Source organism: Strongylocentrotus purpuratus, unplaced genomic scaffold, assembly GCF_000002235.5.
Source record: "Strongylocentrotus purpuratus isolate Spur 01 unplaced genomic scaffold, Spur_5.0 spur5_scaffold_10, whole genome shotgun sequence".
In the NCBI taxonomy this organism is placed as follows: domain Eukaryota; kingdom Metazoa; phylum Echinodermata; class Echinoidea; order Camarodonta; family Strongylocentrotidae; genus Strongylocentrotus; species Strongylocentrotus purpuratus.
The window spans coordinates 12,105,804-12,394,161 of NW_022145595.1; the positions used below are offsets into that span (position 1 = coordinate 12,105,804).

General features: G+C 37.2%; 8 protein-coding genes across 17 annotated transcripts in view; 6 read left to right on the forward strand and 2 right to left on the reverse strand.

Annotated features, from left to right (window-relative positions):
• Positions 1-11,728: 11,728 nt before the first annotated feature.
• Positions 11,729-111,538, forward strand: LOC588695 (serine/threonine-protein phosphatase 2B catalytic subunit alpha isoform). Of its 8 annotated transcripts, XM_011680477.2 has the most exons (16): positions 11,729-11,959; positions 34,083-34,283; positions 35,895-36,019; positions 58,201-58,312; positions 63,153-63,298; positions 65,193-65,335; positions 72,631-72,708; positions 75,350-75,444; positions 76,839-76,964; positions 78,050-78,127; positions 81,282-81,326; positions 89,673-89,702; positions 92,590-92,601; positions 102,651-102,726; positions 104,098-104,195; positions 104,798-111,538. In XM_011680477.2, exons 1-16 carry the CDS (start codon positions 11,917-11,919, stop codon positions 104,908-104,910), a joined length of 1,521 nt encoding a protein of 506 aa, XP_011678779.1. In that variant the 5' UTR covers positions 11,729-11,916; the 3' UTR covers positions 104,911-111,538. The 8 variants fall into 8 exon arrangements, with proteins under 8 accessions (XP_011678779.1, XP_011678780.1, XP_011678781.1 ...); XM_011680478.2 differs by lacking the exon at positions 92,590-92,601 and having other exon boundaries at positions 102,642-102,726; XM_011680479.2 differs by lacking the exon at positions 92,590-92,601 and having other exon boundaries at positions 11,730-11,959.
• A 1,621-nt stretch (positions 111,539-113,159) lies between these two features.
• Positions 113,160-152,345, forward strand: LOC576264 (DNA-directed RNA polymerase III subunit RPC1). 2 transcript variants are annotated; one of them, XM_030979523.1, is made up of 38 exons: positions 113,160-113,332; positions 114,203-114,335; positions 115,077-115,226; positions 116,326-116,485; positions 117,223-117,377; positions 118,109-118,162; positions 118,675-118,796; positions 119,892-119,991; positions 120,523-120,600; positions 121,277-121,414; positions 122,257-122,408; positions 123,481-123,526; positions 125,065-125,160; positions 125,949-126,089; positions 127,463-127,532; positions 128,635-128,762; positions 129,578-129,713; positions 130,678-130,842; positions 131,634-131,718; positions 132,330-132,417; positions 133,292-133,403; positions 133,909-134,022; positions 134,630-134,725; positions 135,528-135,589; positions 136,592-136,747; positions 137,919-138,040; positions 138,412-138,494; positions 139,382-139,570; positions 140,612-140,850; positions 142,562-142,627; positions 144,330-144,446; positions 146,474-146,585; positions 147,713-147,785; positions 148,462-148,561; positions 149,209-149,277; positions 149,811-149,874; positions 150,704-150,773; positions 151,858-152,345. In XM_030979523.1, exons 1-38 carry the CDS (start codon positions 113,289-113,291, stop codon positions 151,937-151,939), a joined length of 4,167 nt encoding a protein of 1,388 aa, XP_030835383.1. In that variant the 5' UTR covers positions 113,160-113,288; the 3' UTR covers positions 151,940-152,345. The 2 variants fall into 2 exon arrangements, with proteins under 2 accessions (XP_030835383.1, XP_030835384.1); XM_030979524.1 differs by lacking the exons at positions 150,704-150,773; positions 151,858-152,345 and adding an exon at positions 150,374-150,488.
• A 7,572-nt stretch (positions 152,346-159,917) lies between these two features.
• Positions 159,918-174,910, forward strand: LOC100890694. The gene is made up of 5 exons (XM_030979525.1): positions 159,918-160,074; positions 168,962-169,073; positions 170,129-170,422; positions 171,013-174,034; positions 174,492-174,910. The coding sequence occupies exons 2-5, from the start codon at positions 169,055-169,057 to the stop codon at positions 174,577-174,579; spliced, it is 3,423 nt and encodes a 1,140-aa protein (XP_030835385.1). The 5' UTR covers positions 159,918-160,074; positions 168,962-169,054; the 3' UTR covers positions 174,580-174,910.
• Positions 174,911-200,815: 25,905 nt separating this feature from the next.
• Positions 200,816-236,456, reverse strand: LOC100887941 (matrilysin-like). Its single transcript, XM_030980105.1, has 7 exons — positions 236,376-236,456; positions 232,505-232,610; positions 219,521-219,799; positions 215,426-215,581; positions 210,905-211,102; positions 209,649-209,729; positions 200,816-201,003 (listed from the first exon to the last, which is right to left on the reverse strand). Exons 1-7 carry the CDS (start codon positions 236,454-236,456, stop codon positions 200,816-200,818), a joined length of 1,089 nt encoding a protein of 362 aa, XP_030835965.1.
• A 4,897-nt stretch (positions 236,457-241,353) lies between these two features.
• Positions 241,354-250,018, forward strand: LOC100890969 (delta(7)-sterol-C5(6)-desaturase). Its single transcript, XM_011667902.2, has 6 exons — positions 241,354-241,842; positions 244,932-245,083; positions 246,733-246,943; positions 247,662-247,958; positions 248,930-249,050; positions 249,849-250,018. The coding sequence occupies exons 1-6, from the start codon at positions 241,731-241,733 to the stop codon at positions 249,997-249,999; spliced, it is 1,044 nt and encodes a 347-aa protein (XP_011666204.2). The 5' UTR covers positions 241,354-241,730; the 3' UTR covers positions 250,000-250,018.
• A 3,232-nt stretch (positions 250,019-253,250) lies between these two features.
• Positions 253,251-265,501, forward strand: LOC100891050 (delta(7)-sterol 5(6)-desaturase erg32). 2 transcript variants are annotated; one of them, XM_030979526.1, is made up of 7 exons: positions 253,251-253,364; positions 253,747-253,870; positions 256,920-257,065; positions 262,945-263,155; positions 263,648-263,944; positions 264,448-264,568; positions 265,327-265,501. In XM_030979526.1, exons 2-7 carry the CDS (start codon positions 253,753-253,755, stop codon positions 265,484-265,486), a joined length of 1,053 nt encoding a protein of 350 aa, XP_030835386.1. In that variant the 5' UTR covers positions 253,251-253,364; positions 253,747-253,752; the 3' UTR covers positions 265,487-265,501. The 2 variants fall into 2 exon arrangements, with proteins under 2 accessions (XP_030835386.1, XP_030835387.1); XM_030979527.1 differs by lacking the exon at positions 264,448-264,568 and having other exon boundaries at positions 265,327-265,459.
• Positions 265,502-271,433: 5,932 nt separating this feature from the next.
• Positions 271,434-275,719, forward strand: LOC105439193 (lathosterol oxidase-like). The gene is made up of 5 exons (XM_030979528.1): positions 271,434-271,575; positions 272,130-272,340; positions 272,671-272,964; positions 274,439-274,559; positions 275,253-275,719. Exons 1-5 carry the CDS (start codon positions 271,444-271,446, stop codon positions 275,410-275,412), a joined length of 918 nt encoding a protein of 305 aa, XP_030835388.1. The 5' UTR covers positions 271,434-271,443; the 3' UTR covers positions 275,413-275,719.
• Positions 275,720-277,750: 2,031 nt separating this feature from the next.
• LOC100890782 (dorsal root ganglia homeobox protein) overlaps positions 277,751-288,358 on the reverse strand; it is a 30,602-nt gene continuing 19,994 nt past the window's right edge. The window contains exons 5-8 of the mRNA XM_003729786.3: positions 280,287-280,487; positions 279,581-279,762; positions 278,872-278,963; positions 277,751-278,026 (exon numbers count right to left, since the gene is read on the reverse strand). Coding sequence (XP_003729834.1) covers positions 277,755-278,026; positions 278,872-278,963; positions 279,581-279,762; positions 280,287-280,487 — 747 coding nt within the window. The 3' untranslated portion in view covers positions 277,751-277,754. The remainder of the gene's footprint in view (positions 278,027-278,871; positions 278,964-279,580; positions 279,763-280,286; positions 280,488-288,358) is intronic.

A 288,358-nucleotide genomic window follows, 5' to 3' on the forward strand; every position in this document is an offset into this window, starting at 1 on the left:
AAAGAGATTTCACGTTCTTGATGTGAAATTTATGAAAAGTCTAAAATACTTGAAATTCTGCTTTTGAATGTATTTCATTTTAAGGCTACAAAAGGCTCTCCATAATGTTCAACTCCAACTTAGAGTTAGTTTCGACTTAGTGAAACACCCCACAGAACTCTACTTTATATTTAAACTTGTATGGAACTATACTGCTCAAAATTTTAGGTGACTCCATTACAACAGTATTTGTAGAAGTTAATTTTTCTATTCAGCAGGAGTCATACCTACATTTATTATGATGCTATTTATCTCTCTCAGGTAACGTAGCAGATTTATATGCTAGGTTCTTCTAATACAGGGTGGCCCAATAAAAACAGACTAGCATACTTTCAATGATGTGGGGGTCAAATTTACGAGTACCAGCAGAAGGAAAATCTTTTCACATGTTTCTAATGAAAAAATGATACCAAGACTTACTAATTTGGTAGAGGTGGTTTCGTTTGAGGGGGAAATTTTGTGATGCAAGGTGGGAGTTCGCTTTTGTTCAGTATTAACAAAACTTTGTTTTAAGCAGTTCACACACTTTTATGTCTGTGTTTAACAAGTCATCAAAAACACCTGATTTTTTTTTGAGTGAGCCACCCTGTAAACCGGTAATCTAATTTAAACTTGGTAGGGAATTAGGTATATAGGCTGAAGGGTATGTATTAGAGGAGGTGAGTAGTTGGCCAATAAGTATTTTTTAAATTCCTAAATGTGATATTAGCTGCTCCTGTACTTGAATCAAGCACAGGGATATATGTCTCGCATTAATATTTACTCTTCTTTGTAATGAACTTTATGTGTAAATAGATGAATATAGCTGCACAAGTAATTCAGTCCAAAGATTTTTGTTTTTATATATTGGTTATGAATGGAATTTTCATCCCTAAATCATGCAATGTATGGTTTGAATATCGGCAAGAAGAAAGTGAACGAGTGTTAGATACTATGATGTGTTTGTAATATTTCTTCGGTACCGAATGTATCATGTATATTCCATTCATATTCTCAAGCTGACCAGATTTGTACTGCATTTTTCTCGACTTGCTTTTCCAATTTTATTGATTTGGTATTACGAAGCTGCAAACGTTAGTATGTGTGAAGCATTTTCTGTGCTCCGCTATCAAGTATGAAAAAGCAAACGCTGCACTATACAGTGCTGTGCAAAAATCTCATGTACAATGAAGGTTGTAAGAAGAAAATAAAGCAATACTTTGCTTAAGATGGTACTTCGTTTGTCAAGGAACCAGTTTCATAAATCAAGCGACATATTAAGCTCTAGAAAACAAGGATTAATTGCCTCAAATTTACATTTGTGCGATTACCTGTGGACATAAGTGGCACTCCATTGCTATTAAACTCAGCCAACGTTCTCAAACTAAGAAGGATGAAGTTAATTGGAAAGTATTCCTTGTATGATTATGAATTGGTTTTAACACAAAGATCTTGTATATGATATGTAACTATGTAAATCTATTGTATGAATATGTTGAACGGAAGAAATAATCACGTTTTGCTATTCATGTCATTTGTGCAATCTTCTTTAAGACTTTTTTTTCTTTCTTCTATGTTTTTGGGGAAAGAATTTCATTATTGTTGAATGATGTATCACTGATGAAGAGCCAATAAGGCTTTAAAGCCTGTACACAGTCTATGAACATCCTCCATGGTCTCGCAGTGGGATATTTGTAATTTAGTTTGTATAAACTCTGCACCTAATTGTAGATGGTATTAGACTATTATCACCTTGCGATAATGAAGGACAATTTATGATTTCATCATGCACAGTAGTTTTGAAGAAATCTTAAACTATGTATCATAGATTGAACAAAATCAAAATGCTCATCTGTCTATAGGACAGCATGGATAGATTGATCAATAAATAAAAAGCATGTACCTGCATGTAGATATGAAAGCAAATAGAGGGTCATTTTAGGTTACTGAAGAATAATTTCCTTAATATTTTATATTTTTGCTTCCAAATGGAAAGATGACCTCCTGGTGGCCCCATGGTCTCAAATATACTTCTCAAAGTTAGAATGAATTTTTACAAGCTTTTTTTCATTGTCTTTATGTCTTATTTACTGGAATGAGAAAGAATGAAAGATATTGCGACAGACACACACTCTGGCCTCTTTTACCACTGATCTTAAGACTGATTTAAGAAGTGTGGCCTTTTGATCGATGAACTGAACAAATAATATTTTTTTACCCTCCCATTTGAGCCCAACACTGACTTGAGATATTAAACTCAGAGGCCTTTCTTTAATAGAGATGTTAGTGAGCCAGGTATATGACCTTTTGCTTGTGTGCAAGAGTGATTGTCGAGAAACGGAAGGTATTTATTCACCTCATCTCAGATTTATATGTACTTTCAAATTTATTTATAACTGAATAATAGATATTTGATAACAGATAATGAACTGAATCTAAGGAAATTATCAATTGGAGTCTATGAGCATTGAGGAAAGAAATTATTTAATTTAATATTAAAAAGATAATCTATTAGACTTATTTTGTATGTCAGTGAAGTTTGTAAAAGTTATGACATAAATCTATCTTGAATGTCCTGTAGGTTTCAAAAAATATAAATATTTAGGAGTTAAGAAAGTTTGAGCATTGGTAAAGGTACAATTTACACAGCTGATAAATTTGACATGTTTTAGGTGTGACTTGTAATTCCTTCTTCAGATTTTTCATTGAAAGGTTGTCCCTTTGAGAGAAATATCCACTGGTTTACATTACATTTACATAGAGCCTAAATTATCTGAAACAAAACAAAAACTGGTTAGAAACAGAATTGCAGATAAAATGTGAAATCTTAGTTCACCAAAATGATATCCAGATAAGTTATCTCTATCAGCAATCTAACACCTAAAGTTTCAAGTAATAGCGAACGTTTATTAAAGTCATTTTTCTTCCTTTTAACACCAGTGTAAACAAAATTGTGGCTGGGAGCTGTTTTCATTGTCTGTCTTGTATATAAAACGGTGATTGACTATCCAGTATATAAAGCTATCCGGCTGTCCATGTTTTAATGTCATAAATACTTCTGTTTTGTATATATAAAACCGTAATCTACTATCCAATGTATAGGCTGGTTATGTTTCCATGTAGTAAAGATTACCTGTATTATATATCTAGCATGTATTACGCAACGGATGAAATGTTATCAAATGTCATAATTGTGAACGGCCTGGGACCATTGTATCATATTTTGGGCCTTGTATTTATTTAATAAAAAAGAAGAAGAGTATTATTATTGTTTGGGAGAATTTGATGAAAAGACTCTGATATGTACATTGTATGGAATCATCTACATGAATGCTTTGATCTTCCGGTGAAGAAGGACATTAAAAAATGCATAGAACGGGAAAACAAAACGTTGTCAAGTTGTCCATTTCTTGTGTTGTTCATATTTGTTTACTTCGAGGGGTCAGTGACACAAAGTTGTAACTCCATTTTGGCCATTTTGAGAAAATGTGGTTTAAAGATAGAGGTCCACTTGGGCCTTAAGGAGTTAAGTCTATGTTTCACTAGCCATTGACTTCAATGGGGTGTTGAGTGCAGTTAAGTCTTTGTGTTTCTGAAAAGCCCACATTTTCTGAACATTTTGATATCAAATACTCATTTTGGCAAAATATGGAGTTACGTCTTTGTGTCACTGAACCTTGTTCTTGGAAGTGCTTTTCATATTCATTTTTATTAGTGTAAATAATTGAAGACATAAAGTCAAAGAATATTTTGGTTCCAACTCATATATCATCTGTTTGGAGCAAGAAGGGGGTTAAAGGTAATACAAAGTTATGGGAAATTTTGAAAATGGCCGGATAGCGATGTTGATATATTTGGATGCCCCTGAGGATTTATTGTAAGCACTAGAAAAATTAGCCCCTAAAACACTTTTGCTTTCGAGAAAATATGAATATGAAAATTTACCAGTGCTCTCAGTAAATTTTGATAATTTTCAAATAGCTTATATGGCCATCCAAAGTTAGCTGCGACCATGAAAATCTCAGAATATGCAGTTGTGATATATAATTTCCAAAAGGGAATAGCTAATCGGTCGATTTTAGTCCAGAAACATTTAAACCTAAATTAATATCATGACCTTGAGAGGGAGCTATGCAACATAAAGACTTTATTATTTACAATTTCATCACTCGATTTCAACTGCGACAACGATCACTGAATATTGTAGGATCGCATACGCTCCAAATATGTTCATTTGAACCAAATTCATGACCCCATACTAAAACTGTGTATTACCTTAAACTGTTGTGGGTGGTTTATGAAACGGTGCTTGCTTGCAAAATTGACTCGGTCATGCTCTGGTATAGTTTGGAAATTCACTATAGAAATACATGTACACGTGTTTGATATCAAATTGTAGCACAGCTGAGCATAAAGAGAAGAGAAGAGAATGAGACAGAGAGAGAAAGAGAGATGAAAATGTACGAAGACATTTTGTAAAATTAAAACATTTTCCTGTACTATCTTCAGAATAGCATATCTACAGAGATACATAACCACTCTTTTAATTTGCATGAAATATCTTGTATGTTATAAAGTGCCCAATATTACTTTCCTTTAAATTTTGACAATACATACACAAACTCAAAAGAAAAGGCTTTTTTTTTTAAAGGAAAAAATAATACAAAAAGATAGTGAAATAATATACATGAAAAGATTTGTTTGTACATATACTGCAATTGCTTTAATTCGAAGTTAAGGAGTTTTAAAACCTATAGGGCAGAATTAATACATATAAAATGTCCCATTTACATTTCCTGTTTCATCAGCTTATCATCAGCCTCATCTCAAATTAACATCTCTGTGCTTTACCTTTGATTTTGGTTTGATTCTTTTCTAAACTCCTCATTCTTTTATTGAACTGCTCTTTCATTCCTTTATATTATCTTCTTTTTCATTTTTATCTGTATTATGCTGATAAGGACATACATAAATCTCCTTCTCAATTTCTTGTTTCTTTTAGCACTTCCTCTCGCTTTTCTCTGTTTCTCTCTAACTATCCCTTTCACCTTCCTCCAATTACCCCTCTCTCATGGTCTCTCTCTCTCTCTCTCTCTCTGTTTCCCAATCTTCATACATTTTCTGCATGTACAGTGTAGTCTCACTACCTTTTTAAATCTCTTTCTCTCTCCCCCCCCCCCCCCCCCCACACACTCTCGATAACTTCTATCTTTCTATCCCTCTATTTCACGCTCTCTCTCTCTCTCTCTCTCTCTCTCTCTTTCTCTCTCTCTCTCTCTCTCTCTCACTTAATCACTCTCACTAACTCCCACCTCTCTCTCCCTTTGTCTTTCTCTCTCTCTCTCTTCTTTTCACTAACTCCCACCTCTTCCCCTTCTATTCATATTCATGATAACTTTTAAGAAGACCATACTTATTCGTTATTTCACCAACGGCTACCTTACTCCTTGCTCTCTTCCTCACCCGCTACCTCATCAACCTGATTCGGTAGATCACCATCAAGATGCCCATGCCTCTCCTCTTTGCGTCTTCTCAAGTCTTTCCTCACCACGAGAAGTAGGTATAGATTGATTGCGTCACCTGTGACGTCATCAGTCACGTCACAATCAACCTATGAATCTGTTTAGTGGTGGCTCGAGAGGCCGGGGGTACGGCATGACTGAGTCTGACTACTATGTGGGCGGGGAACGCGTTAATATTGTAGTTTTATCTTTTTAGAAATTAATATTGATATCAATGTAAAGCCGGTTTAATACTTTCCTCATAAATTACCATCTCTGCGGTATTCGCATCACGCAATTGCGCTTGTGTGTATAACGTTTAATTCCCGAAGGAGCTAAATCCATTTCTGTAACTTGGAAGAAAAAAGAAATTGTTTACCAGGTTTCGGCCAGGCCTCAATGATTAAGTGATATTTAGGAGGTGCATTTTTTCATAATTGCTCCCCAAATTTAGGTAAATAATTTTGTTGAAAGATGGGTACTTAAGTGAACAATACCAATAACTCAATTTCATCAAAAGTGAATTTAGCTCCTTTTGGAATTAAGCTCTTCATATATCGGAACGTGATGTAAACAAAGTTAATAAAAGGAGGTCGTGGGGCATAGTGGCTTGGATGCGCATAATGTATACGCGCTCCTTCGAAACCTCGCACGCGCACAGAGGGCCTACGGGATATCCTTTATGACGCAACAATCAGTACGTGATGTAAACAAATAAAAGGAGGTCGGGGCGCGGATGCGTGATATACGCGCTCCTGTGAAACCTCGCACGCGCACAGAGGCCGTACCCTTTATGACGTAACAATCAATACGTGATGTAAACAAATAAAAGAAGGTCGGGGCGCGGCCGGATGCGTATATATATACGCGCCCCTGCGAAACCTCGCACGCGCTGAGAGGGCGTACCCTTTATGACGTAACAATTAGCTACAAAACCCATTGATAAAAATATGACGTCACAATCACGCGTTATCTGCCCGTTAAGCCCCCCCCCCCCCCCCCCCCCCCACCCCCATTATCGAGTTCTAATGTATTACTGGATCGCTAACCTGTTACATTCAAATCATGTATCAACAATATATAGCTCCAGGTATAACAATCAATCAATTATATTCCTCCAGTAAAATGCTATGCGATGCTCTGCAAAAGGTTGCTTGCAATATTTTCTCACATTGCTTGGAAGCTTGCTCCATACAGTAGGACCCGGAAAAAATGATTACTATTCTTAGTTTGGTATTGATATGCTTGCAACATTTAAGTTACATTTCTCTCTGTTCTTTATATTGCAATGATGATCAAAGAATGAAAAAAAATGATCAATAAGCTTGTTAGGCAAATGCTTAATAAAAAATAATTATGATGTCTACTAAAACTCGGTGAAAACATAATTCATTGTGGGAAATCTGTTTTTTGCTATTTGGTATCTTTTCAGTTAAAATACCCTTGCAGGGAAATTCTGATGACTATTTCAGGGAATAAAGGGATAATTTTCCTACTATTTTACTGGCAAACTTGGTAGTTGGTGTAATGGCCCCGATTAGATGATGATCCCCTTCGATTGGGGGTCACGTGCCCCTCATACCCCCGTAGCCAAGGCAGCTACGCCACTGTAGTTCTACATGTATTGGGTATTAAATCAAGAACTTGAAAAGAAGAGGACAAACAAAAATTTGACTGAAACGCAAACTCACATTTATCCCTGCCAATCGCCCTCTCGTGTCTCGTTGGACGTTGGTCGAAACCATACTGTGGTAGCTGCATGTGTGCATGTTTAAAAAAAAATGAATTTCGGATTGTCAATTATGTTTTCAGATGGATGACATAGAAGCATGGAGGTATAATTTATTAACAGTTACTCCAATTCAACCAGATAAAACAAAAATATATATAAACGTATGATATTCTGTCATGTAAAGATATAATTGATAATTAAAAGATGAGAGTTTAGTTTCGATCTTAGGGTACATGCTTGTTTCTACCCGTGTTTTACTTAAGGTCACCGTCTTTTAGCCCCTTTTTGTCAAGCCGTTTCAAAACTAATATGGATATCATGTATTTCACGTAAATAATCTCATGAAGAATTAATAAGAGTAACAAAAATCTTAAAACGTATCTGTAAGATAAGGGATATAATCGATTGTTCTTTCATTTGTGTATGTTCCTTTGTTTCTAATGCAGATGTCTTTATGTGATCTCCCTTTTATTTGTATTTTGTTTCACAAGTGCGCCTTGAGCATTTCATTTCAAGTGGATTCGACGCCTTACAAATCTGTTATATTTTTTATCAATTATTATTATTGGCCTAAGAATAGACAATCACAGAAGTTTGTAAACTTATTACACGTTTGAGAGACACTTCTTGCTAATATGCTAGAGAAAACAGAGAGATGAATAATGACACAAAATATCATGAAAATGATATTTCACAATATCACCGATGAGCTTACCTGCAGTCTTTGTTAGTATTGTACTCATTTACTTAAAACCGTAGCATAGTGTCTGTCAGGGGCGGATCCAGCCAGCGGCGAGGGAGGCGACCCAGTTCGTGAGAAAATATTTACTCGACACCCCCCCCCCCCTCATCTCTTTGGGCAAAAATATAAACAAATCCCCTTTTCCCGTTTTGCCATGGGAGGGGGCCCGTCTTTAAAAAAAGAAGAAGGTATATCAACGTTACCATCTTTTTTAGAAAACCTATTTTTTGGCCAAGGGAGTGGGCCCGGACCCCCTGGCTCCCCTTGGATCCGCCACTGGTCTCTGTCCTCTCGGTGAGACTTTGTGACTTGATGACTGAATAATGCCTTACAAAAGCACACTACATGGTCATCATCCCGTACTTCGAGTCTATTCGTATTTTAAACTGCCATACGCTCATCTCGATAAAAAACCTTCTGCAAAGATTCATCACTATCGGTGTATTTTCTTATTTGTTTCCTTGTGTTGTCGGTCTCTTGTACTGTCGGTTTACCAGAATGATGCTAGCCTTCTCGATTAGAATTAGAGATCATAAAATACTTTTGTAAAGCTTCACAAAGAGGTACTAGAGCCCTACGTCCACCACTTAAAATCTCGTCTTGATGTCATATACTCCTAAGGTTGATCAATATGGTTGATCAATCAGCCCAGTAGACCGATAGCCCACGAAACCGACATTTACAAAGTTTCACTAGACATACGGATCACGAGACCGATACAAAAAAAGTACAGACAAAGATGATATCCCTGAAAGTCCGCGAGACCACTAGTCCACGAGACCGATGAAAAAAGAAATACATAAGGGAAGATAGCAACGTCGGTCTCTTCGGCTGTCCGTCTATAGAAGCCTAAAAAAGTTACAAGAAGGCCCACAAGACAGACGCTGTCGGTTAATATCTCAATTAATTTTTAATTCACTTCATCATCATTTTTATTATTTATAAGTCGAAAGGCAATGATTATTGCATGCAGACTGTAAAATTATTTGTTCATCATTTTGTTTTTCTTTTACTGTCAGTGGAACTCTCCAGTACCAATAAAATACCAAATGAGGGATTTTTGGAAAATGCTCGTCTTCAAGAGGTTTTCGAATTAAAGTTTTTGTTTTTAGTTGGAAGCATTCTACCACATTCAATTTCGGCCTACTTTGATTTAATTAGTTTATTTGAATATCTCATTGTTATCATCACATAAGAATTGTAAATATTATTATATTATTTCTACCGTCAGTGGATTTCTGTTCACGAACAATACAAATGAGTGTTTTTTTTAAATGCTTGGTTTAAACAAAGTTCGAGGTGAACTTGTTTCAGTTAAAAACATTTGACAACATCAAACTTCAGCTAACGGTACTCTGATATAACATTATAGTGGCTTACTCGAATATTGTATTGAATAAGAAAGAAAAAGTAATGTCTTATAAAGAGTTGCGATTGATCCGAATCAATTCCAAGTCCTCTAATCAATCGCAAGTCTGCAGTCTCCTATATATTATGTATATAGTTGAAAAATACGTCGCGATTAATCACATAAGTTTATAAAACGGGGTCGTGGGCCTTTAGCGGAGAAAACACAGTCTCTTTGTCTTTCTTTTTGTTTGAATATATTTTTTACATTGAATATGTGTTATTCAGATCTAAAATCTCATGCACAGTTCGGAGAAACACAATCTTGTATTTGGTTTGGTGTCGGTGGTGTCGGTGTGACTAAGGTATTATTTTTGTTCAATAATTTATAAACTTTGACTAATAATTAATGTACACAATTGGCAAATGGCTAGATAATTGTTTCAAATTTTATTGCAATATCATGTGGAAACTTATGAATGCGCGAAGTTTGTATACGTGCATGAAGAGGCGCCAAAATATCTTAAACAAAGTAAATGACTTATATGTATATTTGCACTTTATAGTTAATTTGGGCAATTACTAAGAAAGGGTCGTTACATGTTCACGATTTAATCAATTAAGTGATTCATGCTTTGCAGTCATTGCTATAGAAAATATCATAGTTCAAGTTCAGTACAAATAGTAATGATGGGTACTCAAAGCATTAGCACGTCACCTAATGTGTCTACAGTGTCTGGTGAGAATTTTTATTTATTTATTTTATTTATTTCTAATCTTTTGACAGGGTAGCCCATTCACCTACAAATAGTGGTCTTCCATGGGGCCCTGCATAAACATGAACATATTTACATCGATAATAACGTTTATACAAAAACAGTAAAAAATAATAATAATACTCATTTGCAAAATAAACATATATCATTAACCTACACTGTAAAAAAATAATAGTCGAAATAACTCAATAAAATTGAGGAAAAGAATTGCCTTATTTTTATTAAGTAAATATTACCTACGGCATCTTGAGTAGAATTTACTTATTTTGCTGAATAAATTTTTACTCAGTTAAATCGAGTTACATTAACGTAAATAATTTAAGTATTGTAATCATTTTAGATAATTAAAAAAAAGCTATGATAGGATTACAAATTGCACGATTTGGTACCCATCTAATCTAACAAGTAACATCCACTAATCATTCACTACTTCTATTTAAGATTAATCACTAATCACTAACACTACTTCTATTTAAGATTTAACCGTATATATATATATATCTACCACCATCACAAACTATTACATACGCTTCAATTCGACACATATTGAAAGGCTCCAAATTTTATATATACTTGATCGTAGCATCTTAATAGGAAAATTGGTCGACAATTTCCTGAAATATCAAGTTTTGATTTGTTTTGAACTGGGTAACAATTAAAAATTGTCTTGTCTTTGCTTAGCCATGTTAAATGAATTAGTAAATGTTTTAAAGTCCTTAAATTTTCATTCAACCACAAAAAAGAATTGTTTTATTTTAAAAAGAGTTTAATTTGGTCTTAATGAATATTCATAAATTATGTAAATATTTCTATTACGCACTGCATCGGTCCTTACTTTAAAAAGATAAGAATAATCAATATAAATTGTTTGAGTAATACATATAATTTCTGATTTTGAGTTAAAATTACTAAATTAATACAAGCTGAAATTACTTAAAGTTCTTATGTATTTGATTTTACTTAAATATTCCACGTATGTTCTACTAAATTGAAAGTTTGAGTTAGCAAGACTTAAATTTAGTGCGTAAGTGGCAAAACTAATGTTTTCAAGTAAATTCTACATGGAAAAAATACGTAAAAATTACCAATGAACAAATTATTTTTTACAGTGTAGTAAACAGTAATGTCAATAGGAAAATATTGATTAAGTCGCAATTATGTGAATAAGTCATGTTAATATTAATGACATCACATGTCATGTAGGCTTGGCTCACCAAATATATAAAATTATAAACTTAGGCGGATTGTGATTTAGATCAATTAGCTACTTTAGAAGAGAAAGAAAGACAAAAACGTGAAATCATTATAAAATTAGTATTTATGAAAGGTGTTCTATCAAAGATTTAAAAAAATCTCTATCACATCCGAAACACTCGCAATCTTTTTGAAAGACAGATACAATTATGAACCAATTTCATTCTCCTATACCGAATGAAATTACACCCTATTATTATCATTTAATATTTTAAAATAATCAGTCACTAGACTATGTGCTTGTAATTTTCAACAGGAGTGCAGTAATACTCGTATTATCCGTGGACTAGTATTAGCGTACTAGTTTTTGTTAGCACCGAGAGCAGTTTTTCATTCATCGGAACAGACCTTTTCACCGCAGCACGTACACTGCATCTCGCCGAAATATTTGTATCTAGCACATCTAGTGCGAATCTGAGTTTGCCGGATTTAACCGACGACGATTCGGGAAATAGAAGGATAACAATCGACAAAATCAAGCGACTTTGGAGGCCATCCATTCGGAATTATATTCTTAGTGGAAGCTAGAAGGCTTTGACTTTAGCTATGGCGGACGGGAAGATTTCCACGACGGAAAGGGTCATAAAAAGTAAGTAATCAAAACTATATAGACAAATCGATCTAAGCAGCCGCCATGTTTACTATGCCTGACTACGGAGTAAAATGTAAATTGTATTGGTTAGATCGGCCCGGCCCATTTCCAGTGCCAGGTCAATCAGCCTATGTTGTAACACTAAAATGTCATAGGGGTTCCCAGTCGTTTACCTATGAAATATTTTGTATGATTGTAATGCATTACCTGAGTCTTATGTATGTAATTCGATATTGTTCGGGAAAACAAAGTTTGCTCCATCACTAAGTGAGCAGTAATGACGAAAACCTGAATGTTTTGGGTTTGAATTTGCACTGCACTGCAGCTGCACTGGCTATGCGCTACTGCACTGTGACAATGTCAATAGGGTTTGCCGTGTAACAAATGAATGATGAATGAATGAATGACATTGGCCAGGCTCAAACTTCAAAGAGCAGTGGACCGTTTGTTGCTAAGTTCTTTTTATCTTTTAACATTACTTAGCACAATTAATTATACTACATCTTCAAAAATACAAATACATATATCTATGATCTAACTGTTGGTCAATAAATAAGCCATACAAATGACACAACAGATAAAGGGCTTGGACTTTGTGATTTTTGAAATATGATTGATATCAGTTTATCACCAACCAAAACCAAGTTCAATGAGAATTATTGACCCGTAACTCAGGCGTGGAGATACCCTACTAAAACATACCAAATTCAACTAGATCTAAATCTTCATCAATTGTTCAAATAATAGTCATTTTAAAGTTGTTATGTTTCTTACCTGTTTCGGGTCAATTATCTCTTTTGGAGTATTTTTTCCTATCTCTTTTGGGGTATTTTTTCCTAAAAAGAAAAGGCATTACAAATTATAATAATAACTTTTTCACAGATTTCATGGCAAACCGCTGCACAATAAGATTGCATACAGCGTGCGTGTGTGAAGTTAGTAGCTGTAATCAGTAAGGGTGCTGGTCTGAAAATAAGTTAACAAGGATTTGTCTTCATAAACGAGGACAGATAAATGTGTCTGCAAAAATAAGGGTCATCGGCATTTTGCGGACAATTCTTATTTCTGATCCGCACATTGGCCAGATTCCGTGATGATTTTCTGGATGCCTTTTATTTTTACTTTGACTTTGTACATTGACTTTGTACAGAGACTTTCACGTTATATAATGAGCGATAAATCCTCGGGGAGGACGGACAACCCATAAAAGAAGACATTGAGTACTGTGTGGGGTTATTTTCTTACACGGAATCCGGTTCTCGCTTCGCCAGCGCGTGGTTGGGGAATCCGAAACCTGCAGAGTGCCGATGAAAAAAAATGTCTGCGAAAACGCAAACGATCCTTATTTTTGAGGCACAATTTGTCCGCATTTATGAGGATATCCTCGTACATATATGCGGACGATCCTCATTTTTGGACAGCCCCCCTCCTGGTAATTTCAGATCCTTATTAAATATATTTAGGCCCTAAGTAATTCACATGACGATGATGATCATCATTACAGTCGCGCATGCACACTCCATTTTTATCAGGACATGATAAGTCATGAGGAGGCGCAATAGCTCAGTCGGTAGAGCAGCGGTCTCGTATTCCGGTGACCTGGGTTCGAGACCAAGTTGATGCGCTAGTGCCCTTTGGTAAGGCATTAATCCTCATTACCAGGTCCATCAGAGAGGACCTAAAGCCGTCGGCCGTCTGGTTGCTTACTTACAAGCATTTATGCTTTCTTAGCAGTCAGGTAAAATAGCCACCATCGCCAACAACTAATGCTAGACTGAATTGTGATGAAATAAGTTGATGAAACTGAAAACTTGGAAGTGCCTATGCACACACTGTTTACATTCCCAACTTGCGACCACACCCAAATGAAATCGCAATGCAGGTACATGTATTCTTGCTGCCAAATTAATTGTTAGTAACGACTGCTTAGTTATAAGACTAATTCATCACATAAATAACGTATGTGTAATGCGCACTGCTGCAGGAAAGGAATAGTTCTTCAAAGAAAGAGGTTTGTGAATGTTGACAAGTTTGCCAACCAAGGAAAATGGAAACCAACGTTAATCAACAAACTAGATTTCAGAATGCTGTATTATTAAGAACGTAGTGCATGGGAAAAGAAAGGAAAAGCAAAATCAATTTATTTATGCACGACTGAGTGGATTGAAAAGATTAACTGTTGGTGCCTGTAACGTTGAAGATAGACAGCTTTCATTGGCCGAGATGCTCTCCTACAGATCTTGCTCTGCAAAGACGCTTGGAAAAGTCTAGTTCTTGCATTATAAAGCCTCGTTCAGAGTTTGCGCAGCAAAACCAGGGCGTTTTTTGAAAAGAATCCTTGTCTCATTTATGTACTTTACATGCTCCTGGCTCCAGCAACAATCGCTCAACTTTCAATAAACTTCAACCCTAAAACAAATGCTATACCTAACCTTAGCCCTAACCTACAACCCATTAGACCAGCTTACTAACATATCCAAATTTTATGCATACCTTTTAAGCCAATGTTGTTCTTGACAACTTGAAAGCTGGCATGAGACTTGCCCAGCAAAGCAACATGTGATATGCAGACTGGATCCAGGTTCATGTATTGTAGTTTATTCATTAATAACAGGTTAATGGAATAACTTGTTACAAGGTCCCCAGGAAAGAAGCATCCATAAATTTGAATGTATTAGTAAACTGGTGTATTGAATACATGTAGGAACACACCATGACAGGAAGTCATTGATGAGCATAGTTGATGCACACATTAGTGAACATAAATTGGCTGCCTCTCAATAAAATCAAATAATGAACATTACTTGGCTGCCTCTCAATAAAATGAAGTAATGAACATTACTTTGACATTAAATTTAAAGTGTTTCATATAATAATGTATGTGTTGCTTAGTGCTGTATTGTATACAATGTATACAAAAGCTTCAGAAAGATATTTCCTTGACTCTTTTGAGTTATGTTATTATAGGCAGGTATTCGCATCTCTACAGTTATTGTTATTGTTTTAACAGGCCTGATAAAAACCCGATTTAAATCGGTTTCCCGATTTTTTTTTATTTTTCCCGATTTTTTCCCGATTTTTTTTTTCTTCCCGATTTAAAAAAAAAAAAAAAAAAAAAAAAAAAAAAACATTTTTTTTTTTTTTTTTTTTAACATTTTTTTTTTCTTTCCCTATTTTATCCTGATTTTCCCGATTTCCCTCTTATTATCTCTATTCTTCCCTATTTTTCCCCCCAATTTTCCCAAGTTTGTCTCAATTTTCTTACTCGAAAGGGGGGAATGTTGTTAGATGCCATTTTTTCCCCGCGAATCGTCTTTTTTTTTTTTTACTCAAGGGGGGCGTGGTTGAGGGGAAAACAAAAAAACCTATTTTTTTTTTAGTGCTCACTATCACCCCTGTTTTAAATATGTGTATGCTCCAAATGATATCCTGGAATGGAGTACAGTAAATGTGAATGATTATTTACAGATCAACTGCGCTTAAAGACTTTGGTTGTAAGCTCTTTATAAGCACCGTTTTTATTATTATTATCATAAAAGGGGAGGACCAGTAGAAACTACATGAAATTTTAAGCTATGATCGTCGTATGTGACGTAATGATCAGCCAAATAAGACCACCATTCACATTCACATATAATGTGTACCGTATTTGCCGGCGATAAGGCCGCACCGCCGCATAGGCCGCACCCCAACTTTGACATTTCAAAGAGGGGGAAAAAAAAAAAGGTAAAAAAAAAAAAGGAAAAAAAAACAAATGGACACAACAAAATAATCATAATTTTCTCGAAAACACTATTTTTTTTTTACAAACTGATACCGAATTCATCAATATTCTTATAATTTACCGGAAGTTTAGCTAAAAAAGTGATCGCAGGCAGATTTGGTGTCCGATATATACCCCTACCACAATGTACGGTGTAATGCGAAACTGCATGATATGGAAAACAAAATGGTGACTTCGGATGGATGTTCCCGGCAGCTCCGTTAAACAGTCCCTTCCTTTACTTTTGCAATGCATTGGCACGAACTTGATCAAAATCTATCGGCAAATGTTTTGTTAGGACGTTTATTTTCGTCTTCATGTCAACAGTGCAAGGTAAAATTGTCGGTAAGATGTGTGGAAATGTCCTGTACCATAGTGGTATAGTTATTTTACCGTTTGTAGTCCCATATGCACAAATTCGTGCTGGTTTTGACTTTCATTTTTTCTTATTTTTTACTCTTTCGCCGGATGCTTCGTGGCGGCTCTGTTAAACAGGCCCTTCTTTTACTTTTGCAATGCATTGGCACGAACTTAGATCAAAATCTATCGGCAGATGTTGTTTTTGGAAGTTTATTTTCGTCTTCATGCCAACAATGCAAGATAAAATTGTCGGTAAGATGTGTGGAAATGTATAGTTATTGTACCGTTCGTAGATCTAGTCCCATATGTACAAATTCATGCTGGTTTTGACTTTTTTTTTTTTTTTGCCGTAAAGGCCGCACCCCGACTTTTTATATTTTCTCTTTCAAAAATACTGCGGCCTTTACGCCGGCAAATACGGTAAATATTATTGACTAGAGAGCCACCAAAATAAGATCTTTCAATCTCTCATACTCGTACTAAGAGAAAATGAAATGAAATCAGCCTGCTTTTCATTCAACATGCATTACCATTACATTCTATCCCAAATGTTATGAGGCTCGGTCATAACCATGTGCATGTATATCATGTTATGGTGATTATCTTGGCAGTGACTGATTGTCTAGGCACTAGGCAGTGACCGAACATTTTTGTTGAAGATGGTATCTTAAGATATCTATCGCTGGGTCTGTGGAAAATGCTTGTCGACTAAAAATTGAACAATGTCCAACAGGTTCATATATGATGCTAGTAAGGCTTGTGAAGCAACATGTGAATAATTTGTTGTATTCATAATCCAAATTAGTGTCAAGTTAAAATGTAATTGTGTGATAGACCTCTAGACGATGTCATCTGTTTCATGTTGGCCAAAATGTATTCACAACTAATAATTCATGAAATTGTCTAGAGCAGTTCATGTTTCAATGTCAAGATTATGGACTTGTCATGGCGTCTTCCATTTTGTTTGCAAATTGTAGAATTGATGAATTACATGTTACATGTGTAATTCTTGAATACAATTGAAAATAATTCATTTATTCATCCTAGCACCCTTGTGCGTTGAGCTGTAAAAGAATTAACATCTACATGTATGTTTGCAGTTTGATGAAAATTAGAGTCAGAGAGTCGGATAAAAAAGTAGGAGACTTAAAAGACAGTCCTGAGCAGAGCAATTTAAAGGGGGGGGGGGGGGGAGGGAGGAGGAGGAGGAATAATTAATGTCATCCACCTTTACTGCCCTCTCTCTCTCTCTCGATTGCAATCAAGGCAAAATTGTAATTTTCTCATTAAAATATATTATTTTGACTAATAGGGTAATAATTTCTGAAGCTCTTTGGAAGCGCATGGGGACATTTTGATGTAATATGCGCTATACAAGAAAGAAATATCATTATTATTATGATGATGCTTAACGTACATGTCAGTGAATTTACATTGCTATCTTGTGAAGATATGGATATAGTGAATTAATGTACATTATAATAATAATAATGATAATGGTGATAATAATAGTGGAGTCTTGTAATTAATAAGCGCTCATGTCAGGTTCATTGCCACTCCTGGTTCTCAATTATTATTACATAAGTAAAGTGATTAAGCTTATGATGATATTGGCAAGAGATAAGAAGATCAATGTAACGATTGTAAAAATGTACTTTGTAAGTGAGAGTAGAGATTAGAGGCAAAGATAGCATATATTTTTGGTAAGATGAGATAATAATCTATTGAGATAATAATCTAGAGTAGATGTAGACGTATCACTATCGAAGGCAAAAGTTCACATTTTGACATTGGTTGTATTTTCTAATTGCACATACTGTACATCACTACATGTACATGTACATGTTGTATGTACAGTATGTTAGTTGAGATAGATAGATAATTTGCAGAAATTTTGGATTTTATGAAAAGTGGATAGATATTCAGAAAGAAAGTTGGGGTGGGAGATGAGAAGGGGCCGAATGAAACATCCCCTCCCCTCCTTTGAAAGAGGTATTTGCAATGCAGACATTGTAATCTACAATGTCACTTAATTTACAATCTGTGTCATTTACTTGTAAGCAGTATATCAAAATAGATTTTTGAAAGAAATGGGCAGGAATATTTAGTAAGCATGTTCTTGACAACCGGATACATGACATGGGTGAGCTGTTCTCTAGGTTATAAAAGAACATGTGTACATCACATGTACATTTCGCTATGTACATGTACACACCCCCTGGATAATGACATCAACATATATTGAAGTAGAATGGTACCGTGTAACTCCAAATTTGCTGCAATTTGTGAGAAGACTTTTTTTCACAGGGACATTCACATACAGCAGTTTGCGCTAATGTAACACAAATTGGATATACCGACACGATGCTGATGAAAAAAGAAAGCAAGGAGAAAAGCAACAAGATATCATGTCAGACAGCTGCCCTTTCGCCTTCAAACAAGGAATTCACTTTTTCGATCAAACCCTCATCTAATTCGACAGACAATCTTAGTGCCTAATTTTCCAGATTATGCATTGAAAAGGTCTCACTGTGCAAGGATGCACACATTCGCGATTGCCTCCCGTACAAATTATTCTGACATTTACCTGTTTTGTGTGTGCATGTGGCAGTGCAATCTCCAGGCATGCGACATGTACAGTGTAGTCTGCTACATGTACATGTAAATCTGCCGCTTCTTGCTCTCTCTCGTTCTCTCTCTCTCTCTGCATGGGTGCCTGTGGGCATTTTGGACAGGTCTTCGCCTTCTTCCTACTCATGTAGTGCCTTGCATGTCTGCAATTAAAGCACAATATCGAAGCCCCCCCCCCCCCCCCCCCCCGGGAATGTGTTTTAAAATTTGTAGGGTCCCAAAATACCCGGTAAAACATCCAGTGCATCTGGGCTCTGTGTGTGTGTGTGTTTGTGTGTGTGTACTGTATGTGTGTGTGTACAATGTAATATGATATTGGGCTAGTAGCTTGATAATGAGGTAATCATTGACTGTGTACAACATCAATCATACTGTATGAAGGCCACTAATGCATGTCCATGATAACATTACGTGTTACCTGCACACCGGGGGAAAGGTCAAGATAATCTTGGTAGCTTGCTACCTTTCAAACCGTTTTTTTCCTTTTTCCTTTGACCTTTTAATTTCTCCATATCGTGTGAATCAACAGAGAATTATCATAGCTGGGTAATTGTAGCTTTGAAAAAGATAAATTTGTATTGTAATCAATGTATGTACAGCGTGTTGTATGATACAAAATTCTACATACATGTAGTTTTCAACAACAAAAATTGGGGGGGGGGGGGGGGGGGTTACAATCGTAGAGAGGGTGTGGATGAGGCAAGAAACTTGATAAAATGATAAAATGAGTACCGGTAGATTGCAGATTGATCTTGAAGTCTAATCAGATTCAACTCTTTCATGGAGAAAAGGAGTGAAATATATATATAGAGAAAGAGACCATAGATAGAGGAGGGAGATCGAGGGGTGGATAAAGGAAGAAAGTTGATAAAGATAATCAAACGAGCACATTGCAGACTGATTTCGTCTAAAGTCTAATCAGATTAACTCTTTCATGGAGAAAAGGAATGAAATATATATTTACAGAGAGAGAGAGAGATAGAGAGATAGAGGAGGGAGAGGGGTGGATAAGGGGAGAAAGTTGATAAAGATAATCAAACGAGCACATTGCAGACTGATTTCGTCTAAAGTCTAATCAGATTTAACTCTTTCATGGAGAAAAGGAATGAAATATATATTTACAGAGAGAGAGAGAGGTAGAGAGATAGAGGAGGGAGAGGGGTGGATAAGGGGAGAAAGTTGATAAAGATAATCAAACGAGCACATTGCAGACTGATTTCGTCTAAAGTCTAATCAGATTTAACTCTTTCATGGAGAAAAGGAATGAAATATATATTTACAGAGAGAGAGAGATAGAGAGAGATAGAGGAGGGAGAGGGGTGGATAAGGGGAGAAAGTTGATAAAGATAATCAAACGAGCACATTGCAGACTGATTTCGTCTAAAGTCTTATCAGATTCAACTCTTTCATTGGGTGCCCCAGTTTGCCGTCCCTAGCTATCAAGCTTGCATTAGCTGCATCAGTCAGTCAGTCAGTGTGGGTGCTGTAGAGTGTGAATACATGAAGGAATGAACGAGGGGAGAAGAGCTAGAGCCACACCTGTAGCTGTAGATGGCTAGCCGTATTCAACACTTGTCCTTTTATTGAGTGCATTAGAATGCATTTGTTGGCGAGCTTCTCAAGCTGTTTCATGCGCTTCAACTCATACTCATACGCATACATTGTAGTTGCGATCGTGCTTCGCATAACGCAATTACCTGTCCTCATGCACGTCAGGCGTCCATCGGCTTGCACATTTTACACATGTTAACCCAGGCTGCCATGTTTTAACCCTGCCACATTTTTATACAGATATTTTTGTCCCCAATAAGACGTGTTTGTCGGAGAGGTATATTTGTGAACAAATGTCTGCGTGACTTATGACAGGACGAGGAGTCAGCTAGCCCGGAGTTAAAGATTTATGCGCAATTTGCATACAATGAGCTGTGCAACTCGATTCCTTCAAGATTGATAATATTTCACAATGAATATTTTCTTCATACTAAATAATTATTAGTTATGATGCTGGAACTCCATTTTTGATCAAGTCTTGGGATGATTTTCATTAAAGAGTGATTACGACTTCATAATAAAGTGATACATTGTATTTACAGTTACGTTCAGACAAGATGAAGGTACATGTATGCAAGAAAAGGAAGCAATCATGCGTTGTGATTTTAGTATTATGAAAAATGAATTTAACCTGTAATTTCCATACTGACAATGTTTTGAAATCATCTATAAAAAATTGTTTGGAACATGTTTGCAGGACTGGTGTAAGCCTTGGGATTTTAAAACTGGTTGTGCTCCCTTGATGATTTATGAATATTTTAGAAGTTAATTTTTAAGAATGGAAAATGGAAACCCAGAAATAAAAAAAATATGAACAAACACATACTGTAACATCAGCTGAACTGAAAAGGATCTGTTTATTTTGTTCAAGCTATTCAGTCGTGCGGTTCATTGCTGAATTATATTTGACGTAAACTATGACCCAAATGTTTGCTGTAGGTTTACACAACAATACACAGTATCAGATATTGCTGAGTGATTCTCTGGTCGTCTAGTGTACACTGCAAGTCCACCTCTACATGTACATGTGCATATAACGTAGTGCCCTCATCGCACACTAAATACAGGTTGGGTAAATCAATTCGGAGCACAAATTAATCATCATCAAGCATACAAACTTGTCTGCAGCGGCACACATTGGATGTCATGTTAGGAGGAGAGAGAGTGTGTGTGTGTGTGTGTGTGTGTGTGTGTGTGGGCCTGACGTGCTAAATGCCGCTAACATAGACTCCATGTAGTGGAGCTAATAATTCAGCTTATACCGCTGCCAGGCTTTGGCTAGGTTTGGCTGACTGGCTGGCTGGCTCGCTGGCTGGCTGGCTGTGTAGGAAACTTTGACTGTTGACATGGACGTCCAACTCACTGCTGACATTTGCATGCTATCAATTTCTTCCCTGCAAATGAAATTGCAGGTAATAAATGCAGGCGAGCCCATGTCAGCCAGCTCACATTGATCGCTAGTGAGCTTAGGATGAAAAGAGATGCTGCGTCGCTCAGTCATTACACATGCATCTTTGATCTGCGTGTTATCACGTTATTCTATTCTATTGATTTGGGCAGATAAACTTTCGCCCTGCTCTATTTTGTCATCTCTCTTTTTCTGCGAAGGGTCAATCCCTTTTATTGACTGTATACAGTAGGCAGTAAAGAAAGGAGCTTGTGTCGTTATACAAATGATACGCTTACCTGTACCAACACTTTAAGCAGATGAATGTTCTATTTCAGTCATAAACCTTTTGTGTTAATTCATCCTTGTATTGACTTTTTAGGGGTGTACAGTGAAGAGAAGCCTTTGTTATGAGATTTGTGTTACCAGGTTGCATATAATCCCTATTAGCACATGCACGTTTACTTCATTCAATCTAATCAAAAGCCTATTGTACTGTTTTACATGTACATTCTCAGGCAGGCATGGGAATATTTCTGGATCTCTGCAAGTTTTTAGCACTCTGTAGATCTTCTTACCTGTTTTTATTATGAACTGAAATTGTGCAAGAAATTATATTTAGATTTAATGACAGTACCCATCAGTTAAGTTTACTCATTCTAAAGGAAACCATAGTTTAGAAGATTATATTGAAAAATAACCATTAATAAAGCAAATTTACAAAGGGCAACATTTAAGAAATTGAATAAAATAAAAAACACTTTTTATTTTGCACTTGATATACAACTGTAGGTAATTAACATAAAATATATGCAACTTAAGAAACGGAAGGAAATGACAGATACATGTAAGAAGGATACAACAAGCTCAAGACAAGCAAAAGAGATGAGAGAGAGAGAAAAAAAGAGAAAGGTAGAATTATAAAGATGCATGAAACCAGCCAACAGTGTCAAGTTAATTAGTACTAATGCAGGAATAAAAAGAAGAAAAAAAAGATTTAACAAAATAATTGAAAAGGAGAAAAGACGTACAGCTTAATGCAAAACTTGTTCATTACATGTAATTGCAGCCTATAAATAAACATAGAATTTATTAAGTTATTTCAAACAAATGAATCTTTGTAGGTAGAAAACAGTTTCATAGCAGGATTGAGAATTCCAATTGATTAAGGTATCTCGTTCTATGAGAGATGTCTTCATGTTGATGATGACGTTTGTCAGGATAAAATTGTATGCTGAGACACATTTAATAGATCATCTGTTGAGTGCTATGGTGACATTCAGATTGATTGAATCGAAAAAACAAAACACAAGTTTTGGTAAATTGGTATCATTTTACAAAGTGCCACGTTTTAGGGCACTGAAATCTTGATTTGAAGAGAGGATAGAATTCTCAATTTTGTTGCTGTTCTCTATCAATTATTCCTGCACTGTGCTGTCTATCATTCAAGTCAGATTGCAGGTTTCTAAATTGGGTCTAGACAGAACTGGCATTCAAGTTTGGTCATTTAGTAGAATTCAATTTGTATACCGTGCATTGTTTTAGGATACAGAAATCCTGTTTTGAAGAGAGAATAGAATTCTCATTTCCGTTGCTATTCTCTATCGATCATTGTGCTGTTAATTGTTCAAGCTTGCTTGTTCAGTTTTGCCAATTTGGGCCTAGACAGCACTGGGCATACAAGTGGAAAGAATGCAGGAAATTATATAACGCATGAGTCTTAGAAGAGACTATCATCCTTGACTTGAATGCCAAAAGTGGCTGGTTGCCTGTGGCATGGCTGGAGTGACCTTTCTTCCTTCCCTCTCACATAATATTCGCCAGAGTTGAGTGCTTTTCCAGTTTTTAAGTCGGGCATCAGACTCTCCCCGAGTTACTCAAGAGAAGCATTTTCGACTGCTTGCATGCATACAGGCTGCTGCGGTCCCTCCCTAACTCTCTCACATTGAATCCTTGCATAATATGCAAAGGCATTTGGATTAGGGGGAGGGGGGAACATCTGTCAATATTGTTCTTTATGACGTTCACTATGTTCAGTGTCATCAAAGCAATCATTAATTCTAGATAGCAACTGATTTGATGAAATTCTTGTCATTTTGCGACAATGAATACAACGTATAAGCGGCACCTTCAATGAGATTCACTGTACATGATAATATTTCCATATACATTAATATGCACACGTATTAGTGCACGACATACTGATGTACATGTATGTCACGTTTGCTTGTAACACATGCTAGACATACATGAAAGTTTGCATGTACAAGTATGTAGGCCTGATACTGTACGTGCTGTATGCTGTGCAATTTTCAATGCATCCTGCTTAGTAGGAACATGGAGACTCGTATGTGCTCGAACCATGTCCTGTGTATGATGAATGTCTAGTTTACTTTTCCAGCCCACTTTGAGCTAATTAACGCTAATCCCAGAGATATGAATTGAATAATGCTAATGTCAGAGTATGACGATAAGTTATGATGATGAAACATGGAGGAACATGGAGACTCGTATGTACTCAAACCATGTCCTGTGTATGGTGAATGTCTAGTTTATGTTTCCAGCCCACTTTGAGCTAATTAACGCTAATCCCAGAGATATGAATTGAATAATGCTAATGTCAGAGTATGACAATAAGTTATGATGATGAAACATGGAGGAACATGGAGACTCGTATGTAATCGAACCATGTCCTGTGTATGATGAATGTTTAATTTACTTTTCCAACCCACTTTGCGCTAATTAACGGTAATCCCAGAGATATGAATTGAATAATGCTAATGTCAGAGTATGACGATAAGTTATGATGATGAAACATGGAGGAACATGGAGACTCGTATGTACTCGAACCATGTCTTGTGTATGATGAATGTCTAGTTTACTTTTCCAGCCTATTTTGAGCTAATTAACGCTAATCCCAGAGATATGAATTGAATAATGCTAATGTCAGAGTAAAACGATACGATATAATGATGAAACATGGAGGAACATGGAGACTCGTACATGTATGTACCCGAACCATGTCCTGTGTATGATGAATGTCTAGTTTACTTTTCCAGCCCACTTTAAGCTAATTAACGGTAATCCCAGAGATATGAATTGAATAATGCTAATTAATGTCAGAGAATGAGAGGATTCGAGAGTGCTTCCAAACAAAGAGCCTCATCCAAATAATCCAATTGATTAGCAACCAACATGGAGCAGAAGAGAGTTCATTTCCATTGATTAGTCTGCCACCCAGACTGAAGGTTAATTTTAATTGGCTCAATATCAGCGGAAGATGTAGACTCACTAGTTTCCAAGCCTTGAGGCGTGTTCACATAAAACTGTACGGTTCCCCCCTTTTTTAATGTGAAAAAAATGGCAAGTGGAATGAATAAATGTAGCTGCATGCAACAAATATCCAACATTTCTCGCTATTTCCTTCTTCTTATAAGAGCATGTAGTATTATATTTTTGTATACTTCAGTAGTTTAAAAAAAAAAAAGTTTCATATACAGACTCACTGGTTTCAAAACCTCATGGCGTGTTCACATAAAACTGTAAGGTTCCTTCTTTTTTTACGTGAAAATCAATGGCGAGTGGGAATCAACAAATGTAGCTGCATGCAACAAATATCCTCACTCACTATTTCTTTCTTCTCATAAGATACAGAAACGTGAAGCATTTTTTTGTGTAGTATTTCATTATTTCAAAAATGTGTCATATTTTAACAAGACGTACATGTAGTCACATAAGGCTCTAGGCTTTTTCAACTGTGTCATTGTAAACTGCCACAAAAATGCCTCTTACTGTGCCTACATGTATACGCTTAGAAACTCTGTTAGTGTAAAGCGCTTTCGGACACTGCCGATAATTAAGCGCTATATAAGCAGAAATATTATTATACGTTATTATTAAATGCTGCCGGCTTTGCACAGACATATGCCAGTTCCGTGTTTTAATTTTTATTTGTTATGATAATTAACTTACTCTATGAAGATAGTTTAAGAATCCTACCCTATTATTGAGACAAACATGTTCAATTCCCAGAATAGACCAATTATCTATATATAGAGAATTGTATCATCATAAATAGTCCATTAATCCTGATCATTCTCCTCAATTTTGATATATTCAACATGGACTCTGAAATGCATTCGTCAATAGTATACTCAATTAATATTTTTGCATAAAAACACGGGTTTTCATTTGTTGCCGTGGTTAGAGGCACACCCCAAGCCATGAAGGACAGTGTGCCGGTACAATGCAGATGAGTTACTATGGCAACAGGCATACTCAGTGTTCTAATCAATACAGGGAGAAGATAATGGGATGAAGGGTCTGTCCCCACTTCCATTTTTTAATCTCATTGTGATTTATGATTTAGAACTCGATTAAAAACCGTGTTCTTCTGAATGTCACTAAATGCACTGGTCCATTCACACGATATGGACTCTATACCAGATGGACACGAAATTGGATACAGAAATAAGAAAGTGATTTTATACTGCAAGCAAAAACCATTGGTTTTTCTCACATTCCGGTGTTTTGTTACAAATTGCTAAGCAACGACATGTACCCATAAACAAGACTAAAAAACCCCAGCTCTGGAGTGTGTTTTTTTTTTTTTAATGGCGGCTGACACTACGCCGGATTTTGGAGCATAAATGCTCGCTCTGGAAACACTGGTGAATTATTCCCGTTTTTCCTCACGCGACTCTCCTCTCTCTGTGCTATCGCATGCAGATCAGCGACAAGTGGTCCATGCGCACGACCCACAAAACAGTAACAGAATTAGCAAACACGGATGGTATCTTATGGTTTTTTCCAGTAATGTAAATGGGCCGTTATGTCACTGGGTTTTTTATTTAAGGTTCTGTCAAAATCATTCATTCGATTGTTGTTCCATGTTGACTTAGTCCGTGATGCTTAATTGGCAAAGTGAATTACTCTCATGTTTAGGTAGCCAGTGACATTGAGACTGCCTCAAGCCTGGGGCCATAAAGCATGACTCACTTTATTAGCGGCAGAAAGGTTTATGAATGGAAATGTCATATTCAAAAACAGGTGGGCGTAACCCAAATGAACATTTCATGCAAGAATGTGCTGTTGACATACTGCCATTGTACATCACAATACATCTTATTTGTTTTTTTTCGTTTGTAAACAAACCTGTGATGATGTAGTCATGTGTATTTTTAATTAATAATTACTATTTGTTTTATCTAGATTATATGTATCATTGACAAATGGAGGAATGAATTATGATCAAATATAAATAATGAAACTATGAATATGTGTTAAAAATCCTACTTTATTCACCCCCCCCCCCTTTAATGTTTGTGTTTTCTCCCAGAATTTCATTTCCAATTCCTGCACTTTGAATTTGATAGCTCCTAGTAACAGCATGGAACTACAAGAAGGGGATAACGATGGTTACAGAACTTAAAGGGGGTGTAGCATGACGAGACTACGTGTCTTTCCCGTGGCCTGAGTCCGGGCCAATCAGGTATAATACGACTACGGACGACGCGACCGCAGCATTCATGTGCATGAAACATACGCTAAAAAACCGAAGCGTGACGTTAATTAGGTCCATTCGTTTACATGCAGTTGTCCAAAAGAAGTCGTAGATGGCGTTAACCAGTATTTGCCATGCTACACCACCTTTAAAGGCACTGTATGCTATAACGTGTAGCTCGTTGCTAGTAAGGATCTACTACTAAAGTGGAATGTTAGAACCCAGCCTGCCTCTCTCACTCTCTGGAGGAGTTGGTGTCGGTTGCACGATATCTTGACAATGGAGACATTTGAATTCTGCAAAAATAATTGCCTGTGACTATTTCTTACCACAATCAATACAAACCTCATTAGATAATAGGCAGTGACGACCATTTGCCCCTAGCTCTGTCGCAATTCTCTATTCACGAACGAATTGGCTCTCTACACAATGTACATCGACTGTAATTGCAATTGGTATAGTGGGTTGCTACTGTATGCATGTATATTAGGATGGCCTGTCTCTTGTTCGTGATATACCAACATATCTCATCTTTTCATAATCTCCTTTGACGAAGTATTTACACTGGACCCCTGCTATTATCCAGTTCTTGTTTAACAAATGCTAAAGAAAAAAAAAGCCATTTTCCCTTATATTTGATATTGTGACTTTTGTCAGTGCAGATTGATGCATAGAAGAATGCAAGGAAGATATTAAGGGAGTTGTGCTTTTTTTCATTGTTATCATTCACGTTAATTGCATTTTTCATGGCCATTCATCGGAACATATAGTTGTCTGCTATAGAAAGCGCTGAAAATAGAGGAGATGTTCACTGAAGTCAGACTTGTTTGCCTACCATAATGCCTTTATCTCTCAACTGTGGATGTTTTTGCTTGCTTAAAATGCACTGTAGTGGGGACGAGAAAAAAAAAGGTCAGCAACTTGCACTGAATTTGTCAGACCGCCATTTCTGAGGTGTAATGTACACTGAATTTCTAGAGTGTATTTGTTGATCTATTTCAAAGAAACTACGACCAGGAGGAAAACTTCTCACACGAATTCCCACCATCCCCCTCACCACCTCACCCCCTCTCCACATCTCCCCCTCTCCACATCTCCCCCTCTCCACATCTCCCCCTCTCACCCCCTCTCCCCCCTCTCCCCCTCTCCCCCTCTCACCCCCTCTCACCCCCTCTCCATATCTCCCGTCCCGACCTGCCCCTCCCCCTGATTCAAACTGAAGTCTCCATCAATTCAATTTTATTCAATTTTATTTCTGTTTCCAACACAACATTACAAATCAATTATAATCATTTACAACAATTAAGGAATACATATTGGAATCATTGGGGTCCAACAAAAAGCAATGCTTGTACAATTGTGGACCCTTAAATGATAGTTAGAATATTGAGTAATTAATTAACAAATTTATAACTATAATCTTCAGGTCGCCCTGCTCAGAGGAAACGTGAATGGGATGATGATGTCCCATCAGCTTGCATGCGCTGAATAGGGTATTCCACCAAGTCGATATGAGCAAACTGTGATGCCATGGGAACTTTTAATTAAGCATCTTTAATTAATCCAAAATGCTGAAATATTGATTGTGTAGTGCCAACCTAGCTATGAGATGATTATGCAGCCCTATCCACCCCTCACACGTACACACACGTACACACACACACATTGCAAAACAATACAATTCAATTCAATTCAAAGTTTATTGATTATAATCCAAACAAATAGGATCATTCTCACGGTTTTATAATCAACGGATAACAGATTTCACAATTATAGTGTTTACAACAAAGATAATCGAGTGCAAATGTCAATATTACAATAACCAGGAATGGTAAAAAATTAACATACTGCCACATGTCTCTTTTGGAATATACACTGTAATACAGAGATGAGAATAAATTACATTATTTATAATACTTTTTCCAACTTTTTGTTTCTTCTTTCTCCTCTCCGCATGATACAAGAGCTATTGAATGCTAGGCATACATGTAGTACATGGGAATCTTATATGGCATGAACACCTTCAAAGATCATTATCTCAGTAGGGGGCAATACCGAAAATGCCCCCCATGTATCGCCTGACCCCCTCACCTAGTAGCCATCGATATCCCATTGTTGGTCTAACCCCCACTGTCCTTCCCCTTCCTTTGACAAGACAATAGGGATGGAAGTATGGATCAAGTCTTAAAGATGCTATTGTCGATGATTCCTAGAGCTAATACAATCAGGATAAACATTGAGGGTCTAGGGGCCAGGCTTTGTTATCGTTACAATCAATGAGTTGTCGCCCATTAGCAGAATGTAGTGGGCATTGCAGGCATAGAGGGATGTCAATAGTCGGGAGTAGTTACATGAGGCCATACAGCATCCATTATGTATTTTGAGGTTGAAGGGTATAACCCAGCTGGACATTGTAAACTTAATTTTATCATTTATCAAAGGTTAATGGCCTGCTTAATTAGATTATAGAAAATGGCAATGACAATGATTTACTCTGCATGCTACTCAATTGTTCTGATGTTTGACAACTTCATTTTGTTGTTAATTTGTGTTGTCATTTCATTTCATTGACCTTTAGGTGTAATTCATTTGTTTCCACATGAAGGCTAGAGCAAGACCAATAGATCATTGCATATTGTTTAGGTTGCTGAAGTAATTTTTTTATTTTGGGGGGTCATTATTAGTTTGGCAGAAGAAAAAAAAATAGTACAGCTTCGAGGAAAAAAACAACAAAATTAGGACTTTGTGGGCAACAAAAATATAATACTAGGTTGCACGACATGATGTTAGGCGGTCAGTGGCAGCCAGGCAGATCCTTGCTCGCGAACATGCATTGTAAATTTGGAAGTAGCGTACTAGCTTACAGTATCAGTTATTGTCAAAATAAAATCTAGCTAGAAACATTTTTAGCGCTGTTGTTTGCGAAAATATCAGCTTACCTGTGTATGGTAATCTAGCAAATGATCCTTAAAAGCTTTATTGCCAAAGTTTTATTTTCTTCTGATGTCCACACACTTTTCTATCTATTGTCTTGTATTTATTACAACTGTTTTCCAGTATGTACATTTTTGTCCCTGTTGCTGTACAATGGTTCTCTATACAACGTTTCTTTATACAAGTTACGTTGAATTGTCTATAGTGTGAACAGGCTACTCGTCGCCTGATAAATGAGTAGGGCCATTCCATGGTAACTCGCGTTACACTTAATGGGTACATTGACACGATAATGTGCCTATATCTTTAGAACTGCTAGGATCTACAAGATACTTTTTTCAAACATGGACAGGGTAGATATAGAACAACTGAATGAAACAAAAAAGAAAATTGAAGAACAAACATTTTTAGATTCTTGGATTATTGAATTTTGGTAACTCGCGTTACAAAAAAAGGACATGGTCAATTCTACGAGACCCTCTTTTCTCCTCATACTAGACAATCTTGACAAAATCTTTCCTACTTTAATTTGATAGTAGGTTGTGACTTACTAGTATAAGATCACAATATTAAAGATAAGAAACAATGGACTAGTAAAATACAGGAAGCAAATATGTCGGTAACTCGCGTTACATTTTGTCCGGAGGCCATTTTTACCCCTATGTAATAGATTAAATATCACAGGACCCCTTAGAATATGGAAATATATTCATCTTTTTCCAATTAGCGAAATTTTCAGGAAAAAATATTACAAGAATCCTGTGTAATCTGCAATAAATTGTTTTTTTTCAGCTACAGTCCCACATGTACGTTTTTGATGATAGTTTGAGATCTTAGGAAATCAACAAAAATGAAAAAAAAATTGTATTGAATTTGAAAGGCCCTAATGTTTTATGAACATCCATGGCATAAGGTTAGTGATAAATCAAAGAATTAACATAAGAGGTACATTTCTTTTTTTGATGTCATGTCCTTCTTCTCATGGAATGGCCCAGTAGATGGAAGATCCTGATTAGATTAACCCAGAGTTTTTGACCTGAATTTGCCCACTGCTAAGATCATGTGATCAATCATTCAGTAATTTAGATGGGGACTTTCAGCAAATTAAACTGAGATAGAGATATTCACACCTTCATAGGCCTGTCGTCATCAGCTCGAGATTGCCAAATATCCCGCTATTTGAACTATCCAATCGCAAATTATCCAGTTAATATGCGTCTTCATCAGCCTGAAATTGCAATTCAATTAGCGGGATATTTGGTCGAGATGATCATCCCAAGATATCTTAGGCTAGTTTGCAAAATATCCTGCTTTTTGGCACTATGCGCGAACGCTAAGTAAAATATCTAGAGTTTCACGTTTCGAGGTCAAGTCTCGAGCTGATGAAGACGTGATTTGTAACTTCGGGATTATTTTCCAAATCCGAAATTGCAGGCTATTTGGCAATCTCGAGCTGATGAGGACGGGCCTTATGTTCCTTTGTAATCACAGAATATTGTATCACAGTGGAATTAACTGTTCATGCATTTCATGAGGAGGAGAGGAAGAGGGTGCAAACTAGCTTGCTAGGTGATGCCTTGCTTAGAATTTCAACTCCATGTAGACTGGCGTTTGCAGGTTCTGCTTTGTAGTATGCAAGCAAGACTCTAATTTGACACTTTACCACAAATCCCAAAGCCTTGAGCAGAGTCTAGATCTGTCATTTTCTGTCTGGCAAATGGGGAGAGGGTGAAAACTAACTTGCTAGGTGATGCCTTGCTTAGAATTTCAACTCCATGTAAACTCTGGCATTTGCAGGTTCTGCTTTATAGTCTGCAAGCAAGACTCTAATAATGTCTGGCTGGGATGCTCCCCAGGGAGTGGAGATTGTGCACACAGTGTGTGCGGGCAAGCACTGAATCCAATGACCAGGGTAATAGTATATCTGTAAAGCGCTTAGAGACGTCCGAGATGTATTAAAGGTAATACAAAGTTTTGGTATGGGGTCATGAATTTGGTTCAAATGAACATATTGGAAGCATATACGATCCTACAATATTCAGTGATCGTTGTCGCGGTCGAAATCGACTCTAAAGTTATGAAATTGTAAATAATAAACTCTTTATGTTGAATAGCTCCCTCTCAAGGTCAAGATATTAATTAAGCTATAAAACAATGTTTATTGACTAAAATTGACTGATTAGCTATTCTCGTTCGGAAATTTTATACCCCAACTACATACTCTGAGATTTTCATGGTCGCAGCTACCATTGAACGGCCGTAGGAGCTATTTGAAATTTATCAAAATTTACCGGGAGCACCGGTAAATCTTTATATTCAATTTTTCTCGAAAGTAGAAGTGTTTTAGGGGCTAAAATTTCTGGTGTTTTTAATAAATCCACAGGGGCATCCAAATATATCAAAATTGTAAAGAATTACTATCCACCCATTTTTCAAAATTTCCCAAAACTTTGTAATACCTTTAAGCGCTATATAAAAGCTGATTATTATTATTCTTATTATTTGGCACTTAACCTAAAATCCTGAAGCCTTGAGCAGAGCCTAGATCTGTCAGTTTCCGGCTGTGGCAAATGCGAGCAGCTAAAGTACGGATAGCCTATTGTACATGTAGTCTCATAGTGCAGACACTGTTACGCACGGCGAGTGACAAGGGTTTGTGTCTGCAAACTAGGTTCTCATGGGGAGAAAAGAGCAAAAAATCTTGACACCGCCTAGCATCGTGAAAAGGATGCATACACCTGTACTGCAGGGAAACACAAGAATAAACATTCTATACCTACATGTACATATGATGCATTCATTGCATTGTATATTTACATGTATGTGTATTGTGTAGGATGGTGAACTTCCTCTATTTGTTTTCCTTTTTCTTTTGTCTGTGGAATTGAGCTTGAACGATTCAGCAGGCTTACCCAAAGCCCGTGAACATTGATGTACATGTATGTGTACTCTGAAAGATCATTACCTGGGCATGCATGCCCAGGTAATGTGTTCCCACATAAAATGAATTACATCAAACATTTTATCGTACATGGTAGGGCTGCTCGAGTACATGCACTGTTGACAACTACTCGAGTTCGATTTCTCGTACTCGAATATTTGGCCGCAAAAAAAAAAAAATCAATTAAAAAACAAACAAACATGGCATCCGAATATTCGAGTATTCGCTTGTAAGCCTGGGAGTGTACTCGGGTACCTCATTACACAGTTGTAAACGAAATGAGAAGACATACAGTATTATAACAAATATCTTGGACTCACCATACTCATACTCAACAATTGATTATTTGAACAGTCTGTTCTCTTATTTAATGAAGGATGCTAATATACAGGCTATTGCATGATTTCATTTCCATTTCCGTCACTTCCCTGTTCCGGGCTTTTCATATTCACATACATTTACATTTATTGGTCTCCAGCATATCAGGGTCACTTTTGAGGTCAAAAGTACAAACCTACTTGTTGTATCCTTGTTAAAGAGAGTGTAGGTTGGAAAATACTGGTTAACGCCATCTACGTCTTTTGGACAACAGCAAGTAAACGAAAGGACTTGCTTAACGTTAGTCAGTGACTTAAACGCTACATGGTCAGCGTTCGCGAAACAGACTATAGTTCGCCTCACGCTTCGGTTTCACGTACATGTATGTTGCACGCACGTGATTGCTGCGGTGGCGTCGTTCGTAGTCGTATTATACCTGATTGGCCCCCGAGTCAGGCCGTTGGAAAGACACGTAATCTCATCAGGCAACACTCTCTTTAAATTGCTTTAAACAATACAGAATTCCATTTTTCATCTAGTTTCTCCATGAATCCGTACACACGTTTCCAAAAAGGAGAGTCAGACTGTAACACATTTTTTTTCTTGTTGTTTTCTAGATGTCCCACATTCTCCAAAGCACAAATTGCTTTAACAAAAATGTAGAATTCTATACAAGATTCTAGTGAGGAGAGTCAAACTGTAACACATTGTTTTTTTCTTGTTGTTTTCTAGGTGTCCCACATCCTCCCAAGCACAGACTGACGGTGAAAGAGGTCTATGACCTCTCCGGGAAGCCCAGACCAGAGGTCCTCAAACAGCACTTCCTACAAGAGGGACGGTTAGAAGAAGAGGTTGCACTTAGGATAATCAATGAGGGCACAGAAATATTACGAAAAGAAAGTACTATGTTAACGATAGACGCACCTGTTACAGGTAAGAATACTACCGTAAATCTCTGTGTATAAGGCGCACTTTTTTGCCGCCGAAAAAATTGAAAGTCGGGGGTGCGCTTTATACACAGGTACAGAATTTTTTATTTTTTTTAAATTAAATTAATTTTTTTGTTTTTTTTTGTTGTTGATTTATGGCACTATGCCTGGCAATGTCTCCCAGCTCAGTAATCAGTGTGTTGACTCACGACTCAACAACACTAAAATTTGTCTGTCATCTTGGTTTGAAAGTAATCTTTCTAATAGATCTCAATATGTAGTTTATAATAATAATTCTTCAATTTTTTTTATATAACAAATGGTGTACCACAAGGTTCTATCCTAGGACCTAGGTACTCTATTGTTTTTAATTATAATTAATGATCTTACACATTCTTCTAAAAACGACATTGTTACTATTATTTGTGACAAGTTTACAAGCACAAATCAGCGCCTTTAACTGCACCTCGATGTTAAATGAAGGTCCTTTCCCGCGTGGTTTATTCGGCAACAAAACAACAACAACAACAACAAAACAAACAAAAACAATTTATTTTCCCCTCCCCAAAATAGGGGTGCGCCTTATACACGGGTGCGCCTTATACACAGAGATTTACGGTACTTGGATATGCTATGAAAGGAAAGTAAAATTGTGATGTTAGAGGTATCTGTTATACTGTAGCTAAGAAGGTTCAATTATAAAAAGAAGGTACTATGTTAACGATAGACGCACCTGTTACAGTTGAGAATACTTGGACATGCTATGGAAGAAAAGTAGGATTGTAATAATAGAGGTATCTGTTATAAATGAGAGGGTTCAAACATATGAAAAGAAAGTACATGTACTATGCAAACGATAAATGTGTCAGTCCGGAAACTGGGCGCTGAACTGACACTCCAAGAAAAAGGATAAGTTCCCTCATAAATATTACTCAGATCTTTGACATTACTGTTTCTAGAATTTCATACTCTACTCTTGTGAAAGCTCTCTGTAATATATTCCATTTGATGAATATTTTAATTTGATTGTCAAAGAAATGGAGCCTCCACTTCTTTAGGCCTTTCTAGCAATATTATTAAAAAGATGTGATGGAGGCTTCTGATTGGAATTTTGTTTGTCTTGTTTTAAATTTGTTTTAAATTTGTTTTATTGTTGACCCGATCGATGCTAGGCAGTAGGTTTTTTGTGAAGTGCCTGGATATGAATGATTCCATTCACCAGTTTAAAATAATTGTATTTCAATAGTCGGACAAGCCATAATGTTTGTCCTACGAAAATGGCATACATTGGGCCACGGTTGCTAAAAAAACGTAAAAACTATAAACTGTAAATCATGTCATAATAATAATAATACTCAGCTTTTATTTAGTGCGAATTACAATTAACTCCCTAAGCGCTTCCAAACTTAGAAATAATTACCCTGGCTTTAGCTGTGCTGCCATTACGGCGCACTAGCATTTCAAGGAATTAATTCCTGCCAGGTACCCATTTACATCACCTGGGTTGAGTGTGGCAAATGTAGATCAATGTCTTGCCAAAGGACATATTGAGTTTGATGATGCATCTTGATTTCACATTTGCCTGATTTTCACGCTTCTTTGAACTTGTTTACAGTATGTGGCGATATCCACGGTCAGTTCTATGATCTAATGAAGCTCTTTGAGGTCGGAGGAAGCCCCCACGTAACACGCTACCTTTTTTTAGGAGACTATGTCGACAGAGGGTACTTTAGCATAGAGGTAAGTTCAATTTCTCCAGTAAGTTGATTTCAGATATGACTTTTTATGATGACTTGCAGTAAAAAAAAACTAAAGTTGATTTTTTTATTTTTTATTTTTATTTTTTATTTTGATTTGTTTTGTAACTCAAGACCTAAAGATGGACTGTTGAATAATTATTTTATTTGGCAAATCAAGTCACATAAATACAACAATATAACAAACATGAATTGAGACAAAATCAATAGAAAACATTACAAATGATAGCAGGTGCAATATTGCAATAGCAGGTGCATCTGGTCAAGCTGCCCTGGTATGGAAAAAGTTAACCTAATAACTATGATCCGCAGACCTTCCTACCCAATTTAATGAGGGCCTTTGATGAATACTTTTTGATAGAGCTTTAATATGTGACATTCTCAAGAAACATGAATCAGGACAAATCAATTTTTCACAAATTAAAAAAATTACAAAACTTGGTAAGAGTATGAATAATTTAGTTGTTAGCTGTGAATTGTAATGCGCTTCTCATTCTGTATCTCGGTTGCCATTCTTTTACGCTTTAAAAATCTGCAACATTCGATTTTGCAGCTTTTTACAGCGCTATTTGTGAACAAGCCTTATCTGTTATCAAGAGAACTTACTAACACTCACAACCTACCGTGATAAAGAAATAACAGGAAAATTTGATGAAGAATTGAGATGAAAATTTGCCATCAAATCATTCCCAACTTCATATTCAAGATACTACAGTACGAGTTACATTTATCACACCATACAGTACGATATCGCCATCTTTGACTAAACATGGAAATTTTCAGCCGCAGGAATTTGTTAACACTTTGCTGTACAACCATTGCTTTCCAGCTAATTTAGATTTTCTGTAATTCATACAGCAAGTTGCTATCTACCTTTCGTATATCACAAAATCCTTTCCATTTATCCAAGGGGTATCGTGCATGATTATATTTGCTCGCAAAATCCATTAAAGAAAACCTCATGAATATTCCTCCATTTTCCTCTTTTTATCACAAGGCCAATATGAGTGAATTTCATATCTAATGGGGGAAAAACGTGATTGTTTGGAATCATCAATTTCTATACCAGTTAGATAAAAAAAGTCCATTAAAATTGAAATATGTGTCATAAACCTTTTTGACAATTAGAATCCATTTTAGTTCATACTTTTCTATGATGTAAAGTTATCGTGAAATTCAATACCGAAGTTTGATGCATATAAACAGAAAATGGTAAGCTGGAGGCTTAAGTTTAGCAGTTATGAAATCGCTTTTTTTAGAATTTCAAATGATTCAACTTAGTATCCGTTCTAGAGCATTTAGGGCTGCATAATAACAAGAATAGTATTTCAAGTGGAAAAAAAATATGGGATAATCATAAAAGGAGGGTAATTTTCTTTGAACTTAGCAAATATTAGTAGTTTTTCTTGAAATGTTTGCTGACATTTTTAAAGTAGAGTATGCACATTTCAACCTTAGGAGTAGACTTTCAATGATAATGCCTATAGATCTTAAATATGTTAACATAACACATTGACTTATCTTTCATCCTGCCTACATTACATTCTTAATACTACTTTCACGCCGTATTGAAAGGCATGCATCGAAGGATGAATTTCAGGCATACACACTTGCTGTTGTCTAGCTGACCTAATTAGATCATTAGCAGTATGACCAGCAAAAGGCCTTTCTGTACTGCCAAAAAAAACACACAATTTCAAGGAGGTATCTGTTACAAAAATAAGGAGGATCGAGGGAGGGTGGGAGAGAGAGAGAGAGTGGATGAGAGAAAGAGGGAGAGAGAGAGGATGGGAGAGAGAGAGATAGATAGAGAGAGAGAGAGAGAGAGAGAGAGAGAGAGAGAGAGAGAGAGATGAGAGAGAGAGATAGAGAGAGAGAGAGATGAGAGAGAGAGAGATGAGAGAGAGAGAGATATGAGGGAGAGAGAGAGATAGGTAGAGAGAGAGAGAGAGAGAGAGAGAGAGAGATAGAAGAGAGAGAGAGGAGAGGAGAAAGAAAGAAAGAGAGAGAGAGAGAGAGAGAGAGGGAGGGAGGGAGGGAGGGAGGGAGTTAGAGAAATGAAAAATGAGTGGATTATTGAAATGTAGCGAGGGGTAGAAAGCACTCCTTCGTTATGACTTGGTTTTGACCTAGGAAGTGTCCTACGCTGAAGGACCGGAATTACACTGGACGGATGTGTGTGTGTCACGGATTGTTTCCATACATAATAACGTACACCATAATCCCGCATATTCTGTGTGTAATAATGCCTGACAATGATGCTCTTACGAAAAACATCCCAATTCTGATGGGTTTCATTGCATTTAAGAAGAAAATTATCCGGGGATGAGGGATGAATAATGTATGATATTAAGATGCAGAATGGAGTTTCATTCCCTTGAATTAATAATGGAATTGAAAGTTTACGGTGCACTGAATCGAAGGCAGAAGGCGCATCCAATCTGAATGATTTACAAGACAAAACTGCTCCCGAAAAGATGGAGACTTGATCTGTGTTGTATTACTTGCAGTGTAAAAAGTACTTTTCTGTTCACGTGAGCTCATTTAGGATTTGTTGTTGAATGCAACTATGTCACATTGATATTATTATTATTATTATTATTTTTTTACCAGAGCTATTTTTCAATTTACCAGTGCCATTTTTCTTTAAATTTCTGGACCCCAAGGAAGAACAGGCTTGTCATATAAACAAAGCTGAAAGGGAGGGGGGGGGGGTGTGATAGAGATGGGGTGGAGGAAGAGAGAGACAGATGTGAGGGGATAAGGGATGAGAGAGAAAACGAGAGAAAATGAGAGAGAGTGAGAGAAAGAGAGCGTGAAAGAGAGAGAGAGAGAGAGAGAGAGAGAGAGAGAGAGAAAGTGACAGAGGGAGTGAGTGTGTGTGTGTGTGTGTTGGGGGGGGGGGGGGGATGAGAAGGGGGAAGGGGGAGGGAGCAGTTTCTGTTGGCAGAATGGTGTAGTGATCATATTATAGCTAGGAGGCTATTGACCCAAACAAGACCTCACATCAGTGGAGGTAAGATATCATTCATCGAGACATCTTGCTCTTTTCACCACACCTGAAGAATAGATTACTCACACACACACAATTTTCAACTCGTCACCCCGTTAAAGAAAACTAGGGAAGAGAGATAGAGGAAGAGAAGGAGAAAGGGTGATAGAGAAAGAGGGAGAGGAAGGGAGAAAGAAAAAGAGAAATGGAGGGAAGTTGAGAAAGAGATGGAAATGAGAGAGAGAGAGAGAGAGAGAGAGAGAGAGAGAGAGAGAGACAGACAGACAGACAGAGAGCACATGAGCATAATGACTAGAAGAGAATCATGACCCAAATGAGTAAGGAATGAGATACACATTGTTACATATGTATTTTCAATTGGCACAATCTTTGATTTGAATGACAAAAGTAGTTTACATCACTCGTTATTGCGCAATAGTACTACAACATTCGGGATAATGTATAATCCATTACCAAGTGAAAAGACGTGGAAAGCAGGCAAATAGTAAGACAGACAGGCAGAGATTAAAGGTGCAGTCCACCCTGATATTAAGTTGGTTAAAATAGAAGCAGAACAATGAGAGGAATAGGTCAGTGACAGTTTGAGCAAAATCTGACTTAAAACTATGAAAGTTATGAATTTTTTAATCAAACAGGAATAGTCATCTTGCAAGTTTCACTCCTGTTTGCTTTGTACTAAAAAATATGATTTTTAAATATTTTCCCCAAACAAAATAATCAATCATACATGCACCTTAATTGTAATTATTGCAAATATGTTTCCAACCTCTGTATGAAACAAATAGTTTCCGACATCAATATCTAAGAAAATAACAGATTATGACATTTCTGTAAAGAGATAATTGGAGAGGACCTCACAAAATAAATCACATTGTTGCCAATTTGTGTATCACTTATGACAACTTTACAGGTTCATAACTTTCCTACTTTTCTCTCTCTGTTTTTCCCCGCTTTTATTAATACCAGCTAATTATTAGGGTGGACTTTAAAAGCCAAGTGTAGAAAGATCAACTCGTGCTTAGAATAATACTGGGAAGCCAAGTCGGATTAAATTTTCGCTTGCCTATTCCTTCAATCTTTAATTTCTTTTTGGGTTAGTTCTCTTTCGCTCTTGGGAGAGACCTTCTCGCAAAGTGAAATGAAAGGTTGATACATTACAGGATAGGGAGTTGAATAGTCCGCAGAGACCCGTCTAGATCTCATCTATTATGGAATTGATTTATTGTTGTGGAAAAAATTGGGTTTAGGTCTCACACGGGGAAATCATTCACATTATTTAAAGGGACGGTCTGAAGTTCAAATGCTCGAAATGCTTTCATCTTAATTGTTCAACATATTTCTAAAGATGCATTACTGTAGTTAGAAAAAATATACATGGGAGCAGTGTGCGATTGAGTTCCCAAAAGCTCAAAAACCGCTCTGGTAAATTGAAAAAGAGATCTGGTACAAAAAACAACAACAATAAAATATTTGAATATCACTGTAAGAAAATAACACTTATACATGTAATAAACCAAATCCTTAAAGGTACTATGTCCCATTTGCAGGCCCAAAAATGAAAAGGTTAAATTCCAACGGCATTTGAAAGATGATACTAATTTAGAACTTCCCTCAAAACGAAAGGGCTTGAAAATGTCTTTAAGTGGGAAATAACGACCATTAGTTGTCAAAACAGAATGTGATGTTGGCTGCAAAGAGCTCCCTGCAAAGAGAAAAGTGTTTTTAACACTCTATTGCATACAATAAGATTAGCATACTTTCACTGAAATTTGAATCTGTTTGATTTTAGAACAAAATTGTCAGTGGGAAAGACAGAAGTGTACTACATTAATACTTGCATACAAGAATTCATGCAAATTTTTTAAACAATCATATTGTTCAAGATCACAATAAAAATTAGGAATTTAGGGGTATAACTTTCAAATAAACCTTAGGATGGCTACTGGTTCGACATTACATTTCTTTCAATGATTGTTTAGAGAAATCATAGGAATGAATCATAGAACAAATTAACTCTTTAATGTTGTTTGAATGACTTTCCCCATCCTTTTTAAGATGTTAATTGAGCGATGAAGAAAGACCAGACATAATGCAGTGTCTTTGTAATCATACATATTTAATTTTGCGGCACACATGTACTTGTAAGCTGGAACCACGTGAATATTATGCAGCCGCATATATAATAACAGAGGTATGAAATACATTGTATATACATTGTATAGGGCTGGCGTTCCACCCCCTGAAAACAAAGAAAGCAGGGTTTTTCTAAAAATGATGAAAAGTGTTGCAGTGTCCGGAGAAATTTCAATCAGTGAAATGGGTTGCAGGGTGATATTCCACTCCAGATGATTTGATATTTTCCCATTCTTCCATTAGGTAGATAGGTATAGTCTGGAAGCAAACTACGATTCATTGGTCATATCTTGCTCTTAGTGGGTCTGTTCAAACATTCATCCACGCTCTGTTTCATGTTCTATTTGACGTTCTTAGGCTCTGCCTATGAATATTATGCTCTTTAATAGTGGGTCTATTCAAACATACATCCACGCTCTGTTTCATGTTCTATTAGACGTTTTGAGGCTCTGTCGATGAATATTATGCTCTTAATAGTGATTATATTCAAACATACATCCACGCTCTGTTTCACGTTTTATTTGACGTTTTTAGGCTCTGTCTATGAATATTATGCTCTTTAATAGTGGGTCTATTTAAACATTCATCCACGCTCTGTTTCATGTTCTATTTGACGTTTTGAGGCTCTGTCTTTGAATATTATGCTCTTAATAGTGATTATATTCAAACATATATCCACGCCCTGTTTCACGTTTTATTTGACGTTTTGAGGCTCTGTCTATGAATATTATGCTCTTAGTGGGTCTATTTAAACATACATCCATGTTCTGTTTCATGTTCTATTAGACATTCTGAGGCTCTGTCTATGAATATTATGCTCTTGGTGGGTCTGTTCAAACATACATCAATGCTCTGTTTCATATTCTTTTTGACGTTCTTAAGCTCTGTCTTTGAATATTATGCTCTTAGTGGGTTTATTCAAACATACATCCACGCTCTGTTTCACGTCTTATTTGACGTTTTGAGGCTCTGTCAATGAATATTATGCTCTTATATTCAAACATACATCCATTCAAATAAGGTTTTATTCATGACTTGTCAAAAAGTCCAAGGACTAAAAAAAAAAAAATGCTCTGTTTCATGTTCTAATTGACGTCCTGAGGCTCCGTTCATGAATAGTATGCTCTTAGTGGGTCTATTCAAACATACATGTACATCCACTGTTTCATGTTCTATTTGACATTTTGACGCGCTCTCTCTCTGAACTTTGTGCCTGAGTGATGCAGTAACATGACTAGTTAAAGGTAAAGACCAGTATTGGAAACGCCCCAAGTTCAAAAAATGAAATGGAAGCTCTCATTACCAATCATGTGAAAGAAATTGTTTTGACTAATACATGATGATAAAAAAAATTGCCGGGAAACCGCCTACTAATTCATATATTTGGTAAATTTGTTTCTCTCATGGTCTGTGAGAGATATAGGGTAGTCCCATATACATCTTTCTGTGTATAGTGCTTGTAACTTTACGAAGAATGGGCCAAATTTCTTATTATTTTGATGATTCCAGAACCTTGCAGAGGCTAGATGCTAGATGATCAACCTTTTCTGATCGATTCCACAACGTTTCTTTCACAATGCAATCGCATGACCATAACTGGTCTTTACCTTTAATGAAAATGCTAACTATTAAACCGGGGGCGGGATACTAATCGGTGATGAATTTCACACTGTTGCATTTGATCCATGTATGTATAGTGTCATGTGCTTGAAACAAATCATCGTTAGCACTCATGCATGCATGCAATAAAGCAAATGTCCGCTAACTCGTTTCAGGTTTTGACTGCTATATACATGTTTTATCCATTTTTGAAACACGACAGGGACTTCTCTCTTTTTTGACGGAGGGAATAAAAAAGAGAAAATGGATTGTAACTACTTAATTTTAGTAGTTTTGTATCAAACAGGCATATATATTTGAAGTTACAAGCGTTTTGGTGCTAACAACTTTTTGCTTACGCATTAGGGCGCGTCCACAGTTAGCAGAATGGTGCAATGTACTTGTGCACTACTGCCAACCATACTAATGTTTTCAAACTGATATTTTAGATGACACCTTTTAAAGTTGCCAACTTTGTAAAATGACCACATAGTGTAAAATAAAGCATGATATCTATTCTTAGTAGTTTTGGGATAATTTAAAACACCAGATGGCATGTGCTTGTAATAAAAAGGAAATATACTTTAGATAAAGTTTGATATATTTTTCTGCAATTTGATTTTTTATTTGTGGAGGAAGAGAAGGCAAGTAGAGAATGAATGATATGAGTTGAGTGAAGCGCCGATCCCAGAGACTAGGTGCAGTGTAGTTATTTCTATGCATCGTATTCGTAGGAGGACAAAAATGGACAAAACTGAATGCCATTGATAATGATATTGGTCATTTGTATTGATCTGACAGTAACCGAACCGAGACTAGACGGCAAACATCAGTGGAGTATACACGATATCTGTGTATTTGCTCAAAGAGCGTGCTTTTTATATTGCGTGTAAAAATGTGTAATAGCATTTGGGTGCATTTTTATGATCACACACACGCACACAGAGAAATGTTGGCTTTTGCAAAGCCTGGGAATATTAGAGCCACTTAGCTAATTAACCAGTGTAAGTGATGCACTTAGTCTTCATTACCTAACTGCAATCATTACAGTTTATACTCCACAAAGATCTACCAGGTACGTGATGCCAGCTATAGATAATAAATCTTCCTCTTCCTCTTAGTTTTTCATCTCCTCCTCCTCTCCTTTTCCTCCTTCTCCACCTCTTTCTCCTCCTCCTCCTCCTCCTTCTCCGCCCCCTCCTCTCTCTCCTCCTCCGCCCCCTCCTCTCTCTCCTCCTCCTCTCTCTCCTCCTCCTCCTCTTTCTCCCTTTTCTTCTTTCTTTTCTTCTTTCTTTTCTTCTTCCTCCTACTCTTTCTCCTCTTTCTCCTCTTTCTCCTCTTTCTCCTCCTCCTCTTCTTCCTCCTCCTCCACCACCACCTCCTCCTCCTCCTCCTCCTCCTCCTCCCCCCCTCCTCCTCCTCCTCCTCCTCCCCCTCCTCCTCCCCCCCCCCTCCCCCCCCCTCCCCCCTCCTCCCCCCTCTTTCTCCCTTTTCTTCTTCCTCTTACTCCTCCTCTATCCTACTTCTTTATCCTCCTTCTTTATCCTCCTTCTTTATCTCCTCCTTCTTTATCTCCTCTATCTCCTCTTCCTCCTCTTCCTCCTCCGTCTCCTCCATCTTCTCATGCAGTTCACCTGATCTGATAATTATACATTTCTCTACCTTTCTTTCTTAAAATATGAAACATGCACAAAAGTCAATGTATGAGGAGATAGTTCTCTTTGCACTTGTGTAAGGTAAATGCATGTTGCTGTTTTTTAATCCAATCCCGAAGGTTTTTGATAGAAAGATATATTTACTTTACTCTTCTGAGCATGCTGTCGGGTTTAATTTTTCAAAGGCAGAAATCATTGTGAACTGTAGAGGTATAATAAGTTGAGCAGTCCCACTCTCCTTCTCGCGATGTTATAACCTGCTAGTGCTACTAGGCATACTGTTCAATATTGACCTTTGGATTAAGAGGTAGAATTGTTCAATACGCTGTCCACACAAAGATCAAATCGTATTTTCCAGCTTGTCCCTTCTACTACACCTTTGGTTGAAAATAATGTCGAAAGTAGAGATGATTCTCACGTTTTTCTGGATATTTTCTTGACCAAGTATCCCGCTAATTGCAAGTGCGGGCTGATGAAGGCATAAATTAACTGGTTAATTTGCGATCGGGATCTCGTTAAAATAGCGCGTTATTTAGCAAACTCGAGCTGATGAGGACAGGCATATGGAAACAAAATATATTTTGTGATCATTCTGACAACTTCATGAAAGGTAGCATGATTTGAGGTGCACTGTCTGCAGTATTCGCTCCAGACTGTCAAAAAAAGGACGTTGAGTCTGTGATGAAGACTATGATGAACGAGTGAGCTAGGGGGCAAATGTGAGGAGTCCCCTTAAAAACCAATTATTGACTACATGGAGACAAGGGTGTGCTATACTAATGAAACCCTCCCACTACTTGAATATTATGCACGGTGGAGGATGTAGGGAAAGAAAGAAATGAGGCAAATTGACAAAGCTGACAAATTGATTTGTGCAAATTGTATCTAATTACTGCCGTGCAAGTTCAGTAGCGTAGCTAACGCCTGCATGAGAAACCTGGTATTGTTTGCATGGGACACGCATAACTGCAGGTTATTTGCATATTTTACATAAAATGGTGAGTTGTAAAGGAGAAAACGAAACTTAACTACCTGTAAATTGTTTACAAGGTTCATGTAATGCATGAGTGTCCGCAAGAATTTATCTAAATACATGTACCAATACCAATAAGAACAATTATTCTATTTCCCCCTTAATCTTCAAGCCTCCTTTTATGTTTATAAAAAGAAGAATAAAGATTCATGCTGTTGCATATATATATAATTGTATAAATGCAGCTAGAATAAATTCTGGTACAAAGGTCTGTGAAGCATATTGGGTTAACAGCTGTTATTATATTCATCTCTGTTTTTTTTTCTCTTCTAATTTTCCCCTTTGAGCAGCGCGTTCTGTTTGGAATTGATTTTTAGACTTTACAATGTAGACTTTAATAGGGAGGAATGAATGCAGCTAGCAGAGCTGAAATAATGTAAAAATGATTCATTTTGTAGCTTGCTTGCCTGGGTACAGGGACCGAGGCAGTCTGGGCATTTGACGATCACTCAATGCATTATTAGTGGAACAATAGGTTCGATATGACTCTTGCCTAATGAAAGTGAGTGTGAGGCTAAATAGGACAAAACAGAGAGGGAGAAAGAGAGGGGAGAAGGAGGGAGAGAGGGGGAGAAGGAGAGAGAGAGAGAATGAGAGAGAAAGAGAAAGAGAGAGAGAGAAAGAGAGAGAGAAAGAGGAGAAGAGGAGGAGGAGAGAGAGAGAGAGAGAGAGAGAGAGAGAGAGAAAGAGATAGAAATAGAGATAGAAAATGAGAGGGTGATCCACCCAAACACAGAGAAATAGAGAGATGGAAAAGAATAGAGAGAAGGAGGGAGAAAAAATGAAAGAGATGGCTGATACATTATAATCCAAGAAGGCGGCCCACATATTTTGCCTCTTCTCTTAGACCAATATTGTTATTTTGAAAGTCATGAAAAGGCACTAAATATCAACAAACATGGTCTACAACAACTCCAAATGACAAAATAATCCCAGCTATGAATTAAAAAAAACATTTGATAGCCAAAAACTTAAAAAATTTTGGCATTAAAAAAAAAAAGCCATTTTTTTTCCCGATCATTTTTATTGATTGGCGATCGGAAATTATTATCCGATCACACCTGATCGACTCAAGATCGGCCCTCGATCCGATGATTGGTTACAGGCCTAGAGGAGGGGGTAGGGGATGGGGTAGGTAGATTTCAAGATGGTATATACATGTACATATAGAGACAGAAAATTGATATGGAGAATTAGACAAAATCAGAGAAACAGAGTGAGAGACAGAAAAAGAGCCAGAGACGTGATGAGAGAGGAGGAGTAATTGGAAAAAGATAGTATTGATAAGAGATGAAGCCTGAGAGGAAGGATTCTCTAGAGATGGGTAGAAATAAAGAATGAATAATGATGATATGGGTAATTCCACTGGGAAAAGAACTTAAAAAAAAAAAGTTGTGGACATTTTCCTTGTATGAGAATTTCAATATTTTTTATCATAAAAATGATATCTATAGGTGATCATGAATAGTGTCTTTCTATTTTGATTTCCTATTGTTATTGATTTGGTTAAAACCTTAAACCATTTCATTAATTATTTACTTCAAATGAAGCTGTAGAGTAGGAGTAAATTTGTGCATCTCTGTAGTCCAAGGCCTTGTCCTAATTTTGTTCTCTTGTAAAGGGATGAAATTGTGATAAAATTTGATTTCTTGGCAAAGTGTAATGCAAGTTCCAGACTCTTCTTTAAAAGTGAAAAATATTTTTCTAGAGAAACACCATAAGACAAACACTAACCAACAGTGTACATTTTATGCGTATTTCTCAATGTGCCCTTTTGAAATGTAAGAAAAGATTTATGCGTAACATGTTTGTGGGAGAAGGCTTTTAGAAATATTAAAAATTCTATCGCAATGGACATTGGTACGTAAAGTAGATTTCATGTGGTAGTTGAGTAAGTCTGTATCTCGAATGGTCAGTTGATGATGAAAGTCGTCTTTGTGAGAGTCGGACCACATCATCATTTTTGTCCTTGAAATCTAGCGACTGAAAACCTCCACCAATCTCAAAATAATTTTCAATTTTCTCTCATGGTCGTTGATTCCAAAACTAATTCTCATTTTCATCTGCGCCTCCTTTAGAAGCAACAGTCCACTGCATCTTTCTCTTTCTCTTTCTTCATATCTCTCTATTTCTCTCTTTGTGCTTCCATCCCCTTCCTCTCTCTCATCCTCTTCCCCCCTCTCTCTCTCTCATCCTCTTCCTCTCTCTCTCTCTCTCTCTCTCTCTCATTCTATCTTGGTATACATCACTCTTTTGGTATTTTTCTATTACTGCTCCTATATTTCTTTTATCGCTTTAAGATGCTTTCAGTGAGAGGGAGATAGAGGGAGAGAGGGATAGATGGAGAGAGGGAAAGAGAGAGGGAGGAAGGGAGAGAGTGGGAGGGAGGGAGGGAGAGAGATTAAAGCGGGGCGATTTTGAAAAGAGCATTCGGAATGTTAAGAGAGTATTTAATCGCTCATCCTCTCCGTTTGCCTCCCCACACCCTACCAATTACAATGCAGTACAAATGAGAGAAAATCTGCCCACTAAATCTGACAGATGCACTTGGCAGTGGTGCTAGTAAATTGAGTCGGAGTGATTCAGTTCCACATCCTGTGTTTATGCAGTCTACTCTCCAGACACTCCTACCCAATCTCTCTTCTCTCTCTCTCTCTCTCTCTCTCTCTCTCTCTCTCGTTCAATAATAATGTTCTTTAAAAAAGCTGATTCTTGTTGGTGTCATAAGCTGATGACACTGCCATCCCTTCCCACGAAAACACATCCACCATCATCCTTTGATAAGGAATGAGGGAGTATTGAATGATTGAAGATGAGTAGGCGTTGCTGGGAGGAGACAATGAAAGCAGGGTCTAGATGCGAGACTAGTTGTGTGACTGCTCGTTGAAGGTAGCCAACTTGAAAGGGGTACTCCTACAGGTTGTCGCGCTGAGAGCCGCTGAGTTTCGGAAGACGAAAAGCGGAAGAGATTTGAAGAAGACCCCGGAAAGTACCCCGAGTTAAGGCCTGGGCAAATTACAATTCCTCCTGTACAGACGTACACTGTAGCTTGCCTCTATACTTCTGGATATATGTGATTATGACATGTAATACTACAAGGAATACTTGTAAAATATAACTTCTCTCTTAATTTTGTGTAAGGCTTTACAATTCATAACATCATTCTGTTGATTTATATGTTTTCTCTTGACCTTCCAAAAGTGATAACAATTTTCGGACTTCTCGTACCCTAGTTAGATACCTTAATAACCAAAGAGCAAAGAAAATAACTGCACATGATTGAAAGAAACTGTACATTTGTCAAAAGGAAAGAGGGAGAGAGGGGGAGGGGAGTGAGTGAAAGAGTGAGATAAAAAGAGAAAGAGAAAGAGAGATAGAGAGATAGAGAAAAAGAAAGAGAGAGAGAGAGAGAGAAAGATAGTGAGATAGTGAAAGAGAGAAAGAGACACACAAAAGAGACAGAGAGAGATTGCGTGAGTCTGTATTATTATGAAGGGGATTCATGTGATGTTTCAGTCTCTGTAGCATGCATAAAACATTTGACCTTAAGGAAGAACCTGTAAGATTGACTGCCCAGCCGTTGATATGGTTACACTAGCCAGATGTGATTGCAACGAGAGAAGCAAAAAAAAAAAAAGGAGAAAAAATAGAAAAGAAAAGGCTTCCTTACTAAAAAGAGTTGTGGGGGAGGCAATATTGGAAAGAGGGGGAGGAAAATTGAAGGAGACAGACATGTAGAGAAAAAGAGAGGAAGAAAGAGGGACAGAGAGGAAGAAAGAAAGAAAGAGAGAGAGAGAGAGAGAGAGAGAGAGAGAGGAAAAAGAGAGAGAGAAATGAATTAGGTAGAATAAGGAACAATAATTTTACCAGGAGAAATGTAGAGTTGGAATTAGAGAGATGAAGAGGGAATTAGAGAAAAGAGAGAAGCTCGGGGAGACCAGTAGAGCAATATTAGGCCACTTTAGAATGACTCAAGTTAGATGGAAAAAGTACTTTGTATTTAGTACCAGGGGAATAGGGTAATAATGCATTTATTCAGCTTTAGGAATGATAACAGTGGCAGATATATATTACTCTTTTATCATTACATTTTTGTTAATTCAAAGTCAAATATTTTTGATAGTCAAATAGTGAGGGTAGGAAATGTATAGTTTAAAGTGCTTGATCTAAAGCGAGGAGAGATATTTTTGAAAGAAGGTTGTTGAATTTACATTGTTTCATATATTATAGAGACTGAGGAGGATATTGAAGGTTGAGAAGAAATTATATCAAGTCTATATATATTTGCTAATTTAGTTCCATTTCCTAGATACATACATGTTTTTGAGTTATAAGAATATTGAAAAGGACTGAGAAATACTTTTTTCAATTTTTTTTTATAAAATAGCGATAAATAAAAGATAAAAGATTGAATACAACTTTAAAGATCTAAAATGTCTGTTCATACAATTAAAACAGTATATAATAATGATAAAAATAATAGCTTACATTTATAATGCGCTTAATACTTTGTTTCTAGGCACAGCATTATTATTACCCTAGTAACATGTGCTGAAGATCACATACTATTATAAACTCATTGCAATCCAATGTCATCCATATATGACAACCGGCAATAAAGGGTTTTAGAAAACCACCATTATTCCCTGTCTCTCTCAATAGACGTGTGATTTATGTCTGGACAATTACCATTGTATACTTACTGCATAAGCGCTAGACCTTAAGAGAAAGAGAGGGGAAAAAACGAACCTACCACCGATAAATGTCAAACTGCTAGCGCGCAGAAAGGTATGAGCAAATGACCCATTTATCAATGCATGGTGACCTTTTGATATTTGATAGCAAAACGACCCGCAAATTAGATCAATAAATATGGCGGGCTGCAAGTATCAATGAATGCAATCAACTTCTTTTTTTTCTTCTTCCGTGGTTGGAATTCCCGACATGTTCAAAGTCCCGTTTACACTCGTTTTAGGAATGTCCTCTTTTACCTTAGGAAGGACTGGTTCTATATCTGTATTGCTCATGGATAATTACAGGAATGTTTTGAATATCAAATTATATTTGACAAGTATGATTGTATTTTCGCCAACACAAGAAAATGAATGTCCACTCACTGCACTGTCATTCACATGAAATAGAAAAATATCCCAAGAAGCAAAAGATCAATTCACTTTTAACATATTCAATTAAATTTTGCTTTTACTGTGAAAAAAAAGAAGAATATGGCAAAATTCTAGAGACTTATATTGTCATTTTTACAGTAAAATACAAGAAAGCATGAAATAAGGTTATCAAATATATACATTGACATGAAGTAGATCAATGATAATTAAAATGAAAGTGAATTCATGCATTAACAATACAATTTTAAAGAGCAATTATTATATTGATTCAATTGGATAGATTTGGATGCAAGTAGTTCATGACAATGAAACGAGTCAATATTAAAACCTTTGTAGAGGCCTGGAAGCATATCCCGCAAATATAAATTTTAAGGCATTTCTAAACCTATTTTTGTGTTGATAGAATTGTTGATTTCTTTATTTGCTTACACTATGAAATGACTGCCTGCCTGGAATCATACTCATTTCTAAACCTATTTTTTGTGTTGATAGAATTGTTGATTTCTTTATTTGCTTACAATATGAAATGGCTACCTGCCTGGAATCATACTCATTTCAAAACCTGTTTTTGTTGTTGATAGAATTGTTGATTTCTTTATTTGCTTACAATATGAAATGGCTACCTGCCTGGAATCATACTCATTTCAAAACCTGTTTTGTTGTTGATAGAATTGTTGATTTCTTTATTTGCTTACAATATGAAATGGCTGCCTGCGTTGAATCATACTCGGTGGCTGCGATTGTAATATTCAGACCTGTCTCATCACATTTACATTCGAGGGGAAAAAATCTGATTGCACGTCTTGCATTTTCAAGGAGAAAACTCCTGGGGGCTGTTTCACAAAGACTAAGATTGACTTTAAGTTGGACTTAACTATGGCAGGCCATTCATGCCACTAGTTCCTCTAACCATTCATGGCATTGATTTCTCAAAGGACATATAAATCGTGGTCACAAATCTATAGAATTTACATTTTTGTTATAGTTTATTATTGAAGGAAAAAATATTATCTCAAGATCATAATTGAGAGACCAATAGCGAGAGCAACCAGTGGCATGAATGGCCTGCTATAGTTAAGTCCAACTTAAAGTCGATCTTAGTCTTTGTGAAACACTCCCCAGGACTTAGTATTGGAAATGATTTTCCTTACAAACTGTGATGAAGCTGTACTCCTACGGGTTAGACACTGTTTGAATACAGCCATCTTTGGCATTTCACGGCGAGAAGATAATAGTTTAGATGTATCAACTTTTACAGTTAGATTGACTGAGCTGTCATTTCATTTTGACAGTGGTTCTAATGTGAAGATTATTCTTCCATTCTTTCCGTACGAACCGATATTATTTCTTCATTTGCTTTTGTCATGGAGGAACAGTTTGTGAGTGTGATCTTGTGAAAAAGATGCAGATTTTTTTCTTGCAAACTTAAATCTTTTGATTTAAGGCCATTTTCGATTTCTTGTGACTGAATATTCAATCTTGTTTGACTTTGTCAGCCCCTAAATCATGCTCTACACTTGGATAGGTGCATGCGATTGACTAATTGTTTTTCTAAAAATAAAAAATTAAAAGTAGGCCTACAATAAATGAATCAGTTTTTTCTCCAATCCTCTTGAATTTTCTTTCTTTTCATGTAGTAGGACTACACGCATGTGCAAAGATTATATTCCGCTGCATGTGTGTTGATAAGGTCAATTCCAAGCAATACTGAATGACTTTTCCAGAGAATTCTTAGATTAATGAATATATACAAACCATATACAGCTTGAGCTAACCACACAATTGAGTGGTCACGCTTCACTATCTCTGAGAGGCTCCTCTTCACACTGTCCTTGGTCATTCCGCAATCTCACGAGCGTTTTAACGCATAACTCCATAAAGAAATAAATGGTGAACAAAACATTTACACTTAATAATAATATTACCAATTTATTTCAAGACGGCACGGTCAAATTATAAAAGCTACGATAAATCGATCACACGTACACCATTTTTCGTATTTATTGCTTTTACTGACTTTACCTCTCAAATCGAATTCAGAGTTCAAAGTGTTTACGTTTTATACTGACTGACCCTGGACAGTGTGGAGAAGCCTCACAGAAGCTTGAGATTGCCAAATAGCCTGCTATTTTTTATCCTGGAAATTAGCCAGATCACGAAATAGTCGGCTCTATGGCAGGTGAAGACTCAAATAGCAGGCTATTTGCTCTGGAAATCTTCCCAAGATATCTTGGGCTAGTTTGCAAAATATCCCGCTATTTGTCCGGTGGATCTTCACCAGCCTGAAGACTCACACTAGGCGCTAACACTGAGCAAATTTCTTGAGCTAATTTCTCAAACTCGAGTTTTGAGCTGATGGAGACACGATTTGTTACTTCGGGCTAATTCCCCGAATCACAAAATAGCCGGCTATTTGGCCAACTCAGGCTGATGAAGACGGTCCTATGATACGAAAAGCGTGACCACTCGTTAGTGTGGTTTGCTCAAGCTGATAGACGAGTCTCCGTTATGTCTAGCTATCTTTTCAGGCTCATTAGCTGACCAGTATTCCTGCACATTTTTAGCTAGATCCAATTAGAAGTCTAATCATCTTTGAAAATCTACATTGCTTAGAATATTAACATCCATTCATTCATACTGTAACGTTTGCCAAGAAAATGTTTTTTTAATGAGTGGAATGACCTGAGTGGATATCAAATGTTTAAGTTTGAAGAAGGTTATGTACATACTAAAAAAAGTGTTGAGCTTTAAATTAGTATAGAGTATCATTCCAACACAATTCACTCTAATTTATATAATAGATAATAATAATTTAAGATGTATATAGCATAAGGTGCACACAAAAATTCACTACTAAAATTTCAAATACAAACAATAAACAAATTAAAGTTAACAAAATAATCATGAATCAACAAATCAAATGACAGATGCAAATGACAGATTCAGTAAGAAATCAAAATGACAACAAGTATGTTCATGAGAGTTAAAGATAGATTAAGATAGGTCTTCAGATTTCTTTTGGAATAGTTCAATATACTCATTTTGTAAAGCAATGCTTACTATTCTTTCTTTCAAAAAGAAATTCATGAGAATGCACGATGGAACAATGTCCAACATGACTATATTAACATCTACCCAAGATGTGTGTGTATGTAAATGGCATACAAGAAGAGTCCAGTTAATAGAAGGTAGACAAAAATGCCTTCATTCATGTCAGCAATGAGCGATGTGAATTGTTTGCCCATGCATGTGTGTACATGTAGAGTATATACTCAATAGACAGGTCAAATAGCAATATTTCTGTAGCCAGGCAAAGGTGAATAATTTATGCCTGTCGACTCTTTCGCATGGGCTGCATGCCAGCCAGCCAGCCAGCCAGCCAGCGTATGGCTGTGAGCGTTAGGATGGATTGATCAATGCATGAGCGCACACCAGAGGTCTCTCTCCCCTAACCACTAATCGCATCCATTATTCAGAGTCAAGGCTGTACCTATTGGGTAGGAGGGGTGAACAGGGAGTCTGCTACCCCCCTCCCCAAACCTCTCCCCCTCCCCTCTCCCCTCCCCGAAACCTCTCCCCAAACCTCGCACCCACCTACCCCAACACAATCATTACTAATTCCTTCCATAATTCAGAGTCACGGCTACACCTGTTGTATCAGAGGGTGCATAGGGAGTCTGCTACCCTCTCTAGACCTCTCACCCTCCCCTCCCGCACCCAAACCCACCCCACCTTCCCCAGATCCCCACCACCCGCTCCAATTACTACTTATTCCATATAGGAGGTGCATGGGGACTACCCTCTCCAAACCTCTTACCCCTACCCACCCACCCACGGTTAAGCCCATCCATTATTCTGTGTCAAGTCTACACCTCTTGTATATGAATTATGAGGATGAATTATGAGGATGCATGGGGAATACCTTCTCGAAATGTCTCGCTCAGCCCCCTCCCCATACCATCCTATTATTGTATCCATCATTCAGAGTTGAGGCCATGGATGCATCTTGTACTTGTATGTATTTTAGTTTAGAGAAGTCTGCTACACCACAGAGCTTGGAGGGCCCCCACCCCCTCAATCTGTAATCTCACCTAGTGTTAAAGAGTTGAAGGTATACCTCTCTATGGAAGTCAGGGAGGGGGAGGGAGGGGGCTCCTTACCTCTCGGCCTACCTCACCCCCACCAACCAGTCAAGGCACTACACCTCTTTTCAGAGTCCATGGGGAGTCTTGGAAATTGGGCCATGAGTGTTTCACTTATTCTTAAGCCAAAGGCAATAAAATCTTTTTTTTTGTACCCCCCCCCCTCCCATCAAACTTTCTTAGTTTTTGTCAATATCTTTATGGATTGAACTTTGCTACACGGTCAATGATTACCTAACATTATTTAGAAACCCAGGGCGGTCCACAAACAAAACATTCAAACATGAAAACTTGCAGCTTGGAAGGAGTATGACATTAGTCTCTTGCATCTGGGGTCCAAGGCCTTAATTAAGTAGGACCTGTAAGCTCTGATGTTCTTAGGGCGCGTTCATGCTTGATTTTGAAGGTAGAATGAGCGATTTGTAACGCTCATCGTAAACGCTCATCGTAATCGCAGTTCCACGGTGAACTGTTCATGCTCACTTCTCCAGGCAATTCTCCCTTGGTGGCCTTAATTGGCCTAGCAGCTGGATTCGCAACCTTGAAATGCGCATGCTATGTAGACCATGGTCCATGCGTAGACCCACTAGAGGTCAGTACGTTGACCCCATTTAAACGCGTTTACAAATTGTAAACGCATCTTTTTGTGAGTCTACGATCGGCGATCGTGATCGCAGTTTTTCGGTGATTCTACAAAAGTAAGAATTAACGCAACAGTGTTTTAAACTAAACGCGTAACAGATGCCTGATTCTGGCCAGAAAAAGTGAAGCATGAACGCGCCCTTATACCCCTTTCATAGTGCTTCTATCGGAGTCACACGGATGAAAATACAGATAGAATTTGCCTTATGGTAACATAGGTGAAAATGCCGCTTTCCCTTCTGTCACTTTCATTCTGCTGGTGAAATTCACTCATTGTGGCGAGCCCCGGCAGGAAGTGAAGAATTATTGCGCAATCGCTTGTTAGCTGCTGGTGCTTTAAAAAAAATAAATCGGCAGGCAGTGCAGTGCGCAGCTAGCTATCCGGGCTCCAAAAAAGCGCGCGTTCACTAGCTTTAGCAGGAACAAGATATCGACCTTTGACCATTTTCATCGGTGTTTTAATCAGCATTTTCTCCCGAACGCATTCTTAGTGGCCGTTTCATCGTAGTCACACCGATAGCAAGAGAATTTCTTCTGCTCTTGAGCAGGAGAATTTCATCGCCTATTTCTCTTCTTTTCATCGGCTATTCTATCAGATTTTTCTCCTCTGTACCATTCATATTTGCTGTTTCATCAGATGCATCCGGATTTATCCAAAGAGAATCAGGCCACTATGAATGAGATGCTTTCCAGTGCAGTCTGAGCCATACTTTAATGTATTTTCAACAAATTTATTGACAATGAGAAATAATTTCATGCTGAAAATCATCTTTTTCTCTTGAGCAGTACTCAAAAAGTTATTTGATCTCAGTGCAGGAAATGTACATTTTCATACATTTTAATTCCCATCTAGGTCTCGTGTTACCAGTGTGTCAATGTCATTCGTTTATGTCTTGCTTTTGTGATGGCATTTGGGAAATCCCCTTCTTTTCCACAAACTCTGTCAAGAAAGAACGTGAAAGAGTGCTCATGCTTCTTTACTTCTTGCTAAAAGCTTGAAATTTGAGATGGGCATCTTTTCATTACAAAGCAGGATATTTGTTCTATGATATTAGGAGGAAAAAAAAATATGGGAAAGCTTCAAGCAAAATGATGAAGTTGTGTCTTTAACAGGCTTTTGCTTTTGTTGTTGTTGATATCTACATTTATATGCCTTTCTCGTGATTCCCGTGATATACAAATTGGTATGGAGCTTGTTCAAATATGAGGCAGTTAAGTGCATTAATAAAAATCTGCCACGTTTTCTTAAAGGTGTATATGATTGGCAACTGTGCACAAGTAAGGTCCTGCGCATATTCTCTGAGCTCTGTGTTGAAGCCTGTCTGCACTAGTTTGGCCAGGAGGGATTAGACCTGCCTGCGTAGTCACTGACAGGTGGTTATCTTATCAAATCAGCTTTTAATTAACATTAGAAAAAGAGCATCATGGGGGACCAATGGTCACCGATTAGGCATTGTTTGGTATATAGAGGGCGCAAGTAGCTATAAGTAGTGCAGTGGGGCTTTAAAAGATGCAGAAAAGTGAAGCATATTACATTTTTACATCATCTTTAAAAACCGGACTCCGTTTTGCAGAGCCATATCTGAACGAGGCAATTCTACATGAGGCTATTCTTCATGAGGGAGGCTCTTCTTCGGTAGGTTGGTTGGATGAAGGTTGACCCTTGTTAGAAATCTCATCATTCCCTGTCTCTCTGCATTCAGTGACATTTGCATCAAATCCATACACAGTCGGGCATCATACAAGCGACTTCAGTCTCGATAATTCTCATGCCCTTGCCTCCCCAGTTCATTTTCATCGCTGTCTTTTTTCCATCTTCATTCATTCGCCTGCAGCACATGCATTTTTTTTGCCACTAATTGATTCTTTACAAGGAGCATAATGTAACAATTTTCTGGCTCTCATTCAAAGATTGAACTTTAAGAATTTTTTCTTCTTCAAAAGCCTAATGAAGACATCATTCAGAAGAAGAAAAAAAAAATCCAAGATTCTGCAATCACAATTTAAATGAGCTATATCTGATGAGTTTGTGTCTTAAAACTCTTATCTTGATAGAGTTGGCATATATGCATGCTCATTCAATAGACAATTGATTGATTCGCGATGCTTGGAAAGGGCCAAGAAATCAAACTGTTTCTTTTTTTTCTTCATTTTCTTCTTCAAGCTAACAGGTGTTTTTAGAGTTGTGTTATTGTAACATGACTGTTTGATAGAAGCTGAGATTGGAAATCAAGATTTAGAATGAAAGAATGCAACAAGTTGCACCTGTTTAACCTATTCAAGGAATACTTCTTTACAAATGTTAATCAATGTACCATTCACCAATGATCAATGAATTGTTTTTGTCTGTTATTCAGTAGAAACTGGTTCGTGAAGTGATTGCAGATTGTTGCTTTTTATGTTATAACCACAGGGTTTAGAGAAAAAAAGGAATGGAAAATATAAAAGTTATACAGAATTGTAGTGAGAAAAAAATCAATAATGAGGCAGAGGATGGTCAAAACATATGTTTGTTAAATTAGAAGATTCCTACAGTTCTGCAATTTTGCAATTTTTTATTTTTGCAGTGTGAAATAATACATGTAATGAGCCATTGGGAGATCTAGATCACCTTGTCATCAAAATGTCCTTTTTGCAAGGTTTTTGCGAGGTTTCCTGTGTTTATCCCTCGAGTCATATCTAAGGATGGTTGATTTCAAGTAGATTTTATTTTAGAAAGTTGTTTATCTAGTACTGGAAAAGGATTTAGCTGCTTTTATTATATGAAAATATGGATGATATATTAATTCGACATTTTCTCTTTTTTTCTTCCAATCTGCAGTGTGTGCTATACCTGTGGAGTTTGAAGATATTGTGTCCAAAAACACTGTTCATGTTACGAGGAAACCATGAGTGCCGGCACCTCACAGAATACTTCACATTTAAAACTGAGTGTAAGTATAAATAATATTTTTCAAAATATGTAATATGAATGCTTGACTCTTACTTCAGTGATTTCAATGTGTAACATCACTTGCTGGAAATCCTTTTTGTGTTTTATCAAATTTCCGATTAATGATTGATTTGCAAAAATAACTGCTAATATACAGTACATGACTCCATTTGTAAGAATTACTGGATATGACTAATTTGATACAATTTATGGAGGTAATAAAATTGATGATGAAATGGAGAAATTATGTGATTTTTTTCTTCTTCAGGAAAGTGGGGCAAAAGTCAATCAAAAATAGAATTTCACAAGAAGAAAAACTGTACTTGAATTTAATTAGGATATCACAAGTCAATACTAACTCATGTATTGGTAATATAATATTGTTTTCTCTTTCTCTCTCTCGCTTTCTATTTCTCTCTTTATCTTTCTCTCTCTCTTTCTCTCTCTGTCTCTCTCATTCTCTCTCTCTTTCTCTTTCTCTCTTTCTCTCTTTATCTCTCTCTCTCTTTCTCTCTTTATCTCTCTCTCTCTTTATCTTTCTCTCAAAGTGCACCAAAACAAGATTTTGTAAATGTTCCTGTCCATATATATATACACTTCTTCAGAAGAAATTTAATTTAGATTTCATTATGTGATTTGAATACCGCCAGAAAATCTTGAATTCAAGCCAACCTAGAATTTATTGGTATTTTGTTACTCGCTGTGCATGTAAATTTTTGAATCGGTTTTTTAATCTAAAATCCGGATATGAAGACAGTGGTAGTCTATTTGAGAAAGGAGGATATTGCAAATCATGATTCCAATATCCCTGCAAGAATTTGGGTCTTGTGACCCAAAATTGGATGGTTATTCTAGGCAGTTTGACGGTCAGTGTGGAAAGACAGTACATACTTTAAAAATCAAAATACCATTTGTTTTTCTAAATCAGTACAGATAAGAGAGGAAAATTGTGTATATACTTTTTTTCCCTACTTATTTTGCTGCCTTTACTATTCAGGATTGCCTTTTCATTGATCCATCTAATGGGCCATTTAAAACCAAAATGGAATCAAATTTGTTGCATACTTCTTTGTAAAGTACCTTGATATCATTTGCCTTTTCAGGGAGGCTTCCTGAATTTATTTTTTGATACTTCACTCTACACAAATTTGAATGCCTCCCTGCTGATTTTTTGAAAGATTATTCCTATTATGCTGTTTGCAATTGATAGAAACCTCCCTGATTTCTGAATGAATCCTCCCTGAAAGCTGAATGTAAAGGTTGGCATATCTGTAACAGGTGAATGAAATGATTTATATGAGGGAATTTTGGAACGCTTTCTTTGAGTTATAAGTCTAGAGTAGATATGGACGTACATGTATAGTCATACACACAGTCAGTAGAAGATACACAAATCATGAGAGTTGAAACAAACAGTCCTTGGACAGCTAATAAGGCACCAGCTGACAAAGAGAAACATCGCATGATATTTAAAAATAAATCATCCAATTTTTGTAATACTTAATTGGCATGTTGTGTAAAAAAAGTATTAGCAGCACTGTTGAATATTAAAGTGACTCGGTAACATTGTCTCAGATTCTGAAACAAAATCCTGGATTTAGCTCATGCTGCAATGATAATTATAAACCTTTAGGTCAGTCAGGAACCCTATGACTTTTACTAGCTGATCGCCTGTCAGATTGACAAGATATTTATGATTGGAAATTGAAAACCAATTTTGCGTTTTCCTAACGGTTTTCAAAACACTACAGTTTATTGGAGAAAACGAGTATGGTAAGAGCAGTCACTCAAAGATTGTTACTTTTTTGAGGCACTTCTTGATCATTTTGAAGCGCAATTTTTTTAGGGCTTCAATATTATATCACAGACACTGATAACAGTAACACTTAGGGCCAGCATCTCAGATTTAACATTGTTAAAGGATGCCTTTAAAATGAGAGAGAGTGTGTACTGTAGCAGTGTGGAAGAATTTTGAGAGAGACAGAGGAAGGATGGAGTTTCCTGAGAAATTATCGCCTTTTTCCCACCAAGGTGTGATCCTTTCTCGTGGAGCAATCATTGTGAAAAATATATGAGCGTGCTACATGAATATTTGACAAGGAACTCCCACATGAACGCCGTTTGTCTCGATTTTACACTGTACGGTGAAAAGGGCTCATTACTCATAGTCGACGCCAACGAAATAAAAACAAACAATAAAACAAAACAAAATTCTTTGAAATTCACCAAGGTAACGGCAAGAGATTGAGATGTAGAAACAACTTGGTGTATGAACCATTTTGAATGAGATTCCATGTCTCAAAGTATGATTTGTCAATCGGAATCTTGTAGACGTACGACTCGACGAGCTCGGTAACATCATCAAATGTTCAAGTTGATGGCACGGTGCCTTGTAACATTTAAAGAGTTACGAATCAAAGTCTTTGCGTAAATGTTTACATGCGTTAATAGTGAGCTGTGTAGATTGCATAATGATGGGAGTGGAAGTAAAGATTCTAGCCACGTTTATGTATGATGAGATGTAACATAATATCAATGCTATATATCATCCTTGTTCTCACGAAGTGACGGTAGTGAGGAAAATCGTCACGCAAAGTGAATGCAATTTTTTTTCACTACCGTCACTTTGTGAAAACCGACGAATTATGGTCAACCGTGTGTGGTGAAAGTATTGAAGATACCCCATCCAACCACGTTTATGTATGATCAGATGTAACATAATGTCAATGTAATAGTTGTAGATACCCCACCTGTACGTACATTATATGTATGATTAGATGTAACATAGTGTCAATGTAATACATTGTAAACCATGTGAGGTGATAGTATAGAAGATACCCCACCCGTACATAATATAGTATGATGAGATGTAACATAATGTCAATATAATACATGGTGAACCGCGTGAGGTGATAGTTATGAAGATACCCCACCCGTACATAATTCTGTATTACCCTGGGAAGATTGAGTGTGTAATCTTGTGTCTGCTAATTCAACTGCTGTCTCCAGCAACCCAAGCCAACCTCATCAGCATAAAATATCGTTCACACGGAGGAGAGGGATGACTCCCTATAAAAATTCAATATTGTGCCATAAATTTTAATAAAACATGATCTGGCCTAGTAGAAGGCAGAGTCACGACTCCTTTGTGGTGCGGGTGTGGGTGAGTGTGTGTGTGTGTGTGGGTGGGTGTGATAGCAGCTGAGTATATAGCGGGTGTTGGTGAGTGTGTGTGTGTGTGTGGGTGGGTGTGATAGCAGCTGAGTATATAGTGGCTGGGGGCTGCACTGCCTTCGAGTCTGGCCAGCTGTGCCATTGCCAATTTAACGCTCAACACGAGAAAGGGACACAAGTTTCTTGTATAAGGGGGTTTTGATTACAAGGCTATCTTACGCCTCGCGATTGAAACTATAAATTCATTTTTTGATCCTTTCAAACCATATTCCAATGGCTGTCTCTGTGAAATCTCTTGATTTCTGAACCGACTACCCTAAGCTTGTGAAATAAAAAGAATTAACTCATCTCACCCTTCACACAATATGAGGGCTGTCAGTGAAATCTCTTAATTTCTGAACCGACTACCCTAAGCATGTGAAATAAAAAGAATTAACTCATCTCACCCTCCACAAAATATGAGGGCTGTCTGTGAAATCTGTTAATTTCTGAACCGACTACCCTAAGCATGTGAAATAAAAAGAATTAACTCATCTCACCCTTCACAAAATATGAGGGCTGTCTGTGAAATCTGTTAATTTCTGAACCGACTACCCTAAGCCTGTGAAAATAAAAAGAATTAACTCATCTCACCCTTCACAAAATATAAGGGCTGTCTGTGAAATCTCTTAATTTCTGAACCGACTACCCTAAGCTTGTGAAAATAAAAAGAATTAACTCCTCTCGCCCTTCACAAGGACAACCATTTTCCTCCATTGAGATTGGCTATTATTACAAGCTTTAAAATCAGCTTTATATTTATCTCAAGCTAGTGAGATTGTGAACAACTGATTGTTAAACATTTCCAGCATCATGCCCTGAATACAGAAATTAAATTTTGAAGGAGAGCAGAATCAGATGACAGAAGTCATTTGTTATCAATAAATGTTATGTTAATCAATGTCATGTCTTGTTAAGCAATATTTGTTTCTGTATTGTCCCACTATTTAGATTTCATGATGCAGGCATTGTATCGAACATAGAGTACTTTAATACGCTGATGCAATTAAAATTGTTAAAAATTGATTGAAATTAATGTACAGTGAAACCTGTCTATAATGACCACCCTATGGTCTTTATGTACAGGTGGTCTTTATGTAAAGTTTCCTTTTAGTACATGTTTCAATGAGAAACCATTTTCAAGAGAAACAAAAAATGTGGTCTTTGTAGACAGGTGGTCACTAAGGCAAGTTTGCCTGTAAATTCCTTGTCTCTTCTGCTTCTTATTCGTACTTCTCCCTCTTTCTCTTTCTCTCTCTCTTTCTCTCTCTTTCTCCCAATTCAGGCAATATGAAATACACAGAGGGTGTATATAACCAATATTTTGATTTCGTGATGCAGGCAATGTATTGAACATGGCGAACTTATGCTGATGCAGTTAAAAATTGTTTAAAGTTGATTAAATTGAATATATTATAAATTCTTTGTCTAAATTTCCTACTCTAATTCGTACTTCTCCCTCTTTCTCTTTTTCTCTCTCTTTCTCCCAAATCACGCAAAATTAAATACACAGAGGGTGTATACAATGCATGTATGATAGCGTTTGATGAAATTAATCTATTATAAATACCTTGTTTTCCTGCTTTTAATTCATACTTCTCTCTCTTTCTCTTTTTCTCCCAATTCAGGCAAAATTAAATACACAGAGGGTGTGTACAATGCATGTATGATAGCGTTTGATTGTCTACCATTAGCAGCTGTGATGAACCAACAGTTCCTCTGTGTGCATGGAGGCCTCTCACCAGAAATACACTCATTAGACGACATCAAGAATGTAAGTATGATTATGATTATTGTTCCTTTATAAACCAGTTCATAGTTGCAGTCTGAGCATAAGCAGACACTATGAACATGACGGACAAAAAAAGCGGACATGAATATGCATGTGATACCTGTTCTACACATTTTTACATAATAGTAGTGAAGGGATGTTCCTTTGTCGAATGAGGAACTGTATATTCTGTCCGCTTTCTTTGTCCGTCATATTCATAGTGAGATGAAGGTCATTGCAGACCGAACTGTGAAATACACGGAGACTTTGAAAAGGTGAAACAAAGGCCATTTATGTAGCACCTCCATCGCTGTAGGAGTGATTATTTCAAAATGTACAAGTGGGAGCTATTCATGTTTTGAAGATCTGTGGATATTCAGGGTCATTTGGGACATGTGCTAACTGTGAACTGGATTATTGCAACAAAAAGCTTGGCTTTCTGTTAGAAATACAAACAGATATACATAAAATGGTAGAAATACTTTACACAATGAAACTGTAGCTTATCTGGAGATGCAAAGGTCATGGGTTTGATCCCCAGGATGAAACTTGAAACCTTAAGCAAGGCATTTTATCAACGTTGCTTCTCTTCACCCAGGCTTTAAATGGGTACCCAGTAGGATGTAAATGGCAATGTGGTTTGGGCATCATTTTTGCACCTGTAAAATAGTGACTAAAGAAAGCTCACCCGGCAGTGGAGAATGTGCACATGTTGTGTATGGGCAAGCCCTAAAATAGTACTTAAAGCATGTCTGCTCTAGTTTGGCAAGGGGGATTAGACCTCCCTGCAAGGTCACTGACAGGTGGTTATCTCACCGAATGAGCTCTCAATTAACACAAGTACAAGGGGATCATGGGGGACCAACAGGCACCGCTTTGGCATTGTTTGGTATATAGAGGGCACAAGTAGCTACAAGTAGTGCAGTCCTGCTTTAAAGCAGTGTAAAGGTAGACAACTTGCCTTCTTGTGTACAACCTCTATAAGAATCCTTGCTGAAAAAGAGTTTCTCATGGCACACAATTTCACAGCAGTGCCTTCCAACATGTGGTCCTATGAGTCGGCTTTCGAATGCTCTCCTTACAATCTGATTCTTTTCCTAATCTATCAATTAGACTTTAGGGTCTGCCAGTTTCTTCTCTCTATTTATATTCTGGCTTGAAAGGGCTGCCGCTTAAGCAATGCTATTTATATATCTGAAAACATACCACAGCAAAGTAGTCCTTTATTATGGAGTAATAGATAGATTGATAGTCATTACTGGCGAAAAGAAGGATTTTGTTTTCTTTCTCCAAGGTTTCAAGGTCCAAAGCGACGTTCAAAAAGGATATGACAAAACCGTGGCATTAAAAAAAAAAAAATGATAATATGAAGTACTATGCTTCACAATTCTCCATCTTTTAAAGCCTGTCTGCACTGGTTTGGCCAGGAGGGATTAGACCTCCCTGCATGGTCACTGACAGGTGGTTATCCCATCAAATCAGCTCTCGATTAACATAAGAAAGAGAGGATCATGGGGGACCAACGGGTACCGTTTAGGCATTGTTTGTTATGAAAAAAGAGAATTCATATCCATGCCTCACCCCTTCATTCATTGTTAAAAACCAATTTGATACATGTAAGTAATGCAGAATGATCTTTATCTACACATTTTCATATTTTATTTGTCTTTAAAGCCATACTGTCTACTTGTAGCTACTTGCTCCTTCTATATAGAAACATTCCTGAATCGGTGCCTGTTGGTCCCCCATGATCATCTTTTTCTTAAGTTAATTGAGAGCTGAGTTGATGAGAGAGCCACCTGCCAGCAACCTTGCTGGGTGGTCTAATCCCTTCTGGCAAACTTGTACAGATGGCCCTTAACCTTGATATTTGTTTGCCTTTGTTTGTTTTTGACAGTTGGACAGATTCAAGGAGCCTCCAGCATTTGGTCCTATGTGTGATCTCCTCTGGTCAGATCCTCTGGAGGACTTTGGTAGTGAGAAGAACACAGATCAACACTTCAGTCACAATTCAGTCAGAGGCTGTTCATACTTCTACAGGTAAGAAAGGCTCTCTAAAAACCAAACTCTTTAAAAATGTTTATCATAGCATATTTGTGTTGTTCATACAGCCTTTTCACACACAGCTAAAATTCTATAAACATGACTAGTATAAACGTGTTTCGAACGTGTTTAAACTAATCACGAGTCTTTCACACACAGAAATTTCGGTGCGATCGTTAATTGTTTCGTGATTAACTACTGCTCGTAAAATGCGCAGTAGTGCCATTGCGCATTGAAGGTCATATCATGTCAATCAAAGCGCACGCTCCATCCAGTTTAAACACGTTTAAACAAGAATTTCCTTTCACACACAAAATGTCAAGCTCTCTAGATACGAACTTCGTATCTGCAGCCTGCTTTTAGGGGCGTATGGATCGCGACTTCGTATCTATCCCAACATCGTATAAACGATGTTCACACTGGGAAATTTTGTCTATAAACATGTTTAAAATTTTACGATGATTCTAATCATCACTAGATACGATGAATTTTAGCTGTGTGTGAAAAGGCTGTTATTCTTGTACTTTTTATGCCTCATGTACCAGCACAAGTTGCTTTTAAGAGGTCCTAGTCTATTAATTATTCTGTAGTTTTGATTTGTAATTTTTTTTATGATGCCAAATAAACTGAAATTGAATTGAAATTAAAGTACTAGAACTTGTACCAGCATATTTGTGATACTCCTGAATTTCATGTAAATCATTATCATTCAAGGTCGCTTCTAGAACAACTGAAAATTGTGAGGGCATGACAACACATGGATAGTTGTATGGTGTGTACTTTATGACTCCCAGATCAACCATTAATTATTAAACTGCAGTTTCAACTTGTTAATAGCAAGTTGCTTCTAAAGGCCAGTACAGATATCACGCAGCAAGCCCCCGCAGTTATTAAAGCTGCAGCGTTTTTAAAAGATGTAAATTAATGGCAACTGCATGCAGCAAAGGTCCTGTACATATCAACGGAGCTCTGTTTTATAAGATGTGAAATGGGAAAATCACACTTTACGTCATAGAAAAAACTCTGTAGTTTGGCCGAGTTGTATCTGAACGAGGAATGAGAGTAAATGCAGTAAAATCAAGCATTTCTAGAGCAAAGTGTAAGGATGAAGAAGAGACCCCACCCCTCCCCCAAATAAAAAACATCATTAAATCTCAATTTTAATTTGATACAACACTTAACAATTTTGCAATAAAGCAAAGCACTTAGTAGTTTTCGAAATTATGAATATTTGATAAGATTAGTGTGATTTGGAATATCATTAAGGTGACGTATCCCTTTAAAACCTGGTCACACATAAGACTGGATGAGTAATCACATCTGAACAAGGAATAAGAAAAAATGCAGAAAAGTCATGTTTTTGTAGAGGAAATTGCAAGTGGGAAGAACACCCCCTCCCCCCACAAAAAACAAAAAACAAAAACAACCCAGACATTATTAAATCAGAGTTTGCAATAAAGCAAAGTATTCAGTAGTTTTCTGAGTTAAGATTGATCGGTTAAGTATAGTGTGACTTGAAATATGGTTTAAGGTGATGTATCCCTTTAAAAGCTGGTCACACATTAGACTGGATAAGTAATGAGGGTTGTTATCTAATGAAGCAGTACCATTCATATCCCCGTGAGAACACTAGAACAGCGAGGGAGAGACTCTTGCAGGAGGGGTGGGGGGGTGATTACTGGTAGAACTCAAACAGTGGAACGTAATGACTTTCAGTATCATTTGGGTAATTGATCATTTCATACATATACAGCAGAACCTGTGAAAGAGAAGCAAAAATTCAAATGTGTTAAAGTTGCTCATGCGTGATTATATAGAGGGTAGCACTGAGCCAACCGGTATTGCGCTCCTGTGAGTACTAGTGTCCCTTTATGCATACGTCCGTATGGGAGCGCAATACCCCTTTGCTCAGTGTTCGCCGAGTTGCCTACTTCACGAATGCCTATTTTCCCCGTACATGAACATCTTCATTGTCAGTTCAGATCTACTGAAGATTTCAAATCTGTTTGTCTCTTTACACGCATAGAATCTAGTATATCGAAAAGCAATGCTAAGTATATATAATTGTTGCACTTTTAAAGGCAGTTACTTTGCTGAAAGTAATGCTACAACTATATGCATCTATGATCATTGCCATCTTTGGTAACTATTAGCTCTTTAAAAAAATTATTAAAAAAAAAAAAAAAAAAATTAAGTGACCTAGTTCATATATAGTTATGCCTCCAAATTGCCAGAAAAAAGGGTTTGAAATAATAATTCATAAAGCCATGCACATACTTCTATGAAAAAGTTGGGTGTTAGGAAGAAATGAAGTGGCCAATTTGCTACCCCCTTATCCCTCGCTTGGTTTAAGATGCCGAGTTACTATTCAGTTGAGCATGTAATGAGAATTCCAAACCAGACTTAAATTGGTGTGATCTTTCATCCCATGACAGTGCATTGGGTTTTAACGGTCAGGTGATATACTTACTTGATCTTCATGCGCTGACAGCTTGTATCAAAACTGCAGATGGAGGTCATACCATGAACCTCTAGTCATACTTAATCTACTTTATGCTGCTCTATTACGACAAATAAGAATGATTTCTAATATTCTTTTTGTTTTTTAATGTCATATTTGTATCATTATTATTGTTAGGAATTAATATTCTTCTTTTTTTTAATGAGAGTAGTAGTATGTTTATGTTTATGTTGTAGTTTGTTAATTTTGAATTTCCTTCCCTTTTCCATTTTATAATACTTCCATCTTCACTATCATCATCGTCATCATCGTCATCGTCATCATCGTCATCATCGTCATCATCATTGTTATCATCATTATCATTGTAATCATCATCATCATTGTCATCATATTACATTTTTGTCCAGATATTCATCTTAATGTGACCTTACAATTTATGACTGTTACAACACCGACAATCCTATTTCGGCGGATCGTTCATTACTAGTGCAAAATTTGATTTATTTTCATACATCACATGTCGTAACTACACCTCAAAAGGCTGGATGTGAATGTCAACATTGATTTATGTCAGTCATGCCCTGTTAAAAAGGATCTTGTAATAACGCCTATAGATCTTAACACATCTTACCCATTGTACCCAATGTTTACAATCGAGGCAGTCCACTAGTACTTCCGCTGCTTTTTAGGAGCTTACACGGCGCGTATATTTGCATGTCGTCCGTAAAAGAAAAGGGAGTTCTCTTCCTGGATTATGATTTCACATGCAGCGAGATGGAAATATAATCGCTATATTGCTTGAGAAGGCGCAGTGATCTGATAACAATCTGATAGTAATACTCATGGTTACTAATACTGTTTGACTTTCGGTCTAGCCTTGCTGCCTCTCTCTCTTTCTCTCCCTCCCCCCCCCCTCTCTCTCTCTTTCTCTCACTTTCCTTTCTACCTTTCTCTCTCATTGTCACATCATCTCTTTCTTCAAATGTGGGCACTCTAAAAAAACAAACATCCCCCATCTTCTCTCTCTCTCTCTCTCTCTCTTTCTCTTTCTCTTTCTCTCTCTCTCTCTCTTCTCTTTCTCTTTCTCTCTCTCTCTTTCTCTCTCTCTTTCTCTCACTTTCTTTCTCTTCCTTTCTTTCTCTTCCTTTCTTTCTCTTCCTTTCTCTCTCATTGTCACATCATCTCTTTCTTCAAATGTGGGCACTCTGAAAAAAAAAAAACATCCCCCATCTTCTCTCCCTCTCTCTATCTCTCCCTCACTTTCTTTCTCTCTCTTTTCTCTCATCATTGTCACATCATCTCTTTCTTCAAATGTCGATACTCGGAAAAAAACAAAAAACATCCGCCATCATCTACAGTATCTTACCTGTAGCACATATAGGGAACAAGAATAGAACCCTTGCTCTCCGTCGTGTATACAAACTGTCTGTCATTGCCTCCTCTCATTGGATCATGTATATTGAATCGGAAGGTTTGATGTGACATCCTTTCTTTATCCCTTTCATGTAAACACACCCACCCTCAGATCTACATACATGCACTAGTCTATCCTCATCCCTGTCATGTAAACACACCTAACCTGAGACTGCACATGTAAACACACCCAACCTCGGATCTTCATAGCTGCACTAGTCTATCCTCATCCTTTTCATGTAAACACACCCAACCTTGAGTCTACATATGTGCACTAGTCTATCCTCATCCCTGTCATGTAAACACACCTAACCTGAGACTGCACATGTAAACACACCCAACCTCGGATCTTCATAGCTGCACTAGTCTATCCTCATCCTTTCCATGTAAACACACCCAACCTTGAGTCTACATATGTGCACTAGTCTATTCTCATCCCTGCCATGTAAACACACTTAAACCTGAGATCTACATAGCTGTACTAGTCTATCCTCATCTCAGTCATGTGAACACACCCACCCTCAGATCCACATAGCTACATTGGTCTATCCTCATCCTTTTCATGTAAACACACACAATCTCAGATCGACATAGCTGTACTAGTCTATTCTCATCCTTTTCATGTAAACACACCCAAACTCAAATCTACATGCATGTATTAGTCTATTCTCATCCCTGCCATGTAAACACACCTTAACCTCAATTCTACACACATGCATTAGTCTATTCTCATCCCTGCCATGTAAACACACCCAACCTCTGATCTACATACATGCACTAGTCTATCCTCATCCCTGTCATATAAACACACCCAACCTTGAGTCTACATAATGTGCACTAAATTTTAGTCTCATGTATACAAGTAGCTTGCTACCTACCGTGTATGCACTTTTCCAAGGAGAATTTAACATTTTGTTTTCAGATAGTATACATGATGTTTGATTAGGCTGTTAGTGCTACCACACATTTGCATATTTATTTAACATACCTGTATGTTGAATCAGTGAACTGTATCAACTAATAAATGAAACAAACATGTAAAAAAGGTGTTTGCATACAAATGATACACGGCAGTGAGGGCATTAGTAATAATTACCCACACAAGGTACCTTTGGAACAGTCTAACGCTGGACTGTTCCAGAACAAAATGATGTACAGTTTTTGTTTTGTAAAATGTTTTATAACCTGATTTTACTATTGACCGATCAGAAGTAAAATTATGTGCTAGGCTAAATAAATGCCTGGTCACGTGTACGCTCTCAACCCATCATTTGATTAGGATCCGCTTCATTGTCGTATAATATATAATTCTTCATTTGGACTTCCATGGAAAAATCACATTTAATCATTTTTAACGTAGTGTGAGTTAAATGTATATATACAGTGAATAAACATTGGTGTTGTTTTGGGATATTATGTGGAGAATAGCGTGTGTTTGATAAATTTTGACAGACGATGTTGGATATTCCCCCTCCTGGATTTCATGATGCGGATAAAAGTATGCTAAAAGTCCTCCTTCTCTCTAATCTTGCCCTGACTTTTTAAAAGGGATTTGCATTTTACCGTCGGGGCAGGTAGCCAGGACCCAGTAGGCCTGTCCTCATCAGCTCGGGATTGCCAAATAGCTCGCTATTTCTGATTTTGAAATACGAAGAAGAATATGTCTTGTTTACCCAGGGTAGCCTCATCAGTATTCATACTGTTCTCCCTGAGGGCCCTGCAATCATATTATAAATAATCCTGAAGTTACAAATCAGCTCGTGACTGGACCTTGAAACTTGAAACTTGAGCTCTAGAAATTAGCTCGAGACATTTTGCTCAGCGTTCGCGCATAGTGTGAGTCTTTGGGCTGGTGAAGACGCACTGGACAAATAGCGGGATATTTTGCAAACTAGCCCAATATATCTTGGGATGATAATCTCGACCAGATATCCGGCTAATTGCAACTTCGGGCTGATGAAGACGCAAATTAACTGGATAATTTGCGATCGGAATAGTTCAAATAGCGGGATATTTGGCAATCTCGAGCTGGTGAGGACAGGCCTAAAGAGAGCGTGGTATTGCTGATCAAGGCTATGAATAATGAATTAATGCACAGACTGCATGGGGTAAATTTGTTTCATCTATTGTATGCTTTATATATATATATATATATATATATATATATATATGGTCTTATGTACCGCAATTTTGTGTGAAGGTTTAACTGAAGGTTTGAGTGAATATCTTTATGTACCTGCGATATTGTGTGAAGGTATACCTTAAGGTGTGGGTGAATATTTGTATGTACCTGCATTATTGTTTGAAGGCTTAACTGAAGGTTTTTATAGTGAATATTTTATACTGTTTCATTCCAAGGATTAGTTTGTGTTGTGAATTTACATCCAGACAAGATAAAAAGATACAAATGATGATCTCGTTGTTAAACACAGGATGCTGCAACTTTGATTACAATATAAAAAGATAAATGGTAAAGTACCGGAAAATAAAATTTAAGATGAAATGATGAAGATAAAAATGTCATATAACTTTGAGTAATGCTCACATGAAAAAGGATAACCGATACCTAGGCTATGATGGAGGCTTTAGGAATTGTGGTAAGATGTCAAATAAGAGTCTATGCATGCAGATAAGGTAAAACAGGAGATGGTGCAGACAACAACGAACGGTGTAGAACTTCTATTTACAGTACATCTTCTATTATTACAAATTACAATTTTCCCCCTCAAATCCTGACAAATATCACTGTTGATTTTTAGAGTTTGCTTCATTGTTCAGGTTTGTATTGGTTCCCTCCTCAAATAAATGCTTACATCTGAATCTAATATTTCTATGTAAACATTATCCTTGTCTAGAATTCTACAAATTAATGATTTTTTTTGTTTGTTTGTATGAATACAAATAAAAAAAAATTCCCTTTCAAATCCTGAAGAATATCACTGTTGATTTTTAGAGTTTGCTTCATTGTTCAGGTTGGTATCAGTTCGCTCCACAAATATGATTACATCTGAATCTAATATTTCTATGTACACATTCATGTCTAGAATTCTACAAATTAATGAATATTTTTGTTTGGTTGACTACAGATTATTTTTTTTCCCTTTCAAATCCTGATGAGTATCATTGTTGATTTTTAGAGTTTGCTTCATTGTTCAGGTTTGTATCGGTTCCCTCCTCAAATATACTTACATCTGAATCTAATATTTCTATGTACATTGTACACGTCTACTGAAGCTACTGAAATCCTTGCTTCTGATTGGTTATCAGCAGATTTGTCACTGATTTTTGTCATTTGTCATTGAAAAAAGGCTTTGTGAAATGGGTCCCTGATCTAAATCTAATATTTCTATGTACACACGTATCCCTGTCTAGAATTCTACAAATTAATGAATATTTGTGTTTATTTGTTTGATTGCAGCTATCAAGCATGCTGTGAGTTCCTACAACAGAATAACCTTCTTTCAATAATTCGAGCGCACGAGGCTCAGGATACGGGGTAAGTGACTTTGTGTTTTCTTCAGAATTTTTTTATTTTGAGAAAGGATATTGTAAACATTTTAAAGCCCCACTGCACTACTTATAGCTACTTACGCCCTCTATGTAGCAAACAATGCCTAATCTGTGACCATTGGTCCCACATGATCCTATTTTTCTAATGTTAATTGAGAGGATATTGATGAGATAACCACCCGCCAGTGACCATGCAGAAAGGTCTAATCCCTCTTGGCCAAACTAGTGCGATGGGGCTTTAATAAACTTTCACCATATTTGGGTTTCATGACAGTCGACCATTCATCGAATATATAAACTTAAAGGTAAAGACCAGTTATGGTCATGCGATTGCATTGTGAAAGAAACGTTGTGGAATCGATCAGAAAAGGTTGATCATCTAGCATCTAGCATCTGCAAGGTTCTGGAATCATCAAAATGATAAGAAATTTGGCCCATTCTTCGTAAAGTTACAAGCACTATACCCAGAAAGATGTATATGGGACTACCCTATATCTCTCACAGACCATGAGAAAAACAAATTTACCAAATAAATGAATTAGTAGGCGGTTTCCTGGCAAATTTTTTATCATCATGTATTAGTCAAAACATATTCTTTCACATGATTGGTAATGAGAGCTTCCATTTCATTTTTTGAAATTGGGGCGTTTCCAATACTGGTCTTTACCTTTAAATTTTATATAGTTTGTTAGGTAATGACATAGGTCCTATTTTAGATATTCCATATCAGATCTATTTGATTGTTAATATTAAACAAATTGATAGGATACCTCATTTTAGTTTATATGTTATATTATTGATTTATAGATTTTTATGAAAATGTGTATAATACTCATCTTTCAAAATTTAGATTTTCTGGAAATGTCTATAATATTCTCCTTTCAAAATTGAACTTCTCTGGAAATGTAATTGCGTAACTCTTGGAATTGACCTAATGTCTTCATTCATTCAAGGCAGTTTGACTTGAGCCATTGACATCAAGCAAACTTCCAATGTGTTACCCACCGTGAACTCTGTGGTTTGAATAATATCCGTTTGCTAACATCACACATCACATTATCCCATAGAACATAGACTTTATGACTCTGCCCTCCCTGAGGGATGTGTATAAATGAGTCTTGGTTGTTGTCTTGCAGTCGACAAATTAATTTAATACTCCCTGCTATCGCAGCATCCGTAGGTATGTCCTCATCAGCTCCAGATTGCCAAATAGCCTGCTATTTGTGAAATAAGCCTGAAGTCAGCTCGAGAATCAACCTCGAAACTCACGCTCGAGACATTAGCTTGAGACATTAGCTCGAGACATTTGCTCGAGACATTTGCTCGAGATATTTTGCTCAGCGTTTGTGCATAGTCGAGTCTTCGAGCTGGTGAGGACGCACCAGACAAATAGCAGGATATTTGCAAACTACCTTACCCCAAGATATCTTGGGATGATTATCTCAACCAAATATCCCGCTAATTGCAACTGCGGGCTGATAAAGACACAAATTAGCTGGATAAATTGCGATAATATCGGGATAGTTAAAATAGCGGGTTATTTGGCAATCTCGAGCTGATGATGACAGGCCTTATCGGAAGTCTCCTTTCAGTCGAAATGGAGATTTGAAGCACATACTTTCCCCTCTCCCACTCCTCCTCCCATGATTTATCATTTCCTCGGATGTAGCCTGGGGGGTGGGGGAATGTATGAACTCAAGACTTTGCATTTGGGGCCTAGGATGGTAGAGTAAATGGGCTGGAGTCATTTCATTGGTTTATTGATGCTTTTTCTGACTTCCCTTTATAACATAACTATAGCATAAATTTGTGCATTTGAGGCGAGCCTGAATCTGATGACCGGGGTAATAATATTTATGTAAAGTGCTTAGAGACATCGTCAATGAAATAAGCACTATATAAATATAGAATATTGTTATTATTATAATTCTTATGTCATGGAAAGTGAAGAGCATTATAACTCGAGAAAGCTCCTGAATAGCTCTGATTATTCAAACAGCCATCTCAAATAATAAGAAAGAAAGTTAACAAAAGATAAAGAAAAGAAGAGTAAAATGCAAGGCCATTTCTGAGAAAACCTCTGAATCCTTTTAGAACTTGAACTTCTCTTTTGAGGGAGGAAGTAATGCCAGGATCAATGCTGATACTTGCATGTAAAAGAATTTACATTCAATTAATCCATGAATTCACCCAAACCAAGCAACAGTCATTTCCATCATTTTTTCTCTTGCGCATTCAAGGAACAGAGGTATTAATTGTCCTTTAAAAAACAAAAACAAGAACAGCGAAGCACTTGTAACAAGATTTAATTTGCAGATTACTCGTGGCGTAATTGGCTTCCTGTTTCGCTTTCCTCTTTCTCATCAGTCTTGTCAAGTTTAATCATTCAATATATGTTCTGTGAAATACACATGATCTGATATTGTCCAATTATAAAACTGAGTTTTTTAAATAAATTAATTTCTTCTGAAATACACATGATCTGATATTATACAATTATAAAAGAGAGTGTTTTTTTTTTTTGATTAATGAATTTCTTCTGAAGTACACATGATCCAATATTTATACAATTCCAAAAGTGAGTGCTTTTTTAATAATTTTAATTAATTTATTTTGTATATTTGCAGGTATCGGATGTACAGGAAGAGTCCTGCAACAGGTTTCCCCTCCCTCATTACCATCTTCTCGGCACCTAACTACCTGGATGTGTATAACAATAAAGGTAAGACTTGCATGCCTTCTTACAAAGTATAGTCCCATTCATAGACTTTCATGTCATCTAATCTGTGAAGTCAGTAGTCCCATTCATAGGCTTCCATGTCATATAACATGAAGTCAAAGTGTAGTCCCACTAATAAACTTTCATGCCATCTGACCTTTGAAGCAGAATAACAGTCCTGCCCATAGTCTTTGATGTGTGATATAACAATAAATATATATTGGTCCCATTTTAATGCATTTCAGTCCAATGTCAATCAAATCCACAGAGTCTTTGGTATAGTGCTTCATTTATCATAGATCCTATTTCATAATCTACCCTGTTACTTGGTCTATCACCAACTAATGTATCTTAACAAAGTCGAATGTATCCTAGTCTATACTTGTGTCGGTATTGTAGTCCCATTTGTAGTGTCTTCTGTAACCTATAGGCAACAGTGCACTACCCCCCCCCCCTCCCCCCTCCCCCCTCCCCCACTTTCCACAAAACAGATCCTGCATTATCCACAGGTATGATTTTAGAGAGCTTTCATAATGTCTACACCAATAAGAAGATGGGAAAAAAAGTGGGTGGGGGGGGGGGGGATCAAATTGTTGGTTAAAATGATGGCAGTGGGAAAGAGTTTATGGAGAATGGCTGATCAGACATGCAGGTTTTCATGAGTAGTTAGTATTCATCCAGGCATGCATTGTAATGTAGTACTGAATTCCCCACAGTCATGCCTATTCATGGAATTCTGAACATAGCCACAGTTAAACCGTCAAGTCTCACTGGACTCATTATTACCAAGGCAATGACCATCAAGAAATGGGTTTATTATACATGTTACAAAGTAATTACTTTTCCGTTGATCACATACAAATTACCATTGTTCCTGTGAGATAGCGTTTTTTTTAACCCATTACAGTTCAGAGTTTTCTTTCAATTTTGTCATTAATCAGTTTTTCTCTCTTCAAATTGGCAATTTAATCTATTTTATGTTCCACTCCTATATTTTATTTGAAGAAGAAAATTTTCTATGAAATGAACCAATGTGAACGGAAAAATACATAATTTATACAAGAAAAAATTGTTTTATATTTCAAACCGTGTTGCCAATTTAGAGGTTTTAATGATTACTTACAATTAAAAATCACCCTCATTTGAGAATGGCACAATCTACTGCATTAGATGTAGAGTTAAAATTGTCTATGATTTTTGCTGGGCGTAAATCTCCTTTAGCAAGACATGAATCTGCACTTGCTTCTCCCACCCTGGTATGTATGATCCATGGGCGCCTGGTGGGTGTAAAGGAATTGGTAGCCAAGTTGTTGATTATGAGTGCTACGTATCAAAGAAACCATTGTTATTATTTTACGAAATCAGTGACATGTTATATACCTTTTTTGATCTTACAGCTGCAGTACTGAAGTACGAGAACAATGTGATGAACATCAGGCAGTTCAACTGCTCCCCGCATCCTTACTGGTTACCTAACTTCATGGATGTCTTCACGTGGTCGTTACCGTTCGTCGGTGAAAAGGGTAGGCCAGCAAAGACAGGTTTATTAAACGCTAAAGCACGGCTCGACAAAAACAGGCGCCCTGGACACGGGAACGCCCCAAATTCGTGTTCAGACCCCCCCCCCCCCAATTTAAACATTTTAAAAAGGGTTTATGCATGCAGCCTCCGGAAAGTTTTACTCAGACCCCCTTCCAAAAATTCAGTGTGTAGTCCTGGCTAAAAGGATTGCTTTTTTCCCCTTAATATTAGCAATTGCTATTCTTTTTTTCCTGCTTAATTATGTCATTAGATTAAGAATTGGTTCCTTTTTTTTTGGGGGGGGGGGGGTGGCATACATCTGGTGACAGCTCTTCATGTTTGCATGTATTTTAGAAACAGATCCAATAAGAAGCATGTCATTCACATGACTGAAAAGTGTGAAGTTGAGGGGTCGAATCCTTGCCTGGTTCTTGCGTCCTCACGCAAGGTATTATTTACAGTTGTCACTGTGGTTTGTGGAAGGGGTACATGGTAGGATATCTTTTTTCTCTCGCTATTTGCCAACGATGGTAGCAGGCTTGCTCGGTAGCCAGGACAGTAGTCTGTTGTTAACCAAGTAGAGAGATTTTTTCAGTGTACAAGGTGTGGCAAACAGGCAGAGAGTATTAATATTATTATGAATTAACTCTTTATATATGCCACACAAACAATCTCCCTGTGCCACATTGTATTCATCATGGGATAGATATAACAAAGGCTTCAAGATTATTCAACTGGTTTGAATGCAAGGTTTAAAAGGGTTGTCATGAAGCTGATCAAGACCGAAAATGGATTGTTTTTCAAAGCCATTGTGTTGCACAAAGCAATCCTTCTGCCAGTAAGGCATTAATCATCATTACCAGGTCTCTCGGAGAGGACCTAAAGCCGTCAGTCCTCTGGTTGCTTACTAAAAAGCAATTATGCTCTCTTAGCAGTCAGGTACAATAACCACCACTACCACTACTACAAAGGTGTCTCTTGTTGTGTGCAATTTTGCACGAGTGGAAAACGAGCGTCGTGCAGAGAAGCGGAGAAAACAACCAAAGTGTTAATAACCAATCATCATTGTCGCTTTCCGCCCTTACAGTGACGGAGATGCTCGTCTCGATCCTCAACATCTGCTCCGACGATGAGCTCCTCTCAGATGGAGATGACACATTTGAAGGTAGGCATCTGACCTTTCACCTAGGTCAAAGGTCAAATTTTGCATGTTCCTCTGCCCCTCTCCCCCATTCCCCCCTCCTCCTATGGAATGTGCCCGCCTTTACCCAAAATTTGATTGATGTCATTCTCCTCCCTCTCCTGGTATTTTTGAATATCTTCTTTAGATTGCTAATGTTTTTCATCAGCATGCAATTTGCACTTTGTTCCACTTCCGTTAGGAATCCGAGGACACACTCGACTGTTGTGTGTAACACTTAGTGTTTAGCAATCACTTGGAAGGAGTCCCCGGATGTTTGTTGCAGACTATTACACACCGTCTGCCGGGGGAATCAGTGGTTGTGTTTAAGAAAAAATCAGAAACAAAAACGTTCATAGGATGAATTTCAAAACGAATGTGTTCCTTGCCATCTAAATGGGGACAGATATGATGAAAGGATAAGAATTGGGTAAAAAGTGCTTGCTACTTTCCTGGAATCATTATTTCCACCATCGAGTGAAGAACACATTACTGCTCCCGTGCGGCTGACATGATGGATGATAGGGTTTATTGGTTTATTCATGAAGTCGTTCAGTGTATAATCAAACCTGCTATGATTTGAATTTATGAAACCTTATGGAGTCATCAATCTATGCAGGTACTTCTTTAATGCCAATCTAAATTACAATCAATAATTCATAAACTGCTTTATTTTCTGTATACCAATAGCCAAATCTAACTTAAGTTTTTGAAATTGTAAAGTAGTCGAACATAATCTAGGATAAGTCATCAAGCCCCGTTTGAATATAGAATAATATTTTGTGATAATATGATGAAGACAGTATTCCTTGTATTTGTTACTTCTCTGTTATTAACACTGAATGCACCTTATTTCATGCTTCTTGCAATATGGAGCACATTTCTACAGTTTTCAGTAAAGATATTTTTTTATTTCACTTTCCAGAGGTAAACTAATTCATTGAAAATATTTTGTTAAACTTTAAAGCCTGTACTGCGGGATTTTCTATCAGTCATAGACCAGAAAAAGATGTATTCGTCCTTTCTTTTTAGAGTTTAATTGCTTCTTGTACTCTGTAACAATAGTCTTCTTAACAATGTCCTTGTGGATTAACATGATGTTTTTTTTTGGTACAAGTCAAACAACTGATTGTTGAGCATACTGGGCTATTTTGATTTTCCCCCTCTGCCTCACAATGATTGTTATGAGGAATTAGGCTGATCGATGACATTTGTTTGTTTTTGTTAAAGGATACATATTAAGTCAAAAACGTCAGAATAAATACTTCAATAGCTAGGAATCTTTAGACTTCACAACTTGAAGTACCGTCGATAATGCTTACAATAATTAAAGGGTACTCATTCAAAATTACAATTAAAACACTTGTGATTTGAATGAAAGTCATGGATGTAAGTATCCATGACAATAAGAGCTGTTATGTGCAGATAGGCACATCTCTTGACGTCTCTTTTTAGGTGTAGCTGTAGTTATTAGTTGAATTAAAAATATAAATATGTTAATGGTTTAATGAGTATGTTCCTGGACAGGAATATATGTGACTCGAGGGTGTCTTATGATTGTAGTTCCATGTGATTATAAACGTGCTCTAGGATTAATCAACAATTCTCTCACATTCTAGGCTTTTAACCGTATATGAAGTATATTTCCTCACTTTAACATGCTTCAAAAATTTTCTCAAATTCTAGGCTTTTAACCCTATATGAAGTATATTTCCTCACTTTGACATGTTTAAAGACTTGCTATGTAAATAAAGTTATAATATGTAATGTATATAATATATAAAAGTTTATGTGGAGAGAGAAGGAAAGTAATGTTATCCCCTTGATACAGTGCTTGAAATTAAGAAAAAAGATTGGCATTCAAAAATATGTAAAAACCTCACCGGTAAGGAGCTTGCATTTGGACCGCCATCATTATAATACAGTCAAACCTGTCTCGGTGGCCACCTTTCTGTGGTGGTCATGCATTTTGTCTCCCTTGAGAGAGGGAGACATGTGTGTTGTAGAACCTGTCTAGAAAGGCAACCTAACTACCGTGGCCGCTTTTTCTTTTCCCCTTGCGTGGCCTTAATGGAAAGGTTTGACTGTAATTAGTATGCAACTGCACCAACATTTGATCTCCTTATATCTTCTACACAAAGCACTTGGACCATTTTTACGTGGCGCTTTCATTTTTAGAAATGCACACAATATAAACCCCACATGCTAATCGACTACTAACAGTATTTCATTACATTGCAATGAAATTGTACACAAGTCCCTCTAGGAATAAGTTTGAAGATGATTTGTAATCACTAGGCGTGCATATCATGCCTTTAGTACGCATATTCATGATATTATAACTTAGAACATTGTTGTTGTCCTTTTTTGTGTGGATGGGAGAGATGAACCAAATGGTGATTATAGATGTTTATTTTTTCATCTCCCCCCCCCCCCCCACCCCACACACACAAATAATTGACCCCTGTACTTTTATCTATCCAGTTTGATAAAACTAAAACATATAAAAAAAACAATTAATAAATATCATTCATTACCACAAACAGAGCATGTATACAAGCGTAGGGCAGGATGGTTATGAATGAAAACTGCTTGAAGTTTTCGGGATGACGAATGTTAACTATCTATCTATCACTATTTGTATGTTTTAATTCATCTACCGGTATGCATGATGCTGTATTTCTATCGTTCAAGAATTAATCGTGCAACTGAATTCTTGTCACTGTATTCTAATTATGTTTGCCCTTTTTTCCCCTCACCCACTTTTCCCCCCTTCCTTCTTTTTATTCTCAAAACTACCCCATGATTTTCACTCCCACCCTGGCATATTTGATGGCTGGGTGTGACCCCCTTCCAACTGACTGATCAACACAAAATAATTGTATGTGGATTCGTTTGGGTTATTAACACAATATTTTGGATGTCATCTTGATTAATATAACACTGTCCAAACAACTCCAACCCAATTAATTGGTATTAATGGATACAAATGCTCTCCACTCTTACAATCATTACCCACATGTGGACCTAACTCAATTGGGAATTAAATCTATGCGAACAAAATCTGGAATCATTTAAAATATTGGCACAATATTGATTTAATTGAAACAAATGGATTGGAAAAACAAATCCACACCAGGCTTAACAAATAAAGTTAAAAAACCTTCAGTATTACCAAGGAACGGTAAGTTTTTGGAGGTCATCGACCTACGACCTTTTTATATTACAACGTGTGCCTAACATAATTGACATTTACATCATGGCACTGTGTAATATAAAGGAAAGCAGCGTGATGTGTGATAATATACCCGATCCTCATACTAACAACTTACTTTCAATATATGAGTGGCCACTCTAACGTGTATCGGTGATGATATTTCACCAGATAATATGTGTTATACTTTATCAATCTTGTAAACTCAAAGAGAACAGCTTGTGTGGAGTTGCGGGGCGAGGGTGTAAAGGCTGCCTTGGAAATGAAAAAAATGATAATAATTGGCACAAAGCATTGAGCTGTTGGATTTGTGCTTTTATAACTGAGATAATGTTAATGTTTATTGATATAAGTCCTTTTAATTTGTTAGTTTTTAAAGTTATGTACAGGAAGTCGGGCGTCCTATTGCATATTTGACAGTTTGACTCGATTCCAACCATTTTCTCTTCCTGCTTTATATAACCCACAGCAGTACCAGGTTTTTTTATTTTCTAAATTAATCAGTTTTCTTATTTTCAGAATTAATCAGTTTTCTCATTTTTTAAAATAATCAGTTTTCTTATTTTCTGAATTAATCAGTTTTCTCTCCTCAAATTGGCAGCAGTTGATCTTACATTCCACTCATTTGTAGTTTTTAAAAAAAAATGAAATTGTTTATTAAATGATCCAGTGTAAAAGAAAATTGCAAAATTCAACTGAAAAATTGCCAATTTGTTCACAAAATAGTGATTCATATTTTAAGCCGCATTGCCAATTTAGTGACTAATGATTAGTCGGAATTAAATTGCTCCTATTCTAGAATGACACCATGCAATGCATTGAAAACAGACTCAAATTTGTGTGTGATTTTTGTACTTTCTGCTCATGTATAATGTGTAATTGTGGATCAAAAGATAATATGGAAATGTTCCCCCCCAAAACGAGACTCTGTACTGCTGTCGGTTACCTCTGATTCTTCTTCCTGATTTGCTCATCTGACCTACTTTGGCACTGTACCTCTGGTCTCTTTCCTCTGCTTTGTAATTATTTTTTGTTGGTGCTCACTTTCAGATCCCTTGATTTTCTTTCGTTTCCTGTCTTCTTTCTATCAAAATCATTACTCCATCTATTTCCATACTTCCTACTTTTTCTCTCTCTTTCTCTCCCTTCCTCCTTCCCATTCTCTATCTCTGTGTGTCTTCCCCTTCCCCTCTCTCTCTCTCTCTCTCTCTCTCTCTCTCTCCCTCTGTCTATGTCTCTTTCTGTCTGTCTCTCCCTCTCTCTTTCTCACTCAAGATTCCTCTGTGTAAATGTCTTCCTCCTTTTAATCTCCATTCTGCTTGCACTACTTTCTTGCTCTGTACCACACCTATTTCTTCCCTACTTTCACTTCTGATCTTTATGATGATGATGATGATGATGAACAGCATTTGTATAGCGCCATTTATCTGCAAAAGCATTCAAAGGCGCCTGGCTCCCTCAATATGTCACATATTATTCGCAATGTTGCCGGAAAAGATAGGTTTTGAGTTCAGATTTAAAGGTATCAATGTTGTTACAATTTCGAAGTTGGACAGGTAGAGAGTTCCAAAGATGCGGAGCAGATGAAGAGATGAAGAGTCTTTATGACTCTGTATTTCCTTTTGCTTGTATCTGTCTTTGCCTCTGTCTGTATATCTCTCTCTTTCTCTCTCTCTCTCTCTCTCTCTGTCTCTGTCTGTCTGTCTGTCTCTCTCTCTCTTCATATTGCTTCCTCCCAAAAAAACTCTTTCTGTTCCCCTGCCCACAATTTTAAAAACCTCTGTCATATTTTCCTCTCTCTCTTCCCCCTTCTCTCTCTCTCTCTCTCTCTCTCTCTCTTTCTCTCTCTCTCTCTTCCCCCTTCTCTCTCTCTCTTCCCCATTCTCTCTCTCCCTCTCTTCCCCTTCTATCTCCCTCTCTTCCCCTTCTCTCTCTTTCCCCTCTCTCTTGCCTCTCCATCCTCTCTCCACCTTTTCTCTCCCCTCCCTCTTTTATCTCCCCCTCCCTCTCTTCTCTCCCCTCCCTCTCTTCCCCCCCCAACCCTCTCTCTCTCTCTCTCTCTCTCTCTCTCTCTCCTCGTGGCAGTATGTATATCATCTTTGGCTATATCTTTATCTCTTTCCCACCCAAGTGCCGTGTCAGGCTCTGAATAATTGATACCCACTTTTCTCACCTTGCCATTTCTGTGCATCTGCTCCACACTCTCACCATTAGTCAATCACCTTCTCTCTAATAGACCTGTCTTACTACGTGTATCTATTGCCCGGGGTAGCTGTATGTCAAAAGGGGTACCTATATGTCAAAAGGCTAATTTCCAAATTTCCATTTTTACTTGCAAAGCATTGCCCTATAATCATGAAAGCATTTTTGATGGACAATATTTCTCTTGATATCTCAAAACCATGATATGGATGGGTAGTATTTGTTAAGGATATGTCAAAGGCTAGTCAAACAGATAGATTACATTGTGTTTGTCTGTAAAGAATAAGAATCCTCTTTAAGATATGTTGCAGTAAAGTCTGAGGAAGTTCAGAAGGATGTAGAGAGAGAGTAATTAGTTTTGTTTTCAATGGAAACTAAAAGTCAGCTTCGATAGTTCCTTGAAAGTCCATTATCACTTTGCAATCGACTCTCTGATCCCAATTCTATCCATTAATCATGGCGAGAGTGATAACACCCTTTTCATTGTTTTTATATTCTTTCACTTTCAAGTACTTTTTATATAGCAATAAAACATGAATCTGTTTTAAGTGTCTGTCATCTTTGAGAAATAGGTGCAATTTATCCAACCCTTTTTTATTAATAACAACTAAAATTGCAATTTACGATATGGATGAAATAAAGGGAATACCGGTAGTATATTTTATGGTAGTTGGTAGCTGAATATATAGCTCCTTGAGAAAAAAGATTTATCTAAAATCAGGAGGTTCCATTGATTTATTGGTTTTTGTCCATAGTTGGAGCTTATTTTTGTATTATCACACTAAAAAAAAATGATGGTGTATATAATATAATGCATTCCTGAAATGCAAACAAAGTTGATTTTCCTAAAAGATTTTAGATGTACATTGTAAAAGGCGAGTTAAACTGAACTCTACTAATTTGATGCATAGGTGTGGCTTTATTAATATGCTTTATATCAGTCTATAGATAACTATTTGTTAATGATCTCTGATATGATTGATGTTGCCATACGTTATTATTTGATAGAAATGTGTTCATTATAAACAAATTATACACGCCTATACATATACACGCCTATAAATATACACAAAACATTTTTGTCCTTGCTATTAAAATAATGTGGAGTTTGCTGTGAAGACTAATATGTAACGAGAATTGTTTATCTTTTCAATGAAACCAAGAGTAATTATGTGGGTCACGTTGTTTCAGTTACTATAAAAATTGATTATGGCATCATATCCGAGAGGTTATTGGGTTATAAAATATTCATATATAGTCTCTGCTATATTATTGGTTTGGGGGAAAAGTTTGAGGTATATTTTATATTATTTTATACATTTTTAGTCATTTTATGACTTTTTTTTATCCTAACAGTAAATATGCAGTTTATATCTCGGTCGGGTTGGTTTATTAATTCCAGACTCAATTTATTTTCATTAATTTAGATATTCATATTAAGTCTCTGCTATATTATTGATTTGGGGGAAAAGTTTGAGGTATACGATGCATTTTATGACTGTTTCTGATCATAAAAATAAATATGCATCAGTTTATCTCTGTCAGGGTTGTTTTATTAATTCCAGACTCAATATATTTCATTAATTATAACATAACTATAAATTAATCATGTGATATCAGGGTAACACTGTATACAGGTGAATCTTTTAAAAGGAAGGACAGTAACAAAATGATAGCCATCTTTCAAATTTTTCATTCTGGGATATAGTTTTATGAGAGTTTAAAGGTTTCCTGTAATTTTTCAAAGTTAGAAGGGCGTTAACGCTGTGTTAAAGTATATGAGTTAACTTCCTCCTGGCACCAAACAGATGAAATGGTTCTTCTTTAACCCTGCTATGGTACTGTGTCTCTTAAGGCATTCTCTTCATAGTTGTCTCTCTCAACCCAAGGGTGTAAATGGTCGCCTGGTAGGAAGTTTTACCCTGTGTGCTGTGACTGCTGTCTGTATATATTGGCTGCCTAGCTAAGCCAGAGAAGTGATTTTTTTAAGTACATACAAAAAAAGTATTGTAAAATGGTGCTCCGCTATTTACAGCTAACTAACTTTATTATTGTACAGCAGCTATTAATAGTTAACCCCTCCTCTGCTATGAGTGGACAATACTGCCTAAGAATTTAGTGCTCATTTATGTATTAATTAATATTACAAAAATTATAAGTTAAAATTTTCTTGTAGAAACAGGAATGTAATTTCTATCATCAAGTTGGTATTCATAGATGTATTTCATGTCAATTTTAAAAAAATGAAACGCAGCATTTTAAGTTGAGATATCACTCTTTAAAATTCATTTATGACAATCATACGAAAACAGAGTGGTCCAGATGGGATTAGATGAGAATGAGTTGCTCTTTAATATTGTATAGAGCTGATGTTGGATTACTGTGTCAGCTTCAGATGTTTCTTGTATCAAATTAGCTTCAAATGTAATGCTTACATCAGTAGCCACAGAACCCTAGTGAAGAAATAGATAAGGGTACATGATATCACCCTGTAGGATACCCTGGTTCCAGATAGGGGCACATGATAACACCCTCTATTAATATACCCTGGTTCCATCGGAAACCGCTTTCTCCTAGTTCTGTCAGTTGGATACATTAGGTCTGACTTCATCAGCTCGAGTTTGCCAAACAACCTGCTATTTTGAGACTAGGGATATTAACTTGAAGCTCGAAATTGCGTCTTCACCAGACCGGTACGCTCACCACAAACTAGCTCGGACGGGCGCAATTTCCCAAATAGCTATATATTTAGGAAACAAGACCAAGACCAAATATCCCACTAATTGCAACTGCAGGCTAATGAAGAAGCAAAATACCTGGATAATTTGCGATCGGGATAGTTCAAATAGCGGGTGATTTGGCAAACTCGAGCTGATGAAAACAGGCCTAATGTAAGAAAAAGAAATTGATCTCCTAGCCACAGGCAATGTAGGAAGAGGTCCATCTGTATTGACAGTTCTCCCTTGCGAGGCGGCTGAAGAAGAAGTTCCTTGACACTGGTTTGGTGTCTAAACTCGCTAGTTTATTTGCTAAGGACATATATCCACCCATCCCAATATTTGCTCTTGTTAAGTGAAACCTCTACAAGTGACCTTGTCTCAATGTTAAGATGGAGAGACAGAAGGCCTGTTTTCATCAGCTCGAGATTGCCAAATATCCCGCTATTTGAACTATCTCGATCTAAAATTATCCAGTTAATTTGCGTCTTCATCAGCCTAAAGTTGCAATGAGTGGGATATTTGGTTGAGATAATCATCCCAAGATATCTTCGGCTAGTTTGCAAAATATCCCGCTATCTGTCCGGTGCATCTTCACCAGCCTGAGGACTCGCACTATGTGGGAACGCTGAGCAAAATATCTCGAGCTGATGAAGACGTGATATGTAACTTCTGGCTTATTTCCCAAATCAGAAATATTGGGTTATTTGACAATCTTGAGCTAATGAAGACAGGCCTAGAGAGGTTAAGGAGTAGACCTTGTTATTTCAGTCTGTAAACTTGCAGGAGCGCAACACCGTCCCTTCCATTAGATATTCTTACTGCTTTTCATTCACATATTTACCCCTGTTCATAAGGGATGGTAAATTTGCATATCTGCCTCGTTTGTATTAGAAATATCCTAAATCATTGAAAGAATTGTATTGTTTTATAGAGACAATCTTTGTTAGTTAAACTATTATAAGTTGTAAGTTAGTCTATTTGGTGTCTTACGTGGATTGTGTGTGTAAAAAGCATTCCTTGATTATGGCGTAATACTTTAAATTTGTATCTTACTCAATTTCTAACGAGCCATGGGCTTTTTTCTTTGACCCGTGTCCGTTCTTGATAAATATTTATCTTAAAGCTCATGGGCTATGTGTGGTCTAGTGCTTAGGCAAACATAGTCAGATTAAATATACCAAAGAGTGCATTTAGAACCCTTTACCTTTGTTTGTTGAATAGCTGAACCTGTAGAAATAGCAGACATGAAACCTTACTAATAGACACATTGATATGAGATATATTTAATATTTTTCTTTTTTAGACAGTACAGATACTGTGCATACTAACGAAGTGTGAATTTGCATTGTGTTTTCCTTGCCCTTTCCTTAATACCATATATACCCTTTCCTTAATATCATATACACCCTTTCCTTAATATCATATACACCCTTTCCCTTTATCAGCTTTAATACCAAACTAACATCTGATATGATTTCCTTTGGATCTGACCCACCCCCATCATAATCATTCCTACCAATCCCTATTTGCATTTTGCCAAATCATTAATCATTCTATGAAAAATTCATCTAATCCATGTTTTCTTCTGAAAATTAACTATGTATTTCCATGCATTTTGATCATATCATCTATGAATATTCATTAATAATATAGTGAACTCTTTTTGATAAATGTTTTGATTGCATTTGCTACTTGAATGAAGTTGTTTTTGGTTTGATAATGCTTCTTTTGACGTCTTTGGATAAGTTTTGAATACTAATGACTGCATTTTGTATGATATATATTTTATGATACATTTAGTACCCTTTAAATTGAATGTAGAGAAATATTAAGGTGTTATATATTGACAAGTTTACTGTACTACTCGTAATTCGATTTTGGGACTATTAACTATTTTTTTTTTTTGCATTAAAGATTAATTAAGTTATCATTTGTTTAATGAATATTTGCTAAAATCCATGTTGGTCTCGGAAAAAATATTAAAGAAAACATTGAATATACTTGAGTATGACCGAATAGAGGGTAGACATTTGGGAACAGCATCACGGATTTAGGGTCTGTTTGATAGGAGGGGCTCTTTACTGCAAGCTATGTTAGACGCATGCAAATCATGCATTTATCGAAAGTTAAAACAATTATTATGATTTCATGGTTTTTATCTGTTGTTGTGCTTGTCATTAAGAACCGCATCATTTTAGAAGATTTTCATTCTGACACCAAGCACTGGGGGGTGTTTCACAAAGATCCCAAGTTGAACTTATCTCTGAGTTGGAATTAACAATTATGGAAAGCCGTCAGCATCTTTCAGAATATTTCATTAAGTCATTTCAAAAGGCATAAAATGTTGATTCAAATCATTCATATTTTCTATTATCAAGGAGATTTCATGTTCTTGATGTGGAATTTATAAAAAGTCTAAAATATTTGAAGTTTTGCTTTGGAATGTATTTTATTTTAAGGCTACAAATGGCTCTCCATAATGTTTAAGTCCAACTTAGAGTTAGGTTCGACTTAGGATCTTTGTGAAACACCCCCTCTGAATTCATTGCATGATGCGTGAATTGCACTGTGCGCTTTGATCATGTAGACAGCGCACTTTGCATGATCATCGCATGGTTTCATGGCACCCTTCTACCGGTCAAACACACCCACCACACCCTTGAGGGACACGCCCATAAGGGGCACGCCCATCAGGGACACACCCATGAGGGACACGCCCATGAGGGACACACCCGTAAAGGATACACCCGTAAAGGACACACCCGTAAAGGACACACCCATACGGACACGCCCATAAGGGACACACCCATTCTTGTCTCTGTTTACACTTCAACCATATGATCAAAGTTTACTAGGTTTTTGAATTATTTTGGCGAACTGACGGTTATCGAAAGACCTCTGTACAAAGAAATTTGAGGATGAATACTGAATATTCAAGTGACAATATAACTTCTTCCAAGTTGTTTATTGGCAATATCTTTAAAAAGGGAATAAATAGAATTTTCTCAGAATATTGAATGTTACTGAAACATTTTTATCTCACCAAAATGAACATATATCTGATCCTATTTGGCTTGTTATTTTGAAAAACCCTAAATATGATTGTCACTCACAGGATCTTTTGAATCAAATGCTCTTTGACTTCAAATTCTTGAGGAAGAGAAAATGGATTTTAACAAAAAAAAATTGATAGATGATAACTTGCACAGAGCAAAGCAATCATTCATAAATACAGGATATCACGCATACCCCCTGTGACTCGGATTACGAAGTCAAACCGAATATATCGGGGTGTGTTTGAAGTGGAAGGGTGGCATGAAGTTAGTCTTTTTGAGAGGAGTTGATGTTTGTTCATGTTTGATCACAATACCTCCTACCATGTGTGTGTTTTCAGATTCCACCGCAGAGAGTAACGCTGATGCAGGTAAGAAATACAAAAGGAGTGCAACAACAAACAAACAAAAAAAAGAAAAAGACACACCTCTCTTTATCATCATCAACATCCAGTCATTCATCCATCTCTTATTCTTCCTCTCTTTTACCCTACCCACATCTCTCTCTCTCTCTCTCTCCTCTTGGAATTTGGGCACTTTCTAAGATAAAGGTTCTCCTATATTGTTCCTTCTGGCATTCCATTTTGGATTTTTTTTTCTTCATTCCTTGAAAGAATTTTTTTTTTTACTCCCCCTTCTCTTTTTTTTCTTTTACTCCCGATCTTTCTTTTTCTTTCTATCTCTCTCTCTCTTTCTTTCTTTCCTGTTGGTATTTGGGCACTTTCTTGTTAAAAGATATAGGAACTTCTCTTATCATCTGTGTGGAGCCAGAAGGCTGTTTACTTGTATACTTGAATACAGAGTTAACGCCCTTCTGGCTCTGAACAGATGTAATGTCCCTTTGATGTTGTGTCTTTTCTTATCTTCCTGCCGGGACTTTTTTATACTCCCATTCCCCCTTCTCTTCCCTTCCTACCCTAACCCTCTTGCCATACTCTTCAATCTTCCTACTTTTGAAATCTTCACATCTACTATCTCCCCTCCCTTAATCGACCCATCTCCTCCTCCTGAAAACGAAGATAGGGGGAAGACTTTGATAATACTATCCCAGCAAATTAAAAAGAGAAAATGAGTTTTTTCTTAAAGCTAGGCAGTGTCCTATTTTCTTTTATTTGTAGATATGGAATCCAGAGAAGAAAAAACGAATTGGATGTAAAAGTATCCATGATATAAGAATAAAATACTCACCACCCCCCCCCCCCCAAAAAAAAAAAAAAAAAAAAAAAAACACAACAACAACAACCAACAATGGAGGTTGGAGGCTTGCCCACATTTTTGTTGTTGACTATGTCTCATACATTTGTAGCATTCATAAGGTGCCATATTTTTTTATTAAAAACATTCAGAAGTGCAGATATGCAAAAATTCATTTTTAAATATATGAGCCAATAGGCAGGATATATTAAAATTATTACGAAAGAAATTACTAGGATATGTCTCCCTTCATTTTTCTCAAATTTCTGACAACTATTCTCTTCTTGGCTCTATTCATATCATATAGTCCATTCATCTCTCCATTTATTCATCTATTCATCTATTCATCTATTCATCTATTCATCTAATTAATGTCATGTGTATAATAATATACTAAATCAATGTGCTCTTTATCTCTGTAGCTCTAACCTTAATATATTCATATATATTCCGTCTGTTGTATATCTTTCCATGCCATATTAGGGTATATTGATTTCATAATAATGCATGTGGTACTATACTACTGATACTCATGACCTCTTTTGTTCTCTACGTATTGCCTCTATAAAGCTTTACGCTACTATGCTCCAAAAGATGCATATATATTTTCTTCCAAGATTTCATGTGCGTCAGAAGGTTGCTATTAAAAGGCAGAGCAGGTATCATACATGTTAAGATGTATCGGCTGACAGAAGAGTTTTTAAATATGTTTAAATTCAAACATAAATTAGATTGGCATATCGTCTGTTTGGAGACAGAAGGGCAGTAACTCAAATACTTGAACACAGAGTTAACGCCCTTTTGGCTTTAAACAGACGATATATGATATAATCAGTTCAATCTATACTGTGGATTTGACAGACAGTTTATCTCGTCATAGAGTTGGGATAATTAAAGAACATAGGACCCTTCTGAGGGCTTTATTACTTGAACAGAGCTGCCAACCATTACATTTTCCCGGAATTATTCATTTTTTCTCTCAAAATTACGGTAGAACGATTTTCTTCATAAAATATGTTTTTTTTTATTATTCATTTTTTTTTGCACATACCTCACGTTAACCTACTGCCCTAAAATTTTGATCACTGCTTCAATAGAAAACTTCAATAGAGACTTATGAAGAGTACAATTTACAAATAATAAACGAAAAAGAAAGAAAGAAAAAAAGTGAAAGGCTTAAATACTCTCCAAAAAAGTGAAACACTGATAATAAACAACAACAAAAAACTACCTACTTGTAAATAAACTATAGGTTCTAATATAAAAATAACAGCATGAGGAATGGGCATTTCTGCATTGGAAGTGTGCCGTGTGTGGTTGTAAGTTTCGTTTTGATGAATCCCTTTTTTTGCCATCATGGTTCCTTTTTTTGGTTGCACAAGGTTGGCAGCTCTGCTTGAACATTTTAAACCTTTGCGTGTGCTTAATTGTAGATAAATTGTTAAATTATGTGTATGTCTGTTTCAATACTAAGAATTGTCTTCAATGTCATTAATTGAGAGCCACAGAGGCATAAGTAAATATTGGGCAATACGACTTACATTTTAATAAGGCTCAATTTGTATGATACATGTATGTAGAAATACAGTTTACAACTAAATTATTCATACCCTTTTGTAAATTTGATTTAAAAAAAAATTTAAATATTCATTTTATTAAATCAAGAATGGAAGGTTGACCGGTTGAATTAGGGCCTTTGTTGAACACTTTTAGATGTGAGCTTTAATATGTCACATTATCAAGAAACCTAAATCGGGACGAATCAATTTTTTACATACTTAAAAAATAATAAAAACTTGTTGAGGGTATGAATTATTTAGTTGTTTACTGTATATCTCAATTTAATCAAATGTTTTCTGTTTTAGTTTTCTAACATACATGTTTTGTAAGTGATTTCTGACATTAGTCATTTTTGTTACTAGCTTCTGACGTTGGTGTTATTTTAACTTTAGACTTCAGTGTTTTGTTAGTAAAGTTGTTGTACCAATAATTTTAAACATAGATAGCATAAAACTCTTTGAACATATGATTAATGATGTTTCTTTTTCGCTTTTCCATGATCAGATGAGGGGGCAAGTAAGTTTGAAGGTTTCCAAATGTTCAATCCTTAGAAATACTAGCCCCGATACCCCAAGTCAGTCCTATATGTTGCATTCCATGTATTCTACACAACCATTTAATTTATATTAGACACAAAAATATGATTGTTCACAACTACAAACCTTACCTAAACTAGTATAAACAGCTGAATAATATATCAGTGCCTTATTTAAAGGTACTATGTCCTATTTGCAGCCAACATCAAATTCTGTAGAACTTTGCAGGAATTATGAACATGTCACGTATGTCCTATCTGTGAAATTTAAACTTTGGCAGTGTCCTAATATTCAAATTATCCAAGGAAACCCGTTTACTTTCGAAACTTCACTGTCAGACACTGTCAGACACTGTGGGAGTGACTGAATTTTTTTTTCTTTGGTAATGACATGCATAAAATGAGCTGTAAAGACACATAAACATTTGTCTGCATAAATACCCCACTTCTTGTAATGGCCAAAATTAAACTGATTGAATCTTTGCGCAGCATAAAAACATACGACCATTCGGTACAATGGTCTGAAAATCAGACTATTACTTACTGGCTCTATAGCTCTCAAGTCGATTTGACAACTAATAGTCGTTATTTTCCCACTTGAAGACATTTTCAAGCCCCAACTTTTCTAGGGAAGTTCTAAATTAGTATTATCTTTTAAATGCCATTGGAATTTAACCTTTTCAATTTTGTTGGCCTGCAAATGGGACATAGTACCTTTCAAAAGGGATAACAAATATTCCCAAAATCGTATCAGTTGTTTGTAAAATAAACTCAAATGCAGATAACACCATGTCACACCGACTGCTTGTCCTATACATAGCACACCACAGTGCACAGTAGCAGCATTAAACTATCGGGTCATTCTTTGAAAAATCAATCAAATATCACGAGCACATGACGAAAATTAAAGGTTTTATGTAATGTTGAGAAGCAAAATCTCCTGCAAGCCATCTATGCCAGAAGAATCAAATTCTGTATAAAATTGCATAATTGGCTAACCCAATTTTGCTCTGTAAAAAACGTATTGGAAGAAGAGTGGATGATGAGTTTTAAAAAAATGCCCCAAATCTGTTAACTAGGGCTTTTTCATCACTTAGAAATTCAAAATGGAAACCTTGAAAGTCAAGCAGAAAAATTAGGGAATGAAATGAGCAAGTCTAACCTATTGACTCTTGAATTTCTCGCATTGCCATTGCCATAACCAGGGACCACCCGGTTCCGGTAGTCAATTGGTTAAGTGATTTTGATCAAACACAAAGATGGCCTGATATCACACAGCAGATCTTATACATTAAGACAATGTTACATACACCTGGGCCCTGTTTCATAAAACTTGATATCAATAACTAGTTACACGCTACTGCTATAAGCTACTGGAATCATGGCATCTGATTGGCTGAGAGCACATTTGTCATAGAAATTTAGCTGTTGTTATAGATACCAAGTTTTATGAAACAGGCCTCAACAGTACAAGGTCAATTCCAAGCGTTACAGAATTTTTAAGAAAAGAATATAAGACATTTTAATAAAAATGTACATTAATAAATGGTATAATGTATAAAATATGAGGTACTTTCGCAACAATTGAGTTTTCTACCAACCATTCATCGAATTTATGAAATATTGTATTAAAAAAAACTTTGTTACAGAATGATCAGAATTGGACCTTCTATGTCATACCGTTAAGAAGTAAATAAAAATTGAATATTTCATATATTTGATGAAGAGTTGGTAGGAAACCAAAATGTTGTGAAAGTACTTCATATTAGTTAGTATATCATATCATTAATTTGTAGACTTTTATTACAATGTCTATGATATTCTTTATAAAAAATAGAAAACTATCTGGAAATTTCATTCCGTAACGCTTGGAATCGACCATGTATCAAACTCGATTCCTCAAGTGAAGAAGAAACTGAGACAGAAACAAGCATGTTTGTATAAATGTCATGTTTTAGAAGCCAAATTTGGCAAATAATAATTGAAAGATTTGTGAATTTCTCTAATATAAAATTTTCAAAAGTAAATTTACGTACCCTCATTTTCAATTCAATAAACATTCAAAGGATTGCATGGAGAAATTGATAAAAGAAATATGAAAACCTTTTTACACTGTAACTGCAATTATCATCCGTACCGTTTAGCTTCACTTACACAATATGGTTGTCAACACTGCAATATTATATATAATCTTGTACATATTACATGTCCCTTGTCGTATATGCCCAAGTGAGATACCCCCCCCCCCATGTTTTATCCCTTAAGTGTACTTCAAAGAATACCAAAATGTCTGGTCATTTGAATCTCATGTGTAGATAAAGTTTAGTTTAGAAAACTGTCAATGTTTCCAACATGCTACCCAACCCCAAAGATGAACGATACATGTGTCTATGAATAAGAATGCTATTCTTGTTTCACCACCACCAAGTACACAAGTATACCCCTTCCCTTCAACCCTGCAAGTTTGTAATGTTCAAAATGTTCAAAATGATGTCATGAATACTTGTTATGTCTGTTTAATAAACAAATGATTGTGCTAGAAAGCCATTTTGAATTAGAGTCAGATGAAATTCTGCCTTAAATGCAATATCTTAAAAATCAAAGTTTTTTTTGGTCATTATGTTTCAATTTTTTTTTTTAATGCTTGAAAAATCATTTATTGAACCATATGTATGTAAGATAAATGTCATAATCCCACTTTCATTGCACATGTAGTATACATAATTACATATTAAAGTGACTTTGATGTAGATAAGTGACTTTGAAAGTAGCAGCTGTATTACGGTATTATTCATAGTCAGTTTCACGTACACATATACACAGAAACAAGCATACTATACACTTGTTTATATGAGACTGCATCTCGAAAGCACCAATAAGTCACAAGCTTAGCTACGGAACAGATACCGGAAAATGCTAATTTATGATAATATATTATATTACAAAAAAAAGTCTTTCCTCATAATTGTGTATATGAAATAATTTGAAATGCAATTTACAAGGGGGCGGTGAGCTAGTGGGCGATGAAATGAACATCTCATTATTTAATCAGTACATATGTTTATCACCTTGCTAATTTTTTTCCCTGAAATTGTTAAATAGTTTAGGAGGGTTTGTGCCAATTTCTAGATTAATCTTATGGTTCAAATTAGTTACCACTGATAATTTTAATCACATGCTTTGCTTATATCTGCTGAAATTGCCATGTATATCATTTAAAAGGTAATCTTGGAGACTTATTGGTGGTTTTGAGATGGTACGGAACATATATATCACCAAAATATGTGTCGATTGAAGAAAAAACAGTGAATTAACACATGCAAGTTGACAATTCTTACAAAAAAATTAATGCAGATTTGAAGTACCTGTAGATCAAAGGATGTTTTATGTTGATGTATAGAAAGTTGAGGATATATATATTTATTTAGCAAGGAAATACATTTTATGAGTAGATATGCTAAACATATTGAAGGAACTGTAAATTTTGTATAGGTTTGTAATGTAGGGATTATGAATTAACTGCCTTTTTAAGTCACCTTTTTGCAATTCTGCAATTTTTCGTCTCATGAGACAGAATTGCTGCTATTGCTTTGCTTGATATGTGTTGTGTTTGCATTGACTGTTTCATTGTTTCTCAGCCACGCCTTCAGTTCCATGTCACTGCATTTACTACGTACATATATATATTCCTCTAACTTGTGTTTCTATTTAACTTCCTCGTTTTGTCCAAGTGTTTGTCGAAAAGTGGAATGTGTTTTTCCTGTCTTGCCTACTAAGTATCTGATTATATCTCGTGATTATTCAATTGATGGCTGTGATGTAAATTACCTTTATTTATGTTTCTCTGAATTGACAAAACTAATGTCTCGTGTTTTTTTATTTATTTCTTTGAATCATTTCACGCAATCGATACACTGCCACTCCTTCTTTTACGAGGTAATGGGATTTCAGCATCTTTTGTCAAACAAACATTTATTATTATTATTACTGACTATGCCATTGTCTGTGCTCATTTGCTGTATATATATCTAGCACCTTAGAACAAATACGTCTTCCCTCACTATCTATCTATCACTTCATACAGTGCCCAAGTTGCCCCGCCCTTCAACTTCCATTTTTTCTCTCCTTTCACTTCATCTAGTCTTGTTCTTTGTGTTCCCACTCTCTTTTAATATAAAACATCACATTCTGTGTACATTATCTTTAAACTCAGGTAAAGCCCTTAGATTTGGTATGTAGTTGATTCTGTCATTTTTTTGTGTGGTTTGTTCACATCTATTATTTCTGACGGTTTTAATTCCAAAGTTGTTCAAGACGTGATGAGGGTGAGTGTGGCAGTGTGAATGCTATAATCCATTCCAAATGCGAGTGTGGGTGCACCGTTTAGAATTCACATCCATCAAACATAGTTTTTGGTTGCTATAAAACCTCATGATTGTCCTCCAAGATGTATGTTCAGCGATTTTTTAAAATTTTTATTTTGGAGCAATCAAGATGAATTGAAAATTTTCATGCAATGTATTTTAAAATCTAGATGATCGATCCATGTCGGATGGGATTTTATTGATCAACGAGCATCAGATTGTGTGCTGTTAAGTGGATAAAGGGAAGCACGCAAAATCACTCAAAATACTAACAGCAAGTTGTTTAAGCTTCTTCCAATATGAAGATTAAAGATAAACTTGAGTTCTGGTAAAAAAAGAAAATGAATTCTCACAGAATCAAACAAAACTTACACTGAATGTTCAAGATTTAAAATAAAGGTCATGTGCCAAACAATTTTGGAAGACAATGTTTACTGGCTGAGTAATGAGCATAGAGAGATAAGAAAATCATCAAGTACTAGCCCAGACACCATTTGTGTAGTCCCATACATCTTTCCGTGTACAGTGGTTGTTACTTTATCAAAACTGGGCCAAATTTATCATGATTTTGATGACTCCAGAACCTTGCAGTGCATGCCAAAATTTACATGCTACATGATCAACTTTTTCTGATCCATTCCCCACCTTTTCTTTCATGATGCAATTGCATTACCAGAACTCACCTTTATCTTTAAGTAGATAACCTTTTTTTCCCCCAATGTGGACTTTCATGATCCAAATTATGATTATTAATACTCAATAGGAGAAGTATTGTCTTGATATAAAGAGATCGTTCATCAATCAACATGAAGCTATAATTGCCAGAAACTCCTAATGAGAGAAAGAATTGAAATGTAGACCAGCTTTATGAATAACCTTCTTTGGGGAGTTCTTCAATAACAACGACTATCATTGTACACCTAAAAGGGCATTTTCGTAATGTAACCAAATTCAGACATGCCAACTGTTCAGATCTTTTTGGGAGAAGATAATTATCATTTTAATGCAGGTGTTCCTCTTCCTGTACAAATTTGTCTGTAGTATTGAATAGGAGAGTTAGGATTGTTCCTCTTTTTTTTGAAAATAGCATAGTTTGTACAGATTTCTGATTTTCAAATGTTGGCATGTATGCAAATTTATACTTACGGTAAGTGCCTCGATACAAATTATTTCATTTTCCCGTTTTACAAACAATTGCATTTCAATAGTCAGAATACGAATTGCATATATTACGTGTTGTTAGGTAGGGCAAGCCATTATGTTTATCCTACCTAGCAGCAACTAATGTATGCAAGTTGAATTCTGGCTGTTGAGATACATTTATTCCTAACAGGTGAATGAAATAATTCATATCGGGTGAATGAAATAATTCATATGGAGGCGCTTCACGGAGGCATGAATTTGATTACAATACGAAAATGGCCTATTGAAGTCTTACAAGGGGCGTCCTCATCATCTCGAGCTTGCCAGATAGCCCGCTATTTCTGATTTGGGAAATAATCCCGAAGTTACAAATCGCGTCTTCATCAGCTCGAGATTTGACCTCGAAACTTGAAACTCGACCTTAAGAAATTAGCTCGAGATATTTGGCTCAGCGTTAGCGCATAGTGCGAATCTTCGGTCTAGTGAAGATGCATGGGACAAATAGCTGGATATTTTGCAAACTATCCCAAGATATCTTTGGATGACAATCCCGACCAAATATCCTGCTAATTGGTACTTCGGTCCGATGAAGACGCAAATTAGCTGGATAGTTTGCGATCGGGATAGTTCAAATAGCGGGATATTTGGCAATCTCGAGATAGTGAAGGCAGGCCTACCGTGATGGCCAAGTGGTTCCCCTCCTCTTCTTACAATTAAAATGCTAATGAATGAATGTATTGTAGTGAGCCCGTTGAGTTTGGTTTGAGCATGCTTGGGAAAAGAAAGTCGTCTTCTGACGAAAGCAATTTGTATGCTTGACTTGAAGATGGAGTTGAGTTCTGGGCAAGCAATCTCATTGTGAAAGAAACTGGAATCAATTGGGAATTTATAAGATGTGATGTATACCGAGAGATTCTGGAACGATTCAAATCAAGACTGTCTACTTAATAATCTGACTAAATATCACTTTAGAGTTTAGGCTGCACACAGAAATGGGTATATGGGGCTACACACAAATGTTTGGTCCAATTCCCCCCCCCCCCTAATTCTTGTCCTCTTATTGTGAATATGAGAGCATCTTAAAAGGGATGTTTTATGGAGACATTCCTGAGATGGTATTCTTCCAAATTGACATCGAAAGCTCATTTTTTTCCCCATCTTTACCAGAACTCCACCTTCTCTTCAAAGATTGCTGAAGAAAATTACCAAGAAATAATTTTTTAATAAATGACAGTCACACACAGAATATATTGGACTTATCCTCAGTTGCACTTTTTTGTGAAGGCTTTAAGCGTATGATTTTTTTATTAAGTTAAACACTTAACAATTATAATAAGTATCACTTAACGAGATTTACAAAGGTACCATGGTTTGACTCTAAAAGGTGACCGTTCAATCCTAAAGTTCAAATCGGACCGCCTTCCAAAAAATTTAGTCAGGAGCCCTGGCATCACATACAGTGTAAGTTATCTTGGGCTAGAATCCATTGAAAATGTGCCTTATACCAGAATCATTTCATTGAAGTGCTCATCAAAATACAATTTTCCTCCTCCCTGCTAACTGCATGATAGAGTGCATATATTTTGAAGTGGAGTTGAGGTGTTTCTAAATAAAGAAAGGAAAAAGGGAAAATGATTCATGCTAAACAAGTTATTTTTATTTATTTATTTATTTATTTATTATTATTATTATTATTATTATTATTATTATTTTTTTTTTTTGGGGGGGGGGGCAAACTTTGGATGCCATGCGAAAGGAGGATTAATATTAAGCAATTTATCTTTGGGAGTTGTCTTTCTATATCCTAAATATTTTGATCAAGTTAATGTAGCTTTATTAAGGGTCTGCAAATGTGGATAAGCTTCCAATAGAACAGACAATTTAGATGTACCTGTTTGTTGTACTCTGTAACAATTAATGTATGCAATTCGCATTCTAACTATTGAAATACAATCATTTGTGACAGGAGAATGAAATAATTTGTATCAAGGCACTTGAGTATGAATTTGGTTACATTGCAAATAATATGTCAATTTTCCAGTTATGAATATGTTGAGTTTCTTTGGTCCCCCCCCCCCCCCCCGATGGAACCCACTGATGATTTGACATCACATTGTTTGCTTTCATTCGTCATCCCATTGTGTACCCTCGTTAATTGTTCAAAATAATAATAGGATGTTCCCAAATTTCCTATAATTCAAAACTTTGGACTTTCAAACCATTTTGAAGGGCTCTCCCTGAGTTTTGTAAGTTCTTCACGTTAGTTTAGTTTGTGTGTACTGTGTACATCCATGTATGTTAGATCCGTGGGGTATGTATGATATGTCTTATGTGTGTTATTTGCATGAGGAGGTGTGTGGTTTTATATTTCAAATAAGGTGCAGTTCTTGATTATTTCCTGCACAGGTTTTTATCTGGAATGGGTCAATTTGATTTGGGTCATTTCATTTTAGTATAACATCTCAAATGGAAGTTATTATTATATTATTTTAGGGCTATTTTCTGGTTGGTTTTACATAAACAAAGGAAAACAACATTAGACGATATTGAACCCATTTCTTTCCAATTTCCTTTTTTAAACCAAAACTGTACAAAACTTTTCAAGTGAAAGTTGTTATTTAGGTCTTTCAATGTAATCACATCTTCTCATAAGCATTAATTTGTCTATCTAGGGAGTGTTTTACAAGGACTAAGATCGACTTTAAGTTGGACTTAACTATGGCAGGCCGTTCATGCCACTGTTTGCTCTCACCATTATGATCTTGAGATCATATTTTTTCCTTCAGTAATGAATTATCACAAAATGTAAATTCTGTAGATTTGTGACCATGATTCGTAAGTCCCTTGAGAGACCAAAGCCAGTAAATGGTGAGAGCAAATAGTGGCATGAACAGCCTGCCATAGTTAAGTCCAACCTAAATTTGATCTTATCATATATTCTCACGAAAGGGATGGTTTATATATACCTCACACTGGGTGCAACTTTTTCAGAAACATTTTCGTGAGTTTGTGATTGGTAGATGTATTCATGGTTGGTCTGTGGACAATCTCATCAAATGGTCAATCTCATTCAATGTTCTTCATCCACCATCCTCCCCGTCATATGCCCTGACCTACCGCAAAAACGATCATAACTACTTTCGAAATCAACTCGAGTGCAATTTCAAAACCCTTTCGTATGTCCCTTAGAAATCATGTTTGGACAGCAGGCCTGTTCACACATAAAAATTAGTGCGGTTTGGATCACGGTGCAAAGATTGATTTTTCTTTTTTTCGACCGTTCACACATGTCAATTTAGTGCAAATTGGAATCGCTATGCAAAGATTAAATTTTGTTGGCGACCATTTACACGCGGAGAATACTCGCTTGACGGCAAGAACATCCGAACTGGGCATGCGTGAATCTCGACGATGTATGCGCGCTTGGAATCCTGGGATTAAATAAAACGATATTTAATTCTCACTTAATTTGTAGGTGTGAACCCCCCTATTTTTCGAAAGTAGTTGCGAGCGTGTGAGTAGAACCTGAGCACCGCACATGATGGTGTAGGTGCTTATAAGTGTGTGGTGATTGTTAAATGTCTTCATTTTGTGTTTAACACCAAAGATAACACCATATTAAAGCCATGTTGTAATTAAGTGTTATTGGTGAAGGTGCATTTGTGTGTGTGGTGTATTTTCTTGTGGGAGTTATAATAGCAATCAAGACATTGTGAGAAAAAAGAGTCGATATGAACTGCACTCATTCTTTATCATTTCGTAGTTCAATTACAATTATATAAACATTTTTTATCATTTCATAGTTTAATTATGATTATTTAAACATTCTTTATCATTTCATAGTTTAATTACGATTATATAAACGTTCTTTATCATTTCATAGTTCAATTACGGTTATATAAACATTCTTTATCATTTCATAGTTCAATTAGAGTATATAAACATGCAATAAGACTATTGTGAAACTTTGCTTTCGGAAATCAATTGCATAATTGATCATAATGATCCTCTTTAGGTTACGATAGTTGAATTATTAAAAAATGCAGAGTTCTTAATCATGTAAAGATAGGGAAGAAATTATTTGGATGGTAAAGAAATAATTTGGATGAAGTTAACAAAACTCCATTATGAGTATGGAACCAAACACCAAATTTGAGACTCATTGTGAGTTTGATCTTTAATTTTATAAAAACATCTTTTCCCAACACATTTTCTCTTAACGTACATGTAGGTGTATTGAGATGAATATCACTATTTCCAGAAAACATACTTAGGTATGCCTAGTGGTCTTCGAAGTTGTCATATGACTTGAACGGTCCACTGTTACAGGGTTTTTGTTTTGCGAGGCGTATTCCAAGATTAAAACAGTGTTGCACAGGTGTACATTCTATTAGGTGACATGAAAAGTGTATGGTCATTGGTGTATTGAGAAAAAACATGGATGTTTATTTTTACAGGGTGTATTTAAGATGACAGGAATTTAAAGTGTTTTATTTTCCTTTTCTCTGTATCAGGTGGTTCAGCTGCAGCAAGGAAAGAGATCATTCGTAACAAGATCAGAGCCATCGGAAAGATGGCACGCGTCTTCACCGTTCTCAGGTAAATAAAAAATAATTTATTAAAATATATATTATTATATACCGGTTTATATTTTTGTTAAATACTTTTTTTGTATTCAAATCTTGTATTCATACCTTGGATATCAAACCTTTGAAGTAGGCATAAATTTATACAAAACTTCTTTGCCTCTCCGTCTCCGCTAGTAGGTTACTCTTGAATTTGGCGCTGTGCAGTTACGGATGAACATGAACAGTTGATTAATTCATCAGGATTAAACTTGTCTTTCTTCACTGATCAGTACATATCAAGATTTGATTTGAAAGAATTGATCTATTGTTGGTCAGGACATTTTTTCCCGATAACATCATAAGCACGTTCACCGACATTGCCATTGAAACACTTGTTAGATTTAATACCCGCATTTTGATGGGTTGTCGGCGAACTTATGTGGGTTTCGTATTCAACCTTTATAAAACAATTTACAATGACAAAATACAAAACTAGATCCCATTGTTGAGTTTTCATAGGTCATTAAGCCCATCGCACATGATATGATCCTCTTGCGAGCTGATTTTTCGAAGAAATGGCAATTATATTTGGTATCGTGAAATGATGCCCTTACCAACAATAGATCAAACAAAAATAATTTTAAAGTAATTTACATGTACAGTGTACATAATTACCAAAAAGAAATTCAGCAGATTGCTAAATCATCGAGCAAAGAAAGAAAAGGGAATACATTGTGTATCTCATACATGTATCTGCCTAATGGTGTACTAGTATAAGTTTTGTTGTTGTTACTTTCTTTACATTTTGCAAACCTGTCAAAGCAATTTATAAATAATGAGCTACATGATCAATAATTCAGATTAAATTGTGATGAGTTCCTCTCATTGTTCAAGTTTTTTTTCACTATGGGAGTGATCTTGTCTGCTAGAAGCTCTGTCAAAGAGAACAAGCTTCGACTAATTTCGCACGATGCAGTATATTTCAATGAAGTTTGATAAGTACAATACAATATAATACACAATGAGAAGTGAATGAAAAAATTTTCAGACATAATTATACTAGACGCCAAGAAACAAATGCTTGGTTGTGCTTGGTTACGGCAATGCATATTTGATCATATACTTCCAGACAAGAATCATACAGCCTTTGTGTTTCCATGGGAATTTCATGTAGAGGAACTCATATAATAATGATAATAATAATAGCTCACATTTATAATGCGCCTAACCCTTTGTTTCTAGGCGCAGTACATATTATTACCCTGGTCATCGGATTCAGGCTTACCCGCACACAATGTATGCACATTATCCACTCCCTGGGGAGCATTTAACCACTGTCACATGCACCATACAAAGTGTTTGAGTGTTAACAAAACAAAAAAATATGTCTTTTTTGTTACAGGGAAGAGAGTGAAAGTGTGTTGACATTGAAGGGTCTGACCCCGTCGGGTATGCTGCCAGTCGGCGCCCTCTCTGGTGGAAAGAGGACATTGCAAACAGGTCGGTCACGTTTTCTAGTTCTTCTCTTAAAATATTGATGGCATAAAAACATCCAGAGTAATGGATAAAAAGAGACATTGGCTATTAAAGAAGAAAGAGGTTTTAGATTGAATTACGGTTTCTTTCATGAAAGGAGGAAAGGAGATCTGGTAGGCTTCTAGCCAGTGCACGCTACGTATCATGGTGAAAAAGAAGAAAATTTGTAAAGACTTGAATTTATTATTTTTGTTTATTGTTAAATTTTGAGGCAGTTGTGAAGATATTGTGTCTTCAACAATCTTTCAACTCGATTACAAAGAAGACTCTAGTATGCATATTAAAGTTGAGATTGTGGTTGATGTTATTGGACAAGATTTACCAAATAACAATACTGGAGTACCAGAGTATATATATATATATATATATATATATATATATATAAAGTATAAAGAACATGGATAATGAGCTTTCATTATTCAAGAAAAGTTTTGTTGCAGAAAGATTTGAAGTGTCATAGTGAATGATGAATCATATTTTGTAATTTATTTTATTGCAGAACAAAGTTTTGAAGTGTCACAGTGAACAATGAACCATATTTTGTAATTATAATTTGTGTCTTTCAGCGATCGGCCAGAAGATCAGTGGCTTTGAGGAAGCCAAGGGTCTCGACAAGGAGAATGAAAAGATGCCCCCTAGAAAGGACGCGCCTCCACCCCCCAACAACAAAGGCTCGTAATGACCCCCTCCCGCTTCGTGTGCCCCTTCCCTATATCAGGATGACACCCCTTATCGCTTGTCCCCCTCGTCATGAGCTGGTAGTCGCACTACTACCCCTCATGAGACTTTAGGCTCTTTAAGGTCATCATTATACCCCCATTTCGTCAGAGCCAGGAACATTCCTTTCTAATCTTAATCTTAATCCCTGATGCTCTCTGACCCTCGTAGCGAGATAATCCTAATCTTCATATGATCCTCGACCCACTGCCCTTGGGAGACCGACTGGTGGTTCTGGTACAAAGCCTATGGCAATGAGAGAACTTGGTAGTCAACGTGTTCATGGTAGGACCATTCTTGGGAACATCCTGATCAGACGGTCGGTCTCTACCAGACCGTAAGACACTGACAGTTTTCACTTTAAGCGGGACCTGTGTGATGCATAAAGTCTCCAGTGTTCCGAGAAAACTGTCGCGAGTTGAGATGACGACGACGACTCATCGAAGCAGGGGACCTGACCTGGATATCCATCACAGGAAGTAGAGGTAACCACAACGTATCCCATGAATCATCTGGGGACGAGCTACATCCGTCAGAAGCAGGGTCTTGTTTAAAGGGACGCAATCAGCCCAGGTCTTACATCACATCCAACTTGTCTTAATGTTCAACGCAAGAAACCAATCACGAAATATTCATCTTGTGTGTTTGTTCAAATTGTTAATGAAGTAAATGGGATGTTAACACTACTGTCGTTGTAACACTATATAATAACTTAATTCTTAAAACTTCACAAGCTATAAGGGGAACCCCTTGGTACATTGTGAATCTGTTGAATTTCTGATAAAGTTCTTTACAAATCCACCTGAGTCGGTTTGGAATGAAAGATCAAAGAGGAAATTTGTCTTTTGTTGCTGTGGTTTGATGCACTTGTATCGCACAAGGTCATATTTTGCACCAATACATAGAATAGAAGATTTCAAGTTATCTTGTTTGAACGTACCGAACGGCTCCCCCGTGGAGGCCTCTTTTTTGTGTAAGAGCAGAGGGGGAGACTGTTTACATTGTTAAAGTTTGTGACTAGTAATGTCAATCAGGAGAGAGCACCTATTTAATGAGATTTCAGTGAAGTTACAATATAATACTAATTGCATAAATATAAATTTGTAACATTTTTGAGACACAGCAACAATAACAGCCCAAATTGATTTACGAAATTCAGATATAGCAATCTAGCAATCTGTTAAGATTTCCCTCCGCTTATCTTAAATTCCCTCTTAAATTGAGAAGAAATTATATTCCTAGATGATCTGCTGCATATACAAGGGCAACTTGAGAAAGAAATCAGGGTTGGGGCTATAAAGTGTCTTTGAAAAGATCTCTCTGATCCTTGTACAGCTTCAGATATGAATCATTTACTTTTCATTGCAGAAGGTGTCGTAGGAGAGCTGGAATTTTGATCAAAGATAGCTTTGATTTTGATAATGTTAGCTATGGTCTCGTTGGATGTAGCTTTGGGCACTTGGTTGACAAAAGCAGTGAGTGTTTCCATTGGAAAACAATCTTGCAACCTCATGCAGAGCTGCCAATTTGCTAATCTGCTAATTTTCAAGGTTTCATTCTGAAATTTGAGAAGACTGCTGACGAAGGTTCCATTCTCGACTATGATTTTGTAGGTCCTGGCACTTCTGCTATATTTATTTGAGAAATTACAGATCATCTACAGAATATAACAACTTTTGGTGATTGGAATACTACATGTCCTAGGGAAAGTTGGCAGCTCGGCCAATTTGCTGCACAGAATGAAACGCACATGGCACATGATAAGTTGCCTTGGTACACAACAAGAAGAAATGGGTAATTTTTTTTGTCCTGGTCAGATTAAGATATGAGGATAACATTAGATTCCTTAGAGATTGTACATTGATTGATTAATTCCTATCGTCTCTTTATTTTTTTTTATTTCATCAAGAGATTTGGGCTGCATCTTTCTAAAACCATTGTTAATTGTAAGAATGAGTTTGTGTATTCATAACCAGGTCAGCAGATTAATTATTTGATCTAAAAAGCAGTGGTTCTTATCAATACTCCTTGCATAAGAGTGCATTTAAGAAACGATGGGTGATATTGATACATGCAATGGTACCATGAGGGGGAGCATGTTATCAAGAAGGCTGACCATTTAAATTAAATTTAAATCGATGTATGAAACTCTTCTCGTAGATTTGAGTCTAAACTACAGCCAATGGTTCGCAGCAAGATGGTGTATCTTTCAACAAAAGATGACAATCACTAATTATTCGCCCAAAACTATACTCCACATTTTAGAGGACTTCAAAATACAGTAACTGTATATTTTATCTCATTCAGAAATTTGCTACTCTGTGTTATTAAACGAAACGTATAATCTTAGAATAAATGTGGAATATATACATTTATATATGAATATATATATATTTGAACCTATATCCTTCAGAATCTATGATAAAATGAGATTCATTTGTTATGTTGTGTCTGGTGCAGAAGGATGTTCATGGACTAGGGTCCAGTGCGGAAGGTCTTTAATTGTTTGAGGAGACATGGGTCATGGACATTAATGACCTTCTGCTGCTGGTATTGGATGAAGTAGCGCCTTTCTGACCTCTCTGACCTAATTGGGATGTGTTGGTGTATATAGTTGTACATTGTAGAAGCACTTTTTTTGCATGTTTAGAGTCAGCTGAATGGTGTAGTTATAGATACTTGTTTTCATTCATTCATTTGTTTGTTTGTTTGTTCGTTCGTTCTCACTCCTCCAAACTTACTGATACTTTTTATTATTACCCCAAAATCAATGCTTCATTTGAGATGTATGTGACATATGAAGATGAAGGTCAGGGGTCATGCAGGTCATGACCTTTGCTCATTTGCATAGCAAGCACACACTGTGTACCAATGCTTATATTATTTCCTTTACTTTAACCCAACCCAGGTACCACTTTACGTGTTACGATGCGAACCTGTCTAAAATGTGTGTATATGTCAAAATCGATATGATTTACAGGTTCAAAGTTAGAGCAAAAAGAGAGAAGATTATTACAAAAGAGAGAACATTATTAATATAAAGAAGATTTCTAGAATATTGATTTCTGATGTATGATTTGCAGGTCAAAACAAGATTGAAAAGAGTAGATAATGTGTTTGAGAGAAATAAATGCAGAGCTTTTTTTCCAGCCCTACCTTTACATGTAGCACTGTTACAGCTTGTCGACACTGCACTGCGACGAATTGGTCTACTTTGACCAATCTCTCTTCGGTAATCATTTACTTAATTAGCAAAGCATGTGCTACATTCACAGGATCAAAATCTTGAGTTAAGTCTTCTATATCCACCCCAGACCTGTTGTTTTCATTGCAATTTTGTTTGTACTTCATGTGTGCCAAGTCGAGTCCTTTCCCCTCGAACAGAACCCCCTTAGATCTACATATTGTTCCAACCTGTTTAGATTTAGTTTTGTGTTGAAACATGCACGGTCTTACTGTACATCCCAGGCTTAAAGCTAGTTCGTCAGTGGTTTATTTCTATCAATAAACGTGATATTTTTGTAAGAGAAAATTTGCACATTTGACAAGATTGCCTTCTTGAGTGGTCAATTCACTTCTGCTCTTAATGAGACAGCTTCATGATTTATTTCTACAGAAATTTTGTACAAATTTGGATAGGATAAGAAATGCGTTGATCAAAAGTCTCAATTTATACCGTTTGATTTCAGTTGGCATGACAACAGACCTCAACTCCTGTGAAATAGATTTCATCTGGTTTAGAAGAGATCATTTTGGTCTCTCACTTACAGTGGAAGAGATTTATAGTCATAATGAGAGGATTTTGAGTTCTCCCTATTTGTTATTATGTAACGTATTGGAGGGTCAACTGCCACATGCATCATAAGGTTTATGTATGTACGCTCCTAATTGCAATATAGAAATATAGGAGGTTACAGAAACAGGACCTAGGTGTCTATATGTGGGACTGAGATGAGTTTATGAGATCACAATATAAGGATTGTTTAAAGTTTTAAACACACAATTTAAATAACATGGGTTTGGGGAAACCCCCAAAGTTATCTCTCCAAAGGCGAACTCCTTCGCAATTACCTGTTCCGTATGAAACGTAAATATCGATATACACAGCTGAACTCCTCTGAAGTTAGAGGTCTGGGAGATAGACTAGTAATTCCACGTTGGCTGATGTTTTAGTACCATGCCAAACTTTGTTGATTAGGCTTGATACAGGTAGTTTTTTCTACGTAGATGAGAATTTCAGGTATTCTTTGAATATGCAAAATCACCATGAATTAACGTCTAAATTATGACCATGTATGTGTATCACAGTAGAACGAAGAATATCGAGGAGGATAACTGGATAAATTATTCAAAGTTATATATGTAACTATATCTTGATGTTGTAAGATGCATTCTTTGCTAGAATTAATTCTTTTTCTTTTTCATTATGAATATTACTCTGGTTGGAAATGGGAAAGAATTGTGTTCTATAAATAATTTCCCATGGTTTTAATTTTGAAATTTGTACAGATATAACATTGATAGCATGACAAAAATTAAAAAGAAAAAAAAAGGAAAAAAAAACACAATGTATGACAACAATGTAAAAGTAGACTACAGATATTGTAAGGACATTTCTTGTCATATAATCTTTTTCTTGTACAAATGTTTTTTTTTTTTTTATTTGCCTGAAGTATAAATAAATCTTGTGTGATATAATTTCTTTTTTGAAAACAAGGTAAAAAAAAAGTGAGGTAAATAATACTGTGACTGTGTGTAGATATACGCAAACTTTTTATTTTCATGTTAAATGGAACGACAAAGTCCGATTGGTCTTTGGTTATTAAACGCAGATGGACAGGAGGGGGCATTTGTGTGTTGAAAATTTAGAATGTAACAAGTTTGTACGCCTCTGTTTGTATGTCTGTCAGTCTTTATGTGAGTAGAGATTAAAAAGGTTGATGTATTGATGGAGATCGGGACACGATCTCTGTGAGATAGAGCTATGTATTTCAACACTTATTCCATAGCACGCAGAGAATAGAATGGACTGTTTAATCCTATCATGAAAATAGATTTAAATGTCAGTGGATTGTCAATTTTTTTTAAAATTTTCTTTTTCAATTGGTTTCTTTCCATCTTACTCTGTTGTTCCTCCTAATTTATGATGAATTATATGAAAGTTTTGGGTCAAGAATCGTGTGCTTTACTTTGAAAGTACCTGTTAGATATCATAGAATATGTTTATGGTCACGTTTCCTTTTTATATTTAGAGTGAAGTTAGTTGATAGGAAGAGTAATGAAATGATTTGTCTGCCATTGAGGAAGGGGGGATGATGTACGTTGGTTTCTCGTAGTTTCTGAAGCAGGAGATGTAACATAACGTGTTGATTCACCAGCATAAAGTGGATCATTTACTACCCTAATTTTAAATTAGTTCACAGCGAGTTTTTATTTTCTTCATCAGAGGGATGTACCATGCTGCACGCTGATTCTATGCAACTTTGAGGGTTGTTTGGTTTGTTGTATGGGTGTTGGTTTGCTTGTATTAGTCATAAATAAATTGCCAAAGTGTTCGGAAATTATATCCTTGCTCCTATCTCCTCACCCTGTATTGATTTGATTTTAATTGATTTTGATCTCATCACAAAATGATACGCTTGTTCCCACATGTTATTTTGGTACATTTCATTTCCAATCTTTCTCCACCGGTATTTGTCAACCTATCAAACTGCATACTAAGTCTAACTTAAATACATTGCATCTTTTCATGTGAAAATTGAATGATATCCTCCAAAACGAAATATGACAACTATTGTGTCAAAAAATAAGTAACATTTTTGAAAGTGAAATGAGAAATTTCTTGGCCCAGTTTTATAACGTAGCTTCTCTAAAATGAACATTCAGTAAAGTAAAGTAATGTAATAAATGTAAAGTAATGTATTTATTCTCTCCTGCTTCAGAAATTATAAGACTGTTACAAATGAGCTTGAATTAGAACCATTTGATTTACTTGTTAGATATTACGAAATCAATAATATATACTGCTGTCAAATTTTGTAGGCTTAGACAATTGAAATACACATGATCAAGTATATATACAGTAAAGCGGTACTCTGACTTGTAGTTAATAATAAATGAAGATGGAAATAGTAGGCTTTAGTTGTTTCTAATTCACTTCAACGGAAACGGGCTGTAGGCAATGGGATCTCTTGTAGACTGAATTGTGGAGAATGATTGTGAGAGGGCAGCAGACAGGGTCAAAGGTCAATAGAGCTTGTGTGCCCGAGGAAGATTGCTACAATGCCATCTGTTGTACAGGTAATAGACTTCTATAATCATTCAAGATTTTGTATCATGCTGTAGAATGAACAAAGGAAACAAAAAAAAAAACAAGGGGGATTTGTGCATCTGTTCTCAGAAAAAAGGCGTGCATTTGCATTTTGGTCTTTTTCTCTGCTGAGAAGAATGAAGAAAAAAAAACGAAGAAGAGTAATGTGTATTATTATGAATATTATTATGATTGTTACTATTATGACTTCTACTCTGAAAAAGATCTCTTTGGTGTTTAAGGACAAATAAAGGCTCACTTCCGAATGGAGGAAAGCATACATACTTGTCATGGTGTCGTTATTCATTGCCGTCCAATTTATCATTATTATAATTCTTATTCATATTCTAATTGGTCCACCTTAGCCTATGTTGTTTTGATGAGTGTGGCAAGAGAAATACGGTGGAGTGAACAAAGTTTGAAAGAGGAAAAGAGAAAGAAAAAAAAGATATAGAAAAATAAATAGGGATAATGGAAAATGATATGGAAGGAAAAGGAAGTGAAAGGATAATGATGGAGAGAAGAACAAGGGAAAAGAAAAGTGGAAGATTTAAAGGCATTGTTTAAAGACAACAAACTCCCCCTTTTTAGATTAAAACTTTTAATCATTTTGTGTCTGCATGGGAACAAATGGGAAAGTTGTATGCCACTACATCATAAAGACATTATGTACTAGTGAAAATCAGCCAATTTTAAGAGCTCATACTTGTAGTGATTCACAACTTTCTAATTTTTTGTTTGATTCCATTCAAACTTTCACCAGGCTACTTCTCTAATTTTCTGCTTTCCTCTCAAGCCAGTAGTTTGTCAGATTTCCCATTGGCGTATATAAAGCTAAGACCATAGTGTCAAGAAAATTTACTCTGGTTTAAATTTGTAATACTCTCGGGAAGCTCCTTTTCTTGGAAATTTCATACCTTGTCTGATATTTGCACAAGAGCAAGAATAAAGAGTTTGAAAAACTTTTTTTTTTTTTAACTTTTATTTTTTAATTAATGCCACCATAAATGAATGCTTTTGAAAAAGTCGCCTGTCATAGTTAAGTTTAACACAGGAAAGCAATTCTAAGGTTGATTAAATCTCCCCCAGCATTTCCTTGATATTATTGCATAAAATTTGGGGATGAGGAAAAGATCAATGTTTTGTTGGGAACATAAATAAATTGAATTGAATTGATGAATGCGCCAAAAGTCGAATATGCCCCCTTCTCAACTTCCAAAGATTAACACATGAAATCAAGGTTTTCAAAAGTATTTATAGTCCCCCTTGTATTTCCTTAATATTATGTGAAATGCAATGAAAATACTCCTCATAAATCCCAGGGAATATGTAGGCTCCCCCCCCCCCCCTCGACCAAGAGAAGGGTCCAATTAACTGAAAAGCCCTTCTAAAGTGCTAGCTGGGAGCCCCAAATTCGCCAAAAATTTGATGGAAAAACTTCATTTAAATTGTATCATTATGTGAAAGAGGATGCCATTTATGACACACTTCTGCAAACAGGTGAAATGTTGCCATCAAAATGTTGGGGCTCCCAACACATGAAGAGGGGCTTAATTTTGTTTTATTTTTTATAGATGGCCAAAGACCTCTCATGTCAAGACATTTGACTCTGACTTACTTTCGTAGTACACACGTTGCGGAAGCCTTGGGTTTGATGTCAACTTTTCATCGTATTTGATAATTTTCAAGTTTTGTCTGCACCTCTATTTATTCTCCTCCTTAGAACTGGTACTAGTACTGGCAAAAAATTTAATTATTAGAATGAAATGTATCACGATTATGCTTTTTACCAAACAAAACAACGAAAAGAAAGAAAAAGCACTAAAGAAACGTATTGATAAAGACTATAGCCACGATTTATTCCCTAGTGTGTACGTGTGCGTATGCTATGTAGTTAATCTTTGCTAGTTAATCCTCTTTGGCACGCTGACGATGCCGTAGAGAAATTGAATTGCAGATGGTTTTGTGATGGCCTAATTATCCTTTCTCCATTTTTCATTGATCAAGAGAGCTATAATTCGAAATTGAAGATGGTGAAAGAGCAATTTCGGGAAACAGATGTGGCTCGAAAGATGTAAGTTAACGAAAAAGAATCAAACAAGTTTCTGTAGATATTTATCAAACATGATTTGAAATGTATGGGACCGAAGATAAAAACAGGATGATGAAATGCAGAGGAAATACGGGCATTTACTTTAAAAACTGGTCAAACTCAATTAAGAAGAGAGCGGGGTGATAAAAAAGAGGGAGAAGAAAGAAAATGATGACTGAAATAGGAGGAAAAGGATGAGAGGGAGAGGAATAAAAAGAAGGATGAGGGAGATCGAGAAGAGGGAGAAGAAGATGATAAGGATTAAGATTAAGATGATGGAAATAAAGAGAAGTGAATGATTCAATGAAGGAGAAGATGAAGTTGGATGATAATTAAGAAGGAGGAGAAAAAGAAGACATGGTGATGTCTGAACTCGTCGATCTGATCATGATTTGCTGAATTGATTTCACAAAAACTAACTCAACCGTCATGTTCAAGACTCAATTGGACAGCAAATGAAAATAGAAATTATGGTGACTAAATTGTATTTAGTTGTAAGGTGCCAAGTCCACTTGACAATCAAATGCTCAAGGTGCAACTTGTGCAAAAGATGAAATACATGATAAATAAACAAAAGTACAATAGGAGAAGTACGGACATGACAGGTAATGGTAATCAATTATAGGCTAAATTAAACTATTGAGGCCACACATGGGAAACATAGAAATTGACCACTGTAGATGGGTTCTACAACAAACATTTCTGTCTAGAGGGAAACAGAATATGTGGCCACTTTAGACAGGCAGTCTTTATAAAAGGGTGGCCACTAAAACATGTTTGACTCATTGACTATATGAAGATGCTTTGACTTGAGAGTGTTTCACAATTATTTTCTCCATTGAACATTTGTAGAAGCCATGTCTGCTTTGGCCTGATGTCACCCGAGCAGATGCGGCAACAAGCAACTATTCATGTTGTAAGCAACAAGTTGTATCAACCTGATACCCGCAACCCAATCCCATATGGCGTCCTGGACCATCATATGGTAAGTTGGGAATTACTGGACATTTTTAAGTGTGAAAATAATGTTTTATTTTTAGAGCATGACAATGAAAAAGATAAACACTTCTTGTTCTTGAATGAATAAGCATCATACATACATCTTAAAATGTTTCTTTTTAAAAGTAACTGCCAATATTAATTGACAACTTCCTGAAGAATGCTTAGCATTTATCATTTTTCCTTCTCTCCATTACAGCGCATAGGGTCATATGTATGATGTACATTTTATAAGTATGGTATATTATTATTAAAAGAACACACTGTGATGTTTGGGTAATTCAGGCCTTCATGCAAGAAGACCTGTGTGGATGAACCATTGAACATGCAAAAGAGAATCACCGTTTTCTCCCTCTTACCTGTTATTGCTATTTCTATCCAAGTGAGCTCATGGAAAGGTTGGATCTGGAAGAAACTGGTGAAAGTGGTAAAGAGAAGTGGATTGAGATGGATGGGTCATGTGTTGAGGAGGAGAGATGATGAACCTGTGGAAAGAGCATGGGATCCTGAAGTGGATGGCATAAAAGGGAAAGGAAGAACAAAGATTTAAGGGAAAGATATGGTGAAGAAAGAAAGCAGTAAAGTTTGTCTAAATGAGGGGGACAAGAAGAAGAGAAGGGAGGAAGTGTCATCATGGCGAAAGTAAGTAACCCCTCATAAGAGGGAAGATACTGACATTGATAATTGATGATGATTTTGAATGAATTTTCTTGCTTTTCTCCCACAGGGAACGAGTGAGAAGGAGAACCCATGTCAGACATGTAAGAAGAATCTCTCTGATTGTGTAGGTCACTACGGATTCGTCGATCTGGAGTTGCCTGTGTTTCACATCGGTTTCTTTAAGCTGGTCATGAACATACTTCAGGCTATATGCAAGGTGAGATCATTCCCATAAATGTCCTCTGGTGTTGACATTTAAACAAAATAATATTAAAAATAATTATTAATTTGATTTATATAGCGCTTTTCCAGGGGATACAAGGTGTTGTCCCTTAGTCAATCAACAAATTAATTAGAATTGTAGAGGTATGATTTTTGTTTTTTGAAGAAGTCAAATGAATTACTATTTTCTAGAAATGCAGGGAGTTTATCCCACAGGCATGAGGCAACATATTGAAAGGATTTGAAGCCATCTTTTTTTTTTTGGGGGGGGGGGGGATTCGGGAATGATAAGGCAAGAAGCTGATGCAGATGGAAGTGAATATGATGTTGTCTGATGCTTTAAGAGTGAGGAGATGAATTGAGGAAGAGTGGCTGACATATTTTTAAAAGTTTCTGAATTCTGTCTGTTGGACCTTCCCAGAAGCACCAATGAATATTCAATTGAAAGATTTCTCCGACATCATATACATCTGTACAAGAAGGACCAAGATAAGATTATGAAGATATTACTCATGTCAGCTTCAGGACATAAACAGGAGTGGACTAGGACTGAAATTCCTTTTGGGTATTTCATCGTGATCGGCTCCCTCGACCCATATTAACTGGCCCTCAAAATATGGAGCAAGCCTGGGGGAAAACTCCCCAAACTCCCCATGGCTATTACATCCCTGGGCTTAAAATTAATTGAAGTGTCACTACTACTTACTAATATGACCAGGGGGGTGTTTCATAAAGCTGTTCGTAAAGTTACGCATGACTTTACGAACGACTTGAATATGAAGTGCCAGATAGGACGCCTAAAGTTTTTCCTGATGTTTTAATAAAATGTGACTGTTTCCAATGACAATCAAATTCAATCAAATTATGGCAAAAAATATACTTTGCATTAATTTTGTTTGATATAATAAGAATGTTAATCTACCTCTGCACAGTTCAACTTTAGTTGATGCAGTTAAAAATGATTGAGCATCCCATTTGGCTTTTCATATTTAAGTCGTTCGTAAAGTCATGTGTAACTTTATGAACAGCTTTATGAAACACCCCCAGTATTGACCTGCTGTTATATGTACCTTTATGTATATTTCAACCTGCAGACTTGTGGCCATATCCTCTTGGATGATGTAAATCATCAGAATTTTGTGGATGCTCTACGACGCCCCAACCTCAGCTACCTACAGAAGAGAGGATTACGCAAGAAGATTCATGAAAAGTCTCGCAAGAATCAGATCTGCTTCCAGTGCAATTCTTATAATGGTACAATGTTTATATAGTAGGCTTACGGTTGCACCATGTGAGAGGGGGAGGATCGTGCAATGTTTATCTTTGATTATTACAGTCTATGTTCTTGTAATCTATACCATCATTCCGTTGAATAGAGTTTTTCTGATTATTTTTGGTATTAGCTTAGTCATGAAAGGTATAGGTAGATTCTGTTGAGGTAGGAGAAAAAAAATGCTTTGCTTTATTAGCTTTAAGCAAAACTCACAAAACTCCTGAATTTACATCTGAAAAGTTAAAGGTCAGACATTCTCTGTAGATTTCCATGGTAAGTGAGCATTTACAACGGAATGTTTTCAATAGTACCATGTGTCAACCTTAGTGGAAATACTATTAACATATTCCTTCATCAAAAGAATATGTCCGTTATGGCATTTAGAGGAATAAAGGAAAAGTGAAAGAAAAGGAAGAAGATGAAAGTAGAATGAGTTTAAATTAAATAAAAAACCTGAGACTATTTGGGGTACTTGTTGCTGTTTCTTTTATTATATATATATTTGGTGTTTCTTTTGTTATGTTCCTTTCTCTCTCTCTCTCTCTCTCTCTCTCTGTCTGTCTCTCTGTCTCTTTCTCTCTCTGTCACTTCTCTCTCTCTCTCTCTCTCTCTCTCTGTCTCTCTCTCTCTCTCTGCCATTCTCCCTTTTTGACTCTCCTTTATTTCTTCCTCTATGTTTTCCTTTCCTTTCCTTTCTCTTTTTACTTTTAACTCTTAGGACCTGTCAAGAAGTGTGGTCCTCTGAAGATCATCCATGAGAGATGGAAGGTGAATCGTAAGAACCCTGAGAAGGTCCTCAAGCAGTTCCAGAGCTCCCTCGATACAGCCATAGAGCATAACAAGGACATTGAATCGTTACTTCCAAAAGCACAGGTTAGTCTCACAAGCAAGTGTCGATTCTTAATTGGGGGTTGGGGTGTTACCAGAGCCATCTATACACAGAGTTCGGCCAACCCAGTTTGAGTTGGTCACAATATGGCGACTACTGTTTTGATAGGCAAGCACAAAACAAAAGAATATACGCCACGTTGTGACAGAGTGAAACCAAGTTGGCCAAACTCTCCTAATCAATGGCACTGGGTGTTACAAGGTTGTTACCCCCTCTATCATTGATGGGCGGTGGGCTCGTTAAAGGGGGGGGGGGGAGTTTGGGCAAATTTTCCTTTCCGAAGTCTTCTTCTCATGGGATTACTGTTGGTCCTCTACAGGACAATCTCAAACAGGGAAGAAGTTTTGAAAAAAATAAGGTTTTCACATTTTTTAAATTGGTATCACCGAACAATTATCAAACAAGGGGAAGCAAGGGCCCTGAATTGGGAGAGGGAGGGGCTGTGGGCTTGTTGAAGGATGCCAGTGAATGCTGTTCACATAATAATACTCTCAAGATGGAATAATAATAATAATAGGCATTTCTATAGCGCCGTCTATCTTGAAATTCATGAAAAGATGAATGTAGATATTCAATCTGTTGGTGAAAACAAATAGTTTGTAAAGAAAAATGGTTCAATTCATGAAATACTAATGACATTTCCATCTGCATATATCCATTTTAAGGAATAGGAGAGCGGTATAAATGAATTCTTATTTTATGACTTTCCTTCCAGGAAAATTTGAATCCATTGATGGTATTAGAACTGATGAAGAGAATTCCTAATGAGGTAAGTTATGCCGAAAAATAAATATCTAGATGGTAGAAATTAGGAGAAATCTTGTGTCGAATACTAACTGTCGCTACTGCTATAATAGTAGTGGTAGTGGTAATGATGGTAGTGATAGTGGTAGTGGTATTGGTAGTAGTGGTGGTAGTAGTGGTATTGGTGGTGTTGGTGGTGGTAGTGGTAGCGGTGGTAGTAGTGGTAGTATTTGAAGTGGTAGTAGTGGTGGAAGTGGTGGTAGTAGTTGTAGTAGTAGTAGTAGTAGTAGTAGTAGTAGTAGGTAGTAGTAGGAAGCAGCTGTAGCAACAGCATTAGTATCATAGAAAATAATATGAGCAGTAGCAACAATGGCAGGACTAAATAACATGATTCTCCCACAATTTTTTATTCCGTTGAAACGTGAGTAATCTTAAATTCCCACATCCCGTAATTTTAGAAATACAATTCCAGATGTATACAGATGGCTGTTTTAGAAGTTCACCTTTGTAAATGTTGTTCTTCTTTCTGTGATATAGGACATTCCTCTGCTCTGTATGGACTCTGAAAACAGTCGTCCTCAGGACCTCATCTTGACACGTCTCCTCGTACCACCTCTCTGTATCAGGCCATCGGTTGTATCGGATCTCAAAGCTGGAACGTAAATACATGTTTCTCTGAAGGTTTTTTGCACTTGTGAAACGCTTCACTGTACGATTTTCACACTTGTAAAACGGCAATATGAAGAAAGAACCAATGAAAATCACAACATTTGTAATGTTTCAAAATTTAAGAGCAAACATATCAAAACAGTCTGTATCATATTCTGGTGCATGTATTTGGAATACTCTGTGTAATGGATTAAAAATTATTGATCACAAAATAGCTTTAGACAAACATAAACAATCTACTAGAAGAAGAATATTATTTGATAACATTTAATCATTGATGCATTTATTGTATGGTTTATTGTTGGTTTCCGTTAGATAACTTAGTAATGTTCGACAGATTTTAATGAAATTTGATATGAAGGTACATGGTATCAAAACACAGTCTAAGTTCAATTTAGGAGTTGGTCATAGCTCATTTAATATGCAAAAATAGCTAAATATAGGCCATGTGTACACGGGAGGGGATGCTATGCTATGCGTTGACTTGTAATAACTTATTTCAAACAGATTGTGTAAATAGTTGCACAAGTGTACACATGCCAATCCAACTACATTAACATTTGCATCCTACCGGGTACCTATTTAAAAACCTGGGTGGAGAGTGGCAGATGTAGATTAATGTCTTGACAAAGGAGATTAGTGCTGCAGTGGGACTGGAAATGCGAACCTTGTGATCCACAGTCCAGCGACATATCCACTAGACCATGACAGCTCTTCATTTCTTTTCTTTTTTAATTTTTTTTTACCAAAGAACATTTTTATTCAATCATTTTTGAGCAAGAACAACACAATAGATTTGAACAAAGTACATGTTGTGACATATCAGTTAAACAAACATTGTTACATCAGTTGCACATGTCTCCATTTATGAAGTAATACAACAAATTTATTGCGTTTGATAGAAAGAATCCGCTCAACTTCATAACAACGTTTAAGCATCTTCTTAAAAGAATTCAAAGATAGCCGTTTCCTTTTGTATTTCGCAGAGAATATGTAGTGTTTTGCATATAAAATGACAAAATTAATGACAGCCCTTCATTTCCTGTCTTTATAATTAATTAAATTTTTTATTTTAAATATTAAAGGAACGAGGATGATTTGACAGTGAAGCTAACGGAGATCATTCTCATCAATGATGTCATCCAGAAGAGAAGGAGAGCAGGAGCAAAGATGTCTATGATCATGGTAGGTCCTAGGTTCAATACTCTGCTCATTTGGTGAGTGAAATCTTATACTTCTTGTCTCCCTCACCTGGTCTCTACACTAACAGGCCATTGAATGACCAAAATCCATGTCCAGACCCCCCTACATTTTGAAATTTTTACATAGGGCTCATGTATACAGAGTGTAAAAACTTAAATCCGGACCCCCCCCCCCCCCCCCCCCCAAAAAAAAAAAAAATAAATAAATAAATAAAAAAAATAAGGAACCCTGCCATTACGTAACATTGTTTGGTGATCTAAAGAGAGATTTAATTTACACGATTTACATTTAATCGTTTTTGGATGTATCAAAAACAGGTCAAAATGCATCATTGTGATTATTTTTGAGTATCAAATGATGGGATTAAAAAAGTCACAGATCATGAGTTCTTCATTTGTCATATCTATTTTGGCTGTAAAATTTTGGAAGGTATGCATTAGGTTCCAACAAATTTTGTGTGAAAAATCTTTTATTTTAACTCTTATCTTCTTTGTTTTGATTTGAATGTTACAGGAAGACTGGGATTTCTTGCAGCTGGCCTGTGCTTTGTACATCAACAGTGAGACGTCAGGATTACCACTCAATATGCAGGTATAGTGAAACCTGCCTATAAAGACCACCCAAGGGAGACAAGAAAAGGGGTCTTTATAGGGAGGTGGTCTTTATGCACATGTTCCTGTAGTACATGTTTAAATGAGAAACCATTTTTCAAGGGAAACAAAAAATGTGGTCTTTATAGACAGGTGGTATTTTTTTAAAGGTGGTCACTACAGCAGGTTTGACTGTATATTTGAAGGGCAGCCTTATGTCTGCACACCTAACATTTCGCTTGAAATTGACTAGAATCAACTTTTGTATTCTCCTTATGCTTCATCTCATCTTATTCCTTAAATTCTAGAAAGTAAGTGTGCCTAAAATTTGGTCGAAAATCTGAGCAAGAACAATATTATTTTCACAAGAAAAGTCAGTGGTGTCATTTTGACATTGCAAACGCGAAGGTTTCCCTGTCTGCGCACTCATTCACTCTACACGCAGTCGGGGATTTTCGCTGTAAAAGATAGGAATTGAAGGATTGTGAATAAAAGTACTAAAATTAGAAATTCTCACTATTTTCGATTATGTTTTTAATGAATATGTAATTCCTGCATTCACTGATCTCTGTGTTATAAGAAATGTGAAGCATACGTCATCATTTAAAAAAAAACACACAAGAGTTTTGCCAAGTCATATCTAAAGGAGGCCTATTGTATGTTCAATCTTCTCTCAGCCCAAGAAGCCTACTCGAGGATTCTGCCAGCGACTGAAGGGTAAACAAGGTCGTTTCCGTGGTAACCTGTCTGGCAAGCGAGTGGACTATTCCAGCAGGACCGTCATCTCTCCCGATCCTAACCTGAGAATCGATGAGGTTGGGTGACAATTCTCTTTCTTCTCTCTCTTTCTAATTCTCTCTTTCTCTCTCTCTCTCTCTCTCTCTCTTATTCTCATTCTCATTCTCTCTTTCTCTTCCTCTCTCTTACTTTGTGCCCTCTATCTCTCTCTATCTCTCACTTTCTCATTCTCTCTCTTTCTTCCTCATTATCTCTCTCTCTCTCTCTTCCTCATTATCTCTCTCTCTCTCTCTCATTCTTTTTCTCTCCCTCTCTTTATCTTTCTCTCTTTCTCTCTTTCTCTCTATCTCCCTCTTTCTCTTTCTCTCTCTCTCTCTCTCTCTCTCTCTTGTAAACACCTCATTTGGAAGTAACGTTTCTCACGTTTCCTTGTTATATCATTGTTTTGTATATAATGTGAACATCAAAGAAAAGGGAAAGTACACCAAGTTTAAAAAGAAGGGTGAGTTCTGGGAAGAGGTGACAAATAAATTGAGAGCGTTGGAAGTGTGGAAGAACGTTAGATAAAAAAATGTTCCCTGAAAAGAATGGCACTTTAAATGTCTTAATATTCTAAATATGGCATGTAACTACAAAAAGATTGACACAGATTTTTATGCCACATGTTTGTGTAGTCCCATATACATATTTCTGTGTACATTGCTTGTAACTTTACCAAGACTGGGCCCAATTTCTTATCATTTTGATGAGTCCAGAACCTTGTAGTACACACCAATACTTATATGCTAGATGATCAACCTTTCCTGATCGATTTCACACCATTTCTTTCACCATGCAATCGCATGACCAGATCTCAACTTTATCTTCAATACTGTAGTAGGTATCACTTCACATAACTGTATGTTTTGGTGATTCTCAGGTGGCCGTACCCGAGCTGGTTGCCAAACTGTTGACCTACCCTGAGAAGGTGACCAAGTCCAACATGGCTCTGATGAGGAAGCTTGTCATGAACGGTTGCGATGCTCATCCAGGAGCCAACTTCATCCACCAGAGGCATACACAGAACAAAATGTAAGCTGAAGAAATCTCTGACAGGTCAACAGAGAATTGATCCGTATCCATACATGCCAACTGTTCAGATTAAAGAGGAACATTCCTCTTTTTGGGAGAAGATAATGATCATTTTAATGCAGGTGTTCCTCTTCCTGTACAAATTTGTCTGTAGTATTGAATAGGAGAGTTAGGATTGCTCCTCTTGTTTTTTAAAATAGCATAATTTGTACAGATTTCTGATTTTCAAATGTTGGCATGTATGCGTATCCTGAATTATGCCACCCACTCCTAGATCCTAATCAAATCATTGGTCAAACGGTATCACACAGGATTAATTTACTGAGACTATCCCACGTTCTCTACTTAAAATAGCATGCAATAGTTTCCACTACTTACCAACGATTTTTAAGTTAGCAATGCGCAGCAGTGTGCATAGAGGTTAGTGTGTGTGCGCTACGCATAGAGGTTATCTGTGTGTGTGCGGTACAGTAAGTTATCAGAGATGGTTACATGAAACAATCTTGAGATGAATTCTTTTTCAGTCAAATACTAAGGATCTAGGAGTTTTGTCGTATAAAACAAATGATACATGTTTTCTTTCGTTAATTGCAGGATCTATCTGCTCTCGTTAGGCTGTATATGTACCTATAGATGCCTATAGCCTCAACTCGAGTGCGGATAGATCTTATAATAAAGTCATTAACATGCATCATTTGTATATTATCCTGCTTTCTTAAATGTAATAGCACCTTTGCTTTATAAAGACTAATCTCAGATATGCCTACTTCTTATGGCCGAATCAGCTGTTGTCATTATTAATTTGGTTTCATGTGTTGCAATAAGATTTGTATGATTTTATTTTAAATTATCCAAAATTCCAAATGCATCTTACCTATCATCTTTATAAAGAGACTGAAAATATACAAGTTTTTTTAATTAAATTTTTTTTTTTCATCAAAATTACTATTAATGTCATGAATATGTCTACCTTATCTTATACATCCTTTATCACAAATGTTGTTCAGAATCATGATCTGTATAGTGTTTCACCATCATAACCTCCTCTTTAACTATTTTTTTTAAATGTCAGGTTTCTGAAGTATGGCAACAGACAAAAGATGGCTCAAGAACTCAAGGTATGACATGACAGTACCTTCCACCAATCAGGGGGATGTTTAACAAAACTTGTCATCAGTGACGATGACAGTTTTCGTTATAAGCTAGTGAAACCCTTGCTTCTGATTGGTTATCTGCAGATTTGTCACTGATTTTTGTCATTTGTCATTGAAAAAAGGCTTTGTGAAACTCCCCCCAGTTCTATAGAACGGGTTCTAGAATGCAAGCAATCTAATTGGTCAAATGAAACCATGTGACCTTGCATCGTTCTATCCTACCATTCCTCAAAAAGTTATAACACATGGCTCAATGTGAAAATGCACAGCTTAGATGCATGTATGTCCACCCTGGGTACCTCTTAAGAGCTTGCAAAACCTGCAGCTAACGGTCAACCATTGTCAGCTATAGCATGAAGCTCTGGACCCTGTCTTACAAAGAGTTAGGATTGATCCAAATCAATCGTAAGTCCTCCAATCAATCACAAGTTTGCAGTCTCCTATATCTTATGTACATTTGCGATTGATATCAACTCTTTATAAGACGGACCCTGGGGTCTCAAAGACTCTGACCTGTGTCCACCCGTGTGGTCAAATTCAGACCGTTGAGCATGTTCTGAAGGAGCATGCTGCAGCAGGACCTCCATGTACCCCTCACTGATATTGACAACCTATAACTGGGGGACATTTCAAAAAGACTAAGAATGGCCGTTCATGCCACTGGTTGCTCTCATCATTGGTCTCTCAATTATGATCTTTAGATAACAATTTTTCCTTCAATAATGAACTATCTAAAAAGATAAATTCTGTAGATTTGTGACCGAGATTGGTACGTCCCTTGAGAAACCAATGCCAGGAATGGTTAGAGGAACTAGTGGCATGAAAGGCCTGCCATAGTTAAGTTCAACTTAAAGTCTATCTTAGTCTTTGTGAAACACTCCCCTGGTGTCGTATTTAAACAGCTGTCAGTTTTAGATACAAGTAGCTATGGTTGATATCACCGTCATCCTACGAGACATGACTGACCCTTTGTGACCCTATTGATGATGACGTTCAAACCACTTCTATCCTGGGCATAGCGATGAGCTGTGCAGATGTTCATGCCAGTAAATCTTTTATTCCTTCAGCCCATCAAACTTTAGGCCTACCACGTTTTCGTTGACCCTCAACATGACCTTGGGTAATGGTTGATATACAAAGTAATCACAAAACTATACCAATTTCTGTCGCCGAGGAATACATAATTTCACTAGTGGCTTGAAATAGTACATGGTGTAATTGTTAGATATTTTTCAAAACCAACCGTCATAAAAATACTAATACTGATATTAATAACAATAATTTCTGTCACCGAAGAATCCATGACCGGCCCGATACCACATTGATCTCGATCTATCGCTTATCTATGACGTCATCCATATCACATTTTTCTTATCGGTAACATCATAGCAATGTTATGTTTGGTCACATGATGCTATGTTGACCAATCATTAAACAGGATTTCATTAATCCTAAATATAATCAATGATATAATGAACGTTAACTTCTCATTTTGTGTGCAGTATGGTGACACGGTAGAGAGACATCTGATAGATGGGGACATTGTTCTCTTCAATCGTCAACCGTCGCTTCATAAGCTTAGCATCATGGCACATAAGGTAACTATTTTTCTCTCTTTATATCTCTTTATTATGGGTTTATTTTGTCTCTTCTCTCATTGATAGTTTTGATGGAGTCTCGTTTCTCTGTCAGTCTTTGTAAACATAGACTACTATTTTCCTTCTAAACCGTTTAGAGGCAATATGCAATTTGGGGTATATAAATACCTTATTATTATTATTATTAAAGTGGGTGGGCCGTCAGTTTCCATGTGCAGAAGGCCATAATTCGCTGACTCCAGACTTAGTGGAAATACCGTTAATGGGTGTACAAGTCTGCACACAGCAAACCTGTAGGCCAATCAAGAAATACCCCTTAGTCTCTCAGAGAGTCTTCTGGTGAAGGAAAAGCAAAGCATTACATAAGGGTCTATCGGTCATAAAACTGAAGGCTAATTCTGGTGATTGACAACATCTGTTATTGGGTAAACACCCGAACAGTGTCAAATTCCCCATGAGAGCCAACGTCTATGCGTCTTTAAAGTCCTCAGTGTTTCATGAAGTGAGAGATCCTTAGTTCAGACAAGTTATGGGCTTATGCTTTTGATTAAAGCCTCAATCCTGTATTCCATACTACAGTGTTTTTCAACCCGGGTGCCGCAAGGCATCTCTAGAGGTGCAACTAGAGAACTGTTAGCCATATTAACAATATTATATTGGAATAACATCCATTTCATGAAAACGAAATATTAGGAACTGCCTACATGTCTTATACTCGAACACCATTGTGACACCATCTAGTTTATTTAAATGAAATTCATTCATTGTGTTTATTATTCATGACGTAGGCCAGAGTGAAGCCGTTCCGTACCTTTCGGTTCAACGCCTGTGTGTGTACCCCGTACAATGCCGACTTTGATGGGGACGAGATGAACCTGCATTTACCTCAGACCGAAGAAGCAAAAGCGGAGGCTCTTACGCTCATGGGGGTGAGTAAAAAAAGACGAACGGGGCAAGAATTATCCAACAAAGGCGGTTTATATAAACCATGGTTCAAATCCCTGCAAGCATAGTAAATTCAAATTTACTTCCAATAATACAAGATATGAACACATACACATAAATATATACCTATATACATTTACATAAGCGAGAAAGGGGGATGAGAGATTGAACTAAATTTAGAATGGAGGAGCCGACAGAGGCCAAAGTCCTGTCGAAGGCCAGCTCCATACTTAAAGACCATATCCGAACTTAAAAATTAAATGGATGAATTATATATCAACGGAAAGCTTATAAGCCATAGATTACAATATTATCAATTATATGCCATTTTAGTGTCTGTCAGCGGAACATCAGCTCTATGAAAACTCGAAATCTAAAGCTTTGGAAATCAGAAGTTGTCGACCTACGCATATTCACAATGACTTTGCATTAATTAAGCACAGCTTATCACCTCAGCTATATAGGTGAAACGGTCAGGTCCACATGTTATGTCGTCACTGTAACTTCGGCAATTTTGACCTCTGTTGACCCCTAATTTGAAGGGGTGCAGAAAATGAGGTTTTGATTCGCTTTTGTGCAATAATGAAAGGGTAAATACTTTTATTCCTTTATACTTGTATTCTAGATTCATCCAGTTTTCCATTTATATCAAATGTTTTTTTCATCAAATAGGGGATTTAAGATGCAGAAATACATGCACAACTTGACTTGATATACAATCATATACTCCTGATACTTTCATGAATGAACTTTCCCTCCCTCCCTGCTTCACTCTGCCCCTTCTCTTCCCATGCCCTTTTTCCATCTTTTTCCCCTTCCTAACCTAATTTTTATGCATCGATTCATATTGTATGTATTCTGATTATCATTCTCGAAAGGACGTCGCTTCAGGCTTATGCTTAAGATGATCCCTTTTCTGTATATACCATGTCATTATCATACATTTAAAGTTGTAAGATTGTAAATGTTATTATGTTGATGTATATGGAATAAATAGACATCAAATCGAAAATCAATCAAAAGATGAAGACACTAATGTAATTTCGAGTTTCTGATAAATAGACACTTTCCTGAATCTAAAATCTATTCAAGTATGCAGAATATATTTCCATGTCATTGTTGGTCAAACCGTTTTTGAGCGTCAAGTAACGCCTGGCTGGAATGCTCCCCAGGGAGTGGAGATTGTGCACACAGTGTGTGTGGGCAAATATTGAATCCAATGACCGGGTAATAGTATATCTGTAAAGCGCTTACCGGTAGAGATATTTGTATAAAGGACTATATAAAAGCGGAATATTTTTATTATTATTATTATGATTGTGATGGCCTCCAAAACTTGTATTTCACACTGTTTTAGGTCAAGTCCAATCTGGTCACACCCAGGAACGGAGAACCATTGATTGCTGCTATACAAGACTTCATCACAGGTAAATGATGATCATGAAGGACACCTCAGTCATACCAACGAGAACGAAACCCGGTCCCTGTTTCATAGAACTTGTTATCAGTGACAAATGACAGTTTTTGTTATAAGCTACTAAAATCGTAGCATTTGATTGACAGAGAGCGAGTTTGTCTTGGAAATATAGTATACAAATATATACTGACTTGAGAGGTTCTGGTTGAAACTATGGGCAAGAGGTGACTCCAATGGTTCTATTGCCTCCTTTATTTTCTTCATATTCCGTAACTGTTATCTATAGAATGCCAGGTAAAGCTTTTGGGGGTTGATTTGATACATTCTAGCATTTAACAATTTTTTTTTCCTCAAGTGATTGGCACATGTTAAAGCTAAAGACCAGTTATGGTCATGCGATTGCATTGTGAAAGAAACGTTGTGAAATCGATCAGAGAAGGTTGATCATCTAGCATAGATGTACTGCAAGGTTCTGGAATCATCAAAATGATAAGAAATTTGGCCAAGTCTTCATAAAGTTAGAAGCACTGTACACAGAAAGATGTATATGGGACTACACACACGTGCGCGACACGTGCATTTGTATCTCTCAACAGGCAATAGATAGGCAATATATTAGTCTTTACCTTTAAGTACTCTTTGAAAAAAAACTGCTGTAAACCACAGCTTAATTTTACTGGGGCGTATATGAGCAAGCCTTAAAGTGACTTGGTAATATTGCCTCAGATTCTGGAACAAAATCCTGGATTTAGCTCATGCTGCCATCATAATAATAAACCTTTAGGTCAGTCAGGAATCGCCTGTCCGATTATCAAGATATTTATGATTGGAAATCGAAATTTCATTTTTCGTTTTTCCTAACAGTTTTTATAAGACTACAGTCTATTGGGGAAAATGAGTATGGTAAAACTGGTCACTCAAAGATTTTTACTTTTTTTAAGCACTTCATGATCATTTTGAAGCGCAATTTTGTTAGGGCTTCAATATTACACCATATCACAGACACTGATAACACGTAGGGCCATACATCTAAGATTTGTAAAACTGGAAACATTGTTAAACAATACCTTTAAGTACCGGTAGTTGAATTCTAATTGTATTTCTATTATCAGGTGCTTATCTGCTGACCTCCAAGGAAGTGTTCTTTGATCGATCTAGAGCATGTCAGCTCGTCGCAGCAATGCTGTCCAGCCAAGAAACCAACATGAGAATCACACTACCTCCTCCAGCTATACAGAAGGTAGGGAAATAACTCAGAATGTGGTAATTAAAGAGAAGGTCGAGTTCTGGGAAGAGGTGAAAAATAATTTATGAGCGTTATCATTGTTATTATGCAAGTGTGGAAGAACATCAGGTAATAATATACAATATTGACTGCCTTGAGGGGCGTGGTTAGAATTGCTAATTTTTGCTATTTAAATATTTCTTTTAGTAAGAAATTTAATATATGTCACAGCACTAATGTCCCTTGGCAAGACGTTAATCTACATTTGCCACACTTGACCCAGGTGAGGTAAATACAATGTAGGTATCTGGCAGAAATCAGTTCCTTGAAATGCTAGAGTGCTGTAATAGCAGCTGTGTAATAGCAGCTGTACTAAAGCTCAGTCGGTAGAGCAATGGTCTTGTAATTGGGCGACCCGCGTTCGAAACCAAGGCGATGCGCTAGTGCCCTTTGGTAAGGCATTACCAAGTCTCTCAGAGAGGACCTAAAGCTGTAGGTCCTCTGATTGCTTACTAACAAGTATTTATACTTTCTTAGCAGTCAGGTAATTAAAAAAATAAACTCCACTACACACTACAGGATAATTATAATGGAGTGCCAGACATGAGTGCTATACAAGACACTATTATTATCAATATTATAAATAGAACAAAATGTTTCTCTTGTTCTTCCATTCCAGCCTGTAAGATTGTGGACTGGATTGTGAGTTCAATATTTGTATAATATTGGCTGCCATTGAATAGTATATCAGCTTGCCAATATAGCTTTCCGCTATTGTTATTATTATTATAAATAGAAAACAAAATTGTCCTCTTTTTCTTCCATTCCAGCCTGTTAGATTGTGGACTGGCAAGCAGGTGTTTAGTCTAATTCTCAGACCCAACTCGGACAGTGATGTGAAGGCTAACCTACGAGCCAAGGGAAAGAACTACACCTCGGGAGAGGACCTATGTGTCAATGATTCTTGTAAGTTTGTCCCTATCTGTAGGCTAAAAACTTTGTAAGGTTTTGGTCTGTATACAATTCTTCACCAACAGTCCTGTTTTTGTTCTCCCAATAATAAGTTTACCAATGATACATTACTCAAACTTCTTTTGTTAATTAATATTGCTCAAAAAGGTACATATATGTTTTTTTCTACTTATTCTTATTCCACTTTCCTTTGCTCTCCCATTACTTTTGCCTCTATTAAAGAGAGAATAATCGATTGTCATTTTAACTATGACTCATTATCATCAGCATTTAAAGTCCATTTGTCCCACCTTTCCTTAATGGCTGCTTTCCATGCTTTCCTGTCTGTGGGATCCATATGACTGATACCAGATGTTTTGGCATCTTCTTCTATGGTTTCCCTCCAAGTTTTCCTGGGTCTCCCGAGAGGTTTTCTTCCAGTGACCAGCGTTTAGAGCCCTCTGGAGAGTAAAAACAGTTATGCAACTGCTCCACTGACTGAAGCTATGAGAAAATCTACTCAAAAAGATTTAATATTTCACCAACTTAACAGCTGGGCATGTGTAGCATATGCCAAGTGATTCAACAAGTAGACAATGTGTGCACATGCCACAAAAATTAGAGCTTGTTTTTGTTTGTTTTTATGACTTTTGATTTGATTTGATTTCTGCATTTTTCCAAATATAATTTATAACAGAATAACAAAGAACATATAAACGTATATGATAACGAAACTTAATATTTCTATATTAAAGATATTATTATAAATTTTAAGTATTGTCCAAACTATCTGTTGAAAAAGTGCAGGAGACCGCAATCATAAGCGATGCTTGACTAGGTAAAAGGAAAAACTTAAAATGAAAAAGTATGGAGTTATCAATATTGCCAAGTTCCCCTGTAATCCTAAAATGTGGATTGATGGGGATGAACTTTAAAGCCATAATCAACAAGATTGAATGTGATGTATTCTTCCTTCCAGACATAGTTGTCCATAACAGTCAGTTGATGTGTGGGGCCATGGACAAGAGCACACTAGGGTCTGGATCTAAGAATAACATCTTCTACATCCTACTGCGGGACTATGGAGAGGAGTACGCTGCTGATGCTATGAGTCGAATGGCTAAACTCTGTCCTGCATACCTCAGTAAGATTTTGTTTTTTTGTATAATATATTCTGCAATCGGAACAATAGCCAGTTCAGGGCCCCGTCCTACAAAGAGTTGATAACAATCGCAACTATGTACATAAGAGATAGGAGATTGCAAACTTGCGATTGATTGGAAGACTTGCGACTGATTTGGATCAATCGCAACTCTTTGTAAGACTGGGCCCAGGTATCCACATATAATTTTTGACAGCTGGTCACACCAGCAGTCCTTGTAAGGAGAGTCCCCAATAGCAAGGCCAATCATATTGGTTAGCTGCTGCTCAGATGATGTTGTGTATCACTAATCTATTAAGAAAACTGAAGTAACTATTCATTTCTAACACATTAAACATGAGCAATCATTGGGGTAATAATAATTGCAGGGCCTTCAGGAAGAACAGCATTGGTGATATTAATAGTAATAGTAATAGTGTAAACTTTAAGAGTGCACACCGTCCAGGGTCACTCAGGGTAGCTCAGCAACAATTCTCTTTAATACAATTAAAGTAAATGTTTATTTGATAATAGAGTTATACCATCAGAATTATGAGGCTTCCCTGGTTAAACAGAATTATTATTATTATTGATGTTGAGCCAATATTTTTGTTGGGTAAACACTTGGAAATTAGGGGAAAGACTTTTATTACATGCTTCTTAGCATCTTTATTTTGTGTGTACTTCTTCATCTTTGTTTTGTTTTGTTCTTGTATGAAGTCTGTATTGATTTGATTTTCCAACTTTCTTGGCATACATGATTGAATGAAATGTTGTTTGTTGTGTGTTGCTAGGTAACCGTGGTTTCTCCATTGGTATTGGGGATGTTACCCCTGGTGCAGGTCTTCTCCAGGCCCAGAAACAGCTCCTTCATGAAGGGTAAGGACAAATACTGCAAATCTAACTCAGCTTGCCAATATTGCATGAGTCGAAGACGAGTTCAATATTTGTGTAATATTGGCTGCCATTGAGTAGTATAGCATATCAGATATATTGCATTTAACTTGCCAATATTGCATGAGTCAAAGAATATTGGCTACCATGGAGTAGATTGTCAGATATATTGCATTCAGCTTGCCAATATTGCATGAGTCGCAGAAGAGTTCAATATCTGTTTAATATTGGCTGCCATTGAGTAGTATATCAGATGAGTAGTATATCAAATATATCACATTCGGCTTGCAAATATTGAATGAGTCGAAGACGAGTTCGCTATTCTTACTAGCTGAATGGAATAGATCTGATATACCACAAAAGAAAGCAAATATTGTCATCATAGATACAAATTTGATGAAATGTATCTACAATGAAATTTTCTGTGGGCCCAAGCGATTGAAGCCAGCAGCCGGCAGTGGAGATGAGTATGTTCCTGGTTTTAGCCCAGCTACCAAGATAAGGCACTCAAGTTTGAGGTACCTAATAGATTTTTTAGAGTACAGAAATATTATGTCTTGATAAGATGATCTTATTCTTTCATTATAAATTTCTAGGTATTCCAAGTGTGATGAGTACATTCAGCAGCTGGAAGTGGGTAAACTCCAAACTCAAGCAGGATGTACCGCTGAGGAGACTTTAGAGGTAAGCCAACTCAAACCTCAGAAAACTCCCATCAATAGACCTGCCTTCATCAGCTTGAGTTTGCCAAATAACCTGCTATTTTCAGACTCGGGATATTATCCCGAAGCTCGAAATTGCGTCTTCACCAGACCGATACGCTCATCACAAACTAGCTTTGACTAGGGCAAATAAGCCCACCATACAAAACCAAGATTTCTCAGGGTATTTTCTCGACCAAATATCCCGCTGATGAAGCCGCAAATTAACTGGCTAATTTGCGATTGGGATAGTTAGAATATTGGGATATTTGGCAAACTCAAGCCGATGAAAACAGGCCTAATTTAGGTCCATTTGGAGTCCACTGAATCTATTTTGCATGGGCGTACTTTGTGGCAGGAAGTCCTTACGTGTGGTGTTAAATGGGGCAGGGTTGGGCTAGAAGGAATCTACCCAAGAGTGACAGTTCTCTCACTTTTTTATCTTTTATAAATGTAATGCTTCCTGGGAGAAATGTCAATTGTTTAAACATATTTGTGGCTTACACCCAGTGAATAAAGATCTGTTAAATTGGAAACAAGTCAGAATTTTTTTGGGAACCAGCAGGATTTGAACCGGCCATCTACTGCTTGTCGGGCAGCGATTCTACCACCAGGCCATCACTGGTCCATGGCACAGTCATGATAAACTAGAGACAAATACCCAAGTTCTCCTTATTGATTCTGACTTATTAATATTCATTAGTCCGCCATTAGGACAATAACTTTAATAAATGTAATGCTTCCTAGGAGAAATGTCAATTGGTTAAACATATTTGTGGCTTACACCCATGTAATTGGATACAAGTTAGAAAAAAATCTTGGAACCAGCGGGTTTTTATCTTTGTTCTGAATTGCAGTCTATGATCCTCAAGGAGTTGTCTGTGATCAGAGACCACGCTGGTAAGGCATGCTTGAGGGAGCTACACAAGAGTAACAGTCCTCTCAATATGGCTGTCTGTGGATCAAAAGGTGAGTGGCTAAGGCTTTCTTGGTAACCTTTAGTAGCATTAGAGGTCATATAACAGTACCGCTTCACAAATGCTTCATAGTAGAGAAATTGCGATGTCATCCCGAAATCTCCATTTCTCTGAATGTTAACGGAATAGTAGACCTATCTTATATGGCGGTGCATGAAAGAACATGTTATCCATGATGTATGGTTGAGATAGGCATGAAGAAAATATATCTTTTGATCAAAATGGAATTTAATGACATTCCTTGCATTTAACAAAGGATAAAATGTGAGGGGGAACATCATATTTAGAGATTTTTGACTGACAGATTTGAAATATTTCATGAAGAGTTATAATAACTTTATTATTTGTTGTCCAATTTTTCCTAAACCTTCACTGATCTGTTCTCATTTTTTTCCTTGTATTAAAACAAACTTATCATCAGGGTGGACTTCCCCTTTAACATGAATCTAGCTGACTTTGTTTATGGTATAACAATTTTGACAAATTCTTGTCCGTAGGTTCGTTCATCAACATCTCTCAGATGATAGCGTGCGTAGGACAGCAGGCCATCAGCGGCAAGAGAATCCCGAATGGCTTTGAGGACAGAGCACTTCCACATTTCAAAAGACACTGTAAGTTGACTTCAGTCTAGGCCCTTGTCTCTGAACTTTTTATTTGCGATGAAATGTAACCTTAGACTCCTACATCTCTTATAGGGCGTTGCAATCAATTGAAAATCAATTGAAAATCCCCAAAGCAAGCGTAAGTTTTGTAATTAATTGCAAATTGCAAATTTGCAATTGATTGCATCTCAACCTTCTCGCAGCGCCCCATTTGTAAGAGAGAGAGAGAGAGAGAGAGAGAGAGAGAGAAGGGGGGGGGGGAGAATAAAAGCTAGATCTAGTTAACTTAATTTAATTGTTCATAATTTAATCCTAACAAGCATGTATCACCATAGGAATACGATCTGATTTGAGAGTAAATAGGTGAAAGGTCATAAAGGTCAATTTCCATGAATTCTCAGGAGTTTTAGCAATGTTATCGCAATGTACATGCTTGAAGTATGATTTAAGTCATGAACTATCGCGATGCACAAGATCAATTGATAGGCTAGTATAGGCTTTTTATTCTCATCGTGAAATTTCAAGAATAATCCAAGCCATGATCTTTAATAACTGAATTTAGGCGGAGGCATATTAGAGACGAAATCATATTTGTGCTTTATTCTCATGCATACAGCCCGTATTCCGGCAGCCAAAGGATTTGTGAAGAACAGTTTCTACTCGGGATTAACTCCATCAGAGTTCTTTTTTCACACCATGGCAGGAAGAGAAGGTAAGTTTTCCTATTCTTGTGTCGGCAGTTATTAATAATAATGATAATGCAGACATTCATCATGCGCAACATATCCACCCAGATGGTGTTCAAGGTGCTTAAAGAGAAGGTTGAGTTCTGGGAAGAGGTGACCAATAATTTGTGAGCATTAATATTCTTATTATGCAAGTGTGGAAGAACATCAGATAAAAGGATGTTCCCTGAAAAACATGGCTCTTCAAATGCCTTCATATTCTAAATATAGATCTGAGATGCATGGCCCTAGGTGTTATCAGTGTCCGCGATATTGTGTAATATTGAAGCCTTAACAAAATTGTGCTTCAAAATGATCATGAAGTGCCTCAAAAAAGTAAACATCTTTGAGTGACTGGTTTTACCATACTAATTTTTATGCCTTATTTACAAAGTAAAAACCATTAAAAAACAAATTCTGAAATTTCTAATTCCAATCATAGATATCTTGATAATCAGACAGGCGATTGGCTTGTAAAAGTCATAGGATTCATGTATGACCTAAAGGTTTATAATTATGATTGCAGCATGAGCTAAATACAGGATTTTTTTAAGGATCTGAGGCAAAGTTACCCAATCCCTTTAATCTTGTGTCAGGCACAAACAGATTAAATGTCATAACAAAAAGACTCTGAAAGTACAATAGAACTGAACAAAATATATTTAGGGTGAAACACTTGTCTTTAGATGTGTTTTTAGATTTCTCTTAAAGTGATCTACAGTTTCACAATCTTAAATGATTTTGGGAGTCTTGTTTATCTATTAAAGGTCTTGTTCCCTTTATGTGTAGGTTTGGTGGATACCGCAGTAAAGACTGCAGAGACGGGCTACATGCAAAGAAGACTGGTTAAGGTAAGGAGGTGTTGAGTGTTAGGCATGATCGGTATAATAATTGTTCTTAATAATAATAATAATAATAATCTGGAATTGTATAGTGTTTAATACAAAATATTGTCTCGAAGCACCTTACAGATATTATTACCATGGTCATCGGATTCATTCACCCACAATGTGCACCATCTCCACTCCCTGGGGAGTATTTCTACCATATGGTCACGTTGAGTGCATATGGAAATTGCCAACACAACGGCTTTCATCATTGTACCGGTTCCTATTTCTCTCCTGGGTATGGAGTGGCAAATGTAGATTGATGCCAAAGGACATTAGTGCCGTGTCGGTATTGAACCCACAACCTTTGCATTTCAAGTTAAGTGCTTAAAACACCTCTGCAAACGTTTTAATCTTGTTTGCTGAGACACCGTGTATAGTAATCACAGCTTGTAAGAGATAACTTTCAAAAGTTACCGGATTCATGAGAGAACTGGAGAGAAAATGGTTTTATGTTACTATTTGACTAAAAAGAAGTTCTATTTCTTTCAGGACAAGTACAGTCGAGTATTTTCAGACTTTTGCGCAGTGCTGTGAACTAGTGTGCCATGCTGCATTGTGTGAGCCTTTAGAAAAGGGTTACTATAATGAAGAGTAAAAGTGTTCCTTTTGCAAGTGCAACAATATAGTCCCTTCTCCAACTAGTTTCTAACAAAGTCATTCAAAGCTCACTGTTCTTATCATTGTCTCTACCTTCAGTTCAGCACATATCTTGTCTTTCTCAGTTGACATTAATTTATTTGGAATGTCACTGTTTACAAAATCTGATATGAAGCAGAACTAAACCATCTACCGAACATTCATTATAGCAGAGCTGTGTTCGCATTGTTCCTATCTACCAACTCCATTATTGGAACACACCTTATTTTTCTCATTCAATCTACAATCATTGGAGGACCTGTGTTCACATTTTCTCATCTACCTCCATTGTTGGAACACACTTTATTTTTCTCATTCAACCTACAGTCATTGGAGGACCTGTGTTCGCACTATGATCAGACAGTACGTAACTCTATGAGTGATATCATCCAGTTTAAGTACGGTGATGATGGATTGGACCCAGCAGCTATGGAAGGGAAGGGCAAACAGGTCGACTTACCTCGAGTCTTGCAGCACGTTCAGGTACACTTTATATAGTGAATTGCCATTTGGTCCACAACTAGTTTGTCTACTACCCAATTAGTCTATTCCCAAATGGTCTACAACCAGCCTGTTGAGACATTTTTATGTTATTCAATTTTTTACATATTTTTTTTAATTTTTAATTTTGTATACATTTTATTTCAAATTCAGTAAAAAAAAAAAAAAAACAGGTTATAAACATTTACAATGTACATATCAAATCAACTTCAATATGTGAAACAAAGTAATAACAGTTAAAAAAAAAATAGTTGGAAAATGAAATAGGGTGTATCAGTTAAAGCCTTTATATTAGATATATATCTTGGAAGATCTTTTGAATTGTAAACCATAAATGTGTGATGGCAGGTAGATTGATGAAATGAATTGATTTTGGGTCACTTAGACAGAGGTCAAAAGTCAGAGGTCAGACATGTATTAAGCAATGAGATTTTAATTGCAGTGGGGTCCTGCCTTTGATATATATCTTGTAAGATATTTTAAATTGAAAACCATAAATGTTTGATGGTAGGTAGATTGATGGAATGATTTGATTTAGGGTCACATAGACAGAGGTCAAAAGTCAATTTTAATTGCAGTGGGGTCCTGACCTGGGCCCTGTTTCATAAAACATTTTATCAGACAATCAAATGCCAACCATTTCAGTAGCTCAAAACAGTTATCGTCACTTGTTCTGGTAGCAAGTTTTATGAAAATGTGCCCTGGGCAGCGTTTCACAAAACTTGTCATCAGTGATAAATGACAGTCTCTGTTATAAGCTACTGAAATCCTTGATTCTGATTGGTTATCAGCAGATTTGTCGCTGATTTTTGTCATTTGTCATAGTGTCATAGTGCTCTGGTTCCTAAAGTTATGAACCAGAGCGCTATAACAACGAGTTCCCATAGGACACCTTTTTATTCAGATAGTCATATCTCAGCCAATACTTAATATATTCAATTGGTTTTCAAACTTCGGACATTATGTTTGATGCTCTTTCGGAAAATGAAGAAAAAATTGAGAAATTCCAAAAATAGATTTTTGATGATGTCACACTTCACCACTCTATTAGAAAAAGGCTTTGTGAAACTGGCCACAGGCCTTGGAAGAGATCATGCAAAACCATATGGAAAGATAAAAGGTATTGTTTTTCTTGTATTGTGTTCTTTAATAGAACAAGTACCCATCCAAGAAGGAGTATTCACTGGGAAGCATCGATATCCGACGTATGGCCGGTGAGATCCTCAAGAGTAAAGAGTTTGCAGAGTGCAGTCAAGAGTTCAAGACCACACTGAGGTGAGAAGACAAGGCTGTAGATGTAATGTCACACTTTAAAGCGATACTGCACTTCTTACAACTACTTGCGCTCTCTATACAGCCAACAGTGCCTAAGCGGTACCCATTGATCACTCATGATGCCCTTTTTCTTATGTTGATTGAGAGCTGATTTGATGAGATAACCACCTGCCAGTGGCCTTTCAGGGAGGTCTAATCCCCCATGCCAAACTAGTGCAGAAGGGCTTTAAAGCCACCCTCTGATGGTGAGGGCAGCTATTGTAGTCTGCTAATGTAGCCTGTTACTGTACTGTAGTCTGCTAGCGTAGTCTGCTACAGCACATTAAGTACTTTCTCATATTCTTTTAACCTTCATCTTATTCTGAATACAGGGACTACATAGATGAATGTTGCACCAGTCTTCAGAAGAGTCGAAGAGCATACAAGATCGCAGAAGCCCAGACGGAACCCGATGGTAAGATGGACCATCTGAAATACCGATTACATTTGTCGCCATGATCTCATTATAAAATAAAAAGACTAAAGGCTAATTCAGACATGATGTGGCAAAACCGCTGCGATTTTGTAAAACAATGATTTGAAATTTAAGACCCTTCACAATTTTGTATCTTATAACACATAGCTCAGTGAATACTCGCAAGTCCTTTGTTGCACATAGCTGCCGTTCATTTACAGGTTAAAAATATGATGCGGTTTTTTTATGTAGCATCATCTCCATTTTATTTACATGAGATAAGTTTTCAAAATGGTCAACTTACCTTACGTGTAAAACAAAAGGTAGGAATTTGATTTTGACTATCTGCATCTCTTTCTTTCTTTCCGTGTAGTCTTGTATCAGCTTCATCGATTCACCTCGACCCAGCTTCACCATTTCTTGACCATGTGTAAAACCAAGCATCAGAGGGCTTCTATTGAACCTGACACATTCTCCACTCCCTGGGGAGCATTCATAGAAGACTATTTTGACAATCTCCATCTCTTTCTTTCTTTCCGTGTAGTCTTGTATCAGCTCCATCGAATCACGTCAACCCAGCTTCATCACTTCTTGACCATGTGTAAAACCCAGCATCAGAGGGCTTCTATTGAACCTGACACATTCTCCACTCCCTGGGGAGCATTCATAGAAGACTATTTTGACTGCATCTTTCTTTCTTTCTTTCTTTACGTGTAGTCTTGTATCAGCTTCATCGAATCACATCGACCCAGCTTCATCATTTCTTAAAAATTAAGCATCAAAGGGCTTGTATTGAACCTGGCTCATTCTCCACTCCCTGGGGAGCATTCATAGAATACTATTTTGACTATCTGCATCTCTCTCTTTCTTTCTTTCTTTCTGTGCAGTCTTGTATCAGTTACATCGGATCACATCGACCCAGCTTCATCATTTCCTGACCATGTGTAAGACTAAGCATCAGAGGGCTTGTATTGAACCTGGTACGACCGTCGGTGCCCTCGGAGCCCAGAGCATCGGGGAACCGGGAACGCAGATGACCCTCAAGACTTTCCATTTCGCTGGGGTGGCTTCCATGAATATCCTTGACAATGAAACAAGCATGCTAATAATAATGATGATGATGATGATGATGATGATGATGATGATGATGATGATGATGATGATGATGATGATGATGATGATGATGATGATGATGATGATGATGATGATGATGATGATGATGATGATGATGATGATGATGATGATGATGATGATGATGATGATGATGATGATGATGATAATATTAATTAAATGTATATAGCGTCTTTTCCAGAGGATACAAGGGCATTGTCCCTTAGATTAAGTCAAATTAAGAATTGTAGAGGTTTGTTTCCAGATATTCTTTGAAGAAGTCACATGAAATAACATTTCTCAAAAATGCATGGAGCTTGTTCCATAGGCATGGGGCAATGGATTGAAAGGATTTGAAGCCAGCCTGTTTGGGGATTTTGGGATGAGAAAGCTAGGAGCTAATGTAGGTCGCAGTGAATATGATGTTCTCTGGTGTTGAAAGAGTGAGGAGATGTGTAGAAGTGTGGTTGACAAAGATTTAACAATTTGAAAAATTTTCATTAAAAGCCATGAACCAGCATGATCCGTTAGTTGTTTCAGAGATGCTAATTTTCAATCTCTGTATCGGTAATCTTTTTGTGTTGGGCTTTCCAACATGAGTGAGTCTCCCTCTTTGGGCTAATTAGGTAGAATCAAATTTAATCCAGTATATCAAGTACAGAAGTGTCATGGTCAAGTGGTTTATGCACTTGACTGGAGATGGGTTCAAACCCCGGCCAGCACAGGTGTCTTTTGGCAAGATGTTAATCTACATTTGCCACTCTCCACTCGGTTGTTAAATGGGTACCGGTAGGAGGGAATTCCTTAAATGCCGTGAGCACCAAAATCAGTAGCCTAGAAGAGCCGGGGTAATATTGAGGTGCCATGAGAACCTTGCATGATGGATTTATGCGCTATAGATACATCCATTAGTATACATTATTAGTATTATTATTATTGCAGCATTAAGATAAACTAATCTGAATTTATGTTATGAAATTAGTTATTCCTTGACCTTTGACCTGTACATATCACCTTGGGTGTGCCTCGTATCAAGGAGATCATCAACGCGAGTAAGAACATCAGTACTCCCATCATCACGGCTGAGCTTGATATCGTCAACGATGCAGACTTTGCCCGGCTGGTCAAAGGTCGCATCGAGAAGACCTTGCTAGGGGAGGTCAGTGAATACATCGAGGAGGTGTTTCTACCTGATAATTGCTTTGTGCTGATCAAGTTAGACCTGGACAGAATCAGACTTCTCAAGGTGAGAACCAAACTTGACAAAATAATAATAATAATAATATTTGGTTCTTGTATAGAGCATATCACAGTATACATCGTCTCAAATTGCTTTCAAAGAGCTTTGGAAATTATCACCATAGCTTTAGTTCCAGCAGCCATAATCAGCGCACAGTGCATTTCAAGGAATAATCCTACCAGGTACCCATTTACCTCACCTGGGTTGAGTGTGGCAAATGTAGATTATTATCTTGCCAAAGGACATTAGTGCCGCGGCGGGACTCGAACCACGGACCTTGTGATCCACAGTCAGGTGACATATCCACTCAACCACGACACCTCTACATACTTGATGATGAAGTCTCCCAAGCGTTGTGAGTTTGGTCACCTGGTACAAAGTCATTGAGACTTGTGCCTTGGAGGTCAATTTTCATTTTATAAAAAAGTTTGTAATACTGTTAATGATACGTAGAGGTGTTGTGATCTAATGGATATGTCACAGACTTTGGATTGCATGGTTCAAGACCCGCTGCGGCACGAAACTTGACAAACTTGATGATAGTCTCCAAGCGTAAACTGAATTTTGTCACCTGGTACAAAGTCATTGAGACTTGTGCCTTCGAGGTCAATTTTCATTTTTAAAAAGGTTTGTAATTCTGTTAATGATACGTAGAGGTGTCGTGGTCTAGTGGTAACGTCATTGGACTTTGGAACACATGGTTCATGGTTCAAGACCCGCTGCGGCACTAATGTCCTTTGGCAAGACATTAATCTACCTTTGCCACTCACCATCCAGGTGTTAAATGGGTACCTGGTGGGATGCGAACGTCAATGTGGATGGATTGGCATATGTGCGCTTGTAAATTGGAATACTCCCCAGGGAGTGGAGCGTGGGCACTAAATTGCAGATTAGCTAATGATTCCTATTAACAGGGTCATAATAATTAAACGCTATAGAAATGCAACTATTGTTATTAAAATAGTAGATAATCTCCAACAGGTAATAGTATTATTTTGTTATAATTTAGTCAAAATGTGGCAAAGTTCTTTTCACAGAATGGTCGTGAACAAGTGTCACACAGATGTGTGAATCAATGATGTGAAGTGTTTTACGTGAACTTCATACTATGATTGTTAAACCTGCCATCTATGCTGGTTCCAAGATTTGTTCTGACTTGTTTTCAACTACAACTTAGATCAAGCACATGATCTTAATCTACTGGCTGCAAGCCAAAAACATGTTCTTTACAATACTTGAAACTTCTCACAAGAAGCCTAACATTCAAAATTCATACTATAATGTTGTTATTACAGGCATCGTTTAACAATGTTTCCAGTTGTACAAATCTGAGATGCTTGGCCCTACATGTTATCAGTGTTTGTGGTATGGTGTAATATTGAAGCCCTAACAAAATTGCGCTTCAAAATGATCATGAAGATCCTCAAAAAAGTAAAAATCGGTTTTACCATACCCATTTTCCCAAACAATTTTAGACATTTTGAATTCCAATCATAAATATCTTGATAATCAGACAGGCGATCGACTTCTAAAAGTCATGAGATTCCTGACTGACCTAAAGGTTTACAATTATGATTGCAGCATGAGCTAAATCCAGGATTTTTTTTCAGAATCTGAGCCAAAGATACCCAAATACCCTTTAAGATATACTCTTAAGGAGATGTGATGTTGAAGATGTGATGTTGAATAACTGTTTTCTCATGTCCTTTCCAAATAGCTTGAAGTATCAGCAGAGTCTATCTGTATGTCAATCTGTGCTTCAAAGCTCAAGGTCAAACCTGGGGTAAGTGAACTTGAACTTGAAATATATTATCCAATAATAAACACATAACAATACGTATAAACAGTTTCATATAATAACATAAAGGGATAAAGGAACCAAAATATAGCATTACTGCTAGTAGAGCCTGGTATCTTTAAACATATGAAAAGTACTGTATGGGTTAATAGAATAAACAAACAAATTTGAAATGTTACATGTAATAAAGCTAATTACAAACGAAACTATTATTCAATTGTATAAATGGATGAAGAAAAAAAAAAAATCAAATATTAAATACCTAGAAGTTTTATGCATGCATTCCAATCTAGTAGTTTCTTTAGCATTTGCTCCTGCTCTCTCTCTTTAAAAACTATTTTGCTTTCTCACAGATTCTGTCATATTTCTCTCTTTATGGCAGTCTCTCCTTTTGATCTTTATTTTACCATTTGCTTGCTGTATACTTCTTTATTTTCATCAGTGTTTCTCACGTTCTCCTTCTCTCTCCCTATTTCTCTCCTTCTGTCTCTCTCCCTACATCTCTCTTTGTCTGTGGCACTCTTTCTCTCCCTCTTTCTTGTTCACTCTTTCTCCTTCTCTCTCCCTATTTTCTCTCCTCTTCCCCACCTATTTTCTCTCCTTCTCTCCCCCTATTTTCTGTCCTTCTCTCTCCCTACTCTCTCTGCTTCTGTCTCTCTCCCTATATCTCTCTTTATCTGTGGCACTCTTTCTTTCCCTCTTTCATGTTCACTTTTTCTCCTTCTCTCTCCCTATTTTCTCTCCTTCTCTCCCCGTATTTTCTTTCCTTCTCTCTCCCTACTCTCTCTCCTTCTCTCTCTCTCCCTACATCTCTCTTTGCCGGTGGCACATTTTCTTTCCCTCTTTCTTGTTCACTCTTTCTCCTTCTCTCTCCCTATTTTCTCTCTTCTTCTCATTCCCTATTTTCTCTCCTTCTCTCTCCCTTCTCTATCCTTCTGTCTTTTTCCCTACATTTCTCTTTGTCTGTGGCACTCTGTCTTTCACTCTTTCTTGTTCACTCTTTCTCCTTCTCTCTCCCTATTTTCTTTCTTCTTCTCCCCCTATTTTCTCTCCTTCTCTCTCCCTTCTCTATCCTTCTGTCTCTTTCCCTACATCTCTCTTTGTCTGTGACACTATGTCTTTCCCTCTTTCTTGTTCACTCTTTCTCCTTCTCTCTCCCTATTTTCTCTCCTCTTCTCATTCCCTATTTTCTCTCCTTCTATCTCCCTTCTCTATCCTTCTGTCTTTTTCCCTACATCTCTCTTTGTCTGTGGCACTCTGTCTTTCACTCTTTCTTGTTCACTCTTTCTCCTTCTCTCTCCCTATTTTCTCTCTTCTTCTCATTCCCTATTTTCTTTCCTTCTCTCTCCCTTCTCTATCCTTCTGTCTCTTTCCCTACATCTCTCTTTGTCTGTGGCACTCTGTCTTTCACTCTTTCTTGTTCACTCTTTTTCCATCCATTATATTCTCATTCCATATACTGTTATCTTTACATTTTTTAGGTTTTTTTCAATCTCCTGTATACCATTTAATACATGTTATCACTTTGATTTAGTCGGTTTCAAGGGACTAGTTGACAATTTGTGGGAAAAAAATGTTTGATTACAACACTATTTATTGCAGCTAATGTGCCAATTTGAAAGAAAAAAGAAACAGTAAACACTGAAAATTTGAATTTTATTTTGCTGCTCCCTGTCATTTACCACAGCAACTGCGAGCTGTAGCTGAAAACCTAATCACTGTGGAACCAGCCGAGACGAGTAAGAGCTCCATGTACTACAATCTACAGTTCTTGAAGCAGAGCGTGGCTAATGTGGTCATACAGGTAGGATTGTCTAATAGACATCGAGTGAAGGGTAGGAGATGTAGGAGTGGCAGAACGAAAGATGGAGCATAAGATTTAAGAGAAGGTTGAGTTCTGGGAAGAGGTGAAAAACAATTTGTGAGCGTTATCTTTGTTATTATTAAAGTGTGGAAGAACATCAGATAAGAGGGTCCCTGAAAAGCATGGCATGACCTTAAAATTCTAAATATGGCATGTACATGTAACATCATAAATCAGGATGGATTTGTATGCCACATGTTCATCTCGTCCCATATACACCTTTCTGTGTACACTGCTTGTAACTTTACAAAGACTGGGCAAAATTTCTTATCATTTTGATGATTCCACAACCTTGCAGTACACACCAATACTTATATGCTAGGTGATCAGCCTTTTCTGATCGATTCCACAACGTTTCTTTCACAATGCAATCGCATGACCATAACTGGTCTTTATCTTTAAGGTTTATTTATTTCAACAAAAAAAAGAATACAATGATGCACATGTTGCAGCTAAAAAGCTGAAATGTACGTGTTTACAACTATCGAGGATACATATAATAGAGAAGAATATCTATTCGCAAAACATATCTACATAATCGTACAATGAAACCATGAAAATTAAAAATACTGGTCTGATTAAAAAGACAACTGTTCAAATATACAGATAAAAAATGTTTGTAAAGAAAAGCTTAGAACAATCAATGATTATTAAGAAGATCAATAAAATATGGTATTGCACTTTGTTAAAAATGAGAGGTCCTGCATTTATATTGACTATACTTTTGTTTATTTCGTAATGACATGCAAACAATTTTTCGTTCAGGAATCCGACTTTGCATTGTAGGTTTTTAATTTAGAGATACAGCAAAAACAATACATAATTTTTCTCGCCTATTAGTAATCATTCAAGTTGGCATCGTTTCAAGGCGTCTTCATGATTTTCTAAACATCAAGTGAAGGTTGGGAGATGTAGGAGTGGGAGAAAGAAAGATGGAGCATAAGTGAGATAGAGAGATGGATAGATTGAATACAAGAAGAGAGAGAGAGAGAACGTATATTTGTTTTAAAGCCCCACTGCACTACTTATAGCTACTTGCGCCCTCTATATAGCAAACAATGCCTCATCGGTGACCATTGGTCCCCCAAGATCCTCTTTTTCTTATGTTACTTGAGAGCTTATTTGATGAGATAACCATCTGTCAGTGACCATGCAGGAAGGTCTAATCCCTTCTGGCCAAACTAGTGCGGTGGGGCTGTAAAGGAAGTGAAATAAGAGAGAAGAAATCAGAGGAGAGATGCAGAGTGAAAGAGAGGGGATAAAGGCTGAAAAGAGGAAGAATGGAAAAGAGATAACAAACAGAATAGAGAAAGGAGAGGATGAAAGAAAGAAAAAGAGAAAAGGGGAGATAGTGAGAGAGAGAAAAGAGAGGAGGTGGAGATAGTAGTGATAGTGGTGGTTATTTTACTTGTTAATAAGCAACCAGAAGACCGACGGCTTAAGATCCTCTCTGAGGGACCTGGTAATGAGGATTAATGCCTTACCTAAAGGGCACTAGCGCTTCGACTTGGTTTCGAACCCGGGCCACTGGATAACAAGACCACCGCTCTTACTGACTGAGCTATCGTGCCTCCCCATAGACAAATGAGAAGATGAGAAAATACAGAAAACAGACAACAAGGTAGAGAAAGAAAAGAATAAAGTAAATTAAAAAATAAACTAACATAAGAGAAAGAAGAACGGAAAGAGAAAAGATAGATGAGAAGAAAGAGGGAGGGGTAGAGACAGACAGAAAGAATATAGAGTGTAAACTGTGTAATAGAAAGGTTTGAAATAACTTGATAACATAAGAGAGAGAAAGAGAAAGAGAGTAGAGAAATAAGAGAAGAGGGAGGGAGGGAATGAGGGAGAAAGAGATAGAGATTGAGTGAAAGCTAAGGTTAAAGATCACTTCATCATTAAAAAGGAAGGGAGGATAGAACAGAAACTTCATTTGTTTTTACTGATATGATTGTATCTGATTGCAGGGATCCCCTAACGTGAGCCGAGCTGTGATCCACATAGATGAGAAGGCAGGCGAGCTCAAGTACAAGCTCCTGGTGGAAGGGGACAATCTACAAGGAGTCATCGCAACAAGAGGTACGTCTCTCTCCCTCTCTCTGAAACAATTGGGTGAAGCTTTTGTAATGGACTATTATATCCTGCATCAAACATTTATTGGTTTTTGATTGGTTAAAAGCTCTTCACATGACCAGAAATATGTCAACTATTTAAGGTTGCTCTGATAAAGTCCTATTTGGGAGTAATATTTGGGAGTTGATTTTTTTAATTAAAAAAAATAATAATTCTAGAATTTTTAACAACTGTAAAATGTTCAGTTTTTGTATGTATTTTTTTTGGTGATAATTTGTTCTATTTGATATATTTCATTAAAAATTAAAATGTTGACAGTTTTTAATTTTAATAATTTTTTTTTGGTTGGAAGAATACATTTTTGATGCAGGATATTAAGCAAATATACCCTGCCTCCTTTTCGAGGTACTGGTTAAAACTTGAGGCCTCGATGCCTCCAATAGTACTATTGGAGTCAACTCTTGCTGGTAGTTTCAACAAGAACCTCTCAAGACAGTGTATATTTGTATACTATGGAAAGGATTGATGATAATAGTAATATTAATCTGGATTTATTTAGCACTTTATACAAAATACCGTCTCTAAGCTCTTCGCAGATATTTCAGCCCCGATCATTGGATTCACGCTCGTACAATGTGCACCTTCTCCACTCGCTGGGGGAGTATTCCAACCATATGGTCACCGTTTCAAATTATTTCATTCATCTGTTACGAATAATTGTATTTCAATAGTCAGAATACGAATTGTATATATTATGTGTTGTTGGTAGGACATGCCATAAATATTTGTAATGTAGGCAAGGAGCTGTGCATTGAATTACATTGTGGGGTCTCATCCAATGGCTGCTGCAGTAGTCCTATCTAACACGAGTTGATGATGTGTTAGTGCTACAATGAAACCTGTATATAAAGACCACTCAAGGGAGACAAGAAAGTAGTCTTCATAGACGGGTGGTCTTATTGTACAGGCTCCTTTAGTACATTTTTCTATGAGAAACCATATTCAAGGGATACCAACAGTGTATTCTATCTAGACAGGTGGTCTTTTTATGCAGGTGGTCTTTCTATGCAGGTGGTCACTGTTAAAAGGAGGTTTGACTGTATTTGTTACATTATTTGATTTTTTTTTTACAGGTGTGAAAGGAACACATACTACGTCTAACAACACTGTTGAGATGGAGAAGACGTTAGGCATTGAAGCAGCTAGGTATGCACTCAGCCCTCTGCAATTCTATCATTAACCCTTGTCCCGATCTTTAACTCTGTCATGAATGATGATGATGATGATGACGACGACGACAACGAAAACGACAAAGATAACGTTGACAATGACGATGATAATGATTATAATGAAAATTATAATAATGATAACAGTGATAATATTGATAATGATAATGATAATGATGATGATGATGATGATGATGATATAAAAAAATATATGATGATAATAATGATAAATTTCTTCATGCAAGGTACCCATGTACTTGGCAAATGTGGCAAACGTAGATTAATGATTGAGATTCTATTTGAGAAATATTATCAGCATGTTTTGTGAATAGTTATGTGTTCATAGGGAAGATTATTTGGAGGATACCATACAGAGAAGATTATTTTGTAGATACAATAATATGCGAGAGAGACCTGTAATGAATGTTGTGGGGTAGTGGATAATTCCTTGGGACTATGAAGCACAAGGTACAGGGTTCAAATCCTCGTAATGGCACTAATGTCCTTTGGCAAGGCATAAATCCACAACTGCCAATCTCCACCCAGCTGTAATAAATGGGTACCCGGTAGAAAGAAATTGCTTGAATGTTGTAGTAGCAGTAATATATTTGTGTGAATTTTATTAACTTTTTGTCTCTGTATGTTTGTATTATCAGGCGGTGTATCATGAGTGAGATAGAGTACACAATGGTTAGTCATGGAATGAGTATTGACCATCGACATGTTATGTTACTTGGTGATCTTATGACGTACAAGGTAAGATTTTGTTTGTTACTTTTTGTCATATTTTCAATGATAAGTAAAGAAAGTGTTGCTAAATTATGAATTATGAAGGAGAGAATTGTGATGTTGAATTGAGTGGTTTTACTTCACTTTGTCGTTTCCATAGTGTACACCTAAGAAACAAGATAACTTAACTCATGATATGCCACACAATATATTTCCCTGTGCCCCCCCCCTCCCCCCTTCCGCCCCACTCCAGGAGGGAATATGCATACACGTATCCTGATTAACACTGAGTGATGGGGGGGGGGGGGGGGGGCCTGTGCCTTATTTTATTTATCATGGGGTTGCGTTACCAAAGGTTTCAAGATTACTTAAGTGTTGCCAGTGCAAGATTACTCTATAAAAACCAATGATTAAAGGGTTGCCATGGAGCTAATCAAGACCGGAAATGGGATATTTTGCTAAGCGATTGTGTAGCACAAAACAAACATTTGTCAATCGGTGCAAAATATGTTATTCTCACGAAGGGAAACAAAATAAAAACATGTTGTAGCCATTCAAGATAGAACTATCTGTGTAATGATATTGTGTAGTGGAATTTAACGGTTCTATCAATATCAATACAACCGCAGACCCATTCTGTTCATTTTTTCCATCTTGTTTTGTTTCCCCTCCAGGGTGAAGTTCTTGGTATAACTCGCTTCGGTCTAGCTAAGATGAAGGAGAGTGTGCTCATGTTAGCATCTGTAAGTATACACACAACATCACAATCTGTTCAATTTTCCCCCCAAAATGGTAATATCCCGATAGCAAATATTTAAACAAAATAACTCTAGGGCGATTTCAATACCCAACCCTATGTCCCATAAAAATCATGTTATTTCAAAAGGTGATGCACAAGGCCATTAAAATTGCCTTAGGTTGGTTTTTTTCGGAAGTAGTTGCTATCTTGTTGAATAATTGCAAATAAATCCCAATTCAAACAAAAAGTTGTGAACAATTTAATCATAAATATTCTGTGTTAGTATTTTAGTGATATAGATGAAAATCTCTGCTATTTGATGAGCATCATTAAATATATTTTTACATTTTTCTCGCTATCACCGCTGCGGTATTTTGCTGCAGAGGGCAACACTTGCCATGGGTATATGTGGCAAAGACATTTCCGATTCCCATACAAATAAAAAAGGGCCAAGAACTAGAAAGTCCCAAAGAAATGAAAATTTCAGAGCCAATAAATGTCTGTTTATCTATGATCATTTCTTTTTCTATTCTCTAGTTTGAACGAACCTCTGATCACCTCTTTGAAGCAGCCTACTTTGGTCAGAAAGATGCCATCTGCGGTGAGAATTTAAGCATTTTATCGATTCAGAAATCTCAATGTTTTACTATGATTTTAAAGATTTTGCCAGATAGAGAGAGGTTATACTTTGAACTCTTTATATGCCATACAAATCATCTCCCTGTGCCAAATTGCAATCATCATGAGATAGATATCTAAGGTTAAAGGTTATTTAACTGTTTCCACTGTGGAAGATTAATCTATACTGTGTAATTTGAGAATTTTGATGAGCTGCAAAAGTTTCCTGTTTGCAGTTTCTGGTTTCTATTACAGAGGAAGTCCACCAAATTTATTTGGTTTGTTTAGAAGCAGAACATGAGCAGTGAAAATTTGATTTGATTACATTCTAATGATTTTCATATCTTGTAGTTGTGAATGAATGCATCATCATGAGTATATATTTGATTGCATTGTAATGTTTTTCATTTCCTGTAGGCGTGAGTGATTGCTTCATCATGGTATATATTTCATTGCATTCTAATGTTTTTCATTTCTTGTAGGTGTGAGTGAATGCATCATCATGGATATATATTTGATTGCATTCTAATATTTTTTCATTTCTTGTAGGTGTGAGTGAATGCATCATCATGGATATATATTTGATTGCATTCTAATGTTTTTCATTTTTGTAGGTGTAAGTGAATGCACCATCGTGGGTATATATTTGATTGCATTCTAATGTTTTTCATTTCTTGTAGGTGTGAGTGAATGCATCATCATGAGTATATATTTGATTGCATTCTAATGATCTTCATTTCTTGTAGGCGTGAGTGAATGCATCATCATGGGTATATATTTGATTGCATTCTAATGTTTTTCATTTCTTGCAGGTGTGAGTGAATGCATCATCATGGGTATCCCGATGAATGTAGGAACAGGCATCTTCAAACTACTACACAAATATCCTTTACATTAACCTGTTGGCTGATGAATTGTCTTGTTTTAATAGGCTTTAAATACAGGAGTCATCTGAGCCCCATAGGTGATGGGTTAACAACCTTTAAAGATAAAGAGCAGTTCTGGTCATGCGAGTGCATTGTGAAAGAAAACATTGTGAAATCGATCAGAAAAGGTTGATCATCTAGCATATAAGTATTGGAGTGTGCTGCAAGGTTCTGGAATCATCAAAATGATAAGAAATTTGGCCCACTGAGTCTTGGTAAAGTTACAAGCACTGTACACAGAAAGATGTATATGGAACTAAGCGACACGTGCGCGACATGTGCGCAATATCTATCAGGTCCAATCAGATATAATAATTTACCTAATATATCAATTAGTATGCGGTTTCTCGGCAAAATTTGTATCATCACGTATTAGTCCAAACATATTCTTTCACATGATTGGTAATACAAGCTTCCATTTCATTTTTTTAAAAGGGGGGCATTTCCAAAACTGGTCTTTACCTTTAATTAAAGTGATAATGAATTGATTAATTTTTTGCCCTAGCGTACTGTTTAGTGCACAGTGCCATCTCATGGTAAACTTGTCAACAGTGCATAACCCAATACATAATATCAGTGGGTAAGGTCAGAAGTCATGTTTTGTTTCTACTCATTTAATCAATAATTTCTTGAGCTATGAATTCAAATATTTTATCAATCTGGAATCATGGAAATACATGATTAGCATGGTTTCTGTTCTTACATTTTTAATGACTACCAAAAAAGTAAGGAATGATAACAGGAAATAAAAGCAATAATCATTTTTCTTGTGTATGATATACGGTACAGTCAAACCTGCTTTAGTGACCACCTGTCTACAAAGACCACCTGTCTGCAAAGACCACATTTTTGGTTTCCTTTGAAATAGGTTTCTCATTGAAACATGTACTAAAGGATCCTGTCTACAAAGACCACTTTTTGTGTTTCCCTTGGGCTGTCGCTATAGACAAGTTTGACTGTATTTTAGTCAAAACATTCTGGAGAATTACAACATGATAACTTGGAGCGTAACTTTATTTGCCTTAACCTTATCCCCTCACGTCAGACAAACCAGTTCATCCACCTCGAAGGAATCTCCTCTTTGACAATCCAGAGTTACATTTACCCGGAACAGGGTTATGACACCAGACACTTAAACTCTAGAGAAGACTTCACACCAACTGGTGAAGCTATAGAAGGATAACATGATAGATGTACCACACCTAAGGGTGTAGCAGCCTCTTCTAGCTGTTCACTCGGCGTAGACATTCTTAAGAATGGTTGGAAGATATTATTGGAGGTATACCATCAGAGGAGAGACCTTTCAAGGACTGCTGGCCACCAAGGTTACAATAGAATAGGGCTTATGACACCAGGCAATTAAACTCTAGAGAACACTTCACACCAACTGGTGGAGCGTCAGAAAGATAACGTGGTAGATGTACCACACTTAGGGGGTGTAGCAGCCTGTTCTAGATGTAGACTCAGTGTAGACATTCTTAAGAATAGTTGGAAGATATTATTGGCGGTATAGCGTTAGAGGAGAGACCTTTCAGAGACTGCTGGCGACCAAGTTTATAACCTTGCCCAGAGAGATAAATTCCATTCTCTCATATCAGGCGGACACAAGTTATGGCTGCGAGGAAGATTTATAAAAGAGTCTCAGATTTTTTCCATCTTCATCGCTTCATTTTTACTCATCAAGTAAAAAGAGGATTGAATATATCCCCAATCATAGCCAAATTGGCAACGTTGGTTACTCCTATCGATTCGTCTTCGAAATTATGAACCGACAAACCCATACATTGATATGTATGGCGGATAGGGTGGTTCATAAAAACGCAGACGATTTCCTTTAGTCTCCAAACAAAACATTGTTATGATTTATTGTTTATTGTTTGATACTGATACCCAGTTCTTTTCCACATGGATTCGAAGGAGGACCTAAAATTGCACAAAGCATGAGATCTTGACTTTGATCAGATCAACATATATTAAAGACTAGTCGGATCTCTGCCTTGAGTACATTTTCTAAAATTCTTTCACAAGATTTCACATTTAAGCTTCAATTAAGATTTTTTTTTTCTTGGAGGTTTCCGGTTGAGTATGTTTTCATTGGTAATAGCGCGCTTTCGCGAACACGAGGGAAGGCAAAGACGACGGTAATGCGAGTAAAAAACAATCTGCTCCTGCGCGAACCAGAATTTTCTCTGTCCTGTTGGATTTTCACGACAGTACTCGGCCATTATAGCGTTCATTCCCTAAACACGACGAAAGAGCTGTATCCCTTGAATTCTCCCGTCATAGACGACAGACTTCATGCATGGCTGATTGTAAATGAAACGGAGTTAAGTCTTTTGTCAATTCTGCTTGTTGCTGTGGCAGGCAGCCAGTGAAAACAAACTTTAAAAATCAAATTATGGAAATGCAAGCATCACTTTAAACAAACAGTACTTTGTTATTCCTTGCTCATTTTTCCTGATTGAGGTGTCATATGGAAGGTCAGAAACTGAACTTTCTAGAAATGTGAATTTTTCTTCGAAATTCAGATACCGCCCGCCAAATGACTTTTTGGTTTCCTTCATTCAAATTGCTTTTAATCACTCATTCGTGAAATATGCATCATATGAGTTGCATCAAATGAAAGAGAAGTTCTAAGCTTTACAAATATGTGTCATTTATCAATTATAATTGTGATTAAGTTATGATAAAACATTGATAATTCTCGGTTTAGTTTTTTCTGGGTCGCACTGTATAGCAAACAATGCCTAATCGGTGCCTGTTGGTCCCCCATGATCCCCTTTTTCTTATGTTAATTGAGAGCTGATTTGATGAAATAACCACCTGTCAGTGACCTTGCAGGAAGGTCTAATCCCTTCTGGCCAAACTGGTGCAAGCGGGATTTAAGAAACGATGCTTCCTAATGTCATATAAGGATGAATAACAAGGGAACTTGCTAAAAACAACAAATAATAATGAGAGTAGCAATATTTTTCTTTCAGTTTTGGATCCCACAAAAAATCTTTTCATAGCTACTCACATAATTACATACTGGAGGCCTTTTTATTGCCTTTTTTCTTCAAATCTTTCAACTCTAGATATATTGCATTTCTTTTAGTTTTTAGTTTTGAATACATCTTTATTGTAATTCAGAAACCTGGCATGTTATCTTTCAGACAAGTCTTTATAACTGGACCATCAGACCTGAATATTTGAAGTTATTATGTCGTCATTATCATGCCATTTTCTTACGATGTCATCTTAGAGACAAATCTTCAGCATATATCATAAGTCCATTTGATCTGGTGTCATTTTAATTTTTTTGCTTGATCTGCAAACCTACGTGTCTTTGATAGAAGATTACCACATTCATTTTGAGCGATGTGATTTTACCTGGAAATAAAAGGATTTATTAAAAGTAAATGACTGATTTACAAGATCAAGAATTGTTGGGTATCTTTGTTTTTGTGTTGGCTTCATGTTCTTGACTGCAGTTTAAAGGTATTACAAAGTTTTGGTAAATTTTGAAAATTGGGTGGATAGTGATTGTTTACAATTTTGTTATATTTGGATGCCCCTATGGATGTATTATAAGCACCAACAAATTTAGCCTCTAAAACACTTCTGCTTTCGAGAAAAATTGAATATAAAAATTTACCGGTGCTCCCGGTAAATTTGGATAAATTTCAAATAGCGCCTACGGCCATACGATGGTAGCTGCGACCATGAAAATCTCAGAATATGCAGTTGTGATATATAATTTCCAAACGGGAATAGCAAATTGGTCGATCGTAGTCAAGAAAAATTGTTTTACAGCTAAATTAATATATTGACCTTGAGAGGGTGCTATACAACATAGAGAGTTTGTTATTTACAATTTCATCACTTTAGACTGGATTTCAACCGGGACGACGATCACTGAATATTGTAGGGTCGCATATGCTTCCAATATGTTAATTTGAACCAAATTCATGACCCATACCAAAACTTTGTATTACCTTTAATATACATGTATGAATGGAGTCGGGCTAACTCGGACCAAAGTCAACTCGGCCCAGCTGCAAAAATGGTCAGATTTTGCAGGTTTAGGGTTAGGGTTACCGTTAGGGTAGAATGTCAAAAACTGACCGTTTTTGCAGCTGGGCCGAGTTGTCTTTGGTCAGAGTTAGCCCGGAATCTGCACATATAACGCCCCGTTTTCCAAAACTTTAGATCAAGACGCGACGGAAATGAATATGCAAGTTTCATTTTTAAAAATAGCTCATCAGATAATCTATAGGTAGTGAAAGTCAAATGTTAGATAATCATTCGTTTTGAGTTGTGTTTTGAGTTGTTCTATGGGATCTAACTTCCTCTGGTAAGAAAGAAGTGAGTGTCGGGAGAACAGGTGCGGCTTTGGCATTCATCTTTTAAAGGTAGTATGTCCCATTTACAGGCCAAAATAATGAAGAGGTTAAACTCCAACGGCATTTGAAAAGACATCAGTAATTTAGAACTTCCCTCAAAATCAAAGGGCTTAAAAATGGCTTTTAGTGGTAAAATAGCGACCATTAGCTGTCGAATCGACTTTAGTGAATGCAATCACCTAAGTAATAGTCTAATTTTTAGACCTTATTATTACTGGCCGAATGGTCGTACGCTTTGTGTTGCACAAAGATTCAATCAGTTTAATTTTGGCCATTACAAGTATTAGGTTATTGATGTAGACAAATGCTCATGTACCTGTTACAGCTCATTTTATGTATGTTATTACCAGTCAGTCACTCACTCAAACATGCCCTGGTCTGACAGTGAAGTCTAGAAAGTAAACGGGTTTCCTTGCATAATTTGAATACTAGGACACTGCTAATGTTTAAATTTCACAGATAGGACAGACATGACATATTCATAATTCCTGCAGAGCTCTACAGAATTTGATGTTGGCTGCAAAAGGGACATAGTACCTTTAATTTACATGATTGCGAACATGTCCGAAGAGTGTTGGATGCCCACACAGATTAACCTATTGAGAGAGATAAATGTACAATGTAGTTGTGACATGCGTGTAAATGAGGACCTAAGCATGGTCATATCCCCCAAATGTGGACCTAAGCACGGTCGTAATCCCCAACCATCCCCAAAATCCCCAACATACAGTCATAAGGAGAATTCCGATACAACATGAAAAAAAATCAAACCACAGGCCTGGTAATACAGGATTGTTTTTCTTAGCAAGAACACGCTCCAAGAGGTCTCCGATGGAAACCCCCGATTCTAAATTTAGAAACGTGCGTCATTATTCCGTTGTCTGTATTGTCAGACCCAATTTCGGTAGACTGAACTTGACTATTCAAATCGCAGTGAAACATCTTTTCTTACCATATTTGACTGACAAAATTGGAATGGTAGGGGATTGCATGTCAATAAATGTTGAAAAATAAAGCATTTTTGAATTAATAAAATCGTTCTGATTGTATTGCAGTCACCTAGAAGCGCAATAACCTCCTGTCTGTACCCGTTGGCCTGTATAATACGTATAAGCAACATTGATATATATGCTGATCATGAAACTCTACCATAACATGGGTTCAGTTAATAAATAAAATAATGGGATATTTCTTAACAATAAAATGATAATGATTACAAAGAGGAATTCTTCTAAAGCGCTATACATGCCCCTATTATAGGCCCTATATATACAAAGTATCCAAGGCGCTCCAATTTTATTCCGGCTCTAGGTTACCTAGTGATTTACGAGCTCACGTCATGCACGGAATTTATTCCTACCAGGTATCAATTTAAAACCTGGGTGGAGAGTGGAAAATGACGGTTAATGTCTTGCCAACGGACATTATAGTAGCGTGCCGTGGCTCGAACCCGCGACCTTCGCATCCCATTAGTCAAGTGTTAACACACTACTAAGACGCCTAGACAATTAAAGATAAACTTTAGTACTGGTAATGCGATTGCATTGTGAAAGAAAAGGTGTGGAAAGGATCAGAAACAGTTGATCATGTAGCATATAAGTATTGGTGTGCACTGCAAGGTTCTGGAGTCATCAAAATCATAATAAATTTGACCGAGTCTTGGTAAAGTATTACCCTTTTCACATCTATTTTTCTTAACCCCGGACTATCCTTAACCCCATACTATCCTTAACCCCATACTATTTTTTTTGCTGTTCACATCTATTTTCTTAACCCCGGACTATGTGCTTAGCCGGGGTTAAGAAATTTCACGCGATTCACACTACGTTCGCCTTAGCCCCGGACTATTCGATAGCTCATGAATATTAATGCTTTTGCTACCGCGCAAAGCGTTTTCCCTTTATTATTTTACCGATACAAATCAATTACCCATTTTTCATCCAATTCACTTGATAAATTTACCTACGTAAATATGACTGATAATGATAAATGCAATAAAAAATTATGAGCTACATGTTCTTTCACTATTTTTTTAAATCAATTTTATAATAAAGATTTTTTCATAATGACCTCTGCCTCGTAAAAGACTAAACGTCAATACAGAGAGCATGCATGCGTAACGTGAACTGCATGCATGCGTAACGTGAACTGCATGCATAGCGCGCGATAAATGCAAATTCACGACCACACGACCACGCTGTCTGTGATTGGCTGTTGCTTAGCCCCGCTTCTCCTTAGCCCGGTTCGGATTCACACTACGCAGCTTAGCACCACAATTGCCCGGCTAACCCCGCAATTGCCCGGCTAACCCTGCTATTTTGCAGGGCCAGATAGTCCCGTACTATTTGTGGGGTTAGCCCACTTTGGCAAAACGTAATGTGAACAGAAAGCCGGCTAAAATTACCCCGGGTAATTGGTGGGGCTAAGGAAGGAATTGGTGGGGCTAAGAGCCCCCTTAGCCCCACCTATTTCCCGGGGTTAAGCAATATTTGGTAGATGTGAAAAGGGTATAACAAGCACTCACATAGAAAGCTATATATGGGACAACACACATGGTGTCGGGGCTAGTACTACCTTGATTTCCTTGTCTTTCTATGCTCATTACTCAGCCAGTATACATTTTCTTCCAAAATTGTTTGGCACATGTCATTTATTTGTAATCTTGAACATTCAGTGTAAGTTCCGTTTGATTCTGTGAGAATAATTTTTTTTTTTTTTACCAGTACTGGAGTTTATCTTTAAGTGACGAGGATTCTGTCTGGCTAATACTATTCCATTACTCTTTACCGTTCTCTCTAAAATCAATCCCCATTGTAAGCCTCAGCTTTTTAGGGGTGTTGTGGTGCAGTGGTTCATTCAACAGAAATCCAAGGATTGGTTCGAATCCCAGACCGGCACAACGCCCTTAATTGGGCAACTTAATCTACGTTTGCCACTCTCCACCCAGGTGTAGATGGGTTCCTGGTAATTGTTCAGGGTGATAATAATTGCAGGAAGAAGAGAACACAGACATTAGAGCTGATTAGACTTCTTTTGGCAAACAATCAATATTATTATTGTTATTATAATCATTATTATCATTATGATTATTTATAGAGTATAATCTTTCGCTCCGCTAAAGAGAGGAAGCACTGTTGTTGTAGAGCAATAGTATACAAATAATGAATGGTTATGAGTTCAATAGTGCGAATATTTTCATGAGTTGAAAGATTAACATTCTATTCAACGAGGCGTCAGCTGAGTTGAATAGAATTAATGTTAATCTTTCAACGAATGAAAATATTCGCACCATTGAACGAATGAATAACATTCATTATTTGTTTTATACAACATCGAAGAAGATCTAATAGAACGTCAATCAACAAATTATGCTTTACTCCTTATAAAAGATAAATTAAAGTTGGATTCAAGCCTTCTCGATTACATTCAGATTGCCTTCGCGTCAGATACACGCAGGGATACGCGCGCGCACGGCAGAGAGGTACGCAGTCTGCATATAACCAAAAATGCACGGCGCATATAACCAAAAATGCACGACCGTGCAATATACCATCTATTGAATATCATGTGACCAACAATCCTCCAATCAAATGACAGGGATTCACGTAGGTGTTGTATAAAGTATAATAATGTATCATTAACATGACTATCAATCATCTTATAGTACAGGTTATACGTTATGTTATGGCAGCTGAAATTTAATACGAGTTTATAGAGTCTTACAGTTTTGCTTTCATAACCGCATACGGTGGTGTTTTTTTTAAATCAATTAAAAATCGGTCTGTGGTTCGGGATCAAATGTTCCGAAGAATACATCAGAAACCGCTCTTTTTTTGCGGTCCCTCCAAGTGATTAAAACTCATTTTAAAAGACTTCATTTGCTTTTCTGTATGATCAATTTCAATTTCTCTAACTATTTTTTTTCTTCTGCATTCTTTTGGACAAGCATTGGAAACATGACCCTTTCACAGCAGTTCAGGGGGGGGGGGGGTCTGGGGCTCAGGCCTTCTTTCTACTCTAGATTATATATGAATCACATGTAGAAAATGAATTTAAGGACCCCAAGCCTCCTCCGAAGCCTCCAAAGCCCCCCCCCCCCCCTAACAAAAAAAAAGGGAGGGGGGAGAAGATTCTTCTAGAAAATTGTCCATGCGCATAATTATTTGTTTTCCACAGGTGCAAGTTTACAAATCAATTTAAAAAAAAAAAACGATCTTATCATAATCAAAGACAATTACTGTATTGGTTAACAGTTATAATAAACAAAACAGAGTCACAATATTTGTAGGTGGGTGGCTTGCAAGAAATCAATCAAATGATTGAAAAATTTGATAAAAATTGGCGAAGCCCAATATCGTCAATTGAGAAAAATATTTTCTTGAAATTGGCCCTCATCTTTTTTTTTTCTTTTTTTTTTTTTTTACAGAGAAGCTTGAATATTTTTTAAATGAATATATCATCCTGTAAGTCTAAAACTTAAGGTACTAAAGAAACATTCATTGTTTTAATGTCATACACTCCAATCGTCCTGTTTGTCATATAGAAGACATATAATCGGTGTGTTTTGTTTTGTTGTGCTTTCAATATAAACCGTTCCGAGAAGGGAACAAACAAATCAGTATATTGAGTCTGCGGTAAAAGACTACGACCATTACAACGAGCGACGTACACGTAAAATTTGCCTTGTCGTTCAGTTCAAAACGTTCTTCGCGATACCGTGTATGTAGGCGGATAAACCTTGTTTTGGTGGCACATTCGTCATATACTATTGAATTCAGAAGGACATTTTGTTAATTGTGGACCTGGGAAGAAATAATTCTTCATCTGCAAATTGATTCGGCCAGGAGAAAAGGGAAGCCATTCAAATCAAATGTGAGTAAAAATGCTGATTAAAACTCGAGAAGAAAATGCAGAATGTGAGAATTTTTATTGGCAACTTGCCATCTCCCTGGGACTGTGGTACATCATGTATACTATTCTCGTGAAGAGCTTGAATGTATCATTTCTAATTATATTGTTACCATCTCTTATAAATTCAACCTTTCAGTTCCTTTCATTTCAGTTCACGCTCGCGTTTTAGCCTATACTATCTAATATCCTAATTTCCGTTTTACCATCTCTAACTGTATAAACCGAGCCATGATGTTTTCATCTTATGCTAAATTGTCTACTCTCTCTCTTCCCTCCCCTTCAATCTGCATATACATGCGTGTTTTCAAGAGTACGTCGATCACTTCATACTATATTATGTCCTATACTGTACCATACTAGCAGTACAACAAATCATACAGTTGTTTATCTCAATTTGCTCTTATCTCTCCGAATGACATATATTTGTGTGTATGTACTTATGCCTGATAAGAAGAGAACAAGTCCGGTGAGTACACTTGACCTGTAACAAGTAGCTCTATCCTGGAACAGTATGTACCTACAATGATAACCTCTTTTCTTTGTATGTTCATCATGATATTGCCCCCCCCCCCCTTCTCTCTCTCTCTCTCTTTCTCTCTCTCTCTCTCTCTCTCTATCTTTCTCTCTCTCTATTTTCCCATCTCTTTCTCTCCCTCCTTCTCTATTTCTTTTTTCTTCTCACTATCTCTTTCCTTTTCCCTCTCTATTTCTATCTATCTGTATATCTATTTCTCTCCCTCTCTCTATTTCTCTCTCCCTACACCTCTTTCTCTTTCCCTTTCTCTCTCTCTCTCTCTCTCTCTCTATCTCTCTTTTCTCTCTCTTTCTTTCTCTCTCTCTCTCTCTCTCTCTCTCTCTCTCTCTCTCTGTATATGCCTGTTTTCGTGCCCGAGTGTTAATAGATCCAATTCTAACCCTCTCCCCTTCACTCACTGTCTGTCTGTCTGTCTGGTATGTCTTTCTTTCTTTCGGTCTCAGTTTGTCTCTGTATGTTTGTCTGTTCTGTCCATGTATCTGTCGCTCTATTGTACCACAGAGTTAGTCCCACATTGTCTGCCTGTCTGTAACCGTCTGGTATAATACCTGCTGAGAGTATTCTGTCAGATTATTTTGTTGACTCTGCAAGATATCCAGTTCCCATATTTGTTTTTATTGCAGTGTTGCTATAAATGAGGCATAATTGTGAGTCAGGTACAATAAAGTAACTGTACTTTAATGTACGTTTAAAGTAGTGCACTGAGGCATGATCGATGTGAAAGAAACCAAATGATCTACTCTTAAGAAAAATAGATTTTCAATGGTTTGAACTTCATTTGCAATATTACGCCTCATGATATTATATATATAAGTTTTATCATCATGAGTATACTGAGAAATCATCTGAACAGTTAAGACTCCATGATATAAAATAAAATCTATGTATAATAATAATGATAATAATAATAATAGCCTAATAGTCCACTCCAAATTTTATTAAACCGAAACAGAAATTCTTTTTGCCCAATTGATCGTGAGCCCGGCAGCCACTGAGCAGCGCCAGATCGACGTTGCTCTATCCCTTATTGTTGAACGCCAAACAAGGTAGCAATAACTCCCATCTTTTAACAGACATAACATAAAAGGGATGTTTGTTCTACTGTGTTTACTGCGATTTCTTAAAGATGGCCATCGACATATCTATTACTCACAAGTATAGAGATTGTCATTAATATGATCTATCTTATTTGGAGTAGTATTTCTACCTGGACCCGATGTATACACGTGTATACAAACCTACCGTTAACTTTTACATCCGTGTAGTGACGTTTCCGCCCTTTTCGCCAAGTTTACTTCTGTGAAGCTCACGTTTATCCGTATTTCCGTATATCATATTCCAACACAATTTCCTCTCGATAGTCTTTGGATAAAACGACAACTATATGAAGGATAATGATGATGAAAATTGTTTTTTATTCTAGTAGGCTATCATGCATGCCGTCTTAAAAATGTACGGTATTATCATTTCATTTGGCATTATCATGTAAACACAATCATGTGACATTTTAGGACTAAATCACAGATTATTCTGATCTTCAAAAACATCATCACATCATTATCATCACTATGATCAATCAATCTATCAATCAATCAATCAATCAATAGTAGTATCGTCGTCTTAATCACCATCATCACTAGCCATCACCATCATCATCATTATTATTATCATTATCATCATCATCAATATCAGCATCAACATCATCATCAACATCACTATCATCAACATCAACATCACCATCATCATCACCGTCATTATCATCATTATCATCGTCGCCATCATCATCATCATCAATCAATTAATCAACCAATCAATTAATAAGTCAATCAACCAATCAATCATCATCATCATCGTCATGAGCTATTATATACCTTTACATGAACCGTTATGAAGACGACAACAAGGCTTTCTGGTTTTAAAACACTGTATTGATGAGAACGACAAAATCAGTCCTTTTTTGTGAATTGTTGTACAATAAAATGTAAGAGGCAGCATATTATGAATGAGCTACATCCATCTAAAAACTATAAACATATTATAAGCCAGTAATCATTTAATCATGACCGCAGAAGTATCATTTACATTAATGGGGATTAGGATCGTAGATCATGTTACAGTTTACTGCTCACGACACTACAGCAGCCAGCAGGAAGATAGGGTGCTACTGGCAGTTCTATTCAAATCAATCAAATAGAAAATACAACTAAAATTCCCCTGTAAATTCTGCCATGTCTTCATATTGCCACATCATATAATTTATATCAATTAATTTGTTGTTTCTTTACAGCGCTGTTTGAACAAAGGTCAATCGAGAGACCGAGATAGACAGGGCTGACAGGCCCTTGACTCTTGTATTTATGTTTATAAATGAATTGTATTACTTGTTTTGAACTAAACTTTGATAATGGCATAGTTCTGACGCGATATTTTGATATTTCATCATATTTCCGAAGCTGATGCAAGCAAAACAATTCATACAGTGCACGATCGAAGAGAAAATGAAAGATTCTTTAATGTAGCATTGAGAAGTTGGAGCTGCGCCTAATTTTTTTGTAACCCGTTATTGTTACGACACAATGGTACGCTCATCTCTTTGATTAGGAACCCAACGGGGTGGGGAATCCCTTGATGACGCAATGGTTCAACACGTCATTGTTTACTACATGTACATCGCTCCAGCTACTATCGGAATTTGAAACGAAACTATTTTTGACACAACATAAACAGCAACCTGTAATCAAATTTCATGCATAAATGCCATGTCAACAATTATTTCATTTACCTGCATTCCAATAGTCAGAAGGTAGAACAAACTTTATGGCTCGTCCTACCTAACAGCACGTAAGGTAAGCAATTCGCAATCTGACAATTAAAATACAACTATTCGTAACAGGTGAACAAAATAGAGGCATTTGTGAATTACATTTGATTACATTACGAAGTAAAGCCTATTTTATCATGCATACATTAAACGTATATTACTCTATTTACATTAAATATGTTCATTTATGTAAATTATTTTACTTGGACAGCTCCAAGAGAGTCGGCTGTACAGGTTTAGAAAGATTAGAAAATAAAAGTAAGAGAGAGAGAGAGAGAGAGAGAGAGAGAGAGAGAGAAAGGGGGGTATGCAGGTTAAAGGGTAGGCCTATGTGGAAAGTTTAGGAATGAGTTAGCTTGCACCTTCTCTTCTCCCCCCCCCCCCCCCCTCCCCCCTACAAAAAAAACACTGCCACACACGGGTCATGGTGACATGGTGCGTAAACAATCGAGTAAATAATTATGATACGTATTCATTGTACATTAATCATTGTCTACTGCACCATCTACTGGGCTCAGGCATGCTGGTTGTCACATTCCCTGGCAATGACTCACATTTGAATTGTTTAAACCCAAATTTTTAAAGTATTGAGCAGAACCTATAATGTCGAGTCTTTGTTTGTGTCCAAAGCGACTGGGGGTAGTCTCTGTAGTGCAGACACTGTTACGCACAACGACTGAGGGTTCGTGCCTGCAACGACGTGGCTCTTACTGTGGCTAGATATTCATGATGACACGAAATGATGACAATAATAACTATATCCCGCTTTTGTATAACACTTAATACATCGACGATATCTCTAAGCGCTTTACAGATATAATATTACCCTGGTCATCGGATTCAGACTTGCCCGCACACAATGTATGCACCTTCTCCACTCCCTGTGGAGCATTCCAGCCAGGCGTCATTTTACAGATGCTCACAATGCTGAGCAAACTACAATAACGTTCGCACCCATACTGGTGATGATCGTTGTTTACCCCCCCCCCCCTCCGCCCTCCCTCTCTCTCTCTCTCTCTCTTTCTCTCTCATATGTGCCGTACAGTTAACAATTTAAGTATTCATATTTTCATTCATAAACCTTTATTCATACCCTTACCAAGTTTTGTAATTATTGAAGATGTTTGTGCAAAATTGATTTGTCCCATTTTAATTTTCTTGAGAATGTGACTCATCGCAGCTTACATCTAAAAGTATTCGACCTAGATCTTAATTTAACTAGTGCACATGTCATTCTTGAGTCACGAAATACACCCCCCCCAAAAAAAAAATCAAATTAATTACAAGGAGTAGGAATAATCTGGTTGTTATCTGTATCCATTGGCTTTTACCATCATGCTATTCCACGGCTCTGTTTTTGGCCTAATCCACCTTGTTTTCTATCGTTATAAACATTTACTCAGTGAATCATAAAAAACTGGTTAAGTGCCAAGATATAAACAACCGTCCTGGTGGTAAATTCACATGTTCGAAGAACTAATGAGTAGGTTATTGTTCATAAATCAGCCTGGACTTTGAAGGAGCAAAGGTCCAATCACTATTTGAAAATAATCGCTGATTGTCGAAGGGTTTCGGTTTCGATTTGAATATAGAATATAATAATTACATTACACGGTTTATAATTTGACTCTCGGCTTATGGAAAGTGGTAAGTTAACAGATTTCGTTCACTTTCTTCTTCATTAATGATATTAAGCGCGATGACAAGGTCTGCCAATTAACGTTTCCTTTTTGGAAGACACAATTAATGAAAATATGATTTGAACAAGATTCGACTTCAAAAGACGGGAATTCGCATATGGACGGAAAGAGGAAAAGAAAAGAATAACGCAATCGTATACAATAACGTCCCCCCCCCCTACCAACTTGGAAATTCTGGAAATTTTGCATTTAGCTGCTTAGAGAAAACGTTCTTTGACTGTTGATTTTTTGTTTTATTTGCATAATATGACATAGTCGTGATTTCTATCATAGTATAATCATATCGCCCGACTTGCACTTACTCAGGATTTCCTTTCAATATAGTATTAGCTGCATTTTTTATGAAAATATGATTTCTGAGCAATCGCTGCTTTAGTGACAAGTTCTCTCAAATCATTTAATTAAATGTGAGTATGGCAAACTTTAATAGTCTGGAAAGTTATTCCATATACATGTACAGTCGAACCCGTGATAGTGAAAAGCTCTCTATATAAAGGCCACCTGTCTATAGCGGTCACCTACGTTGCCTCTCTCTCTATGAGGAAACAGTGTTGTGTAAGTGTAGAAACTGTCAAATAAAAAGTCACCTGTCTACAGTGGCCACTTTATGTTTTTCCCGTATGTGACCTTAATAGACAGGTTCGACTGTATTCGGTCTGTTAAATATAATCAGAGTGTTGAAATTATATAGCAGTGACTTGATCAAGACCATTATGTCTTTTGTAAATACCTTATGTTTATTTAGATATCCTAATTTATATACATAACTGCATAAAATCGGGACCTACATAATACAAGCTTTGCTTTTTAGTAGATCCCCCACTTTATTTAGCTTTTTCAATGTATTTATCATACTTATGCTTGTATATGTTGTTATAACTATTATCATGTACATTATGTTCCTTTATTGTATGATTAGTTATAAATATTATTATGTATATTGTGTTCAATTATGTTATTTTTGATAAAGTGGAAGTAAATAAACTTGAAACTTAATGAGATCAAAGATTAAAATTCGTCGTAAAAGCTAACTGATCACATGCTAAATCTATATAGTGATTGACCTTTAGCTGAGGCCGCAATAGATGAAAACAATAGGGTATGTATCACTATTGATTCCCAGCGTAATGCAGGCTAGGTCACCCAATCTGTACTTGACCCCTTCTCAAAATACTTGTTCAACACGATAATGTTTCAAGATTAAGAATGCCCCGTGACGGAGAACTCTTTACAAATATAGAAGGCGCGGTGGCTCAGTGGTATAGAGCGATGGTCTGGTAACTGGAAGGTCTCGGGTTCGAAACCAAGTCGATGTGCTAGTGCCCTTTGGTAAGGCATTAATCCTCATTACCAAGTTCCTGGGAGAGGACTTAAAGCCGTCTGTCCCCTGGTCGCTTACTTACAAGCATACACATGCTTTCTTAGCAGTCATGTAAAACAAACCAAACAACCATGCAATACCAAGATTACCAACGTCTCTAGATAGAAAGGAAAGGCCTGCCAGTACTTCCTGACTTCCGGCCACGCTAGCATCGTAAAAGATTATATCACCTTCACTGTCTATCCGGTATTGTTTCCGTTTGTTTGCCTTTTGCAATATTGTTTCTCTTGTCTTGCAACATCCCCCTTGTACCGACGTTCTTGAAACATTATACACAGGCCCGTGGTTAGTCATAGTCTAATCACCTCTAATCATAAAATCCATAATTACTGACCATGAGGTCAAACAAATAAAATAACAAAACATAAGGTTGAAATCTTGCTGCTAGGTTTCATGTTTTCATAACGTGGCTCCATCTTATCTCTCAGATTTACTTACAAAATGCTAACCGATAAGAAATCTGAGGTCACTGCAGATTCCCCCCCCCCCCACACTCAATGTACGCGTATGCATGTTCCCTCTGTTTGAAAGCACCAGAGTTTGATGTTGGGGGGGGGGGGGGCACAAACCTGTAATTGATCGACGTCCTGGGGAGGGGTCTACAAAAAGTTCAGCCGATCTTGGTTTTTTTTTTTTTTTTTTTTTTTTTTGTTGGGCACCCCCCCCCCCCCCCCCCCCCCCCCTGGGCTTCGTGCCTGGAAAGCACCCCCTATTTCCGGTGTGAAAGTCAATGGCGGGCCGGACTTTGTCGCGCGAAAAAGTACCCAAGAACTTCAAAATTGCTCTTGAAACATACTAATTTCATTGATCAGGTGGTGTTTGTATTAACTGTATTAATTACAGGCTTATTTAGCAAAATCGCAAGCAAACGGACGTCTCGCGTGCTGCGGGAATAAGATTAGAAACGCAATACATCGGAAATCGAACACAAGCCCTAACACTCGAACGTGATTGCCTTAAAATCAAGTTTTTTTAGAACAGTTTCATATCGCCTCTCTATTCGTGTGTGCAAGAAATCCAGGTACCTCACCACAGCTTGGTAATTACGGAGCATAATTATCCATTTTACTTTTGCATTCTTTGCCAAGGAATTTGACTTGATCTCATGTTTTAATGACAGAAGAAATTAACGAGTCATTGGGTCAGATAAGATATGTCAATTTTCAGGAAGCGTGGACGAATAAGAGAGAGAGAGAAAAAAAGAGTATTTCCGTAATGAAAGATTCTCACGTTGTTCAAATCATGGATGATCAAATTAATCGAAACCAAAACTGCATCAATTCATAATGAGCATAGGATGGTAAATGATTCCCTTCTTAGTTTGAAGACCTGGAAGAGAAACAACCTGAAGCATCTCTAGAAGTTTTAAGAATATAGAATACCATTTGATCAATTGATATTTGATACGGGAATGTCAATGTTAATTTCGAATAAACATGATAGCAACTCTGAAGGCTCGGTCAGATATGACACGGGTTTTTGTTATTAAGATGGCAACTTCGCGCAACTAAGGGTCTCATGTATTCACCGAGCTATGTGCTATAAGGTACAGATATGTGAAGTGCATATTACAGTAACGTCATGATACAAAATAAAAGATTAATTTTCTACCCCTGGATAATTTTTTCGGAGGGTGGGTGTGGGGGGGGGGGGGAGGGCTTGAGCCCTCAACCCCCTCGAAATGCCACTGCCATCACCGTATCATCGTACATCTTTACGACCCGGATACTCTTGACCTCAGTTGATAGGCCATGAAACGACCATAAAATTTGACTGGCTGAAAAAGAAAAAAAGAACTGTGTGATGTGAGACCCATATTTACAGCTAGAGGTGAACTTTGATTTGTTATGTATTGCTCTATATTATTAGTCATCATTCTTTTGTAGAAAAAGTTCGCGCCAATTTTTGTTTGTTTCTCAGAATGTCTTAATGGCTTTGAAGTTTCTGGAATTAGATTTCGAAAGAAATTTCAGAATCAGGTGAACTACGAAAAACAAACTCAAGGGCTCGAATTCACAAAGGAGGTTTGTCGACAAACCTAGGTTATACGCGTCATATGACGCACATAAACCTAGGTTTTTCGACAAACCTCCTTTGTGAAATCGAGCCCGATACGTGTTAAACATATTGATTACAATTTCGCCGTGAAATCCGCGTGAAAACATGGAAAGAAAAACAACAAAAAACAAATACGGAAGTACTGAGTCATTGTTAAGACGTCACAATGATCTAGAATCAGCAATTATCTATCCATTACACACACACATACCCTCTCCGTTCAGCTACACACAATCCCTCCTCTCTCTCTTTATCTTTTTTCCCCTTCTATTTCCTCTCTTCCTTTTCTATTCTGATACATAATTTTAGGCTATATAATATCCTAACATTTACCCCTTCTTTTTCATTCTCAGATGAGATCGAGACGATGATTGGTTGATCTCATGACTTCAACAACAGCGTAATGATGACGTCACTGACCTCGTGACATTTAAGCTCTTCTCTCTATGGCAGAGGGTGGCACAGGTGAGCTAACCATTTTCTCTGTCAGTCTTTGTACAGTAATGAAGCCGAAATACAGTCAAACTGTCTTAGTGGCCACCTATCTGTAGTAACGATACATTTATCTAGAGAGAGAGAGAGAGAGATAGGGGTGTGTTGTAGCACACAGTTTGAGCCCGTTTGGCAACATTTTCGAGAAGGTAGTGAGAACTAGTTTGGTGTGATGGGGGCTTTAGAAAGGTTTGAATGTAGTTGATTGCATTCTCTTTGAGTATAATTCCAACATTTGTATAAGTTCAACAGTGCTGGAATATTCCATTCTACTGTTTAAGAAATTTAAGAAATTCAATTAAAGTAAAACCAACAACAACAACAACATTAAATTGTCTTGTTTGGCCTGTTTTTGAGTTCGTGGTGAAGAATTGACCACGGTCAACTAAAATCAACTTACGGAATTAAATTGAATAGAAAAAAAACTGCATGGATGTTTAGAATGTATGATGAATAGAATTATAGCCTATGCTGTGTCCAATAAAGTTGGGATGATTTTTTTTCTGACCTCGTTTTTGGAATGTCTGTAGCAATATAACGATTTTGTTTATACATGTATCATCTCGGAACTTTATTGATCAATCTAAAGAGTCATAGATATTGATTTGTAAAGTTTTGAGAAGATAAACTTTATCTGTCAAGAATAAATCATATTGTCACAATCATTACATGAAAAAGAGGTAAGAATTATTCGAAGTTCTTAGGAAACGTGCAATTTCATATAGATTATTTTACAGGACGGTATATAGGGTATTCAAAGAGTTATTGAGACAACCATGCAGTACAATAATTTTGAAGGAATGCAGCTGCTCTTCATCGGGGTCTAATCTGAATGTATTTGTGAAATTTGTAGAATCAAGTTCAACTTTCAATCATACAAAATGGTTGTATTCTGCTTATTTCATATTGAGGTAATCATTTACAAAAATACAAATAATTAGTGCACTGGAAATCCTAATCTAGTTTGTTCGGGTGTTTTGACATTCAAGTTTTTACCATTTTGAGTACATTTTACTTGTTTAATACAGGTGAACTCATGATGGGGACGGACGAGGAACGGCAAGTGCAAGTCAACCTTCTCCTGGACTTGTCTTTGGAGCTCGGCAGTAGCTGGAAGGACATCGGGCGTCGACTCGGCCTACTGGAAGCAGATCTTGAAAACATCGAGTCGGACTATCCGAAACAAAAAGAAAGAGGTTATCAGATGCTGCTCAAATGGCGGCAGATGACTCGAAACAAGGATCTGGTGAAGACACTTGTCCAGGGATTGCAGAGCGTTCAGCGCGTGGACCTGGCTGATAAGTATGGCCCTCGATTTGAAGGTGGGATATAGCTCAAACAATTTATGAAAAATGTAGGCCTCTTATTGACATGTAGATAATAATATAATGGTCGCACCAGGACTTAATTTGGTTTTGATATGACTCATATGCTCATGCAAGATCCATTAACGCATATGCAAAAATGAAAAAGAAAATGAACGTCACCCTGCCAGCACTTTGTGGTGATCGGAGGTTTATACAATTCCAAAATTTGTGAGATGTACACATCGTTACCAACGCATAGCATATGACATTGCATATTACGAATTATTTTACTTACTTACTGCCCATTATGCCTCCTGGCACATAGGGCAGCAACAAAAGTCTTCCACTCCTTCCGATCCTGGGCCAGTCTTTGGATTGTATCCCATGTGTGGTTCAGGTCTTATTATTATTTTAGCTTGGGGAAATTAGATTATTGAGTAAAAAAAATAGAGAGCTTTGTATTATCAAAAAAAAATTTGCAATAACTTATTCAGTGTATAAATGTTATTTCGAATAAGAGAGAAGTGGTGAAGGAGTACGCAAAACATCAAAGATTCTGCTTTAGTCAACCGTTTGTTTTCCCTACCTCTTACTTTTCTACGTAGCTCTCTTTCCAAGTGAAATCGAGTCGGACGCTGCCTCACCAACGGCCCTTGATGCCAAAGAGACGCGAATGGTAGAACACCTCAAATATCACTACAAGAAACGAAACAAAGTTCCCATGGTCCCTTGGGCTGGCAAGAATGGCAAGATCGTGACAGTAGACCTAGGCAGGGTCTACACCAATCTGGTACTTCTTGTGGACATCGATAGTCCAGATCTTCCAATTCATTACCGACTCGCTTTTAAAGACTTATTCAAGGATGTGAAAGCAGTGGATGGAAACGACAATGAAATCGATGGGTGTGAGGAGACACTAGCAACATCATCTACTCGAGTGGTAGCTAGAGGAAGAACAGGCAGCGGAAAGACAACTTTCTTGTTGAAGCTGACAAGTGACTGGGCAGAGGCTAGGACAAGCCCCGTGAAAGATGCTGTAGCTGTTTTCCTCTTGCAGCTGAAGAAGCTAGACCACACAAGCAACTTTGGAGCTGCTGTAGTCGACCAGCTCCTGCCTAAGAAAGACTTCACACCGCAGTTCATTGAACAGTTCGCTGAAAAGAACCAGAAACGTGTTGCTGTTCTGCTAGATGGCTATGACGAGTTCAAAGGCAAAGGGTTGGATCAGAAGAACTGTGGAAATATCGTGAAGATGTTAAGGAAAGAATACCTACCCTTCGTTCAGATCTTGATCACAACTCGCCCTGGCAGAGTGGGAGACTTCATGAAACTGGAAGACCACATCACTGACGAATACCGACACTTACAGATCACAGGCTTTTCATCAGAAGACATCGATGCATATGTCAAGAAGATTTTCAAACGTCGGCCAGAACTTGGAGAGAAACTACTTGCCTACCTCGAAGAGAACCATCTGAAAACAGAACTGGCTTCCCTACCTCTAATGTGCTGCGCTTTCTGCCAGTTGACAAAACTGACCGATGGAAAGGACTTCAAAGATATGAACACGATCAGCTCGCTATTCGACAAGCTCGTGAAGTGTCTCCTGAAGTATCATCCAAGATCCAAAGAGCAGAGGACCCGACTTCGAAGCTGGGATTCTACTGAGAAAGATGTGACAGAGGAGACATATGTCAAGAGCGGCGACATCATGAATGAAAATGAAGACGCCACTGGAGATGCAGTCTTTCAATCACGTGAGGTTGATGAGGACGACCTGATCCTTCAGCTTGGAAAGGTAGCATTACTGGGCTTCGTCAGATCCGATGAAGAAGAACTGATCTTCAGACTGAAAGACTTTGAAGATTGTAAGTCAGGTGCAAGAGAAGTCGTTGCCATGGGATGTAAGGTTGGTATCCTTGTCCGAGATGAAGAAGCAGAGTATAGGCCAACACTCTACGAAGATCTAGAGATAAACAATGAAGACGGAGTAGTTGACTCGCACAACATTACCTTCGTCCTCAAGATAATTCAAGAGAAACTTGCTGGCAGTTACCTTGCTTATCTCTCTACCGGGAATGAGGAGGAGCGATGTTTCTTCAAGAAGTGTGTTGAGGATATCAGAACCCTTCAACGTGCCACAGATCTTGGAAATGTCCTCATGTTTGCAAGCGGTGCAAATGTGGAGGCAGCTCGTACCATCATCAGCCACGTTGTAAGTCTCATGAAATCGGAAGAGGAAAACATCAAACTCTTCATGAATGGAAAGTTGCACTACACAGAGTGTCAACGTGTCCAGAAACTCATTGAGTTCTGTCTACAGCTCAACTTTGAAAGCCAGAGCAAAGGTGAACTTAATGATGTACTGGCTCCACTCATGTCTGGCTGCAGTCGTCTCCGACTCGTCGGAATCTCTAGTTACGTCACAAAGTCACTCGGGTATTTTCTCCAGCACGGCAGGGGAATTTCCATCAAGTCGCTCGAGCTCATTCGTCTGCACCTGAACTCTAGTTCAGAGTTCCGGGAATTCCTCAACTCTTTCCCCGGCTTGGAGAACGACGTGTCGGATTCATTGAAGAGGAAGAGGCGAAGGAGAAAGAAACAGAGTGAGGAACCCCTGACGGAAGAAAAGAGAAGAGAGAAGTTAAGAGAAGGAGTAACTAAAGGAAGAGAAATACCGAAGTACCTCCTACAGCGTCCTGATGATACTTTCCTTGCGGTGTTGCCCCTATGGGAACAGGTCAATCAGATGCAGATGAGCGAATGGAATTTCGGACCTGTCATTGACGGTTTGGAGCGCTGTCCTGTCGAAGAGCTCATTCTAAATGGGGTCAAAGCCAATCCTGCAGACTGGGAAAGGTTGTTCAGGATGTTTTCAAACTCATCCTTTACGTCCCTAAAGAGATTGACCCTCAGCATGAATAACATAAGCGATGAGTGCCTTGCTAAGCTCGTACCTGGTCTTTCCCGTCAATCTAACCTGACTCAACTGAAGTTGTCAGGAAATGAAGTAGGACCTGACTTCCTAGACGCCTTGGAAGAGTGTCCCATGATGGAGAATCTCGAGGAGCTTGTTCTGGAGAAGACTGATATGGATTCAGAGAGCATCGAACAACTTGGAGACCTTCTCAAGCACTTCCCTTCACTATCTGCACTGGACATTCGGCGTAACACCTCCTCAGATGACACCTCCATAATCAGCATACTAGACGGAGTACAGCATTGTCCGCAACTGGATAAACTTATGATCTCTCTGCATCACGTCACAGAGAAAGCCCTCAATCAACTCCAGACGAAGGTGGGTACCCTTGCTCGTTTGAAGGAACTTCATCTCGTCCATACACCAGTCCCAGAGAAGGTCATCGCGTGTGCTGCAGGATTCCTTCCAGTCATGCCCAATCTAGAAGACTTGAGGATATCGGGCACACCCCCAGACAAGACCAAGCCACATGACGAGGGCACAGCAAGGGTCTCGTGTGAAGTTGCTGATCTCTTCTCGAACGCTGTCCTAGCGACTCCTTCTTTGAGGTTTCTGAGCATCCTCTACACCCCCTTTGGACCAGACAGCTTTGTCAACCTATTGGAAAAGAGTTCAGAAGCAACCAAAGTAGGATTGAAAACGCTAAGGTAATTGTTACTGAAATTCAAGAGTTACTTCATTTTTCAATACGTCATTATAGCCACTGGCACCAAAATGGTAACATATTTCCGTATTACTTAAGACCAATATTGAAACATCTTGCCACCATTAACTTTTGAAATAAATATGGTATACCGATCTCGGTCCTTTCAAGTTTTTGAAAGATCTCGTAAGCTAAGTATAACGTTTTTATAACAGAAATTTAACCTTTTGCTTTTGTGCTTCTACAAGCAACACTTTATTTTGCTTTCTTCATCATCTACTGACCTTTATTATGAGTAAATCTTCAACTCGACTTTCAAAATAGTAGACTGTCATGTAGACCAGATGGCTTTTTTCTTCAATTTGTCATTTTTGTTTGTTTATACTCCCAGCTTCAATCCCGTTTCTTTACATTTTGTTTCTTTTTTTCTCTCTCGATCTCCCTTTCTCACCAACCGCTAGGTTTTCCAAGGCATGTATTCCTGAAGAAGAAGAAGTCCGTCGCCACGTACGGAACGCTGAGAAGACATTTCTTCGTATCTGGGTTTGAGTGATCTTTGAGAGCATTTGAAATGACTCGTCATCACCCCTTAAGAACCTATGACTTGCTGCGAAGTTTTGTTCTTTAATACAACCACGGCATGTTCACGGCACAGTCAAGGTATTTGTGGCTGCGAGGCTCGTGTCTTTAAACAGGAAGAGATTTCACACCAATCCAGTTTTATCAGATCTTCACTGGCTGTCTATCGACCAGAGGATCTTCTTCAGACTTGGAGTTTCAACGTTCAAAGCACTTAAAGGCATCGGTTAACAATGTTAAATCTGAGATGCATGGCCGGCCTTAGATGTAATCAGTGTCTGTGATATGGTATAATATTGAAGCCCTAAAAAAATGCGCTTCAAAATTATCATGAAGTGCCTCAAAAAAGTAAAAATCTTTGAGTTTTACCATACTCATTTTCCCCAATAGACTGTAGTGTTATAAAAATCGTTAGGAAAACGAAAAATGAAATTTCGATTTCCAATCATAAATACCAGACGGCGCGATCGGCTTGTAAAAGTCATGGGATTTCTGACTGACCTAAAGGTTTATAATTGTGATTGCAGCATGAGCTAAAGCCAGGATTTTGTTTCAGAATCTGAGGTAATGTTACCGAGTCGCTTTAATGTTGAAGACCAATAGACTTCGGAGCGTCTGATGAAGCATTTCGACCAAGGTCTCGTTATAGAATTTCTCAGTCGCACATCTTTACTTGGGTGACAGAGCCTTCTACTTCTCTGGACCTAAGCTGTGGAATAGCTTTCCGCAATCTATCAGGAGCGCTGAATATTTGTCAACGTTCATATCATCCCTCAAGCCTTTCTTGTTCCCAGCTACGACATCATTTTAAAGAAATAATAATGAAAACACATACTAATGAAAAATAATCTCAATTTCATGTACATATTGGTGTAATAGATTTTGGAATTTCCTAAGTGATGATCCACAAACTACAAGCACTGCTTTTTAGTGGATCCCCCCATTCCCTCAGGAATTAAGAATTTCTTGTAATAATTGTATTATGTGTAAAGTGTATTTGTATACTTATCAAGATAAACAAATGAATATGTACATATATTTGTTTTCATACTTTCTGCAATAATATCTGTAATACCTTTATTTATCTTTCTGTTGGAAATGAAATAAATACGAATTAAAATTGAATTGAATAGTTAATAAGCATTTGAAAAATATTATGATAATCGTTTATTTCTTACATTGTGTATATATTAATTAAGATGACATTTTGCATAACTGAAATATGTATATATTTATTTTCACTGTCATTACAATTGGTGAAAGAGGTGAATTTCGTTTAGTGGGTCTATAATTGAATTGCTGCCTTTATTATCAATTACTTAGATTGCGACTAATTCAATTTTTCATGTCTGAAAACGATATTAAATACAGATACAATCTTAGTTTAAACATATTTGTGGCTTACACCCAGTAAATCGATCTTATTTACTGGGTGCAAGCCACAAATATGTTTAAACTATTGAAATTTCTCCCAGGAAGCATTACATTTATAAAAGATACAATCTTGCCTAAATGCTCTCCAGAATCATCCATTTTGTTTTACATGTACATGTATATGCGCAACATTGTAAATGACGTAATGTGGATTGTCGAAATTCATATTTATTTGACAGATTCACGGAATGTTTTTATATGATACAGCACAACATTTTCTCGTTCACTGCTTTGGATTGAGCGATAATGTAAACATTACATGATATTGTTTCCTTTCCATGCAAGTATTTAATCATGGAAGTTTTAAGAACCTATTGTGATTGTAGATCTGCCTAAAATCACCAGCGTTCATTTTACACACTGAACTTTCAGTTTGGTCCTTTCGCAATCGTTTTTGGAAATCCCCGAATTACTCTTTATCATAAACGTGCCATGTATTGCTAGACCCGTACATCCTTATGAAATATATAAGTTGACAAAAAATTACTCATGTTTAGTTAAACTCTTTCCCAACGAGTGAGAACCAAAAAAGAAACAACAATAATCTTGCAATACCACCTTAATACAAAATTAGCAATATTAAGTTTGTCCATATTACATTTGTTCGTGTATTATATTGGCTTTTACAGTATTATTCATTCCACTTGAGGTCCTAAGTATTCGGAATTTGAACGCTTAGACTTGAACCATACAGTAATGTGAACCCTTTGTTTTCATACCATTCAATTAGTATTTTATGCAGTAAGAAATTGATAAATTCCATGTTATAGTCATGCAGTAAGCTTGAAAATAAGGAAAGTATCCCTATATACCACAAGTATTATGTAGCGGTACATTTTTATGCAAGTATTTATTTTTGGAATTACATTGAGCGATTGTTGCTGTGCACGGCTAAATCTCTCTAAAATGTACGTATACTTCCTTTTTGTGTGTACATAGTAAATTATGATGTTCCATGCTCAAATGCATTTTACTTTGAACTTTGATTCTCAAATACAATGATAAAAAAATAGAGAATAAATATATTGTCAACCATAAAAAAGGTGTGCAAGTTGTTCCACAGTTTGTTGGGAAGTAAAGATGAGAAATGAGAGAAAGAAACGGAAGTTTAAAAGTGTAAATTAGACAAATATACAACACAGAGGGATGCATAGATGGAGTGGGGTAGTGGAAGAGGTGATAAGCCTAATAAAATAAAGGGAAATGAGAGAGAAAACGGAAAGAGATGGAAAGACGAACAGAAAGAGAGAGGGAGAGAGAGAGAGATAATAATATATATATATATATATATATATACATATATATAACCCTACATGGTACATTAAGTGGACATCATAAAAATCCTTACCCTAACCCTAACCCTAACCCTAATACCTAACCCTAAACCTAACCCTAACCCTAATGTCTACTTAATGACTCATTTTTTCACTCCAAATGTCCCTCCAATGACGCCTTTAGTAACATTATATATATAGATATATACATATATAAGAGAAAGATACATACTTTACATTAGCATGATTGGTATATAATAATAATATTTAAGATTTATATAGCGCTGGTATACAGATACAGTTTCTTAGCGCTTTACAAAACAAATGAAATGAAAAGTACGGTTAAACTAAATTTGTAATAAGGATCAACAAGAAACGATATAAACATTGCGCTTAATTTAGACGAATTACTTAACTAACAATGTATAACAATAACATGATAATAAAAATAATTAAGTAACATTAATGAAACTACAATACTTATGTACATTAGATAATGAATACATTACAAGAAGATAGGACATGTGATTATAAATACGGTATGATGATGGGCAATTACTTTGTGTTGAATAGATAGGTCTTAAGTCTACGTTTAAAAGTGTCAAGAGTTGGGGATTCACGGACAGAGACGGGGAGATTATTCCAGAGTTTAGGAGCATATACAGAGAAGGCACGATCTCCATAGCGAGTGTGAGTTCGAGGACCAGATGATAGTTGAAGATGAACAGATGATGATGAATGGTAGGCGACAGGGGCGGCGATCCCGGGGGGACGGGGGGGGGGGACACTCTAAATTTGTTTGGGGGGGGGGGGGGGGGTCTCCCCCCCTCAAAATTTGAAAAAGTGCCCCCAAAAATGTATAGCAAATACTTACTAAAGACTGCAACACACTTTTAGGCTCTGGAGGGCCTAAGAGTGCAGCGTTTAGACAAATAAAAATGCAAACATTTTCTCACTCGGCAGCTACGCTCCCTCGCATAATATCCTATGTTTAATACAACCAAAACTTCAAAACCTGTGAGGGGGTAGTCACTTCCGTCACCTTCACCCCTCTCATTCACTATGCTCCCTCGAACTTTCGTATTGATGGGGGGGGGGGGGGGGGGGGGGGGGAGCTTTGGGGAAGTTCCCCTCCAAAAATAAAATTCAACCGTGGTTTATATCTAATTTGATACCAATGATTTACTGGGGGCTCTGCCTCCTGGACCCCACCAAATGCCCTAAGCGGGCCCCTGGTTGCTCATCTGACCGTAATTAAATGCCTAAAAGTCCTGAGCTTCGGGAGGGTCTGCCCCTGGACCCCACCAAGCGCCCTAAGGCGGCCCCTTGATGCTCATCTGATCGTAATTTAAGGCCTAAAACCCCTGAGCTTCTGGGGGCTCCGCCCCTGGACCCCACTCCAAATAGTGACCTGCATGTCAGTGCAAGTCACAAATAAGGTATCAAAATATGCTCATCTGACCTTAATTTAATCCCCAAAACCCCTGAGCTTCCGGGGGCTCCGCCCCATGGATGCTCATCTAACCTTAAATAAATGCCTAGAACCCCTGAGTTTTATGGGGCTCCGCCCCTTGACCCCCCCCCCCACCGGGGTTTTCCCCCTGAACCCCACGCCGATTTACGCTCCACTTGCTTCGCTCGCTTTGCTCTACCTGATCGGAAATACTTTAGCCCCCCCCCCCCAAAAAAAAAACAGATTTGAAAAAAACGTTGACAGGGCCTGCGTAACATGTAAGAGTGGTGGTGATGCGGATTTTTTTTCGCCCCCCCTAACGTTTTTGCTCATTAAAAGAAATCGCCTGGTAGGCGGGGCAGTCTGAAAGAACACAATTGGATGAAAAGGAGCTGCACTGCTACATGTAGAAGTCCATTGGTGAACTGGTGCATGATGATAGAAATTGACAACAAAAATCAATCGATTAATGCAAAGAAATGGTGACTTCATATTTCTGACAGGAGCCATAGTTCTTGCATATACCCCTTCCTCTATGATCTGGTATAAAAATCAATATGAGAAGTCTCCTCTGACAGCTAGAAACATGCCAAGAAAGAGAGAGCCTGTGGGAGCAGCCATCGGCGCTGCGCAGCACTCTCTTCTTCTTCTTATATATATTCGAACAATGCTAATGGCAATTATTATATAAAATTCTGTTTTGTGCAAAGGGTTAAGAACCCATTTGCAGGCAATAATAATGAAAAGGTAGGTTCCATTAGTTGTTGAACCGACTACAGTGATTGCAATCCATTTAGTAATAGTCTGATTTCCGGATCATTGTACCAAATGGTCGTACGTTTTGTGCAGCGTAAAGATTCAATCAGTTTTATTTCAGCCATTACAAGAAGTGGGTTATTGATGTAGACAAATGCTCAAGTACCTTTACAGCCAGTGGCGTAGACAGGTTCGTACACCTGGGGGGGATGACTCAGTGGCAGATCTAGCTTTTTGCTAAGGGGGGGGGGGGTTGACCAAAATAATGACGAGCCGCGAAGCGGCGAGCCGATTTTTTTTGGGTGTTTATTTGAACCCCGTAAGTGATGTTTTCCTGGCATCTATTAACACAATGGAGACCATAAAAAGCAGTGCATGATAACGTCTTTTTAAATCAAGTAACAGTTAAATACACAGTTATATCCAGAGTTATCATGTGTTTGGTTAAGTTACCAGATGAGTTGAATATCTTCTCACAATATTTGCACTTGAAAGGGTTCTCTCCAGCGTGCGTTCTTTTTTTTTCTTTTTTTCTTTTTTTTCTTCTTTTTTTTCCCTTTTTTTTTTTTTTTTTTTTTTGGGCCGCCCAAGGGGGGGGGGGGGTTTAAACCCCCTAACCCCCCCCCCCGTAGATCCGCGCCTGTTTAATCTTGTGGTTATCTTGTGGTTTCTAAACCACAAGATAACCACAAAATACTTGTAAGATTTTCTTTTTTTTTACCGTCTGAATTGGCTTTCACCGTGAGAATGCGGCTAATAACAATAAACACAATTACAATAATGATGAGGATTATTATTATCATCATCATAATTATTATTATTATTAATATTATAATTGTTATCTTTATTATTATTACTATTATTATCATCATTATGACTTATTAAGTAAGCAAATATCATTCCCCAAAACCTGGGGGGGATGATTGTACATGCCATCCCCCCCCCCACCTTGTGAGGTGGGGGGGGGGATGCATCCCCCTCATCCCCCCCGTTGTCTACGCCCCTGTTTACAGCTCATTTAATTTATGTTATTACTAAAGAAGAAAAAAGCGAGTCAGTCACTCAATAGTATCTGGCAGTGAAGTCTAGAAAGTAAACAGGTTTCCTTGCATAATTTGAATAATAGGACACTGCTAACGTTTAAATTGCACAAAGAAGACATACTTGACATATTCATAATTCCTGCAAACTTCTACAACATTTGATGTTGGCTGCAGATGGGCCTGTCTCTTTCATATTTCTCAAATATAAATTTTAAATAATTTGTTATTACTTGATATTTCATCGATGATGGTGATAACAAAGAGAGAAAAAGAGCCAGTGAAAAAGACAGTGTTATAGAGAGAGAGAGAGGGAGAGAGAGAGAGAGAGAAAGAGAAAAGGAAGAGATAGTGATAGAGAGAGAGAGAGTGATTGAAAGAGAGAGAGAGAGAGAAAGAGAAAAAGGAAGAGATAGTGATAGAGAGAGAGAGTGATTGAAAGAGAGAGAGAACCAATGAAAAAGACAGTGTTGGAGAGTTGTAGAGACTAGAGAGACAGTGATAGAGAGAGAGAGAGAGTGCGTGAGAGAGAGGAAAAGAAAGAAACAGAGAGACAATAAAAAAGAGAGTGTTAAAGATAGAGAGAGAGAGAGAGAGAGAGAAAGAGAGAGAGAGAGAGAGAGAGAGGGAAAGGGAGATGGAATCACTTTGTTGACCTTTGCTGAACAAACCAAAGACAGACGAGATACAATAAATTAAGTCCTTTATTGAGCGGGTCGCGATCTTATGAGGTCTGTGTGATATATTGAGAAGACAGGCAATTCAATAGAGAGTACAGTGGCGTATCCAGGAATATTAGGGGGCGTGTCTAATTTAGCTCCAAATATATCTCACAATAAATGTGATATATATGTGCAGATATATCTCATAATATATATATTTCACTTAGTTATTCGCGGGGCTTGTTTTATTTTCGTTTTTTCATTAGTCTTTACTTGACAAAGACTTAAAGCCAAAATTCGTTTATCATCTCTTTCTCACAGCTGATTTCATTAATTTTGCTTTCCTTCTGAACATTTCCATCAATCGCTGCAAGACTCTCTTAAGTAAGATAGATACGCATATAACACAATGTCTCGTCGTTTCTGACAACAAAACGAAAGCGAAACGAAACAAGGAAATACGGGGAAGCAGTTAGTACCCCCTCTGCCCTAAATTTGGTTATCGAGAACACTTCTGCTTGTTTCATCTCTTCCTCCCTCCATTATAAGGATTTGTCATTCTTATGTAGCCCTTCGTTGCTTTTGTTTGTATACAGTGGTAGCCGGAACATGAGCGAGTAAGTTTTATTTTGTGTAGTACTAAGTGTTTACATAATATCTTTTTACATATTTATGTATTCACGTATTCATTCATTTATTCATGTATTCATTCATTGTTTAAATTGTTCTATGATTCAATATCTGTATCATATTAACACGATCGATCGCAACTATTTTTGAAAAATCAACTGAAGGGCAATTTGTTTAACCTATTGTATGTGCAAGAGAAATCATTTTTCAGGATTAGGTAACACGTCTTTTTCATGTTCGCACATTTCAACATGTGACGTCACGGCTATTGTAATTGCCTAAGGGGATTTTTTAAAGGAATTGCTATCGTGTCGTATAACAATGTCACCACTGTGACAAATTTAGTGTATCGTTCATGCATTCATTTACTGATTTATCTATTTAGTTACCTATCTTTCTATCTTTCTATCTTTTTATTTATTAATTAATTTTCGTTCATTACTTCCTATCAATTGATCAATGTGTTCAGTCATTCATTAAATACAAATATACTAATGTAAAACCAAATGATTGGTCATTAAATATCTTTTAAAATTAAGTAATGTAAGTCGCTATAGAGATTGATAATGTTTCGAGAATTGAGTCGGACTTCCATAATATATTTAAGAATGATTCATCCGACTATGACACTTATAATAAGATCAAGTAAAATATCATGTTTCTTGTTCAGAGTGCATTATTAAAGTCCAAGGATTTATTTCTTCTTGAATTTAAAGCTGGCATAATGATCTGTTAGAATGCCACCCGCAGAATGAGATCATTTCAAATGTAAAGAAATAATATGAAAAAAAAGTTACAGTTACTAAAAAAGGTTTTAATGTCCCCCTTAAAATTTCATTTCATTTCAGGAGAAGATAAGCTGATAGAGCAGGTTTGGTCACTATGTTTTTCTAGGGGCGTGTTTATGCTTCACTTTTTCTGGCCAGAATCAGGCATCTGTTACGCGTTTAGTTTAAAACACGGTTGCGTACATGCTCACTTTTGTAGAATCACCAAAAAACGGCGATCACGATCGCAGATCGTAAACTCACAAAAAGATGCGTTTACAATTTGTAAACGCGTTTAAATGGGGTCAACGCACTGACCTCTAGTGGTTCTACGTAGCATGCACAGTGAAGGTTTGCGAATCCAGCTGGAAGACCAATTAAGGCCACCCAAGGAGAATTGCCTGGAGGAGCCAGAGAAGTGAGCATAAACAGTACACCGTGGAACTGCGATTACGATGAGCGTTTACGATGAGCGTTACAAATCGCTCATTCTGCCTTCAAAATTTAAGCTTAAACGCACCCTAGATCCATCACACGCACTCTCTTTCCCCTGCAAGACACGAACTGTCAAGGATTGGAGTCACCTATTTTATTAGCATTTTTATATAAACACAATTCAATGACAAGTGGAGTAGAATGGATATCAGTATTTACCAATATCTGTATTGGACGTCTTCTTGACTAGCTTAATGCGTCTTGATTAACTTTTCCACTGCTTGCTTCTTCTCTCTGCAAGGTCGCTCATTCGCATCACGTGCAATTTTGCACAAAACACTAGGCACACATTGACAAAAGAGTCGTTTTGTGCAACGCGAAAAGGCTTTGCGAAATTAGTCGTTTCTGAACTTGATTTGACCCTTGACAATACCTTCGACACCTGTATAGCGTAATCTTGCACTGTAGTCCAATCTTCCCCTTGATCAATACTTTGTGACATAGTAATTGGCATGTAAATTAACTGCGCGGTCGTGTTAAAAGGTTTTCGGATTAACCTAGGTGAGAGGAACGCACATCAACCTAACAGATTAGGTACATGTATATGTGTCGCCCACAGTATTCTCCTCACCACAGTATAATATCCTCTACTATCGTATATAAATCAAAAGTTTTATAACAACTCCAAATCTCGATCTACTACATCCACGGCACTTTGATTAGATTCATCGCCCGAGCTGAAGTGGAAAGAATGGTCGCAATGATGACAACGGGATTATCGGCTAATGTTTCTCATACATGGACATGGCAGGATGTAGAGTGGGGAGCCTGGGACACGGTTCTTCAGTTGACATCCGCCTGTTTAGGGGCTCTTGGTAACCTGATGGTCATCATGGTGCTGTTTCATCAACGCCCCGTCAGGAGATCCACAGACACCTTGATAGGCTGTCTTGCAGTTGCCGATTGTTTGACTTCGCTGTTCCTGTTACCTTTCCCGAGAGCTATTACGGTGCCTTCCAACTGGCTAGGGCATTCCTACTGTTGGATTGTGAATACCAACGGATTTCAGTGGACATGCATTACTGCTTCAATGTATATTCTTCTCCTCGTCTGTTTTGATAGATACATTGCTATAGTTTACCCGTTAAAGTATCACCGTTATTTCAGCAAAGGCCGTGTTCACTGTGTGGTTGTTGTCATATGGATGTGCTCATTAACTAATCTTTTCACCGCTTTTCGCTCCAGGATCGAACCAGTGACCCACGAATGCATGGTACCTTTTCCCGCCGAATTCATGAGGGTTTTTGTCGGTTCTCTCACCTTCGCGTTTCTCTACGTGATTCCAGTGATGACTATGTTCACCACGCAAATCCTCAGCGCTCGTGCGTTGTTTCGCCAATCCCGTCGCTTTTCCTCCAAATCGCATTCTAGACCATCCTATCATCTTGCTGCACGACAGAAGGTACTTCGAATGATGACCATCGTTGTTGCAATATTCATCCTCACCCTGGGACCCAATCAATTCGCTTACTTCTGTTTCAATCTTGGTGTCATGCCAGACTGGTTTTATCTAGGTACATTGCATCGTTTAACAATTGTTCTAGCCTCTTTCAATTCATTAGCCAACCCTTTCATTTATGCATGGCAGAACAAAAGATTCCGGCAGGGTTTTAGGGACATATGTACCATGTCTAACTCAGATAAAACCGGTATTTTTGGTCATATTTGAGGAAAACAGCTTACATTGGGTGTAAGTATAGTATTAATGACTGCTTTGAGAGAAATAGTTGTTTTTATACGCTCAAGGGAAGGTTACAATTGTGCTATTGCCCGAGGCGTATGTCATTAATACTTTTATATGCCGAAAAAAAGTGTCAACTTATGACACCACCTTGGCCTTTCTCTAGTTTATCTGCACGTTTTTTTTTTTATGAGTGTATCTTTGAGAGTTTATTTCTAGTCTGACTCTAAGCAAGATATTTTTATAATTTGGGGGGTGGGCCCCTGTGGGGAATATGGAGAAAAACCTGCTCTTTCATATGACACCTCACTTATTGAGTATCACTTTCAGGATCACGAGCAATGTTGGTTTGAATCTCATTTTGGTAATTAAAACATCGACCAATTTAGCATGAGTGCGCAATGCACTTGGACTGCATAGATCTAGATCTAGAGATGTGTGCAATCTCTTCAGGAAGGTTTTAGCACACACTATTTTTAATATTGGAGAATTTCACGTACCCTTTTGGTGTTCTCCAGAATTAATAAAGTCTTGCATTTGATCATCATCAAGAAGTTGAAATCTTGGGAGAGTTTCTTCAGCCATTTTTGCCTTGTTTGGAATTCAGTACGATGACGATTGCCGTAGGCCTACGGTCGTCTGCGCTGCGAGGTATTAAAAATTGGTAAATTAAGCTAGCGCTATATAGCGACCAATTCTTCGCACACGGACACGTAAGTATGGTATCCGCGATCGCTCTGTATTTCAGCAAGACTGAACTATTCCCGGTAACTTGAATTTTACCCTCGAACTATTACATGGGCGTGGCATTTTTCGTTTATTTACGGGAATGGTTAAAACCATGACTGCAATTTCGACCAATCAGATGGCTGGATTTCTTAAGTGAGGTATATAATCTGTACTATCCAATGGCGACGTCGATATTAGTTGACCGCATTACGTGGTTAGGCATTTATTATCCTTACCCTTTCGCTAGAAAGGACTGTTGACCAGTAAATCATTATGAAGATGATGATAATAAAAATTATGATGTTGCTTATGACAATAATGATGATGATGATAATGATAATAACAAAACATATAATAATAATGATGATGATGACAACTAAAGTAATAATACAAATTTAAAAAAATAAGATAATAATATTTATTATATACCTCACTTAAGAAATCCAGCCATCTGATTGGTCGAAATTGCAGTCGTGGTTTTAGCCATTCCCGTAAATAAACGAAAAATGCCAAACCCAAGTAATAGTTCTAGAGTAAATCAGTAAAATCCCGGCAAAATTCCATTTACCGGGAAAATAGTTTAGTCTTGCTGAAATACCCATTGGTTCACGTGTTAAAAATTTCTTTGTGGAATGCACATTGGTTTACGTGTTAAAGTTTTTTGTGGAATGCGCAGCGCGGCTACCACACAGTTTTTGTGCAATTAATTTGTGCTACATTTGCACACAGTGCAGACGACCACCGATCTTGATTGTAGGCCTAGATATACATGTAATGACGAGATGACGCCCCTTTGGAAATATGGAGATAAATTAACCTGCTCTTTCATATGACACCTCATATTTCGAGTATCACATTCAAGTTCATGATCACAAGCAATAAAGGTTTGCATCTCGATTTAGAAATAATTTTGTTAATGCACGTAGATCTAGACTGCATATTTATGCGTGCAATTTCAATGGGAAGGATTTTAGCACACAAAGTCGAGTGGTGCGCGATCAGACACCCTATTAGGACTAGGTCTCGATAGCGTAAACAAACTTGATTACCATGATTGGTAAGTAGCACATGTATTCTATGACCCTTTTCGGTATATAAAAGTAAAAATGACTGCTTTAATTTTCAAGACATTGTTGTTTTTATACGCTCTCGGGGAGGTTACAATCGAGCTATTTCACTCGGCTAAGCAGTCATTATAACTATAATAATGAGAAGAAAAAAAGAATATCAATAATCTTGAAATCAAGGTGGTCTTTTACCAATAATTTGTGATATGTTCACACTTCAGTGAAGGCAACACAAAATTGAATTGTCTATAACTGTTGTTGTATTATAGCTACCCAGCTAGCAATGCGACATCGGGCCAACGTCGGGCCAATGTGTCTCGAGACATCGGGCTAACATATACAATTATGAGGAACAGGCCAATGACATCGAAAATAATATCGCTAGTGACCTAAAAGTGATCTAAAAGATCACGACTTTTCGCGCGCCACTGCAACACTTCGTCAGGTAATAAAATATATTGTAAGCAAACGTGTTTTATACTCTACGGGTGGACCGGCGGTCAAATAATTCGAACAATAACGGACAAGGCCTATTGGCCGAAGCACACGGGTGATCAAGCAATCAATTCATAGGCCTTGTCCGTTATTGTTCGAATTATTGTTCGAATTATTTGACCGCCGGTCCACCCGGTGCAGAGTTTCCTTATCTGTCAAGAGACTATTCGGATTACAACAAGTCGTAACACGTGTTAATTCGCGCATTATACCAAGATAAAATGAGATTCAAATTTGTGTACATTTTTTTCATTTTACTCTGTAACATGTTGATCTAGGTCATTGTGTTCTGCTTAAAGCTATGGTCACATCACCTAAAAGTAGCCTGCTCGGCGGCCGGGCGGCGAGTTTTGAGCCAATTTCGCCCAGGCACCGAGCGGCGGCCGCCCGGGCACCGCTTGTTTTTAGGGCATCGCTCGTTCGCTGCTGAAGTTTTAGCGCAGAGTTAAAATTTGGCCGGCGCCTGCTCACTTTCACTCGCCGCCCAAAGTACGCCCGGTGTCCGGGCGGTCGCCATCCGGGCACCGACCTAATCGAGCGTTCGCCGTCGAGCGATTTAGGTCAAAAATCGAAGCCGCTAGGTCAAAGGCTGCTGAGCGTTCGCCGCCCGGTCGCCGCTGGGAGATCAGTCGGTCACTGGACGGCGAGTTCAAAATCGGTCAGCAACCTTTGAGCTAGCGGCTTTGATTTTTGACCTAAATCGCTCGACGGCGAACGCTCGATTAGGTCGGTGTCCGGGCGGCGAACGCCCAGGCACCGAGCGTATTTTGGCGCCTCGCCGGTCACAAGCCGGCTGCCGGACAATTTCCTTAAAATTAGCCGGTGGCCGGTGGGAGGCCGCTTGGGTATCGGTGGGTCATCGGTCGGTCACTGCCGGGACGCCGCCCGGAGAAGCTCTCCGATTTCGCCCAGTTTTGACCTAAAATCGACCTGGCGACCGACGGAAAATCGACAGGGCACCGCCCAGGCATCGATGGGGCTCTACAGCCTGCTCGACTTCTCCAAAAATAATCGTTTGGCGATGCCTTAATTCCATCGGCGACCGAGCAGGCTACTCATCGGTCGGTCGCTGCTCAGAACATGTAAACATGTATACAGCTGCGGAATACCCATTATTTGTAAGATTTAACTTTGTTATTTTATGAATTTTCTATGACACTGTTTGTTATGTATGTGTAGGTAACCCGACACATGCTCCGCCGACGATTGCTCCGCCGACATTTACTCCGCAAAACGCGACAATTGCTCCGCGACATTTGCTCCGCGACATTTGCTCCGACGTCAAATGCTCCGCCGACAGTTGCTCCGCCGACAGTTGCTCCGCCGACAGTTGCTCCGCCGACAATTGCTCCGCCGACAGATGCTCCGCCGACAATTGCTCCGCCGACAATTGCTCCGCCGACAATTGCTCCGCCGTCAATTGCTCCGCAAAACGCGACAATTGCTCCGCCGACATTTGCTCCGCCGACATTTGCTCCGCCTGAAGCGACACTTGCTCCGCCGACATTTGCTCCGCCGACAATTGCTCCGCCGACAATTGCTCCGCCTGAAGCGACAATTGCTCCGCCGACATTTGCTCCGCCTGAAGCGACAATTGCTCCGCCGACATTTGCTCCGCCGACATTTGCTCCACCGACATTTGCTCCGCCGACAATTGCTCCGCCGACAATTGCTCCGCCTGAAGCGACAATTGCTCCGCCGACATTTGCTCCGACGACATTTGCTCCGCCCAAAAAGTGTCCCATAAACTACAAATGCTACTAGTACTACGACAAATGCTTCGCCGACAATATTTTCTTTACACCTATTTTTTTCGTTTCTTTTTTTCTTCTTCATTTTCTGAATGCATTTCTTGAAATAATGTAGATGAAATGAAATGAATGAATGTTGATGAAGTGGGAGGAAAAAGGAGTTACCTAAAAGTCATTTCGAATATACTGAAATAACTTTCCATCTATCACTGTACGTCCCATATAATGTATACTAAACACTCATTACATGTCGTGGGAAGTTTTTAAAAAAAAGTAGAGCAGCAAGCCACATTCCCCAATACGCGCATACCTCCTAGTTAATTTCAAGTAGCTCATCAATATGTAATACCTGAAATTACCTCGATCAATGCATCTTACTAGGTAAAGCATTATACAATGTAATAGGTCATCATGGAAGTTTAGAAAATAAGTAAGAGGGATTTACCAAGTGTTGATCTTTTTAAGAGTTTTATAAAGAAACAAAAAGATATTGAATATTTCTCAGCGAAAAAAAGGAACAAGCTTGTTTCGCATTTTAAGAAATGGCGATTTGACTTATGATACTCATGTTGATTTAACTTTTATTCCTGTGCCCCCTCACTCCCCTTTATGCACTGGAGTTCAAACTATGATTTATATGTGTACAGTGTATTTTTTTTTACTATAATGTTTTTTTTTTATAACTTTCTTGTCCTTTCATTATTGTTAGTTGTTCTTATACATATTGGTTTTTTTGTTTGTCTAATTATTACCAATGACTTGTAAATATGTAATTTTTATATGATTGAAAATTTAATAAACACACAAATATAAAAAAAAAAAAAAAAAGCTTAGAAAATAAGGGCACTTATATACGTAAGGAAGAGAACCCATTCAGACGGGAAAATGAGATGGCAGCCTTTCTGCTTATTCACATTTATACAAATCATTTTGTTGCAGTTTGATGTTAGTTCTTCATGATACGCCAATTGCTCTTCTTCCGGTGGCTTCGTGAGTCCCTTAAATTATTTAGTGAAAACAAAGTACTCGAATGAAACGGAGTGTTTTGCACACTAACATATATATATTAAAGCTACATACACTTAACTAAAGGAAAGAAACCTTTAGAAAATGGACTGGATATTATTGAAAATATTATTCTAAACAAGAATGTACTACATGATTGTATTACTTTACGTTTCAATTTCACGAGAGAAATAGAACTCGAGAGGGGGAGCAGAGAAGAAGTGATGGAAATGAAAGAAGACTAATAGCATGAGAGGAAAGAAAAGAGCAAAGAAGACAAGAAAACGGTGTAAACAGGAAAAGGAGGAGCATGGGAGAGAGAGAAAGAGAGAGAGAGAGAGATAGCCTTGAGCTTTGGATCAGCTAATGAGTAATACATGAAACAGATTTTGAGCGGAGTAATTATCTTTCGCCGGAGAACTTGCGTAAGGAGCTATAATTTTATTTTTTATTTTTTTAAATCAAACATTATGGGGAATAGCAAAAACGGTTGTCTTTTTTGCTCTTTTCTTTCCTCTCATGTTATTAGTCTTCTTTCATTGAGGTAATTTCAGGTCTTACATATTGATGAGCTGTTTGAAATTAACTAGGAGGTATGCGCGTATTGGGGAATGTGGCTTGCTGCTCTACTTTAAAAAAAAAAAACTTCCCATGACATGTAATGAGTGTTTAGTGTACATTATGTGGGACGTACAGTGATAGATGGAAAGTTATTTCAGTATATTCGAAATGACTTTTAGGCAACTGCTTTTTCCTCCCACATTATCAACATTCATTCATTTCATTTCATTTACATAATGTCATGAAATGCATTCAAAAAATGAAGAAAAAAAGAAAGAAACAAAAACAACCCGTGAAAAAAAAATATTGTCGGCGAAGCATTTGTCGTAGTACTAGTAGCATTTGTATTTAATGGGACACTTTTTGGGCGGAGCAAATGTCGTCGGAGCAAATGTCACCGGAGCAAGTGTCGCTTCATGCGGAGCAAATGTCGTCGGAGCAATTGTCGGCGGAGCAAATGTCACCGGAGCAATTGTCGCTTCAGGCGGAGCAATTGTCGGCGGAGCAATTGTCGACGGAGCAATTGTCGGCGGAGCAATTGTCGGCGGAGCAAATGTCACCGGAGCAATTGTCGCTTCAGGCGGAGCAATTGTCGGCGGAGCAATTGTCGACGGTGCAATTGTCGGCGGAGCAAGTGTCGCTTCAGGCGGAGCAAATGTCGGCGGAGCAAATGTCGGCGGAGCAATTGTCGCGTTTTGCGGAGCAATTGACGGCGGAGCAATTGTCGGCGGAGCAATTGTCGGAGGAGCAATTGTCGGCGGAGCATCTGTCGGCGGAGCAATTGTCGGCGGAGCAACTGTCGGCGGAGCAACTGTCGGCGGAGCACCTGTCGGCGGAGCATTTGACGTCGGAGCAAATGTCGCGGAGCAAATGTCGCGGAGCAATTGTCGCGTTTTGCGGAGTAAATGTCGGCGGAGCAATCGTCGGCGGAGCATGTGTCATGGAACCGTATGTGTAGTATCGAAGAAGCGATGCTCAAATAAAGAAATATGTTGCACAGTTTTGTATCTTAAAATACTCACAACTTGTAAATTTGCTGTATTATGCTGAGTTTATTGTATGATTCCAGTTTTTGAAATTAAAAATGTGCAATGAGGCATGTTGATATAGTATCCAACAAGAAGTATGCTCATAATATGTACATAGCGGTATGATGACAGGTATTTGTTAGATTCAACACTATTGATTTCAGAAAACGTTGCAATAAAACATGTAAACCTTTTATATGTAATTTTTGAAAGGCAAATGCAAAAATATTAAATGAGTTGCAGTCTTCTGTCATCTAACACACTCATAACATGTAATTAGCTGCATAATACTATTTTTGGGCAACTTTCGATTTTTTTTTCCAGTCTACTATGAGATCTGTTGATATGTGTATCCAACAAGTATCTTCAATGTAATGATTAATACAACAATAACATGAGCTGCAAAGTCTTTTTATTTGTTACAAAATCATTCATATTACAAGTAGGCCTATGTTCACAACATAAACCCAGTATTTTTAAAGATTCAAATGTGTTGTTTATATCAGTTTGCTACGAGATATCTTAATATGTGTTTGTAGTTTGTTAGAACCGATGTATACAAACTAGACAAGTTGCAGTCTTGTTATCTAACACACTTACAGCATGTAAATAGTTGCATAATACTAATCTTTTGCAACATTCGACTTTTTCAATTGTTTAATTTTGTTATGAAATATGTTGATGTATCCAAGAATTATATATGTTAGATTTAATAATATAACAATTAAATAGGGCGAAGTTTCATAATATATCAAGAAAGTATTTATATTACGAATACGCTCATGATAGGTACATATCAGCATAATATCCAGTATGTGTACATTTTAATATTGCCGATCTTATCATTTGCTTTGGGGAAAAATATTCTTTGATATGCAGTTTATTAGAACAGATAAAGTAATTAAAATGCGTGTAGTTTTTCATCGCTCACAATCATCACCTGTCCATTGTACTGATTACTTGTAATATTTAAATGGTTGATTTTGTTTTTTTCTTTGAGACCTGCTGATGCATACATGATCTAATCAAAAGAGTATGAGAACAAATAATGAAACAGTGCTGCAAGGTCATGAGGATGATGATTACGATGATGATGACCGCTTACAATGTGTTTTATAGCGATGGTATATTATCAACATGTATCACGAAATAAATCACATGACAAGTACGCTCATGAAATGTAAATAGCAGCGTAATTCACAATATATGTAAGATTTCATTTTGATGATAGTTAATTATTAAATGACATATGTATATCTTTGTTGTGTTGGATGATGTAAGAGATACTATAACAAAACACAAATGTTGTAGCTTTTTTTCCAACTCACTTACTGACAAAGGGAAGATCAAGGCATCATAGGGTATTTCATTCCACATACAACTACCCGCAATCACTAATTTCCTTTGCCAGTTGAAATATTATCGTTGGTTTGCGTTTTTTCTTTTCAAGTGTTTTTTTTTTGACGGGGGAGGGTTATTCTTCTTTTATTCTATGGAATGTACAATATCATGTGTATTGTTGCACGAGCTTGTCTTTTTTCTTTTCTTTGTTTGCTATTTTTGGTGTGTTTGTTGTAGATGAATAACAATTAAAATGCTATACAATGAAAAAAGTTAAACCATTCATATTACACAGTAATGAAAACAGTTGTAGCACATACATGTAGTATCAAAGAATGACGTTATAATTCAGATTCAGATTAATTTTATTGGTCCATTTGGAAATTCAGTTGTTGGCATTACATAAGCACATGAACAATATACAACATAAAATAATATACACAAAATAGATAATACACAGTAGCAAATGTACAATGACATATTCATATGGAAACACGGATATGAATCGTTTTTACATAGTGGAATGATATAAGAAAATAAATAAATGGACTTCCAACACTATTGAAAATGTACGATTGCGTAGAATTGGGAAATAGTATTGTTATTATCTTTTATTATTATTATTTTTATCATTATTATCATCATCATTATTATTATTATCATAATTACTATTGTTACTATTATTATTATCATCATCATTATCAACAGTATTCATTACATGTATCATTCTTTGTCACGGTTTTATAGCTGAATGCTTTCTTCTTTTTTCCTTCATAAATTAAACGGTATATAACTCAAATTTGGAATAACATATGATATCATGGCTATGTTGTCAAGGTTGCTGGTTCCAAGCAATGTTTTGCTCACTAATGGTGAAGTGAACATAGCAGCACCAACCACTGAATTTGCATTGCTCCGCCAGGAAGCCTGAATGATTTCCCCTTGAACAAAATACGCAGGCTCTGACTGTTGTTTATTATCAGTAACCTAAACGACGAGTGAATATGACATTAGTAATTCAGTACTATATTGCGAGTACTACTGGAAACCCATGGAAAGCTTGCTAGAAGATGATTATAACAAAGGCAATGTGTGAATGTATGCCTTGTCAGTTAATTTTTGGAATATTTGATACGACATTAATCAATTTGACATTACTAAATTAGGGGGTAAAATAGCAGCTGAATATATATTAAACCATTGCGCAATTATGTTGTCAACGGAGTCTGCGTATTTATGTGTGTGTGTGTGTGTGTGTGTGTGTGTGTGTGTGGGTGTGTGTGTGTGTGTGTGTGTGTTGGGTTTTTACAGACGTGTATCAATCAGATATGATTATTTACGTCTGGGGACCAACCTTTAAACGTCACCATCCGAAAGATGTGACTCAGTTTCGAACCTGCGTCCTCGGCTGAATCAGTTTGTAACTTCCACTTTTTAGCTGGATTACAGGCGCACGCCACAACGCCTAGTGAGTAGTGACCCCCAATGTAAATACTGAATAGCGCCCCTTCTTTATGTCATAGCCTATGAATAGCGACCCCGATTTCGTATTATGAATAGCGGTCCTTAGGAGTAATGACCCTCAATTTATGAACAGCGACCCCATCCCACAGTAACAGTCTTATTTGTTTATGAATAGTGACCCCCTTTTCGTTATTATGAATAGCGGTCCTCCAGGTATGGGAAGTTCCGCGTCATGAATAGCTTTCCTTATGAATAACGAGCAGACCCTCAATCTACGGTCTACCGTCATGGCCGTGCTTATCCTTTCAAAGAAAGATAATCCGACTCATATTGTCTTTCCACTCCGTCTCTCTCTTCTTTAATCCTTTCCGTCATTTTTATTACAAACTCTTTAACATAGGCCTTATAATTTGCTCACAAATACTCGTTTGTTTCTTTACTTGTGTCAAAATTAAATTGCTTACGTCATGGTTAAGACCAGAACCACATACATTGTGTAGGATTTGTAGAGTCGGTATTAAATATAACATTTACTAAATATCATGATTATAGTTTACGGACGGTCTATATATTAATATATATATATTTATATATTTCCTATGTAAATAGAATAACGACCAAAGAGACTAGGAATAAAAACAGCAGAAACGTGTACTTCAACTACGAGTTAAATTTATTGTTAATGAGAACACTAAGAAAATTTCTTTAAAGCCTATCTGCACTAGTTTGGCCAGGAGGCATTATACCTCCCTGCATGGTCACTGACAGGTGGTTATCTCATCAAATCAGCTCTCAATTAGCATATATAAGAAAAAGGGGACCATGGGGACCAATGGTCACCGTCTAGGCATTGTTTGCTATATAGAGGGCGCAAGTAGCTATACGTCGTGCAGTAGGGCTAAAACAACACAGTGTGACATTAACGATTTTTAGCAGGTATTATATTCATTTCTAAAAGATGGAAGACGTAAATTGTATTTCTTCTCCAAAATTACAAACGAGGATACATAAGTTATTTTGATTCATGAAGACTTCTTCCATAATGTATCTACATAATTTGTTACATATTCCAAATCTGATAAATTAACAATAGGCCTAATCACAAGGAAATTATATTTCTAATCATCTTTCATTAAGAGATATCGTATTAATAGTACCCTTCTACTTTTGCTTTCGTCATCAATAATTAATTTAGTTCAAGTTCAGTATTCTTTTATATTACCCCTTTCACCTCGTTAAGCACTAGACAGTTAAAATGTTTTTAATGAAACACAATTGTTTCCATAGAATACACGATCATTCATTTTACTTAAGTGAATTCTTAATATAAAAATTAAAAAAATACTAATACAACGCAGTAATAACTAATATTGCGTCAGCTATCTAGTACAATACAAGAAAGAACACATATAACAGACTCTGGAAAATACACATTTGTGGGCAAATACATTAATGTATTGTGTGCTTTGAGAATGGATTTCCTTCTCACATTATGCCCTAATTTCTCAAATATCACTGACTCATCCATTCTTAGTATTCAACATTAAAACATGTCGTCCCAATTGCACCCATATTGTCATGAATCTGATGCTAATATCTCAAGTAAGGTCATGTTAACATCCATAGTAATTTAGTGTCTCATCTTAGTCATTTTAATATTTTTGTCCAAGCCGAATGCTCCGAAATATATGTTCAAAAATCCCTGTGAAATTTTAGTCTCTTCCTGTTGCCGTATATTGTGACGTTCAGATATTTAATCGAAAGTAATCATTATGATCACTGAAGTCTCTAAATTGGCAACGCAGGTTGAAATTTGCCATTTTCTCTCCTTCCAAATTGTCAATCTCCCGTTTATTTATTTATTTAAGCATTTTCATTCACAAAGTTAACTTAATATGTTTTGGGGCTTTTTTTTTCCAACTTTAAAAGTGTAAAAAATATACGAATAATTGTTACTACATTGAGGAGGAAAAGCTGTTTCATTTGGACCTTTTGAAAACTGAGAGCTTATGAAAAATGCGTACGATGAATGCTTTTAGTGCATTGAAGCCCATTTATTTACTAAAGTACTAAGTAAAATACAGTAATCATAATAGAAAATAATGATATATTTTAAACAAATCCCATTATTAAAGACATATTGAAGAATCAGTAGTGGAATTCAGTCAACTGTTATCACAGAGGGGATAGCACGTATGCAAATATCGGAATATGCATGTATATACATGTATATATTTTGAGTATGTGGACGTCTTCCAATCCTAATAACTATCATATACACTTTACACATACCAGAATCTTGCAACACGATTGGTCAAATTGACGCCACATGATACATGTAGATTTTGTATCCTAATGGGAGAAAGGTACAATGTATTCAGTATGGATTTTTGTTCACACTTGCTACTTGTACACATAAACGATATACATGTACAAACATTAAGGTGCACAAAAACTGTCTTTGTGAACGTACATGTATCTAAAACTAAAAGATAATAATGATAATGACAATGATGATGACGATGATGATGATAAGAAGAGGAGGTAGAAGAAAAATGTGAAAAAATGATAATATAGTCAACATAAACAATAGGGAATTTAATGAGTTCATATTTTGCGAAAGCCTTCGAAACCCTTAAATAGACCCCTTTTTGGTTTACCACATCGTTGAAAAAGATATTGGTATTCAATAGATCACTTATCTTTACTGTCATAATTTTAGACTAGAACATGTGGGTGTAAATAGGTTAGGGTAATTGAATCAAGGGTGTTATCGATGTGGGATTCAAAGCAAATAATTACCTTCTTTTAATATTCGGGCGTTTGGATCAACAATCCCCGTCTTGGTGCTCTCAAGGTTACACCTTTTTTCATATCGCCAGAGGCGACTTGTGATTCAGCATTTGCTTTGGCGAAAACTGTTCGGAACTTTATTTCTTAAAAAGTATAAGGTCGAGGTTAGGGTTGTACTTCTGTTTCAGTAAGGTTATGTTTTTAGGTAAGGGTCAGGGTTAGGGTTTTTATCTAATGCCTTTTTAAAGGGCTACGGTAAGTTCGGTTTATATCCACTTTATTCAACTTTGACAATAACTTTACTTTTTTTTTTTAGTTGAATGTATAGACATAGAGAAAAAACTGAAATGACATATGACCTCAGCTTACATAACGTAAAGCCATTTACGGTCGAATTTCTAAATGAATTGTAAAATTTACACATCAATTTCAATGATAATGCCAATGATTTTTTGACGCAACTTATTATGAGATCTTATACATCTTGTACACTATAGCTCCGTTAACATAACTTCATGTACATTAAGTAATGAAGGAAATTATATACGGTATGACTAAAATTCATATGACTTACAATTTCCCCGCATTGAGTATCAAAGCAATAGCATATACAGTAGTCGGATAAGTCGCTACAGTGAACTTAAAATGGTTATTTTGCATGCTCACGGTATCTATTAATATTATTTGTTTACGGGGTTGTCATAAAATATGATCTACACTAAATTTGGATCTCTGTCCATCTTTTGCGTTATGTATTTTGATAAATGCATGAGACCTAAATCACAGGTCGTGTAACTTTCTTTTACTCATTTTGAATGGGACGTTTGCCTATGACCGTTGCATACGTGACGTCATATTGCTGACGTAGGACTGCGTTAACGAATGGTCCTGTTTTCTGACGTCCCATTTCAGAGTCATATCGTACAAAAAATGAATACGAAATGACCAGCGCAGATCTCAGGTTGCATTACTAGTATAGCCATTGGACTAATTATTCGTAGGCTTTATTAGTGCAATCGAAATGACTGCAACCGGCATAATACGCCTTTATGTGACAAGGCAGGGAAATACCACTTTGCAAAAGGTTTTTTTTTTCTTCAAATATGTGCTAAACATTTCTATACCGTCATTTATGTTTTTTAAACCAAAATGTATTCCTTAGATTAATATATTTTAAATGAAAATCCATCCTTAATAGCCAATTATTATGAGTGGAAGCAGAAAAATTAGAAAAGTAGACTGGTTTTATAAAGGCTGATCGAAATCGGACCAACAATAAGAAAGTTATGAATTTCCGAGTGCCGGACATCTTTCCAACTCGTTCCAACACCAAAAAATGTATTTTGTTTTAAAGGTAAAGACCAGTTATGGTCATGCGATTGAATTGTGAAAGAAACGTTGTGGAATCGATCAGAAAAGGTTGATCATCTAGCATCTAGCATCTGCAAGGTTCTGGAATCATCAAAATGATAAGAAATTTGGCCCATTCTTCGTAAAGTTACAAACACTATACACAGAAAGATGTATATGGGACTACCCTATATCTCTCACAGGACCATGAGAGAAACAAAGTTACCAAATATATGAATTAGTAGGCGGTTTCCCGGCAAATTTTTTATCATCATGTATTTAATAGTCAAAACATATTCTTTCACATGATTGGTAATGAGAGCTTCCATTTCATTTTTTGAAATTGGGGCGTTACCAATACTGGTCTTTACCTTTAAATGTATGATTTAGAATAGTCTTTTCTTTTTAGAGGACCTGTAATAATATGCTAACCATAATAGATTGTGAGTAGTTCCCCAACCGAGAAAGTGCTTAGGAAAAAAATATATGTTTTTGTTCACGACAGACGGGCAATTCGTAATCTCCAGTTTGAGATTCGCACAGATGTTGTGATTTCATATTTCAAACTTTCATAACTTTTTAATAATTGTCCGATTAATTTCAAACTTTTGCAATTTTTTTCCCTTATGATTATTTGTGTCTTACACATGAAAGCACATAGGTTGGAGCGCCCTTAAATAATTAATCTAGCGATGTGCTGTGATAAACAATTAGACTGCTTTAAAAAGGTAGAATAATATATAGAACTCAAATATTACAATCTGGAATACACAAATAATGAGTAATAAATGAGCCTTGAAAGATGCCCTGTTTTCTTATGAAAGTCCGTGTAATAATTATATGACAATATAGACAAATAATGCAATTCGACTACCGCGCACGTGGAATTTCCCTCGTTGTCATCATTTGGTTGCCTAGTGCATTTTAAAATTACTTAATTTACTCAATTATTCAATTGCAATCGCTAGTGGACCCGGCGTTGTGACAGGGACGTCTGACGAAGCAGGCTAAGTTGATCCTGATGTTGGCGTCGTCATGGTACCATTACCGAAGAAATTGGATGTTAAGGGAGAAATGGATTAAAAGTTGAAAAACGAGGGTTATCTCCATGATGAACGATTTGCATTTTATATTCGTAAAAGGTTAAATAAACTGAACGCAAATTATTTTTGTCTTCGAATATGGTCTTTGGGACAAGGCTAATAATTTTCAAAAAGTCCAATGATAGAATGTTAAAAAATAACAAAATATAGCCTGGATCGGTCTAGGTGAGTGAGAATGGGTATTGTGTATATTTGCTAAAAGAGAATGTTTACGATCAATTTGGAGAGGTGAACATGCACGTGTTAACCATCATTACTGGAAGCCATCAAATACACTGAAAAATATTTTTAAATGTGCCCGCTTTTGTTTAAGGACGGCCATGCACCTGTCTGATACATTGAATCATATTTTGTTATGCTCTTGGATGCCCCCCCAGCTATGGTAGACAGAGTATTACAGTGCTCTCAGAAACCATGGAAACTGAATCGGTCTATAAGTATCTTACCACATTGCCCATCACCACATGTGTATGTGACTTGCAAGTAGGCCTCAGGGTTCGAAAGGCATGGGTGGCCAAGCAAATAACCTCGCGCATGAGCATAGCAGCTTCGCCTGTTTCTGCACCATCTGTGTTGCAGGAGATACGTAACATCTTCGAAACACATGCTGGAGGTATTGGAGTCGTCACTTGGACATATGGTGCTGTTATTCCGCCCGTAAAAGGCGCTGCAGATGACGACATTTTCCGGTGTACAGTCCAGGTGCTTGAAATGATTTTTACACACAGGTTCCAATTGTCCTAGAAAGGTGGGAAATTAAACGAGCAAAAGTTTGCTTTCTTTTTTTTTCTTTCACCGGGAGTAAGATTTTGTAAATTCCTGCTTTTCCTCCTAGAAACGCTCGGCGGGCGGGGTCTTGATAAATTTACGGAATACTGCCCGCCATCCCACATTAGCTAAGTAGGGAAACTGGGATAAGAACAAAATAATCCTCACAATAATATCCCTCTTTTCAGGTGGGGGTACCGGCCCCCTTTAGTTCCCCTGTCCACCTATACTCCTATATAGGGGAATTTTCATTAATGACAATTGCTCCAAGTACATGTTTCAATGTTTTTTTTAATGTAGGCTATAGTAGTAGAATTCGTTATTTTTCTAGATTTATAATGAAAGGACATGTACAATCTTCGTATCTTTAAGGTTTCTTTGGGCCACCTGGGGCGGGGGGGGGGCAGTTGAGGGTGATCAGCTTAGCGAGAATATTTTATCCTTTTTTTTCTTTAGAGGGGCGCCCCCTTTGGCTCCGTGAATCTCCCTAATTATCCTTATTTATTGGTATGATCATCAATGGCACTTGCTTTGAATGATTTGAGATTGTGACAAGTGTTTATTGTTTGTATTTTGTCCGTGTCTCGAATGTACAGACATAAACGAGCTTCGTATCGTAGCCTGTGATAGGTATCGTATCGTATCTTAGTTTAGACATAGGTGCCAACATACTTGGTGGTGTCGGTGTTGCCATCGGTGTGGTTGTCGGTTGTGTCGTTGTTGTCATCTGCTTTGTGGTCGGACCATCTGGAGTATATATGAACATGTCGTAAGGAACAAAATTATAATAAAAATATGTCGGACTTTTTACGTAAGACAAGGGAAACGCTCTCGGCGGTCTCGCCTGCATAACGCAATTCAATATGATAAACCAGAACGTCAATGACGTAGCGCTCATCCGCATCTCGCAACAACAAATATCGTAAATTTTATGTGGTACACTTTTGAACTGGTCAAAAATAAAAATTTGATGCCCTGGAAGGTACATAATTTCATTTCATTTGCATAAAGTACCATAAATAATCAATGGAGCAAAATCTCACAATTCTGTGTAGAAGTTTAGTGTTCCAAATTTAGCTCTACCAGATAAGGCAAACCAAATCAAAATCGGTCAAGAAATGAGGGAAAAGAAACAATTTTTGTTATTTTTGGAATAAATTTTGCATAAATTACCATAATTAATTAATGGAGAACAATTTCAAAATTCTGTGTAGATGTTTAGTGTACCAAAGTTAGCTCTACAATATAAAGCAAACCAAATCAAAATCGGTCTAGAAATGAAGGAGAAGAAGCCTTTTTTGTGATTTCGAATAAATTTGCATAAATTAGCATAGATAATGAATTTCACGATTCTGTGTAGAATTTTAAATCCCCCTCCTAGCCCTATCATATGAAACAATCAGAATCAAAATCGGTTGAAAAATAACGAAGAAGAAGCATTTTGAAAATCTTGATGTTGATGCCACAACAAAGTCTAAGTTTGTTGACCTTAAATGACCTTTGACCTTAACTTAGTGACCTGAAATTCTACTAACATGATTGGGGAGACTTGATTACCCTATAGTCCAAGTTTCATTGACTAAGAACTTATACTTTCAAAATTATATCAAAAATTCAAAAACTTAACCTTAGGTTAAGTTTTTGATGTTGACGCCGCCGTCGCCGTCGCCGTCGCCGTCGCCGTCACCGGGTCGCCGTCACCGGAAAAGCGGCGCCTATGTCTCGCTTTTTTGCTACGCAGGCGAGACAAAAATGGGTCAAATACTTTCTAAAACAGAATATTAACCAACAATGGTTACAATTTTAACCAACGGCCCATGTAATTTTAACCAACATCATGTGAATCAGCCCCGAACAAAGCATAAATAACCAACAAAAGGTTAAAGTTTTAATAAAAAAAAAAAGGTTAAATTTTAATCAACAGGCCGTTGGTTAAAGTTTAACCAACAGTTGTGTGATTCATATGGTAATCCGTGGTTGATTAAAATTATAACCAAGTTTTTTTTTTTTTTTTTTCTTCATTTTTTGGACCCTCCAACAGGCCATTTATTGATAATCAATCTCAAGATAACATATTTGAACACATGTTCCAATGAATATCATATAATATTTCAGAATAAGATATACATAACGAATATCAACCATAATACTGTATACAGAACATACATGTAGATTAGGGAAAGAAAAACAAAAAATAAATAAAATGCAACATCATGACTGAAAATGATGTGGGAAATTCAATATACTCCTATTAAAGGATCAAAATCCTCTCAAAATTTATCCATTTTTTATCGAATTTGTCAGTTTTGTTAGCAAATATACTAACTTGCCTCTCATTTGTGTAACTATTCTTGATATTTTGTTTTATTGTCCGAAAGGACGGTACAGACTTTTGTATTCTAGAAAAATATAATTGTTCTTTAGTCCAAATTATTATACAGTTTAAAGCATCATTTCTTTTTTCAATGAAACCTAACAAAACATGTATTAAGGACAGTTTTATTCTACAGCGTGTTACAATAGTTAACCAGTCAGTCAAACAACTCCAAATCAATTTGGTAACGTTACAGGAGTAAAAAAAGTGTACCATATCTTCTTCTTCTCTTCCACAAAGGGAACAGTTCTTATTTAAAATTATGTTAATTTTTACAAGATCTTTATTCAAATATAGTATCTTATTCAAAAGTCTGTACTGAAAGTACCGAACTGTTGTATGCGTTGTACAGCGAAACATAACCCTAAAATAATATTGCATATATTTATCATCAAATAATAAACCATCTGCATGCCATCTATTACATAATTTATTCAAATGTTCATCCTTTTCTTTTAACATAATTTGATAAATATGTCTACATCCTTTTTCATCTTTCAACAAGCATGAAATATATGCAGGGCACAATGGTCCATTTACCTTCATATTACAACTTTCCAATTGGGACTTGTATTTGCATTTAATTATTTGACAGAGTGCATAATAATGAAGAAACTGTATTTTGATTGAAAACTTATTTTCACACTCTTCTCTTGCTAAGATGTGTCCTTGATCATCTAATAAATCGTTTAAAAATCGAATACCTTTATCACACCATTCTTTTAAAAATATACCCTTTCCTCCAATTTTAATCTCAGAATTATACCAAATAGAAATAGCTTTCCAAAAAGGAGTAGTAGTACATTGAACCTGGCGGACAAAATAAGCTAGTATTTGGAAAAGTTATTTCCAAAAACAGTTTCTTAGCATAAATGATAATTTAGTGAAATATATATCACCTTTACCCCATTCCAATGATGATAGTGGACGTAAGAAAGCGTACATTAAATGGGTAACGTCTTCACATGAGTTCAACAATATTCTTCTAATCCAGGTCAGTTTCAAAGCTCTAGAAAATTGTACAACATCAACCATTTTCAATCCACCATTTTCGTAAGAACAAACCATCTGTTTTCTGCTAATCTTATCAGGTTTCCCTTTCCAAATGAATTTAAAAAAAGAGACATTTATTGCTTTTAAAAGATGTTCAGAAGGGTTAGGAATGGACATAAATAAATGGTTAAATTGCGAGACTAGCATTGATTTCACCAAGACCACGCGACCAAAAACAGAAATGTTACGTTTCGACCAAGATATCATTTGCCTTTTTAGTTTATCAAATATTCTGTCGTAGTTGAAATCTGGAAGCTTTTCTAAATCAATACCAAAGTCTATTCCCAAATACCTTATGAATCCCCCGTTAACCAACGATATGTCAGTCCCATGAACCTGATGTAAATCAATATTTACAGTTTTTTTCAAGGAACCGATACACAATATCTGTGTCTTATTTATATTAAGATTTAAACCTGAATACTGAGAAAAGAACTCCAATAGCTCCAGAGCATACTGTAAACTTTCTGTACTATCGAGACACAACACTGTATCATCAGCGTATTGTAATATTCTATATTCCTTGTTTTATATAACTAAACCTTTTATCTTGTGGGATTTTCTGACCAACATGCCTAAAATTTCTGCACATAATAAAAACAAATATGCAGAAAGCGGATCTCCTTGTCGGCAGCCCCTTTTAATATTAAAACGCGAGGTTAAACAACCGTTAATTAACACATTTGAAGCAGAATTCGAATATAGTAATTTGATCCATTGGATAATTTTATCCCCGTAATTAAAGAAATGTAATACATTCCATAGAAAATCATGTGAAACACAATCGAACGCCTTTTCAAAGTCAATAAAAAGTAATATCCCAGGAATATTTTTATGATCTGCATAAGAAATTATGTCATAAATTATTCTGATATTCTCTCCGATGTATCTACCGGACAGAAAGCCTTTCTGATCTTTATGTATGTTTTCGTCTAACAATGGTTTTATTCTGTTTACAATGCAACTAGAAAGAATCTTATATTGGACATTGAGCAAAGATATAGGACGCCAGTTTTTAAGTAGATTGCGAGGTTTGTTACCTTTAGGTAGTAGGGTTATAATTCCTAAATTTTGGAAATGTGAAAATCTTCCACAAACATATGCTGCGTTCAAACTCCTCATTAAATAAATCCCTATATCTTTAAGAAAAAACTTGAAAAACTCTGCAGTAAACCCATCCTGTCCGGGTGATTTACCAAGTTTTAAGTTACCAACAACTTTGCTAATTTCTTTAAGGCAAATTTCTCTACCCAACTCCTCTACTTTTTCATCTGAAATCTTGTTATGATCTGTTTCTTCCAGATCATGTAATATATCTTGAAAATCTGATACCTCTCGAAATCCATAAAGGTCTTCGTAAAATATTTCCACCTCGTTCTTAATTTCCTCTTCCGTATTCAATATTTTATCATTTTTATCAACAAGTTGAATAATTCTCTTTTCTACACGCCTTTGTTTCATAAGGTTATAAAAATATTTGGAAGGTTTTTCACCATATTGTAATTCTTGTAGTAAAATACTTTCCTCCTTTCTTTTAAGCTTTTCCTTTCTTTCATTTGTTCTAATATGCTATCTTTATCACTAATGCCCAAATTCAACTTCAATTCCAACTGTTCGATCTTGTCCTCTAATTGTTTTTCTATTTTATCAATTTCTTTTTTCTTATTTACTCCATATATAATAGTACATGCTCTCAATTCCATCAAAAGAATTTCAAAAAAAACTTGTTCATTGAGAATAAATTTACAACTGTTTTTGTCAATATCCTCAAACCTTGTATCATCTTGTTCATTTTTTTCAATATAATCTAAAGTGATTTCTTTTATTTTATCCTTTACATTTTGTACATATTGCTCTTCCTTTAAGAGAGAATTGTCAAACTTCCAATATTTGTGTCTCTTTATACCAGTACAGAACATAAGATCCAAACTAATCCCTGCATGATCAGATCTATAGCTATTATTAATTTTACAATCTGATACTAACGAAAATAGCTGGTTTGATATCAAAAAATAATCTAGTCGCCCTTCTTTTAAAGGACTAGGTTGTCTCCAGGTAAACTGTTTTATGTCTGGATGGGTACAGCGCCATGGATCAATTAAATGAAAACTGTTCTTCATTTCCAAAACTTTGCGCTGAGCATTTTTATTATTTAATCTAACGTAATTACAAGAGTCCGAATCAAAATCTTGAAGTAGGTTCCAATCCCCACACATAATTACAAGATCTCATATGGAGAGGTGAAGAGAGAGAGAGAGAGAGAGAGACAAATTGGCAACTCACTGATGAGTCTGTGACGTCAATGCCTTACTATCCACTATTTTTTTTCTTTATATTGATAACATAAATTTCCTATTTCCCCCCTAAGAATCTTATTTCTTCACACCAGCATCCAAGTTAGATTGATAATGATATGTTTTTGTTTGGATGCACTAATATAGAGTAATTTTTTCAGTTAAATCATGAAAAATGTGAATTTTGATAAATTATATATGTGAAAATCAATAATTATGAATAAGCAATATTCAGAAAATAGTATCAATTCTTCAAAGTTCATAAAAGATTTTGTGAAATGTCATGCACGCAATATGATACAAACCTGGGCAGAGGCATGTGAAAAACAAGTTTTGGGGGATAAAAAGGGAAATTAATGGGATTCAAATATATAAAGCAATTGATAAATAGTGAGGACATGCCGTCACAAACTGATAACCAAATTGGCAATTTGTGTAGTGATTTCCATTGTTCCATGGTTTTACATACTTTTTCAAAAATTCATTACTTTCCTATTAGTTATCCGATTCAGCTAGATCCTCGAGTGTCATTGTATATTTGTATAACATATTGCAGTTGACAACAGCCTGGCTCAACAGTCGCAAGCAGAAAGTTGTTACCCAGGGAGCCAAATCTAGCTGGAGACCTGTTACCAGCTCTGTAGTACAAGGATCAGTCATGGGACCACTGTGCTTCCTGATATACATGAATGACCTCGAAATTGGGCTAACCGACAAATCAACAGTTAGCAAATTTGCTGATGGCACCAAGCTAATCCATCCAGTGCAAATAGACAATGATAGAACAGACATGCAAAACTCCATCAACCACCTTCACAGATGGGCAAATACATGGCAGATGAGATACAATGCAGACAAAATATGTGGAGTGATGCATTTTGGAACCCACAACCCACACTACACATACACGATGGGCAACTCCCAGCTGAAAGAAAGTACAGAAGAAAAAGATCTAGGGGTTCTAGTACACAAGTCCCTGAAAGTTGCCTCCCAGTGTGCTGCAGCAGCAAATAAAGGAAACAGGCCACTAGGAATGATCAAACGCAACTTTACATTCAGGAGTAAGGAAGTGATCTTAAAACTGTACAAATCACTCGTAAGACGCCACCTAGATTACGCCATTCAGGCCTGGTGTCCCTACCTGGAAAAAGACAAAAAGAAGTTGGAAAAAGTTCAAGCAAGAGCCACAAAACTCATTCCAAGTATTCATCATCTACCGTATGAAGAGAGATTAGCAAACCTGAAACTATTACTACTTTGGAGAAAAGAAGAGAGAGAGGAGACCTACTGCAAACCTACAGGATAATGACGAAAATCGAAAAATCCAAACCCGGGAATTATTTTCAGTTTGCTAATTATGAAAGAACAAGAGGCCATTCCATGAAGCTAGCCAAAACAAGAAGCCGCCTTGACATCAGGAAAAAAAATTCTATAGCCAGATAGTTGTAAGCAAATGGAACAAGCTGCCACAAACTGCCATTGATGCTCCCACACTCCTCAACTTCAAACGACAACTATCCAACCTGAGTTTTTAAATGGGTCCCATGGGACCCATTAACCCTGCCACACCACACTATCTACTGGATCTTCATCATCACGATGGCGAGGTGTGGCCTTCAAGTTATATTCAAGGTTTATTCAAGGGGTAATAATGCCCATTAGCGAGACCACCGGCCGCCGCCTGCGCTTGCCGGTCTTTAAATCTTCAGTAGATCAAGATGGATTCTCATGATACCGACCCAGACCTACCAAGTCTTACGCCTATATAGCTGGTCTCTTATATTTTTGTTTTGTATAGTAGAATAATAACAGTTCTGTTCAATGTGCATTGTGTACGTTTGTAAACACTACATGTACATAATAATTGTTTACATTGTGAATTTCAGAAGCGTAATTTTATTAATTTTACATTGTCAACAACTTAAAAGGTAATCCCTATCGCACTTCAAAATGCTCAAGGGAATACAGTAATTATTTTACAATACTTGTTTATAGGAGTACACTGAGTACACTCAGTACACTGAGACCCCTGGTATTTCCTTTGCATGAGGAGTCCATTTAACGTCCTATCCTAGGGACGGTGTGTTTCCACTGTAACCCACCCGGCGTCTTTGAAACAGGGTCAGAGTATTTTTAACACACAGTCATCCGACTTGGTTGGATTCGAACCCACGATCTTTTGTTCGACAGGCAGACGCCTTACCGACTGAGCCAACTCGGAAACAGTGTGCCCACCCAAAGAAGAAACTCAGAAACAAACCACAATTATAAGAAAACTACAAGCTGTAAATTAATGATTTCTGGCTTTGCATACAGTAATATGCTCTCAAGGGATACCAATCCATTACTGCTTCGCATAGCAACATTGTTTTAAACACGGGATGTTTAGATCCATTTGTGCAACTTTTTTGTTAAAATAGGGAAAACGTTTTGTGTCACATGCGAACATGACGTTAGGGAAATAATCATAACCATATACACAATGATTATGCAAGATTTCTTTCATATAATGATTTGCATTTCAATTAATAATCAGTTACTTAAAATATCGGCAAATTCCCATTTTCGGGATGACAGGAGCGTACAGCCTCATATTTTCCCAAAATTAATCAATAAAAGAAATGCTCATTTATTGATTGAAAATGGTACATCTTGCGATGAAAATTACAAACCAAGTATTCAGATGATTTTTGTCCTGCCTCATGTGTCCATTAGACGAGATATTACCCTCATTATAAAAATGTAAATTGACTCTTACTTATTCTTTTAAAAATATAATCGGACCTTCTTCTTTGCTCTTTTAAAAAGTTGCAGTTCTAAAAGATGCTAATATTAATGTCATCAGGATCAGGTGTATAACGATTGTCATCGACAGTATCTCAATTATCTATATTTCATGATGTTGGCAATAATGTCGCCCCCATTATTTAAAAAAGCACATGAAAATCTTCTCGTTCGGTGTTAAAGATGAAGTTGAGTTCTGGTCATGCGATTGCATTGTGAAAGAAACGGTGTGGAATCGACCAGAAAAGGTTGATCATCTAGCATATAAGTATTTGTGTGTATTGCAAGGTTCTGGAATCACCAAAATGATAAGAAATTTGGCCAAGTCTTGGTGAAGTTACAAGCACTGTACACAGAAAGATGTAAGGCGTAAAGAGCCATGCTTTTCAGGTAACATATTTCATCTGATGTTCTTCCACACTTGCATAATAACAACGATAACGCTCACAAATTATTTTTCGCCTCTTCCCAGAACTCAACCTTCTCTTTAAGCTTCATGTCATGTTCCCTGCTTCACCCAAATCCGGCACAAATGGATTTCGAAATTCTATTTTCAGAATAATGTTCCTCAGTAAAACAAGTATGGGTGAATATCATCAGTGTATCATTTGAAAGCATATCGTACTATATGAAAGGCAAGGAAATATATTTCCATACAGCTCATATTATGTTCACCATATCCGTTCGTTTTCGGGTTTAGTTTTTTTCTTGGGACGCGCTGTATATTTATCATGCCTGTATATATGATATATTGTATTAAATATATGTATATATGTATATATATATATATATATATGTGTGTGTGTGTGTGTGTGTGTGTGTGGGTGGGTGTGGGTGTGTGAGTGTGTGTTTTAGTATCTCTATCACTTTTGGACGTTTCAACATACCGGGTGGCGATGGGGTCATCGGTGTTGTCGATGGCATCATTGTTGGTGTCATCTGAGTTGTTGTCGGTGTTGTTGGTATTTCTAATTTATAAGCAAAGTACAATTAAAAAATACTATTCAATTTTCTGTACAATAACTCCGACTCAATGTATAAACGTATACATGGAATAAACGGGGTGCTCCATTAAAAACCGACGCATGGATACATACATGTTTAGCATTATAGAAGGCTAGCACGGGCCGGGTGAACTTAGTCTGATTACGTTATTCGAATCTTAAAGCAATGCAACAAATGGAGTTGTCAAAAGACTTAACTCCGTTTCTTTGACGATCAGCCATGAACAAAGAAGACGAAAGACTTGAAGCAAGTGAACACGAATTCGTTTAATCAAATTATGGGAATGCAAGCATTACTTTAATTTTAAACCAACAGAACTTTGTTATTCCTGGCTCATTTTTCCTGATTGAGGTGTCATATGAAAGGGCAGAAAATGAACTTTCTAGAAATTTGATTTTCTTTTTGAAATTCAGATACCGCCCTAAAAATGACTTTTTAGCTTCCTCTCTTTAAATTGTTTTTAATCATTCATGCGTGAAATATGCATCATATGAGTTGCATCAAATGAAAGAGGATCTAAGCTTTACAAAATCTAAATATGTGTCATTTATTAATTATAAATTTGATTAAGTTATGATAAAACATCGATAATCCTCGGTTTCTTTTTTTCTGGGACGCACTGTACTTGCACTATGTGCGAGAGGGGGAGGATTGGGGAGTCCTGAAAATGACTGGCAGTAATCTTTCTTGAGCTTATATTTCTAAAGAGAACTATATAGCGTCGGTTGAATTACTGACAGTCCTTTGCAGGACTCCCCAATCCTCCCCCCTCTCTCTCACATGTTTCAACCGTCAGCCTACTGTATAACATTAATAGCGATAATAATAATGATTATGATGATAATGGTAAACAAATTTATGATTATAACAAATGGTAATAATAATAAAATATTAATAATAAATATTATCTCAGCCCGGCACTAACATCCTTTGGCAAGACGTTAATCCGCGTTAGCCACTCTCCAACCAGGTGTAAATGAATACCTGGCAATCGCTGGGGGTAATGAAGAACGGCATTGAAGCTGTATGGTGAGGCTTCCCTAGCGAAACAAAATTATCGTGATCATTATTATCATTATTATTAAAATAATTATTATGAATATCATTATTATTCATTATTTTTTATTGTTTTACGTACCTGTCGTGCAATTAGGTGCACCAGGGGACCAACTTGCAGTAATTGCTGTATTGTTCTGTTCACAGACGACCAGCAGGTCCAAATGATTGGCTGTATAGCCCGCCATGCAGGTGTACGTATATTCTTCTCCAGGAGACCCTTCATCTATCAAGACACTCTCCGTATTGAAACCCTCTGGCGGTGCACCGCACTTTACCCCTGTTTAACGTGAAGTATGAGAAGTGGATGCATAATTAACTACTACTTTGGCGATGGGACAAACTATGATCGTAGAGGAGATCTCAGGGCTACTTTCTTCCCGAGCTGAAGGCGAGGTAAGATGGTAGGCCTATAGCCCATGAGATCACCTAGGCGATGATAATTTGCCCATCCGCTGGATCAAAAGGAAATGGTTATTGGACACCCCATTATGACAATACTATAACGTTTACTAGAGGATATATATATACATGGCATGTATTTATTGTATTGTATTGATCTTAATTCTAATTCATGTTCGTGCCACTATAGTGCACTGTACTGTATATACACTGCATGCTACTTTTGCAAACGAGAAGGTCTTCTTGCTCATTGCTGCAAATCCGAGGAAATTTCCTACGAGTATCTAACATCGACTATTTCGCAAAACTATCAATTAGCCTAGGTCACATTTACTCTACGGCTAGGTTACGGCGGCTGAAGAGAGAATGGCTAGCAAGAATCAGATTCTGCTTGTACTTAGTATCGGCTTGCATGGTGATGTAGATTTACAGTAGGCTTGCAGTTGCGCCATGTGAGAGAGGGGAGGGTTGGGAGTCATGAAAAGGACTCTCGGTAATATTTCTTTCTTTAGTGTATGTAGTCCTGAAAGGGACTGTTGGTGTAGTCTTGAAAAAGACTGTTTGGTTACGATGGCCTCGAATTGTCGGGCGCATCATTATAGGTCACGTTTGCCGCCGCGGCCGTGCGGTCTAAAATATCTGCGGCCAATTGCAATTATAGGACCGCCGCAGCATTCCCACGAAAACATACGGTAGCGGTCGTATTATGTTAGGGTAGCCGCAAGACATATTTTGAATTTGTGGAGACTGAAAATCTGCGACTGCCGTACGGCCTTTGAAATGATGACGCACGGTCACCTTAGGGCGTCCCTGCGGCGGCTGTAGCCTTTTGACAAATACTAAGGCAGACGCAAGGTAGCCACACGGCGGCCGAAGGGGAACCATACGGCGACCATGCGACAAGGCTGCATGATGCTACCGCTTCACCCCTGGAGTATATATAACGCAAGGCTACCGTACGCCCGACGTACGGTCGCCTTGGAACCGCTCTACGGCGTGTCTAATCGCTACAGTGAACCTAGAAATGAAAGCAGTTACAACTCCGCGTTATAATCCCACGGCTACCCGTACGGCATGTGAAGATAGGTATACGCCCTAGGCCTAGGGTGACCCTGAGGCCACCGCAGATTCTATGCGGCCGCCGCAAGTATCTTACGATTTTGGGGGCGTACGGCCGCCGCATCCTAACCAAGGCTCAAATTAATTTTTTGTCCACGGGGGCTCTTCCAAAAAAAAAAGAGCCCCCGTGAGCCCTCTCACGGGGGCTCTTTTAGTACCGACGGGGGCTCTTTTTTTAATACAAATTGTCATTGAATTGGTACCCATGAAACTCCTAAATTCCTTGGTATTTTATCATTATCATTTATTTAAGTCGGCATTTTCCCTCTTAAAAATGTACTTGTTACATATAGCTGTTATTGACTTTTATCTCCGTGATGACATTCTCTCCATTTCTTCCCGCTCTGCACATAATGTCCTCCTCATTATTCGGAGCAACCTATACATTCTTTCTTTACTTTTAGTTTTTACCATATCCTTCCAAAACACAGGGGCAGATCTAGCTTTTTGCTAAGGGTGGGGGGTGGGGGGTAACCCAAATACGATGTGGAACATCGTCCACGAGCCGCGTAGCGGCGAGGCGATTTTTGTTGTTGCTATTTTGAACCCCCGTAAGTGATGTTTTCCTGGCATCTACTGAAATCTATTAATTATGTGTAGGTCTGGACACAATGACACATGATAGCATTTTTCTATGCACATCACATTTTCACTCGGCAGCCCAAGGGAGGGGGGGGGGGGATGGTTAAACCCCCTAAACCGCCTAGATCCGCCCCTGCAACATATTTGGTGATCTTCTTCTCAATATTGATTTACTGGTCGAGTTACATTATTTGCTGATTTTTTAGAATAACCAGATTTCAGAGGATTCACACTTTTCACAACGAAAAACTTCTCCATGTTCAGTCCTTGCGCGATCGTCTCCAGCTCCAGCAGATATTGGGCGTCAGCGTGCACACCGGCACTACCGGCGCAGTATAGCCACTGCTGACGGCCGCACTACAGCTGCACTGCGAGCTCTGTTGTTTGTATCGGTAATACTCATAGAGATGTGAGAGAAAGCGCCATCTAATTAGTTCCATTTGATTGGTTTAAGGTTTGAAAATTGATACACAATATTGTGTTAAAGTTATATCAGAAAAGATAATCTTTATTTTAAATTTTCCACGGGGGCGATTTTTAATTTTGCAATCGCCCCCGTGAACCATCTGACGGGGGCGATTGTGGAGCTCACGGGGGCGAATCGCCCACCGCCCCCGTGTATTTTGAGCGTTGATCCTAACCGTAGAGCAAATGTGACCTAGACATTAGCGGCTTATATAGGTACAAGTCACACCACCAAACGGACTCCAAACCGACCGATTCGGGGCCATTCGTGTTTGGTGTGGTGTCGGTCTCGTCGGTGTGACTGTGGTATTAGGGACTTTTAGATTGAGTGGACGAGAACACGACGAACGCCGACTGATCATGCGTGTCAACGTACTTAACTGCCCATGTTGACTACAATTAGAAATCTTTTAGTTTGCACTCGACGATATATATGCATGCAGGAAGTAACACTATGAACATCACGGACAAAGAAAGAGGACAAAATATACAGTTCCTCATTCTACCCTCAACAAAAGAACATCCCTTCACTGCTATTATGTAAACTAGATGGAATTTTGACTGCGCGCAGTCAAAAATGATGCCTCCGCCATAGAGCAACTTTACAAACCAAAACGGAAGCAATTTTTAAAATTCAAGTTTGATCGTAATCCATCTGTCGGTTTTAATAATAATGCATTCACAAGCTATTTATAGTCATACATAATGAGCCCCATGACCTTTGACCTGATGACCCTAAAATCTAATCAGTTAATTGGCTCTGCAAGATACATATATACATGTCTTGAGTTTGATAGTAATCTGTCTATTGGTTCTCATTATAATGCGATCACAAGCTATTTGTGCATACATAATGAGCCCTGTGACCTTTGACCTCGTGACCCCAAAATATAATCAGTTCATTGGCTCTGTTAGATACATACATGACCCAAGTTTGGCAGGAATCCATTGACCGGTTCTTGAGATAACGCGATCACGAGCTATTTTTGTAGACATAATGAGCCCTGTGACCTTCGACCTCTAACCCCAAAATCTAATCAGTCCATTGGCTCTGTTAGATACATACATGACCCAAGTTTGGCACGAATCCATCGATCGGTTCTTGAGATAACGCGATCACAAGCTATTTTTGTATACATAATGAGCCCTGTGACCTTTGACCTCCGACCTCGTGACCCCAAAATCTAATCAGTTCATTGGCTCTGTTAGATACATATATGACCCAAGTTTGGCAGGAATCCATTGATCGGTTCTTGAGATATTGCGATCACAAGCTATTTTTGAATACATAATGAGCCCTGTGACCTTTGACCTTCGACCTCGTGACCCCAAAATCTAATCAGTTCATTGGCTCTGCAAGATACATACATGATCCAAGTTTAGAGAGAATCCATCAATTGGTTCTTGAGATAACGCGATCACGAGAACGGGACGTACGGACGGACGGACGTACGGACGTACGGACGTACGGACGGACGGACAACCAGAAAACATAATGCCTCCGGCTACTTTGTAGCGGAGGCATAAAAATTCTAGAACAGGTAAATATGCATGTGACACCTGTTCTACACATTTTTACATACTAGCAGGGAAGGGATGTTCCTTTGTCTAACTGAGGAACTGTATATTTTATGCGCACGCGGCATACTAGTACCGTGAGCATGTAAAGGCGCTATATAAATATCAATATGTATGTTTGTATGTACTAGATTTAGGAAAATCAAGGTTGACGCATTCTCGATCGCTGACTGAGACGACGTAACGCATGCGCAGTGCCTTAAAATGACGTCACACGTTGCAGTCAAAGCTGTCGACGTGCAAATCTAAAAGTCCCTATTGCGGTAGTAACATGACTCGTAATAATAGTTGTATATCGCATAATACCTAATGAAATAACATCTCTATGCGCTTCCAAAGAGCTTTGGACTCGTTAGGGGTGCTTGCTGCGCCGTGTTTTCTTTCACAAAATGAAATCGAGCCTACGTTGACGTTTACGGTTGGGTCTCCCTGTGGTTTAGGAATTTTAACAACTCACCATAGAGTGCACGGATTCCGGCTATGTCATCAAGTTGGAGCGGTTGTTCATTGTAGTATGCATACATCAGGGAATTGGTGTCTTGAGAATGGCTCAAACCTAGACTGTGGCCCAATTCATGCAATATCACAAAAAGGAACCCATCGTCGAAACTTACTGTTCAAAAAGAAGATGAAAAAGAATTGGTGAACTTTCTCATTCTTTGTAAGTCACATCCATGGGCGTCAATCCTTACGTAATACCTATTGTTCAGGGGGGATGAATGAATAGATCACCCCCTGAACAATAGGTATTACGTAAGGATTGGCGCCCATGGTCACATCGTAAGATTAATAGCAGAACATAATGACTCCTTATTAAAAAAGACTGCTCATTAAATGCCGTCCAGTGACTAAAAATAGCTCTAAATTTTGCACAAAACTTTCATGCCACTGGTGTGTAGTCCCGTATGCGCATTTTCGGTTTAATCTAGAAACTCAATTCTTATTCACTACAATTAAACCAGCCTTTCCTAACTGCAGACAGTTTCTATCTCCGACATACACTTCAATAGTATTACATTGTGTGTTTCACATATTATTATGTTATGTGGTTTGGAAATGTTTACTTATTTTAATATCTTAATAATTATGTTAATATATCAATGGTACATAACATCATCTGTGCAGTTCAAAGACTAAATTGCATGGTTTCAACAGTTTACAATGTATATACATGATAAGAGCAATTATACAATAATTATTAAAACAGTCTAAGCAATCAACATTGAAATTCAAATAAAAGTGATCAAATGGAAAAATGATGGCAACTATCGTTAAGTTCGATTAATAAGCAATGAAAATCTTAAAGTGGAAATTCAAAGAAAATCACAAATATGTCAACTAATGTATCACTAGAAACTGGTAAGCTAACAGATGTCCGTCGTACAAGTTGTAGGTCAACTACATATCGGGTGATTTATAAAAATACAAATACAACCACGGAACCACCTCCATAGCAGCTGGAATAAACGAGAGATTCGGCGGAAAAATAACGATGTTTTAATGACGTCACTATATGGACCAATACTGCCCAAGCAGACGAAATCCCATAAAGAATGAACATAATTGCAAAGTTATTATTTGTCAAATTATAATGAGTTTAATGTATATAAATGAAATGGCATATCAAACCATTCAACAGGGATTATGACCCGATTCTGATAACTAAAATCTTTTGCTTGTAAATACACAGGATAGGGGTTGATTAACAATCAAAGAAACCAAATTTTTAAATTGAAAACCCCCGGAATGATATTGAGGACGGCATTTGTTCCCTCTTGAATCGCCGAACATACCGCGGTATGTGCAGCTGAATGCGTCTTATTTTGTTTACAAGGGACAGATTCCTTTATTTTTGTATCGCTGCATTTGTCATCAAAATAAAACCATGCGCGGGGTTTAGAGTGAGGCAATAGATTATACATTTAGTCTGATGGTAGTGAAGTCAGGCGCGGATCCAGGATTTCTTAGGGGGGGCCCCACTTTTTTCGCAACGACTCAGCCAGCCGCTGAATAAGCGGGAGGGGGGGGGGGGGGGGAGGGGGGGGGGGGGGGGGTAAGAGGACACCCTTTTTTGGTCTCAAAATTTGAAAATTTGACATTCTGTTCCGTTGGGGGGGGGGTGAGGTCAGCCATTGGCATAATTTTTTTTGTTTAATTAAAAAAAAAAAAAAAAAAAAATCACAAAAGGGGGGGGGGGTTTGCTCCAAGATACACACATATAAAAAACCGAAGGGGGGGTTCAACCCCGAACCCCCCCCCCCCCCCCCCCCTGCGTACGCGCCTGCTCGTCTGAATACAGTTTTTCCCCTCCCGCGCGAAGCGCGGAAGCTTTTACGTTTCATTAAATCATTAGAGAAAGAAGACGATTCGTTGTACCGTTTTTTACTCTTAATCCTCGTCTAAATTCAGTTCCCCCCCCTCCCATCCGCGCGCGCGAAGCGCGGAAGCTTTTACGTTTTATTAAATCATTAGAGAAAGAAGACGTTTCGTTGTACCGTTCTCGACTCTTAATCCTTGTCTAAATCCAGTTACTTGGTTGGGTCCCGGGGGCAGAGCCCCCAGAAGGAGCCCCCGGAAGCTCAGGGGTTTTAGGCGTTGAAATACGGTCAGATGAGCAATTTTTGATACCTTATTTTGTTGTGACACTGGTAGTTAAAGGTAATACAAAGTTTTGGTATGGAGTCATGAATTTGGTTCAAATGAACATATTGGATGCATATGCAATCCTACAATATTCAGTGATCGTTGTCGCGGTTGAAATCGAGTTTAAAGTTATGAAATTGTTAATAATACACTCTTTTTGTTGTGTAGCTCCCTCTCAAGGTCAAGATTTTAATTAAGCTATAAAACAATGTTTCTCGACTAAAATCGACCAATTAGCTATTACCGTTTGGAAATTATATATCACAACTACATATTCTGAGATGTTCATGATCGCAGCTACCATTCCACGGCCGTATATAGGCGCTTTTTGAAATTCATCAAAATTTACCGGGAACACCGGTAAATGTTTATATTCAACTTTTCTCGAAAGCAGAAGTGTTTTAGAGGCTAAATTTTCTAGTGCTTATAATACATCCACAGGGGCATCCAAATATATCCGAATTGTAAAGAATCACTATCCACCCAATTTTCAAAATTTCCCAAAACTTTGTATTACCTTTAACTATTCTTTCTTTCTTGCTCTCTTTCTTTCTATTTCTCTTTAAAATGCTTTTCAAAAAAAATTGGGGGGGGGGGGGGGGGGGGGGGGTGAGCTGGAGGCTCCCGATCCCCGCCGTTCCGCGGGCCCTGACATGTAGGCATCTCAAGCATATTCCTTGCCTGGCTGTTAATTTACAAACGCATAACAAAGTATAATTTACTAAAGAATGAGGAAAAATCTCGGAAAATTATGTCATTTCAGCATTATGTGTAAACCACCGTTATGGAATTAGAAATAAACCACGTTAAAATTTCATTTCCCCCGAGCCCCCTCCCCGATCAATACGCCAGTGCCCCGCCCCCCGCCCCCCCCCCCGATCTACACTTTGTTGGCGGAAAAATCGCAACTGATCTCCCCTACCATTCTTATTTCTCTTTTTTTTCTTTCCCTTTCTCTCCTCTTTCCCTTTCCCTTCATTTCCTTCTCTCTCTTTAAGGTTTGATGGGGGGGGGGGGGGGGGGGAGGGGGAGGCAAGGTCATTTCGTCCCCCACCCTTTTCCACACGTTGTTGGCAGGATTAACTGCAAATGATCTATTTCCCCTTCTTTTCACCTTTTTTTCCCGGCCCCTTTTTTTTTTTCCTTCTTTTTTTTCCCTTCTTTTTTTTTCCTTCTTTTTTTTTCCTTCTTTTTTTTCCTTTCTTTTTTTTTCCTTCTTTTTTTCCTTTTTTTCCCCCCTGGATCCGCCACTGAGTGAAGTAAGAGTAAGAACTCAAGAGAAGATGAAAAAACAGGCACTGAAAATGTGGAAGATGTCATGGGACATCGTCTGCTTGTGCAAATCATGTCCATACTGTGATCTCACACATCTCAGCAGCGTTCGGAGAGCTCTTCAGGTGCTATGCCGGGGCTGTTTTTAAGCGGTTTGTAGTTTATAATAATCATTACTTCGAATGTTTCCAAGCATTGAATTTTGATAACCTTTTCGAATCAAAGTTTCAACTTCGCAATAATGAAAATAAACTTAGTTTTTAAAATCAATGAATATCTACTTTAACTGAAACATATTCAGGGAAGTATCCCCCTTCTTTTGTGTGTGTGTGTGTGGGGGGGGGGGGGGGTCCTGCGTTATAATTGCGAGGAAAGGGCTCGGAAATTCGTTTAAATTAGTGGGATTTCGCTTTCTACACCGGCTATAACATTCCCATAATAAATTAATATATATGAATAGTAAGATAGCAATTCAAGAGAGAACTTTCGAACTTCATTATATAGATATTTAATTACAAAAATCATTAGACACAGCGAGTTTCATTCAATTTGATTGTGGGATAGACAGTTCTTTTTTGACACAAGCACTTCATTTTCAATCATTAAAAAGTGTTACATGTCTACAAGACAAACCAACCCCAATGTATTGCGTCGTTTAAGTGAACATCGCCTGCGATGGGTCCTAAAAGGTCGACAGGCAAGAATGCATGGGCTAAATCAGTCCCATCGAAAGGCAAGCCATCTCCATGGTCACCAGAGACGAAGCTAATGGCAATGTCTGCATTAGCCGGGTCTGCCGTGTATTCAAAGGTAAGGGCCGACACATCGCTCCACCACTGTATTGTTAAAAAGAAAAGGAAAGAAAAAGAAGAAAAAATACTATTATTAGAATACAATGAGAAAATGACATTGAAATCTGTGAGTCACACCCCTCCCCCGCAATAGTTCATTCCCCAATGAACCTGGATCAAACCATCCATATACCCCAGATACACCGCAAAACCGACTTCAAACTGAATCTACACCGATCGATTCTTGGTAATTCTTGGTAATTCTTGGCCCCCGTCTTATAAAGAGTTGCGATTGTTTCGGATCAAGCGTAAGTCCTCTAATCAATAGCTATTTTGCCTTCTCCTATCTCTCATGTACGTACTTGCGCCTGATATCAAAAGCAAATAAGGTGCGATTAATCGATCGCAACAGTTGATATGACAGGGCTCTGGTCAGGCGAATACAGGATTTTCCATTGGGGGGGGGGGGGGGGGGGGGGGGGTAGTGAGCACTATAAAAAAAAAAATTGCCTCCGGAAATTTGAAAATCGTGAGCACTAAATTAACCAAACCCCCTAAAAAAGGTAAATTTGTGGTTACCATCTTGTTTCGGGCCAGGGGTGGGGCCCGACTTTTCTTTTGCCAGAGGGGGGGGGGGGGGGGGGGGGGCGGGGGGCGGGGGGGGGGGGGACGGGCCTGTCGGCCATGGATCCGCGCCTGGCTCTGGTATCGATCTTTTCGGTGCAACTGGGGTAAAAGATAGCTATAAGTAGCTTGCTTACCCGCCCCCCCCCCCACTCAGTGTTATTTAGGGTACGCATATGCGTGTTCCCTCCTTTTGAAAACACCCCCTAAGTCCGGTGTGTAAAGTCAATTTTGTGTATGTACGAGCCGGACTTTGGTGCGTGAAAAGTACCCCTTTACCGGACATTTTGGTGACACGCATGCGGTCATTCCGACCCCGGAGTGGGGGGGGGGGGGCGGGCTTGCACACATCTAGTTTCACTATCGGTATGGTCCGTCACGCAGTTTACCTGTCCCGGACGATAACTACCGTCAGTTATCGTCAAAACGTACAATTTTAGCGGTGCCCGACGCCGGTGATAAGGCAATTACAATACTCAAGTTTCAGATTTAATTTTGAACTTAATTGAATAAATCGAGATTGATTAAATTTTAATGTAAAAAGATGTTTTTCCCCCTTTACATCTCGAGTATGAGGGGGCTCCAAATATTGGTTTGGTGGGATTTGTTGTTAGTCTTACAACCCTACCCCTGCTAGAAGGTCTATCCCTGGCTAGCAATACTCTTGTTAAAGCTTTCTACAACATGTTCTATGTGCAGTAACGGGCAATGGCACAGGGTAGAAAATACAATAAGGAGAGGAAATTAAACACTCAAACTTTGATTTACAACCCTGTAACCCAAATCTGTAGCAATGTAATAGTTGAAGTTTCCCTGGATCAGGTCATGTAGTACATGTGGTTAAATCAAACCCAGCAACCAGTGATCTTGGTCGTCAAGTTATACTAATGCAGCAGTGAATTATCGACACAGTCCTTCATACATGACATAGGTTAATTAACTTGGCCTAGGAGTGAAATAATAATAGAACCTTGAATGCTAAATTGCACATATGTCGCTGCTCAGCTGCTGTTATGTCGGATTCGTAGTTTAAGATTCCCCATGTCAAATGAAGCTTGTCCCACTTGTATGACGTAGTCACAAAACGCTTCGTCCTTCTTCCGTTCTCATCGGCTTGCACGTCCGGTAGACCGCAGCGAGGCATGTGTAGCAAGGCCATGGTCTCCTTATCAAGTTCACCTAATAGATAGGCAAATTATAGTAGAGGCATGTTTACTGTAGGGTCGTTCCTTTCATTTTTACAACAAACCTTAAAACATACAGGCAACAGTTTTAGCGTAATGGCATTTATAAGTAATGGCATTTATAGTTAGCCAAGGACTTTGAGGACGTTGAGCCAGGAAGAATCAAAGTCAGGCGCGTACGCAGGGGGGGGGGGGGGTTGGGGTTAACCCCCCCTTTTTATGTGTATGTTTTGTGTATATGTTTTGTGAAGAAAAAAAAAAACCTTTTTATTTTTATTTTTTTATATATAAAAAAAAAAAAAAAAGTGACCTTATCCCCCCCCCCAACGGAACAAAATGTCAAATTTTCAAATTTCGAGACCAAAAAAAAAAGAAAGTGTCCGCTTACCCCCCCCCCTCCCTTCCCGAAAAGTATACGTTTTTTGCATTAAACTTTCGCCCTTTGATGAATTATTATAAATCTTTTGGTGAGGTCGCGTAGCGAAGGAGCGATAAATTGTATCGTTTTGTAGTTTGGAACTTGCTTTATATAAGGCACTTGTATCACTCAAGGAAATTAAGGTCTGAGCTCAATATACATTCCCTGATTTACTCACTTATGGCGATATCCAGCATTAAGTCATAATTCAGACTTTTCCCCCAATTTCCAAGGGACCACCCCTAATCGACTTTCAGTCAGACCACAGCGCATATACTAATGAGGGTTCTGGGAAGAGGTGAACAATAATTTGTGAGCGTTATCATTCTTATTATGCAAGTGTGGAAGAACATCAGATAAGACATGTTCCCTGAAAAGCATGGCTCTTCAAATGTCTTCATATTCTAAATATGTCATGTCTGACATCGTAAAACTCGGGGGGTAGGTTTTTCTACGCCACGTGTTCGTGTAGTCCCATATACATCTTTCTGTGTACAGTGTTCGTAACTTTACCAAGACTTGGCCAATTTCTTATCATTTTGATGATTCCAGAACCTTGCAATACACACAAATTCTTATACACTAGATGATCAACCTTTTCTGGTCGATTCCACAACGTTTCTTTCACAATGCAATCGCATGACCAGAACTCAACTTCATCTTTAAAGTTAAAATTTCTTTAGCGGCTCGTTCACGAACTTGACCGATTTGCGTGCGCTGAACAAGGCGTGATTTTGAATAGAGAATGTAATCTTCAGTTGTCATGGCGGAATGCAATAATTTCAGACTTAATATCAGAATCTTGTCTTCATATGCAAATACCTAATGTAACATAATCCATAATTGTTTAAGTATTATTTTCACAATATAAATTGTCTGGAATTTTGCAACTTATTCATCAGCGGTTTTGCATAGTGATTTTTTGTGTGCTCCCTATAACGGGTCCCTAACACAGTTACAAAAGCAAATGGTAAAACTCGAATGGCCTACCAGAGAAATAATTCCAGTGAACAACTGTTGTGAGATTGAAGGTGACGAAATGTAATTTGATTACGAAATTAGCATTAAAATATGAAAAATATTCGAAAGTATTGGTTTAAGTAACAAACAGTTAGGCATTTATATCTCATAGCTTGTTTAGTAATTGCTTTTTATTACGTTCTTGTTTACAGTTTTCACAGAATGATGAAATGAAATATTTGGAAAGAGGAATACGAAATAAATGAAATTGATAAAAAATGAAGGAACAAAATGTGAAGCTGTGACATTCCAAATATAAGTGCGACATTCCCGTAAACACCTTGTCTGACTTGATTATTGCATCCTACCACAACTACAATTAACTATACACCCAGTGCGTGGTCCTAATGGCGCACATACTGGGCGTAAATCCTAGTTTGAGGCGTATACTCCTGAACAAATTCTTGGGGGTGTTTCACAAAGATCTTAAGGTGAACTTATCTCTAAGTTGCACTTAACAATTATGGAGAGCCGTTAGCATCTATGAAAATAATTTTTTAAAGCATAACATTTTGATTCAAATCATTCATATTTTATATTATCAAGGAAATTTGTATGTTCTTTATGTGGAATTGATTAATAGTCTAAAATACTTCAATTTCACTTTTGAATATATTTTATTATAAGGCTACAGATGGCTCTTCATAACTTTTAAGTCCAACTTAGAGTTAAGTCCCTCTCTTGCTCTGCCTCCCTCTCCTTCTCTTGCTCTGTCTCTGCATCTCTCTCTACTCTTTCACCCTCTCTCTGTCTCCCTTTCCCTCTCCTGCTCTGCTTCCCACTCCTTCTCTTGCTCTGTCTCTGCATCTCTCTCTTTACTCTATATCACCCTCTCCCTCTCTCTGTCTCCGTCTCCCTTTCTTGCTCTGTCTCTGCATCTCTCTCTCTCTTTACTCTATCACCCTCTACCTCTCTCTGTCTCCGTCTCCCTATCTTGCTCTGTCTCTGCATCTCTCTCTCTTTACTCTATCACCCTCTCTCTCTCTGTGTCTCCGTCTCCCTATCTTGCTCTGTCTCTGCATCTCTCTCTCTTTACTCTATCACCCTCTCTCTCTCTGTGTCTCCGTCTCCCTCTCTTGCTCTGTCTCTGCATCTCTCTCTCTTTACTCTATCACCATCTCCCTCTCTCTGTCTCCGTCTCCCTATCTTGCTCTGTCTCTGCATCTCTCTCTCTTTACTCTATCACCCTCTCCCTCTCTCTGTCTCCGTCTCCCTATCTTGCTCTGTCTCTGCATCTCTCTCTCTTTACTCTATCACCCTCTCTCTCTCTCTGTCTCCGTCTCCCTATCTTGCTCTGTCTCTGCATCTCTCTCTCTCTTTACTCTATCACCCTCTCCCTCTCTCTGTCTCCGTCTCCCTCTCTTGCTCTGTCTCTGCATCTCTCTCTCTTTACTCTATCACCCTCTCTCTCTCTGTGTCTCCGTCTCCCTATCTTGCTCTGTCTCTGCATCTCTCTCTCTTTACTCTATCACCCTCTCTCTCTCTCTGTCTCCGTCTCCCTATCTTGCTCTGTCTCTGCATCTCTCTCTCTTTACTCTATCACCCTCTCTCTCTCTCTGTCTCCGTCTCCCTATCTTGCTCTGTCTCTGCATCTCTCTCTCTTTACTCTATCACCCTCTCTCTCTCTCTGTCTCCGTCTCCCTATCTTGCTCTGTCTCTCTCTTCTTATCTTGCTATGTCTCCCTTTGTCACTGCCTCTCCATAACAGACCACCTCATTCGCCTTTCAAGTGATGAATTCATCTAGTTTTACTTTTATATCATCTTTCACGTAAAATAAGATGTGCGCTATAACATCGAAGCCGTGATTATCATGCGTAGGCAGATTTGCCTAAATGCTATAAGCACGCGAGAAGAGATTGAGCTAAATTGGGAGATGATATCTGAGATAAAAAGTGGTCCCAGAATACCGATTATTTTACAAAGATGTACTGGATCATTTTAGAGCTAAAATCGTGCTCAGAATAATTATTTAGAATAATGTATTCCCGTGTTAGGGGAGAGGGTAATCTAAGATTGATTCATTCGCCCTACCTGAGTTGAGCTATTGATGTTTATGTGGAATACTTTGCAATATGATTTCAGAGATATTACTGGCCCGGATGTGACAAATTAACTTAACAAACTGAGATGACTCATCAACCCCCCCCCCTCCCTGCATTTTGTGTTGGCATGGGGCTAGTGTCTTTGCATATTTTCATTATTATTTAAAAATTCCGTCTTTTTCAAATCTCTTCTCTATTTTGACCCAATGAATATCTTTGATTGCTCTTAATAATTACATGGGTTCCTTTGTTACAATCATACATACACTTTACTGTCATAATTAATTGAATACTTATTTTTTATAAATCTTAGAGAAATTATGAAAGAAAACTCATTCATTGTACATCGGAATACAAGAGAGTTCATAGTTCAGGTGGGGGTCTATTCGCTATTCGTAAGGACCGCTATTCATAAGGTCCGCTATTCATAAGGACCGCTATTCATAACGTGAAATGAGGGTCGCTATTCATAATTCACATTAAGGGTCATTAATCATAAGGACCGCTATTCATAATACAAAATAAGGTTCATTACTTATAAGGGTCGCTATTCATAACACGGGAAGAGGGTCGCTATTCATAATAGGAGAAGAGGGTCGCTATTCATAATACGAAATGAGGTTCGCTATTCATAATGGTAAAAGAGGTTCACTATTCATAAAGAAATAAGGTTCGTTAATCATAAGGACCGCTATTCATAACGTGAGATGAGGGTCGCTATTCATAATACGACGAGAGGGTCGCTATTCATAATACGAAATAAGGTTCATTACTTATAAGGGTCGCTATTCATAACACGGGAAGAGGGTCGCTATTCATAATAGGAGAAGAGGGTCGCTATTCATAATACGAAATGAGGTTCGCTATTCATAATAGGAGAAGAGGGTCGCTATTCATAATAGGAGAAGAGGGTCGCTATTCATAATACGAAATGAGGGTCGCTATTCATAATAAGAAATGAGGGTCGCTATTCATAATAGGAGAAGAGGGTCGCTATTCATAATAGGAGTAGATGGTCGCTATTCATGATACGAAATGAGGGTCGCTATTCATAATAAGAAATGAGGGTCGCTATTCATAATACAAAATGAGGGTCACTATTCATAATAAGAAATAAGGGTCGCTATTCATAATACGAAATGAATAGCGACCCCCTACTCCTATTATGAATAGCGAACCTCATTTCATATTATGAATAGCGACCCTCTTCTCCTATTATGAATAGCGACCCTCAGGTCGTATTATGAATAGCGACCCTCTGCTCCTATTATGAATAGCGACCCCTACTCCTATTACTAATAGCTATCCTCTTTTCCTATTATGAATAGCGACCCTCATTTCGTATTATGAATACCGACCCTCTTCTCCTATTATGAATAGCGAACCTCATTTCGTATTACGAATAGCGACCCTCTTCTCCTATTATGAATAGCGACCCTCAGGTCGTATTATGAATAGCGACCCTCTTCTCCTATTATGAATAGCGACCCCCTACTCCTATTATGAATAGCGATCCTCTTCTCCTATTATGAATAGCGACCCTCATTTCGTATTATGAATAGCGACCCCCTACTCCTATTATGAATAGCGACCCTCGTTTCGTATTACGAATAGCGACCCTCTTCTCCTTTTATGAATAGCGACCCCCTACTCCTATTATGAATAGCGAACCTCATTTCGTATTATGAATAGCGACCCTCTTCTCCTTTTATGAATAGCGACACCCTACTCCTATTATGAATAGCGAACCTCATTTCGTATTATGAGTAGCGACCCTCTTCTCTTATTATGAATAGCGACCCTCTTCTCCTATTATGAATAGCGAACCTCATTTCGTATTATGAATAGCGACCCTCTACTCCTATTATGAATAGCGACCATCTTCTCCTATTATGAATAGCGACCCTTTTCATCGATTATGAATAATGACCCTTATGAATAGCGACCCTCATTTTGCATTATGAATAGCGACCCTCATTTCGTATTATGAATAGTGACCCTCATTTCTTATTATGAATAGCGACCCTCTTTCTGTGTTATGAATACCGGCCCTTTTGTAATATTATGAATAGGGACCCTTATGAATAACGACCCCGATTTCGTATTATGAATAGCGACCCTCTTCTAATATTATGAATACCGACCCTCTTCTTTGATTATGAATATCGGTCCTTATGAATAATGACCCTTATGAATAATGACCCTTTTCTCCAATTATGAAAAGCGGACCTTATGAATAGCGGTCCTTATGAATAGTAGACCTTATGAATAGCGGACCTTATGAATAGCGGTCCTTATGAATAGTGGACCTTATGAATAGCGGACCTTATGAATAGCGGTCCTTATGAATAGCGACATAGTTCGGATCTTCGCGTTGGGTCAGGAGTCAGGTTACACGAACTACTATAAAAACATGCACCCATACTCACGAAAGGTCGGATGCTTCACGTTGTCTGGTTACAAGATATTTTGTGAAGAAATGCCCCATATTATAATTGATGAAAGGTCGGGTAAACTGAAAGCAAATTATCACAATATTTTCAAAGATGGTCCTTGAGATAAGCCTAATCTTTTTGCATGTGCAATCAAGAAAAGATGCCCATACAATGGGGGTGTTGTCGATAGCTAGCATTTTACGAACTCTTGTGAGTATTTTTTTTTAAAGCCGGGTTGAGATGCGAGTTTTCGTAGCTTTTTCAGAAAGAGTCCGGGTAAACAGGACCCAACACATTAATGATGAAACGGGGGTGCATTTCACAAACGTCACGCCCGACCCTTCGAGAATGAGCGCTTCAAAATGCACGATTGTTCATGTTACCCGAAGACGCGAAGACCCGTAGGAACGAAGTAAGCCATCCAGGAAGACTTGAAGGAAGAACCATGATCTAAAACTGGTAATATCTTTTTGAACATTTGCTAAAGAGGTAGGCCGTCGGTATATTTTTTCCTTGGACTATACTCGGATTATACAGTGACGTAGATATAGAAGGCACGTAAGTGCCCCGACTAGGTGGAAAAGTATAAAATTGAGAAAGGGATAAAAAGAAACAAGGGGGGCAAAGATGTGTGTGTGTGTGGGGGAGGGGGTAATCAACGTCTTGTCAATTCGCATTTCATCCACCGAGTATGAGACCTCTGTCCCCTGGAAAGAGAGATAGACATAGAGAGAGAGAGAGAGAGAGAGGGGGGTAGAGAGAGGGGGAGAAAGGGAAGTGAGAGATAGCCCGGAGTCTCTTTATACTGGACGTTGTTAACTTTTATCGATATAGTCTGGAATTTAGGAAACTTAGCATAAACAATAAAAGAATAACCAGATTATCGCATGTTATTGTTTATTATGGAGTAGGGAGAAGAGAGAAGGAGAGAAAGAGAGAGATAGAGAGATAAGATTGGTTCCTGTTACTATATTCCACTCTCATGAAAATTTGTTCTTTTCTTGTTTATGTAAAACGGTATAGAGCCCATGATATCTTCTATATCATATACAAATCAAAAGTTTGTCCCTGATGTTTATGTTTATATTAATATTGATCTATTCGATAGGTTGCCATATGTTTTGTTTTATATGTTGGGGTTATGTAATAACTATAAACAAAACAAACAAATAACCCTGATATATATAGCTTTGGGCCGCTCTGGGAAAAGCGCAGTATATAAATAATAATAATAATAATAATAATATAATCATGTATATGTCCTTAAACTTATTTGTTATTTCCTGTATTTGTAATCCCCTTTTGTGTACAAGGCCTCTTAGAAAAAACAGTATTAAAACTGCGAGAGCAGTACTCTGTTTACATAAAACAAATAAATAAATAAAATAAATGGGGAGAGAGACATTTTTTGCTCAAAATATTCTCCTCTTTGGTAAATACACGTTTAACCTTCAACGCAAATGATGAATATGTTTGAACTGATAACTTTGAATATTTGATTAACTGATTAATCTGATTCTCAATAATATTTGCTTAGCTTGATATTTCTAGCTCTTTCCCACTACCACCCATGCGGAATGCGTGCACTCATTGTCAATACCCCGAAGCCATGGTAATCATTTGTGGTGTACTGTCCAATGTATCACAAGCGGAAGGGGGATGAAACGCAACCATAAAAGGGGCCTTCACGTTTTGCCAAAGAAGGACAAAATTTTTTTGTCAATGATTCACAGCAAACAATGGTCTTCAGATAAACAATTTAGTTCGACATATTTTGGCAAGACAAATAAATGAGGTAAAACAAAGGTTAATTATACCCTGATATCAAGTTGATTTTTTAATAACAGCATAAAAATGAGATAAACAAATTATTGAACATTGAGCAGTATCCGATAAAAAATTGGAAAGTTATGAATTTTCGAAGTTGTCATCAGACATCTGACAATTGTTGAAATTGACGTACAACAGAATGTGATCCTTATGTTTAAATTCATGAATAACCTGTTCCTAAATCATTGAGAATTTGTTCGTATCAAATAACACTGTCCATTCTTACCTAAATTATTGATCATGTATAAATCAATAAGAGATCATGGTCCGGATCTATGTAATGCATTCCAAGACTCAATAAAATCAAGTAAAACCCTAAAAACATTTAAATTCAATACGAAGAAAGCATTTCTGTCATCAGAGTACATCATTTGATCCTTTCCCAGTGCTGAATTAATACTCAATATTATTTCCAGATTTCTATAAACATCCATTACTATAATTTGTATCTCCCGTATACTTTTATAAGTTTTCTGTGTCAGCCATATTTACTTTAACATATTTTCATTTTCATTTTCAACATCATCCTCATCATCATCACCATCTCCATTCAATGTTTCTTTCATTTTTTTCTTATATTAAAACCAAACCAATATCAAGGTGGACTTCCCCTTTAATATTATTATCGAGTGTTTGTACGGTTTGTAACTTCGAACACCTAGGTTACAAACTGACAATAGTTTACTATAAGCTTGTAACATGCATTACGTTTCGTTTTCTTCGTTTTCTTCCTCCTCCTCCTTCTTTCTTACTTTCCTTTTCTTTCTTATTTGCTTTTTTTTCTCTCTCTTTTTTTTTCTTTCTTCGTCGTGTTCTTCTTCTACTCATTTATCTAGCGAGGAGCCTTTTTCTTTCCTCGGTTAAGTATTTGATTTAAAACGGTTTCTTTCTGTCTTTCTACTTTTTGAAATCGCTGTCTCTTTCATTCGTATTTTTTTTTCTTGTTCATCTTCTACTTCTTCATTACCTAGCCAGAATCCTTAATCTTCTAGCCTCGGCAAAGTTAAACTAATTCGTACCCGCTCTTCTTTCTTTCTTTCTTTCTTCCTTCTTCTTTTTCTTTTTCTTATTCTTATTCGCCTTCTTTGTTTTCTTCTTTTTTTTTTTTTTCATCATTATCTAGCCAGGGGGTGTTTCATAAAGCTGTTTGTAAAGTTACGCATGACTTTACGAACGACTTGTATATGAAAAGCCAAATAGGATGCTCAATCATTCTTGATTATTATTTATTAAGTTGAACTGTGCAGATGTAGATTAACATTCCTATTATAACAAACATTTTTAATGCAAAGTATATTTTTTGCCATAATTTTATTGAGGTTATTGGAAATATCAGAAAAAAAATTTGGGCATCCTATCTGGCACTTCATATACAAGTCGTTCGTAAAGTCATGCGTAACTTTACGAACTCTTTATGAAAACACCCCCTGGTGTGTTAGTTCTTCTCACTTTTAAGGAATACAGAATTCGTATGCACTCTTCATCTTGTTATTCTCCTAGTCCATGACATCTTCCTCCTTCTTCTTCTTCTTCTTCTTTTTCTTATACTTCTTGAGTCTTTCTTTCTTTCATTCTTTCCTCTTCCCCCACATTTCTCTTTCTTTCTTTCTCTCTCTCTCTCTCTCTCTCTATCTCTCCTTCTCTCTTTCTTTCTTCTTATTTTTCTTTCTGTTCTCATCACAATAAAAGAACATCATTTTTAACCATCACCCGTCGAACCTTTCTCTTTTTCTTATTCATTCCCAACCCATTACGGTGCCCTTTACCTTTATATTTTGACACCGAACCTAAGCCTATTCCCCCACGGCCCCACCCCCTCTCATATTAACCCATCCACTGAGAGGGATCCTCTCCTGTCACTGGGAGCCGATTATTGACGTCGGCTCTAGTTCCGGTTCTCTGTTGTCTGAAATCGTTTCAAAGTTGGTTAAAGGTAAAGACCAGTAATGGTCATGCGATTGTATTGTGAAAGAAACGTTGTGGAATCGATCAGAAAAGGTTGATCATCTAGCATATAAGTATTGGTGCGTACTGCAAGGTTCTAGAATCATCAAAATGATAAGAAATTTGGCCCAGTCTTCGTAAAGTTACAAGCACTGTACACAGAAAGATGTATATGGGACTACACACACGTGCGTTATATCTCTCACACACCAATAGATATACTAATTTACAAAATATATCAATTAGTAGGCGGTTTCCCGGCAAAATTTGTATCATCATGTATTAATCAAAACATATTCTTTCACATGATTGGTAATAAGAGCTTCCATTTCATTTTTAGAAATTGGGGCGTTTCCAATACTGGTCTTTACCTTTAATGGTCAAATACTGATTCATTTTCTATTCACCTTTCTCTTCTTCGCCTGTCTCTATTTCTATTTTCATTTTCATTTTCACCTCCCTCATATTCTTTCATTGTTCTAAAATTACATCTTCTCCCTGATTCATAAGGCGAGAAAAGGTGTGAGAGAGGGAGAGAGAGAGATAGTAACACAAATAGTGGTAATGGGTTAGATAGAGAGAGAGAGAGAGAGAGAGAGAGAGAGAAAGAGAGAGTGGGAGGATTGGGGGGGGGGGGGGGGGGGGTGAATGGATGGGAAAACTTCTTGGTGCAAGAAAAATCACCCAGATCCAATACAAGTTTCGCCAATAAGATAAGAAGCAATGATTGGCCACAAAATATATTTATTGTTATTTTATTTTTATAACATTCACAAATCATGAAATGAACGCAGGGGTTTTTGGTGTATTAATTTGATTTATTTTATTTTATTTTATTTATTTATTTCTGTTTGATTTTCTTTTTCTTTTGCATTTTTACAAATATATAACAAACAAACATTGCAAATTTACACATGACAAAAGAATATATGCAGAATAAAGTAAGGCTGGCTGTAACTAATCGAGAACATCAAACAGGAGGGTTGACAAAGTAAGCAAACCTTGATAGTATGACTACCCTCAAAGGATACATAATAATACAAATATGGATGAAAAAAATATTGGGAAAAGGGGAAAAAAAAGAGGGGATGCACATCAAGATTCACAGATTTATGTGGTAGTTGGATTTCAATTTGTTATATAAAGGTAAAAAGAAGATGCAAATTTGAATATTGAGTGGCCAACTAGGGATATAATAGAATGAGAAGACTCGCGAGGTTCAGACAATATGAATGTGAATGTATTTTGATTTAATGTAAACTTTCTCGATGAATGTTGGATATCATACCTACCTCCCCCCCCCCCCCCAAAAAAAAGACGAAAAAACTTACCTGTCTGTTCAAGGCTATAGAAATCTTGAAAGTCCTCTACAGCTCGTTTAATGTCGCTATCAGTGCTTGGTTCCCCGTCAGAGAAACCATAACGGTTAAGCAGGGTCTGTGGCAATAATAGATGGCATAGATATGAAAATAAGAGTTAAGAGGTAGCGCTTCCAATCCTATCCGTTGAGAGGGGAGGGGGACATATACTGCGGCGGGCATAATGGTGCAAGCGCGTTGCGCTGTAGTGCTCGAAGTGGAGGTCCCTTTTGCAGCCAACATCTAATTCTGTGGAACGTTGCAGGAATTGTGAATATGTCATGTCTGTCCTATCTGTGAAATTTGAACATTAGCAGTGTCCTAATGTTCAAATTATGCAAAGAAACCCGTTTACTTGCTAGACTTCCTTGTCAGACACTATTTAGTGACTGACTGGCTTTTTTTCTCCTTGGTAATAACATACATAAAATGAGCTGTAAAGGGTTCATGAGCATTTTTGTCTACATCAATAACCCACTTCTTGTAATGGCCAAAATTAAACTAATTGAATCTTTGCGCAGCATAAAACTTACGACCATTCGGTACAATGGTCTGAAAATCAGACTTTTCCTTACTGGCTCTATAGCTCCTAAGTCGATTCGACAACTAATAGTCGTTATTTTCCCACTTAAAGACATTTTCAAGCCCCCCCCCCTTTTTTTTTAGAGAGAGAGAGAGAGAGAGAGAGAAGTTCTAAATTAGTATTATCTTTCAAATGCCGTTGGAATTTAACCTTTTCATTTTTTTAGCCTGCAAATGGGACATAGTACGACTCGGAAACATTTACCGTGTTTACACAGTGACTCGGCTCGGGGGTTCAATACGCGAGCCGAGTCACTGTGTAAACACGGCAGTTTTATGTCATCATATGTGAACGGGATCTCTGTGATTCGCGAGCCATGTCGAACCATGTCGAACCCAGCTAGAGCGTATACCTTCTCTGCTGATGCTGAATATTTGAATGGAAAATTTCCCGCATTGTGACGTCATTATGATCCGCTGGGGCCGTGTTGAACTCGCTTTTTCTTGTTTCCGTATAAACAAGATCACAGTTGCCCTCTTCGTAGGGTTCAACCACCGAACCGATTCACTGTGTAAGCACGGTAAATGTTGAAGGTTGTTAACAAAATTGCGCAATTTTTGTATGAAATGTTACCTATTTTATTCCTTCTACTGTACTGACCCTGTAACATGCCCAAAATTCTGAAAAAAAAACTCTCAAAACACAAAGATAGTTATGGTTTTCTTTGAAGGTGTCACTATGCGACACCCTTTAACGGTAAATTCTCCCAACCATTTTTGAATTTTCCCAACCGTTTGTCCATAGAAATAAGACATAAGAAAGGCTTTTAGAAATCTTTCAACACTTTAGAGTCTGGGATGGTATATACAGCCAATTCATTGCTTTGTGACGATTTACATTCATCTAAAATGTAATAAAATTGTAATAATATAGTTGGGAGAATTAAGGAATCAATCAGATCAGTTTTCCCCAATTTTTATCATTCATAACGGTCTGTTTTTACTCAAACTTTCAGATTATCTTTATTTGTACATCTAGCATTGAAGTCACTACCTAAGCACAATTTTCTCTCATCTGAACAATGTTACTAATCAGTCACATTTGCTCTACGGCTAGGACATGGCGGTCGTACGCCCCCGAAAGCGAGAGATAGTCTTGTGGCTCTGCGGTAGCCTCAGTGTCACCCGAGGGTGTATCTCTATCGCGGAGTTATAACTCTTATCATTTCTAGGTTCGTCGCAGCGATTAGACACGCCGTATAGCCATGTCGTAGAGCGGTTCTACGGTGACCGTACGTCGGTCGTACGGTGGCCTTACGTTTTATATACTTCAGGGGTGAAGCGGTAGCATCGGTCTGGCCGCACGGTCAACCTCAGGTCCCCCTTCGGCCGCATTGCGGGCATCTTGCGGTTACCTTGCGTCTGCCTTAGTATTTGTCAAAAACCTACGGCCGCCGCCGGGACGCCCTTAGACGACTGTGCGTCATCACTTCAAGGGCCGTACGGCAGCCGCAGATTTTATATCTCCACAAATTCAAAATACGCCTTGCGGCTACCCATTACATCTCTGACCGCTCCCATACGTGACCGTGGGAATGCTGTGGCGGCCCTATTGCTATTGGACGTAGATAGTTTAGACCACACGGCCGCCGCGGCAAATGTGACCTAGGCATAATAAAGTCCCTTTAAATAATATAGAGCGACTGCGTTAGAAGATCTTCTATTTTCAAACAGCGAAAAATTATTTTCTATAAGAATTTAGAGACTAACTATTCATACACCAAAAAAGATATTGAAAATACAATTTTCTTATGAAAAATGTTCCTTCTGATTGGTTGGTCTCATCAGCTCTGAATCATGATGTAATCGTTGATGCCTTTGTCAATACACTTGTGCAAGCTAGGAAGGTTCCCAAATATGCTTAATGTCATTCTAGAGCCACATGTTCCCGAAAAGAAATGAACATTCTGGAAAGAACTTTCTGACCCTAACCCTGTTAATTGGGACGAGATTCATATTGATAATTTCAAATGTTCTATAAGCACTCGCATTCGTTCATTTTATTTCAAACTATTTCATAGAGCCATAGCTTTAAATAACTTCTTGTTCAAAATTAACGAAAGAATTCTCCTAATAGTTCATTTTGCGATAATGAACCCGAGACTTACCTACATCTTTTCATCGAATGTCAGACTGTAAAACCTATTTGGGATGATACCATTAAAACTATTAATCAGAAGATTAATAAAGTAGTGAATTTTTCAATATTTGAAAGAATGTTTGGCTATAAAAAGAATATGTTTTTGACGTATTTATTTCTTATGCTTAAATACTACATTTGTTTATGCAAATTTCAAAGTAAAATACCCAATTTTCAGGGTTTCAGAACTTACATTGACTATAATAAAGATCTTGAATATCGTATTGCAAAAAAGAAAAACAAACTGCCCTTGCACTTTACAAAATGGAAGTTTGTTTTATAATGCTGTTTTATAATGTCGTATCGGTACATGTGCATGTAATTGTCTGCATCTTAGTGTAAATTTACTTTTCGTGAGGTTTTGATCTGCGTTTTACTGCTTTTTTGTAATCTTTTTATAATAACTTGTAAATATTGTGATTGTTTTTCGATTGTTCATTAAAACAAATAAAGAAAAAAAAAGAAGAAAAAAAGATATTGAAAGAAACATAACTTGCGCTCCGTATTCGACCGCTATTATCTATGATGCCACAAAAGTTACCTGAACAAATTAACGATACACAGTCTTAAAGGAGCCAATGCAATAATTACATAAAGGTAGCAGGAAATAGAAATGGCGTGGAAAGGAATCTAAATTTTCTTCCCCCCCCCTCTTTCACTTTCTCTCTCCCCACCTCCCTTTCTTCTTCCTTTTGTTTCTTCTTTCCTCCTTTATTCTTTTGTTTTCTATTTCCCTTTAATTATTCCTTTTTTCTTCTTCCCTCTTTCCTTCCCTCCAGTTTTGAGGTGGAACTGTAAGGGTATAGCAGCCTTCAAGCCCACCCCCCCTCCACCGACCCCCACCAGTACGCCAGTAAATAGACCATCTCCCTATATACCAAGAAATGAGATTGCCCAAATATTGGCGATTCCAACATTTTTTGGGATGCCGCATGCCCCCTATATGGACTACAGACTATACGAATATGTGTATATTATTATGGTACATGATCATAAATTTCCTTTGTCAGAGACAGCCTATTTTTCGATTTTAAGTTTTGTAATGGCCATTATATCATTATAACAAATATATAACATCATTATTAACTGATACCCGAACGATATTATAAAGCTTGTACATACCATTGCGCGTTTGTCGGTAAGCTCTGCCAGGCCAGAACCCACAATACAAGCCAACATGAGGGCCACAAGACTCTCTTTCATTTTGACCTCTAGAGATCTCTGCTTGTCGAAACAAAAATCTAACTTGAAGAACGTCCTGAATATACTTCCCCTCCGATATTGTCTCTGGAAACTGTGATGAACCCTGTGTAATGAGATCCCCTTTTATAGCCTTGCAACTTGGTATAAAATATAATTATTAAGATATGTGAGATAGTTCCTCTTTCTTTGTTGACATGGTTAGCTTTATTGAAAATAATACAAAAACCGCATTCGTGAAATATAGTTGAAAATGGAAGCAAGGTGAGAGCGTCATCAAATCGTCCCAGCAATTAGAAAATGTTTACGTCAAAAAAAGTCTTTTATTGAAATGGGAAGCAAGGTGAGAGCGTCATCAAATCGTCCCAATAATTAGCAAATGTTTATGTCAAACAAAGTCTTTTCAAACTGTACTTTTTGTGGCTTGTTTCCAACATATCACCGCAGGGATATGAAGAGAAAAATGATATAATAACATGTGTGGTTTGTAGCCGGAGGTAGGTCACGGGCTACACACCGGACCTTGTTTCAGTTCCAGAGCATAGATTTTGTAAATTTGCGAAGCCTTGAAACTTTGTAGGAAAATATCAAATATGTATATAAGAATTGCGGTGATATTATTTATCGACCTTTCATACCGAATGATTTGTTCCCTTTACAGTGCGACCCACAAAAAACGAAACCAAGAATTATCGATGTTTTATCATAACTTAATCATAATTATAATTAATAAATGACACATATTTTGAAAGCTGAGATCCTCCTCTTTCATTTGATGAAACTCATTATGATGCATTTTTCACGCATGAGTAATTAAAATGAATTTGAAGAGAGGAAACCAAAAAGTCATTTGGCGGACGGTATCTGAATTTCAAAGAGAAAATCACATTTCCAGAAAGTTGAGTTTCTGCCCTTTCATAACACCTCAATCAGGAAAAATGAGCTAGAAATAACAAAGTTATGTTTGTTTAAAGTGGTGCTTGCATTTCCATAATTTTATTAAACAAATTCGTTTTCACTGGCTGCCTTCCGTAGCAACAAATGGAATTAACAAAAGACTTAACTCCGTTTCGTTGACAATTCGCCGTAGACGAAAGACTTTATACATGAAATGAAAGTGGTGGACTTCAGCTTTCAAAATATGTGTCATTTATTCAAGACATTATAAATGTGACTAAGTTTATAAAACATCGATAACTCTCGGTTTCGTTTTTTCTGGGTCGCACTGTATATGGAACGGATTATTCTCCTTCCCAAACCCCACACTAACTTTTTGAAGAAGAAAAACCCCACAATATACACTACCAGTTACCTATCATGATGAGCACTCTGAGCAGCAGGTAAATGTTGTCTTATGTACCCCCTTAAAATCTTGATTCTTTTCGGCATTTTAAATGAGAAAAGAACACAAGTTTCATACTTTGTCAATACTTAAAAAGTGAAAACCAATTTGAGTCGGCTAAACTTGCCGCGCGAGGGTGAGTCATCTCAACGAATTTGACGTACGAAGATCACCCGCAACTGTGGCGCTGGTAATTTCACCGGCTCGTTCATTGGGGACCATCGCCAAAGAACAGTTCACGGGAGGGGTAAGGGAGGGCTTATTCGAGGAGGGTTTTTTGATTTTATTTATTTATTACACATCTTTAAAAAGAAGGGTAGCCCAATCAGCAAATGAATACTGGTTTTCGTTGGGGCCCTTCATAACACAAACAACTATATACATTTCAACAAATCAAAATATAAATAGATTTAGAGAATTACAAAATACGACTTTAACCACCACAAAAAAAAACAAAAAAAACTTGCAAACCAGGTGATAAATAAACGGATTTGAACATAGAGAATAACAAAATGAGTGATATGTATACGATCAAATATGTAAATGCCATATTGAAGCAAACAGTAAAAAACAACAACAACAAACAATAACAACAAACAAACAAGAGAAAACAATGGGGAATGGGATGGGGAAAATGAAGCGGGAAGAGCGGCACATTTTGTCATACATGAGTAGAAATACTTCTAAGCAAACTAAAAAACGGCCACTGTATAGCAACTCTCAACAGAACAAAGGCTATTCACAAAACAATTATTGCAATTGTTTAACCAAAAATTGCCAACAAAAAGAGCGTAATTATCAATTACTTTATTCATTCTACCTTTCATGAAACACATAGACATGCCACCCATAGCACTGTGTGCGTGTGCGTGTGTGTGTGTGTGCGTGTGTGTGTGTGTGTGTTGAGTCGCGCTCTCTATCTATTTATATTTAGAATTTTACATCAAGCACAATTTTAAATCATGTTGCAATACTGTGAATGACAAACATTATTTCGGAGTGAAAGTTGCATTACAGCGTATTGCCTCAAATTCAAGTTTAAACATTTATTTCCTTCACATAAATAAAATTAAATATATCACAATATTAAAAAGACTATAACATTCAAGTGAAATTAGAAGTGTATACGTATAGAAATGCATATATATATATATATATATATATATGAGACAGAGAAAGAAAGGGAAAGGAGAAAGAGGTAGAGAGAGAGAGATGTATATACGAGAGAAAGAGACAGACCGACAGACAGAAGGAAAAAAAGGGGGGGGGGCATGATCAAGGCAAGACTTTTTACAGATATAAATGAACACCAGAATAATTCAAAATATAACATCACATAGTGATCAAGACCGGGAAATGTCATCTCCTGAAGAAATACGAGCCCCCATGATTGATGGAAACTCTGTAAAATACTTTTTCCAGACTTTGATTATTGATAAATACAAAATGATGGGCAAAGGCATAGATTTGGTGGAAACATAATGATTCATAGTGCTTTCAGTTTCTCTCTGACCAAATCGATAATCAATTTATACTTCAATTACTTTTTAAAGCTGTCACAATAGAGGACAAAATAAGACGAGGATTTCTGTCCAGTCGGACAAATCTGTTCATCTTTAAGTTAAGTGGTCTCCTTTCGGTAACTCCCAGTCTTTAATATTAAAATTAAAAAAAGAATGGAATAAGGAATAAGGAACGATGGAATGATCTATCTGGGCTGTGGCCTGCTAAGGAAATTGACATTTTGTATATCATATATGTTTATGTTTTTATTTCCTTTTTGTGTATTAGTTTCTTTCTCCGCTTTGTTTTATTTATTTATGTCATCTTTACAGTTCTTTTCCCTATGTATTTATATTCAATTGATGTCTTTATGTTCTCTTTTATGTTTGTAACACGGTCTTTTTAGGCTGATGTGAGCTTTACCGTGATTAAATAAATTCAAACCCATTCAATTCAAGTCAAGACAACACTAGGGGTACTAAGGGAGTTACTAAGTACTAACCACATCGCACATTCAAACTACAGACATTTTAAACTGAAGTAAACTTTGTTAGCCTCGTGCAATAACCAAAATAGCAACAACAACAAAAACACCGTGGTGAGTTAGAGGATTATTCGTGGATAATGTAAACGCACCCCACGAACTTGTTTTGACACTTCTAATAGTGCGAGCAAACATAACGGAGAACCGTTATAGTCATGAACCATTTAGTTAATCAGTAACAACTGCAAGCGATAAGGCGAAAAATCATGAACTTTAAAAGACCTTTCCCCCTATATAGTGTGGTACGGTATGTCACTGAAACAGCTCCCGTAGGATTTTTGTACCAAAGTTGATTTTGTTTTTGCATTTTTGGATTCATTGGGGTCCAAGCTATCAGAAATTGATGGGGTTCAAATTTTCCCGAAGACACCAAATTTCCCTATTGCGCGTTATAATTTATATGCCATTTTGGCGCCCAATATGACCCCCCCCCCCAGGAAATGAAGAAGGGGTCTGGAAATTTGAACCCCATCATTTTTGGCCAATTGGGACCCTTTTTAAAGCCAAAACAGCAAAAAAAAAAAAAAAAAAATCAACTTTGGAAAAAAAATCATACGGGATTACATACCGTACCGCACTAATAATATGGCTTACTAGTTAATGAGATTGTATTTTTTTTCTTTTTCGGGTAACCAATTAAGTGGAAGTATAAGAAAGGATATTTAGATTTGGATAACTTGAAGAAAATTCTGTGAATCAAGTCATCATTGATGTCCAATATATAAACCTCACATTGGCCACTCTCCATCCAGGTGATGTAAATGGGAACCCGGTAGGAAGAAATTCCACAAATGTCAGAGCACCTAATTAGGGAAGCTCGGCTGATTCCGGGATAATAATAATAATACAGCGCTTAGAAAAATTAGTTCCAAGCCTTGTTATTATCATTATTATTATCATTATCATTATCATTATTATTATTAATAGCCCTAAAATAAATCTAACACGAAACTTTAGCTCAGACCCTAAGAAGGTTGTGTTTTCAATAAACACCCTGAGCAAAATTTATCCGGAGTACGTCAATTTCATAATGGTCTTGTAAGATTGTCATAAAAACATCGCTTTTTATGACTTCCATTAAGTTGCGTGAAGATTCCAATAAAAATAATGTGTTTTTGAAATAAAATCGATATCGTGTACGACGAAAAACGCCGATGGTAACCATTTGATACATTTATAACACACCAACAGATAGGCCTTACATTACAGATTCATTACGGCTCGACATTAAAACTAAAAAAAAAGTATTCACGATTTTTTAAATTTAATTTTCTAAGTCGTGCACCATCGTGTCTGTCACCTTTCTGTCATCACGCCATTTTGTTATCAGCAAAGCCCTTAAATAGGCCTACAAACACTTTGACATCTTTTACCCAACGCGACCTTTTCTGTTCAGCGCAAAAGTTCGTTCACCTTCTGTATACCCAAACTTTAATCGATAAGGTTTCATAAAAGAAGTTCGCTGTTGCCTAATTATTTTATTCACATGCCCAGAGTGCGTCAATGACTCTACGGTGTTTTTCCCTTCTCCATCTAGCTTTCAATTCATCTTAGAAGCGAAGTCACGAGGATGGATTTAATTCGATGAATTCCGTAAAAATTATAAATAATATGTTTATTAGACTAGAAGAAAGTCGAAACTAGAAATATTGATTGTTCACGTAGGTGTTAACCGTTTTTCTTCTTCACATGAGCTCTTCATCATCAGTAAGTGACTTTTCGGATGTTTTCTAGTATACAAGGACCAGACATCTGCTGACGAGGGGTAATACGTTCACTACCTGAACTCCATCGCTAGCATCATCGGGAACAGTCGTCAAAAATCATAGTCAATAAAGGAGTTCTTTGTTTTAATCTTCATCTTTATTTGAAACTGTATCGAAACACGATGGAAGGGCAAGATTTAAAGAAACAATCTGGCTTTGCTCAAGGAGTGAAAAATCGACTTGCTGTAGCTGTTGGGAGTTTCATGACTGCTATTCTGGCCACGGGTATTCGAGGTTAGTAAAAAAAAAAATAAAAAAAATCTTTATTTGACCATTTGAGATAAAGAGGACGAGTTATTGCAATAATAGTAGTTTTTTCCTTCTTCTTCAATATTGGAAAGAAAAGTTATAAGCTGGGGGGGGGGGGGGGGAGGGCGAAATTGTTTCATTGTCAACTTATTAAAGTTAAAATGATAACATGATTTCCTTATATATGGCCATGTAAATTCACAGTGTCAAATTATTGAAGTGGGTGGGGCTAAAACAATTGATCTTACATTAGTGTACATCAAGATTTTACACAAAGTGTCAGAATCGCTGTCTAAATTTTCATTTATTTAGAAAATTATTATGTTATTAATGTTGTTATTACCCTCTTTTTCGTCACCAAAATAGTGAGATATCCTGTTGCGACCGATTCGCACAATTGTGAACAACCCATGTATTATATTGTTTCAAAACATGAAATTCACAAATAAGATGATATTCATGTCGAGTTTTTTTCTTTGTAGAAAGAGAGAATTGGGAATCTTCATTTGAAGATATTGTAGATAAATGAAAGAATATGTGTGTTTTTTTTCTCCGCCCGAACAAATAATTGAATTGAAGAACAGTTGATTGAATAAACACAAACTAGATGGACCAAGAAAAACATATTTTATGCCGAATCCACAACTGCGAAATAACTGTGTATTTACATTTTATCTCTCACTTTACCTTCAGTTTAATTGTAATACACGTCCAAATGCTATCCTGACTTATATAAGTTATTCATATATGGGAATTTTAATTTGTTTGCTGTTACATGAATGATTATAAAAATATGAGTTATTGTTGATGGACAAAGTTTAAATCTTATCAGAGCTTTATTGGTCGATCTCTATGAATTTGTAGATTGATCAATAAAGTTCTGAGAAGGTATAAGCTTAATGTATCGAGAATAAATAATGTAACGTCGCAAAAATTTCATGAAAAGAGGGGAACAAATTATTCCGACTTCATTGGCAACGGTGTAATTCATTCTTATAACAAAAATATCGAATAATTATATATAAAAAGAGTTAAAGGAAACGATTACAATTTCATTAGATAAATTATCAACGTTTCGACAATCGAAATGAAAGGAACAATAAAATCATTTTAAGAACGATTTGATCAAATCCTCATCATTTTCCCCTGATATCTAGGAGATCTAGGCCAAACAATATCTGACTTTCAAGAAAATACAGTATACAAAGTGTATTCCCCTGAAGCATTCTAATTATAAAATGAAACATTGAACTCGAATTCTGGAAAATCCCGTAACGGTTACACCACATCCCATGATGGCGTCTCAAAAACGTTTTTCTGAGATCAAAATGATTTCATGCGACCTTTCTCAGACATCTGGCTGGAAACATTTATCGGGTTCAGTGATCCTTTTAAAGTTCGATGAACCTTCATGCAAGAAATCGCCTTGCTTACTGCAATGTAAACAGACCCAAACAGACGCAAATATTCGTCTAATTGTAAGACGTATACGAACTTTTTACAGAGCAAACAATGACGACCTTCTAAAGCTCAAACGAACTGTCAGAATCAGGCTGCCAGCATGCGTCCCAGTTCTCCGTGGCGTTTAGGATACGTGATACGGAAGACAAACGTGCATTATCTTTATTTTCGAACCTGATTGAACTGCTAATCTTGCAACTAAATTGACATGCCTGTAATTAATTAAAAATTCAATAAAAAATGAATGTTGAAATACACCTTAAAGCATTTTCTGTATGCATTTTTTCTTCAATATATTCTTGAAAAGCAAATATCGGCCTATTCCCATCATTGCGTATTTCGGACGCTTTACACTATCTAGCTTTTTTTCTTCTTTCCTTTTAACTTCAGACTTCAGGCTTATATTTTGTATACTAAAACTACTATAACAATGTCATTATTGTGAACAACCCTGTAATATTTTCATATGACAATATCATTTTACTATCATGACTGTTATGACTAATTTAAACCCATAAAAACAAGTTAATTATTGCAAAATATATTGTCTTTATCGATAATTGATTTCGTAATGTGTTTAGAGGATGAATTGTGTTTTGAAGGAAAAACATTGCATTCTGCAACATTTCACCTGTGTGCAAACGGAGTTGAACGTAATACGATTTACGATGGCTGTTTACGATCTGTTTAAGAACTTCATGGACGTGTGTATTGTGTTTTTACAGACGTGTGTCAATCAGATATGATTATTTACGTCTGGGGACCGACTTTTAATAGGGACTTTTAGATTTGCGTGGACTGATACGTGTGACGTCCATTCAAGGCAGTGCGTTAAAAGGACGTCGATCGTAGCAATCCTCGTTGTCGTTGTGCAAATCTAAAAGTCCCTTATGTCACCACCCGAAAGACGTGACTCAGTTTTGAACTTGCGTCCTCGGTTGTATCAGTTTGTAACTTCCACTATTAGCTGGATTACAGGCGCACGCCACAACGCCTAGTTCATGGACGGGCTCGGACTGGCGTTTTATAGCCCTTCAGCCAGGACGTGATTGCACACGCTTTAGGAGCGCGTTCAAACGCACTAAGAACGAGCTGAGGACGAGTTGAACTGTCACTGAACGGGGTGGTTGGGTTACAAACTAGTTAGAACAAGTTGCGAACAAGTAAGAATGGGTTTGGACGTATTGGGAACGAGGTAGAACTGGTTAATAACGGGTTTAAACTGACTACAGACTGGCTTGGACTGCCTGGAAATGGGCAAATTTACCCGATCTGAACTTGATATGAACTGACTGTGGACGGGGTACAGACGAGATGGACGTATTGAGGACTGTTTATGAACGAACTTCGATCGTATTATAGAACATTATTTACACGTTCTACACCGTCCACAACCCATTTTACGATTTTCTAAGACGATTCCAAAGCATAGCGAGAACTATAATCTGGTGTGATGGGGAGCTTTAGGTTGAAAGTCTGTAAGATCGTGTTATCATAAAGTAATCTTAACGAAATTACAAATATAGTTAAAGGATTTTGAGAAGAGGTGTAGCCTAAGAATTAATTATGATATTGATACTAAATACTTTTCTTACTTAATTTCTTCCATGCAGGTGATTGGTTGTTATTCTACGTTCAGATTCAGAAGCTGTGGTATGGGGAATCACTCATCACAGAGGCGTCCTTACCGGGTCTTGACCGGGGAGCTGCTGAGAATGGAAGTACCGTACAATACGAAAACCCCCTGGAACGATACCATATGCAGGTTCGTCAAAGATAATGTAATAATAATAATAATAATTGGGTCCATCTTCGTCATCGTCGTCGTTGTCTTCATCATCATCATCATCGTCGTAATCGTCGTCATCGCCATGGCCATCATCATCCTCATCATCATCTTCTTCGTCTTCATCATTGTCATTACTGTCGTTTTCATCATCGTCGTCATCGTGGTCATCCTCGTCCTCGTCGTCATTATCATCGTCATCATCATCGTCATCGTCAATAGCATCGCTGAGCATCTTCCACCATAAAATCACGATCTATAGTATATTCATGTACAAACATATATACATCCTGATGTCCTAAACACTCCAGGGACTTTTAGATTCTGCACGACGAGAACGTGGACTGCCCTTTTAAGGCAATGTGACGTCCTTTTAAGGCACTGACAGTGACGTCACATTGCCTTAAAAGGGCAGTCCACGTTCTCGTCGTGCAGAATCTAAAAGTCCCTATTCTAATTATAGTAGAGGTGTCATAGTCGAGTGGTTCGAGCACCTGATTAGAAATGCAAAGGCCGTGGATTCGATCTCCGACACGGCACTGATATCATTTGGCGTGGCATTAATTGACAATTGTCACTCCATACCCAGGAGAGAAGTGGAGACCAGGGCCCCGTCTTACAAAGAGTTGATATCAATCGTAAGTTATTTGCGATTGATATCAATCGTAACTATGTACATAAGAGATAGGAGACTGCAAACTTGCGATTGATTGGAGGACTTACGATTGATTTGGATCGATCGTAACTCTTTGTAAGACGGGGCCCTGGTAGGATGACGAAAGCCTTTGTGATAGTCATTGCCATATGCCCTCACGGTGACCATACGGTAGGAATACTCCCCAGGGAGTGGAGATGATGTACACTGTGAGTGAATAGGGACTTTTAGATTGAGTGGACGAGAACACGACGAACGCCGACTGATCATGCGTGTCAACGTCCTTAACTGCCCATGTTGACTACAATTAGAAATCCTTTAGATTGCACTCGACGATATACATGCATGCAGGAAGTAACACTATGAACATCACGGACAAAGAAAGAGGACAAAATATACAGTTTCTCATTCTACCCTCAACAAAAGAACATCCCTTGACTGCTATTATGTCAAAATATGTAGAACAGGTGAATATGCATGTAACACCTGTTCTACACATTTTTACATAATAGCAGGGAAGGGATGTTTCTTTGTCTACCTGAGGAACTTGAGCATGTAAAGGCGCTATATAAATATCAATATGTATGTATGTATGTACTAGATTTAGGAAAATCAAGGTTGACGCATTCTCGATCGCCGACTGAGACGACGTAACGCATGCGCATTGCCTTAAAATGACGTCACACGTTGCAGTCAAAGCTGTTGACATGCGAATCTAAAAGTCCCTAATGAATCATACAACTTGGGTAATGATACTATTTGTAAAGCGCTTAGATCGAGACGCGGTATCGTATTAAGCTCTTTATAAATCTATATTATTAATTTCTACAACACTCTTTCTTTGCAGGGTGTCTGGTTCTGCGCCCTCTAATCTCTGCTTGGTTGTTTTGGCGGTATTTCGTATTTATAAGCTCTCTATAAATCTATATTTCGTCGTTATTAATTTCTTTTCTACAACGCTCTTTCTTTGCAGGGTGTTTGGTTCTACGTCCTCTATTCTCTGCTTGGTGGTTTTGTTATTCTGTATGGTGTGGGAGGCTGGTTGAAGTGGCATTTCTACATCCAGAGACGTAACAAAGCGGCGGAATGGAAGTGCCAACCTGATCGCTTTCTAACTCCTGAAGATGATCGGCTTGAGTTTAGACTGGGGTCGATGAACATGGCTCTTGGATCGGTGCTTTCAGGTAATTCATTCACTTTGATTTGAAATTATTCTAACAAAGGCCTACACAGATCATAATTACAACCATTTCTTGAATTACGTCTTAGGTCATTCTTTTGGGGAACTTATCTAATTATTCATATAAACCGAATATTATAATACTGTCGTACATGATAGTGATATTGCGTATGATTTGTGTGTAGGTTTTGTAATTACGAACAATGACTACTTCAGGGGGGGGGGGGGCGTTTCACAAAACTTTTTTTCAGTGACAAATGACAGATTTTGTTATAAGCTACTGAAATCCTTGCTTCTGATTGGTTGTCAACAGATTTGTCACTGATTTTTGTCATTGAAAAAAGGCTTTGTGAAACGGGTCCCAGGTAGCACCAGATATTTGGTGATATCAAGCCAACATTCCCTGTAAGAGTCCTAAATTATATTAGGCAAATCAAAGTTTGTTCGCTGCCGCCATACAGGTATGGCAATGACAATGCCAAAACATCTCTTTGCCACCGAAACAACATGCATAGTAGTCAGAAAACAGCGAAGGTTGTATACTTTTATAATAGCAGACAACAAGATTATTAAAGAGCATATCCGAGAATGTGCATTTTTAAAATTTTGAATAGTGCCATATAGAAAGGTTTCTTTAATATCAGGAAATACGTAACATGTCTAATGGTTAACACTAATATGCCCCCTACCTTTCTAACAATTCTTTTTTTTTCTTTTACCAGGCATCCTCGTAACCTACATCATGAACGGAGGGGAGACCAAACTTTATTACAACATATCGGACTATGGTTGGGTCTACTTTCTACTCTCCATTCCCGTCAATTACGTATACAACGAAGCTGCGGCCTATTACTCTCACAAGGCTATGCATATTGCTCCTTGGTACAAGCGCTACCATAAACTCCACCACCGTTTCAAGTGCCCCACCCCTTTCGGAGCCGTAGCCATGCACCCCTACGACTTCCTCGCGCTCCAATTCCTGATTGAGATACCCATCTTCTTTATACCAATGCATGCAGGTAAGGAGCTTGGCACTGTACCTATTTTAATAATGAAGTTATACCCTTCCTATGTATCTCCCTCTATCTCAATTTTTGTCTCACCTCTCACTCTTTCTCTGTCCCCCCCTCTCTCTCTCTCTCCCCTCTCTATCTCTCCCCTCTCTCTCTCCCTCTTCCCTTGTCTTTGTTGTCTCCCCCAATCTGTCTCTTTCTCTCTCTGTCTCCCTCTATCTCAATTTGTTGTTCCCCACATCCTCTCTCTCTGTCTCCCTCTATCTCAATGTTTGTCCCATCTCTCTCTCTCCCTCTCTTCCTCTCTCTCTCTCTCTCTCTCTCTCTCTCTCTCTCTCTCTCTCTCTCTCTCAGTCTCTGTCTCTCTCAGTCTCTGTCTCTCTGTCTCTCTCTGTCTCTCTCTCTGTGTCTCTCTCTCTCTATGGGGATCTTCTTCATCCTGGTCTGATATATTACCTGTATCAGAATTGTTTGAAGCCAGAAGGGCGTTAACTCTGTATGAAATGAAAAGGGTTAACGCCCTTCTGGCTCCAAACAGTATGGTTTCAGATTTCAGTATCCTATAATGTAATATTGAGGGCGGTTGGGGGGGGGGGGTGTATTTAATTTACCCAGCTAACTTGAATATGAAACATTGGATACCAACCATTGACACATATTCGCTTGTTTGTTTCACCTGCTTGAGATGTAAGCAACAGGTGACCGACGGCTGTATAAAGTCTTCTCACATGGATTTGTTAATGAGCATTAATAATTTCGAACGGGTACGAGACAACTTACTGTAAATATTTCTTCGACCGGACAAAATAACAGAGATTATTGATTATTACGTATCCTCTACTCTTACTTTCAATGTCTTTAGTCAACTTTGTATTATCCAATTCTCGCATGGCGGAGTGGTCTCGAAAAGCATTTTCCAGTAAAAAAAAAAAAGTGTCACTTGATAACGACAATACCTCTTCTTTCTCCGTTTCTAGGTGTGTTCGTATTTTGGTTGATCTACGGTTACTACTACAGCATCTTAGACCACTCAGGAATACATTTAGATCCCTTTTGGCCATGGCAACCACAGGTTATCTTTCATGATAATCATCACAAGTAAGTACTCTCTCTTCATACCGGTGTGTTGGCTCATTAGAGTGTCCGCCTCACAACCTGGAGGTCGTGGGTTCGAACCCCGGCCGCGTCATACCAAAAGACGTTAAAAGACGGGTGTTGCTGCTACCTTGTTTTGGCGTTCAACAATAAGGGATGGAGCAACGTCGATCTGGCGCTGCTCAGTGGCTGCCGAGCTCACGATCAATTGTGCAAAAAGAATTTCCATTTTCGGTTTAACTTAATACAATTTAAAAGGTTATTATTATTATCATTATACTATCTCCTTTACATAATCAAAGAAGCATTTATAGACATCAGGGAAGGAAATGATGATTGTAATTATTATTGTAATGATGATGACCAAGAAAGATGTTCAATGGAGTTTTGTTGTTAATTCCTCAATAATATTGAAGATGAATTGAGGTATATAGTGGTTCATTTACTTGACTCTCAATTCAAGGGTGGAGGGTTCATTTCCCAGCTCGACTCTGACATATTTTGGCGAGGCATTAATCCACATCTGCCACTCTCCACCCAGGTGTAAATGGGTACCTGGCAATATTGTCGGAGTAATAATAATCTGGGTCCTCGGGAACAAAAGCATTGATGCTGATGAGGCTTCCCTTGGTTAACAAAATTATTGTTATTATTATTATTATTGTCATTATTATTATTCTGTTTATTATTATTTTCATTTTTATCATCGTCATCATTATTATCATTATCATTAATTTGGGGCATCATTTTAAAATTCCCGAAATGAATAAGCCTGTAATTTTCTTGTTCAACCCTCTCCAGGTTTTTTCACTGTAACTTCGGATTCAACACCGAGATGTTCGACAAACTTCACGGAACTCTGATGAGAAAAGATCGACGGTACACGGAAACCACCTTCGGAGGACAGGGTGCTCCAAAAAGTTCAAAGCCGCAAAATAAAAAGGGGAACTGAGTAAAAATAAAAGAATAAAGATAAATGAGACAATATCACTTTTAGTAAGTGTTTTTATTTGTGAATAGAACAATACGATTAAAATTGAGCGAGGTGGCAAGCTCTTGATCGTACTCAATTTACAAGAGCTTTCCTCATGTTTATGATAACTTTGAATTTTCAGAGTGAAAGTTATTATTATGAATAAGAAAGCTACACGATAAGTAAATTATTAAATTACTTAATTTTCCCTAGTAAAACGCTAAAAAGAGAACATAACATGTTCTTAAAAGTGTAAGTGATTACAGATTTTGTAATTCCATTATTATTAACATTCAAAGCTACATACAGTGCGTATTAAAACAAAAGTTTACCTACCTTTGGTAGCATATATTAAAAAAATTATAACCTGTGTTACCTTAGTTCAGAATATGGCCGGTTCTTTATATCCCTACATACTTGATTTAAGCCGCCGAAGATGGCGTTATCAACCAACTCATAACTATTCTCGCCAGCCCAAGGCTGCGTCGTAATTTAATGATCACGCCATCTTCGGCATGTAGCAAGTATTAACGTACGGGGAGGTAGCGTTGGATTGGTGGAGATCAAAATTAAATAGGCCAGATTATGGACTAGTCACTAGTGTGACCTGCAATCATATGTTACTATAAAGAAGAACAAATACCCTGCCAAAGATGACTGAGCAGCAGTACTTTCAAAAAGTATAATTGTAGAAATCCTCGTGTACCAAGTTATATGGCGGAATCAATGCATGTGAGTCTACATCCATTATTTTGAACGCGTCGAAACGGTCATGACGCACATAAGTCGACAAACCTCCTTTGTGAATTTGGGCCATTGTGTCCAAACAATTGCTCAGCGTGTGTTTTAAACTGTTAAAAGTAGGCCTACATGTTTTTAAAAAGCAGTAAGATTATAATATGGGTAATGATAACAGTAGATTTTTTTCTTTGAAAACACTCAAAATATAAAAAGATATCTGTGACTTTAAAGCACTTCCGTACCAACTGAATTTAATGTTTATCATTATCAATCATCTTCGCTCTTACATTGTAAGACAAACCATTCAGCGATTTAGATAATGCCAAGACAATGTGAACAATATCTTTAAGAATTCACCAATCGTGGCAAATGAGAGACTATTAAAAAAGAAAAGAAAATAAATTATGATGCAACTACAAAGAATTTGTTTCAGCAATAAATGAATGGGGAGGCGTCGTGGTCTAGTGGATATTCCTGTGAGCAGCTATGAAGGTAGGCAGTTTTAAACTAAATGACGCACAAACTTAGATAATTATGAATATCAGTTTGTGCCGAGTGTAAAACTGCGTAATCATTGCTGAGGCGATTAGCCTATATAGACCTCAGTTGTAAAAACAACAACAATATTATATATTTGCGCATGTACACTAATAGTAAATGATATCTAAAAGTGTCATTTATTTGTCCATTTGATATAAATATTGTGTAAAGCAATATATTCCGAGCATGTTGGATCCTTTTGTGTAATAACTTATATCACTGCATCCTGCTTTTTTCGATGAATGTGTCTCCAAAAAGCAAAGTCAGCTTTAGAAACTTTTAGAATTATGTTTTTGAATGTAAAGAGCATAAATGTTTTTTTCGTTTCTGGTGACCTAATATTTACCTTAAAAGTATGTTCATTATACTTTATATATTTTTTGCAAATTCGAAATCGAAGACTAGATATGTTATATTGTTATGAAACGGTCATGTAACGTGATTTTTATTTTATAAGATATTGTATAACGTGTTTGTCCTGTTTATATGATGGCAGTCAAAGTCGTTTTCAGTCTTGAAAGCAGAGACAATAAACTTGAATCTTAGATCAAGATATCTATACCTTGTGGTCTTTACTATGGAGCGGCTATCAGATACACTACTGTACAGGCGCGTACGCAGGATTTTTTCAAGGGGGGGGTTTTAACATTTATAAATCGGTCCGAAAATTTCGCAACGACTCAGCCAGCCGCTGAATAAGCGGGGGGGGGGGGGGGGGGGGGGGGGGGTAAGAGGACACTTTTTTTTTTTTTTTGGTCTCGAAATTTGGAAATTTGACATTTTGCTCCGTTGGGGGGGGGTAAGGTCACCTTTTTTTTTTTTTTTTTTTAATAATTAAAAAAAAAAAAAAAAAAAAAAAAAAAAAAAAAATCCAAAAGGGGGGGGGGGGGGGTTTTAGGTTTTTTTTAGGGGGGTTTACACACAAAAAATTTCCAAAGGGGGGGGTTTAACCCCCCAAACCCCCCCCCTGCGTACGCGCCTGCTACTGTACAGTACATGTACATTCATTATTACATAATTTTGCACAAAAGCACCAAACTTTGCCAATAGATGTATATTCTGTCCCCAACATTTTGTTGACGGACCTGACTATCCTCTCTTCTCCATTCCTTCTTATCCTCCCGATCTCTTCCCATCCCCTTAGGCTTATTCCTCTCTCTCTCTTGCCTTCCCTCATTCTCCTCTGACTCCTCTCTCTCTCTCCCCCCTCTCTCTCTCTCTCTTTTCAATGCCTTTCACGAGTATCAGGACAGTTATCACCTGCACAATAACCCCGGAAAATGATCCCCCCCCTCCCTGGAAAATTACCCTGATACAATTAACCCCGCCCCCCGGTCATTAAAGGGGAAGTCCACCCTGATATTAAGTTGGTTTGATTAAACAAAAAATCGGGTAATTTTTAGGGGGGGGGGGGTAATTGTCCTAGGGGGTAATTTTCCGGGGGTTCCGGGGGTAAGCGAACACTTTTTTTTTTTTTTTGGTCTCGAAATTTGAAAATTTGACATTTTGCCCCGTTGGGGGGGGGGGGGGGGGGGGGGGTAAGGTCACCTTTCTTAGGTCAGCCATGGAGAATTTTTTTTTTTTTTAAATTTTAAAAAAAAAATAATAATAATAAAAAAAAAAAAATCCAAAGGGGGGGGGGGGGGTTTTAGGGATTTTTTAGGGGGGTTTACACACATAAAAATACCAAAGGGGGGGGGGGTTTAACCCCCCAAACACCCCCCCCCCCCCCCCTGCGTACGCGCCTGATCAGAGCGATCTATACACAGAGCTTGGCCAACCGGGTTCGAGTTGGACACAATATGGCGACTACTGCTTTGTTGGGCAAGCACAAAACAAAAGAATATACGCCATGTTGTGACCCATTGGAACCAAGTTGGCCAAACTCTGTGTATAGATGGCTCTGGTCCCAATTTAATGATCACGCCATCTTCGGCTGGCAGCAAGTAAGTAGGTAGAGGTCAGTGCATATATTGCGTTGGTGAGGTGGAGATCATAATTAAATAGGTCAGATTCTGGACTATTTCTGTTGAGACGCACCCTACCACTTGATTTTCGAAGGGGTGAGTGTGTTATAGTTTTGTCTAGCTTTTTAATTTAGGTGGTCTATAAACGGAGCATTGGGTGGGTAGTGGGTCTGCCAGCATTTAAAGCTGGTTACGTCTCTGTTATTATCTTTCAACACAAAGTATGATGTTAATGTAGTTTTGTTTTGTTTGATTGAAATGGACGCTTGAATTTAATTTTGCACTATACAAAAAAAAGACTTTATTATTATTATTATGTCTAGACGGCATGCATTCTATTCATGAATAACTCATAAGTCATACCCAAATGGGGGAAACGTTTTCTTGGATTTGTCTCATATGAGAAGTTGAAGTTACTACCTCCACGAATATCACCAGTCTATTAATATATATTGTTTACTTGTTTTTTGGTTACTAGAGAAGCATGATGGCTAAACAGGGTAGAATCGGCAAATTAGGCTCGCTACTGACCAGAATCAGAAGAGCTATACTTGCAGGACTGGGTACTCTTCTTACAGCACTACTAGCTACTGGATTAAGAGGTACAATTTTTATATTTAAGTATTAATTTTATCATTTAAGGTGTAACCATTCACGAAGGGGCATGGGGGGGGGGGGTGGAGTTGTGGAGGGAGCTGCTGACCTATATTGCCCGAATATCAATTTTCCGTTTCTATTTTTTTACACGATTTTCATGAGAGGAGAGGCGATGGCTTAATGGTAGAGCAGTGGAATAAGACAGGCTTTTGAAAATCTATTAACACTTAAATTCTGGAATGGTATATAAAGCAAATTCATTGCTTCGTGACGATTTACATTTAATTCACCTTAAAAGTAATTCAATTGTAATAATATAATTGGGAGAATTAAGAAATCGATTAGATCAGTTTTCCCTAAATGTTATCATTAATAATGGTCTGTTTTTACTCAAACTTTCAGATTATCTTTAATTGTACATTTAGCATTGAAGTCGCTACCTTAGCACTATTTTCTCTCATCTGAACAATGTTACCAAGTCCCTTTAATGAACATAAAGACGTTCAGGCATTATTCAGATTGGCGCGTTTTAGGAGTTTAATTTGCATACTAGTTTGGCCGCCTATTGGGTACTGTTAAAAGTCGCTTCACCCCAATAGGCCATTTTCGTAATGTAACCAAATGTAATGCATAAGTGTTTGTGAAGTGCCTCAATACAAATTATTTTGTTCACCTGTTAGGAATAATAGTTAGTCAGAATGCAACTGCATATATTAAGTGTTGCTAGGTAGGTCAAGCTATGTTTGTCCGACCTGGCAACAACTTATGTATGCAGTTCGGATGCTGTCTATTGAAATACTATTATTCGTATCAGGTGAATGAAATAATTTGTATTGAGGCACTTCACAAAGACTTATGCATTAAATTTGGTTACGTTACGAAAACGGCCTATTAAGTTTGAATACGATGCTATAAAGTCTAACTATATAGGTCAGCATAATTCTACTCCCGTTTCTCACATCTATTCATCTGTCCGTCTTTTTTTGTTTTGTCTGTGTTTCAGTCCAGTTGCTCGTAGTTTTTTCCCTGTTTCTCTTGTTTAAAGCCATTATTAAGTATTCAGTAGATTTCATTATACTTATTTATGTTTATATTTTCTCAGTTGTTTAGTTAGTTAAGTTTGTCAGCATTTAAATGTATGCATTATTCTTATCTGACGAGTTTGTTCTTTTAGGACATACTCATAAGCTACTCATGAGGGACCTTAAATCCACAAGCCTTGCTTTCAACCAAGGTCACCTCATCTTTCTATTGTAACGCCATATTATGTTAAACTTGTTATATTCATGTCATATTTGTAAAGTGTGTTATGAAAGAAAGATAAATAAAACTTGAACTTGAAACTTGAACGTTCAGAAATGATGAATCGTACGAAAGGTATGTGTCACGGAATAACTCACCTAACTCTTTATTGTGACGTACCACGTAGACTTAACTGTGCAGAAACGATTTTATGAATGGTCTGTCAATGCATGCTTAGGCTCTTTAACAAAAGGCGTCAAATTTGGTTGGCCAAGGTTATTACACTGAGCGGGTGCAAAATAGCTTTGAATATGATCAATGCACTTTTGGATTTTGTTTTATAAGGAGGTCAAACTTAAACTAGGCAAAGTATGACGTATGACAATAGTGGGAGGGAAATGAATGCAATTTACTGAGAAATTAAAACTATTACCCGGTAAGTGGACACAGAAGCATGAACGTAAAGAAATTCAGGCATTGTTCAGATTGGCGCGTTTTAGGAGTTTGATTTGCATACTAGTTTGGCCGCCATTTTGGGTTCTGTGAAATATCACCAAACTCCAATTAAGTTTGAATAAGATGCTATCAAGTCTAACGTTCAGAAATGATGAATCGTATAGAAGACACGTGGTACGGAATAGATCATTTAACTCTTTGTTGTGACATGACAAGTAGAATTATTTGTGCAGAAGCAATGTTATGTATACTAATAATAATACTCAGTTTTTATATAGCGCTTATTACAACAATCACTAAGTGCTTCCAAACTTGAAGATTATTACCCCGGCTTTATAGATGTGCTGCCATTACGGCGCTCTAACATTTCAAAGAATTGATTCCTGCCAGGTACCCATTTACATCACCTGGGTTGAGTGTGGCAAATGTACATCAATGTCTTGCCAAAGGACATTAGTGCCGCAGCGGGTCTCAAACCGCGGACCTTGTGATCGACAGTCCGGCGACTTAACCACTCGACCACGTCATCTCTACATGAATGGTCAATGCATGGTTAGGCTTTTTGAGAGAAGAAATCAAACGTAATAAAGCAAGTTTACTATCACTGAGCGAGTTGTTTTTCCTCTCTCTCTCATCTCGTAGACGAAATTTCAAAAAGAAATCATATTATTTACAATAATAGATGTATCCGCATATAGGGGCATATTTATTTCCATGAAGACTTATTCCTGACAAATATTTTTAAAATACATCATATTGTCGAGAAGAAAGTGAATGAAAATCTATCACAGAATTTCAAAAATGGATTTAAACAACATTGAAATAAATATAATACAGACGAAGGCATTCCATTCTCATGGAAAACTCTTTTGAATAAATATGAACATCCTTGTACGGATACCGAATTAAGTTTAGAATTCATATTTAACGGAAAACCCCACTCTTTGCAAGGCATAAAATCAAAAAATATCTGTAGTACATTGTTAAAGATGAGAACGGAAAAATCTTAAGCTACATGCAACTTGGAACGTACATATAATATGGTCAAAAATGACACGAGAACAATTTTCTTAAGACCCCGAAAATCCACTTAGGACAGAAAGCTGAGGGAATTTCAATATAAAATGTCATATGATTTAATCAAAAATACTCTAGACTCGTTGCGAGTTGAAAATATATCATTAACTTAAATTTAATCATACTTAGAAAATGAGTAAGGCATATGATTTTTCATCCATAAAACAGCAACGCAACACCCCCCTGAAACAAAACAAAAAGAGACGCAACAAGCAAAAACAAAATTATGCCTGTTTGAATACATTAGTAACCCTGTTCTTTGTAACATATACTGTTTAGGAGACTGGTTACTTATGTACGTCCAGATCAAGAGACTCTGGCAGGAGGATACGACATGGAGGACGATCCCCTCTCAACATACTTCATTCGACATCGACAACGTGACCAATCATGAGTTCGTAGGCTTTGGCGGATATTACATGAAGGTTTGTGATCCTGCATCATTGTTTCTGAAAGATAAAGTTGAGTTTTAATTAAATTTGTCCCGGTTATGTCTAATTATAAACAAAATGCTAGTATATGATAAAGATCGAGTGTGCTGCTCCCGCAAAGTTATCTTTCATAACTTATTCAACATTTCAGTAGCTTACAGGGACGTTCGATGGGGAGGGAATCAATAGAATAGAAAGTAGCATTACGCATCTGTTTTATTTTATTTGTTTATGCCTTCGACCGCCAAAAGTGGCATATAGCTCCGTTTAGTCTCATTTGACAACGCCCCCTATCGTCAGAGTCCAGCAGCCTATAAACATGTTAGCCTATGGACTTTTACCCCCCCCCCCCCAAAAAAAAAAAAAAAAAAAAAAAAAATCGAAAAGCACATCCAACCCGACGTACGTTATCACTAGCTCTTTCATTGGAACCCTCATGTCCCATTGACTTTTGAAAGTTTACCCACCGTAATTTGGGCAAAATAGGTCGCCAGCTCGCCATTGTCTATATAATACATGTGCAACAAGTCGCACTTTGGACGCAATTTTCCACTCGATTGTAAAATTATAAATCAAGCACACGAAGGATAACAAGCATGAACTAGATTTGTAATACTTGTTTGGAACAAGTATAGGTGGGCTGATCCAACTAAAATTTAAGACAAAATAAAGGGTACATTTGAGATAGCTTATTGTCTCAGCTACAACATACTCGAAGTTCAGCGTAAACGAAGCTAAAACGACGGAGATATTGCTCGCGAAAGACGGGAATGTAGAATCCATTTTTTGAGAAAATATCATGTCCCATAGAGAATACACGCAACATGTGCAAAATTGACGTGCCTCCTTTAATCGCAAAAATACGCCATGACCCCTTTGTCAAAATGAAAAATTATGGGATTGCATTTGTTGAAAATTGTGTCAGCTAGAACATATCAAAATTTGGAAAAAAAATCGATCAATATTTACAGAGATACAATCAATTTTTCCAAAAATATGCTGACGTCATAATATGCAAATTGAAATTTTGAGTTCGGAGGCCATTATGATGACGTCATGAGTTAATTGAGGGTCAAATGAGACATGAAATCATATCTCCGACTCATACTTTATCAAGATATGAAAACAAATTAAGGTCATCTTGCATCCTAAAGAGCTACAATGGATTTTGTATAGGCATGTTTTTGCCCATATATGCTATGTATTACAAGAGCTCGCACGCACGGAAATTCTTGTTAAACGGTCGATCATTCCGTTATTAATAGTCATAAAGAGACATACATGGTATCAGTTTGTTTGTAAAAATGTGCCAAATATTATGAAAGAAAAAAATATGGCGATTCTATGTTGTGTAATAGTTTTACGCGCGAAAACGCGCGCGCATGGGCGTGTGCGCGATTTTTTTATAAAATGCTTAGAATGGCCTAAAACGTATGCAAAATGATTTTGAGACGACTTATAGCATTTTAAAATTTTGCGCGCGCATTGACACGCGGGCGCGCGCGTTCTCTGACCTGAAATTGACCGGACGGATATCGACCTTGATCATGATAAATATGAATGGGAAATACCTTTTGGTTATGAAGATATGATCAAGAGTTGTTTTTCCGAAATTTTTACAAAATGGCGCCTTGATGACGTCATCAGTGAAGGTCAATGTTGAAAAAGTTGTTGTGCTTTGTACATATGCCTATACATATGTGTGCCAATTTGAAGGCATTTGATTGAGCCATTTTCAAGTCATCGTGCTTACAAAAAAGTGGTTAGAAATAAGAAAGAAAAAAAATAAATAAAGGCAATTCAAACGAAATTATAAAGTGGTCTGTACAATATACAGCCCACCTGATAAATAATAAATAAATAACTAAAGGCAATTCTAACGAAATTATAAGGTGGTATGTACGTTATACAGCCCACCTGATTATAAGGTGGTTTGTACGATATACAGCCCACCTGTGATAAATAAATAAAGGCAATTCTAACGAAATTATAAGGTGGTCTGTACGATATACAGCCCACCTGATAAATAAATAAAGGCAATTTTAACAAAATTATGAGGTGGTCTGTATTAGATACAGCCCACCTGATAAATAAATAAAGGCAATTCTAACGAAATTATAAGGTGGTCTGTACGATATACAGCCCACCTGATAAATAAATAAAGGCAATTCTAACGAAATTATAAGGTATCTGTACGATATACAGTATAATAAAGGCGATTTTAACAAAATTATAAGGTTATCTGTATTAGATACAGCCCACCTGATAATAAAGGCAATTCTAACGAAATTATAAGGTGGTCTGTACGATATACCGTGTGTCTCAAAAAAAACGTAACACTTTTGAAATGGTTGCCAAATTGAGCATATATAATTTTATGAAAAAATGTTGATATGTATGGAAAGCTAAAGGACCAACCTTTCATATGATATGAAAAAATTAAAAAAAAAATCATGCTTCGATGGACAGTGTTCACTTAAGTTAGAGGTATGAAAATGGGCCTGCGCAGGATTTTTCCTTCCAATTTTGGACAGGTAAATTACTTGTAACTTACAAAATAAGGTCGATATGAGATATTCATGATCGATGGATCAAAAGGATATTTTGAATCAAATGTGTAATACCATGTTTTTGCCTCTTTGTTTTAGTATTAAACAGTGATTTTGGATAAAGAGGATTATGTAACAGTTTCTGGCTACTCAGTGTTCAGGCCAATGAAGAATAACAATGCAATGTCATACGGTATTCCATGGACAGGTGATAACAAGTTCAAATGTGGGGAAAGAGAAGGGGTCTGGTATTTTCAATGCATAATGAATGATGTACTTAGCTATTACATGTTTGGGTCATTCATAAAACCTGAATAAAATGTGATTGATGATCCACCAAACTTACGGAAGAAAACTGATAAAGAAAAGGCAAGGGGTAGGTGATGGGATGGGAAAAGGTTGTGGGGGGGGAGGAGAGTGGGTTGCATAATGTCAATTATGATTTTGAATACGGTATTTCAATTTAACATTTTCCCATTCTTCCTTAATCCCGTTCACATCTACCAGATCAATGATACAATGAGATGGGAGTGGGTGGAAGTGTGTGTGTGTGTGTGTGTGGGGGGGGGGGGTGGGCGGTGGTGTTTCGGGATTGATAAATAACACTGAAAAAGGAATGGTATTCGAGGTATTCAAAATATCCTTTTGATTCAAAATATCCTTTTGATCCATCGATCATGAATATCTCATATCGACCTTATTTTGTAAGTTACAAGTAATTTACCTGTCCAAAATTGGAAGGAAAAATCCTGCGCAGGCCCATTTTCATACCTCTAACTTAAGTGAACACTGTCCATCGAAGCATGATTTTTTTTTAATTTTTTCATATCATATGAAAGGTTGGTCCTTTAGCTTTCCATACATATCAACATTTTTTCATAAAATTATATATGCTCAATTTGGCAACCATTTCAAAAGTGTTACGTTTTTTTGAGACACACGGTACAGCCCACCTGATAATAAATAAATAAATAAATAAAGGCAATTCTAACGAAATTATAAGGTCGTCTGTACGATATACAGCCCACCTGATAATTAAAAAAATAACATTAGTAACACCACCAACTATAATAATAATTGTTGTCATTATTATTGTGATACTGCTTCTAATACTACTCCTACTTCATGTACTAGGAAGGAGGGGAAGAGGAAGAATCTTATTGTTTATTTTCTGTATTATCGAGGCATACAAATGCACACGGAGGTAAGGGAGAGAAAAGTAAGGCGATCAAGAGGGAGAGAGAGGTTTAGTTCTGTTTAATTTATTTGACCCAGTACTGATGATCATAATTTTATCTACCATGTGATTGCCATGTGTACGCCACACCGAATAGCACTAGCTCACATTTTTTCATTGTTGTCAAGAACTTATTGGCATGCAGCCAGTAGATATTCATCATATGTTTGATCTTGTATTGAAAAAAAGATCAAACACATCATCATAATCTACAGAGTGCAACCAAAAATTTCTTAACAACAATTGAAATTTCTTTCAGGAAGCCTAATACTAAAAGCTGTTTTTAATTCAAAGAGCATCGTAGAGACGATGAACAAATAAGAATAATAATACATTCACTTCTTTTTTCCCCGCCAAATAATCCGAACAAAAGATGCAACCGAGGGTAATCAAATGTTAAACGAATTTATCATGAGTCCTTGAAAAATTAATTAATACTGCTTGTCAAATATTATTGAAGAACAACAAAGGCGAACGCGATTGTCGCTGCAATTCAGAATTCATTGCTTGCATTGCTTTTCTCTCAAAATTACCGTGAGATATCAAGCTACATAGAACTATGATCGACAAAAAAGATATTGTCTTGAAAACAGTCAGAAACATTAGAACGTGAATGAATAAAACATAATGCAAATGAATAAGACTAGAATGAATCGGACACAAGTTCATTTTTACCATTTAAATCATCCATTACCAAATACCTAAGCAAAATTCGAACCAGATGCATTTAATGGTAAGCTTAAAGAAAATGATTCATGACAATTGTCAATCGTCATGAGTTTATCGTCTAGACGTATTGCAAAAGATAATCAGAATAATAATGATCAGAATGATACCTCTACTATAAGGTCTACTTCTACATGTACTATACTGCACTACTGCCATTGTAGATTATGCTAATAATACAGATGATAATAATGATATGAAAACAATTATAATAATACTATACTTATACTAATCGTCATCAAAATCATCATGTTCATATTCATCATAATGATAACAATAATAATGATTATAATAATTACAATAATAATTTATATTAACGATAATAATCATGATAAGGATAATAATCACAATAACAAACATATTAATTACAAAAATAACATTAGTAACACCACCAACCATAATAATAATTGTTGTCATTATTATTGTGATACTGCTTCTAGTTCTACTCCTACTACATGTACTAGAAAGAAGGAGGGGAAGAGGAAGAATATTATTGTTTATTTTCTGTATTATCGAGGCATACAAATGTACAGGGAGGTAAGAGAGGGAAAATGAGGCGAAGAAGAGGGAGAGAGAGAGGGAGAGAGAACGAGAGGGGGTAGCCTATGGCCCGGGTTCAAATTCAGTTCTCTTTAATTAATTTGACCTAGTACTGATGATCATAATTTTATCTACCATGTCATTGCCATGTGTACGCCACACCGAATAGCACTAGCTCACATTTTTTCATTGTTGTCAAGAACTTATTGGCATGCAGCCAGTAGATTTTCATCATATGTTTGATCTTGTATTGAAAAAAAGATCAAACACATCATCATAATCTACAGAGTGCAACCAAAAATTTCTTAACAACAATTAAAAAAAAATTCAGGAAGCCTAACATTAAAAGCTGTTTTTGATTCAAAGAGCATCGTAGAGACGATGAACAAATAAGAATAATAATACATTCACTTCTTTTTCCCCCGCCAAATAATCCGAACAAAAGATGCAACCGAGGGTAATCAAATGTTAAACGAATTTATCATGAGTCCTTGAAAAATTAATTAATACTGCTTGTCAAATATTATTGAAGAACAACAAAGGCGAACGCGATTGTCGCTGCAATTCAGAATTCATTGCTTGCATTGCTTTTCTCTCAAAATTACCGTGAGATATCAAGCTACATAGAACTATGATCGACAAAAAAGATATTGTCTTGAAAACAGTCAGAAACATTAGAACGTGAATGAATAAAACATAATGCAAATGAATAAGACTAGAATGAATCGAACACAAGTTCATTTTTACCATTTAAATCATCCATTACCAAATACCTTAGCAAAATTCTCATAATCGTTGCCCGTTTATTTCATATTTGACAGGATGTAGGATTTTATGTTCTTCAATCTTTCACTGGAGCTTTTCTCATCTTCTATGGAGTCGGTGGCTACTTGAAATGGTACTATTACATCCAACGCCGTGAGAGGGCAGCAGACTGGAAATGTCAACCGGATCGGTTCTTACAACCCGAGGATGACCGGTTAGAATTTTGGTTGGGATCGCTCAACATAGCAATCGGTTCACTTTCATTTGGTAAGGATTGGATTGAGAGGCATAACATAAAATAGTCACGAATATGTTTTTAGACAAAACCACAAAGACATACATGTACTCTTAGGGGAAAAACAGACAAACAAATAAGGATATGAGTTGGTATTGGTCGGATAGTCAGTTCTCTGTATTCGCCTTTTAACCGACCGGACCCCGGTTCGAACCAAATCGCGTACATCGAACGATAACGTAAAAAAATTAGGTCTCCGATCCAAATAATTCAATTTGATTGATACTTTTAATGTAGAAAGGCGAATTGACGCACTGACACGCACCACACTCACACACACATCACACGCATAAACCGACAACCCTCACTACACACAAAACAAATTGCATTGACATGCCAATATGCAAAGACCTACTATAGGAATACTTACGAACTGGCCATCAGTTTTTGATCAAAATCAATTTACAATTCGCCTATACATGACTGCAATTATTATTTCCATCACATGTTTTGCTTGCTTCTAGGAATTTTAGTAACCTACATCATGAACGGAGGGGAGACCAAACTTTACTACAGCATCAAAGACTATGGGTGGGTCTACTTTCTACTCTCGATCCCTGGCTTATATGTGTACAACGAAGCTTCGTCCTATTACACCCATCGATTGATGCACCATCCTATCTTGTATCGTCGCTATCACAAGCTTCATCATCACTTCAAGGCTCCCACACCCTGGACAGCTGCTGCCTCGCATCCATATGAATTCATCATCTTCCAGTTCCTCCTCGAGATACCTATCTTTCTAGTCCCGTTACACGCAGGTAATCGACTCTATTGCGTGGTCATGACGTTACAGAATTAGCCAATCAGAAAGCACTATTTTGCGATCAACTGATGATACCTTGATCTGATTGGCTAATCATAATACGCAGCTGCACAAGGAGATGCGAACAAACGCGACTCTAAACTTAAATGCAACCTAACATTCAAACAACCAAACAGATCCTGAGTTCAGGTACTTTTGATTTCTGACGCTCCGTTTCATCGCAACTCATCTGTAGGAAGGCTAAGAATTTTAGCCAATCAGGGCACGCCTTTCAAAGAGTCAGTACCTTGATCTAACTTGGATAATGATGGAGAGTTTCAGTTGAATGGGGAGTGCATTCTGTCATTATGTTGGTTTGAAAAAAAGAAGGAAAATAAAAGAAACTTGCCAGTAAAGATATGAGAAAATCCTGAAAAGTAAAAAATACGTCATTTTAGTCATATCAAATCTTTAAAGATATGGTGTTACATTTGCTTTGCCTTTTTTCTCTCCATAAAGGTGTATTCCTGTGTTGTCTAATATACGGATACTATCACAGCATCATTTCGCACTCGGGCATTGACCTTCACTCGATGTTCCCATGGCAACCAAGTGTCATCTTCCATGACGATCATCACAAGTAATTACGATTATTTCTTTTTATAATGAATTTCCGTATAGTTCTCTTGCATAATGCTTAGCATTGATGGTAACTTTGCCATCAATATTAAAGACCGTGGCAATATCACTCAACAGCCAATCAAATCAAGATTTCCATGGAGGTTCCCTTTAATGGCAAAGTTACCATTAATGCTAAGTTTTAAGCAACGGGGCACAGGTATATATTTTACAGCTTACATAGGGGCAGAGCTGTTCCAGGATTCTGACCAAAAAAGTTAAGGGAGAGGGCACAATTACAAACACTCTGTGAGAAGCAAATGGGAGGCAAAATTTGCCCTTATCAGTCTGCTTAAGCCTACAAGGGGCATAAAAACACGTAATATACAATGTTTTGCTGCTGTATTTTTTTTTATAGTTCCACGATCTTTACCCATAGCCCAAAACCTTCAAATAATGTTAAAAATCTATTTCGTTCAATATTATTGTACTTATGTATATTATCTTTGAAATGTTAATGTTATTTATGTTAATAGTACTCTAAGATGCTTATATTTATGAAATGTTTAACGTGTATTCTGTTTTGTCCGCTATACGTTTCGTTTGCAAGGATCCTTGGAGTGCGAACCCTATAAACCTACCTTGGAATGACGTCGGAGCTTTCCGAATTAAATCGGAACTTTCCGAATCAAATGTCTTTAACGCGATGTGAGAATGTGTCAAATATATTTTCTTTCAATAGCTCTTGAAACTTTTTATACATCTCTTTTTTCTTTGCAGGTACTTCCATTGTAATTTTGGAGTCAATACGATGATATTTGACAGGCTTCATGGCACACTGCGTAAAAACAACAGATTCTACTCAGAAACAACATTCGGCGGGAAGGGCGCGCCCATACAAGAACCATCAGCAGCCAGAGTCACTGATAAATATTCGTAGCCTCACGCTTATCAACCCCACCATCCCACTTGACCAACACTTTCTCTGATACCCACAAAGTTAGAATAAGTATTTTTACTCTGTTCATTGAATGATTGTGACAAGATGATTTCCTCATCAGAGATAAAGTATACATTTTCTAAGAAGTCTATTGATCAATCTCTGGGACTCTTTAGATTTATCAATAAAGTTCTGAGAGAATAAATATTCTCACAATCACTTCATGAAAAGACCGCCTCTGCCCCCCACTTCCGGCGCCTATGTTCACGGTTAAAAGGTTCCTTTATGGTCAAAGGTCATAAAGGCTTGTCATAAATGTAAAATCACCTTCTTTCTCTCCACAAATTTCCTCTGTCTTTTCTACTCCATGTGACTCGTCTCTCTCTCTTACTCTCTCATTTGTTCTTTTCTCTGTTTTTTCTTCATGCTCCAATTCTGGGAGGGAAGGGGTAAACGTTCAGAGCATATTTATTTCATGCATTTTGTGCATTGTTTAATTGTCGAGATTCAATTTTTAATGTCAGTTTTTAAATTTACATGTCAGTTTGGTTATTGCTATTATTGTTATCATTATTATTATTGTTGTATTTTCTTTGTATCCTCGAATGTATATATTGTTTATGTTGCTTGTATGTGTATGTCACTCGCCAGTGGAGGACGATTTTGAGTATTTTTTAAAATCAGACAATAAATTATCTGGAATCTTGAATGTACAAGTATATATATATATATATATATATTTTTTTTTTTTTTTTTTAATTAAAAAAAAAAAAAAAATCTAACGAAATACAAAATATGTAATGATGAATTGAATTCTAAAGGATTTTTATTTCAACTGTTTTTATCATTACTGTTCTACATCTTGGTTTCGTATATTTGCTGTGTATTCTTTTTTTCCTTTTTTGATGTTTGTATATATTCGTGTTTTTATATGTATTTAACAAAACATTGTATATACAGGGTCCCTTGGAAGAGCAATACCCGATATTGAAAGGGTCACCCTGAATAAAACATTTTCTGACCTCTGTTCATGAAATGATTGTGACAATATGTGAAAGTTATTATATAACAAGAAAATAAAACTATTAGCAAGAATTTAATCATGATTGCAATATGTGCAATATGCTGTGCAATCACACTAGCTGCCTATTTAATATAATTATAATCAGTGTTTGCTAGTTTGCTAATTCTCTTGTTTTTATTCTCGATCTCTTGCATCATGAGGTTAATACTTTTTAATATATATCAATTTTTATTTTTTTATTTTCAATTCCGAAGTTTAACTTTATAACTGTTACATTATTTTATTTCATTTCATATTTGTATCTAATAATTATTATATTATGTTATTCATGACGCTCGTTACATTTGTTTCCATGTATTGTATTCAATTGATTTTAAATCCGCTCTTCTTTTGCTGTTGTAATTGTTTAATTTGTATTGCGTTTTATTCTCTATTTTATATATCTTTTAATGTATGTACGGACTTGACCAGCCATTGGCTGAAGCAAGTGATCCGTGTTGAAATAAAATAAAATGAAATAAATATAATTGAAAAGTGATAGTCTAGCCCATCCTTCCGAATATTTTGACCCCAGGGAGGTCACAGTGAAAGAGAATGAGTGGAATCAAATCGCTCTCCTTTGACCCCATGCTCCAAGCCGCCGAAAAGTTATGCGCTAATCTGCAACTGTTGACCTGGGGGTGTTTAACAAAGATCCTAAGTCAAACTTAACTCTAAGTTGGACTTAAAATTATGGAGAGCCATTTGTAGCCTTCAAATGTAATATATTCAAAAGCAGAAACACAAGTATTTTAGACTTTTCATAAATTCCACATCCAGAACACGAAATCTCCTTGACAACATTTCTATTCCTTTTAAAATAAACTTTACAAAATATATTCAAAGATGTTAACGGCTTTCCATAAATGTTAAGTTCAACTTGGGATCTTTGCGAAACACCCCCAGATGGTGAGATAAAAGGGCGCATTAGATATCAGGATTTAGAATTCCTACATCAGAAAATGTTCGCTGTCCCTTCCAATGATTTTTCATTAATTGTTGAATGTGTAATGAGTTGAACAAGTGAACAAAAACTTGTGTAATTTCATAATTTTTTTTCTAATTGAAAAAAATACGAAAAGCACGCAAAAGCACGCATTAGCAAACGTAGTTATCGAAGATTTTGAATCATAGATTAAATGACGGGACATTAAAACATGGGAAAATAATTGGCTTATCCTAAAAATTGACTTTTTGTCAGGATCTAATTTTTCTTTTACCAACTCTGGCACACAAACTATAGAAAAGGGCGGAATTCTAAATTTTTTGAAAAATAGTTTGATGCACTATTCCCAATACAATCCCCATATAAAGTTTATAATTTGCACTGAAATTTTGACGGTAGTTTGAAAAATGTGAAACTGGTGCCTGGCCTCCGAAATTCCCCGCTGGCAGTGGAAATGCAGCTCGGAGCATGGAACTTCAAAGCCAAGTGGAATGTTACTCATCCCATTGTTACGCTTTAGAACTCACGCATGCGTTTGAATAAGTTACAAGAGTTTCCACTCCTTCTCTATCACCTCCCTGATTGAATGTACCATTCGTTCAGAATCTGTCTAAAAGTTTGTTGCCCTCAGCTATTATTAGGCAAAAGTTCGTTCACCTGAACTAAAAGATCACGCAGTGTAAACCTTGATGGTTGTAATAATGACTACATACAGGGGAGGTGAAGACAAGCCATTACAGTTTATGACGAAAATATTTCGAACAGTCCTCACAAAGATGAATGAAGATAGTAGAAAGTGAACATATCTGATCTGGAATTGCCTAATTTGTTACCATTTCAAGACCAGATATTGTCAGGAGCTTTGAGATTTTCTTGCTAACCCGATGTACGTGGATCCGACACGTATGTAAACACAGACATTCTACTTCTATTGTAGAGCTATATAGCTTGATTGATTTTCTTTTGTTGGTTTGATACATTTTTGAGGCGCACCCTATCACTGAACTTTCGGAGGGGTGAGTGTGTTTTGTTTGTGTCTATAGCTTTTTAGTTTCGGGGGTCTATAAACGGAGCGCTGCGGGGGGGGGGGGGGGGGGGGGGGGGGGGGGGGGGGGTGCGGGCTGGTAGGCCGGGTAGGCCAGTGTTTTTAAAGCTGAATACATCTTTGTTAATTGTTATTATCTTTCAACACAAAGTATGATGATCATGTAGAAATAAAAAGTTTTGTTTGATTGAAATGGTCGCTTGAATTGAATATGTCTAGACGGCACGAATACAGCAAGTTGGCTCAGCCAGTAACGCGTCTGCTTGTCGAACAAACATCGTCACGTGTCACATGTTAAGTGGAAAACACTCTGTCCCTCGGATAGAACATTAAATGGAAGTCCCGTGTAGAGGAGAGTCACGGCCACGCGACCTCTGTACTTTAAGAACACACTGCACTTTTTGTATAAGAGTAGGGGGAACCCCGGTGTCGGGGTCTACCTGTACACCCCCGATCAGTTATACCAGGAGGAGAGACCCGAAGGTTACAGTAATGCAGTTCGCTTTTCGCCACCCGGGCACAGATGATGCCAAATACTTAATAATGATAATGATTCTATTCATGAATAACTCATAAATCAAACATTTGCATTATCACAGAAAATGCGTGGGATAATGATTTTTGCTCTTTTCAGGACATCAACCATGAAGGATTCTATAATACAATGATTATGAATCAAATTCAAACTGTTGAAAAACATGCATTGGTTACACTTGACATATCGTAAGTTCTAAAGGGTATACAAAAAGTAATACAATTTAACATTTTAATTTTGTAAAGAAACGAAACAAGAAATGGAGCATGTTTTTTACAATCACGCACCCACGCATGCAGACACGTACTTTATTCTTTGTTACAGCAGTGATCGTGCCGGCACAGAAAAGTACAATCTAGGCCTCCTTGATGTTATTCTCAAACAGAATGTCCATTAAATTCTGTCACTGCATATTTTGTATTAACTGGAAACCTCAACCAAAAGAGACTCGCTCTTAAAATACTGGCCAACACTGCATACCCTAGATTAGAGGGGCGCTTTTCCACTGATCTCTGCGTCCGTTTACCACGTATAGCTGTAGTATATGTAAGTATTTTAATGGGCGAGATTTTAAAGTGTCGATTTGTACAAGAATAGCATCATAATTTCATGGACATTTACCACTCAGAACCGTTTATGGAAGTACTTCCACACTTGTTATTGATCAACATTGGTTTCTTCACAAATGTGCCACAGTTGATGATTTCAGACAAAAGTGCACAATTGTTCAGCCATGCCGTCGTACTAATATTAATACCCACACAAGTGTCAATGGGTACCTGGCAATGCTAGGGTAATAATAATTATTGCAGGGCACGCGTGAAGAGCAGTTTTGATACCGGTGTGGCTACCTTGGGTAAATACAACGCAGTTATTAATAGTTGCAATACAAGTTACACTCACGTCTATAACTACCTTGTTTACGATTTAATATCACCGGTGTCTTCATATTTTGTTGGTCCCCTTTTAAAAATGTGTTATATGTTTATTTTCTTTTATTTCGATTTTTAGAGAAGCATGATGGCCGAGCCAGGTAGAATCGGCAAATTAGTCTCGCTCCTAGCCCGAATCAGAACAGCTATGCTTGTAGGACTAGGCACACTCCTTACAGCACTACTAGCTACTGGATTAAGAGGTACAATTTCGATATTTTAGTCTTAATCTTATCATTTAAGGTGTAACCATATCCATAGGCGTCCCAGGGGGGGGGGGGGGGGGGGGGGGGAGGGGGCTGACGTCTACTGTCCAAATTTCATTCTTTTTTTCCGTTTCTGATTTTGTTTTGTTTTTGTACACGATTTTCATGAGAGGTGACGCGATGGCTCAGTGGTAGAGCAGTGGTATCGTATCCGGGACTCGAGCCCACGCGCATGACGAAAGTCGTAAGAGCCAGACGGCGATCTCATTGCGCCTCCCGTCTCTCTCTCTTTCTCTCTCTCTATCTCCCCTCTTGAAGTGATCATTACCGTAATGTAAATGTAAAAACACCCCCATTCTGATAAACATTCATGATCGTTATATGAATGGTATTTGAAAAAAGGCATAAATTATTTAATGATCTCATATATACCGAGCAATACAATTCAAATACAGAAGGGTTACACCGTTTGACTTGCAATGATATCAAGATAACCAAGTTTCAAGCTGAATGTGACCTCAACATATCTTGAAAGACCAGGTCATGGTTATTTTCATGTACACACTTGTGCTGATTGCCTCTAGATACGGGTAGATAAAATGAGACAAAAAGTAACTGCTAGACAACATTGCAAATCGTCAGGGGAATATATCGTATATCTTATCTTATATAAGTTATGTCTTATGATTTTGTCGCAGAAAGTATCGCACATTTCCATGAATGACATACTTATCTTGACAGTCGAAGTGATAGTAAAATACCATCGTCCGTTTTATTTCCATTTTCAGATTAACCCAAACCCAAATATACAGTGCAGTACATTAAAAAATACATCAGGTTCCTACTCAAAATACTTGCATATATATGAATAATTATCTAAATAACTGTGCTATGATGAATTCATAACTCAAATAGGTAATATGAAAATGAGAAGAAAAAAAAGAAACTTATAAAAGGCCACAGGCATGACAGGGGCTTTGTAAAGTAAGTCCTCTTAACAAAATTACTAGTTGCGAGCGACATGTATGTAATTTATTTAACTTTATTTATACATAACATAGAATATGACTTGTCCAAGGCAGGGAACGAATACATTATATCTCTCAAAAAGCAAAAAAACAGCCCCCGAAAACAAAACAAACAAACAAACAAAACATAAATGCCTGCGCGGAATCCATGATAAACCCTGTTCTTTGTTACACATACTGGTTTATAGGAGACTGGTTACTTATGTACGTCCAAGTCAAGAGACTCTGGCAGGGGGATACCACACGGGGAACGATCTCGGCTCAACATACTTCCTTCGACATCGACAACGTGACCAATCATGATTTTGTAGGCGTTGGCGGATATTACATGAAGGTATGTAATCTTGCATCATCGTTTCTTAAAGGAGCTTTTCGAAGATAAAAAAACAACAACTTTATTTTCATTATTGCAAAGGCGAAACTTTGATTGGAAAATTTAATCAAAATTCAATGCTTGGAAACATTCGAAGGAATGATTATTATCTTTTAAAGAAACACTTAAATTCAGCCTGGCATAGCACCTGGAGAGCTTTCCGAACGCTGCTGAGATGTGTGACATCACAGGTTAGGCATGATTTGCACAAAAAATGTTTTTAGAAGATATTATTTTCTTTCATAGCTCTCATCGAAGATATCTCGTTCATGGATTGATCGAGAGAACATTGCATGATGCTATATAACTGTAGCTTATATGGTTTCCATGCTAAGACACGTTTATGATCTTTGCTTGAGTCTTACCTCACAGTGAAGTCAATAATACAAATAAACTTTTCCAAATTACAAACCATTTCTTGCAACTTTAGACTATTAAAACACGTATGATTGATCACTGTTTTTTAAAAATATTTTGTTTTTATAATGGTTGCCCATCTATTACATTTTTGACAGGATGTAGGATTTTATCTTCTTCAATCTTTCACTGGAGCTTTTCTCATCTTCTATGGAGTCGGTGGCTACTTGAAATGGTACTACTACATCCAACGTCGTGAGGGGGCAGCAGACTGGAAATGTCAACCGGATCGGTTTTTACAACCCGAGGATGACCGGTTAGAATTTTGGTTGGGATCGCTGAACATGGCAATCGGTTCACTTTTATCGGGTAAGGATTTCGAGGCATAAACTCAAATAGTCATCCATTCGCTTTGGAGGAACTTTTATCACTCCTATCCTGCTTTAAGAGACAAACAAAAGAGGGTTTGAGTTGGTCTAATGGCCGGCTCTTTTTCTTTAACTATTTAAACCGATTCTGATAATCCCGGTTCGAAAATGAGTTGCTTGTTTAGGATGATGACTTTAGAAGTCGGTCCCCGATGCAAATAATCAATTTTCAGTTTTAAACGTCTGTAAAAAGCCGTAAGTCTCATTTTGATTAAAATCAATTTACAATTCGATTATAATCTTCATCTCATGCTTTGCTTGCTTCTCCAAGGAATTTTAGTAACCTACATCATGAATGGAGGAGAGACCAAACTGTATTACAGCATCAAAGACTATGGGTGGGTCTACTTTCTCCTCTCCATTCCAATCAACTACCTGTACAACGAAGTATCTATATACTACCCCCACCGAATGATGCATCATCCGATCTTTTATCGTCATCACAAAGTTCATCATCGATTCAAGGCTCCTACCCCCTGGTCAGCTGCTGCCATGCATCCATATGAATTCATAATCTTCCAGTTTCTCCTCGAGATACCCATCTTCCTGGTCCCGTTGCACGCAGGTAATCAACTCTATTGCGTGATCTCGACGATCTAAAAATTAGCCAGTCAGAATGCACCATTTTACAATCAAGCGATGATACCTTGATCTGATTGGCTAATCATAATACTCAACGGCATAAGAAGATGCGATCAAACGCGATTCTAAACTTAAATGCGACCTAACAACTAATCCGTTTCAGTTTCAGTTTCATAGATCAATAGATAAAATACCTATATAAACAGACAAATGTATGACAATACATTAGATGAATTATACAAGTGAGGAAGGCAGCGGCCAAAAAGGAAACAAACCTTGTAAGAGGCCGATCAGATCAAGACTTCAGGTACTTTCTAAAGCTGCGTCTGATCGCAACTCATTTGTAGGAACACTCAGACTTAACCAATCAGGGCACACCTTCCAACGAGTCAGTACCTTGGTCTAGATTGGGCAGCTAGTGGTGGAGGGTTCCAGTTGAATGAAGAGTCTATTCTGACATCATGTTGGTTTAAAAAAAAAATGGAAAACCACCTTGTAACGAAGTGAGTCAAACATAATGTACCTTTATGGTTGATTCTTTGTTATTTTGACGTAATCCAATACAAAAAAGTAGCTTGTTCAGGACTAAATATACATTTTGTTTCCACGTTTGTTAAAATAAACTTAAGGCAGGAACATAAAAGGCAATGAAGATATGAGAAGATCCGTAGAAAGAGATGTAATTCAATTTGAAATGGCGACAGCTCGATGAAACGTCTTTAAAGGATCTCTTCCATGTATGATCCGAAATGTGATTCGGTGACAATAATTTGTGCTTTATTTCGTTCAAAGTTATTAGTATTAAAGCTTATCTGCCGTAGTTTACAGGAGGGATTAGACCGCCCTGCAAGGTCACTGGACAGGTGGTTATCTCATAAACTCAGCTCTCAGTTAACATAAGAAAAAGAGGATCATGGGGGACCAATGGTCACCGATTAGACATTGTTTGTTATATAGAGGGCGCAAGTAGCTACAAGTAGTGCAGTGGGCCTTTAAGTATTGGCGTCACCTGTGCATGAGAGGCCAAAAGTAAACTGAATTAGTGTAACCCTTGGGTCTCTCCTCCCGGTATAACTAATTCGGGGTGTGCAGGTGGACCACTACACCGGGTTTTCTCCTTACTCTATATTATCATTATCATTCGTGTTCTAGTTTTTCTTTAATATCCTCATCGTCATCAGTAACGGTATTGAATTTTTAAAAATTGAATTGAATTTATAAATTTCACATATTCAAATGTATACCGAAAACAAACAGTATAGCGAAGGGGAAGACATTATATCTGGAAACAATATCAAATTGCAATAGTTCAATTACATTATTTACAACAAAACAAATTTGACAGTTTACACATTATTAAAGATAAGATTATTTCTATGTGTCATTTTTGGTAGTATTCCTATCAAATTGACAAAGATGTATAGTGGTACACTTGCTTTATCGCATTTTTCATACAGGTGTATTCTTGTTCTGGCTAATATACGGATACTACTACGGCATCCTTGCACACTCGGGCATTGACCTCCACTCGATGTTACCATGGCAACCAAGTGTCATCTTCCATGACGACCATCACAAGTAATTACGATTATCTCTTAAAATATCGTTCCATAGATTTCTGTTAAAGTTAAAGACCAGTTATGGTCATGCGATTGCATTGTGAAAGAAACGTTGTGGAATCGATCAGAAAAGGTTGATCATCTAGCATCTAGCATCTGCAAGGTTCTGGAATCATCAAAATGATAAGAAATTTGGCCCATTCTTCGTAAAGTTACAAGCACTATATACAGAAAGATGTATATGGGACTACCCTATATCTCTCACAGTCAAATAGATATAATAAATTAACAAATATATCAATTAGTAGGCGGTTTCCCGGCCAATTTTTTATAATCATGTATTAGTCAAAACATATTCTTTCACATGATTGGTAATGAGAGCTTCCATTTCATTTTTTGAGGTTGGGGCGTTTCCAATACTGGTCTTTACCTTTAATTCGGCCCCGTTGTATAAAACATACCACTGACGGTAACTTTGCAATCGATATGAATTACCATGGCAACACTACCAGAAAGGCGTGTAAAAGTCATGGGATTCCTGACTGACCTTAAGGTTTATAATAATGATTGCAGCATGAGCTAAATCTAGGATTTTATTTTAGAATCTGAGGCAATGTTACCGAGTCACTTTTAACGCAATGTAAGAATGTGTCACATGTATTTTCTTTCAATAGCTCTTGAAACTTTTTATTCATCTCTTTTTTCTTCATAGGTACTTCCATTGTAACTTTGGAGTGAATACGATGATATTTGACAGGCTTCATGGCACACTCCGTAAAAACGACAGATTCTACTCAGAAACAACATTCGGCGGGAAGGGCGCCCCCATACAAGATCCTTCAGCAGCCGGAGTCACTGATAAAGATTCGTAGTCTCCCCCTCCTTGTTCTCTCTGTCTCCCTTTCTCTCCATCCTCTCCTTTAAATGTACATCCCCCTCGATACTTCACTTTCTCCCTCTTTCTTTCCTGCTCTCTCTTTCTTTATCACTCACTTTATATATATCTCTCGCTTTCTATATTGTCACGTCCTCGGTTCCCCTCTTTTCTTCTCATAGCAATTTTTGGGCTGCTATAAGAAATAAACGTCTTCTATGTAGGCTATTGTATCGATTAGATTTGTAAAAGTACTGAATATCTGTATCGCAGTCAAGACACTAGAGTGGACTAAAACTGCAAGAGTGCACCGTAATGGCAGAAGATAGATTGAAATGGAGAGATGTTCCAATCAACCTCCGAACCGGGAGAAGATACTTAGATAGATAGATAGTCAAGACACGTACGTTTGTTGTAGGCTCTGTTAGCGAGTCTCTAGTTGCTCATTGCCGTTTCCACTTACTTGTTCTCATGATTCTTAAAGGCAGTGTATTCTACAGATACTAATTTAGATTTGAGTATACGTGTCGACAGCCATGTCCCATCATGCATCACCGACTCCATGAAGCTCGCATGATGATGATTGGGTATAGGTACTACTGAACTCTACGTAGTGTTATAGTTCAGTGGTAGGAACCGGAAATCGTTCTGTTTATGCTTTAACCGAAAGATGGCGCAATTCCAGCAGCATCGCGACATTGGTAGAATACCCTGGCTTTAAAGTATAGCTAAGAGTAGTGGGTTTAGTGTTTTAGATTTTATTGAAAATAAATTCAAATCCAAATTAATTAATGAAAAAATATGCCAGGTAAACAGAAGATAATAAATGATGCTTCATTAACCACGCATTTTCCTGATCGAAATTTAATAAATCAACATAATGTACATTTTATATATAGCATCTGATTATAGACGAAAATGTTTTCTTTTTCTACAGCTACTTCTATCATCAAAGGTTCTTAATATTCAAAGCAAAAGCTCTGAAATGATAGATCATGTTTACAAATTATAGTTTCATATTAATGCACTGTGCATGAATATTACAAATAGCACACAGTCAAAGAAAATGTTGGGAGCGTGTAAGTAATGTAATAGCATAACAAAGTGAATGGTATTTACTTCAATGACCAGTGAAAATATAAAATTCGAAACTAATCTCATTGCTGTATCTTCTTGAAAGATGAAGAAATTTCATTTTTAAAGTACACTATAAATATTGGCACTAACTAGTTGGTAACAAACTTGTCTTTTTTTAAGGTTCCAATCCAGTGATTATAGTACAATGCGTGATTTTTATCTTAAAAGAATATTAATAACTTTTAAGAAAAAACGGTCGAGTGCAAATAATTGTGTTGTTCATATGTGAGGTACTGTTCATTTTCATATTGTACTCAAAATGGGTTTCTACTCATTCAAACAACATTTAAATGTATAATAAAGTTGTGCATTTAATTACAAATCAGTCAGTGAAAGTGGTGTTTTGTTATCATGACGTCACAATCGGTTATCACTTAATATCTTAATAAGGAAAAAGGATAGCAGTTTTGTGTATTTGTGAATGAGCATAACAATCATTTAGTGAAGATATAGTTGTAGTTGATACGGTCAACTTTTAGGCCGTTTGAAACTGAAAAAGTGAACTCAACATCTTCATATTAAACCGGCTTTATACGTTATACTTCAAGCAAACTTTTCCATACAATGACGAAATGTCGATCGCTGTCCTTTTTACGAACCCTAGTAAATATTTATCTCGTATTAGAACGTGTCGGGTCGAGACACAAGTTTTCGTAGCGTGGCTGTATGTTCTACAGAAAGTGTCGAGTAAACTGGACTCAATACTTAAGCAATAACTGGATGTATTTCACAAACGCTACGCCCAACACTTCGGGAATCAGGGCTTGATTAGTCACGAAGTTCGTGTAAGCCGAAGACCCGAAGACCCGAAGACCCGCTGGAACGAAGTAAGCCTCCCCCAGTCAATGCCAATAATAACAATTCCTGGGCCTAATCGAGACTACGGACTGACGGAAGATCTTCTCCCCCTCTTTGTTGTGTCACAACACTTCTCCGCCACACACATCATAATAGACCACACTTTGATTTTCTCCTGAAGTGATTCAGTGATTCTTCTGTCTCATATAACAGAGTTTAGAAGGAGCTCTATTATATCTTCCTGCAGTTTAATTCAGTGTATTCATCAAGGATATGCATCCTGCTCATCAGAAATTGTCATTGTCCATATCCTTTGTTAAGGAGGTATAAGGACCAACATGGCGTCGTGCCTCACTCTAACGACCGTGATGACGAGTCTTCTATGCTGCTAAGCGTCTCTGGACGTCAATATGAACACGGAACGTGCGATGAATTCGGTCTTGAAGCGGCGCTGGCGCTCAAGAGAATTGCCGGATGGGGCGGCGCCATCTTGTATGACGTCATTAGACCAGCAGCTTCAGCCATAGCGTTGGAGTATTCCTTGGCGCGCATGCGTAGTGCAGCTAGGCTGAGGGTGCGTTTTTCATGTTCTCTCAAGATGGCGGATGAGGAATCAAGAGGCCCTCTGAGAGTTGGAACATTGAATCCACCATAGCTCCCTGATGTAGGCACGGGATCTGAAGAAAGAAGATCAGGAAAGTATTTTAAAGGGACCGTTTAACAATGTTAAATCTGAGATACACGGCCCTACGTGTTATCAGTGTCTGTGATATGGTGTAATATTGAAGCCCTAAAAAAAAATCGCGCTTCAAAATGATCAAGAAGTGCCTCAAAAAAGTAAAAATCTTTGAGTGACCGGTTTTACCATACTCATTTTCCCCAATAGACTGTAGTGTTATGAAAACCGTTTGGCAAACGGTTTTCAAAATCTGTAATTCCAATCATATTTATCTTGATAATCAGACAGGCGATCAGCTTGTAAAATTCACGGGGTTCCTGAATGACCTAAAGGTTTATAATTATCATTGCAGCATGAGCTAAATCCAGAATTTTGTTTCAGAATCTGAAACAAAGTTACAAGATCCCTTTATGAAAAATGACTCTCAAGTGTTTAAAAACATCTAGTAAATATGAAATAATTACAGTTTTCTTTTCTTTCAATTACGTATGATTTTTAAAATTTAAAAGTAGATTGATATCTATCTAAGATAGCGTTGTGAATCCATCACTCTTGATCACATTACGAATAGAGCATGAAAACAAATATTTATCTCTTTACCCAACATTCTGAAACGATGAACCTTTCCCCTCATATTATTGGTACTTTTCACATTTTTGTCACCAACTCTATGACATTCTGTTGATTTAATTTCTACCAATAACAGTTCGGACGTTACCGACAAAATTAGCCAGGAAACTAGTCACACTATTGTCCTTGATACAAGAGGACTATAGCGGGAAAATGAGGCAAATGACTGATGAAAAGTAGGATAAAATTAAGGATCGGCTGTTTTATACCAACCTTTTCTGGCTGAAGCAAATGACATGAGTTGAGAGGCATACGATGGTGAGATGAGGGGCGGGAACCGTGTAGGAGTACCATGTCCTCTCATACTATAACAAGAGAAAAAAAAGGAGGATATATTATTAAAAGGCAGGATATTCTACTGACGCTACTTCAGATTAACCTGTCGACAGCCATGTCCCACAATGCACCACCAACTTCTGACGCAAGCGTGATGATGCTTGGGGTACAGAAAGAAAATACATTACAGCAGGCGGTAGTCATGTCGGTAAAAAATAAACCTGCCATTGGGAGCATTTCACATTTTAGAAATGTTAATACAAACATTTCTTCCTCTTTTTCCTTCTACTTATAGTTTTCAAAGGGCCATGCAGCCTATTTCGAAGATTTGTATGCTGATGTAGATTACCAGTTGTGTATGTATACTAAAACACCAGGTTCATATCGTACTCTCTGTGAGAGGTGTAGCGTATTAACCCGCACTTATTAAAAAAATTACCCTAATTTGAACATTAAATTTTGATTCGATTCGATATATTTACCAGTACCATTGCAGTAATACATTTCGAACAATGTGTTTACATTTACAAGAAGAGAAACTATTGGTTCGTAAAAGGGGCTAAATAATAGTATATGAAGGTGTGTTAATGGCTTTACAACTATCACAAATAACTTTTTCTTAATTGAAGATGGATTGAAAGCTTACCTCTCGTATGGCTGTGAAGCAAGCAGCAAGCGAGCGGCACCGCTAGGATGGTAAAACGGGTTTAGCATCGTACTTGCAGATGGGTTCGCAAAGGCAGGAGGCATCAGGCGCCCACCAGATGGCGCTCTATCCAAGCTATGTAGGGGCGATTCATTGTCGTGATGTGAATCCGATTTATCACCCTATAAAAATCAAAAATCAAGAAAAAAAAATCAAATTATCACGATCACTTCATGGTAAGAGGTTTAAACAAAATCGAACTTGATCGGCAACAGTCTAGATATAGACGGATACGTTTTTCATGATATGATTTATTTTCCCCTTTTCTTTTTTCTTTTGCTCTGTATATATCACATATATTTTGTTTGCTTTTTCTTTTCATTCAACAGCTGTTAATGTCGTTACCATTAATTAAAAAAAAATTGTTATAGTTTATGTAATATTATTGTGAATTAGCAGGGCCTTTGTGATGTTGAATGGGACTAGCCTGCTTTTTCAAAGAAAACATGTATAAATAAATACATAAAAAAGACTAAATAAATACATAGAAGAATGAATGAATAACTGAATGATTAGTGGAAATAAATTCACTCACAAGAAAATAGGTATAAATAAATACATTAATGACTAAATAAATAACTAACTAAATACATACATGAATGAATGAATAAATAAATGAATGATTAGTTGACATAAATGTACTCACATCGACTGTACTTTTATCTCTCCGTGCGTCTTCGGAGGGTGCCCCAGGGCTCATGTTTATCTCCTCTCTTGAGTGCCCAACAGCTCCCTCACTCGACGATAATCTATCATCATTCTCCGGGCTTGAAGTTGATGACGGTCCTCGGTCCTGCTTGGTTCGCTCTGCTTTACGCCATTTAGCTCGTCTGTTCTGAAACCATACCTTTAATCAAATAAAAATGGTTTTCAAAACGTCAACGCATACATAAGTAAGTATACAGTAGGCTCGCGGGTGCACCATGTGTGAGAGAGAGAGAGAGAGAGAGAGGATTGAGGAGTCCTGAAAATCTTTCTTGGGGGTGTGTAGTCCTGAAAAGGACTGTTTGTTATCTTTCTTAGCTTATAGTTTAAGGAGAACTATAGCGCTTGGAGAGGATGAGTGGCTCGACGTTTCGAACAGGTTGATTATCCGTCGTCAGGAGTGGATGTATAAGTAAGTATAATATAAGTAAGAATAATAATTTATTATCCATATTAGGAAATTTGGTTTCTACTGGTTACAAAGTAATACAATACAAATATATAAATGAAATATTACAGGACAGTGAAAAACATAAACATATGATAAACATACATAAAGAATGAGGTAATACATGAGTAAGCCAAGGTGTAAAGGGTGGTTATAGAGATAATATCAGATTCCATTTAACAAAATATGAAGCTAAATTATTGAATGTGATTACTCCATAGTAAATCTTAAAATGATAATAAATACATAAACTGTTATCATTATTATTATTATCATTATTATCGATTACCATTTTCAGTTGTATAATTATCACCGACATCGTTTATATATATATATATATATATATATATATATATATATATATCTAAACAAAGAAATGTATTGCAAGACGTATAACCGTATCTCTAAACGATAATAAATGTACTGTATTTCAAAACATACAGCCATTATATTTAAACAATACAAATATATTTGAAACGTAAAACCATATTTATCCTTAAACAATAGAAATGTATTTCAAAACATACGACCAATCTTTAGACAATATGAATTTATATTAGAACATAAAACAACACCTCCAAATAAATATGTATTTTCAAAACGTGAAAACAAATTCTGATTCAACTGTCTTTCTAATTTACGGATTAACATGGAAAAAACAAACACCAACACTCATGACAATTATCTAATACAGGTAGGTTTGGTTGGGAGAAAGGTATATATTTTTTGAATAACTCTTGGGAAAGCAATACTTTATATAAAAAATCTATATAAAAGAGAAAACAAAGTTGAAGGGAGAGTATTGTAATGTAAGAGTATTCATATGTACACTATATAGTATTTAAAGAGTGTATTGGTATTGCAAAGTCGATTGAACAGAAAGCCGAAATCAGACATTATAATCGCGAATAAATGACGGGCTGTGATTGGCTGCCAGAAAGTAGACGTAAAGCCAGCCGTTTAATGACTGAGATGCTGGTGCCTGTCATATTAAGCCACCAGGCTAAATATTGTGCAGGCTGTTCACCTGTTTTCATAATGACAGCTTTGACTATAGTAGCAGGACTACTCGTGTTTTGAATTTTAATAAACGTAAATAGGTTTCTCACTGTCTTTCAAAAAACAAAAAAACAAACAAATTCAGTTCAAATTAACTTAACGTATGCTGCAAAGGACACCAAAAGCAACTATACTACGTCGATGTATTTCGTGGGATAATTATGTACAGGTAATTTTTTATTTTGTTATGAGGATTTGAAAAATATAATCATTTTGAAGAGAAAAAAAGAAGGAAAAAAAAAACGCGTTTGCAAATGTTAGAGACACCATCTTCAAAATGCATAATATAGAAAGTCTCTTTATTCGAAAGATTTTATTCAATTAAAAAATATTAAAAAATTGATTTGGTGGAATTTAATATTTCAAGAGTCAATGTCGAAAGAGTCTTCAGATTATTTTTTTGCCAAAAGACTTGGTGGAAGATATGCCGAAAATAACCACAAATTCATTTTTTTTCGAGAAAAATATCACCAAGGTACAGTGTGTGTGTTTCTAGTTTTGTTCGTATATATTGGGAAATTATATATTTTTCATAATGGCAATTTGTGAAAACTGAAAGTCTAATTCGAACACCGATCGATTAGCATATTCCTCTCGATGGTATAACCACCAGGTCTGGAAAACGCAATTTCGGTTTAAAAGTTCATTTTAAAGTCTATAGGTTTCCAAGGCGACAAAATCGTATCTTAGTAATCTGTGGTGTATTTAATGTCATCTTCCGGCTTTCCCTTTGCCAAAATGCTGTTAAAATCTGGAACTTTCGACAGCTTTTTGCCGCAATTATTCTGTGCGCGATAACACGCAGACCGTTGATCTTCGGGTAGGTCTCCCGGGGGAGAACATCTTGACACGTTGATGTGGCGAGTGTTTATGCCACTAGAAACCACTCCAGCCCATATCATTGCGTTCCCTACGGACCGTGGGCAAATCTGTCGCCAGGCCCTCCCCGACAGATCATCCTCTTTATCTCGCACGGTTAGCCCCGCGCTTCTAGCTAACAACAAGCACGCGATGTTCAAGACAAGTCTCATGACTCATTGTTAAATATTCATAAGCCAAAATTGTTGACTCTATGATGTACTCGAAACAGATGGAGTACTCTATCAGAAGGTAGTTGATTGTCTTGGCTTGCAAAATGTTGTTGCGCCGCAAGAGTTCTTTCTATGAGATCCCTTCAGGGAAACCGCTAAAAAAGAAGAAGATAAAACAACGTTATATTTGGGCTCAATAATTATATCACTATCATGATAATCTCTGAGTGTGTGTGTGTGTATGTATGTGTGTCGTGTGTGTGTGTGGGTGATATTAATAGATATATCTTGACATTTTGAGTAATCACGCGATAGCTCAGTTCGTAGAGCAGTGGTCTCGTAATCCAGCGACCCGGGTTCGAAACCAAGTCGATGCGCTAGTGCCCTTTAGGTAAGGCATTATATCCTCATTATAGGTCTCTCGGAGAGGACCTAAAGCCGTCAGTCCTCTGGATACTCACTAACAAACATTGATGCTCTCTTAGCAGTCAGGTAAAATAACCACAACTAAAAGGAAAATTACTTAATATCTGAAATGTATAGTTTCAAAAGCCCGCACTAAACCGTTACAAAAGGCTAATGGACCTTTGAGTCTGATGTTATGCCTCTACATGGATGTTTACATAAAATCAAGTTTCAGGCATTGGACAGGTAATTCAAGCAAAAATATAGGCCTATTTTTCATTAGTGTTAACATGATGAATGCGCAGATGAGGATTCTGATATCAGCGAAAAAATGTATACCGCAACGCTCAGAATATAAATCGTGATTCATCATTCTCTTTAATTTTCTCTTTCATCTCATTAACAAAAACTTTCTCTCTCTTAATCATATTTTTAAAAATGTTCATATATTCATATCAATATTATATTCAGAGTGGGATTATCTTGACAATATCAGGTATATACAGCACGACACATTAGGTTCGAGAGTTCGTTTATTCGGCATTTTGCCGATAGTTAACTGTCTTTACTGATATAACATTGGTTCAAATTTGTCATGTTATATGGCAAAAGATAATATTTTCATGCAAAATTATCCTTCACAGACTGTAATGATTGGATTTGTTTTCTCTCTTAATAACATATTTTATCTATTTTCTTAATTAAAAAATATCTACTATGATCGGAAAAGAAATGTAGAGCTTTTTCAATATCTTAAATCTAAAATTATAATGACATACGAACATAAGAAATACGACGATATCAATAACTACCGTAAATTGTAAGAATTATAACAAAAAAAATGAAAGTTGTAATCACTATACGCATGTGCACTTCGAAATCGGTAAATCGGTAATATCGGTCACACTGTGACCTAATGCCAGACAACTTTTTCATTATTTTCAACACATAAGATGACATGACTCGGCCCCTTTTCTTTTTCATTTTCCAGATTGGAAATCACATACTCTTCAACAAGTTTGAAGGAATGGCAATAAGAACATTATATGTCTAAACCAAATTATGCAACTAAAATTGTTGAATCATCGCTAAAATGATCACCCTTTTGTGACATAGCCTCACATAAAGTCGCCTTTTTAAATTGGACAGGAAATAAAATATAACTTTTTCAATCCTTTGGAAAATGTTTTATCAAAAAACGTGGAAGAAATATTTAAAGTGTCAATTGCATATCCAATTATTAGAAAAATGTAAATATTATAAGAAATTGTACATTAAAAGTAAAGGGAAGGACGCAATTTACCTGTTCTATGAAATGCTTTGTGGTAATACTAATTATATATCTTGAATATGAACTTTATCACAATCAGCTTGGAGGGCTTTATCTATATTGATGCATAAAACAAATTGCGGGAAACATATTTTGACTTCCGTGCCTTAAACTGATTACTTTCTTCTCATAACTTAATCAACATAACCTGGATATAAATTGGACCTTTAGTTTTGCTATAAAAATTTAATTTAAATTGATAGTGAGATAAGGCCGCCAGACAAATTCAATTAGAAGTCGTCCGTGTCGACACAGTTATTGTAGAAATTGGGGCAATTTTGATCGACTCTTTTTGCAACATGTATCGAACATGTTTTTATTGAAATTGACACCCTTTATTTTATTGGAACGATAAACTTCTCTCAAATAAATTCAAATATGTGTTTAATGTTCTATGTCTGGAAAAAAAATAGCGTATCGAATTACTACAGGGGAAGAGAGATGTTGTCTGCAGTAACATAGGCGTACTGAACAAATCATTTTAAAGTTCTCAATGTAAAGTTTAGTTGATTGCAACCTGCAAAAACTCAATTAAATCGTTGAATGGAAAACAAGATGTACGACTTTATTTTTGCGTTTGAAAAAATAAAGTTCTTGATTGCCAGAGAGTTTTATGAAGTTACACGGACCTTGTCTAACTCGAGTAACATCAATGCAATCCATACAATTCTTTGAGCTGCAAAATATGACGTCTCTAAAAAACTAATGATTGAATGTGCTTCCACACTGAGGGATGAGATGAGGAAGCATCACAACTAAACCCTGGAGAGTGTTTCACAAAGACTAAGATCGACTTCAAGTTGGACTTAACTATGGCAGGCTGTGAATGCCACTATTTTCTCTCATCATTTACTGGCATTGGTTTCTCACGGAACGTACTCATCATGGTCACAAATCTACAGAATTTACATTTTTTGATTGTTCATTATTGAAGACAAAAATATTATCTAAAGATCATAATTAGAGACCAATGGTGAGAGCTACCGATGGCATGAACAGCCTGTCATAGTTAAGTCCTCAAGGAACGTACTCATCATGGTCACAAATCTACAGAATTTACATTTTTTGATAGTTCATTATTGAAGAAAAAAAACATTATCTAAAGATCATAATTAGAGACCAATGGTGAGAGCTACCGATGGCATGAACAGCCTGTCACAGTTAAGTCCTCAAGGAACGTACTCATCATGGTCACAAATCTACAGAATTTACATTTTTTGATAGTTCATTATTGAAGAAAAAAAACATTATCTAAAGATCATAATTAGAGACCAATGGTGAGAGCTACCGATGGCATGAACAGCCTGTCACAGTTAAGTCCTCAAGGAACGTACTCATCATGGTCACAAATCTACAGAATTTACATTTTTTGATAGTTCATTATTGAAGAAAAAAAACATTATCTAAAGATCATAATTAGAGACCAATGGTGAGAGCTACCGATGGCATGAACAGCCTGTCACAGTTAAGTCCAACTTAAAGTCGATCTTAGTCTTTGTGAAACGCTCTCCAGGTCGAGCAAAACATATTAGGCTGGTTGAAAACACCTGAAAGCCATGGTTAAGTCCAACTTAAAGTCAATCTTAATCTTTGTGAAACACTCCCCAGGTCGAGTAAAACATATTAGGCTGGTTGAAAAAACCTGAATGCCATGGTTAAGTCTAACTTAAAGTCGATCTTAGTCTTTGTGAAACACTCTCCAGGTCGAGCAAAACGTATTAGGCTGGTTGAAAACACCTGAATGCCATGGAAGCGACCACGTGACCGACGGTGAGACCGTCTAATCAAATCCGTGCCTTCCGTAAAAGCACCTTACAAAATGTGTCCAATTTGCATGGGACAGTGACGAATCTAGCCCGCTTCCATGACAAATTAGGTGGGTGCGATAATTCGAGTGACATTTAGGAGAGCTGGAAACGAGATCAAATATGTATTCCTGCCCAATTCTGAAGTCCTTAGCAATCACATGTGGACTCAGTAGAGGCAGGTGTGAACCCTTTCTTTATACAGAATAGAGTCGGAAGACACTCCTTGAAATCACCCACCGTCTGCCAAAATAAGAAACCGTCGAAAATCTACCAGTTCCTTCCGATATGTACAGCTGGTCCAGTGATCGAATTAGAATAAAATCAGCCATGTTTAGATAAATTCATGGACAAATTTTAGGCGTCGTGGTCGAGTGGTTAAATCACTTGATTGGGGATGCAAAGGACATGGGTTCGATACCCGGCACAGTATATATATATATATATATATATATATATATCATTGAGCAAAGCGCTTTGTCCATATACATTGCCTCTCTCTATTCCGCATCGTGAGTGGATTAGCATGTGCGCGTCTGTAACATGGCGACGGTATTGAAAACAAAATATAGTGACTGATCAGAAACAATGTTTGCGTCTTATATCTCAATCACACCTCGCTAACTACACATTGATTTCACACCGACCAAATGGAGGCCATTCGGGGACTGAATTTCTTTGTTCGGTCTGGTGACGGTCTCGCTGGTGTCACGGGAATAGGGGTATTCTGAGACTATAAATAAAGGAAACATCGATCCGTGTAATAGATTTATCATCTTCCTACCTATGTGCTCAAAATGTAAACACAAATTCGTACAAAATAGTGGTTGAAACGAAAATAATCGGAGGAGATCTTAAAAAGTAGAATGTTCCTCGATTTGGCTTTCACGTAATGGTGGATACAAGCCCACTTTCTGTTTTACTGGCTTTATCTGTTTGGTATTTGGAATTAAAGAGAAAGGGTTGAGTGTGTATTCGGTGTTGATTTTGAATTTGATAATTCGATCTAAACTAGAGTCCTCGTTTGCGCTAATGAGTAGAGTGTGGGTCATATATGTGTGGGTGTGTATGAGGGGTGTGAGTGTGTGTGATGTGTGAGTGTGTGTGGGGTGTGAGTGTGTGTGAGATATGTGCGTGTGCGTCGTGTGTGGATACTGGTATGCGTAAACGGACAATGGAGTAGCGCTTCAAAATGGTGTCTCCCTACACATTATATTATCTTCACACGCCATAATGACCACTCCGTTCGTCCGGCATTCTTTGTTTTCTCTTGGAGGACGGTGACGACTCACCATTCGCAGCTGCACCAGATCTAATAGAATAATTTCGTTTGGTTGCCCCTAACGTGATAACGCGTTCGAGTCAATTGAATTACGGAATTCCGAGGGCAAAGAAAAACACACATCCACCGTCTTGTAACCCTGCTAGGTCGGCAGAACCTTGAGCAGTTTTGGACTCCGATAGTCTCGCACCAAGACGAAGCATTTAAACGTTCCGTCGCAGCCCTAAAACAGACATCGCCAAAATGCTCGTGGTCACTTTGTGTACCAGTAGTCCGGTTGACCCGTTGCCGAATGCATTTCACTTCTATCTGTATGCAGAATAAGCATATAGGCGTTACTTAGAAACGAACTTTTGTGTATGTGTGTGTGTGTTTTAGATGATTAATGCAATGATCCCATATCTATCCATATATCGACAAACCTACCAAAATGATCACAATAGAAACAAGACTATTAAAAAAAATATATAAAAGAAAATAAAGGTGATTTTCTGCATTTACTTTCTGTAACAACAGGAGCAACGATGTGGTATTTTAGGGGCTAACAGGAGCCTAATGTTTTACTCGTTAATGGTAGACTGCCGTGGTGAATGGAAGATCGGTGCAAATCAGCTGATAAGCCGTTATCAAAACATTTAAAAAAAAAATCACCA

What these genes read in the sequence shown, in the direction of transcription:
- LOC588695 (XM_011680477.2), top strand. Translation starts at nt 11,917, where the DNA reads ATGGCGGACGGGAAGATTTCCACGACGGAAAGGGTCATAAAAA. An exon ending in TTCAGTATTACCAAGGAACG is followed by an intron (nt 81,327 to 89,672) that starts GTAAGTTTTTGG and finishes GTGTGTTTTCAG; the next exon opens with ATTCCACCGCAGAGAGTAAC. An exon ending in CGCGTCTTCACCGTTCTCAG is followed by an intron (nt 102,727 to 104,097) that starts GTAAATAAAAAA and finishes TTTTTGTTACAG; the next exon opens with GGAAGAGAGTGAAAGTGTGT.
- LOC100887941 (XM_030980105.1), bottom strand. Translation starts at nt 236,456, where the DNA reads ATGAAAGAGAGTCTTGTGGCCCTCATGTTGGCTTGTATTGTGGGTTCT. An exon ending in TTACCGACAAACGCGCAATG is followed by an intron (nt 232,611 to 236,375) that starts GTATGTACAAGC and finishes TTATTGCCACAG; the next exon opens with ACCCTGCTTAACCGTTATGG. An exon ending in GATGACCCCATCGCCACCCG is followed by an intron (nt 201,004 to 209,648) that starts GTATGTTGAAAC and finishes TATATACTCCAG; the next exon opens with ATGGTCCGACCACAAAGCAG.
- LOC100890969 (XM_011667902.2), top strand. Translation starts at nt 241,731, where the DNA reads ATGGAAGGGCAAGATTTAAAGAAACAATCTGGCTTTGCTCAAGGAGTG. An exon ending in TCTGGCCACGGGTATTCGAG is followed by an intron (nt 241,843 to 244,931) that starts GTTAGTAAAAAA and finishes TCTTCCATGCAG; the next exon opens with GTGATTGGTTGTTATTCTAC. An exon ending in TCTTGGATCGGTGCTTTCAG is followed by an intron (nt 246,944 to 247,661) that starts GTAATTCATTCA and finishes TTCTTTTACCAG; the next exon opens with GCATCCTCGTAACCTACATC.
- LOC100891050 (XM_030979526.1), top strand. Translation starts at nt 253,753, where the DNA reads ATGATGGCTAAACAGGGTAGAATCGGCAAATTAGGCTCGCTACTGACC. An exon ending in ACTAGCTACTGGATTAAGAG is followed by an intron (nt 253,871 to 256,919) that starts GTACAATTTTTA and finishes TATACTGTTTAG; the next exon opens with GAGACTGGTTACTTATGTAC. An exon ending in TTGGCGGATATTACATGAAG is followed by an intron (nt 257,066 to 262,944) that starts GTTTGTGATCCT and finishes CATATTTGACAG; the next exon opens with GATGTAGGATTTTATGTTCT.
- LOC105439193 (XM_030979528.1), top strand. Translation starts at nt 271,444, where the DNA reads ATGTACGTCCAAGTCAAGAGACTCTGGCAGGGGGATACCACACGGGGA. An exon ending in TTGGCGGATATTACATGAAG is followed by an intron (nt 271,576 to 272,129) that starts GTATGTAATCTT and finishes CATTTTTGACAG; the next exon opens with GATGTAGGATTTTATCTTCT. An exon ending in TTCCATGACGACCATCACAA is followed by an intron (nt 274,560 to 275,252) that starts GTAATTACGATT and finishes TTTTCTTCATAG; the next exon opens with GTACTTCCATTGTAACTTTG.
- LOC100890694 (XM_030979525.1), top strand. An exon ending in GTATGGCCCTCGATTTGAAG is followed by an intron (nt 170,423 to 171,012) that starts GTGGGATATAGC and finishes TTTTCTACGTAG; the next exon opens with CTCTCTTTCCAAGTGAAATC. An exon ending in GTAGGATTGAAAACGCTAAG is followed by an intron (nt 174,035 to 174,491) that starts GTAATTGTTACT and finishes ACCAACCGCTAG; the next exon opens with GTTTTCCAAGGCATGTATTC.
- LOC576264 (XM_030979523.1), top strand. Translation starts at nt 113,289, where the DNA reads ATGGTGAAAGAGCAATTTCGGGAAACAGATGTGGCTCGAAAGAT. An exon ending in AGCTCAAGGTCAAACCTGGG is followed by an intron (nt 142,628 to 144,329) that starts GTAAGTGAACTT and finishes CATTTACCACAG; the next exon opens with CAACTGCGAGCTGTAGCTGA. An exon ending in TCAGAAAGATGCCATCTGCG is followed by an intron (nt 149,875 to 150,703) that starts GTGAGAATTTAA and finishes CATTTCTTGCAG; the next exon opens with GTGTGAGTGAATGCATCATC.